General features: G+C 48.9%; 6 protein-coding genes across 8 annotated transcripts; 3 read left to right on the forward strand and 3 right to left on the reverse strand.

Annotated features, from left to right (window-relative positions):
- Positions 1-2,410: 2,410 nt before the first annotated feature.
- DBF4B (DBF4 zinc finger B) lies at positions 2,411-16,172 on the reverse strand. The gene is made up of 11 exons (XM_051640094.1): positions 16,065-16,172; positions 12,873-13,064; positions 11,835-11,885; positions 11,068-11,137; positions 10,149-10,219; positions 9,549-9,585; positions 6,875-6,917; positions 5,909-6,025; positions 5,595-5,718; positions 4,832-4,941; positions 2,411-4,303 (listed from the first exon to the last, which is right to left on the reverse strand). Exons 1-11 carry the CDS (start codon positions 16,170-16,172, stop codon positions 2,941-2,943), a joined length of 2,286 nt encoding a protein of 761 aa, XP_051496054.1. The 3' UTR covers positions 2,411-2,940.
- A 67-nt stretch (positions 16,173-16,239) lies between these two features.
- On the forward strand, positions 16,240-23,904 carry CCDC43 (coiled-coil domain containing 43). 2 transcript variants are annotated; one of them, XR_007891627.1, is made up of 6 exons: positions 16,240-16,632; positions 18,453-18,540; positions 20,576-20,711; positions 21,384-21,442; positions 22,504-22,741; positions 22,834-23,904. XR_007891627.1 is itself a non-coding variant. In XM_051640485.1 (5 exons), exons 1-5 carry the CDS (start codon positions 16,471-16,473, stop codon positions 22,689-22,691), a joined length of 633 nt encoding a protein of 210 aa, XP_051496445.1. In that variant the 5' UTR covers positions 16,240-16,470; the 3' UTR covers positions 22,692-23,904. The 2 variants fall into 2 exon arrangements, 1 of the variants encoding a protein (XP_051496445.1); XM_051640485.1 differs by having other exon boundaries at positions 22,504-23,904.
- Positions 23,905-32,872: 8,968 nt separating this feature from the next.
- MEIOC (meiosis specific with coiled-coil domain) lies at positions 32,873-46,574 on the reverse strand. Its single transcript, XM_051640368.1, has 7 exons — positions 46,496-46,574; positions 45,079-45,236; positions 44,853-44,957; positions 41,394-43,251; positions 39,869-40,003; positions 37,549-37,729; positions 32,873-33,570 (listed from the first exon to the last, which is right to left on the reverse strand). Exons 1-7 carry the CDS (start codon positions 46,535-46,537, stop codon positions 33,347-33,349), a joined length of 2,703 nt encoding a protein of 900 aa, XP_051496328.1. The 5' UTR covers positions 46,538-46,574; the 3' UTR covers positions 32,873-33,346.
- Positions 46,575-53,167: 6,593 nt separating this feature from the next.
- Positions 53,168-141,321, forward strand: NSF (N-ethylmaleimide sensitive factor, vesicle fusing ATPase). 2 transcript variants are annotated; one of them, XM_051640367.1, is made up of 21 exons: positions 53,168-53,207; positions 70,369-70,454; positions 77,474-77,573; positions 80,283-80,322; positions 83,586-83,752; positions 85,455-85,562; positions 86,240-86,315; positions 93,642-93,797; positions 105,975-106,174; positions 108,251-108,416; positions 108,937-109,011; positions 109,645-109,832; positions 114,728-114,823; positions 115,418-115,574; positions 117,084-117,217; positions 119,052-119,118; positions 119,517-119,596; positions 130,990-131,124; positions 131,914-132,027; positions 139,155-139,210; positions 139,618-141,321. In XM_051640367.1, exons 1-21 carry the CDS (start codon positions 53,196-53,198, stop codon positions 139,631-139,633), a joined length of 2,229 nt encoding a protein of 742 aa, XP_051496327.1. In that variant the 5' UTR covers positions 53,168-53,195; the 3' UTR covers positions 139,634-141,321. The 2 variants fall into 2 exon arrangements, with proteins under 2 accessions (XP_051496327.1, XP_051496326.1); XM_051640366.1 differs by having other exon boundaries at positions 139,817-141,321.
- A 5,362-nt stretch (positions 141,322-146,683) lies between these two features.
- On the reverse strand, positions 146,684-193,796 carry WNT3 (Wnt family member 3). The gene is made up of 4 exons (XM_051640426.1): positions 193,631-193,796; positions 160,458-160,699; positions 148,708-148,973; positions 146,684-147,383 (listed from the first exon to the last, which is right to left on the reverse strand). The coding sequence occupies exons 1-4, from the start codon at positions 193,708-193,710 to the stop codon at positions 146,904-146,906; spliced, it is 1,068 nt and encodes a 355-aa protein (XP_051496386.1). The 5' UTR covers positions 193,711-193,796; the 3' UTR covers positions 146,684-146,903.
- A 21,869-nt stretch (positions 193,797-215,665) lies between these two features.
- On the forward strand, positions 215,666-235,598 carry WNT9B (Wnt family member 9B). Its single transcript, XM_051640095.1, has 4 exons — positions 215,666-215,814; positions 227,746-228,002; positions 233,990-234,255; positions 235,112-235,598. Exons 1-4 carry the CDS (start codon positions 215,666-215,668, stop codon positions 235,586-235,588), a joined length of 1,149 nt encoding a protein of 382 aa, XP_051496055.1. The 3' UTR covers positions 235,589-235,598.
- The last annotated feature ends 42,985 nt before the right edge of the window (positions 235,599-278,583 follow it).

Raw genomic sequence — 278,583 nt, forward strand, 5'->3', positions numbered from 1 at the left:
GGAGCAGGGGGGGGCCCAGAGGGGCTGCACCTGGGGGTGCCAGCAGCCACAGCACCTGGGGCAGGGGGGCAGTCCTAGACCCTCACCAGGTGGGGGGCAGGCTGTGAGGTGCCCCCTGCCCACAGCCAGGGAGTAACAGAAGCACAGCCCCCCCCCCCCTCCTGGGGAGCCCCAGTTTCAGGGGGTGCTGCAAGACCACATTCCCCACCTGGGGGTCATGGAACATTTTGGGGGGGAGAAAAGTCCCCAAAAATTCCTGTTTATTGCAGCTGCAGGATGGGGTGGTTGGGCACCCAGCCTCATGGGGGAAAGGGCACAGCCCTGGGGCACAGGGGGGCTCTGAGCCCCCAGGTGACACAGTCCAACCAGCATGGACTGGCACTTGTCCCCCCTGTCACAGAGATGGGGCCTGGGCTGGGACAGGGACCCCCTGGAGACCCTTTAGCACTGACCCCAGCTCCCCAGGGGCTGCTCAGAGCTGTCCCCAGGGGCACTGGGTGTTCCCAGGGGGTGCTGGGTGTCCCTGGGGTTGGTGAGGGGCAGACCCTGCCCACATTTGGCCAGGGATGAGGGGCACAGCTCGGCCACCACGGTGCCCCACAGCAGGGTGGGGGGTGATGACGGATGGAGAATGAGCCTGGGTGGCCCCCAGCTCATCCCAGAGGCCAGCCACCCTTGAGCCCCCACAGAGACCAAGCTGGGGGTCTGAACCCCCAGTTCACATCCCTCATCCTCCCCCAGGTTGACTCGTTCCCCCTTTAAACCTTTTTGACCCATTTTGTGTTACCCCTCCCGGCTCAGCCCCTGCCATGCCAGGCTGGTGCTCCCTGGCAGTGTTGAAGGGCAGGTTGGATGGGGCTTGGAGCAGCCTGGGCTGGTGGGAGGTGTCCCTGCCCATGCAGGGGTGGGACTTGATGAGCTTTAAGGTCCCTTCCAACCTAAGCCAGTCTGGGATTCTATGATTCACCCACAAAGGCAGCAAACGAGGTGAGGAACCCGTGGTACCACACACAGCTGAAATGACCCAGCAGCAGCTCTGCAGGGAGGTCTGTAAGGTCACTCTCCTGGTGGTCCTCAGCCTCACAGCGACAGGTCCTTCAGAGGAGGGGATCTGCACCAGAGGACAGCAAGTGTGTCTCCAGCAAGAGCACCTGCCCTGAGGCCTGAACATTCTCCATAAAGCAGGTCCTACAGTCCCCAAGACGAGGACCATCATGATGCAGGTCAGCAGTCAACATGGGGAGGGGGCATGCAGCAACCAGAGCCCCCTTTCCCCTCCACTCAAGGGCCAACCTTGGTGAAGGACACCCATCCTCGCCCCCCGGCTGGTCCCCCAACACCTCACTGCCTCCACAGAACAACACTGCCATGTCCCTGTCCCTGCAGGGCACAGCTGAGCACCTGGAGTTCTGGTCACATCCACCACCCTGGCTGGAGGGACCCATTCCTGGCCAGGTCACCTCTCAGCTGTCTGAGGGGCACAGAGCCCATCACTTCCTCCAGAAGATGGAGCACACCAGGATACTGGCCAGGTGGTGTACCCAGCCTGTTTTACCTCCTCTCTTCCAGGGACTGGGAGCTGGGACAGCAAGCAGCTCCAGGGACATGTCCACAGCAGAGCCCCATGCCTGGGGCTGCTCAGCTCCTGCAGCAGCTTTGTCCAGCCCTCTATAACTTGTGCAGCATCTTCAGCAGGTGAAGGAGTCAGAGTTTGGCTGGTGTGAGAGTGACTTAGCTCAGGAGGAACCTCTAGTGTCCCCAGTCTGGCCTCCTGCTCACAGCAGGTGACCTCACCCAACTGCTCAGGGCTGCCCTCCAACCCTTGAGTGCAGGAGGGTGGTTGTCCTTCACTCAAGGCTTGGAAACCATGGACATGTCCATGGACAGCCAGACCCCCCTGCTCTGACCTGGGGCTGTCCCACCCTCCTGGGCAGGAGGAGCCTTTCCTTTTCCCCTTGGAAGCCCCAGCTTGGGACATGTGGAACCACTGGAGGGTTGGGGTCCAGCCAACCTGGGACTGCCCTCCAAAGAGTCACAGGCTGCTTTTAGACCCTCCTCAGCCTCTTGGCAAGACAAACCCAGCCCACCACTGTGTCCAGGTGAGCTCAAGAGTCTCCACCAACTGCTTTCCACTTCCTCCATGTCCCTCTTCACCTGGGGCCACCCCACACATGGCCACCCCTCTGCTGGGTCCAGCAGCCTCCGGACCACATTCCATGGGCAAACCACATCCAGGGGGATGTGATGTGACCAGAGCCACCACTGCCCCATGGCCAGCCTGGCATCCACCCTCACCCTCAGGTTCTTTCCAGTACCAGCCTTTCTCTACTGATGGACATTTCATGCAGGTTTGAGTCACCTGAGCTGGAGGCCACCAGAGAAGCTTTAGCCAGGAGAGCAGGATCTCATCTTCCAATTTATTTAAAAGTTTAAAAGTTTGCTAAAAAAACCCTCCAACTCAGGACCAGTTACAAACCTCTGTAAATACTCAAAGAAATCCAACTAAACCCCAAACCACGTGAACACATCTCACCCCCAGGGCACTCCTCTGCACCACCTCTCCACCTCCAAAGGCTGGGTGAGATGATGCTCTCAGTCTGAAGGGCAAAGAGCTTCCTGCTGAAGAGAGACTTCCAGAGAAAGACCATGTTGTCAGCAGCCCAGTGAGGAGCTGAAGGAGGAAGCTACCAGCTCTGAACATCAGAGAGGAGGGAAGATCCCAGCCCTTCCTGCAGCCAAGGACAGTGAAACCACCACATCACCCACCAGTTCTCAACAAGAGAGCTGCCCAGGAGGTCTGTGGTGTCTGGGGACCATCATGGTCCTCACTCCTGCTTCCAGCTGCACCTCCTGGGCCCGACAGGGAGGGAGCCTTGGTAAACAACTTCCAGCCACCTCCCAGCTCCCCCCAGGGGCCCCAGGAACAGCCAGGAAGTGGGTTTAACTAGTCCAGCTGCCAAAAAAGGTCTCAAACATGGGGAAAGAAGCTCCTTTGGTCTCTGTGCAGCAGTTCCAGCAGTTCTTGTCCTCTTTGCCTGCCCAGGCAAGCTCTGATTTCTGTTTCAGGACAGAGCAGAGCTGAGACTCATACCCACTGTCCCTCACATTGACATGTGTCCTTTGGAGCAAGTCCCTGTCCACAGGCTGGATCCTGCTGTCCTGGACGCCCGTCAGTGTGGAGAGCAGCTGGACATCCCAGTCTGACTCAGAAGAACTTCTGCTGAAGTCATGACCAGCCTGGGCCTTGTGTGGAAGAGGCTGAAGGAGCCCTGGGCAGGGAACCTGCTCCTGGCTGTGGCCTGGGAGGTCAGGTAGTTTGGGTGCTATTTTTCCTGCTGCTCTGACACAGAGTGAGCAGCTACATCTGGCTTCAGCCACAGGCAGTTTTGGAGAGGGCAACCAGCCAGGAGGACAGCTGGTCCTGCTCACTGTGCCCTCCTGATCAGGACTATTCACATTTTTGGGTGTGTTTCCATTGTCCCCTCCAAGCTGCATCCCTTGGGAACCCAGGTTTGCTCTGTCCCAGCCAGGCTGGCTGGCAGTGCTGGTTCCAGCAGCCTCTGAGGGACCAAAACCCACAGACAGAGCTTGGAGGGAACTCGGCCGTGCTGCAGGGTCCCCAGGGCTCCCAGGTGGGCATGGGGCCAAACCAAGGGAGCTCTGAGGTCTGCTGGAGAGCTGTGTGCTCAGGGGCAAGCTGCCAGCTTCCACCACTGCCTCAGAGTCCTGTCCTGTGCCCTGCACACCCATCCCAACCCCCACCAGCTTTTCCTGCTTATACAGGGAGAGGGAACCTCCCAGCTCCAGCCTGGGCTTCTTCCCCAGCTGGGTGCCCTGGCTGGAGGGGAGCAGACGTTTCCTGGGGGCAGGAAGTGCTTGTGCCTGGCTGATGGACCCCAACACCTGCTGCTTACAAAGCTCAGATGAAGAAGCAACTGCCTCTCCCACAGGAGTGGCTGCTACACCAGGACCCCAGCCCAGGTCAGGAGCCAAGGCTGGGTCTGTGTCCCCCACCACAGACCCCTCTGTGGTGCCACCTGCTGCACAGACCCCTCTGCTGAGCCCTGCTCCAATAGGCAGCCCCTGAGAGCAGCTCTCCAACAGCCCCCATCCTCCTCTGGGTTTATTGACCCTGTCCCCAATCTGCAGACCAGGATCCTGCTCTGCATCAATCACCAGTCCCATGACACACTGCTCAGGCTGCTCCCTTTCTCTTCCCAGCTCTGCTGGCAGCATCTCCGTTCCTCCAGTCACTTGGGCTTGAGGCACTGAGTGTTCATCCATCAGGCAGGACCAAGGCACTCTGAGAAGAACCATCAGTTAATGCTCAGTGTCTCCAGGCCTAGCAACACCCTCCCCCCAGGAGACATTGTGCTTTCTGCAGCCCAGAGTGTTTGGAGCCCTTGCTCAGGAGCTGGTAAGAAACCTGAGATTGATGAGGCTCAGCAGAGACAGACACTGCTCTTGGCAGAGGACATGGGCAGCACAAGGGATCTTCTCAACAGCCCAAGGCCTGGGCACAGACAGAGCAGTGGGGTTTGTAACAGACATGGGGACAGAAGAGATGAGCCCAGCTGTCCTTTCGAGTTCCCTTCAGCTCCCTGAAGCAGAGAAGCCACAGAAATTCAGGAAGAACATCTCCCACAGCTCATCTAAACCTTGCCTGGCAGGTGCCAGGCTGGTCCTGCCATCAGCCCCAGCCCCCTGCTCCCACTGGCTTATCCCAAGATGGGCCCCAGCACCACGGAGGCTCAGGCCCCATTCCCATGTGTGCCACGTGGCACCCTGTGGCTTTTGGCCTGAAGGACAGACCAGATTCCCAAAGACTTACTTGGCTGCCTGCTGGCCCAGGGTGCTGGTGAGCTGGGAGATGACTCGATCCACAGGGGCGTACTGGGAGTCGTCCAGCGCAAACCGCCTGTGCTGGGGGCTCTGGAGGTGCTGGAATGGGGCAGAGACCCTTTAGCAACACTTACCCTTTCACAGGGGGTCAATGTGCAGGGACAGCCCTTCCCAATCCCTAACAGAACAGAGGGCACACAAACAGCCCCTCCACCAGGTAGAACTGTTTGGAAGCAGACTGGGCAGCACAGGCAGCGCTGTCACCCCCCAGTGCTCCCACAGGTGCTCATGGTCACCCCCATGAGCTCTGCATCCAGCAGCCCACAGCTCACCCCAGCAGCTTGTGAGAACACAGGCTCCAAATACATCTATCACCAAAGACCAGGCTCAAAGCCTGGTTGTTTGGCATCTTCCAGGAGGTAACAAACCCCCTTCCCACCTTTTCCACCAGCCTGTGCCCCCTGGTTGCCATGGCATCCCACCTTACAGGTCAGGTAAAGGGATGATCCTTGAGGCTCTCCCAGCCCCAGAGATGATAATGTCATGCTCCAAACTTCAAAACTATTGTCTGCCCAGGTCAGGAGGTCAGGGCACAGATAACACCATGGCTCTCATCCATGAGATACCACAGAGGCTGCAGGTGCAGCAATCTGCCTCCCTTCCCAAAGGGTCACAGGCACGACATGATTAACAAAGCCACCGAGTGGCCCCCATAACTTTTGCAAGGACCCAGTTCCCAGGGGAGCCTTTACCTTCTGCAGCTCTTCAAAGGTCTCCTGGCAGCACTCACAGAATCCCCTCTTTTTCTTTGGCACAGTGACTGGTGTGGATGGGGGGCTCTTCTCCCCCTCGCTGCGCTTCGGGCCCTCTGCACCCCTGCAAGGGAACAGCAAGAATCTTCCCTGCCCCCACTTAGCATCTGGTTTAGACCTACAGCTGTGGAACCCATTGCAGGGCTCCTCTCACTGCATCCAGATGGAAAGAGATTCTCTAAATCCCAGGAACCAGGAGAGCAGCAGTTAGCAAGGGAGCTGAGTTAAAAACTTGAGCAGGAGCTCCGACCTACCTGGCCCTGCAAGGATTCGAGAGGCTCTTCAGAGGCTCGAATGGGCTGGAGCTTTTGGGTGCCAGGAAGTTCAGGTCAGGAAAGCTTTTGAACTGGTGATGGAAGGGTCGGAATTGCCTGAAAGGAGATCAGGACATCAGACTTGGGGCAGTGATGGCATGGTTAGAGAGCTGTCCCTCCCTCTGAGGGGCCCGAGGTCTCACAAGGGGACACTGCTCATCACTGTCCTTTCATTTGGCTGTTCCACTGATTGCCCATTTCCCACTGGAAGGACTGAACCTCATTCCCAGTTCTGATTCCTCATTCCAGCATTGATGGGGGGATGTGGTGGGCAGCAGGCAGGCTTCACTGCTCAGCTAAAACCCCCCCTTTTGCCCCAGGGGGCATCAGCAGCAGCCAGTGCAGCACTTTGAGCTACATAGCAGCAGGGGAAGGTTTTGGTTCCCAGACCACACCTTTCCCTTCACACTTTATTGCACGAGTATGTCAGACCTAATATTTGACTCTGCAGCTGCCTTAAAATGTTATCTTCAGAATAATCAATTAGTGCTGTGGATACTGTTTGAGTTACAGAGTTGTTAGAAACACCAGGGAGATCAGATCCCCTTGTGCTGGATGCTCTAATCAAGTTACAGGCCCTGGCCTTGTGTGTCTCGGTCTCTCTCCTCATGTCAGAGGGCTCAAGCAGATTAAGTGACTGCTGAGGATCACAAACAGAATCTGAGCAAGGAAAGAAACTCTGTTGTCAAGTCTCCTTTAACACACTGTCCCCCCCTGACATATGAGCCACCTGGATTGTTTCTCCAAACTCTGCCTCCTGGAGAGAACCAACTTGCTGGTGTGTAACAGGGTCTTCAGAAAAGACCCTGGGGATAGAATATTCACTGCAAATAAAACCAGTAAAGGATTCCCTCACTGGGAGCTCCTGGGGCTTTAGGGTATAATATTTAGAAAGACCTCACTTACCTGCTCTGGTCTTCAACCTTCAGAAAAGGGGGCTTCAATTTTCCTGCTAGAAAGAAAGCTGGTTAGGACTTGTCCTGGCCAAATTCCCCACTGACTCATTCATTCCCCAACAGAACTGGGCAGCAGAGCCAAGCTCACTGGTACTTCTGACACCTGGCAATGCCAAGTGATGGCTCAGGGCAGCCAAAACAGCTCTTTGGGTGATTGACAACAGCCCTTTCCTCCAGTGTGACCAAACCCTAGAGACAGCCCAACCGTGGACTGTTCCCACCTTGGAATGACCACCCAGACAAGCTCTTTGCATCTGTGATGTCTACTCAGTCTTGGCCAGTGCCCCACCCCAGGACTCCACTTCTGACTTAAGTCCTGTCACCTACCCCAGCACAGCTCTCTGCAAGCACAAGAGAAGTGTTTAGAAGAAACAAACTGCAGCAGCCACCACACAAGCACAGAGCTCTGCATCAACCCTTCCAGCACCTTTTTCACCCTCTCACAACAGCTTGGAGCTCAGGATGGCTCAGTTAAGTCCAAGCAATAAGATCTGCTGGAGACAAATCAAGGTGCTGCAGGGCCAAGCCAGGCAGGAGGACACCACTCAAGAGCAGGATTGGCCTTCACCTGGTCCCTGGGGAGGGCACACGGCAGCTTTGCTTCCCACAGAGCCATAATGTACATTAAGGGAGCAGAAGAAAGTCTCAGCAGTGCATTCAGGGAACAGACTGAGGGCCAGGATAGGAGAAGAGGCTGCCAGGTCCCTCCTGGAGGTACTTTCAGCTCCAGCAACAACGTGATGCTCGGCCTGGAGGTCCGAGCACAGATTGGGCTGAGGAACCAACCAACACAAGGTACCTGCGCTGGGCACCTGCCTGACCCTGAAATCCAACCTCTCCTGCCTCCCCAGCTGCCTCTGAAGGGCGAGGTGTCCTGTGTGCCTGTGATCCTGGCACACTCTGTGCTACCTTCTCCAAAGAAATTTTAGCTTCACCCTCCAGAAGGGCCAAGTCCCCCCGTGGGTCCCTCCAGCCTCACCCTGAGCTGGCAGCAAATCTGCTGCCACGTCACCCAAGTGGCTATTTCAGTCCAGGATCAATTTTGCCACGTAAACGCTGCCAAATGCTTAGCACTTCTGAAGCCAAGGCCACATTTAGGGCCCTAGATAAAACCCAGAGTGGTGCTCAGGTCCTGAGCTCTCGTGGCACAGTGCTGAGCTGTGACAAAGGGCTCATCTGTCACCCTCAGTCCCCAGGCAGGGCTCACAATGTGCCACCAGCAAGAGCTCTGAGCTTGCAGCAGATGATCTGCTTCACCCGACAGCTTTTCAAGCCTTTTTTTACCACCTTCCCCATCCCAAACTGGAAAATCACCTTCCAAGTGTCACACGCAGAATCCAGGCTGGAGGCTGCTCCGAGATATTCCCGAGCACTCACACCCCAGTCAAACCAGTCACAACTTAACTTGTGTCACTGGTGCTAATCTCAGTATCACAACTGGCTTTTGTCTAATTCATAGAATCCCAGACTGGTTTGGGTTGGAAGGGACCTTAAAGCTCATCAAGTCCCACCCCTACATGGGCAGGGACACCTCCCACCAGCCCAGGCTGCTCCAAGCCCCATCCAACCTGCCCTTCAACACTGCCAGGGATGGGGCAGCCACAGCTTCCCTGGGCAACCTGGGCCAGGCTCTCACCACCCTCACAGCAAAGAATTTCCTCCTCATGTCTCACCTCAATCTCCCTCTCACAGTTTTCATCTATCCCCCTCATCCCATCCCTCCCTGCCCATGTCCCAAGCCCCTCCCCAGCTTTCCTGGAGCCCCTTCAGGCACTGGAAGCTGCTCTAAGGTCTCCCTGGAGCCTTCTCTTCTCCAGGCTCAACACCCCAACTCTCCCAGCCTGTCTCCAGAGCAGAGCTGCTCCAGCCCTCCCATCATGTCTGTGGCCTCCTCTGGACTCTCTCCAGAAGTTCCATATCCTTCTTCTGTTGGAGGCTCCAGAACAGGCCCCAGCCCTGCAGGGGGGTCTCCTCAGAGCAGAGCAGAGGGGACAAGGGGGCAATCCCCTCCCTGGCCCTGCTGGTCACGCTGCTGGTGACACAGCCCAGGACACGGGTGGGTTCTGGGATCACCACACGGTGCTGGGCCATGTTGAGCTTCTCATCACCCAACACCCCCAAGTCCTTCTCAGGGCTCCTCTCCATCCATTCTCCCCCCAGCCTGTATCTGTGCTTGGGATTGCAGATGAAGACCTGGTTTTCCCCCCTCCCTCGTCCCTGGGAAGCATCATCCCTACTTTGGAGTCTCAGCAGTACATTTCAACCCAACAGCAGTGAGGGGGTTGTGAGGAACACATTATTCCTCAAAACTTGGCTTGAGCCAGTGGATTCAACATGCAGTGTCAGCAGCACAGCTCTTGGGTGCCTCAGGACTCTGGGAGCTGTGGGATGGAACGTGGAAACTATTGGTAGGATTTTCAAAACCACTGCCTGAAATCAAAGGCATCCTCAGCAGGACCAGGAGGCTGCAGGAGACTCAGAGGAGTCACAGAAACTGTACATGAGAAGCTGCCTTCACAGTTGGCAAGCTTTGGATTGCTGAAGTTTCAGAGGGATTTTCAAATTCTAAATGAGGTGTCTTTTGAGCACCTGAATGTGAACAGGAGCACAACTTCCAGGCCTACCTTGGTGAATTTTGGATCCAGATGCAAGGCATCTCACCTAAAGGAAAAAGTGACACATTCAGTACAGGAGCCAGCCCAGGCAGAACCATCACTGCTGATCCCAGAGCAGCCAACTGAGGTTACAGCAGCCTCACCATTCCAGAGCTCCTGCATCACAGGCTGTGTCCCCTCCCCTGATATTTGGTCTCCCAAGTTACCTAGAGGGAGTTTAAATATGATATACAGGCTGCCACTCTCTCATCTTGTGCCCTGCTTTTCCACTGGCCTCTCCAATACATTAAAAACCACTTCAGAAGCAGTGACTGCATCTTTGTTTCACCCTTAGTGCCTTGCAAGCCAAAGGCAGTAGGAGCTGTGCTACAGGTGAGGTTGATAACTAACAGCTGCCTCATTCTCCTCTGGTTTTACCCCTACTTTAAAAAAGGTAAAGTTCTTTGAACTTTGACATCTCCATCAATAAACAGAAGCATTATATTGCCTAGTGTTGGATGAAAACCGTGGGGACACCCTCCTGGCTTGTCCAGTAGCACTAGAGGAGCTGGGAGGGTTGCTGAGAGCTCAGGGGTCCTGAGCACCTGGAGTTGGCCACAGTGCAGTTACCTCTGTCTTCTGGCTCCGCTTCCTGGCTCCAGAGGCAGCACGGAGCAGCTGCTGGGCGTGTGACAGCATTTCTGTGCAGGGGCATGTCAAGGAGCCACCACTCAAGGGGAGAAGCTGGGCTGACCACCCCTGCAGCACCAGTGCAACCCCCCCCCACCCGCAGGAGAAACACACCGTGCTCCAGCTGCTGCCCTGGAGCATCCCCATCTGCATCCCCACCCAAAACGCAGCCAAGAAAGTGCTGGGAGGGCCAGCACCCCCCGAGCTCTGCAGCAGCGCCGAGGCTGCCTCAGCTCTGCAGGGGGAGGCCCCGCTAGGGCAGAGCCTGGTGTCCCAGCCCCACCGGCCGGCGGGAGCGCTGCAGCTGCCCCTGCACCGCCCCCGGGCCCAGCGGGGCTGCGTGTCCCTGTCACCCGCTGAGGAGCTTTGTACTCCAGACCTATTCTTAGCAGCAGTTTCACCATCTGTCTCTCCCGTCACCCCCTCCCCATTGATCACCGAGGTGGGAAGTGCCTTCCAGCACAGATCCTCCAACACCAGCACTTCCTAATTAAAAACAACCAAATCCTGCCATTAGCATGATCTGTACGTCCAGGTCAATTAGTAAAAAATGGTCTTTTTGGAACAAATTAATGCACTGATGAAGCTGTTAACATTTTCCAACGTTACAGCTTCAGCCTCTCAAGCACAGCCAGTGCTGGGGGCTGTGGCAGCAGCTGCTCCACACGCAGGGGCTGATCCAGGTCTCCAAGGGCAGCCCCAGATGAGCAGGGCCAGGGCAGCCTCAGTCAGGAACCACCTGCTTCTCACCACGTCTTCCTTCTCCTGCACCACCCTCACTGCACCACGTCTGCCCCCACCTCCCTCAGCCATCACTCATGACCACCCCAGCTCCATCTCAGCCTCCAGAGAAGGATACCATCCACGTGCAGGATCTGGATGCCCCACAGGCGAGCGCTGGCCAGGATGCTGCTGCCACCCCAGGGGTCCTGCCCAGACAGAGGTTTGGCAAGTACAGCTCAGAGCAGGGGTGACCTCATGAGCCACACACAGCTCAAAACCCAAGCTGAGACAGATTTTCCTCTAGCCCAATTGACAGAGCATTGCATGGCTGGTATTAACATCAGGGCACAGCAGGAAAGGCTCCATCTACCCCAAATTAACAGTAGGATCTAGGCAGAAGTTTCAATCCCTGACACAACATGACCCTCTAAGTGGGCAGTGAGTTGGTTTGGGACACTTGTGACATCAGTGAAAGGACTCCAGGAAAGCCTTTTGCCCCAGCTATGTGGCTTTAGTCCTTTCTAGGCTAAAAAATCATTTAACAATAAGTCAGATGTCAATAATTCTCTTGTGTTGAGCACCCAGATCCCTGGGAGAAGCCTTAGAAGTACAAACATGGACAGATGACACAGCTCCATGACAGTGCTCAGGAGCACTGCACAATATTCTAGTTAAAAGAGAGCTTACTGAAGGAAAAAAATAAATAAATCAGTAAAAGGAAAACTGGCTTCATCCTGGCTGGAACCAGGACAACAAGCAATGGCTTCACACTTTTACCAGCCCCCAGCTCTGCTCCTCTCAGCAGGCAGGGGCTCTGGAGCAGGGGCTGGCTCTGGTTCTGCACTGCTCAGCACTCCTTTGAACACACCCAGCTGGAGAAAAGCCCATCCACAGGCTGCTCACCTGATTCTTCATGGCCTTCTGCAGCAGCTCCTTCCCCCTGCTGATCAGGGCCTGCAGAGAGAGAAGCCAAGAGCTGTGTGAAAGTGAAGAGCTGCCTGGCAGCCTGGCTGTCCAGCGGGATGGCTTCTGGGGATACCATGCCAGGGAGGGGAGTCTGGCCAAGGCTTCATCTCCAAAGCAGGACTGAGCACTTCCAGGGATCTCAGGGGCACCCCTGGGGTCTACTGAGCAGCTGCTCAGCCAAGGCTGGCACTGAACACAGAGAATACTGCACAGAGCCAGGAGGAAGCCACAGAGCAGCTGGGAAGCTCTGCCTGCCACGTCCCACCAGGCTGGGGGGTGAGGAACAGCCTCACTGGCCCTTCCTGGGATCAAGGCCTCCTCTGGGAGCCAAGGATTCCAGCAAACAGGCTAAGCTCTATGCAAGACAGGTGGACAGCACTGTGAGCAAGGACAGGAGACAAATGCTGTGGGTGAGTGACACCCCTGGCACGGGCCCAGGCTTCCCACCTGCAGCTGGCAGAGGTGCCTGGGCAGGACAGCAGGCTCTCCCAGTCCCAGCTCCCAGTTGACACCAGCACTCATTGCAGGACGTTGGAGCTCTGGCCACAAGCACTACTGCCCAGAGCTCCCAGCCCCAGCAGAGTGAACTGGACCAATCCCTTCCTGTGAGCTGCCCTGGTAGATCTGCTCCCTGGCTATCATGGCCCTGTCCTGCCTGTGAGCACAGCCTGAAATGCTTTTATCTTGTCCCCATTCCTCTGCCTTTTCTAGATGCAGCTCTGCAGCAGCAGGACTGCCTTCTCCCTTGGGAAGCCAGCCAAGCCCACCATTCCTCTGCCACTGGAGCAGATCTCCTTGTTTGCTGGCCCAAAGGTGTGACACACACATTTGAGCAGACACAAGGAACACGGGTGTGAACGTGACCAGCCAGGGCAAGACACCCCCTGCTCACAGCAGGAACAGCACTTCCCAGGCTCTACTCTATAGATCTCTCGGGCCAAACTTTGAGGTGGCCTAAACTTTTATAGCTCTTACCTTGTCTGGTGGCTTCTGGTGAGGTCTGGCATGATTTCCTTTGGAGGTAGAAGGCATCAGGCTCATGGCTTTTGCATCTCCTGAGGTTACATTGTTCCACTTCTCAGTCCCAGTCCTGGCTCTGTCTCTTTTAGCTTCTTTGTTGCTGGACACCACGTAGCTGACTTCTTTGCTCAGGAAGCTCTCAGTCACCTGCAGCATCACAGGATCACAGAATGTTGGGGATTAGAAGGGACCTCTGAAGATCATCGAGTCCAACCCCCCTGCCAGAGCAGGACCCAAACTAGGGCAGGGCACTCAGAAAGGCATCCAGACAGGTCTGGAAAGTCTCCAGAGAAGGAGACTCCACAGCCCCCCTGGGTAGCCTGTCCCAGGGCTCTGTCACCCTCACAGCAAAGAAGTTCTTCCTCATCTTGAGGTGGAACTTCCTGGGCTCCAGTTGGAATCCATTGCCCCTTGTCCTGTCACAGGGCACACGTGACAAGAGCTTGTCCTGCCTTCTTGATGCCCTCATGTATTGATAGACATTAATTAGATCCCCCCTCAGTCTTCTCCTCTCCAGACTAAACAGCCCCAGGTCTCTCAGCCTTTCCTCATCAGGCAGATGTTCCAGTCCCTTCATCATCCTCGTAGCCTCCCTTGGACTCTCTCCAGTTGATCTCTGTCCTCTGGAACTGGGGAGCCCAGAACTGGACAAAAAACTCCAAGGGAGGTCTCACCAGGGTCGAGCAGAGGGGCAGGAGAACCTCCCTCGATCTGCTGGACACCTCCCAATGCACCCCAAGATACCATTGGCCTTCTTGGCCACCAGGGCACATTGTTGTCCCATGGAGAGCTCATTGTCTACAACAGAATCTGTTATCAGAAAACAGAGCAGCTCTAGAACTGTGCAACTCAGAGCTGAGAGAGTCCTGATTTCTACAAGCAGCTCCTTTGCTCACTCCTCACTGGTGTCTCCCAGGAGCAGAGGGGACCTGATGATGTGCAGAGAGCAGCACATGGCAAAGAACCACCAAGCCCACAGGCTTGGTGACACTCTGTGACACTCCACCACTACCTGCTCCCCAAGAAATGCTTTCAGAAAAGAAGCAATAGCTGAGGAAAAGGCACTGGACATCATGCATCAGTGTGGGAGGGCTTTGCTCTCTGTAGAGGACAAGACTTCTTAGCAAAATGAAGTAGAAAATGAGCAGGTGGGACAAGCAGAACATGGAGAACAGGGCAGCAGGGAACTAGGAAGGCAAAACACACACACACAGCTTTGCAGACAGTAGGAGCCTGAGGAATGGGTGGAAACCCAAGCTTTGGGACACTACCAGGGGGTTTATCAGGAGCTCAGCAGAAGGCAGGCAGTCGTGGGGCACTAACTCACAGGTGTGAAGGCCACAGGAAGAGGAAGCTCAGAGCAGCCTGGAATCGTGGCTGCTGAACAAGTTGGTTGTTCCACATGACAGGATCCCTGTGGATCAGGATCCCAGACCCCCCCGTGGGAAGTGCCACCAGTGACACCACCAGTGACACCAGGGGCTGCCCTGCAACTGCCACCTGTGTGACAGGAGATCATGGGGAGGCAAACACAGAAGAAATGAAATCAGAGTCTCCCTGTCCAAATAACACCCCAGAGTGTCCCCAGCCCCTCAGCAAGATGCCCTTAACTTGGGCCTGGACACGGGGCCTGGGTTGGGAGATTTCTGCTGAGGTGCTGCCTAGAGATGGTGCCCATGGCACCTGTGAGTTCAGTATCTCCACAGCAGCCAGAGGCATGAGAGCTCCACTGCCACATTTCAGAGGGAGGTGACCTGAGACAATGTTTGATAAGAAACTAGAGGGACAATTAAAAGGGTAAAATTATTTCCAAGTAATGGGGCAGCCACGTAGAGACAGAAGTGACTGGGAGCAAGTGGCTCTCAGGCTTGAGGATTCATGGTTAAATGAGAAATGCTACAGGAGAACATCCCTGGGTGTTGACAGCACATCCAGGGGAGGACAGAAAGGATCTGCAAGTTCAACATGAAGGTGTGATTAAAAAAGGGGAAAAAAGCACCAGTCAATGTCCCCACTTCTCTCCAGCCAAGACCTGGTCCTGGCAGCAGAGACACAGCAGCAGCAAGAGCTGAGGGAAGATTTCCCACCTGCAGGGAGCACTGAAAGGAAGTTTTGGGGTGCACGTGAGATCTGCCTCAAGTTAAACAGTCTGAAAGAAACAATAATAGCTTTTAGGACCAAACTGAGGGAACTGAAAGATGAAAGTGATGAACAAGCCTGGGCTGGGTACAAGCCCTGTCCTCAGCTCCAGCCTGGGGGACTGGAGGGATGTTGCTTTTAGAGGGGTGCTGGGAGAGGATGTGAGGGTTGGTGAGGGACACCAGACCAAGGAGACCTGGAGAGGTCGTGGAGAATGAATCCACCCAAACAGCAGCTTCACAGGGGGAAGGGCCCAGATGGCTTTTCTGGGAAGGCCATGAGAGGAGCACAGAGATACATGACAAGAGGTGCTTGGCTGGGTTATCCTGCTCTGGTCTAAGAGGGATTGCAGGAAGTCCCACAGCTTCTCTAAAATCGAAGCCTCCAAAGGCTGTTGTGAGGGATGAGGGGGAATCAGGAGCCAGGTACCACTGACCAGGTGCTCTCAGACCAGGCAACCTGCTGCCCCTGACTAGAATTTGCTCCCACCACCAGGTAACCAGTCGGCACCGCCAGGGGTGACCCCGGGCAAGGGCCGGTGCTGCAGGAGCAGGCAGAGCCAGGCAGGGGCAGGCAGAGCCAGGCAGGGGCAGGCAGAGCCAGGCAGGGGCAGGCAGAGCCAGGCAGGGGCAGGCAGAGCCAGGCAGGGGCAGGCAGAGCCAGGCAGGGGCAGGCAGAGCCAGGCAGGGGCAGGCAGAGCCAGGCAGGGGCAGGCAGAGCCAGGCAGGGGCTCGTTACCGGCCCCGGGGCGGCCGGAGCGTTCTCCTGCCGACGGGCCCCCCGGGGCCGCGGGGGTCGGGGCAGAGGGAGCAGCGGGGGCAGGAGGGGACGCGGGGCCCCCCCGGGCGGCTGCGGGGGGAACAAAACCAACCGCGGGGGCAGCCAGAGCGCCAAGGAACCCACCGCAGGAGCGGGAGGAGAAACGGGGAGAGGAGGGGGGGGTTGGGGGGCTGCCTGAGCCCCGGGCCCGGAGCCGGGGGGCCCGGGGGTCCCGCCCCGCGCGCTCACCCCGCCCAGCCGCCCGATGGCCTCCGCCAGGTCCCGCGCGCCGCGGCCGCCGGGCAGGTCCAGGTAGAAGGACTTTCCGCGCAGGGGCCGCGGGGCCGGCGCCGCCATTTGAACTCGCGCCCCGCCCCGAGCGGCGCCGCGACGGCGGCCGCGCAGGCTCAGGCCGCTCCACGCGAAGCCGCCTGGGCGCGTTCGCCGCTCCGGAGGAGAAGGCGGGGAGGGCGGCTCTCGGGGCAGCTCCCGCCGCCGCCGAACCCCCCCGCCCGGCCCCGCCGCCCCCGGGCCCCGCCTGTCCCGGCAGCGGGCACGGACGGGCCGGTGTCTGCAGCAGCAGCGCCCCCGCCACAAGTTTAGCCCTCGGCGGCCACCGTCGCGCCCGGCCCGCGGCGGGCGGCGCTGGCCCAAGATGGCGGCGCCCGGCGCGTTCGCGGCCTGGCTGGCGGGGCGGCTGGAGGCGCTGGGCCTGGACCGCGCCGTGTACGGGGCCTACATCGAGGGGCTGCTCCGCGAGGAGGAGAGCGACGAGGAGCGGCTGGAGGCGCTGCGGGGCGTCCTGGCCGCCTGCCTGGTGAGGGGCCGGGCGGGGCGGGCTCCCGGGGCCGGTTCCGGCGCGTGTTCCCGTGCCTGGAGCTTCTGCCCCGCCCGGGCTCGCCCCCCCCCCCGGGGCCATGGGCGGCCTCGCTGGGCCCGGGGCTTCCTGGTGGTCGGGCTGGAGAGCCCTGGGGAACAGGGGGTCGGTCCCGGGGTCCCCAGCCCCTCCGTGCAGCTTTCTGGGTGTTCGGGGTGTATCTGGGGGTTCGTTCTGCTGGGGGTTTGTGCCAGTTTGGGCAGCCTCTGAGGAGCGTGGCTGGTGTGGGAGGAAAAATGATCGTTCTTTATTTGCTTGGGAGACACAGGGTTCACCTTCGGGCTGGGCAGGGTCCGGGGGCAGCTTTAAGAGGTGGTTTTAAACAACAATTCATTTAAAACAGCCAAAAGAAGCTTGTGGTAGAGTGTCCTCGTTCCTTTGGCAGGTCCTGCTCCTCCCAGCACGGGGGTGTCTTCAGGACTCAGCCCTCGGATCGGGCTGGGCTGGAGCCCAGTTCCCCCCTGGGCCAGACTGGGCAGGGGTGGGAGCCCCTGGGGGTGGGTCCCCAGGCTTCTGGGAGAGAGTTTGGGAGATGCAGGAAATAATTTCTCTTCAACAGCATCTCCTTTGGGGGCTGTGAGTTTTTTACAGTGTCTTGTATCTCGGGATGTTGCAGAAATGGATGTTTTGGAGCACAAAACCCAAAGGTCGCTACAATCAGCTGTTAGTTCTTGTAACCATATCATGTGATTCTTTCTGCCCACAGGCCACGTGCCCTTTTCAATTGCTTTTCCCCGAAGCCTGAGCCCCTCTTCCCTGCCTCACCTCTCTTCCCCACCCCGGGGCAGTCTCTAAGGGCAGGGTGACTGTGCCAGGCATCTTTGTGCCTGAAGCAACAGGAGAGGCCAAAGGTGCATCCCCGGCCTTAGGGCCAGAGCAAACACCCTTGGGAAATGCTCTTCTAAAATAGCTGAGGTTAATGAACTTGTCTGTAATTACCATAGAATCATTAAGGCTGGGTAAGACCTCTAAGATCATCTAGTTCAACCCCACCCTGTCCCCAAGTGCCACATCCAAACATTTTCTTCAAGCCCCCCAGGGATGGGGACTCCCCCCCTGCCCTGGGCAGCCTGGGCCAGGCCCTGACAACCCTTGCCAGGGAGAAACTGTTCCCAAGCTCCAACCTCAGCCTCCCCTGGCACAACTTGAGGCCGGTTCCTCTGCTCCTGTCACTTGTTCCTGGGGAGCAGAGCCCGACCCCCCTGGCTCCAACCTCCTCTCAGGCAGCTGCAGAAATCACAGCTCATGGACTCGGTGCTGTTTGATGTGATGGTGTCACCACGTGTCCTTTCTGCCATCTCTGCTGGATTTTGTGCTTGGCTGTTGTAGGCTTGGAGTGAGAGCAGCTCTGCTCTGGAGCCAGGCTGGGAGAGTTGGGGTGTTCAGCCTGGAGAAGAGAAGGCTCCAGGGAGACCTTAGAGCACCTTCCAGTGCCTGAAGGGGACACCTCCCACCAGCCCAGGTTGCTCCAAGCCCCATCCAACCTGCCCTTCAACTGGGCAACCTGTTCCAGGGTCTCACCACCCTCACAGGGAAGAATTTCCTCCTAATACCTAATCTAAATCTCCCCTCTTTAAGCTTCAAGCCATTGTCCCCTCTCCTCTCACTACACACCCGTGTAAAAAGCCCCACCCCAGCTTTCTTGTAGGCCCCTTCAGGTCTTGGAAAGCTGCTATAAGGTCACCAAGGAGCCTCCTGTTCTCTAGGCTGAAGCAGCCCAACCATGTTCCAAGACTGAGAAGTCTCTTTTCCCTCCCTAGGAAGAAGATCTCCTAAGTGATGTCTGCAGGGAAGTTGTGGAGAAGTGGTCTGAGGCTCAGATTGTTGATGCCAAAGAGAACAAAGCAGGTAGTGTGGCTGCTGGGTGTGCTTCCCTCCCCTGGGAGCAACCTGCAGGGCCCCACCCAGCTGAGACCCCCACCCAGCTGAGACCCCCTGCTTGTTCCCTGGGGAGTTAAACCCAGCACTGCTGAGAACTGCAGATCTTGCTTCTGGTTGCCATTGCTGCTGATTTGCTGTTTGGTCTCACCCTGTGGGCTGGGGTGAGGTCCCTCTGGCTCTCCCTCACCTGCTGCCCCTTGGGTTCATCATCCTGCACAGGAAAAGCTCATTGGTTTTTTTTTTCTTCTGTAGGATTTTTTAAAATTTCCTCTCACAAAGCACCCAGGGCTGTCTCAGTTCAGTGCTGGTGCTGCAGCCCTGGCACTGGTGCAGTTCTGGTACTTCTGCCCTGCTCCAGGTTACACTGGTTTGGAAGCCAGACCAAGGCTGGAAAAGACCTTTAAGATCATCCAGTCCAGCCTATGACCTGACACCACCACATCTCCAGACCATGGCACTAAATGCCACCTCCAGCCTTTCCTTGAACACCTCCAGGGATGGTGCCTCCACCACTTCCCTGGGCAGTCCATTCCAACATCTGATCACCCTCTCCATGAGGAAGTGCTTCCTGATATCCAACCTAAACCTACCCTGGAGCAGCTTCAGGCCAGGCCCTCTCATCCTGTCACTGGTTGCCTGGGAGAAGAGCCTGACCCCACCTGGCCACAACCTCCCTTCAGGTTGTAGAGAATGAGAAGGTCCCCCCTGAGTCTCCTCTTCTCCAGGCTAAACAACCCCAGCTCCCTCAGCCTCTCCCTGCAAGACTTTCCCTCTGGTCCCTTCACCAGCCTCGTTGTCTCCTCTGGACCTGTCCCAGCACCTCAAGATCCTTCTTGAAGTGAGGGGCCCAGAGCTGCACCCAGGACTTGAGGTGAGGCCTCACCAGTTTTGTGCTGGTCTGGGCACCCTGCACCTTCCCACTGCACCCACCCAGCCCCCCTGGGACAACACAACGTTCCTTTTGGCCAAGTCCTCCTTTTTGTTTGCATTTTCTTGTTGCAAACAGAATATTGTCCCTGGCTGATGTGACTCTAGAAATAGCTCCCCCAGTGCCCCCTTGTCCCGAGGCCTGTGTTTAATTAAGCACTTTCCTTGGCTAAACCTCAGCAGTGCCCAAACATCAGCCCCCTCCTCCTCCCAGATGACCCACACAGCAGCTCAGTGGTGCTTCCCAAACCTCCACAGAGCCCACCCTTGGCCTGGCCTTGCCTCTGGCTGGGGACAGGGACAAGTGACACTGTCATGTGCAATAAATAAAATTAACCCCTCCTTTAGGGACAAGTGACTGGAGCTGTTGCTGGGTGGCTCCTGCTGACCCTTGTTACCCACAGAGATGTTCCTTGTCACTAAAAGAAGGGCAGGATGTGTCTGGGCTGTTAGGAATGCAAGGATTTCATTATTTCCCTGTGGATAAATCCCCAGTGAAGTCAGGATCTCTGCTGAGAATAACAGAGTCCCAAGGATGAGTTAGGAAGAAGCTAAAAAATATAATACAATGGTGTCAAACCCCAAATGTCACTTGAAGAACTGGGCAGAACTTCAGTGTTAAGAGGCAGTTCAGCTGCTCCTTTCCCTCCGTGGGGATCAGAGAGAATTAAACTGATCACTTTGGGTTCTCAGCATTTCTGTTTGATGTGGTTTTAAGTTGGTAGTTAAATGAACATATTCAGCTGCTCCTACCCAGAGGAAAATGCAATTTGGAGTAAGATGGATTTTCAATAGCAAGAGTCTTAGTGATTTCCAAGTTTTGTTGTGAGGCTTCTCTTGCTCCAGGAGAAACAGGATCTGATGGTGGCTGTGGGGAGGGTGGGGGGTGTTTCTGGGTGAGGCTTCTCCCTTCAGCTCTGCAGACTTGTCCCCAGTCACAGCTGCCTCCCTGCAGAAGGGACACAGCCTGGGACACAGGATGGTGCCTCTGGGGCTGGAGGTGTGGGAAGCAGCAGCCTGGGACATCCCCCAGCTGGGCCAGGGCTGCAGGGACCCTCTGTCTTCTCCTTGCCAGATGAGCTCCAGGCCATCGCCAGCATGATGGAGAAGCAGGCCAGGATTGTGGTGAAGCCAAAGGAGGTCTCCCAGGAGGAAAAGCAAAGGAAAGCTGCCCTGCTTGCCCAGTATGCCAACGTGACAGATGAGGAGGAATATCCTTTTCCTGACCCAGCTGGGATTTGGTGCTTTGGAGGACAATTGTGGTTACATTGCCCATAAAATGACACCTGCTCAGCCCTGTGGTGTCTAGCAGGGAGAACTGGGGAAAGTTCAATCTTCCTTCTCCATGACAGAATAACTTCCATGGAAAAAGCATGGAAGCTCCTCGTTTGTGGAGTGCCAGGAGCAGACACTCCTCTGAGGAAGTTTCTCCCCCATTCCCACACTCCCCACCAGCCCATGCTTGGCCAGGTGGGGGTTGCCCAGTCCAGGAGAGACATGAATCACCTCCTGATCCTTCTGTGCAGGGCAGTTGATGTGTTGGAGTAACCTCTTGCTTTCTGGAGAGAAACCCATCAAAGAGATGCTCTTTAGAATGTATGTGTAGAGTGGGAGAGTTTAAAATTTATAAAGTTACCTCTTTGCAGTGCTGGAGAACCAGCTCTTCCCTGAAGAGCAAAGCTGAAGAGGAGGGAATCATACTGGGCACTGGAGCAGCAGGAGAGAGCTGAATGTTGGGTTTTGGGTTTGCCTGCTCCTTGATTGCATTCATTTTTAGCTCCCTTCTGGCTCGATAAAGTGTTATTTGATGTGTTTTAAGTTCAGTGGGACTGTAGAGGGGCACAAGTTCATCACTGATGTCCTTATTTCCTTAATTCTCTCACTGGGGAGGATGAGCAGGATGGATCAGCTGCCACAGCAGTAAATATTGGATCAGAAAAATGTATCCTTTGACTTCTTGGTGACCCAGGCTTGTTGGAGGGAAGGCAGTTTGCTCTGTGAATCTCCCATCCTTCCTTCTCCAGGTTGATACTCCCTGTTTCTTTAGGGCCACCTTTTCAGTTTGGTGATTTCCTGTAGCCTGACTTTGCTTGTAATGAAAGTTCAAGGTCCCTCTGCTTCCTGCCCCGTGTGCACATCTGAGACTGATCCTGTCCTTTTCTCTCCTCAGTTCTTTCCTTCCCTCTTCCATCCTCTCAGGAGCTTCACAGAATATGTTGTTAATAAGGATAATCCTCCCAGAACATCAGCTTGAAGTTAACTGGTGTGCAGAGGGGTAAATCAATTCAAGAGTTATTAAAAGTGCAACAGAAACAAAACTACCTGAAGCTCAGGAGGTCGCAGTGCAGCTGAGCTGTAAATATTGAACAAGGACCAAGTCCTCTACCTTTTTTCTCAACACAATAATTGGACATTCCTTCAGCTCACCTGCTGGTTTGAGATGGAATCGGGTTTTTTATCACATAATTAAAAAGTGAAACCTAAATTCATATAATCATGGAATCCCAGACTGGTTTGGGTTGGAGGGACCTTAAAGCTCATCCAGTCCCACCCCCTGACAGGGGCAGGGACACCTCCCACCAGCCCAGGCTGCTCCAAGCCCCATCCAACCTGCCCTTCAACACTGCCAGGGATGGGGCAGCCACAGCTTCCCTGGGCAACCTGGGCCAGGCTCTCACCATCCTCACAGCCAAGAATTTCCTCCTCATGTCTCACCTCAATCTCCCTCTTCCAGTTTTCATCCATCCCCCTCATCCCATCCCTCCCTGCCCTTGTCCCAAGCCCCTCCCCAGCTTTCCTGGAGCCCCTTCAGGCCCTGGAAGCTGCTCCAAGGTCTCCCTGGAGCCTTCTCTTCTCCAGGCTGAACACCCCAACTCTCCCAGCCTGTAAACAAACAAATAAAGGTAGAATAAACCACCCACTGTGCTAAAGCCGGGGTGAAGAGCTCCAGGGCGGGAGCTGCGCGGGTGCAGCCAGAGCCGTGTCTGCCCTTAACAGCTCCAGCTCTGTTCCGGAACACAAACGTGGAGGATGTCCTGAATGCCAGGAAGCTGGAGAGGGAGCTGCTGCGAGATGAGTTCCAGAAGAAAAAAGAGCAAGATAAACTCCAGCGAGAGAAGGACAAGCTTGCCAAGCAGGAGCGGAAGGAGAAGGAGAAGAAAAGGACACAAAAGGGCGAGCGGAAGCGGTAGCTGGGGTGCTGCAGCTGGACTGCCAAGGGATGCAATTCATTAGGAATACGGTGTGTGTTTAAAAAGCAGCAGAAATTCTGGGCACGTGGCTGGTGAGTGGCTCTTTGGAAGCATTTCCTTTTTTCCCCTTTCCTTTACATAGCAAAAAAGAGGTTTTCAGCAGCTCTGAAGTGCCATGTGCTTGTGGTGTCAATGTCCCAGTCGGTTGTTGTGGCCAATGTCTGTACCAAAGAACAGTGATGTGGTGATGTCCCTGCTTTGAGATCCATTGATTTTTACTTCTCTCCACTTCAAGCCAAGCAAGACAAAAAGTGGGAGAGACGTTCTGAGCCAGGGCCTCGGTTTGCAGTGTTACAATTTGAGAGCAGAGCCCTGTTCTGACACGTAATTAAGGACATGCTGCTGCAGGGTGAAAGTGACTATTTACAGTAGCCTTGGAAAAAACTATATTTGCAAATACATGTATTTATGTTGCCAAGAACAATGCTGCATCTTCAGTCTGGCTGAGCTGAGAGCGCAGGGTTTGGAGCTGACCTCAGCCAGGGTAACTCCTGCTCTGCAGCAAGAGGAATCAGGATGAAATACAGACGAGTTGCAGCTCTGAGGCTGCAGCACCCAGGGGCGCTGGCTGGGGGGGCTGGTCTGGGCAGCAGCCAGAGCGGCACCGAATCGCTCCAGCGCTCACGCTGTTCCAGGACTTCCTGCCAGTATTTGGAAACCTCCTGGTGTTCCGTGTGGATGAAGGTCAGCTTTACTCCTGTGGCAGGGGCCAGGATGAAGGCTGGAACAAGGCTCAGTGCTGGGCTGGGAGCTGCAGTCACAGGTGCTGGGCCTTGGTGCCGGCTGCGGCCCGGAGCTGCTGGCGGGGCTGAGCGCTTCTCCTGCCCCTAAAGGGCTTCTTACCTGTTTCCAGCCATTTTTGTTTTCCACCTCTGGACAGAACACTAATTTCTGTAAACTGCACATGGAGGAGGGACTGCAACATTCTGGGGTGAGGGAGGAACCCACTGTGCCTCGCCCTGCTCTGCCTCCTGCTCTGCCTCCTGCTCTGACTGGGAGGGGAGCACCCAGCAGGGCCCGAGCTGCTGTGGGACCTGTCCCAGTGCTGCTCCCAGCCTGGCTGCTGGGCCCTGCCTCCTGTGTAACCTGCTGTGCAAGTGTGAGTCTAACTGCTTCCTCCTGGGACTGGGACAATAAAACCGTTGGCCAAGAAGTGGGTTTCTTTCTGTCTTGGTGAACGTCGAGGTGCCCGGGAGGGTGTTGGGGGTTCCCCTCTGAGCTGTCCCGTGTCCTTGCTTCCCCCTGCCCCACAGCAGCATTTCCAAGGGCTGACCCGTTGCTGCTGTGGGGCTGGTCCCTGTTTGTTCACACCTTGTTTCCCGAGGCTGCAGTGCCTCCCTTCACCTCCTACTCAGGGCCTGACAGGGCAGTGAATGGACTCTGCTTGTCCCCAAGGCTGGTTTCTGGCCTGGTCTGGGGTGCTGTGGGGTTCCTGGCTGCAGTGGGACAGGGAGGAAGGGGCAGCTGCTAAAGGAGGAGTGTGTCAGGGCACCCCAGGGGTGCTCAAGGCCCAGCACCTGTGTTTTGCAGCCCTTTGCATCCCCTGTGCTCAGCTGAGTGAGGGCACCAAGCCATGGCTCAGCGCCCTGGCCTGGGGCTGCCCTGGCCACACATTGGTTGGAGGAACCTGCCTCCACTTCCTCATTGCTCTAGAGTCTTGGATTTTTTCTCCACATTCCTACGCTGTGACCTGGTGCTGAACGTGCCCAGACCTCTGCTCCCAAGTGGGACCAGCCTGGTCAGCACAGAAAAGGGCTGGAGAAAGCAGCCTTGCTCAGCTCAGGAACCAACCCCCTGCCGAGCTCATGAGCCAAAGGCTGCAAGTCTGTGCCCAGACCCCCGTGCTGGGGGTGCTCTGAGCAGGGTGCAGTCCCACAGGCACCCCCAGAGCTCCCTGACAGGCAGGTCCCAAATGCAGTTCCTGCCCTGTGCCCACACAAGCACATGGGGACCTTGTGATGTGTCTGCCCAGCCCAGGAGTCACCCCCGTGGTTTATCAGGGCCCTTCTAGGGACAGGGAGCAGAGCATGGGCAGGGCCAGCCCCAGGGGTTCCTGCTGCGTGTGGGAGAGCCTGACCCAGGCAGTGACACTGGCTGATGGTGCTGGAGCTCAGCAGGGTGCTGGGTCAGAGGATCACAGGATGGTTTGGGTGGGATGGTTTACAGGTCATCCAGTCCCACCCCCTACATGGGCAGGGACACGTCCCACCAGCCCAGGTTGCTCCAAGCCCCATCCAACCTGCCCTTCAACACTGCCAGGGATGGGGCAGCCACAGCTTCCCTGGGCAACCTGGGCCAGGGTCTCACCACCCTCACAGCAAAGAATTCCCTCCTCATGTCCAACCTCAGTCTCCCCTCTTCCAGTTTTAATCCATTCCTCCTTGCCCTCTCCCTCCCTGCCTTTGTCCCAAGTCCCTCCCCAGCTTTCCTGGAGCCCCTTCAGGCACTGGAAGGTGCTCTCAGGTCTCCCTGGAGCCTTCTCTTCTCCAGGCTGAACACCCCAACTCTCCCAGCCTGTCCCCAGAGCAGAGCTGCTCCAGCCCTCCCATCATGTCCATGGCCTCCTCTGGACTCTCTCCAACAGCTCCGTGTTCTCCTTGTGTTGCGGATCCCAGAACTGGCCCCAGCTCTGCAGGGAGCTCTCACCAAAGCAAAGGGGGGCAATCCCCTCCCTGGCCCTTCTGGCCACGTTTCTTTTGCTGCACCTTGTCTAAACACACAGACACAGCTCCAGCTACACCTGGATGGGTCCAGCAGCCCTATGGCCACGAGTCTCTCTCAGCCAGTGAGGCTGCAGCTCTGCCTGCCTCTCCAAGCTGCCAGACCCTGTCAGTAAGTTGTGATGCTGACTCTTTGCCCAAGCAGATGCCTCTGGAGCACTGAACACTGATGCTGGGCTGATAATCAGGATACTCCGGAAGAGCCTCCCTGGCATAGAATCATAGAATCATAGAATCCTAGGGGTTGGAAGGGACCTCGAAAGATCATCTAGTCCAACCCCCCTGCCAGAGCAGGGTCACCTAGAGTACATCACACAGGAACGCATCCAGGCGGGTTTTGAATGTCTCCAGCGAAGGAGACTCCACAACCTCTCTGGGCAGCCTGTTCCAGTGCTCTGTCACTCTTACAGTAAAAAAATTTTTCCTGATATTCATCTTAAACCTCCTATGCTCCAACTTGTATCCATTACCCCTTGTCCTATCACTGGTCTTCACTGAAAAAAGCTTAACTCCATCGTCTTGACACTCACCCTTTACATATTTGTAAACATTGATGAGGTCCCCCCTCAGTCTCCTTTTCTCCAAACTAAAGAGACCCAGCTCCCTCAGCCTTTCCTCATAAGGGAGATGTTCCACTCCCTTAATCATCCTTGTGGCTCTGCGCTGGACTCTTTCAAGCACTTCCCTGTCCTTCTTGAACTGAGGGGCCCAGAACTGGACACAATATTCCAGATGTGGCCTCACCAATGCAGAATAGAGGGGGAGGAGAACCTCTCTTGACCTACTAACCACACCCTTTCTAATACACCCCAGGATGCCATTGGCCTTCTTAGCCACAAGGGCACACTGCTGACTCATGGTCATCCTCCTGTCTACCATGACCCCCAGGTCCCTTTCACCTACACTGCTCTCAAGCAGGTCAGCCCCCAACCTGTACTGGTGCATGGCGTTTTTCTTCCCCAAATGCAAAACTCTACACTTGCTCTTGTTAAACTTCATCAGGTTTTTCCCCGCCCAAGTCTCCAGCCTGTCTAAGTCTCTCTGAATGGCAGCACAGCCTTCTGGTGTGTCAGCCACTCCTCCCAGCTTGGTGTCATCAGCAAACTTGCTGAGGGTACATTCTGTGCCCTCATCCAGGTCGTTGATGAAGATATTGAACAACACCGGTCCCAGTACCGACCCCTGAGGGACTCCACTAGTCACAGGCCTCCAACTAGATTCTGCCCCATTGACTACAACTCTCTGACTTCTTCCTTTCAACCAGTTCTTGATCCACCTCACTGCCTGATCATCAAACCCATACTTGATCAACTTATCTACAAGGATGCTGTGGGAGACGGTGTCAAATGCTTTACTGAAATCAAGATAGACCACACCTACCGCTCTACCATCATCTATCCACCTAGTAATTTCCTCATAGAAGGCTATGAGGTTAGTCAAACATGACTTACCCTTGGTAAAACCATGTTGACTGCTCTTGATGACCCCCATCTCCTTGATATGTCTAGAGATAGTGCCAAGGACAAGTTGTTCCATTACCTTTCCAGGGATGGAGGTGAGGCTGACCGGTCTATAGTTACCCGGGTCCTCCTTCTTGCCCTTCTTGTAGACTGGAGTGACATTTGCTATCCTCCAGTCCTCAGGCACCTCTCCAGTTACCCATGACTTACCGAAGATGATGGAGAGTGGACTAGCAATGACCTCCGCCAGCTCCCTCAGCACCCTTGGATGCATTTCATCCGGACCCATCGATTTATGGATGTCCAGATTATGCAACTGATCCCTAACCCAATCCTCATCTACTATGTCCTCACCTATCTTGACTACTTCTGGGGTTATATGAATCTGGGGCTCATGGGAAAAGCCTGCAGGAGTAAAGACAGAGGCAAAGAAGGCATTCAGCACCTCTGCCTTCTTCATATCCTCTGTCACCAGGGCACCCACCTCATTCAGCAGTGGGCCTATATTGCCTCTGGTATTAGCTTTGTTGGCTATGTATTTGAAAAAGCCCTTTCTACTGTCCTTAACCCGACTTGCAAGGTTAAGTTCCAAGGAGGCCTTAGCTTTCCTAGTTGCCTCCCTACATTCCCTGACAACATTCCTATATTCCTCCCAAGTGACCAGTCCCTCCTTCCATGATCTATAGATTTTCCTCTTCCACTTGAGTTTCCCCAGCAGTTCCTTTTTTAACCACGCTGGTCTCCTAGCTCCCTTACTAGATTTTCTACCCATTGGGACACACTGATGCTGTGCTTGCAAGAAGTGGTCCTTGAATATTGTCCAGCTATCTTGAGCCCCTTTACCTTCTAGCACTCTGTCCCATGGGACTTCCCTTAACAATTGGTTGAGGAGGCCGAAGTTTGCTCTGTAGAAGTCCAGGGTTCTGGTCCTGCTGGAAATTCTGTTCCTCCCACACAGGATCCTGAACTCCACCATCTCATGGTCGCTGCAGCCAAGGTTGCCATTGACCACCACTGCTTCAATAAGGCCCTCCTTGTTGGTGAGCACAAGATCCAGCAGCGCTCCTCTTCTAGTCGGCTCATCCACCATTTGCATTAAGAAGTTGTCATCAATGCATTGGAGGAACCTCCTAGACTGTGAAAGGCTGGCTGTGTGAGTCTTCCAGCAGATATCGGGATAGTTAAAATCTCCCATGAGGACCAAGGACTGTAATTGTGAGGCTGCTTTCAGCTGCCTGTAGAAAGCTTCATCAACTTCCTCATCTTGATCAGGAGGTCTGTAGTAGACCCCCACAACTGTGTCACCCATACTACCCTGTCCTTTAATTCTTACCCACAGAATTTCAACTCGCCCCTCATCAGCCCCTGTACAAAACTCGATACATTCTAGTTGCTCTCTCACATAAAGAGCAACTCCACCACCTCGCTTCACCGACCGATCTTTCCTAAAAAGCACATAGCCATCCATGGCCACATTCCAGTCGTGTGAGCTGTCCCACCATGTCTCTGTTATTGCTACCAGATCATAACCCTTAGACCGCACACAGACCTCTAACTCTTCCTGTTTATTCCCCATGCTGCGTGCATTGGTGTACAGGCATTTCAGGAAGCAAGTAGAGCACATCGGTGGGACTAAATCCTCCTTAGCCCATCCTCCTACAGGCCCTGGTATGTTCCTCTTGGGCTTGTCCCTAACAGACCCAGTTTTCTCCCCTTCCCCCTTCACATCTAGTTTAAAGCTCTCTCAATGAGCCCTGCTAAGTCCTGCCCCAAAAGCCTTTTCCCCCTCTGGGACAGGTGCATCCCACCCGCCACCATCAGGCCAGGTGTCTCATAGAGCAGCCCATGATCAAAAAAGCCAAAGCCCTGCCTTTGGCACCAGTCTCTTAGCCATTCGTTCATCATCAAACTCTTCCTGCTTATCTCTCCACCCATTCTTGCAGGAGGTATGGAGGCAAACACGACTTGTGCTCCAGACCCCCTAACTAGCCGTCCCAGGGCCCTGAAGTCTCTCTTCATTGCCCTTACATTTCTTGTAGTAATTTCGTCACTGCCAACCTGAAAAATCAGCAGTGGGTAGTAATCAGATGGATTTACCATACTAGAGAGTTTCCTTTTAACATCTCTAATGCGAGCCCCAGGGAGGCAGCAGACCTCCCTGTGGGATGGGTCAGGTCTACAGATGGGCCCCTCTGTTCCCCTCAGAAGGGAGTCACCCACCACAACTACCCTCCTTTCCTTCTTAGTTGAAGAAGTCCTAAGTCGTGGAGCTGAGCGACAAGTCATAGGCGGTTCACTAGACAAATCTGTCACTCCAGCTTCATTTTCCTTTCCCTGAAGTTCCAAGACCTCGTACCTATTCTTCAAGGGCAATTCGGAGGATGGACGGAGTTGGGAGGGTTTTTTCTTTCCTCTCCGAGGACGGACCTCCCTCCATTCCTCCATGTTCCTAAAGTTCTCTCCTTCTGTCTGAGAACAGGAGGGGAGGGGATCCATCACTTGTTCTAGCATCTCTTCCTCCTGCCCTTGCCTCAGGGTTTGACTCCACCAATCTATTTCATTCTCACATTCTCTGATAATTCTCAGTCTTTCAACCTCCTCTGTCAGTCTAACCACCTGCCTGAGGAGATCATCGATTTGCTCGCACCGCACACACGCGGTGCCTCTGGCTCCCTCTGGCACCAGTGCCAGGCTCAGGCACTCGCTGCAGCCAGAGACCTGCACGGCTGCGTGCCTGCTCAGAACCTCCGTCTGAGGGCATCAGCCCTCACATTTATGGAGTAGGAAAAAATACTCCAGCCAGACTCTCAAGATTTCCAGAGCAGATACTGCAATGATGGTGCAACCTTTCTCTGGCAGCACTGGGCTTGTAACTAACAAAATACAGGGGAAAAAAAACACCAACTATGGCTTCACTGCAGTGATACCACTTTTCCTTGCTTGTCTGATGTTACTGTAATGTATCTACAAGAGGAACGTCAGTACCAGCAGTGCTTTGTACCTGTGACTCGTGCCCCTTCTGCTGGAGCTGACTGTGCTTTGGGACAGCAGGTAAGGCCTGACTGGAAGTGACCCTGTGTGAGGCTGTTGGTGAGAATTCAGGGAATCACAGAATTGAGTTGGAAGGGACCTCCAGAGATCATCTAGTCCAACCCCTCTGCTAAAGCAGGATCACCTGGAGCACTTTACTCAGGGCTGCATCCAGGTGGGTCTTGAACATCTCCAGAGAAGGGGACTCCACAAGGTCCCTGGGCAGGCTGTCCCAGGGCTCTGTCACCCTCACTGTGCAGAAGTTTTTCCTTCTATTTCCATGTCACTTCCCATGTTCCAGCTTATGCCCATTGCCCCTCATCCTGTCACTGGGAACTACTGAGCAGTCTGGCTCCATCCTCTCTGCACCCACCCTGAGATACTTACAGGCATTGATAAGGTCTCCCCTCAGCCTTCTCCTCTCCAGGCTGAACAGTCCCAGCTCCCTCAGCCTTTCCTCATCAGGGAGATGCTCCAATCCCCCAGTCATCTTTGTTGCCCTCCCCTGGACTCTCTCCAGAAGTTCCCTGTCTCTCTTGAACTGGGGAGCCCAGAACTGGTCACAGGGTTCCAGATGTGGCCTCACTAGGGCAGAGTAGAAGGGGAGAATGACCTCTCTCCACCTACTGGCCACACTCTTCCTTATGCACCCCAGGATTCCATTGGTCCTCTCGGCCACAAGGGCACATTGCTGGCTCATGGATCATTTACTGTTCTCAGAACTGCTTTCCAGCAGGTCCACCCCTAACCTATATTGGTGCATGGGGTTGTTCCTCCCCAGGTGCAGGACCCTACACTTGCCATTGTTGAACCTCGTGAGGGTCCTCTGTCCAGCTCTCCAGCCTGTCCAGGTCATGCAGGATGGCAGCACATCCCCCTGGGGTGTCACCATCCCTCCCAGTTTGGTGTCAGCAGTGAGCTTGCTGAGGTCACACTCTGTCCCCTCATCCAGGTCATTGATGAGTATATTGAACAGAACCAGACTGAGTATTGACCCCTGGGAGATACCACTGGTTACAGGCCTGCAACTCGACCCTGCTCTGCTAATCACAACCCTCTGAGCTCTGTCACACACCAACTCTCCATCCACCTCACTGTCCACTCATCCAGCCCACACTGCCTCAGCTTCCTAATGAGGATGTTATGGGAGAAAGTTTCAAAAGCCTTGCTGAAGTCAAGATAGATGACATCTGCTGCTCTCTGCTCATCCAACCAACCAGTTACATCATCACAGAAGGCTAGCAGACTGGTCAAACATGATTTATCCCAGTAAATACATGTTGACCACTCACAATAACTTCCTGTTCTTCAGCGTGTTCAGAGATGACATCCAGAAGGAGCTGCTCCATCACCTTCCCAGGGACAGAGGTGAGACTAACTGGCCTGTAGTGCCCAGGGTCCTCCTGCTTGCCTCATTTTGAAGACTGGAGTGATGCTGCCCATCCTCCAGTCTCCAACACACCTTGGCTGGCTGGAGCCTGGTCTGTTAAACGAGCCAAACTGGGTGAACACAGCAGAAAACCTGACTATGGATCAACCCCTTGATGCTATAAAGATCTGCAGCTCTCGGGGCCCTCGTGCTCCCCCCCCACAGCAGCTGGCTGTGCAGTGGGGCCTCCCCTGGAGCAGGACTGAGACCCCCTGCCCGACCCCAGGCATGGCTGGCTTGGTAAGAGAAATCTTCTGCACACATGAGCACTTGATCTGTGCAGTAAGCTTGGGTTGATAATCCCTGCATCCCATTCTGACTTGAAGTGCAGCAGGGCACTGACCACCAATCCAGCTGTACTTATTAAATATTTCACATCTTAAATTTACTGATTACAACTCAATAAACTAACTACTAGATCAGATCTGCCCAAGTGATCACAGATTCTTCTCCTGACAACCTCCTAACATACTTCAGTAACTAACTGAAAACTCCCTGTTAATGGATCAAGTTCTGGGAGCAGTGGCTCTGAAGACAAGGGCAAAACAAACAATCTTCAACAAAGGCCAGTTTATTTCTTACCAGACAGACTATAAAGCCAGTACAGTTCTGCTTGTAACATCAACATGTCCTGGGCTAAACGTAACAAATCCTGATGCAGAGACACGTGGTGTGATGTGCTTTGCTGTCCCCCCGATAAGCTCACCCTGGCAGTGCTCCTGGTCAGTCCAGTGACCCAAGGGGCACCCTGCGTTCGGCCGCGTGCGGTTCCTCTCCCACATCATCTCATCACAATCCGTGTGGTGCGACTGCACCTTGTGCATCTCAGGATTTCCAGAAGTAGGAAGAACAGAGATATTTAAAATACCCAGGTATCTAGGCAAGGACAGCTGAATCAATTTAATCCACACATTATAAATCCAATGTCCAAGTGTTAAAACCCCATCTCTCCCGTGCCACATCGTGCTGACACTTCCTGTCAGTGAATAAGTTACTTATATTTCGTACAGGTTAAGATAAGCAGAGAAACACCAAGTATTAATTAAGAGCTCTCAAAAATGCAGAGGTAAACTAAGAAGTCTAAAATATAACAACCAAATTTCAAACCAAACCAGTGAAAGAGTAACTTTAAGAAAACCTAAGTTCCAGAACTTTGTGATACCTCTTCCAATTTTAAAGTGAAGGTATTAAAAACAAGACTCATCATTTCAGCTGCTGCACAGCTTTTTCAAGGATAATCCTGTGTGCATGGCATATTTGATTGTGTTTAAATACGTTAATACAGAGGTTCTTTTGTTCCCAAGAGCATGCCCAAATGATCTGAAGACATTTACTGAACTGCATGGTTTCACAACAGCAATTTTGTCATACCAGTAATTTAGCAGAACCCAGTGCATCACCTTTCACAAATTTAGATTCTAAAATCTCAAATTCATAAATATTTATATTTTAAATATTTAATCTTACATGAATATTGGGTATTCTTAGCATTTTTTCCTCCTGTTTTGAGGTATTAGTTTGATAAGGAAAACAGTTTTCCATCACAATCTCATCTGACACTGACCGGACACCCCGTCTTTAACGGTTTTTACAGTCTTTAAGAATCATTATTTTAAAACCTATTTCCTAAAGCAAAACTAAAAGAAGTAATTGGAAGAGTTGTACACCAGGGTTCACCTGCAGAAGTTAAATAATATCTTGGCTGTTAATTAGTTAGTCTGATTATTTTTTTAAGTTAACATTCATCAGTTTGGCTTCACAACATTCTGATGCTGCCTGTCATGTTAACAGTTTAAGTAGAACCCGAGACCCCTTAAAGCAAATCCAACTTCTCCTCAAGATACAGCTTTAAATATCAATATTAGTATTTCAAACTTTACAAATAATTAAAAAGAATTAGTGTATCACCTCAGACATACAGATGCAAGTGTATTTTTGCACACAAGTTGTATTTCCTTAGTGCTTGTTTACTTCAGCCCTCTGACTGAGGACGCTGCAGACGCTGTAGTTCTCACACACTTTTTCCTGAGGCTGCACCAGCTCCCGGGGAGTTTTCTCTCGATCGAGTTTTCCAGCAGAAGATTTTGGCAAGGTCATCTGGAGGGCACACCAGAGGGTGGTACGTGCTTTACGCGTCGCTGCGCTCATCTCTTTAATTGCCAGAGCAAGAGCAAACACATCTGCAGGGAGGGAAGGGCGTTGTGATCTTTGTTACACAGCTCCTCAGCAGGAACTACCAGGGACTAACTCACCCTGGCAAGGCTAAAACCAGCAACACTTTTTAGACCCTTTTTAGTCTCTGATTCTGTGTCTGTCTCTTGATAAGGTTGTAAAAGTTGAATCTAAAAGCAGTGATTTTTAGGCCCTCATACAATGAGTACGTGGAATTTAGGTATTTATTTTGCTGAAGCTCCTACTTTGCTGACACCTGTTATCAGGAGCACCTAAAGCCTTATGGTCACCTCTGGTTTGGAACATCTTCTGTGTCCACACATCCCACAGGCATCCCAGCCTTTCCCGTGCAAGCTCAGTGCTGCTGGCCCACAGCAACCTCTCCAGATCCACAGAGTGGATCCTTTCCCTGTCCTTACAAAGGAATAGCTCATTTATGGCATTTTATTAACACACACAGATCACCTTCTGCAAAAACATGTCAAACCCCACCACTCTGGAATCAAGAACAACGTGGTGCAGTGGTCCACGTATTGATCAGCAATATCTTAATGTATAAATAATGCTTTGAATTTAATTTTAGCCTGTGTGTGAGGAAACCAATTTGATCCTCTCTTCTAGGCACCAGAGTTTTTCATCAGGGCACACTCCCTCCTCCTGGAGCTGGGTCACACTATGTTGGGCTGCACAGAAAACACATGCGCACTCACCCCCCTGGTCACACACTCCCATGGGATTTGGAAGCAGTGGAGGCTTCGACATGAAGTCTGCCCATCCTGGTGCTCAGTAAGCACCACTGCAGTTCCACTGGGTTGCAAAAAGCTGGCACCAGTCTGTGTCCTGGGCTGCATCAAAAGAACTGTGGCCAGCTGGTCGAGGGAGGTGATTCTCCCCCTGTCCCGGTGAGACCCCACCTGGAGAACTGTGTCCAGTTCTGGAGCCCCCAACATAAGGAGGACATGGAGCTCTTTGAGCAAGAGCAGAGGAGGGCGACAAAACTGATGAGAGGGCTGGAGCAGCTCCCCTATGGAAACAGGCTGAGGAAGTTGGGGTTCTTTGTGACTTTATAGCAGCTTTCCAAGACCTGAAGGGCCTACAAGAAAGCTGGGGTGGGGTTTTTTACACAGGTGGGTAGTGAGAGGACAAGGGACAATGGTTTAAAACTTGAAGAGGGGAGATTTAGATTAGGTATTAGGAGGAAATTCTTTACTATGAGGGTGGTGAGACCCTGGAACAGGTTGCCCAGGGAGGTCGTGGCTTCCCCATCCCTGGCAGTGTTAAAGGTCAGGCTGGATGGGGCTTGGAGCAGCCTGGGCTGGTGGGAGGTGTCCCTGCCCATGCAGGGGAGTTGGATCTAGATTATCTTTAAGGTCCCTCCCAACCCAAACCTTTCTATGATTCAACCCATGGTCCTGGATTCTCTGCCCCAGGTAGGACATCCCCCCTCCTGGCAGTACCTGGGGTGCCTTAGGGCAGAACCAAAGCCCTCACCTCATCCCCTCCCCAGCTGGGACACCCCTCCCACCCAGGAGTGGTACAGAACACTGACTTAGGTAACTAAAGAATCATCAGGAAAATACACTTGTCCAACACAAGTGTCAGTCATTCAAAGACTTGTAGAAGGTGGTGCTTGGAAGGGTAACTCCACAGAAAAGAGGGGGGACAGAATACAGAGTGGGAGGATGTGATAATCAGCACTTGTACTTCCAAAATTCCAATTTCCACACCATGTTTTATGGAATCAAGAAGAGACCACAGGAATGGTATCACCTAGAGTGCCTAGAAGAAGCTAGGGAACAAGTGACACTGCCATAAATATGCATCTCAAAGCTGTAAGGTATGGCTGGCAGTTAGACCACCACCAGGGAAGAACAGAAAATGCCACAGCAAAGAGTTGTTTTAAAGGCTTCGGCTGAATGAAGTGCCTGAGAGTTACAGACATTAAAGAGGTCTTTTCTCCCCTCAGAAGATGATCTATAACATCTACACCCTTCTGAAAGATCTTGGGAACTAAATCCAGGAACACCTCAAAGCACAGGTGTGGTCTGAGAGCTCTGAAAGGTCTGATGGTTGTTGTGGGTGACAGATGACACTCCATAAAACCCTTTGTCTGGTAATTGAGATTTCTTCTAGAAACAAAACATTTATGAACAGCTGCCAGATACCTTGTACAGTTCCACAACTTCAGTGTGCAACAGTAGAATTTTTCAGATCCACATGGTGCATGGATACAACCAATATGAGGCAGCTCATATCCATCTGCTTACACCTGAAGTAAATCTGTGTTGCAACTAAAGCCAGGGAGCTAGGAGAAGAGAAGACCACTGCTCATGTATGGATTCTATTGAAATCAAGCTTCCTGGAACACAAGACACAACAGACAGGTCCTGCCTGCTAAGACAGATATTTGATATCAGATGAGATGGAATAGAAATGTGCTGGGGAAGGGAAGAGCTTTTCTCAACAAAACAAAACTTAACAAGAAAGCTCTGCCAAGCTCTGCTCGAGAGAGGCACAGCTGCAAGCACCTCCTGCAATGGCCTGAAGTTGCACCAGGGGAAGTTTAGACTGGATGTTAGAAAGAATTTCTTTACCCAAGAGTGGTTAGACATGAACAGGCTGCCCAGGGAGGTGGTGGAGTCACCATCCCTGGAGGTGTTGAAAAGAAATACAGATATGGTGCTGAGGGACATGAGTTAAGCACTGAACAGGTAGATTAGGTTATAGCTGGTGGATGTAGGTTATGGTTGGACTTGATGATCTCCAAGGTCCCTTCCAAGCAGGATGATTCTGTGAAATTCTGCAAAGGCCTCCCCAGACATGCAGCAAATGCAGTTACTGTGTCCAGCCATCCACTGTTGAATTATCCTCGCCCGTTGCCACAAGAGATGACACAAGAGACAGCCAGTGTGGAGGATGAGGTAGACAAGGAAGGTGCAGCCCTGCTAGCTGAGCAATCAGACCCCATTGTGCAAAGCTCTTCTCTTCACAGCAGATCTCCAGGTCCAACAGCTTCTCTTTCCCAGACTACTGGGTTCCACAGAGCTCCCAGATGTTGTTAAGAAGCAGCACCAAGTAACTCCTGTGCCAATTACATTCATGGGCTTTAACACCCAAAAACATTCCTTTTCATCTTAACAAGTCACATCAGCTTCAATCAAGGTGAAGAGAAATATGAGGGTGAACAGGTGAAAAGAAACGTTGCTATAGTGTATCATTTGAAGTAAACTTGAGAATTACAGAATTGCATGGGGGGACACCCCAAAGAAGTAAAAGAATCCATCTAATTCAGGAAAGAGAGGCAGGAAGTAAGCAGAAAACTCAGAAATGTAACAGAGCTTCCAACACAAAGTCAGAGCATCAAAGGTAGTAGGAATTTATTTTGCCTCACATCCAAGAGAGCAGGAAATTTGCTGTTCTGCCTGTGCACTAGTGAAAGACAAAGCTGAATATTCCACATATTTTGGATACCATGAAGAATAAACCAATTCTGACCAAATACGATTTGTGGTTTATGTTAATCTGTGACAGAACATGCCTGAAGAGGAAATCCACTCATAACACAAGGCCATCTTGGTCTCTGGGAGGCACCAAGGAATTTCTACGTAGGATTACAGACAGGGCTAGAGGGGTGAGGGGAGCAGGAACAAGAGGGACAGGGGGAAGAAAGAGGCAATAGTTTAATGTCATCTCTCACCCCAGACTGCCTTACAAAAACCCCCACTGCCTTCTCATTACTTGCTAGATTCTTAATTAAAATAAACACACCCTAAATTGAATTAAGCCACTTATCTCTAAAACCCAGTTTTAGTGTCCTCTCAAAACTGTCACCTAAACTCCACAGTCTGCCTTTCTCAAAGCTCTAGACACTGCAAAAGAAATCAAAACTTTGACACAAAACCCCTCACATTTATTTTTTTCCGTAGACTTGCAATCTGTGCAGAATTTTTCAGCTACCTTATAAAAGTACATAAGCATGGATATACCTCTGTCATCCTGGCATCTGGGAGCTCCTTGCCTCTGTCGATTGGAAGCATTTACAATTTCATCTTTTCTACGTGAATGCACTACATGAATGACCTCCAAGTGTTTATCAAGAGCAATAGAAATGTTGGCATGAAGGGGAGAACTGCGGAGACGCTCCATTTTTCCCAGTAAAGTCACAACCTAATGAACATTTGACATGTTACAGGAGTTCACACTGTACTCATCCAGACTTACAAGACAATTAACTAGATTAGGAAGAACAGATTCACAATAACCATTCTTTTCTTTTGAGAACAGTTCATAACATTATAGTTGAAGTAGTTTTAAATTCTTACCTAGGATTTCTTCTTCTTCAAACCAAAGCTGTAGCATACCTGGGTGTACACAGCAGCAAAGTTACAATATCCAAAAATGAGGACACACACCTTCCTAGTTAATAATGGGTATATACAACTTGGAGACAACCATGTAACAGGAGGTGGTTCCATAACCAAGAGCATTCCTTTGAATCAAGGCCACTGTGTTCCCCCCTTCCCTCAGCACAGCCACAATTATCTGGGTGAAAACCACTCTTTATAAGGAGCAGCCAATTTGCCCCCAGCCAGTCAGAATAGAAGAGCTTCAAGTGGACAAGCTGAATGTCCAGCCTCAGAGTAGCCCACAGTGGGGTGACTATGGCCTTCTCCAGTTCCAGTGGAGCTGTGGATTTACATCTCCTTGGACACAAGTAAGATGAGACACACTCTATAGAGAGGAGATCGTGGTTTCAAGTTTGTTCTCTGACTATTAAGTGGTTTTAATAGCTACTGATGATGTAGTGAAGAAAGCTGCTGTCACCTCTCCACCTGCTATGCTTTGTTCTGGAACTGAAAGCAACTGCAAGTGGAAGTCTCAGATGAGAAAACCAAACTGAAGTGCATGACTACCAAGAGGATTTAACACACTCTGAAAGTTAATCCCAGATTCTGGCAGCTCAACTTCCACTGTACCAGTGTTTCTCTTTGGCCATCACTAAGTATTTTAGAATCCAGGTCTAACAGTCCCATTGTGCTTTTGAGCATCCTTAAAGCTACTTTTCAGCTGCTACTTGACAAGGGTTGGAGGTTCCCTACCCTGAAGCTTGGTTCCTGAAATGGCCAGAGAAGATTAAGCCCTTGTTTAGGCATGGTTTTACAGTATTAGGCCAGGGACAGGCAGGCCTTCTCAAAGCAGAAACTCCCCAACACTGCTCTTTTGGGGTTGATACCACAGGAGTTTAAGAAGTGTACACAAAGCCTACCACACCTTCCACTGAACTCTCTACTCAGCTCCAAGGACAAAAGCAGAAGTTGCACACACCATTTCAGCAGGCAGTAAGCAGACATGGCTCCACAGCTTATTCTACCTGTGAGAGGCTAGAGGAACAGCTGCTGTCCCGGCCGAGCCCAGCAGCACCAGCTCCTCCAGGACCCAGCATTCCTCAGGAAGCAGCTGCTGCCCTCAATCCCACAGCCCTGGCAGGGCCGGGCTTTGGCTTTGCCCTTTGCAGCTCACATTTCTCCTCCGGAGCCCAAGCAGAGCCAGTTCAGTCCCTCTCAGCTCTGCTGGTGCTGCCCCCAAGCCTCCCGTGCAGAACTGCTACACAGAGAGGCACCACCGCGCTCACCGGCACCATTCTCTGGCCACAGAGCCACGGGCAGCTCAAGAGACACCAGACACACTTGCCCTACAGGTGGTGGCTGTTTGGCTTAAACAGCAAACTAATAATGTAGAAATTCTGCCTGGAGTTGCATCAAATATCCATTTTGCATTAAAAAAAAAAACCTCACGAGACTCTCAAGCAAATACATATCAAAGTCTCACTAACAGTAAAGTTGCTTCCCCCCCCCCACCCCGCAACTTTTTTAATACAATGACTGTGAATCTATAGTGGTCCTTTCTTTGCTGAGCTGCTCAAACCAGAAAAGCTGAAACGTTGGGCACATCTCAGCTGTGCAAGCAGCCAGGCAGGTGACTGGAGTGTAGCACCTCATGCTCACTCCTGCCCTAGGAACCTCACAGGCAAGGCAGGGCCTCAGCCAGGCAGCAATCCCTGAGGACAGCAGCACTGGAGCCTGCAGCTGCACAGAGCACTAACACTGAAATGTTATTGATGATAATAATAACACCACAATAATAACAATAACACTGAAATGCTATTCCCTGCACAGCACTTAAGAACAAAGCTATTTTGGGAAAAGCTGCTCTGATCATTTTACATATCTTACTTTGTACTCTAAGTTCTGTGTGGCAAGTTCAATAGTTTTTGGTGGGTTTTTTTTTTTTAATCCTACAACTCACTCTGGCTTGTTCTCGCAGCTGATCCACAATTAAACGATCAACTCTTGATGGGTTTGATGTCAGCCTTGGAATGGGAGTGTTGTTAGCACTGGAAACCTTTTTCCCTTGGAAATTCTTAGCAAGAGCTGATTCAGTCTGCAGGAAAACAAAAGAATAACTCCCTAAGAATGTAAGCTGCAAAATGTGCTTTATTACAGAAACAAGAAGAAACATCAGATAAGACTTTTTTTCCCCCTTGCCATTTTGGTTTTTTTTTAAAAGCAGATAATGAGGATTCAGGCACACAGGATTTAATTATTTGGTAAGACAATCACCTGTTTTAAGTGAAAAACCACTTTACTGAAAGCAGTTCAACTACAGTGATTATGCTAACATAATGTGTTTCAAAGTGCTAGATCTTCTCACGCTCTGACTACAGCCTGCACTAATTCTGCCTGTAAATAAAATGGATGCAAGTCAGAATCACAAGACAAAACAGAAGGAACAAACAGGTGTGGACCTCATCCACAAAGTTAAAATAAAATTAAGTCAGCAATCAACCTTCATTTTGTCCGAATTAGTCAAATCACAGACAGCTCTTTGTTAAAACAAACCCCTATTTTAATTAGCCATCAAAAATTACTTTGAAACCTGACTGCAAGATTTCGAAGTTCAGTCCTTCTCATCCCGTTGTGTCACTCTGGAACACCAGTAACAATCTACAGCTCGCAAAATCTGTTTCAAAATAGCGTTTCTTAGACTGTCTTGTGGTGGCCCACTTAAAGCTGCAGCCTAATTTGCACCCCAGGTAGTTAAGCTTCCCTTCAAGAAGTCGCAGCTCCAGAACGTTTTTGAGTATCAACACCAGCTAAATCGGTTACATTAAGGCAGCTTTCACATTCAAATGGACAACCTTCGTGATGACCAAAAAGGGCAACTGCTTTAAGCAGGACTCCATACAGAACTACCCTTTATAGTTCAAGGGTTTTAATCTTACCCTGTTCTTCAGCCTCCTTTCTGAAGGAAAAAAGAGCCCCTTCAGATACATCTTGGGTTAAAACCTCAGGGAAAGAGGAAGTGAGAACTCCTTGAGAGAACTAAAAGCATAGGGCCTAAGAATTTTAATTAATTCTTGAAAGGATTAAGTTTAGTCCCAATTCAACATATAATTAATGGATTTGCTGTCAAAGTTTCCAGGTGGGTTGTTTATTGTGGTTTAAAAAAAAACAACTGTAATGTGGCTTTGTAAGTCATGCAGCACCTTCCCCAGCACCACCGCAGGGACTGGAGAAGCCACTGAATTCCTGCTTGAAATGTAACCTTCAACACAACAAGATCGGTGCTCCCGATCAGGCTACAAACCTTCAAAACCTTCTGTTTTCAGTCCCAAATATACAGGGAAGCAAACTCTTTTTAACTTTAGAGTCCCATTAAGCGTTTCAGCTCATAACAGTGAGAATTACCCACGACCTCAAACTGGTCAGAGCTGGATGGGCTCTACATCAAATCTGTGATAGGACATAATAATTGATTTTAAATTTTTTACCTTCTTTCTTTCTTTCTCCAAAGCTCTCCACTGCTCATAACATTCTTCTAGTCTAACATGAAGCTCGCTGGAAGGCCCACTACGGTTTTTCACTTGCCTTTGAAATCCAAATGCTGGTACAAAACCAGGAAAAGAACTGTCACCATACATCTTATCATTCAAATAAGGGTAGAAGCGTTTTAAATCATCGTGGGAGAACATGTCATGAGACTCCATCAGAGGGAGAACAGAACGGCCTAGGAGACGACCTGATCTCCAAGGGAATGTGCTTGACCCCAGCTGCTGGTTCAGCCTGAAGTCACCCATCAGGCAGCTGTTGGACAAGCCAGGAGCTGGCAGGCAAGTCCCAGGATTGCTGGTGTTGGTGTCTCCGCTCGCCTGCCGGAGACTGAACTGTCCCTGAGACTCCACTAGATCTTGGTACATGTTCTGCAACAACCCATCCACGTGTTTGTGTCCTTCCAGGTCGTAACGCTCACTCTGTGGCTTCGACTGGAAACGCTGTTTGTTCATGTTTTCAAGGATCTCAACCTGCTGAGCTAAGTAATTGTCACAGAATCCATTTGGCTGCTTCAGTTTCTTTTCACTTAAATACTCGAGGAGATTCTCTTCTCCCCCCCTCACTAGTGCTTCCAGGCAAGCAGCAGATCGAGCTCGTTCTGTGGGGTTATAACCAAACTCAAGACTTGAAAAGAATGAAGGATTATCTTGACAGTACTTGTGAAATAAATTACTGCTTAAAGGGAAATTTGAAGATGACAACTGAAAAAAGTCATTAGGATGACTGGAGCTTTTTGGAAAAGCAGGAAGATGATTATTCAGTTTCACCAAAGGACTTGGACTCTGAAATGGGGCAGAAGTAGTGGTTTTAGTTTGCATGTTCATCCAGGCTGGCCTGACAAAGGCACCTGCTGAGGGGTTTGCTGAGTTTGGTAACACAGGAAGTGATTTACAGTATTCAGAATTCTGAAGATCAGACTTTGAAAACTGCTGCTTTTCTACACCATTTGCACAGTCACTGTTCCCTGAACAAGTTGCAAAAGATTTTAGTCCATAGTCAAATTTTTGCCCAAAATCAGTGCAGAATGAAGCTTCATTTGCAAATTGTTTTTCTGATAAAAATCCTACAGCCTTGGGAAATGTGAAGTTCTGCTGATCTGATATTGTATCTTCTATTTTTTTCTGAGTTCCTGATTTAATTTGAAATAATTTAGTGTAGGGCTCTGTGTCCAGAGACGCTGCCTCAATGCTTCCATTTACTAGCTTTTTATTTTCTTGGAGGCCACAATTGGTGCTCTTGTTAGGTTTGGCTTTACCAGCATGAGAATATTCAGTGTATCTACTATAATCTGTGTTCTCATTGTATCTGTGAAACTGTGAAAGAAAGGTTTCTGCCCGCTTCTGGTGCGGCTGCGCGTCGGCTCCCTTGGGACACACCTTCTCCCTCCCGTAAGGGCAGGCATCGGCTGCCGGGTCTTTGATGACTTCTGCATACCCAGCTGGGCCTGAGAAGGTGGTTTTTATGAACGGATAGTTCTGATAGATGGGTGTTGTCTTCATATTCTCATTATTCTGCACGTTGCAACAGTTGGCATGATCACTCCTGGCGGGGTAGCCGCCCTGCTCCTCCAGCCCCGCGGCAGCCAGCCCGCGGTAACGCTCCTCCCCCCGCTGCTGCGGGGGCTCAGCGCCCGGCAGGTGCTGCTGCTCCGCTCCAGCTACCGACTCGCTGCCATAGAAACCCTGCTGTGAGACAGCTCCAACCACTGGTCTTTTCGTTTCTGGCAACAGGTCATGGTGGTCTAGGATTCTGGTTGCGTTCATGGGCCACACTGACTTCAAGTTGGAAGGGCAGCTCCTTGAAACACAAGAAACACACCTTAGATTCCCATTTGTAGTGCTGCTCTTCCATCCCCAAACCCAGGAACAGGTTTGAAACATGCAATTCTTCCCCCACCCAGTTCTCTCGACTGATTCCATGATACCTCCCTCCCAACCAGCTCTTATCCACTACTGCCACCTTTGCAGTTTCCTTTCCTTGAGAAAACTAATTCTGTCAGGTCTGAGCCCACCCACATACCTCTGGAGCTCCTGCAATGCCCTCAAGCTGCAGGTGATGGGCACATACCAAATGATCATCCATCAATCAAGCCAAGAGATTTACTGTCCATCACCACTGAAAAACTGCTGGCCAAGCAGCAAGTTAAAATAACCATACTTCACAAACTACCCGTATGCTTCAAAGCCATGTCCTAGCACTCCAGACAAAACACTTCTCTGTATCATTTTGTTTATTGCTTCAGAATCTCCTGTGTTTTACACTGGCCTACACTGCTTCCTGCAGGTAAATCAAGAATAAGCATCTCAGCACATTTCCTGTCCTTCCACTAATTACCACAAATTAACATAGGGCAATCAATCACTGAGTGTCAAGGAAAGCCGAAAAGTGAAAAATGGTGCCTGGAAGTCATTACAGTCACAGCCAAATACGGCAGTACTGAAGAGAGAAATCCAACCTTAATCGCCTGAAGCAAAGGAGTTTGAGAGTCACCTCTTGATCAAGACTGACTCTCCCTCAAATTTTCCCTCACTTCAGCATCATCACTCAGTACACATCCAGGAATCATTGGAATTTGGGGAGAAGAGGGGTTAGAACTAGATGATCTTTCAGGTCCCTTCCAACCCAAACCATTGTAGGATTCTATGATTCTGAGACAGAAAGGAAGAGCAGTGCCTGGCTTGGGAACCTTGAGAACTCGGTTCCCTTTCTTGTCCCTTAGACCTAGAACACTCGGGTTCAGGCACAAGACTGTGCACTTTCCAAGTGTCCCAGGAACCCTGGATCTGAACCCCTGTGTGTCAAGTTATGCCTTTCTAATGGCTGCTTCTGGTGCTAGAATCGGGCATAATAAATCTGACCTTTAGATATGCCTTGGTAGCACTAACAACAGGACATTCATTTTGCACAGAGTTCTTCACTCCTACCAGGTCAGGAAAGTGCCTAAGAGTATGATTCCCTGTTCTATGTTTTCTTCCTGTGAATTGAAATTAATTGAGAAACCTAACAATGGAATTCAATCTTTATCTAAAACAAAAACAGGCCAAGGTATACATTCAAGGAGATGTACTTGAATACAGCATTTTTACAATGCTTGTTAGGGACTTATTTTAAAAAATGCCAATTAAAAAGTTCTGTAAATACTCAAAAGCCAGAAACGACCATGTAATTTGAGTACACAGAGAAAACTTTCAAGTATTAGAAATATTTAAAGACATATATATTAGAAGACATTAGACACATTAGAAGACAAGGGAGAATGAAGGGAAACCATGAAGAGCAGGAGGACTTGCCAGCAGCAGATGCCAAGCTGACTAACGGAACCCAGATGGGGAGAGCAGGGAGGGCAGTTTTTGTAAGGGAAGAGGACGGCAGCAGCACTTGCACAGCAACACACTCACCCCTCAGCACAACATGGCTGTGATTTGTCTTGTTCTTCCAAGATGTTGGACACAAGTCCATATAAATCTGTTTCACTGCCATAATCATTCCTTTCGGGTTGAATCCTCAAAACAAATTGCATATTAATGAAAACATTTAGTTAATTCAAAATAATTAATAGGTTAAAATAAACATACAAAATAAATGCCCTTCATGACATGCATTCTCTCTGTCAAAAATGACTACCTGGACTTCACATTCATCTGAGAAGCAGCAGGCTGCTTAGTGTCATCTCCACAGGTAGACCACGGTGCATACAAAAGGGAAGAGTCCACAGGCACAGGAAACTCGGATGTTGAAAGGGAAGAACTGTAGGTCTGAGGGAGCTCTACATTTTCTTCATTCTGTATTTTATGTAAAACAAAAGCATTGGTTTTAATATTAAATACACCAACTTGTCATTTCATCATTCTACGTGGCTGTAGCTGAGTTCCCTTGGAGTGACCAGCAAGCAGGTCAGTAACCTCTGCTAGTGACAACTGCCCAGTGCACCTACATGAGTAAGAACCCTGGGCCATGTCAGCCTGAACGGGCTGCACCAGCTCCTCAGGGATGGTCACCAAGGAAAGTCAGAAGCCACCTCTTCCCCCCAGGCACTGCAGCCTGCTTCAGCTGCTGAAAAAAGCCCACAGCCAATTCTTTTCGACAGGAAAGGCTGTCAACCCAGTTTAAGTGAAAAGGAGCAGTTGCTTGTTTGGTTTAAATGCAATATGCTTACCTAGCTCTTAGTAACTGAAAAAATTAACAGGTGTTTTCACAGGGTTAAATGTTAAAGAGATGTGATCTAACCCTTTACAGAGCAAAGCAGTCTAGGTTTTATTCCTCATCAGGTGTCCTGCCCAGTGATGGACAGGGGTTCCCCATGTTTGTAAAATACTTCTGTAAGTAATAAAGATGCCCAGTGGCTGGACTGAAAGACATGGAAGAACAAAACCACATGAGTCTTGGATAGACTAAGTAATAATAAGTAAAGTCTTTTAGCTTGGTGAAAGTTGATAGCTATGAAAGACAAAATTAAAAGAGACCTGATGTACTTAACAGTGAGCAGCAGAAATGCCAGGACAAAGAACCCCCTGCTCATATTTGGACTCCACCTCTGTACTCTACCTCTGTATGTCACAGAAGTGTGTGTTGGAACACCTAAACTCCTCCTTCCTAGTGACCTCCCAGTTTTCCTAAAAGTAGTAATTTCTCCTCACTTTGTCTGCAACTGTTCATGCACACAGAACAAGGGTGCCTTCCAACTCAAACCATTCACTGAGTCTATGAAATACCATTTTACTAAATAACACATACTGCTTCATCTGTGACTGGATTAAAGTCTGTCCTTCCTGATGAACATTATTATGACGGAGATTTATCTTGAATAAATTAAACACAGTGATTGGTGTTCATGAGCATAAGAAACTGTATTGCAAATTTTTTTTACCATTTTGTTTACAAGCAACTGTCACAATTTGACTCAAAATGGGCAATTAAACCAATGACAATAAGGAAAAAAAAAAAAACAGTAAACGGAAAATTGGCTTCATCCTGGCTCAAACCAGGACAGCAACCCCAACTCCTAAACAGATATTAAAAATTTGTTTATAATCAAGAGAACCTGTGATTTGTAGCAACCATAGAGTGAGCCAGAGCCTGTCATCACATTACTGAACGCATCACTCAGCCTCCCGCCAGCTTCAGTGCTGCTCCAGCAGCAACTGCCAGCTCGGAACGTGACCTTGGGCTACACGAGACAAGGAGAAAAAAGGGGTAGAAGGACATAATTAGACAGAGACCTGAGGGCTGCAGATTTTATACCAGCATTCACTTATCACAGATTCACGGAACTTTAATTTACCTGTGGATTTTCCACCACCTGAGTTCTCCAGGAATTAATTACACAGAATCACGGAGTGTCAGGGGTTGGAAGGGACCTCTAAAGATCATCTAGTCCAACCCCTGCCAGAGCAGGATCCCCTAGAGCAGATCCCACAGGAACACATCCAGCAGGGTTGGGAATGTCTCCAGGGATGGAGACTCCACCAGCTCCCTGGGCAGCCTGTCCCAGGGCTCTGCCACCCTCACAGCAAAGAAGTTTGTCCTCATGCTTAGGTTGACCCTCCTGGGCTCCAGGTTGTGCCCATTGCCCCTTGTCCTGTCACTGGGCACCACTGGCAAGAGTCTGGCCCCATCCTCCTGCCACCCCCTGGAGATATTGATCAGCACTGAGCAGATCCCCCCTCAGCCTCCTCCTCTCCAGGCTCAGCAGCCCCAGCTCTCCCAGCCTTTCCTCACAGCCAGATGCTCCAGCCCCCTCAGCATCTCAGTGCCCCAGGCTGGACTCTCTCCAGCAGCTCCTTGTCCTTCTGGAACTGGGCAGCCCGGAACTGGGCCCAGTTCTCCAGCTGGGGCCTCCCCAGGGCAGAGAAGAGGGGCAGGAGAACCTCCCTGACCTGCTGGCCACGCTCTTCTTGATGCCCCCAGGATGGCATTGGCCTTCTTGGCCACCAGGGCATGTTGTTGCCTCATGGTCAGCTTGCTGGCCAGGAGGACCCCCAGGTCTTTTTCCCCAGATCTGCTCTCCAGCAGGTCACCCCCTGACTTGTACTGATCCATGGGGTTTTTCTTCCCCAGATGGAATACTCTACCCTTGTTCTTGTTGAACTTCATTCGTTCTATGCATTGACATTAGAGCACTTTCAGATTTGCCTTTATGGAAAAGGTTAACCCACCAAATACAAGGAATTCACAAGGTGTTTAGAGGCAGAGAAAGCCCAGATGAAGAGGAGACCCAAATTCTCTCCAGTTCCACCAGCTGATCTTCCAAACAGCTGAACCACCACAAAGGAGCATCAGCCACAGAAATGGGAGAATTATCATCCCTTTCACCAGCAGACAAGTCATTTAGCCTTCTGCTCATCACTGCTCCTGTCGCATAGTTTAAGTTACATGAATTGCCTGGATGTGCAATTTCAGATTTTAGGAACTAGCGTTTTGCTGTAATACACACACTGGGAGCTACAGTGGAAACCTGCCCTGGTGGAATAGAAACAACTTCCACATAAGAAACACCCCTCTCCCCATCACCAACCTGGAAGCACTTGGAACTAGATGCTCAGTGGGAGCAAGGAATGAAAACAAAACAAAAAGTTAGGCATATTTTCTTCTTTTCCTCAGGAAGGTGAGGTACACATGGAAAATTTCAAGTTCAAATAGAACTGACTAACCAAAAAACGCTTTAGCTCACAAATAAAAGGGAAGCTATTTGCATAACAGTTAAATTATTACCATAGCAGCTCACTTGAAATGCTTATTAAATTCAGAAAATAGTTCAACTTTCACAAGACCAGTGTTCTGAAAAGCCTTCTGAGTAAGATCTTCTCCTGTAAAGATGTTCTTCCATAGCTACCTCAGGATGAACACAGACTCTACATCTAACATATGTGGCCTACAGCACAATCTTCCTTCTAGTTTACTCTGCAGTTACACTGAAGCATTAACACAGTTTTTTTTTCAGACACATTTTACCAACCTGTGAACAGGCAAAGTCAGAATTAGCGTGGAGCACAGCTTACTTTCTTACGCTAATTCTGCCACATTTTCTCCTCAGTTATCTTGTTTAGAAAGGCCACCTAGCACCTACATGGTCTGCAATGAAACACACAGGTAGGAGCTGCTACACATTTGTGACACCCCTCCCCCACCGCACCGAGCCACACACACTCATTTTCTGCCCTAAATGGAACTTGTTGAGGACACTGAAGTGTGTTTTCTGACACTCAGTTTAACCGTGCTAACTACCACAAGACAGGCCCAGCTCTAGATGGCCTCGGGCGGCCCCACACAGGAAGGCAACGCAGCACTAAGGAAAAACCCACTCGTGGCAGCAGCCACACCACGGCGGGGAGGGTGTGAAGCCTGGCCCAGCCTCAGCGCTGCTCGGTTACCAGATGAAGCCCCGAGGCCGCCTCGGCCACCCGTTGGGTTTCTGACAGGAAGAGCCGCGCTGCGCTGCAGGGCCCAGCCCAGCCCCAGGCCCGTTCCGGCCCCCCGCCGGGTTCCCGACAGGCCGAGCCGCCCTGCAGGGCCCGGCCCGGCCCGGCCCGGCCCTCACCTCCATGGGCGACACCGGCTACCGGCGGCGCGCGGGGCCGCCCCTCCCGCGCGCGGCCATGGCGGGACGGCTGAGGCGACCGGCGACCGTTGGGCTCGCGCCGGGCCAACGGCCGCCCCGCCCGCGCAGCCGATTGGCCGGGCCTCGCGCTGCCCGGCCAATCAGGAGCCGCCCTGCCGCCACGTGCCGCCCCGCGCCGCGTGACCCGCTGGCTGCCCCACGCGGACACCAGAAGTCGAGAGCCTGTTGCTGGCCTGACGGCTCCGGGGCTGTATCGCTATTGGCCGCCGCCCGCCGGCTGCCAGCCAATGAAAAATCACCTCGCTCACCCTCCCACCAATGAGCGCCCGCGGGCCGTTGCTCACCTGGAGGCGTTGCCGGGGCAGTTGAGGCGGGACCGGCCCTTCCCGCCCCAGCTCCCGGGGCAGCGGGGCCGGAGCGCCCGTGGGAGCCGAGCGGCTGGCACCGGCACCGCCTGAGCAGCCCCGGGCCCTTTCACCCCTCAGGGCCTGTCAGCGAGGCTGCCCTCGGCTCCCTCCCGCCCAGCTCCTGCCGGGGCTGCCGGAGGGCTGGGGCTGCGGGAGGGCAGGGGCTGCCGGAGGGCAGGGGCTGCCGGAGGGCTGGGGCTGCCGGAGGGCAGGGGCTGCGGGAGGGCAGGGGCTGCCGGAGGGCTGGGGCTGCCGGAGGGCTGGGGCTGCGGGAGGGCTGGGGCTGCCGGAGGGCTGGGGCTGCGGGCAGCAGGGCGTGCTGGGCTGCGCCAACAGCCCAGGGTGCCCCGCAGCCCCAGGGCTGCTGGGCTGGAATGGGAAACCACAGCAAACCTGATGGAAGAGGGAGCCCTGTTCAAGAAGTGGGGTCTCTGCATCGCCAGCTCTTGTTTAAGATACTTCTCATCCTTGCTGCTGGCTTAGATGATCTGTCAAGCATGAGAATATTGCTGTTTTCACTCAAAAGGACTAAGGAAAACCTAGAAGCCCTGAAGCCAAGCCATACGCTTGTTTTCACTTCTCAAGCTTTTCACTTCTTAAGCTTTTTTTATGGAAACATCACTTTAGCTGCTGTCTCTATTTAGGCAGATAAAGGCAGATCACTTCATGATGGTAGAGGCATACATTGGCATGAACTGGGGCACTGGTGCTGCGGTGCAGCTCTCAGAGCCTCCAGCCTTCTCACGCTCTCACTCCCAGCCGGCAGGTTCACAGGGAGGTCAGTGGGGCGAGCCCGGGGGTCGGATCCCGGCCTGGTGCCTGCCCAGCCCCACCGCCTGGGACTCAGGATGCAGATGTTGTGTCTGCTGGAAGCCAGAGGTTTGGCAGGAGCAGATCACGGGCACGCAGAGGGCTGACAGCACAGCTGGTGGCTCCACGGCGTGCGCTGTCCCCCTGCTTCAGCCCTCCTTCCCTGCCCTGGGGACGGGCTGGCTGTGGGGCAGAGCTGGGGGCTGGCTGTGGGGCAGAGCTGTGGGGCTGGCTGTGGGGCAGAGCTGTGGGGCAGAGCTGTGGGGCAGAGCTGTGGGGCTGGCTGTGGGGCAGAGCTGTGGGGCAGAGCTGGGGGCTGGCTGTGGGGCAGAGCTGTGGGGCAGAGCTGTGGGGCTGGCTGTGGGGCAGAGCTGTGGGGCAGAGCTGTGGGGCAGAGCTGTGGGGCTGGCTGTGGGCAGAGCTGTGGGGCAGAGCTGTGGGTCATGCCCTGGCGGAGGCACTGCCTCAGTTCAGAGCCCCCCGAGGTGCAGTCCTGTCACCCGGGCAGACATGTCCCGCTGGAGATCAGGCCCAAGCCGGGGCTTCTGGGCTCCCCTTTGCTCCCAGGTCTGAAGAGGAATTGACATGACCTTCACACTGGGTCTGGGGAGGTTTCCTTTCCACTCTCTCCCCCCTACCTGGAATGGTGCAACACCATTTCCCCCCACTGAATGGGGAGCCTGGCTGCTCCAGCCTCACTGTCCCCTCAAGTCACCATTTCCCTACAGATTCAGAGGCTGCATCTTTTTTCTGCAGAAGCCTCCTTCAAGGCCTCACAGCAGAGATTTGGAAAGCTCAGAGCTGCAAGAATCCACCCAAAAGGGAATAATTCAGCCGCTGCTGGGGGTGCAGCAGCACCAGGCTCCTGCAGGGTGCACCAGTCACCTCCTCAGGGCTGAGGGGTGATTTCCAGTATTTAACAACTGCTTTTCCGAGATGTTTCCCTGATATGGTGGTTTCTGCTAAGGAAGGGACACAGTTGGAGAAACTCCACTCAGCTGCAGCATGAGCAGCAATGGAACCCAAATCCTCCTGAATCCTTGCCCTGTTCTGAACTGCCCACGACAGGTACAGCCCTGGCCTGCAGTGCTGACCCCTCTGGCCCACCGTGTCGGTGTCCCACAGGTTTCCACAAACATTCCAACTGGGTTAGAGAGGGTATTGCTGCCTGTTGAAGGCAACAAACTAGCAGTTAAAATCAGTGTTGATATTTTAAGATGATGTCAGAGCCCTGGGCAGGAGGGTAACGTGCCAGGCTCTGTCGTGCCAAGTCTCACTCCCTGGATCGATCTCTGGGCTGTCACAGAATCGCAGAATCATCCTGGTTGGAAGGGACCTTGGAGATCATCAAGTCCAACCATAACCTACATCCACCAACCATAACCTCGTCTACCCATTCAGTGCTTAACTCATGTCCCTCAGCTCCACATCTGTGTTGATTTTCAGCACTTCCAGGGATGGTGGCTCCACCACCTCCCTGGGCAGCCTGTTCATGTCCAACCACTCTGTGGGTAAAGAAATTCTTTCTAATATCCAGTCTAAACCTCCCCTGGTGCAGCTTCAGGCCATTTCCTTTGGTCCTGTCATTATTCACTTGAGAGAAGAGCCCAAGTCCCAAATCTCCCAAACCTCCTGACCTCACAGTTCGCTCTGGAGGCAGAATTGAACCCTGCTCTGGACTCAAGTGTTTGCTGCTGTCCCCCCTCAAAGCAAAGTCAAGACTAATGACTCCAACTGGAATCTTGCTCTCCCACAGAACATTTCACAGGGGGATGCAGCTCTGTCAGTGAGTTACTTTAATCTCTCAGCAAGAGGCAGTTTATCCAGGATGATCTGTTGCTCTTCAGAGTGAAGAACTATTCAGATAAATGCCCCGTTGGGTTCCAGATGCAGAGCTTTGGCTGCAAAAGTTCAGTAAGTGCCCAAAGGGCCCAGGTTACAGCAGCCCCAGGAGAAGAGCTGCAGTGAGCAGGACACTGTTGTGGGCAACCAGCTCCCGAACCTCCCAGCCCCCCGCCAAGGGCTGAGGCTCACTGCTGGCTTTGACATGTGCAGAGAAAGGAGAAGCAGCTCTAAGCCTCTTCTGTGGCTTTCTGGCTCACATAAACCTGTGGCTTGTAGCACAGAGCATAAAGCCCTGCCCTTAGTAGGAGCCAGTTACCACTGACAGGACTAAAGGGAAGTCCCCGTGTTACTGGGGGCGGCCAGAGCAGCCCCCCTGAAGCACCCGCTGCGCTGACACGCGGCCCCTTTGGAGCAGTTGGACGGGTCTTACGGTCCCTTCCTTGCACAAAGCGCTTTGTAACGCGGCTCACCGGGCGCTGCTCGGGCCTCCGTGCCCCGGGGCCCAGAGACGCGCGGGGTCCGGGGGCTCCGTCCCCACCCGGCCCGCGCAGCGCGGGGCGGGCACGGGGCACTGACCCCCCGAGACCGCCCCGGGCACAGACCGGCCTGGCCTGGCCCCGAGCGTGTCCGCAGCCCCCGGCCCGCCCGAGGCCGGCTCTGCGGTACCCGGGCTGAGGGCGCTACCGCCGCCAGGCCCGCTACGGGAGCGCCCGCAAACCCCGCACAGCCCCAGCAGCCCCGCACCGCAGTCCCCAAACCCCGCACAGCCCCCCCCCCCCCCCCCCCCCCCCCCCCCCCCGCAGCCCCCGGCTCCGCCTCCGCTCGCCCCCCGTGAGGAACCCGCGGCTCCGCCCACACCGCCGCGCACGGCCCAACCGGCCAATCCCAGCAGCGCTTCCAGCTGACGTGCCGCAGAACGCCCGCCCCCCCTGCAGCTAGACCAATGGGCGGGCGGCGCTGGGAGGCCGCCGAGGGTGGAAGGGCCAATCCGAGGCCGCCGGCCGTGTAGTCTCCGCCCCGCTGCCTCCGGGCCCCGCCCACCCTCCCCAGGGCGCCTGCGCGGCGCCGCCCCCTGCTGGCCGCGGGTCGGGGCTGCGGCGCTGCGGGCCGGGAGCGGCAAGATGGCGGGGCGGGTAAGTGAGGAGCGGGGCGGCCCTGCTGCTCGGCCCGGCCCGGCCCGGCCCCGCCCGCCTCTGCCCCTGCGCCGGGCCCGGGGTTCGGTGACGTCCTGCAGCCCCGCGGCCGGGGTGGCCGCTCAGCCTTTGGGGAGGGGGTTTGGGGTCTCCTGAGGGTGCTGTGAGGCTGTGGTGACCCCCCCAGTGGTGCCGGGGGCCCTGAGGGGGCTGTGAGGCCGGGGTGAACCCTTTCCCTGTGGAACAGGATTTCAGGGTCCCCCAGGGGTGCTGCGGGGATGAAGTGGCCTCTTGGTGATGTGGCGTGTGGGGCAGGCCCGTGGGGCTCCCTCAGGAGCACTTTGAGGCCAGGGTGACCCCTCTCCCTGGGTTTGTGCAGCTGGAGTTAGGGTTCCCGAAGGGTGTTGAGAGGCTGCAGTGGCTCTGCGGGATGCAGGACAGGATTTTAGGGTGTCCTTGGGGTGCTGTGATGCTGTGGTGACTCCTGGGTGGTGTTGGGTTGAGCTTCTAGGGCTCCTCAGGAGCACCAAGAGGCTGGGCTGACCCCTCTCCCTACGGCATGTGGGGTGGGACCGTGGGTTCCCCTAAGGGTGCTGTGAAGCCCTCGTCGTCGTTCGGAGCTGCTGGCAGGATTTAGGGGCCCCTAAGGGTGCTGTGAGGCTGCAGCAGCCCTCCGGTCCTTTGGGGAGCAGGGCAGGGTTTTAGGGTACCCTGAGGGGGGCTGTGAGGCTGCAGTGACCCCTCTCCCTGTGCACTGTGGGGCCAGGTCCTCGAAGGATGCTGTGGGGATGGGGTGACCCCTTGGTGTTCTGGGATGGGGCGCAGGGTTGTGGGTTCCTCTGAGGGCCTCCCTGAGGCTGGATGATCCCTGTCCCCATGGGATGTGTGGCAGGATTTTGGAGTCCCCTAAGGATGCTCTGAGGTGACCCCTCGGTGCTGTGGGATATGGAGCAGGTTTGTAGGGTCCTTTGAGGCCCCATAGACTCCTCTGCCTGGTGGGCACCAGCCGAGCACTGTGCTGGGACGTGGGTCCAAACTGTTAAAACACATCCTAAGGGTTGTGCGGTGATTTTATTATGTATTTATTTATAATAAAAAAATCCCTTCTCAGGGATGGATTAGGTAAGATCAGCCAGCAGCCAAAAAGGCCTTAAAATGTGAAGGACCAGTCTTGCCTGTCACATCACTTCTTGCACTGCCTTGTGTGTCCCCTCAGTTTCCAGAGGTCCATCTCCAGGTGCTGCAGGACGCAGTTGGGTTGCTGGTCTCTGATATCAGCTCTTGAAAGTCACATCTGCTTCAGGCTGAAATCTTCTGCCTTAGCTAAGCAGTTCAGTGATTGAGATCATGAGGAACAGGTTTTCTTTTGGTTTTTTTTGTATTATGGTTTGTCTGGTGGACAAAAGGACAGGTGGTGCAGTGATGTGGTGCAAAGCAGTGGAGGTTGGAGCCATGGGGAGGAATTTGGCCCCAGGACAAGCTGTATCTGCTGAGGTGCCACCTCTGAAATGCTGCTGATTAATTGAGAAAAAAATTCATGTTTAGTGATCTCTCTTCATAAGAGCTCTGCTTCTGTCCCTGCTCCAGATATCTGTTCTCACTTTCTGCCTTACACCTTTTCTCTTCATTTCACTCTTTGCTTGCACAGATCCTCCCCACTAACCTAGGAGAAATCTGTGTGTTTTGACTTAGCTTTTTTTCAGCATTTTGTTGCCAGAAATGGGAGACCAGTGTTTTCATCAGCCATAACAAACGTTGTTCTGAGACTCCTTGTAGCCCAGACCAGTCTGGCTGCAGTGGTTTTGTCTCACCCCCTACTCCATTTGTCCTGCTGCTACGAAACACCTGAAAAAATGTGCTTGTATTCGGCTGACTTGGAAGCCTGGTGGAGGAAAGGGGGGATTTATACAAATTTAAGTGAAAGACTGAAGCTCCACTGCCTTGTAATGTGGCTGTTCAAGGTGGGTGATCCTTTCCTTGGGTTAACAGGAGGCATCTTGCTATTTGGGGTTTTCATGATTTGTCTACAAATATAATTGTTGCAGAACATCAGATGATTTAATGCTGCAGGGAGAGTTCTTGCCCAAGTGTCCAATACCATTTCCTGAGCCTGATCCAACTTTGCAGTGTGTTGGATGTTGTAAATTAACACACAAGCTGCCTGCTGGCTCCAGCCTGCAGGTGGGATGGCAGGAGCTGTGAGGAGGAGGTGGGGGTCAGGGTGGGCAGGTGACAGCACATGGTTGGGATGTGGCTTTGGAGCTGCTGGGACCCTTGTTGTTATAAATAAGGAAGAGCAGGTAGGAGGGTGGGAGTGTGTGATACCTCTAGGTACAACAGGGGAGCTTGGTGCTGCCACACTGCTGCTGTTCTGTTGTCAGCATTTTGAAAAGGTGCTGAAACCTGGAGAACGGGTGGAGGAAGATTCAGGGATGACTTCTGGCCTGAGAAGATATCCTGCAATGCAGTTCAGAGCTCAGCCTCTTTTATTGGACTCCTGTGATTTGATTTGTGCATGTTTACAGTTATCGAGAGAAACAAATTGCTTTCCTGCTGTAGAAGAGTGACAAAGCCTTTAAACTTCTAGTAATGTTTTAAATAATTTAGACAACAGATAAGCCAGCTCTTATTCAATGTCTAGCACTGTTTCAGGTGTGTGACTCCACTCCCTTAATTGCACTGGGTTTCCTCAATCACAAGGAGATGTGTTTAGCAGTAATTGAAGTTTATAGGAAAAAGAGTTTGTGATGATGAGAAGTAATGGCTGTTTCTGGTATAATTTATTCTGTATCTGTTTCTGTATCATAATCATCAGGCCTGCAAAAATAGCACTGAGCTTTGCCAAAGCATCAGCCAACATCTACAGAAGAGGGAAGGGCATAAAGCTGCCTGGTTGTGTCCATAGCTGGTTATGGATCCCTTGTACCAGGACTGAAGCTCTGGAAGTTGACTGGTGCTGTCTGGAGCTAATGGTTTTGAACCTCATTGGGAATAAGTTCTCAAAGGGATGTAAAAAGGTCGGGTGGTTTCTGTGCCTTCTTCCAGCCAGTGTCAAGCTGTTGAATCAGAAGGAGCTGGGCTTCTGCTGGACCAGACTGCAGACCTGTGCAGAGAAGGGGTGTAGGAAGCTAAGCAGCTCTGTGTGGCTGCAGCTTTGCTCATGCAACCTGGGAGGAAGTCTGAGATTTTCAAGGAGGAACTCGTGATGGATGAACCCCATTGGGATGAATATTGATACAGGAGCGTGGATGTTGGTCATGATCCTTGACAGAGGCTTGTGTTTTTCTTTAAGGACTATTACATTTTGTCATAGCTGCAACTTGTGTAACAGTTCGTGATGTTTAGAAATAATAGCTGGTTTAGGTGGTATAAATGGTTTAATACTTTAAAGTTTCTTTATTTGCTATTTGAGTCTCATTTGGATGGTGTTGCCGCTAGCTCAGTGACAGGAGATGCTTGTTGCTTCTCAAGGGAGATTCACGTCTGTATTGGGTTGGAAATGATTTTACTTTCACTCAGGTACTCTTAGACGTTGGGTTACCTGCAGAACTGTGCTGTAACTCCTCTAGAAGGGTCTGTGACTGGAGCACAAAACATACTGCTGGTGTTTGTTGAAATCAATGGCACATGGAGAGGGTAAAGAAGCAGCCTGAGGGACAGGCCCCCCGGGGGCTTCGTGATGCTGAAGACCTTGCTGGGCTGACATTTATTCTATTGTGCTCCTTGCAGTCACTCCCAGAACAGTTGTAGGTTGGAGAGTTTGGTAGCAACTTTGAAATCATGAGGGCTGGAGTTTGTTTCTGGGTTAAAGCTATAAAGACTGATTTCTGCTAACATATGGAATCAGCCTTCAGAGCTGCAGCCGTCAGCAGACAACTAAGGAAACATTTGTGTATTGATGTGGTACTGATCCTTCTATCATCACTGATCTTTTTTTAGTGTTTCCTAATATGTAACATAGAGAAAGAGGCTTTTAGCTATGTTTTAGAGAAATGGAAGAAAACTAGATCTGAATCTAGTTTTCTCCAACATAAGAACCTCCTGGAGAGAGTCCAGAGGAGGCCACAGAGATGATGGGAGGGCTGGAGCAGCTCTGCTCTGGGGACAGGCTGGGAGAGTTGGGGTGCTCAGCCTGGAGAAGAGAAGGCTCCAGGGAGACCTTAGAGCACCTTCCAGGGCCTGAAGGGGCTCCAGGAAAGCTGGGGAGGGACTTGGGACAAGGGCAGGGAGGGATGGGATGAGGGGGATGGATGAAAACTGGAAGAGGGAGATTGAGGTGAGACATGAGGAGGAAATTCTTGCCTGTGAGGGTGGTGAGAGCCTGGCCCAGGTTGCCCAGGGAAGCTGTGGCTGCCCCATCCCTGGCAGTGTTGAAGGGCAGGTTGGATGGGGCTTGGAGCAGCCTGGTCTGGTGGGAGGTGTCCCTGCCCCTGTCAGGGGGTTGGAACCTGATGATCTTGAAGGTCCCTTCCAACTCAAACCATTCCATGATTCTAGGAATCTCTGTTTCTAAAATCTCTTCTGCTGCTGTGTACCTATCTTGTGAAATCATCACACATAGACTTGTATCCATCTTAGAGGACTCCTGCATTATACAGACCCATGCTAAATTATTTAGAATAAAATTCTGACAACCATGTGAATGTTTGTGATCATGGGATTGCTGACCTTGTCATCTTTGATTAACTTGAATTTATTGCTTGGCTCAGTGTTGCAGCTGCAGCATGCCCAGAGCTTGTGCCTCAAAGACAAGGCAATAGGAAGGTGTCTTCATATCCAGGTTTGGGGTGCTGGTATGTCCCACCTCTTTTTATTTTTTTCTCACTATGAACAAGCCAGAATGACTACAGTTTGTTCAGATTTTTTCTTAGTAGGAAAAATGGAAGAATCCTTTTGAGGGTAATTTCAAGTGAGAATTTCTGAAAGATGATTGTTTTAATTTTTCAAAGCACAACAAGATCTCTTTTCCTTTCCTCAGTTCTGTGTCCTGTATCAGAGACCACAGAGGTCATTCAGGAGAAGAGCCTGTGGTTTAGGAGATGCCCTAGCAAGGAATTTGGAGCATGTTCTGTCATAAAATCAGCTCTGCTCGAGTACACAGAAAACCAGTCCTTAGAAAATAGTGGTATTTATTTGTTGCTAAGTTGCTCACCAGGAAGGATGTGGTTTTTAGTGGAATAAAATAATATTTGATTCCTTTCTTTACATGAAAATAATAATAAAAAATATCCTTAAGGCACGATTTGTTCTTTTTCTTTTTTTTTTAATTATTTTTTTGATCCAGGAGTTGGTGGAGCTTGTCCAGATGCTCTCACAAGTGGGAGAGGGCACAGGCTTTAGGCAGACCTGGGGCAGTGGGTGCCAGCTGAACCCTTAGCAGCATGACAGACAGTGTTGGTCTTGGCAACTTCAGCATTTTTTGGAAGGAGGAGGCTCAGAGTGTGGTCTCTAGGTGAGGCAGCCATTCCCACTGCTGTCAGAATGCTGTCTCAGGTCGGGGAAGTTCTTGGAATTATAGGGGTTGGAAGGGATCTCTGAAGATCATCAAGTCCAACCCCCCAGCTGCAGCAGGAACACCCACGGCAGATCACACAGGAACGTGTCCAGATGGGTCTTGAAAATCTCCAGAGAAGGAGACTCCACAACCTCTCTGGGCAGCCTGTCCCAGGGCTCTGTCACCCTCACAGGAAAGAAGTTCTTCCTCATGTTGAGGTGGAACTTCCTGTGTTGTCACTTGGTGCCTTTTCCCCTTGTCCTGTCACAGGCACCACTGAACATAGACTGGCTCATTCTTGACACCCACCCTGCAGGTATTTGTAGACATTCATCAGGTCCCCTCTTCTCAAGAGTAAACAGCCCCAGGTCTCTCAGTCTTTCCTCATCAAATATTCCAGTCCCTTCATCGTCCTTGTAGCCTCTGTTGGACTCTTTCCAGTACATCCCTGTCCCTCTTTAACTGGGGAGCCCAGTTCTCTGATAAAATTCCATCTTCAGAAAATTTTGACCTCCAGGAATGGGAGAGTTGTTTTGGAGAAGATCTGAGAAAAATTCAAGCAAGGAATGCAGGCACTGCAGTGCATAGGATTCTGTGTTGAAAGCTTTTCTATTAGTCTGCATTTGAGGCAGCTGTTTGCTCCACACTGGTTAAATCAAAGCTGAATACCTGGTTCTTCAGGCACCCTCTTCCCTGCTACTGCACTGGCTCATCTTGCCTGCATATGTGTCAGTTACTAAGTTCAGGAAGGTCAAATGTGTGCAGCATAAAAAGATTTAACGTGTTTCTCAACTCTCCTGGGATGCAATAAGTGAATGACCTTCAAGAAGAAGATCTGGAGTAATTTATGCTCTAGAGGTGTGTTAAGTCACAGGCTTTTCCTGTGCAAACTACAGAAATACTTGCAAGGTGGTGAACCTTGAACACAAATGGTTTATAACAGGGTGATGTTTGATTTGTTGGTCAGTGTCCTGGAGCAGTTTAGTGCTAGATACAGCCAGGGCCTTATGAGGAGAGGCTGAGGGAGCTGGGGCTGTTGAGGCTGGAGAAGCGGAGGCTGAGGGGAGACCTCATTGCTCTCTACAGCTCCCTGAGAGGAGGTTGTGGTGAGGTGGGTGTTGGGCTCTTCTCCCTGGTGACCAGAGACAGGATAAGAGTAAATAGGGTCAAGTTGCACTAGGGAAGATTCAGGCTGGATATTAGGAACAATTTCTTCCCAGAAAGAGTGGTGAGGCCTTGGAACAGGCTGCCCAGGGAGGTGGGGGAGGCACCATCCCTGGAGATGTTCATCAAACAGGCAGACGTGGTGTTTCAGGAGATGGTTTAGTGGTTGGGGGTTGTAGGGTGGGTGGTTGGGCTTGATGATCTTGAAGGTCTTTTCCAACCTTGATGATTTTATGACTCTCTGAAATGCATAGGGACAGCAGCATCTCAGGCTTTCTTGTTCCTGCTGCCATTGGATAACTTTTCTAAATAAATGGGAAGATATTTGCATCCATTTGGTGTCCTCAAAGGGAATGTGTCAAAATCCTCTGACTTGCATCCTTGCTGTGTGATGTTTCCTTCCTTTAATCATTTTTGAAAGAGGTTTAGATGAAACACAACACGTAGCAATTCCCTGTAATTAATTGTTGATCATCTTTGCTCGCTGAAGAAACGTGAGGCAACAGCCACTTCAAAAATGGGTGTGTTAATTACAAACACACATATTCTGGGTCGTTACGACTTTATTGGCAGGTGGAGTTGATGTTCATGCTACACTGTAAGGAAACAGCTTCCTGTTTTTATAACAGCAGCACAGGTGCAGATGTATTTTTCTGAAAGAATTTGACTGGTTGTATTGTAGAGAACTGGTGTAGAGGATGATTTGCCTGGCAGGGGAGACACCGTGATAAGGCAGGTTGTTTTCCCCAGGTGAGGCTTATCCCCTGCACTTATTTTTCAGAGGGACCTGAAATCCACGTTTGGATGCAGGCTGGATCCATGTGTTGAGGCTCTGCAGACCTGGGCAGTCTGGATTGTTGGGCCAAGGCCAATTGTATGAGGTTCAACATGGCCAGGTGCTGGGTCCTGCCCTTGGGTCACACCAACCCCAGGCAACTCTCCAGACTTGGGGCAGAGAGGCTGGAAAGTGCCCAGGGTTAAAGGACCTGGGGGTGCTGGTTGACATCAGCTGGATGTGAGCCAGGGTGTGCCCAGGTGGCCAAGAAGGCCACAGCATCCTGGCTGGTACCAGGCGTGGTGTGGCCAGCAGGAGCAGGGCAGGGATCGTCCCCTGTGCTGGCACTGGTGGGGCCAGACCTGGAATGCTGGGGTCAGTTCTGGGCCCCTGGGGACAAGAAGGACAGTAGAATTGGGTTATAGTTGGACTCGATGATCTGAGAGGTCTTCTCCAACCAGAACAATTCTGTGGCTCCCTGATCTTTGGGCAGAACAACCTGTTCAATTAAATTGCAGATGCTGTACGACTCTAGTAGCTGCAGATGTTTTCCTTTAGTCCACTTACTTCTTCTGCTCCTTTAGGTCAGCAAACCCAGCACTCAGAGCTTTAAATGGTGTTCATAACACTGCAGATGGTGGCAATAGCACAGCCCAGTTCCCAAAGCTATGTGTGTCTCCTGAACTGAATTCACTGGGCTCTGAACTTTGCAAGCAAAGGGTAAGGAGCAGAGCAGCAGTCGCCACCCTCAAAACAAATATCCTGTAGTTACCAAGATAAGCACTTCCCTCCTAACCAAGTGGCTTTCATTTGCTGAGATGGAAGTGATTTCTAGATTACTGTCCAGGCCCACAAGGGAGCAAACTGCTGTTGGAAGAAGCAAACGCGAAACGTGTGAAGTTTATCTTGTGTACAAAGAGCAGGTGGTGTCTGTGTTGTAGCCCTGCTGAGGACTGGGCATGACCTCCTTTGCTTGTGTAGATAACTGGGTTTGTCATCAGATGAGAAAGTTCCTGGTGGTGCAGGCACAGAACCATGCAGGGAAGAACATTTCCTGTTTCATTCCCAGGCCTGGATGGTTCAGGAGGTGGTGATGGGAGCTCTTTCCCCTCCTGTTGAGGCCGTGTCGGGTTCTGTGCCAACAGCAGCTGGTGTGTGTGGCAGGGCTGGGTGTTCTGGTGCCCCGGGGCTGCCCCAGCCAGACAGGGAAGTGGGTCCTGCTGGTGGGAGCAGCACATCTGGGGAGGTGGGAAGGAGGGTTGTACTGCTTCCATCCTTCTTGTCTTCCAGTGCCTGAAGGGGCTCCAGGAAAGCTGGGGAGAGACCTTGGACGAGGGCAGGGAGGGATGGGATGAAGGGGAAATGGATTAAAACTGGAAGAGAGAGATTGAGGTGAGACATGAGGAGGAAATTCTTGAGTGTGGGGGGGGTGAGAGCCTGGCCCAGGCTGCCCAGGGAAGCTGTGGCTGCCCCATCCCTGGCAGTGTTGAAGGGCAGGTTGGATGGGGCTTGGAGCAGCCTGGGCTGGTGGGAGGTGTCCCTGCCCATGCAGGGGGTGGGACTGGATGAGCTTTAATGTGCCTTCTAACCCAAACCATTCCATGGTTCTGTGATGACTCTGTCTTGAGGCAGCCTTGTGGTTGGCTTGCTCCTGACTTTTGTTCCCTGGCTTTGACAAAAAACTTGAATATTAATAATGAGATTTTAGCTTTCCTAATGTGTTCTTTTTTTAATAGGAGAATGAAATTTGAATTTATAGCTTGTTATTGAGAGAGAATACAGCTTCTTCCTGACAAGAATAAAAGATTTCAGCAAAGTCAACTGCAGGTCAAGAGGGACAAATGGAAAGGCTGGTCCTGGGCAGCCCATCCCAGGGGACCCTCAGCTTCACCTGATAGGCACAGTAGGGTGCTTGGAGCTGTGCTAGATCTGGGAAGGAAACCTGTCCTGCCAAGCCTTCTGTTCCAAAAAGTTTTTGTAGGTGTTTGATCTCTGCTTGTGGCTGCAGAACTCTGGAAACTTTATTCAAGTATTTTATTCCGATGTCTAAAAAAAATTTCCACAAGCTGGTAACCTCCTTATCTATGTAGGTATTTTATTTTATTTTATTTTTATTTTTTTAAAATTTTAGAAACACAGCATCTTTTGGGATGTTTCCTGTAGCTGAGTCTGATCCCTGGTGTAGGCACCATGTTGTCATTATATGGCAGAATGCCTTCCTGACAGGCTGAGTCAATGGGCGAGGCTGATGGCATGAAATTCATCAAGACCAAGTGCAGGGTCCTGCACTCTGGCTACAGTAGCCCCTGCTGGGGAAGAGTGGCTGGAGAGTTGCCCAGCAGAAGGACCTGGGAGCACTGGTTGACAGCCTGTTTTGAACATGAGCCAGCAGTGTGCCCAGGTGGCCCAGAAGGCCAATGTCATCCTGGCTTGTATCAGGTATGGTGTGGCCAGCAGGTGCAGGGATGTGATTCACCCCCTGTACTCAGCCCTAGGGAGGCCTCACCTCAAGTCCTGGGTGCAGTTCTGGGCCCCTCACTTCAAGAAAGATCTTGAGGTGCTGGGGCAGGTCCAGAGGAGACAATGAGGCTGGTGAAGGAACTAGAGGGAAAGTCTTGCAGGGAGAGGCTGAGGAAGCTGGGGTTATTTAGCCTGGAGAAGAGGAGACTCAGGGGGGACCTTCTCACTCTCTACAACCACCTGAAGGGAGGTTGTGGTCAGGTGGGGTCAGGCTCTCCTCCCAGGCAACCAGTGACAGGATGAGAGGGCCTGGCCTGAAGCTGCTCCAGGGTAGGTTTAGGTTGGATATCAGGACGCACTTCCTCATGGAGAGGGTGATCAGATGTTGGAATGGACTGCCCAGGGAAGTGGTGGAGGCACCATCCCTGGAGGTGTTCAAGGAAAGGCTGGATGTGGCATTTAGTGCCATGGTCTGGAGATGTGGTGGTGTCAGGTCATAGGCTGGACTTGATGATCTTAAAGGTCTTTTCCAGCCTTGGTGCTTCTGTGATTCTGTGAGTTTTGGTTTTGTCTTTACTGTTTCCCACTCGAGGCTGTTGCTGTGCTGATCCCCTGCTGGGCAGGAGCCCCTTCAGAACTGCAGCTCAGCAGCTGTGATAGTGTCACTATTGTTTTATACCAACTGGTTTCTGCTCTGTTACTCAGCCCTGTGGTGTGTGTGTGCACAATCCTCCTCAGGCTTCCCTGTGCTGGGAGACTTTATTTGTCTCCTTCTCTCAGGCTATTGCTGACCCAGCTCTGCTGCAGCTCATCAGTGTTTGTCATCTGGGTGCAGCCAGCTCCTGGTGTTTGCTCTTTCCATCTTCATCACAGATACTCTTGTGACTTGATCCTCTGGATCAGGCAACACTTTGTGCATGTCTGCTTTCCATCAGGAGCGTAGTTCTGGCTGACACAGGGTCTAGATACCACCAACTCACTTCCGTGTTTATCTTCAGAGTTCCTTTAATATCACAGAATCACAGAATGTCAGGGGTTGGAAGGGACCTCCAAAGATCAAGTCCAGCCCCCCTGCCAGAGCAGGACCCAAACTAGGGCAGGGCACTCAGAAAGGCATCCAGACAGGTCTTGAAAGTCTCCAGAGGAGGAGACTCCACAACCTCTCTGGGCAGGCTGTCTAGAGAGGAGAAGATTGAGAGGGGATCTAATTAATGTCCATAAATACATGAGGGCAGGGAATCAAGAAGGCAGGACAAGCTCTTGTCACTTGTGCCCTGTGATAGGATGAGGGGCAATGGATTCCAACTGGAGTCCAGGAAGTTCCACCTGAACATGAGGAAGAACTTCTTTCCTGTGAGGGTGACAGAGCCCTGGGACAGGCTGCTGAGGGGGCAGAGGGGTTCGACTCAATGATCTTCAGAGATCCCTTCCAACCCCTTACATCCTGTGATCCTGTGATATTTGGCTTCTACAGACCCCATAGGAACAGTGCATGGAACAAAACCCACTTCAGTTTTAGAAGCTGTTGCATAATCTCTTGGCTGGGATTAGGAAATTCAGTGAGTTAAGCTGCTTGCAATGAAGAGCATCTCTGCCTTAGCGTTTAATATTTTAGCTCTTCTATTCAGTAACAAGTGACAGGTAGTGGTGTGTTTCTGTCATGTACCACCAGCTTATCTCCTGTGGGGGCTGAGCAGTGGGAAACATGTTTTTCTTTAGCTTCCTCCATCATCAGCCTTAACAATTCACAAATATCAACCTTATTTTTGTACCATATACTTTCTCATGCAACAATACAGTGTACTACTATGTGTCATATTCCAGAGATTTTATTATTGATTCATTTTCCTACTCATATATTTAACCAGCATGGCTTTGCTTTTGCTTCAAGTGCTTGTCTTGAAATTCAGAAGGTGCTTGTCTTGAAATCCAGAAGGAGCAATTTTAAGTATGAAAAGAGTCAAATATCCTAGCATTGCTTTCTGGGCTGGGCTTGCCCAAGATGAAAAACAACTTGGTTTCATGGTTTTGTGGAGGAAAACTGGAATCCACACAGCTAAGAAGAAAAGAATAGAACCATGCAATCATCATAGGATCATCATCATAGAATGGGTTGGATTGGAAGGGACCTTAAAGGCCATCTAGAGCCAAACCCTTGCATGGGCAGGGACACCTCCCACCAGCCCAGGTTGCTCCAGGCCTCATCCAACCTGCCCTTCAACACTGCCAGGGATGGGGCAGCCACAGCTTCTCTGGGCAACCTGTTCCAGTGTCCCACCACCCTCACAGGGAAGAATTTCCTCCTCATGTCTAAGACCTTGGAAAGATTAGACATGATGGTGGCAGTTTCTGTTATGAAGGTATTTGTTCTTTGGCGAGACTTTTACTTAGTGAATATAAAATATCAGCATCACTGACCCTTCTGGTGCTGGATTTTCATAATTAGCATCAGCTCAGTAGCAGAAGAGTAAAGGCAACATCAGTGCTTTGTCATAAATCCAAAGGTGAGGTCCTTCATATTTGTTGTTCAGCATGAGTTTTGTCAGTGCATCCATGTGGGCTCATTTTTCTCTTGATAAACAGAAGGAATATTGGAGCGGAGCTTCCTGTAGACATGGATGTAATAGCAGGTGCTGTGTGATGGGTGATGGATGCCTCCAGCTGAGGGTGCTTTAGAACAAAGGCACTGCCTCAGATGTGGAATCACCTCCCCAGGACTTCTCTGTCCTTGGAGTCTCCTCCTTGCACAAACCAGAACAATCACTGGAGACAGGGAAGACTTCTTATGCTACTTTAAGCCTAACATATCTATACTGTGGACACAGGCAAGCATGCAGCCTGTGAAGATGTATGTGGGTCACCTTCCAAGCAGTATTGCCAGCAGTGTCACTGCAGCAGATGGTACTCACTGTCAGCTGCAAGATGTGGTGCTTTACTAGAGCTGAGCTTTGTGTTGCCTTGCCTGGTTCCAAGCAGTAACCTACTAGTCAGTGTAAAATTACCTTATGTAAATTTACCTGGAGGTTTCTTAGAAATACTGCCAAGGATTTTGCCTCCTCTGTTCCCTGAGAAGCTGTGTGCAAGTGCAGGTCATGGAGTTGTTGGTTGGTAGAGGAGGGGAGAAGGTGCAGGGTTCCAGGAGTCCTCGTGCTGGTGTCCTGAGGAGCTCGAACCCAAAATGCAACACCCCCTGTTGTTCCTTGGCAGTGGTACCAGTGGCACCTGAAGCCCTCTGGGCTGTGACACTGTATGTGACAGCTCGGGACTTCTGCCTTTGTGCCAAAAAACCTCAGGGCCCACATCCCTGCTGTGACAGCTCAGTGACCTGGCACACAAGACAAGCATCCCTGTGAGCAGCAGTGCTGGGGATGTGAGAACTGGGCTGAGGAGAGGAGGGTAAGAGGGAGCCCCTGCAATTCACCAGAACCTTGTGTTCCTTCTCCCTCTCTGGGTGCTTTTCAGCTTAATCCTCATCTCTCAAATGACCAGATTTCCTCAAATTTTTCCTTGTGTGCCCATGAAAACCTGCCTCCCTGAAGTGACTCCCCTTTGTTGCACAAGCTGTTTTATGTTAAAAACGCTTCTGTATATTGATAATATATTGAAGTTCTGCAAAATGGTCTCAGAGGGACTTTGGACAAGGACAGGGAGGGATGGGATGAAAGGGGAGTGAATTTAAGCTGGGAGAGGGGAGATTGAGGTGAGACATAAGGAGGAAATTCTTTGCTGTCAAGGTGGTGAGACCCTGGCCCAGGTTGCCCAGGGAAGCTGTGGCTGCCCCATCCCTGGCAGTGTTGAAGGGCAGGTTGGATGGGGCTTGGAGCAGCCTGGGCTGGTGGGAGGTGTCCCTGCCCATGCAGGGGGTTGGATCTAGATGATGTTTAAGGTCCCTTACAACCCAAACCATTCCATGATGGTTCTATGGAGCTTGAGGAGGGCATACCCTGCAGAGCTGGGAGCACAGGGTGGGTTATAGGTGTGTTCTGAAACATTGGTCATTGCCAGGGAGAAATGAGCTGCCAGACACCCCAGAAGGAGAAGGTGCTGAGTGGTGGGATGGCTGGCACATAGCACGGGCAGTGCTGATATTGCTGCAGAAGCAGCTCTGTTATTTCATATGTCAGAGAGCCAAGGATGTTCTGCCATGCATCTGTCACATTGTGGAGCTTGCAAAAGGAGCACTTTGTGCTGGCTTGGAAATGCAGCCCTGGGTATCGCAGCATTTCCTTAAAGCAAAGCTTGCAGGTTCCCAGACAGGGACAGAAATAACACAGGAGGATGGCAGCTCTGCCAGGCTGTTAGCATGTAGGAAGCAGTTTGTCAGCAAGGATTAAAGATGCAGTTGAGGACTAGTGCTGTAAAAAGGTTTAATCCAGGAGCTCTGGGTTCAGTTTTCTCAAAATATCTGACCTCATGCGTGTGATCAGAGCTTGTCCTTTACAAAACAGTCCCCCCGCGGGTGGGAGGAGAAATGACAAAATGGTGAATGCTTTTTTTGTGTCAAGTGCCCAAAGATGCTGAGCATTAACAAGCAGGATGTGGATATTGAAAGTCCTCTGATGTTCATATGTTTTTTTATCACAAGGATATTTGAGTCTCTTATTACACTGAGATTCAGGTGGATGAATCTGTTTCAAGGCTGAAAACGGGATCTTTTTCTGTTGTCAAGTAAACCAAGGACAACTGGGCATTACTCAGTACAAGTCCTGAGTTAATCCTTTTCTGAACAGCAAGTACTCTAGAAGAATTCCATCATGGCATAAAAAGTGGAATGGAGCTGGAGGGCAGGTTTGCTTCAGCCCACCTGGAGGTGAATTTTCTCTGTTTCTCAAACAGCCCAGAAGGGTAGAGGGGAGAAGGCAGAGCAGGATGTCAGCTCCTGGGAAACCATCTAGATGTGTGTGTTTGGATCAGTGCATTTCCTCCACTCTTTGCTGGGATCCTAGGGTGTCTGCAGAGAAAATCCATTCTGAGTTGCTTTTAGCAATAGGTCCACACTGAGAAGTAGTTTCTGTGGTGCTGTCTGCAAATTTGTACCAGACAAAGAAAATAGTTGTGCTCCGATTCTAAAAATACCATCCTGCGGGTCAAGTTTAGCTTTTCTCCCAGTTCATTATTTCAGTCTATAGCTAATGTTAAATTAATCTGACCTTTTCTGTCCTTTTCTCCACTTCTGGACGCATTTTGAGCCCAAGTTTCATCTTTCAGCCACTGTTTTGTGGAATAATTCTGCAGAAGTAAGTGGGATTTGGGATGTAGGAAAGGGCTGAGGTTTCTCTGGTTCTCACTCGCCCAGTGTGCTGCCTCGGACTGGAAATGGGCTGGGGGGGTATTTGGTTATTTTATATTGGTGATTCCTGAGTAATAGTGGAGGGGAAAAAATCAAACAGATACTTTTCAACTAGAATTCCTCCTTTGACTTTAGGGGAAAAAAAAGAGGGAGAGAGGACACCCCCACAAAAGTTGTTTATGTAATTTTTTTGATAGTGCTAGGCTGGGACCGACTTTAATTTTCTTGTGTTTGTCACTGATCTGCAGTGTTTCCTACAGAGTAGGAAATATTATTTGCATCGTGATATTTCTTTGGGGACATTTTATGGAGGGACTCTGGGGTTGGGTGGCAGCTGGCTGAGAAGTGAACTTTCCTGCAGATGTTCAGTGGTGCCGTGAATTGCTTTGTTTGCAGCGTGTCTGTCCAGAGTGGATGTGCTCAAATTTCAGTTTTCTGAGTAAGGTGAGGGAAGAAAGAAGGAGACATCAGGTCCTGCACTTGGGCTACAACCACCCCTGGCAGCGCTCCAGGCCTGGGGAGAAGTGGTTGGAGCTGCCCAGCAGAGGGACCTGGGGGTGCTGGTTGACAGCTGGATGAACATGAGCCAGTGTGTGCCCAGGTGGCCAAGAAGGCCAGCAGCATCCTGGGCTGCATCAGGAACAGTGTGACCAGCAGGACCAGGGAGGTGATCCTGCCCCTCTACTGAGCCTTGGTGAGGCTGCACCTCGAGCACTGGGTGCAGGTTTGGGCATCACAGTAGAGGAAGGACATGGAGGTGCTGGAGAGGGGGCAGAGAAGGGCAGAGAGGCTGGTGAGGGGTCTGGAGAACAGGTCTGATGAGGAGAGGCTGAGGGAGCTGGGGCTGTTGAGGCTGGAGAGGAGGAGGCTGAGGGGAGACCTCATTGCTCTCTACAGCTCCCTGAGAGGAGGCTGTGGTGAGGTGGGTGTTGGGCTCTTCTCCGTGGTGACCAGCGACAGGATAAGAATAAAAGGGTCAAGTTGCAGCAGGGGAGGTTCAAGCTGGATATTAGAAACAATTTCTTCCCAGAAAGAGTGGTGAGGCCTTGGAAGAGGCTGCCCAGGGAGGTGGGGGAGGCACCATCCCTGGAGATGTTCATCAAACAGGCAGACGTGGTGTTTCAGGAGATGGTTTAGTGGTTGGGGGTTGTAGGGTGGGTGGTTGGGCTTGATGATCTTGAAGGTTTTTCCAACCTGGACAATTCTATGATTCTGTGACATACTTATTCCATTCTCTTCTCCCCACATAGTGTCATTAACCCAGCACATATTATGGGATGGGGTCACCCAGGGCTGTAGAGGGACTGGTCGCCTCTGGGCTGCTTTACCTTTCTAGCTTTCAAAATATCCCAGGGTTTTGTTTCTTGGCAGGCATCTCCTTTCAGTGGGTGCTCTACTGCCTGCTGGGGTGCTGCAGGGCTTGGGTCAGCTGCATGAGCATCAGGCTTCACTAGCAAGTTACCAGCAATTGCCTTGCAGGCTTTTTCCTAGGTAAATGTTAGGTTCTTCCCTAGATAGGATGGAAAAGACAAGGTGTACTGGACTCACCAGCTTCTGAGCTTCTGGGGACAGAACCACAGAATGTCAGGGGGTTGGAAGGGATTTCTGAAGACCACTGAGTCCAACCCCCCTGCCAGAGCAGGACCCAAACTAGGGCAGGTCACTCAGAAAGGCATCCAGACAGGTCTGGAAAGTCTCCAGAGAAGGAGACTCCACAACCTCTCTGGGCAGCCTGTCCCAGGGCTCTGTCACCCTCACAGGAAAGAAGTTCTTCCTCGTGTTGAGGTGGAACTTCCTGAGCTCGAGACATCTGGATTGGAGGTGCTGCAGAGGGTGGGGAGCTTATCTGCTTGTGTTTATACTCGTGAGACCTGTTTGTATCTTGTGGATTTACAGAAAATGGGAGACTTGGCCTAGTCAAGGAAAAATAAAGTTTTATTTGATAACTTTTTTTCCTCTCCCTCCTTCTCTCCTGTAGCCCATGCAAGCAGCAAGGTGTCCCACTGATGAACTGTCATTAACCAACTGTGCTGTGGTGAATGAGAAGGACTTCCAGTCTGGGCAGTAAGTGTGCAATGTTGCTCTCTTAGCTTTTAGCCAAAAAGGAATTGTTCTCAAGATTTGGCTGGAGGTGGGGATGCATTTTCAGATCTGGGGAAGTGAATTCACTAGGTGAATTAGCAAAACTGCATCTTTAGAGACCAAAACTTTACATGTGCCTCTTTCTCAGAACTGGTGAGACTGAAAAAATGGTGAATTTTTCTTTGAAGCATTTCTTGCTTGGGTACTGGAACTGCTTAACTAATTATAATTACCATTTTAATGAGGCATTCAGGCCTTTTTTTTTTTTTTGCTGTTGTTACTGTTACATAGTTAGAATATTAGAGCTGTTGCAAGTAGATTTTTATCATTTAATTGTGTTACTAGGGGCATCTTCTCACTTCCACGTCATATCAACACATATCACATCATGGGACAACAATGTGCCCTGGTGGCCAAGAAGGCCAATGGTATCTTGGGGTGCATTGGGAGGAGTGTGTCCAGCAGATCAAGGGAGGTTCTCCTGCCCCTCTGCTCGACCCTGGTGAGACCTCCCTTGGAGTTTTGTGTCCAGTTCTGGGCTCCTCGGTTCAAGAGGGACAGAGATTGACTGAAGAGAATCCAAGGGAGGCTACGAGGGTGGTGAAGGGACTGGAACATCTCTCTGATGAGGAAAGGCTGAGAGACCTGGGGCTTTTCAGTTAGTGAGAAGACTGAGAGAGTATCTAATTAATGTCTATAAATACGTGAGGGCTGGGCCTCAAGAAGGCAGGACAAGCTCTTGTCACTTGTGCCCTGTGACAGGTCAAGGGGCAATGGATTCCAGCTGGAGCCCAGGAAGTTCCACCTCAAGATGAGGAAGAACTTCTTTCCTGTGAGGGTGACAGAGCCCTGAGACAGGCTGCCAAAAAGGCTGTGGAGTCTCCTTCTCTGGAGACTTTCCAGACCTGTCTGGATGCCTTTCTGAGTGCCCTGCCCTAGTTTTCGTCCTGCCCTGTCAGTGGGGTTGGACTGGATGATCTTTGGAGGTCCCTTCCAACCCCTGACTTTCTGTGATTCTGTGACCTGGGAGTTCTGAGCAGAGTCAGTGGAAACTCTCTCTTGTTCTGGGGGTTTTCATGCACAGGAACAAGAGGGAAGACGACCAGAGTGTGGGCACAATTTGGATTCTGTAATGACAGTTCTGTGAGGACTGATAGCAGCTGAGTCTGAATTTTACTTTTGTGAGTAAGGAAGAAAACACATCAATTTTTCAGCCCAGCCCACACAGAAGGGCTTTGTATCAAAAAGAAGCCAATCCAAGTAATTTGTTTCCTTACTTTGCTGCTACTGTACAGGGGCTCTCAAAGATTTCCAGATGTAAATTGTAGACACAAGTAATGAATTTCAGCAGAAAGAGCATCACATGCAGCAGAAAGTGGCAGAGCTTGGGTTTGAAAAAGGGGGAAAAATGTTAAAGAGTCTGAATAATACATTTAGGGCTTTAGCATGAAATACCTGGCCCAGATGAATTCTGCCCAGGGTGAACCAAGTGACTCTGAGCTGCAGGGAACAGGGAGCAATGAGTAGTAAGACTTGCCAGAGCTGTCCTGGCTGTTCAGTGATTAACTGTGAATTCACCACCTCCCTACAGGATAAAATAGCAAAACAAAACAGAAACACCCCCACTGAAAAAAACCCCCAATGAGCACAGATTTTAGAGCCACAAGCAGGCACAAGTATCTGCATGGACCAGGGTGGTGTCCTGCTCTTGTCAAATGATATTTTTCTCTAAGTAGATTTTTTTCAAAGTAATTGAAAAATTACTCAGTACCTGAACATTGTACCTCATGCATTATAAAAATGTTAATTTCCTCAAATAGGAATGTCCTGAAGAGACCCAACTTCCAGACCTGCAGCAGCTGGCTGCTTTCCTTCCCCTCTTTCATCCCATTTATGGGAGCATGAAGGAAACAGTACCCTGAGACTTGCCTGGAAAGCAGACTGGTCATGATCCTGGCTGGACTGATTCTCCCCAGGGGAGCTGCTTGTTTCTAGAAATTTGAGTTCATAAAGAAAGCAGCATATGTCTGGTGTGAGCAGGTGCTATAAATTGCCTTGAGAAGTGACTAGAGTAGAGAAACATCACAATACTCAGGCACTGCTGAGGGATGTAGTCATCCTGCTGCATTGCAGATACTCTGAGCAAGACCATCCTGTGCTCTGCTGCAGTGGGTTGCACCCAGTCAGCAGGTCTGGCTCGTATTGTCCTCACCAGAAATGGCTGCACAGAGGATTTTTTGGTGCCAGTTACACAATGAACTTTCCTTGAACACTTCCATTTGGTGCTGGGAGTTTGACCTTGGATCAGCAGGCTGGTTTGTCCCCGAGATGCTGCTGTAGATCTTTTCATCCTTCATTTTCAGCATCCTGCGAGTTGGGTGAGGATGAGTCACCATTTTGTGATGCTTGAATTCATGGCATGAAAGGCAGTTTTACTGTGTTGGTTTGCTAAGTTGCACTGTCTGAAGTTCCTGAGACATCCTTCTATTTCAAGGACTCCCAGTATATTTTGGAGAGAGAAACAAGTGCTGAAAACACCCAGACAGTGAAGAGGACAACAGTATGGGAGGAAACCAGGACAGGTTATCTCACTGGCAGGTTGTTGTTTTTTTTTTTATATTGAGAACTGACTAATTATTCATCCCTTTTATCCCTGCCTTTTACATGGAAGGACCATCCCCCTCTCTCCTGCCAGGGCAGTTCTCTTCTGAGCCCTTTAGGAGCCTTGCTGAGTGATGTACAGGGATTTCCAGGCACAGACAGAGGAGCATCTGCCCGTGTTGTTCAGATGCTCACAGGTGCCTTTGCACAGATCTGTACGTTACCCTCTCCCTTCCAAAAGCTGTGCTTTCTTCACAAACATAACATCTAATGAACCCAGGGTTATTGTTACCTATTATCTGTTGGTTGGCTCAGCCTGGCCAACTGACAGTTTCTGATGGTTCAGACAAGGCTTTGACTGGCTGAGAGCAGCAGTTTCCTCTGTGGCTCTTGGGAGACATCTGGCCCTGGGGACTTACTGTTCCTTTTGTTCCTTTTGAAGAAGTTGTTAATGACGTGGAGATTTCCCCCATGTGTCTCTATGAGCTCACCAAGCTCCTCCTTGGTGACCATCAATGCAGAGAAATGGATTTAGTTTTCCCTAGTATTGTCTTATTTTGAACATTCTTCAGACTTAGGTTGCTTACAGCCTGGTGGACACTGCCTGCTCCTGCTGTCTGTGAGAAGAAACATCATTGTTCCTGTGCCTTTTGCAGGTTTTTCTTAAAGAACCTGTCAGGATTTGACCTTTCCTAAATTTCTCACTTGGCTAGACATTTTTCTTCAGAAAGCTCATCTGTTTTCTATGTTTTTTCTTAATTTTTTTAATGTTTTTTGTCTGACTCAGATCCATTTGCCTGCTGTCAGGGTCTGCTGGAAATGTTTCTGGTGAATGCTCCAATATAGTAATTTTAATTTGTATCATATCTTTGTGGATACTACACCCCACCCCAAGATTTTTACCAGGTATCCTCCTTTCCTCCTTTTTTTTTTTTTTTTTTTTTTTTTCATTTTGCTTCTTCGAAGTAGAATCCATGAGCTGTGGAGTTTCTTTCTTCTTGCAGAGATGCTGAATCTGCACATGTTAAAGTCACTGTGGTGTTTTGAGCCAGAGTCAGTGCTCTGCTCAGGATCTGTGTCAGTCTGAAGAAGCTTTAATCTTGGATTTTTTACGGTCTGAGCTGCTTCTGGTGGGGTGTTACTTGTCATCAGGTGTAGTCTTGCTGAACTATTCCAGTAGCATGGCTGGAACTTGTATTTTGCCCACAGGCATGTGTGTCTGACACTCTGCAATGTAATACCTGGCTTTCCAGTTGGTTGGGTATGGACGTTAATTTGAATTACTCAGGCTGATACACTGTGCTGGAAACCTCCTGATTTCAGTCCCTGCTTCCTGGACAGCTTTTCTGTCTTATCTGCTACGCAAATTAAAATGAAACAATTTTTGAAGCAGCATTCAGGCTGAGCAACATTCACTTCAAGGAAGATCTTGAGGTGCTGGAGCAGGTCCAGAGGAGACAACGAGGCTGGTGAAGGGACCAGAGGGCAAGTCTTACAGGGAGAGGCTGAGGGAGCTGGGGTTGTTTAGCCTGGAGAAGAGGAGACTCAGGGGGCACCTTCTCATTCTCTACAACCACCTGAAGGGAGGTTGTGGTCAGGTAGGGTCAGGCTCTTCTCCCAGGCAACCAGTGACAGGATGAGAGGGCCTGGCCTGAAGCTGCTCCAGGGAAGGTTTAGGTTGGATATCAGGAAGCACTTCCTCCTGGACAGAGTGATGAGACATTGGAATGGACTGCCCAGGGAAGTGGTGGAGGCACCATCCCTGGAGGTGTTCAAGGAAAGGCTGGATGTGGCATTTAGTGCCATGGTCTGGAGATGTGGTGGTGTCAGGTCATAGGCTGGACTTGATGATCTTAAAGTTCTTTTCCAGCCTTGGTGCTTCTGTGATTCTGTGATTTGGCCTGACCTGCTGGCATCACTGTCCTTGCTGCAGCCTGAGATGGTGTTGGCTCTTTGCTGCTGGGGTGTATTGCTGACTTATGTTCACCTTGTTGTCCCCCAGGATCCCAGGTCTCTCCAGCCAGTTGGCCCCCAGCCTGTACGTGGGGTTATTCCTCCCAAGGTGGAGCACTTTGCATTTTCCTTTGTTGAACTTGGTGGGATCTGTGTCAGCCCATAACTCCACCCTGTCCAAGCCCCTCTGACCAGCAGCACAATCAGCAGGTGTGTAATCTGCAGACTAGCTGAGACTGCCCCATCATCCTGCTCATTAGTGAAGATTTGAAGTCCTTTTGGCCCCATGTGGACACCTGGGAATGTCACAAGTGACCTGCCCGAAGCCGGACTTGCCGAGCGCAGCCCCCGAGGCAGCTTTAACCCACAGCTCTGCCCACTCACCTGGGCTGTTTGTGTGGAGGGATTGTTGTGTCAGGCACAGTAGAAGGCATTGCTAATGCTGAGATAAACAATATCCATGGCTCTTCCTTCATCCTCAGAGCTCACCATTGCATCCTGGAAGGTTATTGTGCTGGTCAGGCCTGACGTGCCCGTGTGACTCGTGCTCACTGCTCCCAGTCACTTTCTCTCCCTTTTATGTTTGGTTTCCAGGATTAGTTGCTCCATCACTTTCCCAGGGACAAAGCTGAGGCTGGCCAGCCTGTAGTTTCTTGGATCCTCCTACTTGCCATTCCTGAAGATAGGAGTGACATCTGCTTTCTCCCAGTCCTCAGAAACCTTCCCTGGTCACCAAGAAGCACCAGTAAATGTCTTGCTCTCCCTCTGTAGGATTTAGAGGGAGCCATGCCAGCTATTACAGGTTTCTGCATTTACATCTGAGGCAGGAGGAGATGGAAAAGGAAGGGTGCCTGTCCCTGCAGCTGGGCTTTTGGGCAGCTGGTGGGTGATTTAGGACCAGAACCAGTGAAGAGTCAAGCCACCAGTCCACCTGACAAGAGGGGATGGTGTCATTGAATGGTGTGTTTAACATGCCATCAAGGCTAGTGGTTCTGGAAAGGTTTTGCAAGCTTCTCTGTCTGTTTGGGCCAACACTAGGGATGTCAAGTGGTTTTGGCTGTGCAGGCCACACGTTTCCTCTGCTCTGAGGGCCACATGTTCTTCCCTGCCAGGTGGGTGCTGTTGCACATGCACGAGGCAGCCAATGTAGAGGTGTGCAGCAGATCTGCTTGGGATGGGGCTGGATTCACTGTGCATGTGCAAATGAAGGAACCTGGAGCGTGTGTGCATGGAATCCATTCACTGCCAGGGAGGGAGCATGGCCAGGTCTGTGGGCCTAGTTCATCTAGCCCTTAGTTCCTGGCCATAGATGGGAGTGGAACACCACAGCTCACATGAATTGGTGGCCTCATGTACCTTAGAGGTGGGTGAAGTACAGGAAGCTGAGAAGATGATGCTGAGGTGGAACCTGATTCCACCACTGCCCATCCCTCCCACCAGTGCACACAAGTCCCACCTTCTTAGGTTTCTTAGGCCACAGAGAAGTCTGCCTATCACATGGTAGGAGCTATCAGGCATAGTCTGAGGAGAACTATAAGCAGCTTTTAGTGTCTTTGTTCCTGACAGCTTCCCTTCTGAGACACAGACACATGCAGCTGCTGCTCTGTCTGCTCCTGTCTGGATGCTCTGTTTTCTGACAGTGTTCTTGGCCTTCAGACTCTGAGTTCAAAAGCTGCTGCTCACTAGCAAACAGGAGGAACAGGCCCAATGCCTGTGTGATTTTTCTTTTTGTACAGAAATTCCTCCTATTTTCTTCTGCCATTAAACTTCTAAACAAACTACTAAGATCCTTGTGTGGGCTTTGCATCAATTTCCTGTTGAAATCACAGCTTGGGGATGCTGCTTGTATTGGGGTAAAATACTGGTGCTTTGGTGTCAGGTGCTTGAGATGTGAAACCAGGTTTGATTTTTAGGTCATAGACTCACAGAATGTCAGGTTGGAAGGGACCTCAAGGATCATCTGGTCCAGTCTCTCTAGGTACTACTACAGTTTACATGAAGTGGCCCTGCACCTTGTCAAGCTGAGACTTAAAATTGTCCAATGTGGGGGAACCCACCACTTCCCTTGGGAGACTGTTCCAATGTCTGACTGTCCTCATGGGGAAAAATTTACCTCTTGTGTCATAGCAGCCTTGGCCTTTGTGGTTGTGGTTTGGTTCTCTCTTATTTGTATGGTGCAATTCCTGAAGAAAAGGGCTACTGGTGGGGGAGTGTAAATATAAATTATTGGTACAATGTCTTCAGTTGGGCTTTGAGTTCATGTTTTATCACTGAAGGACTCCTCTGAAAGCTGCTGTGTGCCTGCACCATGGTGGAGCTCTAGAGGCTTGGTTTCATTCTCTGGAGCACCAGATATTTGTTTCTTTTCAATTTTCAGCACTGGGAGCAATGCAAAATCCTCCTGGGTCTACAGATTTGAGTAAAATACTCTTTGTTCTCTCTTCTAGACACGTTGTTGTGAAGACTTCTCCCAACCACAAGTACATTTTCACGCTGAGAACCCATCCTGCAGTGGGTCCTGGCAGCATCGCCTTCAGCTTGCCCCAGGTAGGAGATGGTTTGACTCAGGGTTTTGCTGTAGAAGAAGCAAAATCTCTTTTGAGATTAGGACTGAGGAGAAGTTCTAATTGGAGGGAGATGTCTGCTGCAAATATGATTTCTGTCAGCAAAAGTTCAAGGAGACCTTTACAATGACTGAAGCGAACGTGCTTGTATTGCTTTGATCTATTCCTAGTGCATGGTGGGGTAAAGGTACTAGAAAAAGTGTAATTTAACCTTTAAAAAACCCACCAAACTATTTAAAAAAGAGAAGCTTCAGCAATATTTGCTATTCTGTGAATTTTTATTGTTCCCTGGTTTCCCTTTGCTTAAAGGGTTTTCTTTGCTGTGTTGCTCTTTTAAAGACCTACTGGAAGTTTTATTGCCTGTATTCAGTTGCTGTTAATATTTTTAGATGTAAAGTACAATGTAATGCATAAAACAGATTTAACTCGTGTCCTTTCTTAATTAAGCCAAGCTACTGCATGTTAAATCATGGTTAGAATAAAGAATTAATACAATTAACTTCTAAATAGAGAAATGAATCTTGTAGCCTTTAACTGGCTCACACAGGGAGTTGCATAACATAAAACTGCAATGATCATGGTCATTGATTTAGTGCTTTTAGATTTTATTGCTAGTAAACTGCTCTAGAAGCCAATTCTCTGTGCTGCAAACACAAGACTCTTTTTGTCTTTAACAGATGACTTGGCATAGGCCCCACAATGACTTCCTGCTTTTTGACATGTTCAAATTCAAATTTGTCCAGATGAGTGAGTGAACAGGCTGGCATGTTAACCGTGTGTCTAACTAGGGTTTGTGATACCCAAACTGAAGAGCAGTTACCAGCAGAAGACATTTGTATCACAGGGTTAAGGTTGATGCATTTGTGGTCTAGGGTAGATTTTTGTAGATTCCAGTAGTTGTTGCAGAGCTGGGAGAGCTCTTCTGCCAAGGAATGGGGAAGGATGCTTGCCTCTCAAAAGTGACTGTGGTTCTAAGTGTTACAGCTGCTGGTGGATGAATGTTTTGAGTATTCCTGGGTTTTAATTTCCAGCATTGTCTGAAGCCTGGGGTTAATTGCAACCTCTGTTACACAAAATATGTTCTTACCTGATGGATTCATGGGAGGTCGTGTGGGTGGACACAGGCTCTAAGACCTCCAAGAAGCCTGTTGTACATTCATTATGCACTTCAAGTTCTTGACCACCTTTACTTTGTAATAACCTTAACTCTGGGCTTAAAGATCCAAAACCATGACAAGTCTTCTATGCTGCAGAGCTCAAAAGAGTAAGTGTTGTGCAGTGATGATAAACTGCTTAGTAGAGAACACACAAATGAACGTAGGAATGGAGCTGTATCTCTACCACAGAGAAGATCCTAACTACTCATTCTAACAGAACTTGGACAACCTTCCTTCCTGTCCTGAGATTTGGTGATGGGCTTGACAGGCTTAGCCTGGGGGGTTTCAGCAAGGCCCAGTGTTTGCTGCAGAACCAGTGAGTGGGACCAGCATTGTTGGACTTGTGCTCAGCAGTGTGTGGTCCTTCAGGTGAAGGTGAGTTTAGAGTATCTTTTGATGAGGAACTGGAGTGTCAAGGGGATGGGAGAATTCCTCCTGGCCTTGCAGGTAAACAGTGGGAGCTCTGAAGCATGAGATTGGATATGGAAACATAATTTGTTTTCACCTTCTTGGAAATACCAGTAAGTACATGGAAGGGTTCCTGCTCTGGGCTTTGATTTCTGCCAGGTTGATCTCTGTTCTCTTCAGGGAATTCCTTCCTTAAGCTTGAACCATGAACATATTGGAGAGGGAATATAGGCAGGAATTTTCATATCTGAAAAAAAGGTAATTGAATTCCTTCTCTCAGATTTCTTCCTTCCAAACAAAATGACCATAAAGTCCAACATTTCAAAAGTGATCTCACCAGAGCCTTGTGTCATGAAATTAGATATTTTTGTGATTTGTCCTCTCTGCTGTTCAGATATTTGAGAGACTGTGCATACTGCACAGCCTGAGCTGTGGGCTGCAAAGACACACAAGGCAATCTGGAACATAAGAGCCTCTGGAAAAATAACCACTTTTGCAATTACCAAGCCAGAAGTTTTGGCATAGTAAAGGTCATAGATTTTTTTTTTGTGTCATATAATAATTATCGAGCCATTTCCCACTTCTTGTGCAGTTTTTGAACTGCAAAGATCATTGAAAGGAAATTGAAGGGACCTAAAGCATTTGAAGGATTCTTCCTAGTTCTCTGAACAAGTTTAATTTTAGGTAATATTATATCTTAAAGAACATTAAAACCATTTCCTGCAAGTAGTATATGTAACTTGAAAAATGATGATGGAGTGTGTCACAGCCTCTCTTGGCTCTTCCACTCCCTGTTGTGATCATCTCCTGAGCTTTGGAACGAAATGAACAGGGTGGCCAACAGCCCTTTCCAGTGTTTCTGCCTGCAAGACATTGGGGTGACCAGTAACATGAAAGAGTTTGGACAGAACAACCTTTGAAGCCAGAAAATAGAATTATTAATATAAATTATTCCATATTTTGTCTCATTTCCTGTAATTTGGGGGTCTGGAAGATCCCATTCTGCTCTTTTTGCTGCTTAAGGTTCTCCTGGGGGAGCCTGCTTTTCTGAGTGAGGATGCTGAACTGAGTGGCTGTTTTTCCTACTGGAGGACAGGATTTCTGAAGTTTTTGTCTTGCTTTTACAGAGAAAATGGGCTGGACTTTCCATTGGCCAAGAGATAGATGGTAAGTCAGTCAGCAGTGAGGTCGGGATGTATGTTTATAAAAGCTGAGTTCCCTGTTTCCATACTGACATGAAACTGAATTAGAAAACCTCACATTTAGAATCATAGAATCACAGAATCATCAGAAAGGTTGGAAAAGACCTTCAAGATCCTCAAGCCCAACCACCCACCCTACAACCCCCAACCACTAAACCATCTCCTGAAACACCACGTCTGCCTGTTTGATGAACATCTCCAGGGATGGTGCCTCCCCCACCTCCCTGGGCAGCCTGTTCCAAGGCCTCACCACTCTTTCTGGGAAGAAATTGTTCCTAATATCCAGCCTGAACCTCCCCTGCTGCAGCTTGACCCTTTTATTCTTATCCTGTCTCTGGTCACCAGGGAGAAGAGCCCAACACCCACCTCACCACAGCCTCCTCTCAGGGAGCTGTAGAGAGCAATGAGGTCTCCCCTCAGCCTCCTTTTTTCCAGCCTCAACAGCCCCAGCTCCCTCAGCCTCTCCTCATCAGACCTGTTCTCCAGACCCCTCACCAGCCTCTCTGCCCTTCTCTGCCCCCTCTCCAGCACCTCCATGTCCTTCCTCTACTGTGGTGCCCAAACCTGCACCCAGTGCTCGAGGTGCAGCCTCACCAAGGCTCAGTAGAGGGGCAGGATCACCTCCCTGGTCCTGCTGGTCACACTGTTCCTGATGCAGCCCAGGATGCTGCTGGCCTTCTTGGCCACCTGGGCACACACTGGCTCATGGTCATCCAGCTGTCAACCAGCACCCCCAGGTCCCTCTGCTGGGCAGCTCCAACCACTTCTCCCCAGGCCTGGAGCGCTGCCAGGGGTGGTTGTAGCCCAAGTGCTGTACCCAACTTTTGGCATTATTGATGCTCATGCCATTGTCCTTGGCCCAAGGGTCAAGCTTGTCTAGACCCTCTGCTGAGCCTCTTGCCCTCAAGCTGATCAACACTCCCAGTTTGTTCCCATTGCCCCTTGTCCTGTCACTGGGCACCACTGGCAAGAGTCTGGCCCCATCCTCCTGCCACCCCCTGGAGATATTGATCAGCACTGAGCAGATCCCCCCTCAGCCTCCTCCTCTCCAGGCTCAACAGCCCCAGCTCTCCCAGCCTTTCCTCACAGGCAGATTCTCCAGCCCCCTCAGCATCTCAGTGCCCCGGGCTGGACTCTCTCCAGCAGCTCCTTGTCCTTCTGGAACTGGGCAGCCCAGAACTGGGCCCAGTTCTCCAGCTGGGGCCTCACCAGGAAGGCAAGACACCCACATCCACTCCAGGCTCTCTGCCTTCCCACAAACCTACAAGATTCACTCACTTGGAAAACTTTGACCATATCATTGGGGGGTCAAGGGGGCTCAGCTTCACTGTGCCTCTAAGCATTCAGCTGCATTTCAAAATGAAATTGAAAACATAGTTTTCACATCATAAGGAGAAGACAAAAGGAAAGCCCTGGTAGATCACTGGTTTTATCAATACTTCTCCCCACCTGTAGATCCCTTTACAAAGCCTTTCAGCTCAGCAGGGAGCCACAAGACATTTAGTCACTGCATAAAAACACTGCATTGTTCTTCTTCATATGCTGCCACGTGGCTGGGGAGTTTGCAAGTGTGGGGAAGAAAAGAACAATTTCCCACAGCAAGCAAGGTCTGGGACAAGGACAATCACAGACCTGCTCTCTCAGCTAATCATGCTGAGTATTAGTCTTACCTTCCCCAAGTAGCTTTAGTTCAAAAAAGCATTTATCTGTAAGCCAGCTGGTACATCAGCAGTGAACCAAGGGTGAGAAATATTAATTTATGGGTTTCCCCCTCATTATATGTTATTCTTCAGGATCAAAAATAAACTAGAATTATCATCATAGAATCATCACAGAATGGTTTGGGTTGGAAGGGACCTTAAAGATAATCTAGATACAACCCCCTGCATGGGCAGGGACACCTCCCACCAGCCCAGGCTGCTCCAAGCCCCATCCAACCTGCCCTTCAACACTGCCAGGGATGGGGCAGCCACAGCTTCCCTGGGCAGCCTGGGCCAGGGTCTCACCACCCTCACAGGGAAGAATTTCTTTCTAGCATTTCTCCTCTTCAGTTTTCATCCATTTCCCCTCATCCCATCCCCCCCTGCCCTTGTCCCACGTCCCTCCCCAGCTTTCCTGGAGCCCCTTCAGGCACTGGAAGGTGCTTCAGGGTCTCCCTGGAACCTTCTCCTCTCCAGGCTGAACACCCCAACTCTCCCAGCCTGTCTCCAGAGCAGAGCTGCTCCAGCCCTTGGATCATAGAACCCTCATTCATTCAGGTTGGAAAGACTCTTAGAATCATAGAGTCCAACCATCATCCCTAATCTACAGAGTTCTCCCCTAAACCATATCCACCAATGCCACATCCAGGGATGGTGACTCAATCACCTCCCTGGGCAGCCTATTCCAGTGTCTAACCACTCCTGTGAAAATTTTTTTCCTAATGTCCAGTCTAAACCTGCCCTGTTGCAGTTTGAAGCCATTCCCTCTTGTTCTAGCACTAATTACGTGTGAGAAGAGACCAGCACCAACCTCTCATCTCTGTGGCCTCGTCTGGTTTTGGTCCAACAGGTCAATGTCTTTCTTATGACCTCTTGTCATTGCCTTTTGGGGCAAGACTGCTCCATATACTTTCTTTTGAACATTCTGAAGATATGTCCTCCAAACCCCTAGATGCAGATATTGTGACACTAGAGTGTGTGTGAAGTTACTTTCTTCATCCTCACCCCCCCAAGCCTCTCTGGGTTTTGAGATGTTTTAAAGGATTCTGTTGGGGTGTTTAAAGAAATGCAGGGATTTTCAGTGGAGAAATATTTGATGTATGTTGGAGCTGAGCACGAATTTGAGAGAAACAGGGGTCTCTATGAGACATAATCACAGAACCCAGGAAGTCAGGGGTTGGAAGGGACCTCCAAAGATCACCAAGTCCAACCCCCCTGCCAGAGCAGGACCCAAACTAGGGCAGGGCACTCAGAAAGGCATCCAGACAGGTCTGGAAAGTCTCCATAGAAGGAGACTCCAACAACCTCTCTGGGCAGCCTGTCCCAGGGCTCTGTCATCCTGACAGGAAAGAAGTTCTTCCTCATCTTGAGGTGGAACTTCCTGGGCTCTAGTTTGAATAAGTTATTCAATTTCATCAAATGTTTTTTTGGAAAGGGAGAACAGGTATTGCCAAACTTACAGTGTGTTTCATATATTGCGAGGAGACCCTGCTGTTCTGAAATGTGCTGTTACTTGTTCTTTTCACAGTTTCCTTATACAGTTTTGACAAGGCCAAGCAGTGCATTGGCACAATGACAATTGAGATTGATTTTCTGCAGAAGAAGAACATTGACTCCAACCCTTACGACACAGACAAAATGGCAGCTGAATTCATCCAGCAGTTCAACAGCCAAGCCTTCTCTGTAGGCCAGCAGGTGGGGGCTTTGGTTTGTTTTTTAAAGCTAACCTGTCTTGTACTCCAATGGTGTAAAATCCTAAGGGATGCCAGGGTGCTGGGAGCTTGTTGTGTGAGTGGTTTCTTTTGTGAAAAGCTCAACCATCGTGACTTCCACTGAGAGTGTGAGCAGAGTGGTTTAAAATCTGCATTTTCCTTATCTAAATAAATCTCTCTTGTTTATGAGGAAAATCCCAAGGCTGAGGGGAGCTGGGTTCTCTTGTGGCCTGGTTGGATATAAGCATGGCAGGTCCTGGTGGCTTTTGAGAAGTAATTTTTTCTTCCTTCTACATACGATCAAAATGAACACCTGTTCTAAGTACTTCTCAGTAGCCCCTCTCAAATGCAGGGTCTTTTATTGGAACATTTGTTCCTGCTCTATGGATGCCACAGTAAACCAGGTATGAACAGGGATGATCTGGGGGTTTTTGGAAGCTGCTGTCCCTGTAATTGAACCATCTCAGCTCTGCAGCAGATGAGCTTCTGCCCCTGAGAACATTTGTGGTAGCCTCTGGTTTGCCATATCTGGGGACAGGCCCATCTCTCTCTCAGTAGTTTACAACTTGCAGGCCATGAATCTTAAGTCATTTACAAATCTTATCTTGGAGGAAAGGAACTGTGCAGAGACAGCCTGCATTTCTTTGGGATGGGCCCTGCTTCTTGTTGTCATTCTGTCTCTCACTACTGCAGCACTGGTTTGAAGGTATCCTTGTCAAACTGGAATGTGGAAGATCAAAAAGGTTTGAGCTAAATCCTTCTCCTTGCTTCAAACCAGTATTTCAAGTGAGAGGAAAATGTCAAGAGATGGAATAGAGAGCCAGTGGTATCTCAGGATGCATTAAGAACAATGTGTCCAGTAGGTCAAGGGAAGTTCTCCTGCCCCCCCTGATGAGACCACATCTGGAATATTGTGTCCAGTTCTGGGCTCCCCAGTTAAAGAGGGACAGGGAGATGCTGCAAAGAGTCCAACGGAGGCTACAAGGACGATGAAGGGACTGGAACATCTGATGAGGAAAGACTGAGAGACCTAGGGCTGTTTAGTCTTGAGAAGAGGAGACTAAGAGGGGACCTGATGAATGTCTGTAAGTACCTGCAGGGTGGGTGTCAAGAATGGGCCAGTCTCTGTTCAGTGGTGCCTGTGACAGGACGAGGGGAAACGGCACCAAGTGACAACACGGGAAGTTCCACCTCAACATGAGGAAGAACTTCTTTCCTGTGAGGGTGACAGAGCCCTGGGACAGGCTGCCCAGAGAGGCTGTGGAGTCTCCTTCTCTGGAGATTTTCAAGACCCACCTGGACACGTTCCTGTGTGATCTGCCCTGGGTGTTCCTGCTGCAGCTGGGAGGTTGGACTTGATGATCTTCAGAGATCCCTTCCAACCCCTATGATTCTATGATTCTGAGATCCTATGAACAGAACATTTAGCTGGAGAGAATAGGGTGGAATTTTTCTTTCATTTTTTCTACTTGAGTTCAGTCTCTGGAGTTGATCTGTTGCCCTTTACTATGGGACATGAAAAGGACATGTTCAGTGCACCAGATCTTTATTGGATAAAGTAGGTGGAATTTGTTCAGAGGTAAACTTAGGCCTCCAACCTTTCTCTTCAAATCTTAGTAGCCTTATCAAAATCCTTTTTAGCTTTTTAAGGAGTTAAAATCCCCTTTTGTTTTTTCTTTTCACAGCTTGTGTTCAGCTTTAATGACAAACTTTTTGGCCTCCTGGTAAAGGACATGGAAGCTATGGACCCCAGCATTCTCAAAGGAGAGTCTGGAGCAAGCAAGAAGCAGAAGGTGGGCTCACAGGAGTGCATGTGCCTTCCCTGGGGACTGCGGAGAGTCCAATACTGATCAGACCTTGCTGCAAGGAGAAATGAGGTTACTTGCAGGTGTAGAAGTTGCACATTTGTTTAGTCTTGCTGCTGATTTTGCCTCAGAGAAGGAGGCAAAGGAGGAAGGAGTGTTGTTCTGGATTCAGTCTCCTGCTCTTCTGGAGTTGGGGGCTTAGAGTGCACCCACTGAAGTGCAGAGCTGGGGAAGATAAGAGGAGTATCTTTTGGTTGCTATGTACTAATTCATGGAAACATCCTTTTTTGAGCCTTTTTGTCTTTCAGAGGTGGCTACATTTTCCTGTAGAAAGGACATGACTTTGTTCTGTGCTTTCTAGATCTTGCTAAAATAAAATAGTTGGTTTAGAACTAAACAAATAACTTCAAAAAGGCAAATAATTATTCTTGATGAGCTCTTGTGGTCAATGTTGTTCGTTTTAGAGGAGGTTGTTGGTGTTTCACATTCTTCCCAATGACTTTTATAGTGGAGCTTTTGCTGCTGTTTCTTGCTCTCTGAGATGTTGTCATTGTTTGACTCAGTTTGACAACAACCAGGACAGATGTGCTCAGAGATACCTGAGGAGCAACCTGAAGTTGAGCTTAGTAGCTTAATGTAATTATTTGTTTCTTTCCCTTTTGCAGATTGAGGTTGGTTTGGTTCTCGGAAACAGTCAAGTTGCCTTTGAGAAAGCTGAGAACTCCTCTCTCAATCTGATTGGTGAGTGCTACTGTGTCTGAAGAGATAAACCGTGCTTGAAGTTTGCTGCTTTCCAGGCCTCAAAGACTTGTGTGTGTCAAAGTTTGTTTTTCTGGTTACATCAGTTGACCTAATCCATTGAAAACAGCATCTCAAAATGTCTCCCAGGGGTCTGTTGAAACTGGCGGTTTGTAGATGCTCAAGACTCTCTTGAGGACCACTGCCCTGAGAAGATACCCCCCTCCAGCAGGCTTTGCTGCTTCTAGACAGGGGCTCTGAGAAGAGCAACCAGATTGGTGAAGGGTCTGGAGAACAAATCCTGTGAGAGGCTGAGGAAACTGGGATTGTTTAGCTTGGAGAGCAGGAGACTGAGGGGAGACCTCCTGGCTCTGCAGCTGCTGGAGAGGAGGTTGTGGGCAGGGGGGGTTTGTCCTCTTCTGCCAAGTGGAGAACAACAGGCCCAGAGGGAATGGCCTGAAGTTGGGCCAGGGGAGGTTCAGCCTGGAAGTTCAGAAGATTTTCTGCCTCCAAAGAGTGGTCAGGCCCTGGAACAGGCTGCCCAGGGAGGTGGTCAGGGTGGAGTCACCATCCCTGGAGGCACTTGAAAACTGTGTAGCTCTGGCACTTCAGGACATGCTCTAGTGGGCATTTTTTAAAATTACTTTATCTTATTTTGGGGCTGGGGGTGTTGGCAGTTGGACATGGTGATCTTAGAGGTCTTTTCCAACCATGATAATTCATTCTGTGATTCTGTAAAGTCTCTGTCCTCCCTGTATGAAGCTCCAAAACTGACCAAGGTACCAGAGCAGTTCTCTGGGCCATGCTGATTACCAGGGTGTCTCCAAAATGTGCAGACAGAGCCAGGAGGAGAAGAGATGAGTGTGACTTTGAGAGATTCTGACAACAGCAAATCGAGTCAGATGAGCAGAGAAGTTAACCTGAGCACTCTGGACTGCCAGGCCTAGGTTAGGAAGGCACCATGGAACAGTGGCTTCAGCTGAAGTCTGAAACTAGTTGAGATATTTTAACTCTTTAAACATCAGAGAATGATCTTTTCAAGGACACTAACAAGCCAACACCTCTGGAATTAAATTTAATTAGAACAGCAGGGAAATAGGAAATTGAGAACTTGTTTGAATGTGTTGTCAGAATTTCAGAGGGAGTGCAGAACTTCTGGAAATCTGGTGTAGGGCTAGGGAGGAACCTGCTGCGTCCCCATAGAGCCACCAGCTGGAGTGTGCCTGTCCCTGCAGCTGGTCTGTGTGTGCTGGGGCCTTGGGGCTGTCCTGCAGCTCAGCCACTCTCCTTGCCTGGCTGTTCCTTTCCTTACCAGCCTTACAAAGTGGATGATCTGTAGCAAGTCTAGAGCTGTAAATGCCTCTCTTGCTGCTCACATGGCTCTAGGCATCATTTTCTGGGGGTGATTCAAGTCCTGTACTTGAGCAGACACACTTTTCTTTCTTATTTTCCTTTCCCATTTTCTTTCTTCCTGGAGTCCATGAGCTAAGAAAACTTCTGCTGCTGCTGTTCCACAGATAAGAGCTGCCAGGTGATGGCTGCTGGGAGTGGGGGTTCAGGGAACCTGGCCAGCTCAGCTGGGTTTTAATGCTTATTATTTTTGCAGTAGGCTGGAAGCACAGCTCTGCTGGGCTGGGGATACTCAGAACTTTGGGTGTTGGTACAAACATGAAGCATATGCCATATAAAGCATGGAACACACGATGGGTGAGCAGCTGGCTCACAGGTGGAGCACAAAGAGTGACAGTGAATAGGGAACATCAGGCTGGAGACCAGTCACTAGCGGGGTCCTGCAGGGCTCCATCCCAGGCCCAGGCTCTTCAACATCTGGATCAATGAACTGGATGCAGGACTTGAAGGAATTCTAAGCAAGTTTGCTGATGATGCAAAGCTGGGAGGAGCTGTTGACTCCCTGAAGGGCAGGCAGGCCCTGCAGAGAGACCTGGACAAGTTGGAGAGATGGGTGGTCACCAACCACATGAAACTTAACAAGGGCAAGTGCTGGATTCTGCACCTGGGATGGGACAGCCGTGGTGGTCAGAATGAGTGGCTGGAGAGGAACCTGGGGGTCCTGGTTGGTGGCAAACTGCAGGTGAGCCAACAGTGTGTCCTGGCAGCCAGGAGGGCCAACCCTGTCCTGGGGTGCATCAAGCAGAGAGTTGCCAGCTGGTCAAGGGAGGTGATTGTCCTGCTCTGCTCTGGTGCAGCCTCACCTGGAGCACTGCCTGCAGGGCTGGGCACCACAATATAAGAAGGACATCAAGCTATTGGAGAGTGTCCAAAGGAGAGCCATGAGGATGGTGAGGGGTGTAGAAGGGATGACTTATGAGGAGCAGGTGAGGTCACTTGGGTTGTTCAGCTTGGGATAGAGGAGGCTGAGGGGTGACCTCATGGCAGTCTGTGGTTTCTCAGGAGTGGAAGAAATGGGGCAGGTCCTGATCTCTTCACTCCTGTGACCAGTGACAGGACTGGGGGAAATGGCAGGAAGCTGCATCAGGGGAGGTTTAGGTTGGATATCAGGAAAAAGTTTTTCACCCAGAGGGTGGTTGAGCACTGGAACAAGTTCCCCAGGGCAGTGGTCACAGCACCAAGCCTGCCTGAGTTCCAGAAGCGTTTGGATGATGCTCTCAGGCACATGGGGTGATTCTTGGGGTGCCCTGCACAGAGACAAGAATTGGACCTGATGATTCTGATGGGTCCCTTCCAACTCAGCGTGTTCTATGATTCCATACGAGGGTAGTGGCCCTTTGGGCAAGTAGAATCCAGCTCATTCAGCAGTGCAGGAGCCTGAGGTAGGGGCTGAGTTTTGCTGCTGCCCTCAAGTGCCACCTTCCCTCATGTGCCAGGCTGGGACTCCGTGTTCTGGAGCTGTTCTCTCTGCTTCACATGCTGCAGTGGCTCCAAAAATTGGGGAGACACGAGGCTGTTGTGTAACCACCTGCTTGTGGATGTGAAGGTAAGCCAGTCATCTGTGCTGAGAACCCCCCAGAGGCTTGTGGGCTGAACTGTAGCTAACTGTAATTAAGCATATTATTAACAAGGATGCAGGTTTTAAGAGCACAGAGTGAAATTTGTATGGACAATTAGTTCATCCCAGTGAGTACATGAGTACAGCCTGTTTAGATTTACTGTTTTGGTATGACAGCTTGAGGGGAGTTATTCACATAATCCAATTTATTGCATCACAGCAAGCACTGATATTTTAATATTCAAAGCCACATGGTGACTTGTGGTCTTCCTCCTAGCATGGAGAGGGGTAAAGAGTGTGGTCCTGGGGGAGAGCTGCTCAATTGGGAATAGGAATCCTGGAAAACTGTGCTTCAGTTTCATTGCTGCAGACAAGACCAAAGAGCTGCTTCTGCCTCCATTTCCTTCTGTCAGACTGGTGCTTTATTTAATCTTCTCATTGATCTGAGGCAGAGCTACTTAATGTGCTTTGTTAGTCCCTGGAGAATTGTAAAGTTGTGAATAATTAAATTCTGAGAGGAGATAAAAGTGTCACTGAGCAATGACTTCAATAAAAGGCCTTTTTTTTTTTTTTTTTTCAATAGACAAGAACTGTAATCGTGAAAAAAAGCACTAATTTTGTTTTTTTTTCCCTTAGCATAAAATCGTAAGTTAAGAAACCAATGGATGATGTTTTAATTCAATCTACAAGAATCTGATTGTGATCAGCTGCAGCCAGAAGAGGGGGGTGTAGGCCAAGTTCTGCAGGGAGAAGAACATCCCTGCCTGAGCTCAGACCTGCTGGAGTGGAGCAACCAGACAGTAACTGCCCAGAGATCAGGGACTCAGGTGCTCTCTGCTGCCCTACCTGCTCCTGCCGTGTCAGAGACATGGGCTTGGTTGTTTAAATTGATACTCTTGGAATTGAAGGATTGATTCCAGCTGTGCTTAAGACCAAGATTTACAGCAATCCAATGCAGCTAGCACTGAACTTTCATCTAGTGTATGTCATGGATTTGTTGACGTTAACTCATTATCTGACTCTCTGTGAAGTGTCTCTGGAGGAGGTTAAAGAACAAATCAGCAAAATGCACAGTTGCAGTTGGCCAGGACTGGCTTTTTAGGGGAGATCATAGAATCATAAGATACTTAAGGTTGGAAGGGACCTTAAAGATCACCAGGTCCCAACCTCTCTGGTTGGGCAGGGACACCTTCCACTAGACCAGGCTGCACAAGCCTCATCCAACCTGGCCTTGAACACCTCCAGGGATGGGGCAGCCACAGCTTCCCTGGGCAACCTGTTCCAGTGTCTTACTGCCCTCATGATAAAGAATTTCTTCCTGATGCCTCACCTAAATCTCCCCTCTTCCAGTTTAAAACCATTACCCATTGTCCTGTCACTGCCCTCTCTGGTGAAAAGTCCCTCCCCAGCTTTCCTGGAGCCCCTTCAGGCACTGGAACGTGCTCTAAGGTCTCCCTGGAGCCTTCTCTTCTCCAGGCTGAACACCCCAACTCTCCCAGCCTGTCTCCAGAGCAGAGCTCTTCCAGCCCTTGGATCATCTTGGTGACCCTTCTCTGGACCCTCTCCAACAGCTCCATGTCTCTCCTGTGCTGAGGGCTCCAGAGCTGGACACAGCACTCCAGGTGGGGTCTCAGCAGAGCAGAGCAGAGGGGACAATCCCCTCCCTGGCACAACTCCTTATTGTGACGCAGGCCAGGACACAATTGACCTCTGGGCTCCAGTGCTCACTGGTGGCTCATGTCCAGCTTCTCATCTCCTCCTACCCCCAAGTCCTTTTCCTCAGGGCTGCTCTCCAGCCATTCTCCCCCAGCCTGCATTTGTGTCCGAGATAATGGTCCCCAGGGACAATCCTGTAAAGCCCTGTGAGTATCTAAGAAAATACAAGACCTCCCATTTCTGTATGAATTAAAGATAATCTTCAGTCTTTGCTTTCTCCCTGGGTTTTGATGTCCCTGTTGGTTTCTTTGGTAGCTTAGCACAGTGATGCTGCTGAAGGCCATTTGGGAGCCTGGCTGTAACTGATAGTGTCAGTGCTTGGTTATAAAACCCCTTGAATAAACTGAGACTGGATGGGTTTCTCTCCTTGGTGACCAGTGATAGGACAAGAGGAGATGGGGTCAAGTTGCACTAGGGAAGGTTCAGGCTGGATATTAGGAACAATTTCTTCCCAGAAAGAGTGGTGAGGCCTTGGAAGAGGCTGCCCAGGGAGGTGGGGGAGGCACCATCCCTGGAGAAGTTCATCAAACAGGCAGACGTGGTGTTTCAGGAGATGGTTTAGTGTTTGGGGGTTGTAGGGTGGGTGGTTGGGCTTGATGATCTTGAAGGTCTTTTCCAACCTTTATGATGATTTTATGATTCTATGATTCAATCTCAGCATTGTTCTTAGAGGAGCATTGGTGCTTGTTGCCTACCTCCTAATTATCCTGAGCGCTTCAAAGCTTCTCTGAAAAGGGAGTAAGGAGCTCAGGCTAAAACTCGTGTGGTTACAACAAAAGGGAAAGGAGGAGGTTGCACCACTCATGGAGGCTGCAAAACCTGCTCTTGGGGAACCTGGCTGAATTTGGACTAGCTCTAGAAGAGGTTCTGGAACAGAGGTTCTGAGCTGTGGTGGGTTGCTAAGGCTGGCTTTTACCTTTTTGTGAAGTAAGTAGCTGACCTCATGAGTGTTCCATGTAACCTTGCTTAAAAAAGGCTCTGGAATGTGAGGACTCAGTGATGGCAAATGTGCTGTTTTGAAAAGGGTTCCAGAGCTCCAGATCTTTGCACTTGGAACTCAACAGAAAGTGTAATAAAGAATCAAATGAGTGGATATCTGTAGAGATGTTACACTGGGAAGGGTCAGCCTGCCTTCTGATAGGGCAGTCCTGCCTACCTAGACAGACCTACCCCTGGAGATCATGACAGGAATCAAGAAGTGTGGGAATTAGGGCTGACCTAGTCTGCTTGTTGGTCACAGCTCTTCCAGCAAAGTTCCTAGTTAAAGTTTCTTTTAAAAGAAGCTGAAAAGAAATCTGTAAGGTAGAAGGTTCTTGTGGAAGTAGGTGGGTGATGAAAGGGTGTAAGGATGAAAGGCTATTGCCAGTGGAGTTCAGCATGAATCTCTACTGGGGCCTTTGCTTTTCATTATCATCATGGAATAAACTGACTGAGTGATGAGGTAACAAAACTTCATCTTCTGGAGCTCTGTGACTAAAAAATAAAATGCCAGAGGAAATTTGATAAAAATAAATGGAAAGTGATGTGTGGGAGGAAGAGGTCTTCTAACTTCAGTCAAAAATGATTGCTGTTTTGGGCCAGGATCCCAGGTATGACAGTTTTGAGGAAATACTGGACCCGTGTTCAGCAGCCTGAGCCCTGTTAGGAATTGTTAAGTGTGGATATTGAGAATTATTGCAGTTTATTAATAAAGGAATATGAATGAAGTGAAGCATAGTTTTTCTACCTGTATTTAAGATAGAAACAAGCCCGAGTGCATGCAGTTCTAGGCTGCCTGTCTGCCCAAGGATGTAGCAGAAACAGAGAAGGCTGAGAGGAGAAGAACTTGGGTGCTCCAGGGTAGAGCAGATGCTGCCAGAGGAAGGAAGAACAAGTGAGGATTGCTGTGCCTGGAGAAGGCATGACTGAGGAGGGTGCTGGACGAGCCTAATATCATAGGATGTGTGGGGTTGGAAGGGACCTTTAAAGGTCATCTAGTCCAACCCCCATGCAGTGAGCAGAGACCTCTTGAACTAGATCAGGTTGCTCAGAGCCCCATCAGGCCTGACCCTAAATGGGACTTCCAGGTCAGACCCATGTCCAGCCAACCCGGTGCTTGGTTTCCAGCGTTAGCCAGGAGGAGGATGGGGTCTTAAACTAGAGCAGGGGAGATTTAGATTGGGTATCATGAAGAAGTTCTTTCCCAGAAGGGTGAGGAAGCACTGGAACAGGTTGCCCAGAGAGGTGCAGGAGGCCCCATCCCTGGAGACATTCAGGGAAGGTGCTCTAAGGTCTCCTTGGAGCCTTCTCCTCTCCAAGCTGAACACCCCCAACCCCCAGGGAAGCAGTGATGGCACCGAGCCTGACAATATTCTAGAAACATTTGAACAACACCCTCAGGGACATGGTGTGAACTTTGGGGTTGTTCTGTCCTGGGGCAGGAGTTGGACTTGGTGATCCAGGCTGTCTGAGAAGGTGGTTGAGCCACCATCCCTGGAGACATCTAGAAAGACAGATGTGGTGCCAGGGGACAGGGTTTTGTGGTGGACGTGACAGAGTTAGGGTAGTGGTTGGACTGGATGAAGGTCTTTTCCAACCAGAATGATACTGTGATACTGTAATTCTGCTGCACTACCTGTTTGAAATGGTTCATTTATTTTTTGCAGGGAAATCAAAGACCAAGGAGAACCGCCAGTCGATCATCAACCCAGACTGGAATTTTGAGAAGATGGGCATTGGGGGCCTTGACAAAGAATTCTCAGATATTTTCCGACGAGCTTTTGCTTCTCGAGTGTTTCCACCTGAAATTGTGGAGCAAATGGGTGAGTATGACCTGGATATGGGCAGGATACAGGGTGCAGGCCTGTTGGTGGTTTGTAAAGAATGGCTCCAGTGAACCCCCTTATGCTGCTGTCACTGGGCACTTGCTCAGGGGTCAAACAGACCAACAAACCCTATTCTTCCCCTGTTGCTCCCAAATGTCTTATATACTCTAGTTCCCGGGCTAAAGAGGAGGGGCAAAGAACCAATGTGAGTACTCAGCACTGCACATGAAATGTCTGAACAAATGAGATACAGGATTTAACTGAATACTTTTATTTTGGACCTCAAATGCTCTCTGTTCTTTCAAATGCTTCACTTATTCTAGCAGGGAGACTGAACACTCCTATTCCTGACTCACTGGCCATGGACTGTCTATGTAGGTCAAAGGAAATTCTGTCTTAATGATTTTGCCTTATATATTAAATACTTGTCCTGGCAGTTGCACTATAAACTTGTGCTCTTCTCACAGCATTAGCCCAATAAATAGAGTATTTTTTGTGATCTGTGCCTGGTCGGGTTTGAAATGCTGGGAGGATGTACAGGCCGTGGCACGTCTTGGAGTTTGTGAAATAAAAGCACAGATTCTAAATATAACAATTTTTTGGGTTTGGGGGAAGGAAAAGCAGTCCCATTACTTTGTAAACATGTGCTGGCAGGCAGATCCATGGTACTGGTTTTAATTTTCAGTAAGCAATATGCAGCTGCAGGTTATCTTGTTTTGTCACATCAAGTGGCTGGGGATGTTATAGCTGATCCTCCTTCTGTGAATATCATCTCTATGGGTTTGTATTTATACTTGGAATTCGTAGCTGTATAATTTCTGTGTATGTTTATATTGCTTGTTCCACCTTCCCTCTCACCACAAATGAAGCAATCAGGATTTTGATTACAGACCAGATTTTCCTCAGAAGACACCTCCTGTTTGTGTGTGGCTGTGTCAAGCGGGTCCATTTCCAGGGCTTGTGGGATTGATGTGGAAGTAAACTTCCCTGTGAGGTGTGTGAAGTCTTTTCTTAGTGATTTGAACACTTTGGGAGAAACACTGAAGAAACCCTGTGGGCTAAATCAAATTAGTGCCAAATTTTCTCTCTCCTGCCTTTTTGCTTCATATCAGTCTGGTAGCCAAGGCCTTCTGGGGGCTGATCTTGGTTTGGGTCTCTTGATTTTTGTGGCTGTGGGCAAGTTGTAACTTCTCTGCCTCTGCTTGAGAATGTCAACTGCTTTGATTTTTTAAGTATTTAGCTGCTCTGCAGAGAGAGGAAATGAGAGAAATGGCAATGGCTGTTGGAAGAAAAGCTTTTATGTAGATACTCTGTTGTGTCCAGTTCAGAAGTGTTGCTGGCAGCTGGTTTTTGGAAGCACAAGCATCACTTACTGGAAATATTTTTACCTTCCAGAGCAACTGTCATATATATTCATGGCTGCAGTGCAGAGTCCTTAGCTGTGGCCCTGGGTGAAGGTAAAAGATTCACACTCTGGGAATTTTTGTCAGTGTCACAGGACTGTGATGAGAAATATGTTGGTAGAGTTGGGGTAATTAGAGCTTGTTTTCATTTTGCTGTAGCTTCTCCCATCCAGCCTTCCTGGCTGCCTGCAGTCTGGCAGCTTGTTAAGCAGCCATGTGTCAGACTAGGGTTCCATTCCCTTGGTATTACCATTAGCTGAATTAACCTGACAGCCTGGCACTCTGGTGACAACAACTCTGCTGTGGAGGAACCTACATCTCCATCAGGTATCTCTGGAGAAGGTGGGAAATCTTGTTGACCTCAGGGTGAGGTTGTGGAGCTGCTCTACAGGGTGTGGTCCTCGGATGGTTCCTCTTGGTAATTGGTGTTGCTTAACACAGGAAGAAAAAAATTCTCTGCAGGACCACTGGTATTTTGATTACCCTGGGCAATGAATTAAAGGTGTGCCATATTATTTATATAAATACATATCCCTTGACTCGTGCATGTTTACACACATACTACACAAAGAAACATTTTTCTGGTAAGGAGTGAGACTCCAAGCAGAGCTCTCTGCTCTCTGATTAACCCCAGGGCTAAAGAGCTTATCTGAAATTTGGAAAAACAAAACTTTCTGACATTCATTTTCTCTGCCTTAGTTATAACTTGCTCTTAACTGTATTTCAGATCTGAAATGTCAGTGTGACAGCTGTTCACCTTTGTCTGTAATTTATTGGGAGAGGAACAGAAAGAATTTGCTTGCTCGCTGATGCTCTCGTGCTCACCCATTTCTGGTCTCTGCCCCGTGCTCACAGGCTGCAACTTCCATGCCAAATGCAATAAATATTTCTGTCCTGTAACTACACAGAGGCTACACAGAGGCTCCACAGACCCTTCAAAAATTGTTTGCAATTTGTGTGGTTTATCTACCTTCCAAGGAATGTTCTGGGCTTGGAGCATATAAATCAGCATTAGTTAACCCATATCATCCAAGTGTGTAAATACTATTCTGATGCTACAATCTTTGGTTAATCCAAGAAAAGAAGTCTGAGATCAACTTCAGTTGATCATTAACCTTTGCCATAGCTCCCTGCTGCCCTGTAAAGAGGCAATTTCTTTTTCCCTGCCCATGCTTTTCCTATACATGGATAGGAAAAGCACTGGGATTCTGGTCACTTTGGAACTGCAGTGGGACCTTCATCAATTTAAGCTGTTTGCTTTCTAGGGCTGCAGTTTCACAGTCACTTACTGGAGATTCACAGGTTGTCTCTTAATGTTTGAGTGCCAAATGGGAATACTTACCTGCATGAGGATTGAGAAAGGTGCTCTGAAACAAAAGGGGCACTCCTTTCCTCCGGTGATGCTTCTAGGAAGGCAGTTCACAGCTGCAGGGCTCTGGTGGAGGTGGGACAGCAGACACATCCTGAAGGACACCCAAGTGACCCAGGGAGCCATCCTCCTTTTCAAGCCAGGGCCAGATCTCTGTGACATCCAGCTCACAGTCAAGCTGTGCAGCTTCATGGTGAACTGCAGCCTGGGTTTGGTTACTCTTTGTTGCAGCTCAGAGCATCTTCTGCTCAAACTAGAGCTTCTCTTTATTTAATAACACAGTATTTTTCTAAGCTCTTCCTGCCCTCCCTTCACATCCATGCTGAGGTGCTGGTTTTTCTGCTGAGACTTTAAATTCAGCTCCTTCAATGGCTTGTGCCATTATCTAACATTTAAGATTGCTGAATACTTAGAACACTGGTCTCTCTTCCCCGCCCCCAGCTCTAACAAACCTTCAGGACCTTCAGCCTTTTGGACTCAAGTTTTTGGTACTTGGTGCCCAGAGCTGCAAATTTGAACAAAACTGAAAAACATTTTCTCAGACCTGAAAAGGAAGTTCCAGCACTGAATTCTTGTTTCTCTTTTCCAAGAACACTCCAGTGTCTCCATACATTGAAAAACAATCTTGGCTTTCAGTGGGGAAGTGGTTTTTGTGACGCGTGTGGCACATTAGTTTGTTGAAGAGGCTGCTGGAAAAGCAGGTTCCGTCTGTAGGTGTCATTGTTACTTTTTGATAACAAATATAGAGGTGGTTGGTGCTACAGGTCACATTCCCTTTGAGAGACTGAAATGGAACCCAAATTCCCCATCCTCTCCCCTTGCCATCAGCAAGTAGGTTAAATCAGACTTTTCCAAGGTGATTTCTGTTTCTTGATACCCACCTTAACTTGTGCTCTCACCTCTTGGGATCGGTTGGTTTCAGTGCTCTGTATTTTCACCATATAAAAGTGAAGCATTAACAAAGCACAAGAGGAACATTCAAATGAGCAGATACTCAGGTATTATTTTTGTTCTTGGATTCTGGCTGGGAAGTGGAGGCTTGTCTTCTAAGGTGTCTTAAAAATTAATACCTTAATGTCCTTGAAGCACTCAGATACTATAAGAGAAGAGTAATAATGGAAAGGGTCTTATCCAGTCTATTCTTAAAACAGGATAATTTAAATGAAAAATCAATCTCAGATATGTCTAACCTGTAATTGAGGTGACAGGAATGCCAGAACCTCTCAAGGCAGCTGATTCCACTGCTCAGAGCATCTTTACTGTCAACATTTTTCAAGTATTTATTCTCAATCTTGCAGCAGTTCCATCATAAATGGTTTAATTCTTTTATGTTTTTGGACAAGGCTTTTGCACACTTGTCTGTTCATGTTTCTCCTCAGTATTCTCACAGCTACAGCTCAGATTCTTAAACCATTTCTCACAGTGATAACCACTGGCTCACCAGTGGTGGTTGTTTCTTTTCCCTTGATGGTTCCTCACTGCTCAGCAGTGTGATGCCCAAATCAGGCCACAGGAACCGAGGTGCTGTTCAAGTCCAGGTCAGCTGGCAGGTTTTCTCTGTGCCTCGACAGAGGTACAGACAGTTCCTCCAGAGATCATCTAGTCTAACCTCCCTGCTAAAGCAGGATTGCACAGAGCACTTTACCCAGGGCTGCATCCAAGTGGGTCTTGAACATCTCCAGAGAAGGAGGCTCCACAAGGTCCCTGGGCAGCCTGTCCCAGGGCTCTGCCACCCTCACTGTACAGAAGTTTTTCCTTCTATTTCCATGTCACTTCCCATGTTCCAGCTTGTGCCCGTTGCCCCTCATCTTGTCACTGGGAACTACTGAGCAGAGTCTGGCTCCATTGTCCCTGCACCCACCTTAGATACTCACAGGCATTAATAAGGTGGCCAAGAAGGCCAATGCCATCCTGAGGTTCATTAGGAGGAGTGTGTCCAGGAGATCAAGGGAGGTTCTCCTCCCCTTCTACTCAGCCCTGGTGAGGCCTCACTTGGAGTGTTGTGTCCAGTTCTGGGCTCCTCAGTTCAAGAGGGACAGGGATTGACTGAAGAGAATCCAAGGGAGGCTACGAGGGTGGTGAAGGGACTGGAACATCTGTCTGATGAGGAAAGGCTGAGAGACCTGGGGCTTTTCAGTTAGAGAGGAGAAGGCTGAGAGGGGATCTGATTAATGTCTATAAATACGTGAGGGCTGGGCCTCAAGAAGGCAGGACAAGCTCTTGTCACTTGTGTCCTGTGATAGGTTGAGGGGCAGTGGATTCCAACTGGAGCCCAGGAAGTTCCACCTCAAGATGAGGAAGAACTTCTTTCCTGTGAGGGTGACAGAGCCCTGAGACAGGCTGCCAAAAAGGCTGTGGAGTCTCCTTCTCTGGAGACTTTCCAGACCTGTCTGGATGCCTTTCTGAGTGCCCTGCCCTAGTTTTGGTCCTGCCCTGTCAGTGGGGTTGGACTGGATGATCTTTGGAGGTCCCTTCCAACCCCTGACATCCTGTGATTCTGTGATTCCTAATGAGGGTGTTATGGGATAAAGTGTCATTTCTCTGCGATGCTCTGGGGGAAGTGTTTCATGAGGCATTTACAAATTATATCAAGTTGACTTTCTGAGTAGACATAAACGATCCAGCTTTGTCCCAGAGAGTAGAAAATGCTGCTGAGATTTCTGGCTATTGACATTCAGGTGGGATAAGACTGTAAACATCACCTGCTGTGTTCAGTAATCCCAACAGCTGTGCATGATCTTCCTCTTAAATTATCTACATTTCTGTATCTCCTCTATTAAGAGGCAGAGACATTTACACTTTTTCTGCTGCATTGATGAGTTCTTCCAAAGACTGGTTTGGTTTGTATATACTCTTATCAAAATCCCTTTTCTGTAGAGTCAGGGTTTTGTTTGTGCAGCCAAAGGCATTTTTTTTGGAAGCTTCTCTAAAGCTGATTTATTCTCCTTTTTCTCACATTCCATCAGAAGTTGATAAATGTCCTGACATTGTTGTGAACCTGCTTGTTGCCTCCTGATGTGTGCATACATGAAACTTTTCCCAGCCAGCCAAAGTCTGAGGAGAAAAGCTGTGATCAGAGGGCTGGGGACAACTCACTGATTTGGTTCTCTTCTCTTTACAGTGGCAAGTGATTTGGGAGATGAAAAAACCTGCCTGTTGAGGGTCCACTTCAAATAAAAAACGTCTGTTTCAGGTGTAGCTCTTTCCCTGTCCCAGCTTTGAATTAAAAACAGAAACATCTTCCTTTTTGCCTGTCAGTGGCACATAAATCCTGCAGGAAGATTAACTGGAGGCTGGAATAATGCTGGGCTTACAGGATGAGAGGAGGGGGAAATTCCACACAGCTCCATTTTTGGGGAAATTTCCTCTGTGTGGCAGGTGAGGTCTGGGAACCCTGATCTTCCTCTAACCTGCTTGAAGATCAGTGTGGAGAGATAAAATCTCTCCCTGATCTGTTCAGGATTGATATTTCGCTATTGTAAGTTCCCAAGAGTTACATCTGAATGATACAATCACAACTGAATGCTTTGATTTTAATTAAAAGGGGAATTACACTCTCAGAGAGAAAACCCCTATGATACTAAACCACTTCTGATCATTCAAAAAAAAAAAAAAATGAACAGTGAGAGTTGAACAAATAAGCTTCACCTTGTCTTTGGGTAAGTGACATTGTGGTTCAATATACTGCTTGATTTCTCTTGGTAACACTAATAACTTACTTATCCTTAGCAGTTTTTATTATTTTTCCCTAATATTTTGTGTAGAATGTTTCCCATGTTGGTGTATCTGAGTTCCTGTTAACAAAGCTATTCAGCCTCTAACTGTGTGTCATTCAATTGCATAATTAAGGGTTACGTTAAGGGAGTGACCTTTGATTTGGAGTCCTGAGGGAAGCCTCACGAGGCAGGGATGTCTGCACTGCTAATCACTTGTGTTTAGAAGTTTCTCATCATAGTATTGACATTTGGGCTACATTGGTGAAATCAGCAAAGGGGAGATAAACTTAATCAACATTCCTGTGTGGTGCACAGGATCCCACTGTGACTTGAGAGGTAACATTTGTAGTTTGTCATCACCTGCCTATTTTAATCAAGTCCTGCTTGTGTTTAAAACTTTAATTTTAGCCAGGTGAACGTAGCAATGCAAGGAAACCTCAACTGGTGGAGCTTGTGGCAATTTTATTTGAAGAGGAACTAATTGCTTTGGTCTCAGGAATGTTCTTCCACCTGACTGAGGCCCAGCCCTCAATGGTGCGTGTTTGGTGGACACTGAGTCTTGCAGCAGATGGTCAGATGGCCCTTGATGTTCAGATGTGGGGGAACATGTGTGTGTTACTTGCTAAAGGCTGAGTGTGGACTACCCAGCACTGTCAGCTTGTCTGGGTGAGGTTTGGCAGTGGTCACCTGCTCTCAGGGAACCTGCTGTGTCCCAGAGCGGGCAGTTTTGCTCTAGAGGGGTGTGTAGCTGGTGGCATGGTACAGTGAGGGCTTTGGCAGGCAGCTGGAGCAGTGGCCTAGTGTTGACCAGCCTTCTGTCTTTATTCTTCCAGCAACAGCTTCTGTCCTTTCAGCAGTTCATGTTTTTTGTTGTTGTGTTTGTTGGGTTTTTGTTTTTTTTCTGTTGTGTTTTTTTTTTTTAATTACTGACCATCAGTGAAGGACCTGGGGGGGTTCGTTGACAGAGGCTGAACATGAGCCAGGGTGTGCCCAGGTGGCCAAGAAGACCACAGCATCCTGGCTGGTACCAGGCGTGGTGTGGCCAGCAGGAGCAGGGCAGGGATCATCCCCTGTGCTGGCACTGGTGGGGCCAGACCTGGAATGCTGGGGTCAGTTCTGGGCCCCTGGAGACAAGAAGGACATGGAGGGGCTGGAGCGTGTCCAGGGAAGGGCAAGGGAGCTGGGGAAGGGGCTGGAACACAAGGGTGAGGAGGAGCAGCTGAGGGAGCTGGGGGTGTCCAGCCTGGAGACAAGGAGGTGAGGGGAGACCTGCTGGCTCTGCAGCTGCCTGAGAGGAGGTTGGAGCCAGGGGGGTCGGGCTCTGCTCCCCAGGAACAAGTGACAGGAGCAGAGGGAACGGCCTCAAGTTGTGCCAGGGGAGGCTGAGGTTGGAGCTTGGGAACAGTTTCTCCCTGGCAAGAGTTGTCAGGGCCTGGCCCAGGCTGCCCAGGGCAGGGGGGGAGTCCCCATCCCTGGAGGGGTTTCCAAGCCCTGGAGATGGTGCTGAGGGACATGGGGCAGTGGTGGCCTTGGCAGGGCTGGGGGAACAGTTGGACTGGCTGAGCTTAAAGGCCTTTTACAACCAAAAATGATTCCATGATTCCATAAGAGATGATACTGCCTCATGAGAAGTGAGTTTGAATAGGAAGAGGGAGAAGCTGCTAGGAGGGCTTCTAATCAAAATTGTCCAAGGTCTTGTTTCCTCAGAGTTCTCCAGATGTCACCCTGCCAGTTTGCCTTTTGCTTTCCATGTGCTCCCACTGTGGGAGAGGAAGCTCCAGATTCAGGAAGCCCTTTGCTCTGTTCATGCAGGGGAGTGGAACGTTTGGGCTCTTCAAGAACTTCAGGGTTTTTTTGGGCTGGGGAAGAGAAGCTCCCAGTGGATATAACTGGGTTTTACCTCCTTCTAGGAGAGAGGTTGTGAATTGCAGGTAAAGTAGAAAAAAATGAGGACACTGTAGCTGTGTTTCTGTTTTGAAGGTGAGAAAGAAGATCCTCTGTGGTACAATTTACCTGCTGCTTTCAAGATGCTCCCAGGCCTGTTCATCTACATGTGCCCCAACTTGCTGGTAGCCTTTCCATAGCCTCTCTGGAGCACATGGAGCTGTCTGGGCATCAGGTTGCTTGGGATTTCCCTTCAGAGGATCACTCATCATCCAAATCCTGCTTTGTGCTGGTTGGCTACAGAGCTGATCATGTTCCTCCACAGAACACCTTGACAATACCTTCTGTGACATTGATGTGACAGGAATAGCTTTTAATTGATCTGTTCCTCATTCGTTCCTGTGGGAGATTTGTCTTTCCTGACAGTCTGTAATTGTTTATGTTTCACTCCTAGATGCCTGGAAGTTGACAAATCAGTTCTTCTTAGCTAGATCTCTTTGATTGTTGTAGTATTTTTTTTTATTTGCAGAGAAGCCCAGAAAGATCTGCATCAGGGGAGGTTTAGGTTGGATATCAGGAAAAGGTTTTTCACCCAGAGGGTAGTTGAGCACTGGAACAAGCTCCCCAGGGCAGTGGTCACAGCACCAAGCCTGCCTGAGTTCCAGAAGCCTTTGGATGATGCTCTCAGGCACATGGGGTGATTCTTGGGGTGCCCTGCACAGAGGCAGGAGTTGGACTCGATGATTCTGTTGGGTCCCTCCCAACTCAGCATATTCTATCATTCTGTGATCTTTGAGCTTTGTTGCTGTGTTTAATCAGTGCAGCCTTATTGCTCTCTGAGGTTTTGGTAGAGATCAGGTGCTTCTCGCAGCAACATTCCCCTGAAACTTCATTTCAGTGTGTGAACAACCCGAAAGGGAGAGCCAGTGGTGCCTGCAGGTAATGGAAATTATTGTGTATTGAGCAGCTACTTAGAAGGAAATGAATTCTTTCTCCCTGTAATATTCAGGAGTAAATGAAATCACAGTTGAGTGCTGGTAAATTAATAAAGGAGAAAAGCACTTGTTCTTAGAGGCAGGACATTGCTGTGAGGTCTGTGCAGCCATGAGGACTCTGGAGTGTGGGGTGAACTTACCGTGGAGCTGAGACAGCCCAGAGGCCAGCAGGGAAGTCATTCCACCCGGGTGACAAGTAACTTGGTGTGCCCAAGCTTGTTAAACTTGTGATGATGGCAAAAACTGAATTCATGTCCTCCAAGGCTGAGCTCTGGGCCAGCACTTTGCTACTTTCTGAATTTTTTCTTCGTGTGAATCTTAAGCTCTGCAGGACCCTGGCTGGGTGGCTGGCATCTTTAAGAAGTCAAACTGCAGGAATGTAGGGTAAAGCAAATCTTTTATGGGTGTGATCTACAGCTTGGAACAGTTTCCACTAATTCATGTCTTGCTTTTTCCCCTCAAACAATTAATTCATCAAGATTTCTAATTTTTCTTGAAACAAGGCAGGTTTTTTTTAATCTTCAAAAAAATAGTGATACCTCGTGTCCCTGGGAGGCTCTCTGGAGCACTCATATAGGGATCTTGTGCAGCAATGAGATGGAGCAAGAGAGCAGGAGAAGGTGCTCCTGGATTCCCTGCCTCTGTAACTAAACACTTGTGTTCCAGGTCAAGATCTTTGTGGAGGCAGATTCCACAGGTGCTGTTTTTGCCACAGGGTGCAGTGGTAACACCTTCCTCAAGGTCTCTTTCCTTAGGATGTCCTCACTGCTCTGGTCAGTGAGGATGATGGTGACGTGAGTGACCACTCTAGAGGAAGGGCAGCAGATGCAGGAGTCTTTCCACTTGTTGGTGCTGTGGGTGGCCCAGATGGTCTGAAACATGAGGATGAAATCCTGGGTCCATGGAGAGTGCATTGCTCTCTGCACACCTTTTCCAAGTGAAGAGACACAGTGAGGAACTAATGTTTTTTTTATTGTGCTTGAAACTGCATAGGAAGAAATAAGAGGGAAGAAACAAACTCCTGCTGTGTCCTGAATATTGAAAATACGTTTTTTCACTTGAAGTTTTGTCTATACATTTTGGTTTTCAGTATCAACTGGAAAATAGAAGAACTGATTCTATTGGAAATGCAAGGGCCTAGACAAAATAAGTTCTATATTTCTCTGTCCTGTTTCCTCACTGCTTTGTGACCAGCCAATATCCAGACTTGCTCTGCTCCTGAACCAGTCCTGTACATGCCTTTAAACTGGGCAGTGTAGCTCCTGGGTCTTGTCTTCTCTACGGGGCTTCTATTTCCCTCACTGGTTTTGTAGTTAGAGCCTCTGCTGTGAACCTGAGCCTTTCTGCTCCTTTGAGGCTCTCCCTGAGTCTGGTGCTCAGTGTTCAAAATGATCTTTGCTCTCCTATTTCAGGATTTTCCAACACTAGCCCCTTCAGATTGCTTCCAGGAAAAAGGTTCTGTCTTGATGCAGTTACTTTTTCTGGTTAGATAAATGCTGATAGTCCCATGAAATGAATAAACCAAACTTCATTGTTGACATGTGCTGGTACCACGACCTCTTTGAGCAGAGCATGAGGCAGAGCATAAAATATTCAGGCTGGAGGATATTCAGACAGTTGATAAAATGTGCCTGGGGGCTCACAAGTTGTAAATTTTATATGTTTAAAATTCCACAAATCCTTCAGGGAAACCTTTCTTGTTCACACTTGGGAGCCCTTCTCAGGGGCTTTGTCCAGCATTGCCCTCCACCCATTGTGCCTTCTTGTTTCTGAATTTAACTGCCAGAGCTCATGCACAGTGATCAAAGTCCTGATATTTGACTCAATTAGAATTTTTCAGGTCTTTCTAGTTACAGAGGTGGCTTTTTGGGCTGAAGGTTCTAGTGGTTCTTAGAAGATCTGCTTGAGGGCAGGAGGCTCTGCAGAGGGTCTAGACAGGCTTGACCCTTGGGCCAAGGACAATGGCATGAGCATCAATAATGCCAAAAGTTGGGTACAGCACTTTGGCCACAACCACCCCTGGCAGCGCTCCAGGCCTGAGGAGAAGTGGCTGGAGCTGCCCAGCAGAGGGACCTGGGGGTGCTGGTTGACAGCTGGATGAACATGAGCCAGTGTGTGCCCAGGTGGCCAAGAAGGCCAGCAGCATCGTGGGCTGCATCAGGAACAGTGTGACCAGCAGGACCAGGGAGGTGATCCTGCCCCTCTACTGAGCCTTGGTGAGGCTGCACCTCGAGCACTGGGTGCAGGTTTGGGCACCACAGTAGAGGAAGGACATGGAGGTGCTGGAGAGGGGGCAGAGAAGGGCAGAGAGGCTAGTGAGGGGTCTGGAGAACAGGTCTGATGAGGAGAGGCTGAGGGAGCTGGGGCTGTTGAGGCTGGAGAAGTGGAGGCTGAGGGGAGACCTCATTGCTCTCTACAGCTCCCTGAGAGGAGGTTGTGGTGAGGTGGGTGTTGGGCTCTTCTCCGTGGTGACCAGTGACAGGACAAGAAGAGATGGGGTCAAGTTGCAGCAGGGGAAGTTCAGGCAGGATATTAGGAACAATTTCTTCCCAGAAAGAGTGGTGAGGCCTTGGAAGAGGCTGCCCAGGGAGGTGGGGGAGGCACCATCCCTGGAGATGTTCATCAAACAGGCAGACGTGGTGTTTCAGGAGATGGTTTAGTGGTTGGGGGTTGTAGGGTGGATGGTTGGACTTGATGATCTTGAAGGTTTTTTCCAACCTGGATGATTCTGTGGCTCTGTTCTGTGATCACTTGATGGCTGCTTCCATCCTGAACCTGCTTTCTGACCTTCTTCTCTCTCGTTCCAGGCTGCAAGCATGTGAAAGGCATCCTCTTGTATGGACCTCCAGGCTGTGGTAAAACACTTATGGCCAGACAGATTGGCAAGATGCTGAATGCCAGGGAACCAAAGGTGGTCAATGGGCCAGAAATCCTCAATAAATACGTGGGGGAATCCGAGGCCAACATCCGCAAACTGTTTGCTGATGCAGAGGAGGAACAAAGAAGGGTAATGCAGACACAGCCCAAGAGTTGGGTCAGCTCGAGTGTGCCTGGAGAGTGACTGGGAAGGAGGTTTATAATCAGAAAATCGCTGCTTGCATTAAAAGACTGAGTCACTGCTTAGCTTGGGATTATAGTTATTCCTTGCAAGTCACTCAGTATTAGTGTTCTGCAGATCTACACACACACACAGCTGGAAAACAACCATAGGACCTGAAAAGGCTGCAGGTCTTCTAGCCAGCTGGGCTGGAGATGGACAGTTCAAATTCCATGCAGAATGATTTTGCAGGGCCCATCCCTCTGTGCTTTGTATCATGCTGTGTCACCTGCTCAGGAGGTGTGTAAAAAGGAGATTGCAACCATTTTGCTCTGTTTTTTCTTTTATTTTTTTTTGTTTGTTTGTTTGTTTTGAGGGGGTGACATAATTAATCTCTTTGGGGCAATGGATCCCAACTGGAGCCCAGGAAGTTCCACCTCAAGATGAGGAAGAACTTCTTTCCTGTGAGGGTGACAGAGCCCTGGGACAGGCTGCCCAGAGAGGTTGTGGAGTCTCCTTCTCTGGAGACTTTCCAGACCTGTCTGGATGCCTTTCTGAGTGCCCTGCTCTAGTTTGGGTCCTGCTCTGGCAGGGGGGTTGGACTCAGTGATCTTCAGAGGTCCCTTCCAAACCCTTGACATCCTGTGATTTTGTGATTCTTTGGATTTTTGCTCCTAAATTCAGGTGGCATGTAACGTAGGATGGATTTCAAATATGCCTTCATGGCTTCAGGTTTTTGGGTTTCAGGCTTATGAGTATATTATAATCCTTGAAGTCTTGTAACTTACACAGTACTAATTGTTATCAGCAGAAGACTAATGGATGAGAGCGGGGTCTCAAAACTAGACAGTACAGATCCTCTTTCTATCCATGACTCCAGCTGTCTCTCAAAAGCCAGTCTTCAGTTGGAAGGTGTAAATGGTTTATTCTGTGGGCTCTGGTACATTTTTTTTTTTGCTGTGGATCACTTAATCTTGACCAGGTTTCCTGGGAAAGAAAGGACAATTTCAGACAATTAAATACAGGGAAGTCTTTTCAGAAGACATTTGCAAAGGACATTGTATCCCTTTTAGTTGAACCTGACAAGCCTGCAGATAGTGATAGTGAAATAATTGAAATAATTTTATTTTATTCTGCAAAAGATTGATTAATCACTAAGTCAGCTTTTCATGGTGACCCATTAGTGGTCTAAACAATCCCCTTCTCTCTGGTTGTTGCAAGATCACTGCAAGCTGTGAGTGTCTTTTACTTTGCGATAACACACCTGTTAAAATAGACTTGATATTGGCTGGAGGGGCTGGTCCTGATGACAAGTTGGGAGATTAAAAAGGTCTCAAAAAGGTTGGTATTGTAATGACTCGTGTCTGGGGCAGATTGCCAGTGACAGCACATTTACCCAGTGTTCACGTCGTCTCCACTGTCCACAAAAGATGTTTTAGAGGTGGAATTTGAAGGGAAAAAGCTTCATCAGACAGTCACAAAAAGCAACCTGTTCTCTTAGCAGCTGCAACTGCTTCACCTTTGGGTGAACCTGGAAAGGAGCAGTTCTGTCCCTGATGGGCATGGGGTGAATGGACTCCTTAAAAATATTAAGAATAAAGCTACCCTGGCAAGCTGTGTGTTTGCTGACTTCAGTACCTGGGGGATTTCCCACCTTGGGTGCATCCCTCCACAGATGCACCTGGTCCCCCCTCTCCCTTTTGGGGGCTGTCTCAGACATCATGTGCTGTGACCCTTTGTCAGAGCTCGTGTTCCAGCCTTGGGTTTGTGCTTTTCTTGTTCCTGTTCCTTGAAACTCTTCTCCTCTTCCCCATGTCAGCTGTGGAGCCCTGTCTGTGGGCAGAGCCCACCACCCACCCCAGTTTGGATGGACAAGGTGCTATTGTGGGAGGGGTCTGGTTCATACACAACACGTGGTGCTAAACCCACGTGGATGTTCCCATCTTCTGTATCTCCGTGGCTGAGCGGGTTGAGAAGCTGCTGTTTTGCCTGGATTGCTTTCCATGGTGCCACGTGGCGTTTCTGACATGTTTTTCTCTCCAATAGCTGGGAGCAAACAGTGGAGTGCACATCATCATTTTTGATGAGATTGATGCAATCTGCAAGCAGAGAGGAAGCATGGCAGGTAGCACCGGAGTCCACGACACCGTTGTGAACCAGTTGCTGTCTAAAATTGATGGTGTAGAGCAGCTCAATAACATCCTGGTGATTGGTAGGAGGCTGCTTATTTGTTTCTCTGTTGTGGGGTCTGCCTGAAAACTGCTGATGTTTTGCTCAATTATGGGATGGGATGGGTTTGGTCCAATCCAAATGGGGTGTCTGGAGCAGTACCAGATGGAAGGAGATGATGCTGTAATCACCTGATATTGCTCCTTCCAACAATTCCCTTTAGCTTTTGATATCATGTGTTTTATAGTTGAAAGAAACTTGTAAGGAACAATACACATTGATGTGGTGGCATGTGAAGTAGTAGGGCTTCTCTAGCTGTGTTCTCTAGTTGTTCTGGTGCCAGGAGCCCTGCAGATCCAGCCATGGGTACAGGTTTGATCCCTCTTGCCCTAACCCTACTTCAGGACATGACTTTTCCAGTATTTCTGGAAGTGGAATATCTTTTGTCTGGTTTCTTGAGACTCTGTGAGGTATCTGCATAGATCTGTGGGCTGTATTAGGGAGCTGGAGACCCACTCAGTTAGCTCAGATACAGCTTATTTTGTTTTCAACTTTGATTTTAGGAATGACCAACAGACCTGACCTGATTGATGAAGCTCTGCTGAGACCAGGGAGACTAGAGGTCAAAATGGAGATAGGTAAGCAGGCTGACATGGTGCAATGTGTAAGCTCACGTGTGTTGCAGTAGGAAAGCAAATGTGACCATAGTGTGACCAGTTCACTGGGGTGGCTTAGGGGCTGAACTGATCATAGAATCATAGAATAGTTTGGATTGGAAGGGACCCTAAAGGTCATCTGGCTCCAACACCCCTGGACACTGGAAGGTGCTCTAAGGTCTCCCTGGAGCCTTCTCTTCTCCAGGCTGAACACCCCAACTCTCCCAGCCTGTCTCCAGAGCAGAGCTGCTCCAGCCCTTGGATCATTTTCATGGCCTCCTCTGGATGCATTCCAACAGGTCCACATCTTTCTTCTTTTGGGGCTTCTTTTTGGACACAGCACTTCAGGTAAGGTCCCACCAGGGCAGAGTAGAGGGGCAGAATCACCTCTCTGGATCTGCTGGCCACACTTCTTTTGATATAGCCCTGGATGTGGTTGGCCCTGTGGGCTGCAATTGCACAGTCATGTTTAAGGTCCCTTCCAACCCAACCCTTTCTGTCATTCTTTGATGAGTTGCTCTTGGTGAGAAAGAGCCTTTGGGAGTAGGACCATGGGGAGAGGGAGGGCTTTGCTGCCCTGAGACACTGAATGACTGGGGCTGTTTCACTCCCCAGGCCTGCCTGACGAGAAGGGGCGGTTTCAGATCCTCCACATCCACACGGTGCGGATGCGGGAGCACCAGCTGCTGGCTGAAGATGTGGACATTTCAGAACTGGCAGTGGAGACTAAAAACTTCAGTGGTGCTGAGTTAGAAGGTTTAGTCCGAGCTGCTCAGTCTACTGCTATGAACAGACACATAAAGGTCAGTCCTGTCATCTCTCACTGCAGCAGAAAAAGGGAAAATCATGTTTGGAGTCTCTTCGTGCTTCCAAATGGGTCATGGCACCTTGGCATGCCTTGGGGATGAAACTCACGTGGACATCACCTTTTCACTGTGCTGTTTACATGGTTCTGAATGACCTCTTTCATCTCCTGCCCTCCAAGTGGCTCCTGCATAGCTCAGTGGGAAGGGAAGGGGATTATTTGTTAGTGTATTTTGATAAAAACTGAAAATCTTTTGCTCAGGTTATGAATTGGACCCAGGAGATAAGAGGTGGAGTTGACAGCAGCCAGTCAGAGGAGAAGTCTCTGCTGGATGGATCAGTGTATTCATAAATGATCTGTAGAAGGGGGGAAAGAGAGGTTTCAAGCTCAAAGCTGTGGTCATGAAGATGGAGGCCACCCGTGGAAAACTGCAGAAGGCATTTGAAATAATGTGAAGGCACAAGATGCAGTCAGTGAATTTAAGTGTAAACTGGGGAGAGAGAATTCATAAAGGTGTAGGCCATGATAGGGACTGACCTGACCGTTGCTGGGGTCAACTTCATAGAGTTTTAATGATCTTGAAAGATCAGCTCCCTTACCAGGGAGAACAGCAAATGCAACATGATAATTTACAAGGAGAAGGACACAGAGCAAAAGCGAAGCTGTGGTTATGGATAAAATCCCTGGTGCATTTGAATCTGTGCCTTTCTGGGACACCCACCTGGAGAAGGTTATAGTAGGACAAGGGTATGGAAGGGCTGTCAGGAAGGACAGAGGTGTAGGAGGGTTTTCAGTGGAAGAATAGTTAGGATTTCTCAGCCTGAAGCAAATACAATGAAGGGTTATGAAAAAGCATGTGAAATAATGAATGAATAGGAATCAGTGGCTGGGAAGTGATTGTTCACCCTGTCCTACCACAAGACCTCAGAGAACAGCAGATGTTACCAGCAGGGCCCTGCTCCAAGTCAAGAACAGGAGATGTGCACTGTGTGAAGAAGTGTTTTAGCTGTGGAAGCAACCTTGTGCGCCAGGATGGCACTAATGTTAAGATCTTGGTCAAATTCAGAAGCAGTTCATGCAACATCTTCCATTTGGAATGAGGAACTCACTGGTAATTGTCTCAGTGTCCACAGAGATGAAATGTTCTCAGCTCCTGCCATTCTTGAGGAGCATTGCCTTGCCTTCCCAATGCCTGCTGATAGTGGGAGGTCAGTGTATCTTTAACTAGAAAGGAGTTAAGGACCATGAAATGTCAGGTTATATTAATCCCGATGCAAAACAGTATTTGGTGGTGTTGAAATATGAGATGATGAGTTGGTGAAGAAGGAAGCAGAAAGGTGCAGCCCCTTTGCTCCAGTGGCCAAGAACTGCTGTGAGTTACTGCAGAGAAAAGCCTTTCCCAGCAGGTCCACAACACTGGTGTATTTCTAAGTAAAATGTCTGCTCAGCCTTGAATCTGAAGAAAGCAAATAATATTTTCATTTAATCATGAATTGCTTAGATGATTGTATCTCTTGGGAACACTGCTACAGGAAAAATGGTCTTTCTGTTAATTATCCTTGTGTAGCCATAATACATGAAAAGTTACTAATTGTTTCCCTTAGCAAAATCCTCAGACATCACCAGTTTGTCATTTTCTTCTCTTCTGCCTCAAAAAAAAATAATCAGCACCTCTGGGGGTATTTTCATCCCTCACAAGCAAAACATTTTCTTTAAATAATTAATTTTTCTATATAGTTGATATTTTCAAGGCTTGAATTTTTTGGGTGAGTTTGGGGACCGTTAGTGTTTTGCTGTATTACCCTGTTGGGCCAAAATGTCACAGTGGGAGAAGAGAAAATGGCAATGCATAAATGCAAAAGAGCAGTCCCCTGCTTTAGGTTGGTATGTGATTGACATCTTAATAATGAAGGTAATAGTAATAGTAGTAATGATAGTAATAATAATAATAGCAACAACAACAATAATGGTATTGATTTTCCAAACGGGAAGTGGATACACTTTGTTTTTCTTTCAAACACTCTGGTGTAGGTTTTTTGTATAATCTTATTGTTTTTTCTGGAGGTGCCTTCAGGCCAATGATGCACTAAGGTATGTTGCTCTCTGCTGCTATATATTTAAAATATACATCATAGACCTGACCTGGTTTTCAGAAGCACCTGTGAGAAGCAGGAGCATGAATTGATCATCAAGGGATAGGATTCTTCTGAATCATTGAGAATCTTCTGATAATCTCTCGAAGTGTGTGTGTTAAAAATTAAAATGGATGACTCATGAAAGGGTAGGGGAGAAGGAACCCCCCCTGTTTTTAAGTGTACAAACAACTTCAGGAATAGATAATAGCGTTTCAAGTACCTTCACTTCCCTCTGCAAATCAGTTGAGGGATCAGCCTGTACTAAAGAGCCCCTGGTTGGATCTCTTTGGCATCCTGTGTCTGTGCTCAGGGGATGTTGCTGTGGGTGTTGCTCTGTGACTTCAGCCACTCTCTGGTGACAGTTGCTTCTTTGGCACAGGGTTGTTGGCCAGTCTGGACTCCACTTTAGAGGCTGAGTTGGCTGCTCTACAAGACAAGCAGAATGTAATGATCTTCATGATGATTTTTTCCATGCTCAGTCACACAATTTCTTGGAGATCATCCTGGTCAACAGAGTGTCTCTGAGATGCGTCTTTGAGGGTCAGAGTAACTTGACTTGTCCATCACCTTGGTCTTAGGCAAAGGTGCTGGAGATGTAAGGGTTATTTACAGGAGGTTGCTGTGCCTTCCAAGAAACTCCTTGAAATCCCAAGTTCCCCCCCCCGAGCTATCAGGTCATGTAGGGCCATTGTAGGTAGAAGCAGGAGGTGGTGTAAGACTTGGGTGTGTTTCACTGGAAATCGTGTGGTAGGATTGGGAAATTCAGAAATTGCCAAAAGCCTTTCAAGGCTGCACTTTGGTGGAGAAGAATGAAGACCTGCCTCAGCTCTGTGCTACTCAAAACCAGGTTTGTGCCTTACCACTTGGCAGTTGGATGAATTGCCCTTCCCAGATCAAGCCCAGTCTGTGCCTAATCCTGGTACCTCTCACTCCCCTTAGGATCCTCAGCAGACTGCACCCCTAGGATCAGTATCTAACTGCCAGCTTTCCTGTCCTGTTGAGTGGAAAAGTTGTTTCAAATCCATTTAATTCCTCATGGGTGCTCAAGGCAATCAAGATGCTCACAGATCTACAGATACTCCCAGGAAGTAGAGCTGCAGCCCTGCTCAGCAGTAGATCTGCAGCAGGTTTAGGGTCTGCAGCCACTTGAATAAAGTCTCCAGCTTCAAAGGCTTGTACACAGCTCTGGTGAGACCTCACCTCGAGTCCTGGGTGCAGTTCTGGGCCCCTCACTTCAAGAAGGATCTTGAGGTGCTGGGACAGGTCCAGAGGAGACAACAAGGCTGGTAAAGGGACCAGAGGGAAAGTCTTATAGGGAGAGGCTGAGGGAGCTGGGGTTGTTTAGCCTGGAGAAGAGGAGACTCAGGGGGGACCTTCTCACTCTACAACCACCTGAAGGGAGGTTGTGGCCAGGTGGGGTCAGGCTCTTCTCCCAGGCAACCAGTGACAGGATGAGAGGGCCTGGCCTGAAGCTGCTCCAGGGTAGGTTTAGGTTGGATATCAGGAAGCACTTCCTTATGGAGAGGGTGATCAGATGTTGGAATGGACTGCCCAGGGAAGTGGTGGAGGCACCATCCCTGGAGGTGTTCAAGGAAAGGCTGGAGGTGGCATTTAGTGCCATGGTCTGGAGATGTGGTGGTGTCAGGTCATAGGCTGGACTTGAACTTAAAGGTCTTTTCCAGCCTTGGTGACTGTGATTCTGTGATTCAAGAATTCAGAACCTCCTGTGGCTCCCCCATGAGCAGCTTTGGGCCACTTCCTGGTAATACCTCTAGTTGGGATTGAGGAAGAGTTTACAGGACAAGGTTGCAGTGATGCTGGCTCTGCTGTGTGTTTGCTTCCAGTCATTAGCTTTGAGAAGTTCCTGGATGGTTTGGGACTGGCAGAAGGTAGCAAGGTGATGGTTTGGGAGTGGTAGAAGGCAGCAAGGTGATGCTTTTCGATGAGAAAGGAACCCAGTGAGCTGAGCCAGCTCCAGCTGATCTATTCCACATGCTGCTTTGAGAAGATTCATGGCTTTGATGGAACTAAAGCAAATAAAGACAAAGCAGAAAGAAATCTACACTGTACCTATATGCAAGACTTTGTTGTACAGAGGGAAGTGGATAGTGTGAAGAAAAAACTAAAAGCTGAAGGAGAGGTGTGTAAAGAATTCTTATTTTTGGCTGAGTTGCTGAAGGTGGTGTGGGTGGATTCAGAGGTGGGTTAAACCAAACTTTGGTTTGTCTTCTTAAGTCAGACAATGAAGGAAGCTTCATCCCCTTCCCATCCAGCACCCAGAAAGTGTAACATTTTTTTCTACAGCCTCTACAATGGAAAGAGTAGTGCCCTGCTCTGGAGGGAACCTGCATAACTCCAGTAACTTTTAGGAATGTGAATGTAGGTGAGATCAGTCTCACACTGGGCACCAGTCTGAGCCTCACTGGCTCTTGGTTTCTGTAGTCAAGGCAGAGCTGCAGAGCTCCCACCCTGTCCTTGGCTGGGGTGACTTCTCTGAAAGGGGGCTCATGGCCATACTCTTCATCTTCCCACCCACTGGAGTGGAACAGCTGCTGCTTCATTACTTGGTGGGGCTGGTGCATTGGTGTGGCTCCCTGAGGATCATGGTTGCTTCAGTGCTAACCAGCAAATGTCCAACCAATGTCTTGCTCTGCAGCCCTTTTCTTCCTGACCCAGACCAACCCATGGTGGGGTCAGTGGATGGGAGCTGGCAGGTGTGGTGCTGCTGTACTTCAGTGTCCTTTATTGCCTTTATTAGGCCAGCAACAAAGTGGAAGTGGATATGGAGAAGGCAGAGAGTTTGCGTGTGACAAGAGGAGACTTCTTTGCATCTTTGGAGAATGACATCAAACCTGTAAGTAGGCACCTTGCAGCTGCTGTAAGGTCACCAGTGCAGCCAATGACACGAAGTAGCAAATCCCTCCTGGGATCAGGGGGGGCACTGGGGGCTGACACACCATGTCCTGGGTTGCAGCAAGGAAAGAAGGTCTGTTTCTGCCTGTGGTGCTAAGGTTCTCTTCTGTACCTTTTGTTGCATGAATCATCAAAAGGAACAGAAAAAAATCAAGAGAGCAGCTTGGAAGTTCTTCTCCTTGTTGTATGGACACTGTCCCTTTCAGGCAGCTTCAGTCGATGGATGATTGTTTTGACATGGGCTGAGGAGGAGGAGATTTAAGCCTCAATATTAAGAATTTGCTTTAAATCATGTGGATCAGAACCTATTGGCAACTTGCACTGATTAGGATTTGTTTGGAGGGTGCATGAAAAGATGTTTCTAAACGTGCAAAGAGTGTTCAGTCCCCTCAGGGGGTTTCCAGGACTGACTGTCTCACTTGAGCATCTTCCAGAGTCTTGGCCCTGGTCAATTTGGAGATGTTTGATTGTTTCCATTTTTTCTGATGTGATGCAAAATTTCTTGGAAAAAGAAATGCTCCCTCTCTTAATACAGGCGTTTGGAACCAACCAGGAAGACTATGCAAGCTACATCATGAATGGGATTATCAAGTGGGGTGATCCAGTAACAAGGGTGTTGGATGATGGGGAACTGCTTGTCCAGCAGACTAAGAACAGTGACCGCACACCTCTGGTCAGCGTTCTTCTGGAAGGTAAAGGGAAGGAATGCAAATGTATAAAAAAGCCCAAATTACTTCTGTAAGCTATTCCTATGTTGCCCAAGTGGTCATTTGTTTTATCCTGCAACTGCACGTAGGCTGAGGGAGTTGGGGGTGTTCAGCCTGGAGAAGAGAAGGCTCCAGGGAGACCCTGAAGCACCTTCCAGTGCCTGAAGGGGCTCCAGGAAAGCTGGGGAGGGACTTTTCTCCAGAGAGTGTAGTGATAAGACAGGGACTAATGGTTTTAAACTGAAAGAGGGGAAATTTAGGTTAGATATTAGGAAGAAATTCTTCACCCTGAGGGTAGGAAGGCACTGGAACAGGTTGCCCAGAGGAGCTGTGGCTGCCCCCTCCCTGGCAGTGTTGAAGGGCAGGTTGGATGGGGCTTGGAGCAGCCTGGGCTGGTGGGAGGTGTCCCTGCCCATGCAGGGAGGTTGGAGCCTGATGGTCTTTAAAGTCCCTTTCAACCTTCACCATTCCGTGATTGTATAAAAAGAAACACATTGGAGGAAAGACGGAATTGGGCTCTTGCATTGTCCTTGGGTGAAAAGTGCTTTAGATACTAAAACTGTCTTCTTGGCCTGGGAGAAATCCTGTTTGTGGAGCAACAGAGAAGTGAATGTACCCAGGTAATAATCTAAATGTGGGTGTTTTACGGTGCCAGCATCTCTAGCTGAGGTAGATGTCTACATTTTTGAAGTCACTGGAGTGATTGCACTGGAGTCAGTGCAATTAGCTGAGTTCCAACAACCCTTCACCTGGGCACACTCAGGTGTCTGCTGTTAGGCAGGGGTGAGTTGCCCTTTATCTAGACTGTTGGTTGCTGTGAAGAGTCTTAGGAAACCTGTTCCAGTATCTATGTTATAGATAATGGAGTAGAATTAGTTATTATTAGTAGTTATTTAGTACTTCCCTCTTTCTTTTCCCGAAGTCAAACCCACTGCTGCACAGGGGTCTGTAACTTTGGAATTAACCTTGACTAGATCCCCTGAAGAATTCTGTGTGCTTGTAGCCAACATGTTGCTTGTATGCAACAGCTTCTTGCTCTCCAGATTGATTTGTACTGGGTGAAGAGGTTAAGGTAAGTCTTTGGTCTCTGCTTGAAGATTCTGCTGTGAATTCAAGCAAATAACTTCTTTCTCGATACTGAGCTGGCATGGTCATGCTGCTTGTTTGCCACAGGAAAGGGGCATCAATGCAGTTCCAGAAGTTTTTTCAGAATACAAACACATGCTAATTTTGCTGCAGTGGCCAGTCCTACAAAACATGTAACATCCTCTTATGTGTTGGGTTCATGGCAAATCAGTCTGCACGTGCTCAAATAGTTGCATTAATTTCCTTCATCTGAGGTGTGGTTGCAGCAGGAGGGAGCATGTTCCTCTGCAAGGAGCAGAGAAGGTCATTTCAGATGAGATGAGAAACACATCTGAAATACCATCCATGCTGAGCCTTAGCAGAGCTGTTTTCTTTCTGTTTTTCTATCTTGTGTGTCCTTTGTTTCAGGTCCCCCCCACAGTGGGAAGACTGCTTTAGCAGCAAAAATAGCAGAAGAATCCAACTTTCCCTTTATCAAGATCTGTTCTCCTGATAAGATGATTGGATTTTCTGAAACCGCCAAGTGCCAAGCTATGAAGAAGGTACTTCTGTGTCCTACTCTTTTGTTTGATGACAACCCAATTCTGTGTTCTTTAGTAGACAGCAAAGTGAATTATTCTTTTGACTGTTTTTTGCTCTCTGTATGTCCTAAATTCCTGTGCATCTATTTATTTATAAAGTTGAATGAATGTTTTTGTGGCACCATCATGAAGTGACTCAGGGAAGATTCCAGGGCTCTGTCATTTGGGTCTGATACGTTGTCATGACTAACAGTGGAACAAAACATCTGTGATGAGCAAGTCTGGGGCTCTGCCTGCAGAGATGAAGGCAGGATGAGCTCAGGGTTACCCTTGGAAAGACTAGATCCTGCTTGAATGGAACTAGGAACAGTTTGGAGGTGGTAACGTTTGGTTAAACAAGAGTTTTAACAGCTTGGGGAGCAGGGGAAGTGCAAACAAGTCGAACATCTTCAATCATTTCAAGTAGCCAGGTGGAAGGATTTCATTGAAGCAATTTCAGCACTTACTTTTCTAGCTGAAGGACACTGAAATGTCACCAGCTCAGAACCTCTGCAGGACTGTGTAGGTTCTAAGAGAAGCACTGTGCTCATGGCTGGAAGTTCAGGTTGTAATTTAGATTCAAAAAGGAGCCTTTTGGACTTGACTTGGGTCAGTGTGTGCTGGAGGTCAGCCTGCAGTGCTGCTGATGTCCTTCTGCTGCTACCTGTGGACATCCAGAGCTTTGCAGGACACTGGTTGGCTGCTCCATAAAGGGTGATGTGGAGGCTGGAACCTGAGTAGGCTCTCCCTGCAATAAGTTCTTAGGAAAAGTAGCCTATATCTGGCTTGGGTGGAAAAGCTTCAGAGTGTGGGGTTAGATCCGTATGACCCCAGTTTGGAAGAATGAGAGGAATAGTGGCCTGTTTTGTTCATTGCTTATGGTGAAACACAGGGCAGCTGGTCTGTGGGCAGGGATAACACCAGGCACCAGTACAGGTTAGGGGTCGGCCTGCTAGAAAGCAGCTCCAGGGAGAAAGAGCTTGGAGTCCTGGTGGACAAGCAATGTGCCCTTGTGGCCAAGAAGGACAATGCTGTCATTTGGGGCATCAAGAAGATTGTAGCCAGCAGGTTGAGGGAGGTTCTCCTCCCTCTCTGCTCTGGTGAGACTACATCTGGACTATTGTGTCCAGTTCTGGGCTCCCCAGTTCAAGAGGGACAGAGATCGACTGGAGAGAGTCCAGTGGAGGCTACAAGGATGATGAAGGGACTGGAACACCTGCCTGATGAGGAAAGGCTGAGAGACCTGGGGCTGTTTAGTCTGGGGAAGAGAAGACTGAAGGGAGATCTTATTAATGTCTAAATATCTGAAGGGTGGGTGTCAAGGAGAGGCCAACCTCTTTTCAGTGTTCCCTATGATAGGACAAGGGGCAATGGACACAAACTGGAACATCTCAACATGAGGAAGATCTTATTGACTGTGAGGGTGACAGAGCCCTGGGACAGGCTGCCCAGAGAGGTTGTGGAGTCTCCTTCTATGGAAACTTTCCAGACCTGTCTGGATGCCTTTCTGAGTGCCCTGCCCTAGTTTGGGTCCTGCTCTGGCTGGGGGGTTGGACTTGGTGATCTCTGGAGGTCCCTTCCAACCCTTGACATTCTGTGATACTTAGAAGTGAACAAACCCAAGCTTTGCATTTGTTGAGTCTCAGTGTTTTATTAAATGCAGGTAGATTCTAGTCTCTTGGTACTTACCTCTTTTGTTCTCTGTTCATTCCTCCAAATACTACTGTATTTAGGTAGAGCACATCAACAGGTCCTGTCATGACTGTTGTAGTTTTGTTGCTGAGGTTTAACAATGAGTCATTTTGCTGTTTTGTAGATCTTCGATGACGCATACAAGTCCCAGCTCAGCTGTGTTGTTGTGGATGACATTGAGAGACTTCTAGGTGAGTGAGGATGATGAGAGTGAGCTAGATCATGTGCTGTGCAGAAATACTGAAATATTGGACAAGGGCTAGTGGATTAAAACTGGAAGAGGGGAGATTGAGGTGAGACATGAGGAGGAAATTCTTTGCTGTGAGGGGGGTGAGAGCCTGGCCCAGGCTGCCCAGGGAAGCTGTGGCTGCCCCATCCCTGGCAGTGTTGAAGGGCAGGTTGGATGGGGGTTGGATCTAGATTATCTTTAAGGTCCCTTCCAACCCAAACCGTTCCATGATTCCATGATTTGCAATATTAAAATGTTGTGAACTGGAAATGATCTGGAACCACTTCCTGTTTTAGACACAGTGAAGTGGCTTAAATGTGCATCTGCTTTGTGGGCATTAAAATACATTTTTCCTTTCAGATTATGTCCCAATTGGACCACGGTTCTCTAATCTGGTGTTGCAAGCCCTTCTTGTGCTGCTAAAGAAGGCCCCTCCTCAGGTAAGAAAGTATTTGAGGGGTGAGGTGCCCTTTTCCTGTGATAGTTGTGACAGTGGAGAGCTCTGAGTCCTGGTGAGAGCTGCCAGTGCTGGTAGTGCCACTGTCTCTGATGCAGTCCAGTTAATCCCATCCTGCTGCTGTTAGTTAGACATTTCTGGGATAACCACAAAGGATCCAGCTTTAATTATCTAATTACTTAAGACTGAAGCTTCTATATTTAGCCTTAGAAATACTGACTAAGGGAACAAGTTTAACCTTCCCCATGTACAACTGAAACATGCAAGCTGTCAGCTTGCTGATGAACTGAGAAACTGCTCAGTCCAAATCAATCCCTGGCTCAACCATGGGCTCCCTCCTGAATTAGGAATCAATTTCTGAGTAATATATGAGAGTCGATGTCAGGGTTTTAATTTATTCTTAACTTGAAATTATCAGGTGTTAATTACAGTGAGTGAGGAAAGCTTAAGATCTTGTATCTCCTGCTGATCCTGTGTATTTGCACTTTCTGGCTTGATGACATTTAAGAACATCTGAGGAGAGGAAATGGCCTGAAGCTGCACCACAGGAGATTTAGACTGGATATTAGAAAGAATTGCTTTACCCAGAGAGTAGTTGGACACTGGAACAGGCTGCCCAGGGAGGTGGGGGAGTCACCATCCCTGGAAGTGCTGAAAAGAAACACAGATGTGGAGCTGAGGGACATGAGTTAAGCACTGAATGGGTAGATTAGGTTATGGTTAGTGGATGTAGGTTATGGTTGGACTTGATGATCTCCAAGGTCCCTTCCAACCAGGATGATTCTGTGATTCTATGATCTAAGTGATAATGTTTCTGAAGCTGGCACTGAGCGCCACAAACAGGCAGGGGCTCTTCTTTATTCTTTGCCATTTTTCCTGGCTTCCAGTGGAATTCTGCTGTGTGTGTGAAAGTATCTGCATGAATAAATTACATAGTAGCAGGAAAACCTGGAAAGTTGGTGTCAGGAAAAAGCAGAGAAGCACAACCTGGATGAACTCATTTTTTTGGGTAATTTTTAATATCCTGGAAATAGTAACATTTGTGTGAATGTTGTTTTCCTTGGAGAGTTTTGTGAAAAGACCTTTCAAATCCAGAACTTTAAACTTGTAATGCCACAGACCCTGAAGTTCCCCTTGTGACTTTCAACCTGGGAGAACAAAGATTATTTTTCCTAGTGAGCTTTCCATGCCATGGAAAGTCTCTAAGATAAAACTCGGATTCAGTTGCCACACACTGAAACAGAGAGGCTGCCTGTGCAGCACCACAACCATCTTTGATCATCACAATCTCATGCAATCATTGATCTATTGCTGAGTATTTCCACCAGGAAATGGTTGTTGCCATTAACTAACAGGGAAAATAGAACTTGATTTGTTTCAGTTGTTAAAGGAACTTGAGATACTAAATTGCCCATTTTGTCACTGCATCCTCTGAACGTGTTTTGCTGCTGAGATGCACTTTTGTTGGCACCCACATCTCCCAGAGAGCAGGGTGCAGGGCTGGAAGCTCTCAGCTATTTGCCAAGTTTCTGCATGTTGCTGGAGATTTGTACTTTGCAATGTTTGAAATGCCCTTGAGGCTGGAAGACTGGGTTGACAGCCACTATTATGGTGACTTAAGCCATAAATTGTTGGAAGGTAGAGAGTTTTCTGAGGAAATGTCACTGTTTGATTGATGATGTGGGGTTGTTGTTTTGGTTTTTTTTTTTTCCTTTTTTTCTGAGTGTTCAATGTCAGCTACTGTGGAAATGAGGACATTGGGTTGAAGGGATCCTTTGGCCTGACTTTACTTTGGCAGTTCTGGTGGCAGGGTCTTCCTGGCACGTTTGTTTTGTGTGAGTTCCCTGAGACAGTCGTGTCTTCTTCATTAAAAAAAAACAGTGTGTCAGAGGCAGAGTCATCCAGGAAGAGGCCTTTTCTTCTGTGAATGTTTTCTGTGAAGATAAAAATTGAGTTTGTACATGGAGACTCCTGGGGTTTTTAAGCTCAAGTGAGAAGCCCAGCAGGGAGAGAACACTGCTGGTTAATCAGCGCCCTTCCAAGTTCCCTCTGAGATGAGCAGGTCCCTTGGGGAGCAATTTATTTGGAAGCAGGGGCTGGTTTCAGGGGTTTTGTTGCAGTTTGAGATGCAGATACATGCTTTAGATGCACACGAGTACGTAAGTGGTACTAACCTGCTCCATGAGTCAAACCAACAGAAATTTCTGTGGAATTTGGACCATGTTTTTAAGTTCATTCCTTGTAAAAATGGAGTGTCCTGGGACATACCAGGCATTTCCCTGTGCTGAGGGAAGTTGTTGACTAGATGATGGGGAGACAATACCTATTCTCCAGTGCTCTTTACCTTTTCACTACTCAGAGGGGCACAAAACACAGAACTGATTTAAAAAGCTCAGAAGTGGGAAGGGTGAAGCAGCCGAAATGAAACCCCAGGCCAGGAGGGAGCAGGAAGCAGAGGGTGAGTTTGGGTCGCGGCTGCTGCTCCTGTCCCTGGGGCCCAGTTTATGTATTCACACCGTGTTGTCACATCCCTTGCAGAGAGTAGACTTGATGTGCAAGCAGCTTCCTATAATTACTGTAGGCTTCGTGTGCAAGAGGAGCATTTCTGGGATGGAATCTTATTAATTATGCATTGAGGAGTGTGTCTCTGATGAATTGGTTTGTGCTGCATTGTCTTAATGTTGTGTGAGAAGGGCAAATACTTGAAGCTTCTGGTTTTCTGGGCTTTCTGGCTTGTTTGTACTTTGCAGAAGTTTTGAGAGTAAACATGTTAGACTTTAAAGAAAGTAGAAACATCTCTGAGCTTGCTTTCAATTCCCAGTCACAGCTTGTGCTTGCTAGTTCCATCCAGCAATGCTTAAATAGTGGTATCTATTACTACTAGCTCAAGAAGACTGAAAGACATTGCATTTTGTTTAGCATTTTTTTTCAAACCAATTAAAAAGCTTTTCTGAAATGGATTGAAGAGGAGAAAATAAACCATGTTCTCTTGGGTCTTTATTTCAATCAAGGTTCTCTGTGTTGTGCAGGAGAAGAGACTGGGGGGGATAGAAAGCCTGAAAAGGGCTGTCGCAGCAGGGAGCCGGGCGGGAGAAAAGGACTTCTCTGAGAACTAAGCAGCAGCAGCTCCGAAAGCCGAAGCTGCTTCATCTACATGCAGAGTCACACAAGGCATGGAAACACTCACCAGCCTCACAGAGGTTTCACATGTGCTTCCCTGCTGGTTCCTGTGAAAAGCTGACAATCAGCTCAAAGGGAAGGCCCACGGCAGCATCCCCGCGCTAAGCTGGATGGACAATTTGTGCAGCGTTACCGAACGACTGGCTCAGCCAGATCCTCTCGACCACTCTGGTGGATGCTCTTCCACTGCTCCCAGAGGCCCCCATCCCCTCAGCTCTCTGGGACACTGGAGGCTTTTGCCAATTGATGAAAGTTGATGGGGGAAAGAGGGGAACAATCTCTTTGTTTGATATAATCCCAGATGCATTCCCGATTCCATGTCACTTGGTGTGAACTGGGAACAGCTCCAGTCAACGGTGACGTTACGTTTATACTTGTAAACCTGAGGAATTGTGTTTTCTCCCATTACATGTGAAGAATTGTTGATACCCCAAAACATATGTATAAAAATATACAAGAGTCCCAGGCTGAGTGAGCAGCTGGTGGGTGGCCAAGAGAGGCACTTCAGCATTACCAGTACTTGGTTGTAGGAGAATTCAGAGTCCCTTCAACTTCCCTTGCCAAGGGCTGGTTAAATTTGCTGAAATTCTGTAATTTGAGACCTCACTGGCATGTTAAGACTCCATTTGCTTGCAGCAGAGTCTGCGTAAAATTCTTTTATGTTCTGGTTAGTTTCAGTAGCCCATGCAATAATGCAGTGCCCATCAGGAGATGAATACTGTGTTAGAACAATCAATCTCCTGATGCTTGAAAATGGAGTAGTTTAAAACTACCTCCTCTTGGGATCCCATAGTTCTCTGCATGATTGTTTCCTTTATTCAGATCAAATCCATGTAGGAGAGAGGTGAGGTCTAGGGTTCTCCTACATCTGAAAGGCAGTGGGCCAAGACATGCACCTCTCTACTGGGTGCACCCCCATCAGTATGGAGGGATATTGGGCTCCCCTCTGGGGCCCTTTTATTGCAGGATGAATCCAGACCTCAGTGAGGTGCCTGTGCCTCATCTCTGTTGCTGTAAGAACAAGGCCTTGAACTGCCCTGAGTCAGACACCGAATGATTTTAAGCTGTTGAAAAGCCAAGTTCCACCTTACTTAGTAGTTGCTCTGGTCTTACATGTGATTTTTGGGAGTTGACCTTGGATCCTGATCTATGGATAGAGGATCACAGAATGTCAGGGGTTGAAAGGGACCTATGGAGATCATCAAGTCCAACTCCCCTGCCAGAGCAGGACCAAAACTAGGGCAGGGCACTCAGAAAGGCATCCAGACAGGTCTTGAAAGTCTCCAGAGAAGGAGACTCCACAGCCTCTCTGGGCAGCCTGTCCCAGGGCTCTGTCACCCTCACAGGAAAGAAGTTCTTCATCATATTGAGGTGGCACTTCCTGGGCTCCAGTTGGAATCCATTGCCCCTTGTCCTGTCACAGGGCACAAGTGACAAGAGCTTGTCCTGCCTTCTTGATGCCCTCATGTATTTATAGACATTCATTAGATCCCCTCTCAGCCTTCCCTTCTCTAGTCTGAAGAGTCCCAGATCTCTCAGCCTTTCCTCATCAGGCAGATGTTCCAGTCCCTTCATCCTCCTTGTAGCCTCCACTGGACTCTCTCCAGTTGATCTCTGTCCCTCTGGAACTGGGGAGCCCAGAACTGGACACAAAACTCCAAGGGAGATCTCACCAAGGCTGAGCAGAGGGGCAGGAGAACCTCCCTCAACTTGCAGGAGGACACACTCTTCCCAGTGCACCCCAAGATACCATTGGCCTTCTTGGCCACCAGGGCATATTGTTGTCGCATGAAGAGTTGTTGCCTGCCAGGACTCCAAGGTCCTACTTCACAGAGCTGCTCTCTAGCAGATGAGCTCCTAACCTGTCCTGGTGCATTTTGTTGTCACTTTTGCAATGGCTGCAGTAGGGATTGAAGATCAAAAAAGTGAAGATTTCTGAGAATGGGGACAGTGTTGCTCAACATCTCCCAGCAGCAAGAACAGATCCTGTGGTGTGTTCCCACTGCAGAGCAGTCGTTCCAGTCTGCCTTGATGGCTTTTCATGCTTTTGTGCTAATGCCTGAGGCAAAACATGTCTGACTTGCAGGTTTTTCACTTGTTTGCTGAGCAAGTTGCCTGAAACTTTGAAAAATGTACAAGGGGCTCCTGATGCTTTATTTTCTTTTAGTAACTGATACAGCAGAGATTCTGCTGATTTTGAGGTAACTGGTTTTCTGGTGGGTCAAGTTTAAAGGCAGCGAGTTGAGGTGCATAGTTTCTTTTGAAGAAAGCAGAGAGGAAAAAGCAGTCTGCTTGGGGTGGAGTTAAAAAATGTCAGGTTTTGCAGAATAGCCTTCTGCTCTGAGGAGGTTTCAGCCATCATCAGTGGTTTGGGGTCTGGAGTGTCCTGGACGGGACAGCAGATGAGACGGATCTGCAGAGATTGGGGTTTATTGCCTATAATGTTGGGGTCTTAACTCCTTCAAGTAGAGGCACAAGCACAGTCACATTGTGGGGAAATTGGGAGATTGGAACAGAAGTTGAAGTTTGAAGGCAAAAAGGAATCTTAATAATGAAATCTTACTTAGTTATTATCAAGTTTTATACAAGGCCTACAACATTAATTATCAATCTTAAATGATTCTATAATCTTTAAGCTTAATGATGGAGATTACTTAACATTAAGTTTGCTAATAAAGACAATAAGGGAGTTAATATTTCTCACCCTCTGCCTGCCTCAGCTGGTGTCCCTGGATGAGTTTTAATTCTCCAGAATCAGTGTCTCTGGCAGGTGTCCCCACTGGAGAGGAGAAGGTCCAGCAGCTCCTGGGAAAGTGTACAGGAATTCCCCCGATCAAAGGTGGGACCAGGCTTTTATAGAATGAAGTGGATTGACTGCTGTCATTTGACCATTAGCCAGACCTCCAACATCCTTCATTGGAGAATAGAAGGAAAACAATAGAAAACCCCACAAAGACCCTGTTCTCACCAAGCAAACTCTTTTGTTTATCTGTTCATTCTCACTTTATCTCCATTTCAGGCCTAGTTGTGGCTGGGCTGAGCTCCGTGTTCTTCAACACCGGAGAGCAGCTGGTGTCATGAACACCAGCTTGGCCTCTGTTTGTACCTTCCAAGGTTGTTACCAGCTCAGAGCTTGCTGGGCCTTTCCCTTCTCATGGGAACCTTTCCACTCCAGACCTGAGCCTGCAAACCTGAGACACAAAAAGCAGTTGAATCATAGAGGGAAACTGAGGCAGATGTATTGACGTGGAGTGTCCCGCTACATGGAGTGTGGATCCTGACAGAGAGAGCTAAAAGTTGCTGGTGGGTCTGACCTCTGTTAACTAGTCCTGTTGGTTGTTAAGCTGTTGCCATTCTTAGTGTGGTGCTTGCTTGTGGTTCAGCTGAGCTGCCTGCTGAAAGCAAACATCCTTTTGTGCAGTTTGAAAGTGATGCTTGATCATTCCATGTGGTGCTCCCCACCACTCACTGCCCCCTCACTCTTGTCAGAAGCAGCAACTTGCCCCCTCATCTCCTCTAGGATTTTGCAGACCTTTCTGTTTATGCCTCATCAATTTACCAAGGGACTATTAAGGGAAGTTATTCCATGGTTCTGCTCATCCCCATGGCATTCCTCTGAGTTCTCCAGTTCAGTGCTGTATTTGAAATGATATTTAATGGCCAGGATTGCAGTGTCTGGGAAGTGGGAGCACCCTTCATTCCTGCAGGACAGGAGTGGCTTTTTTTTTTTTACTCTTTTCCTAGTCTAAAAATGTCTGAGTGTTGGCATTTAGCATAAGGTTTAGCATGAACTGGCATTTTCACAGAACCTGCCACAATAACCAATTCCAGTGGCTTTTCTAAATGGTAATAAGTCGTTTAGAGTCATTTTTCTGTGTGTAGTAATTCTCTGCTGGCCTGATTTACAGCAAGTTTGGGGACTCTGACTAAATGGGACTGTCAGTGGTTTGGTTTTCCACACAGAACCAGTTGTTTAGAAAATAGTTTGGTGTATGAGCCCAGAGTGTAGGCAGCTTCTCTAGGAGGGGGTACGTGTCATCTGGGCTGCATTCGGAGAAGCGGAGGCTGAGGGGAGACCTCATTGCTCTCTACAGCTCCCTGAGAGGAGGTTGTGGTGAGGTGGGTGTTGGGCTCTTCTCCCTGGTGACCAGTGATAGGACAAGAGGAGATGGGGTCAAGTTGAACCAGGAGAGGTTCAGGCAGGATATTAGGAACAATTTCTTCCCAGAAAGAGTGGTGAGGCCTTGGAAGAGGCTGCCCAGGGAGGTGGGGGAGGCACCATCCCTGGAGATGTTCATCAAACAGGCAGACGTGGTGTTTCAGGAGATGGTTTAGTGGTTGGGGGTTGTAGGGTAGGTGGTTGGGCTTGATGATCTTGAAGGTCTTTTCCAACCTTGACGATTCTATATTGTGATTAACTAGGGAGGAAATGGGGAGAATGAGATCATATCTGAAGTTAGAGGAGGTAAAGCTCACCTCACTAATTACATTTCTGTGCTGCTGACTTTCTTTCCTTCGGAGATCTTTTAGTCTCTGACAAAACCCCCAATTAGACTCCATTTCTGTTATAATCAGGCTTGGACTTCATCAGTGCAGAAGCTGCTCAGGTAGCATCATCCTTCAAGGCACTGATGTCCTACCTGCTGTGCCCACGCTGGTGGCTGGGCTGTGGGAGCAGGTTCTGCCTAGCTGGCTGCAATTGAGTGGGGTTTTCCCTCCTAAAATGCTCATACTTGATGGGGAAACCCTTATTAACACAACCCCTTCCCCAGGCTGTCCTGGATTTGGGGAGTTCCATACAGTAATAAACAATTTGTTTAAAGAATTGCTGTACCTTGGGAAGCAGATGGGTCTTGGTGGTGCTTTGTGCTTGTAAGAAGGGTTGGTGCATGTTTTGGAGCTCTCAGTTCTGTTCCAAAGTCTGTTTTTCTCTGCCCTTGTCCCCCAACACCTTTCCTGGATCACCAGAAACCTGTTGGAAGGTGCATGGCAAGAAATGTATGACATGTTACAATTTTTTTACTAAGCCAGCAGAAATTCTCCTCACTGGGCTTATACTTCTTTTTTATAGCATCTATAATATCAAATATATCAGCCTTACTTATGAATTTAACAAAAACTCACTGAGGACTTTATGTTGAGGAGAAATGGAGCAACCATGAAGGTAAAGTGCATCAGAACCGAAGTGACATTTTCTCCATCAGATCTGCTGATTGTTCCTGTCTCTGTGTTCTGAAGATTTTAAGCATGCATCAGTTCTCCTTTCACATGTGCTGTTATCCCCAGAGTATCTTAGCCAGTTGAAGGCAACTTTTAACCTTGCCCTTGGGTGGTAACTCTAGAGCAGATCTCAGAGGTGTTTGTACCATGCTTGTGGCTCACCAGCAGGTGATGGTTCAAGAGTTCTTGGGGGGCTCATTTCATATGACTTCCATGCCCCTGTTTAAACTCTTTTACCAGCTTCTTCCAAAGATTAAGACCACTAAAATTTTGTCTTCATATAGGTAGAAAGCTTTTGGTTGTTTGCTGAGCATCATTTATTCTTCTTGGTTAAATGCTTTACCAGAAAACAAGCACCCAATGGGGCTTCTGAATTCCTCAGCTTTCCTCCTTGTAGGAGTGTGGATCAAAGTAGGTTATGGTTGGACTTGATGATCTTCAAAGTCTTTTCCAACCAGGATGATTCTGTGATTCTGAAGTGCCATTCACTTACTTTCCACTGAGTGCATTGGTTCTTCATCGTTGCATGCAAGATCTTACTGAATAGCTCCAGCTGGGCTCCAACTTGTACCACAAGGCGATACTTTCCTGGCCTTGCTACTCAAAGACCATAAAAAAGGAAACAAATATCATGCAATTGGAAAGCCCTGGACAGGCAGCAACCTACAGCATAGCTGTGCTTTCTGGGGCCCTGCTCTGCCCTTCTCAAGGCTGCCTACAGTCACTTTGAGACACCCAAACCTTCTGCTTGCTGTGTGCCACCAGCAGGTGGTTGTGGCTGGTGATAATGGATTCCCTGCTCCCACTGCAGGTTTAAACTGGTGCTCCTGTTGGCACTTCAGGAATTGGCTGCTTTTCCCATGAAGTTGCCTGGTTGGTTTCTGGGGGTTTCCCCCTCTGAAGAGTTGAGGGAGGTGCTGAATGTGGTGTGTCCAGAGATGTGGAGAGTGATGAGAAGATGAAGGGTCAGCACAGGTTCCTGACACTGCCTGTCTGTAAAGCTCCAGCCCTGGGGCTCTGGGAGTACTGCAATTCCTCACCAGTTCTGGGGCTTCCTCCTGGCCCATCACCCAAAGCAAGAGTGTCACCTGCTCAAACACAAGGAGTCAGTGAGTGCAGTGACACTTTGGGACAAATGCTGCAAAGATGCATCATCTTCATCTAAGATGTATCATCTTCATCAAAGATGTTTTAAGTTAGACAAGTTTTCATCCTATGGTAAAGGAATGCAAAGCACTTGGGAAATTAATCCTGACTGCTCCATGGAAGGTGCTTGGCCAGGCAGGCCAGTCCTCAGGCCCGGGCTCTGCGCGGACTGACTTGGAAAAGGGACTGATCCCAGCAGCTCATCCCAGCAGCTCCTTCCACCAGGCTACATTTATCTGTGTCTGGACACGGTTGTGGTTCAATTCCAATAGCACTGAAGTGGCAGCTGCAAAACAAACTAATGAAGATTGATTTTTATTGGCAGCTGCAGTTTCCCGGTCAGTGCTCTATTAGTCCCAGTCAGTGCTCTATGACTCCCAGTTGTTGCTCTGTTGTGGCTCAGGCCACCTTGGTATTGGTGTGTGCAGTGCTGGTTTGAACTCCAGACATGGTTCTGCCCTTTCCACAACCACACTGACAGTGGGAACTTGGGGCATCCTCTACTCTCCAAGCATGAGCTGGGAAACCATTGGAACTGGCCATGCACTGGCAGGGAATTCCCAGTGCCCACTGGGTTCCTAAAGACAGGCTGTTCTCCCAAGAATTCAGCTTCTGGGAGTGGGGGTTTGCTCATGGTTTTCAATTTTCATGAGGATTCAGCTATGTATGATGAAGTTAGAGGGACAGGTAAGGTAGGAGAGCTGTGGATCTCCAGTGGACCACCCTGGTGGTGATGTTACTCAGACCTCTGACAGGTTTAATTCGATTTAATTCTGGGTCCAGTCCTGTCAATACACTCATTGATGACCTGGATGAAGGGACAGAATGTCCCCTCAGCAGATTTGCTGATGATACAAACCTGGGTGGATTGGCTGATGTGCCAGAGTGCTGTGCTGCCATCCAGAATGACCTGGGCAGGTTGGAGAGCTGGATGGGGAGAAACCTAATGAAGTTCTACAAGAGCAAGTATAGAGTCTTGCATCTGGGGAACAGCAACCCCATGGATCAGTACAAGTCAGGGGGTGACCTGCTGGAGAGCAGATCTGGGGAAAAAGACCTGGGGGTCCTGGTGGCCAACAGGCTGACCATGAGGCAACAATGTGCCCCTGTGGCCAAAAAGGCCAATGCCATCCTGGGGGCATCAAGAAGAGTGTGACCAGCAGGTCAGGGAGGTTCTCCTGCCCCTCTGCTCTGCCCTGGGGAGGCCCCAGCTGGAGAACTGGGCCCAGTTCTGGGCTGCCCAGTTCCAGAAGGACAAGGAGCTGCTGGAGAGAGTCCAGCCCAGGGCACTGAGATGCTGAGGGGGCTGGAGCATCTGGCTGTGAGGAAAGGCTGGGAGAGCTGGGGCTGTTGAGCCTGGAGAGGAGGAGGCTGAGGGGGGATCTGCTCAGTGCTGATCAATATCTCCAGGGGGTGGCAGGAGGATGGGGCCAGACTCTTGCCAGTGGTGCCCAGTGACAGGACAAGGGGCAATGGGCACAAACTGGAGCCCAGGAGGGTCAACCTAAACATGAGGACAAACTTCTTTGCTGTGAGGGTGGCAGAGCCCTGGGACAGGCTGCCCAGGGAGGTGGTGGAGTCTCCATCCCTGGAGACATTCCAAACCCACGTGGACATGTTCCTGTGTGAGCTACTGTAGATGACCCTGTTCTAGCAGGGGGTTGGACTAGATGATCTTTAGAGGTCCCTTCCAACCCCCACCACTCTGTGATTCTGTAATTTTGTTTTACAGGGCCATTTTCTGGTTTCCATTGGTAGTCAGCTGAAGCTTCCCAAGGCTGGTTCCTTTTTGTCTTTCTCTTCTTGACACTTGTTCCATTGTCTGGGCAGGGTCGCAAGCTCCTCATCATTGGAACCACCAGTCGCAAAGATGTTCTGCTGGAGATGGAAATGCTCAATGCTTTCAGCACCACGATTCATGTGCCCAACATTGCAACAGGGGAGCAGCTGATGGAGGCTTTGGAGGTGAGAAAAAGTTCAAGGATGACAAACAAGCTTAAAATTGGCTGTAAATGGGGGATTTTGCAGTAGCTCAGTGTTTGTGAACTATCTCACCTGACATTATGTCATAATATATCAGTTCTAAGGCCTCTCTGAATTACTTTTTCATACATTTATTGTATGATATAAGGCAAGATGAGAGAGCGGGGATAAAGTTTGTGGAATGGAAAGATTCTGAGGGCATGGAAGTGGGCAATGAATATAATCAGGGCACTTAAACTGAATATACCAGGAGGGTGCCAAGCTCTGGGTAACTGGAACAACATCAAATGAAGGTATTTGGTGCTGAAGAGATTACAGGTTCTTTATAAATTTGTGCCCTTAATGGCTTTTTCTTCTATGTCACAGTGAATATTGAAGGCTGTTAAAATAAACTTAACAGGCAAATCTTTTGTGCAAACTTGGAAAATTGTCACGGTGGTAATGTCATCAAAGCCTGACAGACACAGGAACTCTTGCAGCAGTTGTGAAAACTTCATGGCTTGAGGCACTGTCTTCTTCTAGACTCTAATCTGGAGAAAACTAGAATGGATCATAAAAAGCCAATCACTGACTGTTCTATTAGAGATGTTATGAAAATAACCCTTATGGAATAAAAGAATCTATGTGTTTTGCCTTGTCTAGATATATTGCAACAATTTTTTCTTCTATGCTTTCTAGCTTCTCATTCCTTTTTTCCTGACTTTGGTGCCATTTTTCCTACTGATGGTCTCCTGTTTTTGATTTTTAATTTGTTGGTTTCCCCCTCCCCAGCTCCTGGGTAACTTCAAAGACAAGGAACGCAGCACCATTGCACAGAATGTCAAAGGGAAACCTGTCTGGATTGGTATCAAGAAGCTGCTGATGCTGATAGAAATGTCATTACAAGTAAGAATGTTTCTGGTCTGGGAAGGGCTGGGGTAAATGGAACAGTCTCAGAGGTTCCCTCTTCTCAGTCTCATACTTGAGCTGTGTGGTAGAGCCATTGAATTGGGTTCATTGAGAAAAGAGCTACAGTGAGTACAAGATTTGGAATCATGGAATCACTTAGGTTGGAAAAGATCTTCAAGATCATCAAGTCCAACCATCAACCCCACTCTCCCAAGTCCAGCACTGAGCTGTGTCCCCAAGTGCCACATCTAGACACCTTTTAAGCACACCCAGGAATGGTGACTCAACCACCTCCCTGGGCAGCACATTCCAATGTCTGACAACCCTTTCCGTGAAAAAGTTCTTCCTAATGTTCAGTGTAAACCTCCCCTGGTGCAGCTTGAGGCCATTTCCTCTTGTTTTATCACCAGTAACTTGTGAGACCAGCACCTACCTCTTTACAACATCCTTTCAGGGAGTTGCAGAGGGTGATGAGGTCTCCCGTCAGCCTCCTATTCTCCAGACCAAACATCCCCAGCTCCCTCAGCTGCTCCTCATAGGATTTCTGAACAAAGGAATCACCAGGTCTTGGTCTGTGGAGAGATCTTTAAAACCCAAAGTGCCAATAGGCTGTGTGGAGCTGCACTTCAGGGAAGAGCATCTGGCAACAGGAGGGATTGGATTAACTTACCTTTGGTGAAGCTTCTCCTCTACACCCAGCCTGTCAGGGCTGCAGTCACTTAGCATTTACCTTTTTTTTAATTTTTTTATTTTTTATTTTTTTTAAGAAAAAGGAGCCTGTGCAGGTGTCTATGCTCTTTCCCTGGAGAAGATAAATCTGTCAGGCTGTTCAGCTGCTCTTCTCTTGATTTTTCCACTTCCAGCATTTTCAAGACAAGAATTGCAGGGGGTAGAAATCTGTAGCAGCTCCTCTGGCTCCCCACAGCCAGCAGCCCTGCCTGCAGCCAGGCTGCTGCTCCCCGGGGGCTGCCTGCTGGAAAGCAGAGGGTGCAGCCCTAATCCTCCCCCCTTGACACTTCAACCCCCTTCCCCCTCACACTCTCTCTTCACATCAAGTGGATTTAGTGCAGCTGAGTGAACTGTCCTTAGATCTTCCTGGGAGAGGCTGAGCACAAGCTAAGAGGCATGTGGTTTAGCAGCAATAAGTCATGAATCCCCCTGTTCACTATTCACAATTCTGTTCCAACTTGCACAGCACTGGGGATACACTCTGACTGGATGTCACCTCAGGGAATAAAGTCATTCATCTCGATGACTTTCCTCTTCTTCCTTGGCTTTTAATTCCACACCTACAGGCAAGTCAGTCAGTCATTGCTTACATGTATTAAATGTGTTTAAGGGGTGCAGGTCTCCAGGGCCTGCTGGGCTCTGCTGCAGTCCCTTTCACTTAGCCTTGACACTGGATTCCTGCTCCTGACACAGAACATTTTCTTCTGCTACTTTGACCTTAAGTGTTGGTTCTTTTCAAAACTCAAGGTGTGTGAATGATGGGCTGTTCTCAGTCTGGAGCATGGGTGGAACTGCTGGGAGTTCACAGCCTGGCCCCATGGCTGCACACCTACCCTGCTGTGGGTGGGGGGTCTCCATGCTGCCCTGGGCTGTGCAGACAGGGACATTATTTTTTTTAACAAGACCACCATTTTACAGATGAGTCCATGGCCAGTCAGGCTGGGAGAAGACAGGCAGAGCTGTGGCAGAGGGCTATGAGGATGATGAAGGGAGTGGAACTTCTGTCATACAAGGAAAGGCTGAGAGATCTGGGGCTGTTCAGTCTGGAGAGGAGAAGACTGAAAGGGGACCTTATTAATGTCTAAAAGTATCTGAAGGGGGATGTCAGTATTGGGCCAGTCTCTGTTCAGTGGTGCCTGTGCCAGGACAAGGGAAAACAGCACCAAGTGACAACACAGGAAGTTCCACCTCAACATGAGGAGAAACTTCTTTCCTGTGAGGGTGACAGAGCCCTGGGACAGGCTGCCCAGAGAGGCTGTGGAGTCTCCTTCTCTGGAGACTTTGAAGACCCACCTGGACACATTCATGTGTGATCTGCCGTGGGTGTTCCTGCTGCAGCAGGGGGGTTGGACTTGATGATCTTCAGAGATCCCTTCCAACCCCTTTGATTCTATGATTCTATGTTTCTATGTTTCTGTGATTTCTGCCACAGTGAAGAAGTGTGAGATGAAGGGCTGCTACTGTTGATAAGAGCTGCTTGGTGATCCACCTGGGCTGGCAGCAGCATGACTTAGGGCATCCCACTTAATTCAGGTAGTTGTGTGATAGCATGTGGCAGTTAGATATGAGCAAGTCCTGTTCCAGAAGGTCTGAATTGTTTACATGAAACAATCTGCTGAACTGCTATAAATCCAGGGAAGCAACGCAGCCCTCACTGAGCAGAACACTCATACCCAAATACTATAGTGATGCCTAACTTAACTCACAAGAAAGCAGGATCTCACCAAATGACAAGCCTAAGACTAGTTCCTTTTTTTCTGAGCTGGACCACAGCTTTTTAGAAGGGGATTTGAATCTGAAATTCCATCAAGACTCAAGTGTTGGATGGAGTTTCTCAAAAGTCAGCTGATTAGATCCCATGGTGAATTAATTCTTCACAAAGAACATGCACCTGGTTTGTTTCTCTGCAGTCACTGAATCTAATTGTGTTTGATTTGTTGTGGGTTTTTTTACTAGACTAGTAACCCAGTGTTTGCTGCCTGTAGGGATTTTTCAGCTGTTCACATGACTCTCTGTTTCCAACTAAAGTCTTGCTGTACCAGTCTCTCAACAACAAAGTCCTTTCTTGGAGCACTGTGAACATCTGCATTGCTCTGCTATCTTGAGTTGCTTTGCTTCCTTGTTTACTAGCCTTCTAAACCCACACTTTTGGGCAGGTTCATTTCCCTCAAACCATGTTTATTACTGTTCCTGACCTTCTTTCATGTGCAACTACTGGGATTTACTGTCACATTCTTTGGTCATCTTCTATACACCGAGTGTCCCGAAGTGATGTTGTGTTCCTGTTCAAAAGAAGTCTTTGATGAATGGACACACTCATCATCTGCCACATGAATCCACAAGAGTTCAGTTGAGAGGTCTCTGTGGCTGCTGGGTGTGGAGCAGCTCTCAGTGCTGTCAGAAGTCACACTGGCAGCACCTGCCCTGACCCTGTGACCCTGCCTGGGCTGCTGGCTGTAAGAACCTTCTCTCCATAGCTCAGGGACCAGTTCCTCCTGCTTCTCTTACCTGCCTGGCTTGTTGCTTTTGGACCTTGCTGGCAACACTCCAGAAACCAAAGGCTCTCTCCTCTTGGAGCAGGAACCTGACTGAGCCAGGCAGCTTTCCAGAAAGTCCTTTTTTGCACCTCCAGCATTTCCTGATTTGGTAATTTCTGCTTAGCATAAATAAAACTTGAGTGAGTCTAAGCTGTTTGCATGGAATGTATTTCAACCTACACAGGAACTTGTTTTGAAAGGTCCTCACATAAAATTGCCTGTTTTATTTTAAACTTAACACTGTATCTGAGCATAGGAAGAGTTTGGATTTTGGCAGGTTTACAGGAGTACTGCACTACCCAAGGGCATGGATATCTTGCTGGAATAGCTGCTTCTCTTTGGGCTAAGAATTAATGAAGACTCTTCAATTGCCTTTTCCTCTAAGGATTCCCAGGCATGTCCTGGGAACACTGCAATACCTGGAAAGAAACAATAATTGTCTTGCTAGTGCTCCAGTTGGTCTCCGTGCTGTTCTAGAGAACTTTCCACCCCTTGGACAGCAGCTTTTCTCCTTCCACAGAACACTAGAGACTCCTGAACCTGCTTCCCCTTTGCACTCTAGTGACACCATCTTCTGTTCCTTCCAGGGCAGGTCAGCCTTCTGGTTTTGTCTCTGCAGTTTTGATCAAGTTTGCCTCTTTGCTGCCTTTCAGCTTCTTGCTTTAGTCTTTTGGGCAGATATTGTGTCTTCAGATGCTGGTTCTCCCAAAAAATGTCAGTAGAAGCTCTGTCAGTGCAGGTTATGAGTGAAGTGTGGGGAAGAAAAGAACAGTTTCCCACAGAGTGTCTTCCATGGCCACTTTTTTCTGTCTGAATGAAGAGGGGTGGGGAGGCAGCATCTTGATTTGGGAAACAGAACATTGGCCTTGGCAGGTTTTAATTTTAGCTGGTGGCATGGGTATGAATTTTCTAGGAATGAAAAGAAGTTAAATGTTTGTGGATCTGCATCTCAGATCGTGTGGGGTTATTTTAACAGAACTATCTGACTGGTCCTTTGTTATTTCCTGATGGTGATGACTTTTCTATGCATTCCCAAACTTTCACCAAGGTCCTGGCAACAGGACAGTCCTCTTTGCAAGGAGCTAGTCCTCTTGACCCCTGTGTCAGTCAATGAAATCCATAATCTTGGAAGAAACAAGGTCCTTTGTTCTTTGTGACGTTCTCTTCCTGTCAGCTGGTGGCCAGAAGCCATGCCTGGCTCCATCTTCATGGTTTCTCAGGTCAATCTGAGGTATGGGATCTTCTCTTTACTGAGTAAATTGCCTCATTCTGTGGCCTCAGCAGAAGGTGTCTTGACTCCTCACCCACTCTGTGATGCAGCAGCCTGATGGGGTTGGCAGCCCTGGCTGTGCTGATAGGGATGTTGCCTTTGGCCCTCAGTGGTGCCTCTGCAGGGAGTGTGAGTGCTGAGGTGGTGAGCAGCTGGTCCTCTAACCACCCAGCTGCCTTTCATTGGTCGTCTGATTTGCAGAATACTTGAGATCTTAGAATCACAGAACCATTCTTGTTGGAAAGGAGCTCAGGATGTCACCTAGTCCAGTTCAGACCTTCAGTAGGCTTATGGGATGACAGCAGACTTGTTACCACTCTCTTTGACATCAACCTTTGATGGGAACCAGGCCTGTCCAGCTCTGACAGGAATGGATGAAGTCTGGGGTTGGGACTGTTGCCAGCAAAGTCCACTTTCTGGCAGTTCATTTATCCAGCTCTTCTACCTTTGTCATAGATAATTTGTTAGTTTGGACCATAGATGAGTAGTGAAGACTGAGGTCTTGGTGGGCTTGAGTAATGTGAGTTACTTGAGTAACTCCTGAAGAAGTCCTTTCAGGAGTAGACATCTGAACTGCCAGTATCTACAGAAATGTTGTGTCTTATCTGAGAAGTCCAGGGATCCCTCTCAGATGTTCAGACCAGGACAACTTTTTTACTCATGGTCAAAGATCAAATGTGTTTTGTCCTTTTCCTCAAACCCCTTCCTTTTATGGGCCATCTGAAGCTTGTTGGGTGTGCACTGGTACTTCTTTTTGCTTTAGTGTGGCCTTGGCAGCTCTTGCTCCTGGGTTTGCTTTGGCTGTGCAGGTAACTTGAGTTTGAGATTTCAGCCGCTTTTGAACCTCCTGTCCAGCACTTGGAAGTGAGCACTTCACCTAGCTCCCCATGCTGGTGGGATCTGGTTCTCTGGCTGGACTGCTTATGACCTTCTCTTTGAGTGGATGTTGTGGAGAGCAGGAAGATCCTAACCAGGTACACTTTGCTAATTGCACCCATGGCATTTTTGTCATCTTTGTCCAGTCCAGCCCCCTCCTCTGACCAAGCAGGATCAGCTAGAACAGGTGGCTCAGGGCCATGTCTGCTTGGGTCTTGAGTATCTCCAAGGATGGAGAGTCCTTGGCCTCACTGGACAGTCCCTGACAGTGTGTGATCACCCTCACACTGACACACTCTCTCTCCTGCTCATGTTGGACTTGCTGCATTTCAGTTTGTGCCTGTGGCACCTGTCCTGTCGATGGGCACCATTCCCAAGAGTGTCCCTCTCTGCTTTAGTCCCTCCCATCAGGTGTTTCTACACGTTGGTAAGAGTCACCCTTCCCTCCCCAGTCCTGAGTCTTCTCTGCTCCAGACTGAACAGTGTTTCCTCTCACTACCTGTCTTTGCATGACAGGTGCTCAAGACCCTTAATCATCTTTGTGACTCATTGCTGGAGTCTCTCTCAGATGTCCCTGTCCCTCTTGTCCTCCAAGCTTGGTGTCACTAGTGCTGAGAGGAAGGGAAGAATAATTTCCCTCAGTCTAGCAGCCCTGGTCCTCCTAATGAAGCCCAGGATCCTCTTGGCCAACTTTGCTCCAAGGGCCCATTGCTGGTTCATGTTAGTCTTGTCCTCCAGGAGGCTCAGGAGCTTTTATGCAAAGTCACTTTCCATCCAGGTGTCCCCAGGCCTGTACTGGTGCAGGGAGTTGTTCCTGCCCATGTGTAGGACCTTGCATTTCTGGTTGTTGAACTGCATGAGATTTGTGTCTGTCTGTACCACCACCCAGCTGAGGTCTTGGAAGGACAGCACCATCATCAGGCACAGCTGTCACACCTCCCAGTGTCATCTGCAAACCTGCTGAGGGTGCACTGTGTCCCCAGGGCCTGTTTTCTTAAAGAGGTTGAACAATATTGGCTCCCACATGGATGCCTGGTCTATCATGCTAGTGACTGACCCCCAGCTGGACTTTATGTCACTGATCCCAGCCCATGGAGCCCAGCAACTGAACTGGTTTTCAGTCCATTGTGCTGTCCCACTTAGTCTGCACTGGTCAGTCATTGACACTTTGTGTGGTCCAGACCTTTTAAAGTACCAGTAATTCTGGAAACATCCAGAAACAGGAAGAGAGGTGGTTGATCATCTTTGTGGCCTCCTCTGGACTCATCTTAGTCCCTTCTGCTCTGGACTGTCTTAATTTGCTGCTCCAGCTCTGGAAAGGGGGAGATGAAGCAGACTCAGAGTGGGCCTGGCTTGTGCAGGGCTGGCAGTGTGGGATGCAGCTGGTGAGCAGGTTGCCATCAAAACACAAGAGCCTGGTAGAAATGCTCCTGCCTGCTTCCAGCCTGGCCCATCTCGTAGCTCTCTGAGCACACGGGGTGTCCTGGTTTGAACCAGGATGAAGCCAATTTTCCTTGTCCTGTTTGGGTGCAGTGTGGATCTGCATTGCTTTGCTGAGGAACTTCTGGACAAGAGACTGATCTCTGGCCAGGCCAGTGGCAAAGCAAACATACAGAGTCACCTCCAGCTGCACCTTTGTGGTCTCATTGTCCTGTTGTGCTACTTGGGAGGTTGCATCACATTAATGGAGATCTGGTTTATTTGCTGTTTAGATGGATCCTGAGTATCGGGTGAAAAAGTTCTTGGCTCTTTTGAGAGAAGAAGGAACGTAAGTACTTTTATTTTAAAGCATTGTTTAAAATTCTCATCTGCTCAGAAACCTGCACTTTGAGGGGAACCTGCACTGTGCTGTGTGTGATCTCCTTGTTGGCCCTTGCTGTGTTTACACAACTGTGGGTCAGATCAGGTCTCTCTGCAGCTGTGCCAGTTGTTCTGGGAGGGGGGAGGTCCTGAAGGCTCCTTGTGAACCTGCTTGTCTGAATTCTCTGCTTTTCTTAATTTACCTGGGACTTAAAAGTCTCAGATATTGGATCACAGGTCAGCTTTCTGTAATCTAAGTAAACCAGAAGAGGTTTCTGCTAGAGTTAAAGTCCAGCTGTTTAGCTAAAATCTGGAACTTTGGTTTCTTGTATTTCTCCTGTCTGAGAGAAGGATGTCCTACTCTTTCCCCTGTAGGTATCACAGGGAATAGTTCAGCCCAGTCTGGCCAGTGACATCTCCTAGAAAATGACTTTCTAATGCATGTAGGGCAGTACCTGTGCTGAGGGAGCTCACCCCAGTGTCTATCCTGGCTACATGTGAGTGGGTTCCAGTGTGTGCTTGATGCTTTTATACATGTGCTTGCTTTCTTGATGGATTTGGCTTCTTTTGCAAGAGTTCCTCCCCTAGACTGAAGGTGGACCAAGTGCAAGATCAACAGCTGGAAAAGAGACCAACCTGGAGAATAGACACTGGGATCTTTGCTCTTCTGTGTTCAGCACACTGGACAAAGTGAAATTCTCCCGTTTCCAAGAACCCAATGTGGAATCTGCATGTTTAGTGCAATACACTTATCTTTATTCTTTGTCTTGAATATCCTGCTGTCATTCATGTGGAAGTGTCTCCTACCACACTGTGCTTCTGGCTGTGTGCAGACCAGGCTGTCTTCTCACTTGGCTGTAGCTTGGGGGAATGTCCTGTAAGTTTTGAAGCTCATGCTCACTTGTGTCCAGCATCCAGTTGCTCTGATAGGAAAGAAATCCTGATTTTCACCCAAACCTGTCAGTCTGTGGGGAGGACACACTGAAGTGCTGCTCTATGTCACCCTGAGGACACCTTCCTTGTGATGTCTATGCCTCATCCACCATGGAGCCAGGCTGATGGCCTCAAGACAGTGGCCACTCTAATTCAGCCCCAGAACTGCCCAGATACTAAAACCTGCTCTCCTAACACCCAGGTGCTTTGTGGTGCCAGGAGAGCCTGGCTAGTGACAGTAGGGACTGGAAGAAGGCAGGGAAGTATTTTGATCAGAGCAGAGAGAACTTCCAAAGCCAGTATTTAAGGCATCAAAGCTGCTTGTTTATTGAACAACAGTTTTAGAGCTGCTGATCCCAGCCTGAAAGCTCTTCCCGTGTGCGGTGTAGATGGCAGCTTGGGATGAGCCACCCTCATGATGTCCTGTTTTTCTGCCATGTTACCAAAGGTTGAAATTCCTCCTTAGAGACAGAGAGGAGGCCAAGCTGCAGCTGCAGGAGATGAGTGTTGCCATGTTTTTGCACTGAAATAAAGGAATGTATCAAACTTTGCTGTGTGGGCTTTCCCCAGCAATCATCTCAGCTCCATGAGGTGCTGTTGCCCATGACTGCACGAGGCTCCTCCCCTCTGGTTCTTGGCTCCACACGTTTAATAAGGTTCATGGAACATACCTCAGTTTGGTGGGGCGTGAAATCAAAGCCATTTAGGAGATCTTAGTGGAGCTTCCTCAACTTGACCAGGCACGCTGCTCAGGGCAGGCAGCTGGTGTTCCCGGGAAGGAGGCTCCTGCACAGCCTGCCAGGCCCAGAGGTGAAGCTCCTGTGGCCCTTAGGGTGTCCCTACAGCAGCAGCAGGAGTTCAGTCACTCCACTCCGGTTTCTTCTCCTTTGGCAGTGCTGTTGTGTTGTGGTGATGTTGCAAATCCCAGTGATTCTTATTCCCTCTCATTTTGTGTATGATCTTGTGACTTTGTTCCTTTCCTCTGCTGGTTGTAGTGACAGCAGCACAAATTAACTTATATTTCAGAGTAAATGATGTAAACTTTATTGAGTCTTTGTCCAGAACTATATTGATGAATAAATATCTGGTTTAACTGCACATTCAGTGGATTCAATAAAAAGCACAACTACTTGTGATCATCTGGGACACCTGTGTCTTTGGTGCTGGTGGGACAGAGGTGTGTGCGTCTAGTGGTGATGTGTGGCATGAAGGTAGCAAAGCTGTTCCCAGGCTGCTGGTGGCCAGAGGGATGCACAGTGTGTACCTGAGCATGGATGGATTCAATGCATCCCCAGCCAGGTTAGGTCCACCACAGGTAGTCTGGTGAGACCCTACCTGGAACACTCTGTCCAGCTCTGGAGTCCTTGGCACAAGAAAGACATGGACCTATTGGAGTGAGTCCAGAGGAGGCCACGGAGCTGATGGGAGGGCTGGAGCAGCTCTGCTCTGGAGACAGGCTGGGAGAGCTGGGGTGTTCAGCCTGGAGAGGAGAAGGCTCCAGGGAGACCTTAGAGCAGCTTCCAGTGCCTGAAGGGGCCTATAATCAACACAGGGACAAACCTTTTAGTGGGGCCTGTAGTGACAGGACAATGGGTGATGGTTTGACACTGAACAAGGGAAGATTCAGACTAGACATTAGGAAGAAAATGTTTCCAATGAGGATAGTGAGACATTGGAACAGGTTGCCCAGAGAGGTGGTAGATTCCCCATCTCTGGGACCATTCAAAGGCTGGATGGGGCTCTGAGCAACCTGGTCGATTTGAAGATGTCCCTGCTCACTGCAGGAGGTTGGACTGGATGACCTTTAAAGGCCTCTTCCTACGTGAACAATTCTGTGAGTTAGCCAAGAAGACCTCTGGTCCAGCCCTTTCTAGAGTTTTCTGGACCTTGCAGCGCTGATGAAGCCCCAGAACATTCATATGTGTGTGAGTTTAGGTGCATCACACTTGAAGATGGCCATGTAGGAAAGCAAGGCCAAACTGTTGGGTGTGATATTTCCCCCCCCCCATTCCAACCTTTTCTGAGGTCTTCATCCAAGATGTTTCCTGCAGGTGGCAGAAGAGGATGATTCCTGACACCCCCTTCCCACCACATTTTCTCTCCAAAACACGGCCTGGGCAGGGGTGGCTTTGTGATGGGAGCTACATGGCTTGGAAGAGTAAGGGCCAAATTCTTCATCCCCTTCCTTGCCCTGATGCTGCTTTTATCCAGAAATGCAACTGTCTCTAAAATTGAGTTGTTAACCAAAGACAGATTTGAAAGTGCTGGGATTTGGGGGGATGGTGGAGAAAGGCTTGGAATGATGGGCAGAGATAATAATAGAATCACAGAATAGATTGGGTTGGAAGGGACCTTCAAGATCACCTAAGGGGCAGGGACACCTCCCACCAGCCCAGGTTGCTCCAAGCCCCATCCAACCTGTCCTTGAACACTTCCAGGGATGGGGCAGCCACAGCTTCTCTGGCCATTAAGCTCACAGCCACTCCACAAGGCTGGACTTCCTGGTTATCTGGATTGGCAGCACAACATCGTTGGTGTTCCTGGAGTGCTGAAGGCATCACTGCCACCACTGGCAGGCGATGGCACTGGCAGAAGCTTGTGGTGTCCACCACAGTTCAGTGAGATGGAGCCAGGCATCATCCCTGCATGAGCAGTGCCAAGTTCCAAGCAGCTCTCCACAAGAAGACCACAAGAACAATGGAATTGTTCTGTGAGTAAGTGGGGGATCAGTGTAGGAATGTGGGGTCATTTCATTTGTTTTTTACCCTTTTGACACATATTTGAGGCCAGGGCTGTGGAATGTTGGAATGATACTTCAAAGTACCATTAATGTATGGGAGATGTTTCAGGAATGCCCACAAATTTGTTCATGGACAGGAGAAGACGTTTTTAAATGAGAAAGTCTGGATCTGAGTCTGCCCAGACCATCAGAAAGTGACTCAGTGATGTCCTGCAAGGATATGGGTGAGAATCTGAGGTCTGAAGCCTGTTTGATGCAGTAATCAGAGTCACAGAATCATTCAGGTTGGAGGGACCTTAAAGATCATCCATCTCCAACCCCCCTGCATGAGCAGGGAACCCTCCCAGCAGACCAGGCTGCACAAAACCTCCTCCAACCTGGCCTTAAAAACCTTCAGGGCTGGGGCATCAACAACCTCCCTGGGCAACCCATCCCAGTTCCTCACCACCCTTAGAGTGAAGAACTTCTTCCTAAAATCTAATCTCAATCTCCCCTCTCTCAGTTTAAAACCATCACCCCTTGTTCTATCACTGTGTTCCCTGATTAAAAGTCCTTCCCCAGCTTTCCTGGAGCCCCTTCAGGCACTGGAAGGTGCTCTAAGGTCTCCCTGGAGCCTTCTCTTCTCCAGGCTGAACACCCCAACTCTCCCAGCCTGTCTCCAGAGCAGAGCTGCTCCAGCCCTGGGATCATCTCTGTGGCCTCCTCTGAACTCTGTCCAACAGCTCCATGTCTCTCCTGTGCTGAGGGCACCAGAACTGTATGCAGTATTCCATCCAGACTCCCAGGATATGGTTGCCCCTCTGGGCTCCAATGCTCACTGAGGACTCATGTCCAGCTTCTCATCTCACCCCCAAGCCCTTCTCCTCAGGGCTGCTCTCCAGCCATTGTCCCCCCAGCCTGGATTGGTGCCTGGGGTTGCACCAACCCAGGGGCAGGACCTTGTACTTGGCCTTGTTGAACCTCCTGAGGGTGGCACTGGCCACCTCTCCAGCCTGTCCAGGTCCCTCTGGATGGATCCCTTCCCCCTTGGGTCTCAACCACACCACACAGCTTGGTGTCATCAGCAAACCTGCTGAGGAGACACTCAATCCCACTGTCCATGTCTCCCAACAAAGATGTCAAACAGCACTGGTCCCAGTACTGACCTAATCTGTGCTGTCTGTGCAGATGACACTGGGGGAATAAACCCCCATCATTCAGCTGGAAAATTCCTCTGTCTCCTCCATTTTATCATCATGATGTGACTGTCACTCTGCAGGAGGGGCTGGATGATGACCCACCTCCCAACCTTGTTGTTCAGCAGGACATGAAGGACCCTCAGAGGCAAACCACACAAGCTGGGAAGTGCTTTTCTTTCTGGTTTTTTACCTTCTCTTTAATGATTTACCACCAAAAAAACCAAAAAGCCAGTTGAAATATATTTTTCTCCAAATATATATATTTATATAATATATAATCTTAGTTAACTCAAGTATATACATTATATAATAAATAATGCTTATAAAAAGAGAAATTTTCTGAATATAAAATAAAACAAACAAAATCGACCTCTACACCTTTATACAAAACTTTGGATACAGCAGATTGATGGAAAAAGATCTTCCATTCAGTGCTAGAATACCTGGCTACAGGAAAATAATTACAAGGCAATAAATGTTCTATTTATTATTAAATACCTTTTCTTGATTAAAACAAATGAACAAACAAACAAATAAAATGGGATTTTGTTTAAAGTACTTGGAGGCCTCCCAGACACTGAATTCCAGATACAATTTTAAATAGGATGCATCTCAGGGATGGGTTGTTTCTGAACAGGGAGGGTTTGGAACTCTCCTGGGATCTTGACCCTTCCAGGGCTGCGGGAGCTCCTCATGGTGCTTTGCAGAGGAGGGGCTGAGGATTCTGCCCTGGTTCTCCAGCCACAGGTCTGAGGGACAGAGCCATGTTCTGTGCTCCCTGGGAGGGGTTGTCACAACTTCAGGGGTTCAGCCAGATTTCTGTTCCATCACTGATGCATGAGAAGCTGACCATGAGGCAACAATGTGCCCCTGTGGCCAAGAAGGCCAATGCCATCCTGGGGGCATCAAGAAGAGCGTGGCCAGCAGGTCAGGGAGGTTCTCCTGCCCCTCTGCTCTGCCCTGGGGAGGCCCCAGCTGGAGAACTGGGCCCAGTTCTGGGCTGCCCAGTTCCAGAAGGACAAGGAGCTGCTGGAGAGAGTCCAGCCCAGGGCACTGAGATGCTGAGGGGGCTGGAGCATCTGGCTGTGAGGAAAGGCTGGGAGAGCTGGGGCTGTTGAGCCTGGAGAGGAGGAGGCTGAGGGGGGATCTGCTCAGTGCTGATCAATATCTCCAGGGGGTGGCAGGAGGATGGGGCCAGACTCTTGCCAGTGGTGCCCAGGGACAGGACAAGGGGCAATGGGCACAAACTGGAGCCCAGGAGGGTCAACCTAAGCATGAGGACAAACTTCTTTGCTGTGAGGGTGGCAGAGCCCTGGGACAGGCTGCCCAGGGAGGTGGTGGAGTCTCCATCCCTGGAGACATTCCCACCCTACCTGGACATGTTCCTGTGTGAGCTACTGTAGATGACCCTGTTCTAGCAGGGGGTTGGACTTGGTGGTCTCCAGAGGTCCATTGCAACCCCTGACCATTCTGTGATTGTGTGCTATCAGAATGTGGTTCTTGGTCCTCACCACCTGTGGAGGAGCCCACCAGGACAGTATTGATTGGCTTTCAAAGGTCAATGTGCCATCAACATGGGCCCAAAACGAGGGGCAGGGAGAGGGATGTGTCCTGGGGGGCAGGTGGAAGGACAAGTGCTTCTCTTGTGCTGAGATGGGTCATGGGATGCGTGTGGCTACACCCAGGGCCCAAACCCCTGCCAGTGGTGTGGAGTCTCTTTATGGATCAGCTGCTGGCAACTCCAGAAATCCTGTGGGAAGGAAAGGGTCTGCCTGGGATTGTGCTGTGGGATGAAGGTCTCCCTTCCCCATCTGCCCTTGCCTCTCCTTTGCTGGATGAAGGGATCAAGCCTGTCTGGTGAGGGAAGGCTGACAAGAAGTCTTGGACAGAAGTTTCTTCTTGCCATGGCTTCTGTCTCCTCATCCCTCGGTGATGCTCAGAGCTGGTGCAGCAGCTCTCCTGGCCCATACCCTGTGCCCAGAGAGATGCTCTGGGCTTGTTCTGGGACATGAAGTTGTATTAGTTAATAGCTGCATCAACTGGGTGGATCTGGCCAGATCCTTAAAAAGCTCCATTGAGCAGGTGGGTGCAGCCCCAGGTAAGTCCCAGCCTCACCCTGTGGGATCTGCTCTTGCCCTGGGCCAAATGCCAGAAGATCAGCTCTCGACTCTGGTTTCCTGCTGTCTTCCTCAGGGGTTTAGGGGATGAGTTGGGGCTGTGGGAGCAGAGGGCAAAGGGCCAGTGGGAGACTGGCTGTAGGGCTTGGGTTTGTTTTCCCACATCATGTCCAGGAGCAGTAGGGAAGGGGCCTGGCTGGTGCAGGGTGTTGGCTCCTTTCCTCCTCCCCACCACATCTGCTGAGCCAGAAGGCAGAGGAACCTGCTCAGCTTTCACTGTCTGAAGTTCATTTCCACCTGAATCCCTGGGTTGGGTCTACATGGGCCAGACCTCAGGAGGAGGATGGAGCTGTGAGCAGCACCCTGACTGCTGTGACCTTGCTCGTACCTGCTCTGTCCCTGCTGCCCCCACACAGCCCATCGTGCCCAACAGCCCGAGAAGAGCCAGGGGATCAGTCACCTAATGTGTCTGCAGTGTCAGGTCCTGCCTTGGACCTCCTTGCCTGGGGTGAGATGCTGTGAGCCTTCTCCGCAGCACTGGTGGTGGCTGTGGGAGGGTCTGCCCTGACCAAGGGCACTGGGATTTTTTCATGCCATCCTTTGAGGCCACCACTTAGAGACTGATCACAGGGTTGATGGACGCCTTGGCCCTGCTCTGGAGCAACCTCCCATCAGGTGGAGACCTACCTACGTTTACTTGCAGGTGTGGACGTCGTAGACACGTGTGCACTCCTGGCAGCTCACGTAGCAGCACCAGTGGAAGATGCAGTGACACTTCTCCTTCCGTTTCTCAGTCCTGGTGTTGTGGCCACGGCCGCAGCACAGCAGGTCGCAGCCGTCGATCCCGTGGGACGTGACGTTGCAGGTTCTGTCCCTCGTCCCAAAGGAGCCCGTCTCTGGGTTGGGCTCACAAAAGTTGGGGGAGTTCTCATAGTAGACCAGATCCCGCTCCGTCGGCGGCTTGAAAAGAGCGTACTTGGCCCTCAGAGTTTCTACCCATCCCCGGGATTCCCGGTGCTTTTCCACCACCATCTCGGAGGCGCTGTCATATTTGTCCTTCAGGTAGTCACCGATTGCCCGGAAGTCTGGCTGGGCCCACCAGCAGGTCTTGACCTCACAGCTGCCTGAGAGGCCGTGGCACTTGCACTTCAGGTGCATGTGATCCAGGATGGTCTGTGCAGGAGGGAAAACGAGGGGGTCAGCAGCAGCTCAGGGTGCCCAAACCACCAGTCTCAGATGCCCACCTCTGATACCTGGGTTTAAACATCTGATCTGAACTTGGCCTGGAAGGCGTGGGCTTGGGTGCTGTGTGGGATCTTGGGTGTGTGGCAGAAACATCTCCAGACAGAGACGTCCTGCTAGAAAAGCATCGTTAGGAGGGGAGGTTCAGGAAGATTTTTTTTACCCAAAGAGTTGTCAGAACTGCCCAGGAACGTGGTGGAGTCACCATCCCTGGAGGAATTCCAAGAACATACAGCTGTGGCACTTCAGGACATGTCTCAGTGGGCATGGGGTTTTTTTCTGGGTTGATGGTCGGACTTGGTGATCTTACAGGTCATTTCCAACCATGACAATACTGTGATTCTGTAACCAGCTGTCAAACCCAATCCCATCCAATCCAACCCATTCTAATCTAATCTAATCCAATCTAATCTAATCCCAAGGTCTGATCCTTTCATTGGGGTCCTCCCTGTCGTGTGGGGTCAGTCAGAGCCCAGGGGAGCTGGGGGCTGCAGGATGTCTCTGGCACACGTGCATGTGGACCAACCCCCTTGTCCTGGCTTTGCTGACAACCTTTCACTTTATGCCTCCTCTCTGACAGTTGGCACTAGAAAGGGAATGAAACTGGGAACCTAAGGTCAGGACAGTCTCTCTTCCCCAGAAATCTCCTCTATGTGGAGAAAAACAATAACTGATTTTTTTTTTTTTAATTATTAGGGTTTGCTTTTTTTGTTGTTTGTGCTTTTTTTTTACATAAAGCTGCCAGTCATTGACACAAGCTAAGGAGCTTCTACCCTCCTACTTCTGCCTGCTGTGGTATAGAAAGTGGTGTCTCATGTTTGCTTCAAGCACTGGGGTTGCAGATGACCTAGAGCAGGTGGTGGCCCAGGGACCTGCTGAGAGCAGGAACACACAGAATGTTTCAGTTGGAAGGGATCAACAATAAGGAGCTAGTAACCAACAGGGTTACAACAGGCAGTGCACAGGAAGGAGTAGGATGGGAGGAAAGTCCTCTTCACCATTGGCCTGGGATCTTGGGCAGTTGAGTTTGGTTTCTACACACTGCCCTGGAGATGTTTGCAAGGAAGTGAGGTATGTTTTAGTTCTTCTTAACTCCCACCTGTCTGTTTGGAGAGAGTGGAAATGCTGTGCCCTGGAAAATAATCCCAGAAAGCTCCTGCCTGGGCATGATCAAGGTCACACTACACCCTGGGGAGCCATACTGGGCCATCCTTGGAGGCCTGGAGGACCAGCTCTGGGTCCACCGAGCACTCACCGTCCTGCCGGCCTCGTTGTTGTGCCTGTTCATGGCTGAGCGGGCGTCCGGCCGGTTCTCCCGGGCGTCTGCGAACTCCCGGGACACCAACACCCCGAAGTCAGCATCCTCGCTGCATCCCCCCCATTTCCAGCCATCTCCTGGAGGTCCTTTGTGGTGGGAGTCACAGCCACAGATGGTGGACGTGCCCTCGGCACAGGAGCGGGTCACGGCGAAGGCCACCCCTGCCGAGGCGATGGCGTGGACGAAGGCAGACTCTCTGGTGGCTGGGGAGAAACAGAGCCTGGGGGATTATCAGTCAAGGCAACACTTGTGTTCTCCTTCCCAACCTCCTCCTCCATCACCTACATCTCACTAAAAAGCCAGAAGTATTCTGTTCATTTTTCAACAAGCCTTTTCTGAACCAGGTGCCGCCTCCCGAGCGGGCTGGGCAGGAGGGGCTGGGGTGTGACCCCAGCTCTGCACGTCACAAGGGCAGCGTTTGCCCCAAACATGATGGGTGCAGGATTTGACCCAGCACCCACGTGTAACCAAAACCCCAGTGAGAGCTTGAGGGGCCTCAGAAGACTGGAGTAATACCTGGACTGGAAAGCAGAGCAGAACTCCATGGCTGGAGGTGGGTAGTCCAAGGGGAGATGAAGAAGCTCATTCACCCGCTGAAATGGGGAGAGGTTTTAGATGATACAGGACACGCAGAACAGAGCCCAAGGGCTGGTGGATACTGTTTAATTAAGTGCTCCATCTCTGTCCATCACCTCTTCCACCTGTGACCATGGCAGGTCAATGGTTCAAGCCCTCCCCAGCCATGGTCATCCTGTGGAGCCCTGACCTGGACTTTGGACAGCAGGAGCCAAAATGCACATGAGTATGAGCAAGCCACCAGAAGCCATAAAGATGTTTACATTGGCTGTATGTTATAGTCAGGTGAGAAAGACAAGGCCAAGCAGGATGTGTGGGAATCACAGAATCTTAGGGGTTGGAAGGGACCTGGAAAGATCATCTAGTCCAATCCCCCCTACCAGGCAGGGTCACCTACAGCACATCACACAGGAACTTGTACAGGTGGGTTTTGAATGTCTCCAGAGAAGGAGACTCCACAGCCTCTCTGGGCAGCCTGTCCCAGGGCTCTGTCACTCTCACAGGAAAGAAGTTCTTTCTGATATTCACATGGAACCTCCTGTGCTCCAGTTTGCACCCACTGCCCCTTGTCCTGTCACTGGACATCACTGAACAAAGCCTGGCTCTGTCCTCCTGACACTGCCCTGAACGTGTCTGTGAACACGGATGAGGTGGCCCCTCAGCCTCCTTTTCTCCAAACTAAAGAGACCCAGCTCCCTCAGCCTTCCCTCATCAGGGAGATGTTCCACTCCCTCCATCATCTCTGTGGCTCTGCCCTGGACTCTTTCCAGCAGTTCCCTGTTCTTCCTGAACTGAGGGGCCAGAACTGGACACAATATTCCAGATGTGGCCTCACCAAGGCAGAATAGAGGGGGAGGAGAACCTCCCTTGGCCTACTAACCACCCCCTTTCTAGCCCACCCCAGGATCCATTGGCCTTCTTGGCCACAGGGGCACATTGCTGGTCATGGTCATCCTCCTGTCCACCAGGACCCCCAGGTCCCTTTCTCCTACCCTGCTCTCCAGCAGCTCAGCCCCCAACCTGCACTGGTCCATGGGGTTGTTCTTCCTCAGGTGCAAGACTCTGCACTTGCCCTTGTTGAATTTCATCAAGTTTCTCCCCACCCAACTCTCCAGCCTGTCCAGGTCTCACTGAATGGCAGCACAACCCTCTGGTGTGTCAGCCACTCCTCCCAGTTGGGTGTCACCAGCAAACCTGCTGAGGGCACACTCTGCTCCCTCACCCAGGTCCTTGATGAAAATACTGAACAGCACCAGTCCCAGGGCCGACCCCTGAGGGGCCCCACTGGTCACAGACCTCCAACTAGATCCTGTCCCATTGACCACAACTCTCTGACTTCTTCCTTTCAACCAGTTCATGATCCGCACTAGAACTGGCTGCTCTGTGCCTGGAGCCTCCAAGCTCACCTTAAGTGCCTGAAGCCAGGGAGCTACTGTTCTTCATCATGAACCAAAACCTCTCCAGCAGCCCTGCCTGCTGCAGGACCTTCTGCCTGAACACTGGTGGGTGGTACACCCAAAGCAGCAGGTGGCATGGAGCAGATTTTCTTGGCCTTCTACTATGAGAAGACACTTCTGAAGTATTAGAAGCACCAGATAACTATATTGTGAGGAGATCTTGAAGACCTAGGCCTGGCTTTAGATATGCTAGAGGAGATAACTTTGTCCACTTAATGTGATGACAGTTTTGTACTGTGAGGTCTAGGAGTTCCATGTCATGGTTTTGGGAGTCTTGCACTTGTAAAATGGACAATACACTGTTAAATTGAAAAGGTGTCTCCTGCTTTGTATATTTTGGTATTTTAACTCTTCACTAGGTCATAGTAGAACTTGTGATATGCTCTGAACTCAGCTGGTCTTTTTGTTGGTTCTCTGACTAGTGGCTGTTCCACTGAGTTGAAGGCAGGGCAATGGCAACTTGGAATTTTTAACCCAGATTAAAGCCCAGTCAGTTGATATCCTTTGTTCCTGTGCTCACATGGGCTTTCATCTTTAGGAACTTTGAATGGCTCCTGGATTTACTTCCTGTGCTTGCAGAGACCAAAGCCTCCCTTCTGCTGTGCTCCAAGAGCTGTATTTATTAAGTCTTTCCATAAATGTCCATGACACTCATCAGCCTGGGTGCCCGTCTCTGCATCTGCTTCCGGGCTTGATTGCTCCAGAAGGGTGAGGATAAGGAAATGCTGCCTTCCAGCTGTGGCTGGGGCTGAAGGAAAGCCTCACGTTGTGCCAGGGGAGGCTGAGGTTGGAGCTTGGGAACAGTTTCTCCCTGGCAAGGGTTGTCAGGGCCTGGCCCAGGCTGCCCAGGGCAGGGGGGAGTCCCCATCCCTGGAGGGGTTTCCAAGCCCTGGAGATGGTGCTGAGGGACGTGGGGCAGGGGTGGCCTGGGCAGGGCTGGGGGAAGGGTTGGACTTATGATCTCAAAGTTCTTTTCCAACCACAATGATTCCATGATTCTACCACAGCTCAGGGCAGCTCAGAGCTCTCTCCTGACTTAGGGCACAGTCTGGTGAGTCCCTTGCGTGTTGACCTGCTCAGCAGAGTGACAGAAACTTTGGTCCCTGGACTTGGAGTCTGGGTTCTTGCAGCAATGATCTGGCTGCTCAGCTGCAGAGCTCTGCTCCAGAGGGTTTTCAGGCTTTCTTGGGTTTTGGTGATTTAGGTTGTTTTTTTTGTGAGGTTTATTTTATTTTTATTTTTAAATATTTTTTTCTAGCAGAGCAGACAGTGTTTCTCTATTTTTAGTCATTTTAAAACCAACAGGAGTTTGGCCTTGGGCTTCAGTGAGGCTGTCCCAGGCACAGGCTTGTCCCAAGCATGGTCTAAATGATATCTCAGTTGGCTTTCTCCTTGGGGACACCCTTTGGCTCAGAACCTGGTGGAACAACGCACAGTTGGTGTCAGTTCTGCACCCTGGGTCACGACACTGGAGCACTGCAACCCTGTGTGGCATCTGAGGGAGATGGAGCCTGTAGGTCTCTAAATTCAGAGGAGATGTTGGGGCCGTGTCTCGGGGTACTGTTGCAGATGCCAGTGCCCTGGGTGCAGTGGGAGGTGTAGCTTGGCCAAATGACTAAGACAGTTGTCAATGGGTGTGGGACAAAGCCAGGGTTTTCTGCTGGCTCAGACCAACTATGACTTTGGAGACCATTGTGTCCTCCCAGAGCAGGAGCCATGAACCATCTCCTCAGCTGCCCCACGCATCCCTCACCTGCTCTTGCCTCGTGCCCTGGGGGGCTCATCACTGCACCTTGTCCTTGGCCTGCAGAGCTTCTCTGCAGAGGTGGGGTGAAGCTCCCAAAACCCAGGCATCTTAAACTGAGCTGATTTCAGCCCGTGCAGGCGACGGGAAGAGGCAGCTGGTGGGGACATGCCAGCTGTGGAAATGCACATCTGTCCTTGGCTGCAGCATGAGGAACTGGGATCTAAGAGTCAAACATGATCCTAAACCAGGTCTGCTGGGGCCTGCTGGGGCCATGCTGTGGTTTTCACTTTCTTTTAATTCAAACTCTTCCCTCCTCACCTCTGATGTACCAGCAGCATTTCAGCCTCTGCCTACTGAGTTTTCCTTAGATATCTTTCACCAACCACTTATTCTGGGCCCACTGGGGGCTCTGGGCCACCAGTTGAAGATGACTGCTCCAACTGGAGTGGTTCAGCCTCACAAAGGCTATTTGGGTGGCTGATGATCTGAAGCAGATCAGATTAGAGAAGCTGGTGAACCCTTCTGGCCCCAGACCAGGACAGCTCAGGGGCAGAGGGGGAGGACATGAGCTGCTCTCCTTGCTGACCTGCCTTCGCTTTCCACCCTGGGAGGGGGTCCAAAGCAGGATGGAGAGGGGCAGCAGCTTTCTTGAGCCTTCCTGGGTGCTGGGGTGGGAGCCGAGGCTGCGGGTGCCCGGGGGGGCTGCACCCCTTCAGCAGCTGCCCCCAGCACCCCCGGGCGGTCCCGGCTGTGCCACAGCTGGGAGGGATCGGGCTGTGGACACAAACCCCTTCCCCTTGGAACTGTCCCCTGGGTCTGGGCGAGGAGCCGGGAGAATTTCCCAGAGATGAAATGTGGGAGCAACGTTCCCAGAACCAAGGGAGGGGCTGGCGAGGGAGGATTAGAGCCGTCTTGACAGTGCACCGCGGCGACTGTGTCCCCGCCGGGCCCGGTACCTGCTGGGCCGCTCAATTTCCCATTGTTCCCGCCGTGTCACACTCTATTACCCGCATAATGCCGAATGTTTCCGCCGGCCAGCGTACCCACGGCACAGAGCACTGGCATTCCCCAGGAGCACCTCGTAGCAACGGGGCAATGTTCCCCTGTCCTGCCGTCACCCCGCGGTCCCGCCAGCCCGGCTGGGAACGCCGGGCCGGGGGCTCCCCAGCCCCGCGCGGCTAAAGGGCGTGTGAACGCGGCAGCGGCTTGAAACGGCTGCGGCGCCGCGCGGTACCGCTCGCCCTGCCTCACAGTAGGGGAGGAAGCTTAGCTCTTTCTCATCGGTATAAGCTTATTTTTCTTCTCTCTCCTCTCCCTCCCCCCCCCCCGCTTTAAGCTGCTGAGTTTATATCAAGACGGCCCCTGATCCCACACGCCCCTGTTTAGATGCAAATGACTGCGGGTGTCACGGCTGAGAAAAGCCGTGGGTTATCGTGGTGCGGGGCTGCCTTTGCACAGCTCGTGTCAGGGGCTCAGCCCGGCACACCAGGACCCCCAGGGCCCAGCCCAGCTGCCTCCCCTGCACCCGCAGCCACGCACGGCCAAGCGCCGTGGGGAGAGGCTGGAGCCCGGCCGGGCGGAGCGGATTCCTTCCCGGAGCACCTTCCTGGAGGGGGCACAGGGCAGCCGCCGTGTGAGGAGGCAGGAGAAGGGCTGTTCCCCTCGCTCAGGACGTGGGGAGAGGAGCTGGTGTGTGCTCAGGATGCTTGAGCTTGTGGAGGCTCCTGCTAAACTCACTCCTGCAGATCCAGTCCTGCCTGCAGCTCAGAGACCTCCTCTCCATCCCAGGTGCCAGTGTCCAGCTGCCTGTGGGGTGTTCCTGCCTCCTGCACTCACAACCAGCTCTTTCTGGGCTCTGTACTTTAACCAAAATCCCAGAGTTTATCACTAGCACAGAGACCCGTAACTGCTCGTCCTCCCAGAGCAGCAGCAAGGCTGTTGGCTCAGCCTTGGCTTTGGGGTGGGACTTGGCTGGAAGAGACGTTGTCTTTTAATAAAAACTGACCTTATTTTAAAAAGAAAAGGGAGGGAGAGAGGGGGGAAAGCAGGTTTTTCTTCCCTCCTTGTCCCAGACTACACACCTGCCTTATAAATCATCTCAGAGAATTTGCTTGTAAAAACATGATCTTACCCCACATTCTGGGGTTCGTTTTGGGGTTTGGTTTTTTTCCTAGCCCAGGAAAAAAAAAACCCAAACCTAATAGGCAAAAAAGAAAACTTGCAGGAAGCCTATCAGTGGCCCTGGGAAACCAAAGCCTTGCCAGCTACAGCTGGCACACATGGCAAAAAACACCGGGAATCTCAATTTTGGGTAGGGGACATGGAGGGAAATCAGGTGGGTCAAGGCAGAACTGTAGGCAGGGCTGGTGCTCAGCAGCCCCCAGGTGGGAGCATGTCAGTCCCCCAGGTTTCACTGTGCTGTATGTGCTGGGTATCACTTTGCTGTGAGTTCAAAGCCTAGAGGGCCCTGGGGGGCCTCCAGGAAAGCTGGGAAGGGACTTGATATAAGGGAAAGGAGGGTTGGGATGAGGGGGTTGGGGGTGGTTTAAGATGAAAGAGGGAAGACTGGAACTCCTGCCTACCGAGGAAAGGCTGAGAGACCTGGGGCTTTTTAGTCTAGAGAGGAGAAGACTGAGAGGGGACCTAATAAATGTCTATAAATACATGAGGGCTTCAAGAAGGCAGAGACAACCTCTTGTCACTTGTGCCCTGTGACAGGACAAGGGGCAATGGATTCCAACTGGAGCCCAGGAAGTTCCACCTGAACATGAGGAAGAACTTCTTTCCTGTGAGGGTGACAGAGCCCTGGGACAGGCTGCCCAGAGGGGCTGTGGAGTCTCCTTCTCTGGAGACTTTCCAGACCTGTCTGGATGCCTTTCTGAGTACCCTGCCCTAGTTTTGGTCCTGCTCTGGCAGGGGTGTTGGACTTGGTGGTCTTCAGAAATCCCTTCCAACCCCCTGACATTCTGTGGTTCTGTGATTCTGTGATTAGGAAGAAACTCTTCCCTGTGAGGATGGTGAGAGCCTGGCCCAGGTTGCCCAGAGAAGCTGTGGCTGCCCCATCCCTGGCAGTGTTGAAGGGCAGGTTGGATGGGGCTTGGAGCAACCTGGGCTGGTGGGAGGTGTCCCTGCCCATGCAGGGGGTTGGATCTAGATGATCTTTAAGGTCCCTTCCACCCAAACCATTCTGGGATTCTAGGTAGGATGCTGTCAGAGGAGAGATTTGAGTCTTACAGTGAAGCTGGGAAGTCAGATGGGGATGGAGCTGCAGACCACTGGGGACAGGAGCCCCTCAGGCTATTTCAGGTTGGGATGCCCTGTGCTCTCATGCTGATAGCAGCCCCAGAAGCCTGGATGATGTGTCCAGAAGGAGAAAGCAAGGAAGGCTTGAACATGTGAGCTGTGAGAGGGTCTGCACAGCCCAACCACCGCAGACGGCTCCAGTGTTCACCCACGCTACATCACTCTTCAGACGAAGCTCTGCTGGAGTGGAAGCAGGTGCAATTAACATTTTTGCAGCTCCTTTAAAATGAAATTATCCTCAATTTCTTCTCAGGCTGATTTTCCATGCTGTTGTTGTGAAAACTGCACCTTTGAAGTTTTTTCCAAAATAGCTTCAGTCTACCCAAGGGAGCAGTCAAGGAGATGAACAGAGATGTTGCTCTTCAATACTTAGAGGTGATTTCATCCTGGTAGTTATCCCAGCTTAAATTACTGGCTTAGTATTTAATCCCTGTTGGCCTAATGCACAGTGCAGACTGCAACAGTGTTTGTCATCTTGAGTTTGAGTCCTGATACTAATTAATGATTCGTAGTTTGTGGTTGAAACCCCTCCACGTGTCCTGGAAGCCAATGAGAATTGAACACAGCAACGGCTGCCACAGATGCTGAGGGCTGGGCCAGATGTTAAATGTGCAGCCAGGGTTGTTTATGGGTCTCAGTTCCAGTTTGTGGGTCTCAGTTCCAGTTTATGGACACAAACCCCTCAATTTCTGCTGCTGCTGCATCTAAAGCACATGGGACAACAGCCTGGGAGAAGGGATGTCATGAGGGCAACAGGAGTGTCCGGCAGCCCTACCCACAGCCCTGCAGCAGCAACGAGCTGTGTTGGTCCCCAGGTTCCTCACAGCTGACAAGATCCATCAGGTCAGGACAAAAGCCTTTTTATTGCCAACATTCTCTCTTCCTTCTGCTAAGAAACCTGTGGCTGAAAAGGTTTCTTTGCAGCTTTGGATGCTGCAAACTTTGGGAATCTCAAAGGCTTCCCTGGTGTTGCTTGCTCCTTTGTAGATGCAATGAGTCCCATCCTGTCTCTGCTTGTTAATTTTCAAGGTAGCAGAGAAAAGACTTTAACACATTTAGAAAACTGTAAATAATAACCACAATCAAATGGGTTGGACTTTGATGTGTTGTTATTTGCAGACGATGGTGTTTATTTTTAACCGTTCTACTTACAGCTTAGTGAGAGGTGAGAATAAATACATTTTCCAAGCTAATTTTCTGGCAATGCTGTCTAGGAGACCCTTGATGTGTCACGGGGTGATGGGGAAAGCTCCATAACAGATGGGCTCCATCATTTTTCTCCGTCAGAAGAGTTTCTGAGCAAGGGGTGATATTTTACTTTGTCAGCTTGGAGTGCACGGAAATGTTGAGGCATGTCCAACATGTGAGGTTTTGTTCTAGCCCCTGCAGCCGAAGGAATCCTCAAATATTCTTCATAAATTCAAAAGTTCAGTTGCTCATGATGCGGAGGATGGTTGAAATGCAGTTTTTAAGTGCTGTTGTGCTGACAGAAATGGTGGTGAGAGATTTTCAGTGAACAGTTCTTTCGTAACGTGTTTAAAATTGTTATGATAGAGGTTTTTTTATGGCAGTTTTTATGGTAGTTTATAAGGAAATTCAATCTTTCTGATCTTGTAAGTGCTGCAGTTTGGGACGTGCCTTTAGTAGGCAGGAAGCGTGGCAAGCCTTGGTGACAAGTTATTTGGCAGTAAATAGAGCAGTTACCCCAAAGACACCCTGGCAACACAGAATTGAATCTCATGGTCCCTCTTAGCCCTCTCATATAACTTCACAATCCTGATTCCTGCAAAGAGTTGCACTTTGACCCAAACAAGTCATTTTCCCTGCAATGTCCTACTGATGTTTCAGGAAACTGCACCGTTAGTGGGAGCTTGAAGAAGATGTCATGAGCTGTTTGTGTGCAGAATATTGTGGCTTAGTAAGGAAGATCCACCAGGAGACACACACAGGAGACTATTGGGAAAGAATCTGCGGTCCTAGTTTTCAACCCTATTTTGTCCCATTTCCTAAAGATTCCCATTTCCAAATTTTCACTGGAAAGAATAGCTTATTTTTCAGTAAACACACTTTATTGGAGTGTGGAGACTCAGTGTGCTTCGATACCAATGAAGCCAGAAATGATTTTGGTTGCATTTAGGAAGCTGTGAAGCCAAGACGATGTTTCAGATGTCCCGTGTGCTGGGATGGAGTCAGAGCAAGGCATGTGCTGGACATCTTTCTTGAGTTTGACCAGCTGCCTTCAGAGAGACATTTGCAGTCTGATCCTGATAGTCAGGATCCTGGTAGAGGCAGAGTCCTGTGAGCATGCAGACATGCAGCCCCTTGACCCTGGAAATGGGGAAGAAGGCTGGGAAGTGAAGAACCTTCTGGAGGTTACTGGGTCAGAGAATTCCAGACTGGTTTGGGTTGGATGGGACCTTAAAGACCATCTAGTTCCAACCCCCTGCAATGAGCAGGGACATCTCCCACTAGACCAGATTTCTCAAAGTCCTGTCCAACCTGCCCTTGAACCCTTGGTGGTGGCATGGACAGGGCAGGTGTGGTTGGAGTCAGATGGTGCATGGGAGCAGCTCTGAGTCCCCATGCTCCCAGCAGGCAGTGCTTTGTTTCTACCTGGAGGAGCTCAGCACATCAAATCTTCAGGGAAGGTTCCTCCAGAAGGAGCAAAGCCACAGCCATGAGTTGGCCCTGGTGACTTCCACATACTATTCCCTTCAGCCATGGGATGGGATGGAGGAGAGGGGAGGGTTTTTTCTGCACCATGTGGTTCATTTTCATAGACGTTTTAATGTGCTTTAATCTAAGATCTTGGTTTGGTAACAGAACACCTGAGATGTGGGGTAGGTTGTCTGCCACCAAGGTCCTCCGTCTCCCTCCTTTCAGGCCATATTAGGCTGCAGGTTTGTGGTACAGATGCCCAGTGGTCTTGGGGCCCAACATCTCACTGCTCAGTGAAATGCCCAGGCTGGGACCTCATAGGGAACCTTTATTGTGCCTCCTCAATGTGCTTCCAGTGTGCTTGATCTGTGCCAAGGGCTCTAGAAAGGTGGCCTGTCAGAAGCAGGTGATGAAGAGGAGCAAGCACGTGTTAGGAGTGAGGAGAGGGAAAATATGTTTACTCTCCCCTTTTGTTCCCAGCCCAGACCGTTTTGGGCCCATCTGTGAAAGATGAATTGAAATCCTGACTAGGCCTGGTCAGGACCATGGAGTTCAACCATGGCTTCTCACTGGCAGGGGAGCTGCTGCCCACTGATCTCCTGGGGTGAACAGTGCATGCTTCAAAGGGCATGACCCTTTGACCTCAAGGAACTTGACCACAACATCTTTGTCAGTGACATGTACAAGGGGATTGATGCACCCTCAGCAAGTTTGCTGATGACACCAAACTAGGTGATGAGGTGACACACTGGAGGGAAGGAATGCCATCCAGAGGGACCTGGACAGGCTGGAGAGGTGAGGTTATGCAAACTGCATGAAGTTCAACAAGACCAAGTGCAAGGCTGTGCACCTGGGTCAGGCCAATCCCAAGCACAGATACAGGCTGCGGAAAATCAGTCTGGAGGAGAAGGACTTGGGGGTGTTGGGTGATGAGAAGCTCAACATGGCCCAGCACCGTGTGGTGATCCCAGAACCCACCCGTGTCCTGGGCTGTGTCACCAGCAGCGTGACCAGCAGGGCCAGGGAGGGGATTGTCCCCCCTGCTCTGCTCTGGTGGGACTCCCCTGCAGGGCTGGGGCCAGTTCTGGAGCCTCCAACAGAAGAAGGACACAGAGAATGTGGAGTGAGGCCAGAGGAGGCCAGAGATGATGGGAGGGCTGGAGCAGCTCTGCTCTGGAGACAGGCTGGGAGAGTTGGGGTGTTGAGCCTGGAGAAGAGAAGGCTCCAGGGAGACCTTAGAGCACCTTCCAGTGCCTGAAGGGGCTCCAGGAAAGCTGGGGAGGGGCTTGGGACAAGGGCAGGGAGGGATGGGATGAGGGGGATGGATGAAAACTGGAAGAGGGAGATTGAGGTGAGACTGAGGAGGGAATTCTTTGCTGTGAGGGTGGTGAGACCCTGGCCCAGGTTGCCCAGGGAAGCTGTGGCTGCCCCATCCCTGGCAGTGTTGAAGGGCAGGTTGGATGGGGCTTGGAGCAGCCTGGGCTGGTGGGAGGTGTCCCTGCCCATGCAGGGGGTTGGGACTGGATGGTCTTTAAGGTTCCTTCCAACTGAAACCATTCTCTGATTCTAGGATTTGATGATCCCAACCTGGATCTGCTTGACCCTGTTTTGATGAGCTGGTCACCCTGGGCAGGGAGGATGGAGCCCACCATTCCAGAATACATCAACATGCATGGGGCCAGACCTTCCCCTTCCTGCATTTTATCCTGCCTGGCCCTACTGAGAGCTCCTGGGATGGGAACGACCCCTTCCCTCACTCCCCTTTGCTGTAACACACCAAAAATATTTGAAAAAAAAGAAATTGGATGAGCTAGGATTGCAAGTGAGAACATCAGACCCTTTTCCCTGTGTTCCCCCACTGCTGGTGTGTCCACAAGCCGAGATGTGACAGCTCTACCCACCCTGCAAACTCCTTCCCCCACACACCCCAAAGCCTCCCAGCTCACCTTTGTCCAGGACGGGCCCGAAGATGGCCAGGCTGTCATCGATGGTGGTGCAGTTCCAGCGGCGGCCCCGGAACTGGTGCTGACACTCCTGGATGCCCAACTTCACCCCCTCGGCCACGCTGGGCATGATCTCGATGTAGTTGCGGCAGAAGCGGAGCTGCTTGGGGACCAGGCCGGGGATGGAGCCGCAGAGGATGGGCTGGGAGCCCAGGGAGCTGTACTGCTGGCCCAGGGCGAGGGACCTGCAGGGGACAGCGTGAGGGTTGGTACAGCAGCTGGCACTCATGGCCCTGCTCTCATCCCAGGGAGAACAAGGGGAGCCAATAGTTGAGGGAGACAAAGTACTGAAAAAGAGGAATTTCACAGGAAAACTAGAGACTTCCTATGGAATAGCACTGATGTGAGAAGGGCTTTCACACCTGGAGACACCCATATCCTTTCTAGGCACAGAAGGAGGGACTCAGCTCCCTGCACAGAGGCACCTGGAGCCATTAAATGTACTCCCAAGTATCTGAGATGTACCTATGGGGCTGGTGGGCCTGATAAAGGACCTACAAGGAGCTGGATCTGGGGCAGCAACAGCTGGAGGCTGGGAAACCCTGGCATGTCTCACCTGCCAGGAGACACTGACCTGAGAGCATCTTGATTGTGGCCAAGGTGGAAAGTGCCCTGTCCAATGCCAAGTTCAGCAGCAGAGGGGTCACCATGTGCTGGAGAGGGACTACTCTGGGATCAGACATCTGAATGCCACGTGTCCCAGGCTGCCTTGACACCAGGGCAGGTGGTCCCAGCAGAAACTGAACCACCATGGCTCCACCCTGAGGACATCAGCCTCTAGCTGCACCTGTGAGCCAGGCAGATGTGCTGGTACATGGTAAAGGGGCTGGAGGGCAGATTTGACAGGACCTTTTCTTATAGGTCCAAGGACCTGCCAAGTGCCCAGCATTAAATATGTGGGTCAAATTGCTTATTAGGCCAGAAATTGTCGCTGAGGGGTGAAGACACATTTGCTCAAAGAAGCACTGAGACATCTGCTATTGCACAAAACCAAGAATGGCCATACAGTTACTGCTTTAGATCCAGACCACCCTGCATTGTCCCCCCAGAACATGTGGTCAAACCTGTGAATGAACAGCTGGTTCTGTGACATCTGGAACATGATGACCTCAACTACATCCTGTGCAGAAACCTCACAGTGCAGAGACTGGGACTGGCAAATACTGCAGAGCTTTGACTTAGTTCATCCATATTTCAGTGTGACCTGCAGGGTGAGGGAGGGGATTGTTCCCTCTGCTCTGCTCTGCTGAGACCCCACCTGGAGAAGTGGGTCCAGTTCTGGAGCCTCCAACACAAGAAGGACACAGAGCTGTTGTAATGAGTCCAGAGGAGGCCACGGAGATGATGGGAGGGCTGGAGCAGCTCTGCTCTGGAGCCAGGCTGGGAGAGCTGGGGTGTTCAGCCTGGAGAAGAGAAGGCTCCAGGGAGACCTTGGAGCACCTTCCAGTGCCTGAAGGGGCTCCAGGAAAGCTGGGGAGGGGCTTGGGACAAGGGCAGGGAGGGAGAGGACAAGGGAGGATGGATGAAAACTGCAAGAGGGAGATTGAGGTGAGACATGAGGAGGAAATTCTTTAGTGTGAGGGTGGTGAGAGCCTGGCCCAGGTTGCCCAGGGAAGCTGTGGCTGCCCCATCCCTGGCAGTGTTGAAGGGCAGGTTGGATGGGGCTTGGAGCAGCCTGGAATGGTGGGAGGTGTCCCTGCCCATGCAGGGGGTTGGATCTAGATGATCTTTAAGGTTCCTTCCAACTGAAACCATTCTCTAATTCTATGATTTCTGTTGTACCGGAACATCCACAGTTGGACTCAGGACTCAAGATGAGGTCTCACCAGTGTTGAGGGGAAGATCTCCTCTCTCTCTGTAGGAAAGGCTTTTCCTTGTGCAGCCATAATGCATTTCTGTGCTGCAGTGACACTTTGCTGCTTCAGGGTCAGATTTTTGTCCTCCAGCAGCCCCAGGTATGTTCTGTGCGCTGCTTTGTAGCTGGTTGGTCCCAACTGTCACAGGTGCCTGGGGTTGTTTCTCCCCAGGTCCCTTGGCTGAATTTCATGGTGCTCCTGAGCATTGCCTGGCCTGTAGATCTCCCTTCAAATGGCAGCTCACCCATCTGGGGTATCAACCACTTCTCCTGGTTTTGTTGTGTTTTCCCCCAACCCATCTGCCCACACCTGAAGTTTGCATGTGAGCTAATAAATAATTTTATAGTTACTAGCTAATTCAAGTTCAAAAAGACCTCAGGAGGTCTTTAGTCCAACCTCCTGCTCAGATCAGGGCCAGTTTCCAGGTTAGATAAGGATTCTCAGGCCTTGTCCTTCTAGAATTTGGAAGCCTCACTTTATGAGACCTGGGGTTGACATTCCAAACTGCCTGTCCAGCCTGGAATCTCAGGCTGGATGCTGAGCTGACACCAGTTGGGTGAATCAATTGCACTCTAATGATGTTCAGATGTGAAGACAATCCCAGGGAACCTGCTCAGGAAAGATGTCTCTGCTGAAGACACTAAACCAGAAGACCTGAATTCCATCCTGCTTGGAAAGAGATGCCTGCAATCCCTGCCTGACCATCTCTCAGGCCTGTTCCTTCTGCACTTCTCTGCCCACCTGCTCAGTGGTGGGGCAGCTGCCCGAGCCCTCAGTGCTGTAGCAGTCCATGTGATGTTTTGACTCCATCTCCCACACCCTTGGATGGGACACACAGAAAAGGAGCAGAAAGACATATTTGGGTGGCACCACAGGGCACCAGGAGTGGGTCTCAGAGCCCCTTTATGCATCCAGCTCCCAGCAGGCCCAACCCAATGGGAGAGCTCAGCACTGCAGGGAAGCCTTTGCAGCTCCAAGAAACACTTTTGGACAACCTTAACTTCATTCTCTATCCAGCCAGGCCAGGAAGGCAGGGAAAAGGCAGGAGAGCATGGTATGTTTCTCCAGACACCCAGACTCTGGTCTCAGGGGGGTGTCACACTGTGAGATCATGGAATCATAGATTATAAGAAGCTAGATCCAACCCCCCTGCATGGGCAGGGACACCTCCCACCAGCCCAGGCTGCTCCAAGCCCCATCCAACCTGCCCTTCAACACTGCCAGGGATGGGGCAGCCACAGCTTCCCTGGGCAGCCTGGGCCAGGGTCTCCCCACCCTCACAGCAAAGAATTTCCTCCTCGTGTCTCACTTCAACCTCCTTCTTCCAGTTTTCATCCATCCCCCTCATCCCATCCCTCCCTGCCCTTGTCCCAAGTCCCTCCCCAGCTTTCCTGGAGCCCCTTCAGGCACTGGAAGCTGCTCTAAGGTCTCCCTGGAGCCTTCTCTTCTCCAGGCTGAACACCCCAACTCTCCCAGCCTGTCTCCAGAGCAGAGCTGCTCCAGCCCTCCCATCATCTCTGGCCTCCTCTGGCCTCACTCACAACCCAGACATTTCACATGCTCAGGGGCAGGAGCTACAGAGGCCAGGCTTAGCTGGGAGACTGTCCTTTACAGCTGCAGGTACCAGTGTGAAGGGGCAGATGTGCATGCAGCCACGGTTTCGTGCAGGTGTGTGTGCAGTGCACAGCCCCAGGAGCACAGATGTCTGCAGGTAACATGTGGGGAATCCCTTTTATCTTTCTCTGCTTAATCCCTTCACACAGGAGTCTGGGCACTGTCTGTCACCCATGGGAGGTGCTGGATGCAGCAGAGTGTGGATCCAGCAGTCCCACATTGGTGTTCTGTGGTTTCCATTGGTCTGGGACAACCTTTGAAGCTCTGGGAGAAATAGTAGTAATATTTGGAAGAAGCAGGATTTGGCCAGATTAGAACTGTGCCAAAACAGATGAATAAGAATTTTTAGGATGAACACTCAGAAAGGTTTCCTGGTGTTGAGGGCAAAGGCTGCTGGGACATTTCTTCTGTCCCCTCTGCAGGGGACTGGAAGCTGCCTGGGGCACTGAGGACCACAGGCAACTTATCCCACCTGGGTTTTACCAGCCAGTGACAAACCGGGGTGAGCGGCTCCTCCTGGGGGAGGAGAACATTAGAGACTTGGCTGGGGGTGATGAGCTGAGCTGCTGCCTCGGGACAAAACAGCTTCTTGGAAAAGGTTTGTCCCCCCAGTGCTGTGTGTGCTGGGGACAGTGAAGGATGACACAAAGGTTTTCCTCACACTTGGGTCACATTCTGGTTTCATGATGAATTAAAAAGGAAAGTGAAGTGTGAGGAGGGGACCAGCTTCCTGGGGGACAGCCTGGTGTGGTCACCTCTTTCTGCTGCAATCCCATAAACCTGTTTCCATCTTTTGTGGGTCCCAAGAGCCCAGCTGGATTGGACAGAAACCTGGAAAATGTTGACATTTGTGTGAGGGGTGTATTCCAACAAGCTCCAAAGCAGCATCGATGCCTCCTGCCACTGCCTGAGCTCAGTCATTTTTACTTGAAATGCTGGGAAAAAAATCTCTGGGATGTGCTGCTGAGGGAATGTTTTCCAGCTCTAAACTCAGCAGTGGAAAGTGGATGAATCTGAAGAGCAATTCTTTCTTTTTTCCCCACTGTCCCAAGGACACCAGCAGCCCCTGACAGGCTGGGCAGGAGAGCAGACACAGCATGGGCTGCAGAGCTGAGTGTCTGTCAGGGTCTTGTGCCATGGAAATGGAGACTCCCCACCCTGCAGCTCTGCCTTGCCTCTCCCGAGGGATCTCCCATGGAAAAGTGCTGCGGGGATGCTCCACTCCACTGTGCCCTTTACCTTGACAAAATTGTTAGAAAGAGCTTGTGTTTTCAGCCCTGGAGCCCCCAGCACTCCTGGAGATCCAAGAGTACTGTGAACACTGGGCAGAGGATGCTGGTGGTGCTGACTCCAGGGATGGAGGAAGGTCACAACAGGAGCTGTGCCAATGGGATGTGTAGGTTAGGAAGCACCAAGTGCTCACAGACTCAGATTTCCTGTGTCTCCCTCCTGCCCCTCAGCCAGAGCAGACCTGTGCAGAGAGCCAGCACACTTCAGGCCTCTGCAGTGTGGGTGCTGAGGAGCCGTGGCACCTTCTCCCTGCATCTCAGCATCAACTAAATAACTACTTTTCCTAAATACTTTGAGAGCAACAGCTAGAAACACTCCTTTAGGGCTCCAAGGACCTGGTAGAAATGAAGCTCTTTTAAATCATATTTCCTTCCAGAGCAACTCAGATCACTTGCAGTATAATGTTAGAAGGCCAAGTCATCCTGCTTCTGCCCTCCAATGTCTTCTCAATGTTCCTTATTGATCTCCACAATTCCTATAACGTGCTGGGAAAACTATGAACCAGCAGGACAAAACCAGCTCACAGATCAGACCTTGTTTGCCACCCGTTGTCTTGGAGAAAAACTTTCTCTGCTTGGAGGGTTTTTCATTGTACTATTTTTAGACATATCTGGCATTTTCCAGTTCTGGGCCATGTTCTGCTTAAACTGGACAATGGCCCAGGCTGGCATCCCACTGTCTTAACAAGTGGCAGATGTTAATTTTAAGCTCAGGGATCATGAATCTCAGCCCAGCTCTGACTGACGTGTCCTGTCCTGAATCTGTCCTGCTGTCTCACCTCTCAGGGAGTGCTCTCACCTTTGAGGGGTGTTATATCTGCTCTAATATTAATATATTTTAATTATTGCAATTTGCTGACTGCAGCCCTTTGTGAACAGGATAAGACACAAATTATTGGGTTTGTCTGAAGATCAAGAGTGGCAAGAGGGAAAGTTTTGCAAGTCAAAGCATGCAATCTGTCTGCACATATGAGCTGGAGACATGCCAGGTCTGGGCTGAATCTGGAGCTCAGACAAGAAGGTGACAGAATTCAAATAGGGAACATCTCACTTTACTGGGGGAACTGGGAAGCTTTAATCAATCCCATCCTTTTGCTCATAATCACCCACTGTTTTCTCTCTGCTGAACATGTCCTCAGTTTGGATCTGCTCAGTAGAGAGGGCACTTGTGTCCCTGGTTTGAGGTGTCACCATTATTAGCACAGACTCTCCACCAAACTTTGCAGTCATTGACAGGCTCTGCAAAAACAAAAGGGTTTTTTTTCCTTCTCTTTTTAAAAGAGGTTCAACTGCCTGAGCATTGGGGCTGATCCCCCAGACAAGGGTGAGTCCCAAGGCCCTGAGTGGTGCAGGGTCTTACTGTATTTCTGCCCTGGAAAGTCTCTGTAGAATTTACACACCAGTGTGATGTGACCTCTGGAACAAGACAGCTTTGAACCCACTTGGTGTGTTTTAAAATTACCTCATTAAATCATGTGTTTGGATTGCATGATCTGCACAAAATTCAGCAGCCTGCAAGGCCAGGTTCTGTTCAATTAAGATTCTCCATTAATTTAGTCCCACCTAAAGGCTGGAAACCTTTCCAAAACCTTCACAAAGTCAAAAGTTCACCTGGGAATCACTCCTGCTGCTTAGAAATAGGTGAAGCATCTCTCTGAGAGTGCTTCCAGAGGGACAGCTCAATCCCTCCAGCTTCTGGATTATTTTTTTTTATTGTCCACTCTATGCAGTGGTGCCTTCTCTGTGAGTTGTGTCCTACCTACTGCTGCAACCTCTGCTAGGAGTGCTTACTCCTTCCTCCAAGCACTGCAGGACAGAGAGATGTTCCCAGTGGTGGGGTAGTACCCCATGGGGGGATCCTTCAAAGCCTGGGGGTGCCCAGCACCAGTTGTCCAGGTGCTTGTAGCACCAGCTGGTCAGAAATGGGGCAACCTGCTCCATTCAGAGAGATATGTTGATTATTTCCAGAAGAAGACAAGGAGAAAGCACTTAATAAAATGAGGCTCAAACCAGGAGGGTTGGACAGGAGGTACCCTGCTGTCATCCTGGATGAAGGGAGCTGTGCCATTGATGCATGGGATTTTATTGTGGGATGTCAGAGTGCTGACTGTTCAGGTATTGCTAATAATGAATGGTAGAAAGAAATGCTGAAGAGGAGGGTGCCTGAGGAACTGCAGGCAGGAGCCAGTGCTGTTGTATTTTAGTTTCCAGTCAACACTGATGTTGAGGTAGCTGAGGGGAGACCTCATCAGTCTCTACAACTACCTGAAAGGTCACTGTAGAGTGAAGGGAAAGCCAGAGAAGGATAAAGCCAGGGTGAGGCTTAAGGAAGCATCAAGAGGAATGCAAGAAGCTGGTAGCTGGGGAGGAGCTTTCCCTGCTTAGTGCAGGTGTCCTGGTTTGAGCCTCTGGGAGTGTTTGTACTCAGGGGAACACTGCTCATCATTTCATGTCTTCCTCATTTCGTGATTTCAGCCACTTAAAAAAAACTTCCAAAGGGTGCCCAGAGCATCCCTCTTAAAGAGAACCATCCTCTTTTTCCTCCACTCTACAGAAAAAAGGCTCTGCTGTTGGTGGGATGTGGTTTCCCTCATTCTCTTTATAAACTGCATCCAAATTCTGCAGGTTTAACAGAGCTCAGGGGTGCAGGGGAGATGGAAACATTTGCCCAGGGCTTTTAGAGAATTTTGCAGATAATGTCTGCTGCTACCCCCGTGGTAGGAGGGTGCTAATCACCAGACTCCATCTGCTGGGCTGTTTCTCATGGGCAGTCACTCTACCAGGCTGGACCTGCACATGTTGAGCAGCCAGAGGATCCTCTTTCACCGAGCACTTTGGGTTGGGATGAGCACATGGCACATGGAAGATGTCTGCCTGAATCCCACTGGATCTGGGGAAATTTAAACTGAAATTGGGGAGATTGAGGGGAGGCATAAGGAGGAAATTCTTCCCTGTGAGGGTGGTGAGAGCCTGGCCCAGGTTGCCCAGGGAAGCTGTGGCTGCCCCATCCCTGGCAGTGTTGAAGGGCAGGTTGGATGGGGCTTGGAGCAGCCTGGAATGGTGGGAGGTGTCCCTGCCCATGCAGGGGGTTGGATCTAGATGATCTCTAAGGTCCTTTCCAACCCAAACCAGGCTGGGATTCTGTGATTCTATGCCAAAGGATAAAGTTCTTCAAGAATGCTCCTATTGGTGGTCACCACCTGGCTGTGATGGCCCAGCTCTCTCCTGTGACACTCCACTTTCCACTTGCCATGACCTCTCTTTCCTCCAGAACCGAGACAGGAGGGAGGATGAGCTGAGGTAGGAAGTGGCCAGGTCTAAAATGAGCCAGAAACTGGGTACAGGGCACCACGACCCGCTGGCACTGATCAGACCTGTGGGCACACTGGCACCTGTGGGCACCTGTGGATGGAAGCCTGACCACAGCATGACCTCTGTGGCAGCTGATGGCCCTTGGGGTGGCTGCAGGGAAGCTGCTGGAGCCTGGGGGTCCCAACACCAACAATGGCATCTCCATGAGAATGCAACTTTGTGCCTTTGACACTCAGCAAAGTTAAATAAGATATCTGAGGGGAAAGAGGACAGGGCCATGTTTATGAAATGGGATTACTCAGCTCCCAGGCAATGAGAGTTGCCCAGAGATGCCCTCCTGGACAATTAGGGATAGTTTTGTGCTCCTGTTGCCTTCATGGAGTTCTGGCCAAGCATGTTCTGTCTTATCCAGGGAAGAGCCCATGATGCTGCAGCTATTACTGCAGAAACCGGAGTGTTTTTAAGCCTCCTGCTTGTTGTAAATAGGGTGTTAAACATGGAAAGGGGACAAAAGAGCACTAGCAGTGAGCTGGGACACTGGCTTCCATTGACAGTTTGATTAGTCTATTGGAGAGACTTCTGAGAGATTATTTAGTTGCAGTGAGAAGAAGGGGAAGATTAAGACTTTCTATCCAGCAGAAGAGGGCAAGACAATGGCTGGTGAGTGGGAATTCAGACCTGCAAAATGCAAAGGCACCAGTTTCAAAGAAGAAGACAAATGTCCAGCACTTATTGCAGATTCTCTAACACTGTCTTCAAATCCAGCCTGTGCTTTTCTGAAAAGAACTGATTGAGCCAATACAAATTAATTCCTCACCCTCAGGGTAAAAGGGCCCTGCCTGGTTTGTAAGGAGGATTTTTTTGTTCCCCTGTCCTCTGGGCTCATGAAGGGGGAGAGCCCTTATAGTCTGAATCTTGTCAGTTTCTGTACAGACCCACAGCAGCTGCACTAAGGAGGAGGACGTGCTGGGGCAGTGTCGGAGGAGCTCGGACCCAGCTGTGTTGTGAGGGGCATCTTCTGGGAAATCAATAGTCCTGATTTCTTCTCTAAACAAAGGTCTCGTCCATCAGCACTCGGTAAGATGACACACCTGTGACACATGGAGGGGTGGGAGGACTGCCTGTAACAGGTTTAAGCCACCTCAGTCATCTGAAGTGACATGATGACAACCACAGGCACAAGACTCCTGGGGTCCCCAGTGCAGGGGACGGAGGAAGGATCCTGGGTTCCCCAAAGAGGCTGTGCTAAACATCCCCCCAGAGCAATTGCATGAGATGCTAAATTCTTGCCCTTGAATTCAAAGAGCACTGAGGGAAGTTCCTCTGTCCCCTACAGAATTTGTTGGGTCCTACATCCTCTACGGCATCTGCCATATTCCCTTCTGATCCAATCAACCTTTGAAAAGAAATCAGCTTTAAACATTTTTCAAGTGCTCTGCCTGCTGCTCCACTGCTGAAGCATGCATGGCCTGCAAACACTGCTGGAAACCTGGGAGCCTCTTCCACCACCTCTAGCCACTGGCTAGTTCCCCCCACATGCCTGGCAGTGTCTGTCTTCTCAGCACCTTTTTTGTAGCCTCATCTGGGTTTTGAGTCCTGATGGCTCAAGAGCAAACACAAGCTGCTGCAGGGCCCACACACTCCTGCATCTCAACCTGGGCCAGTAGCATCCCCTGCACTAGCATCTAAGTGTAGTGTCCCTGCACCAAACCTGGATCACCTTACTGAGCTGCCACAAGCTTCCTAAAGACCCTTTGCCTCTCTCAGTTCTCCACCCTCACCAAAGATAATTTTCTCTGGAGACATCACCCTGGTGACATTTCCAAACGACACATGTTCCACCAGGGTGGATCTTGCCCTGCACACCCTTTTGCACAATTGATCTCATTTTTTTTCCCTGGTCAGCCAAGCTCTTTGAACAGGAGATTAATGTCTCTTGGCTCAGGACTTTGTCTCCTCTTGGCTCACGTGAACCATTGTGGAGCATGGATCCAGGGGTACAGTGGCTGTGAGTTGCCTTGGCCTTCATAAGAGCAGCCCAGGCATCTGTAAGTGCTTGAACAACATCTCATCACTGATGTTGGTGTAGATCTGAGGAAGATCCACAGGTTCTTTGGATCTCCTGTCAGAGAAGCAGACATTCATTTCTCACAGGGGGATGAAGAGCACTGGGCACCATGACTGAGGAGAGACTATGGAAAAATTATATCCTGGACAGGTATTCCTGCAACTTGTACTAAATTCCTGTTGCATTTTTTTTGGAGGGAGGAGTGTCCTAAGTTAAAAAAACATAATTCCTGATCCTCAGAAGTGTTCCTCATTGCACGGTACAAACACTTGAGTTGTCCAGAAATACTCATAGACAACATCCTGCCTGGTTTTCAAAAGAGCTTCTTGCAGGGCCCTGGCACCAAGAAGCATGAGACATGGCCTAGATGTGATTGGAAAACTAAGTTGACCCTCAAAGTGCTGATAGTTGAAGAAATAATGAAATTCAGAAGCTTGTGTCACACACAGAGGGAAGAGACAGAAGGAAGGTCAAGATAGTGGCTGGATGGTGACTTGTGCCCAGAAGTTTCAATCCCCCAGCAGAATGAGGAGGTAACACAACTCCCTCACTGCCAGCAGCTCTTGGAGGCAGAATTAATGTGTCACTGGACATCACAGTGTGATAAGAGAAGAGGATTGGGAGTGAACTGGCAAAAGCAAGAAACACCAAAGATGGAAGAAGATGGTTATAAAAACATTCAGGCTATCAGCAATAATTAATACTATTTTTTCTGTGACAATGAGATGTTGTTAGGCTGTATCTGTGTGCAATGTGGGATCAGCACATTATAACTGCATTTGGTAAATGGTTTAAAATCACCTCTAGAGACAAATCAATCACAGAATCATAGAATCATAGAATCATGGAATCATGGAATGGTTTGTGTTGGAAGGAACCTTAAACATAATTTAGTTCCAACCCCCTGCATGGGCAGGGACACCTCCCACCAGCCCAGGCTGCTCCAAGCCCCATCCAACCTGCCCTTCAACACTGCCAGGGATGGGGCAGCCACAGCTTCCCTGGGCAACCTGGGCCAGGGTCTCCCCACCCTCACAGGGAAGAACATTTTCGTAATGTTCAACCTGAATATCCCCTCTTTAAGCTTCAAACCATTGCCTCTTGTCCTCTCACTACACACCTGTGCAAAAAGCCCCACCCCAGCTTTCTTGTAGGTCCCTTCAGATATTGGAAAATTGCTATAAGGTCACTAAGGAGCCTCCTCTTCTCTAGGCTGAACAAATATTAAAGCATCCAGAAAATCCAGAATTTACAGATTAGAAGAAACAATTGGAACATGTGGCTCCTGACTGTTATAATGGAATTTTAGAACTTCCTATAATCCCCTCAGCTTGGGGTAAGTGATGTAGGCTTGGTTAAAACACCAAGTAGGAATATTCCTCATATTGAAAGGTGGTGCAGGACAACCTGACTTGGAGCAAGACAAACACCAACACTACATCAGATTAGAGAAGCCAAAATTTGTAAACCTCCAAAGGTGAAGATCACCCACCTCCCCAGGACTCTGTCCCAGGGCTGTGCCACCTTCTTGAGAAAACAGTGTTTCCTTGTGGCCAACCTGAATCTCTGAATATATGCAAATTTGGTGCCTTTCCTTGTCTCCTACTAATTGCCAAGTATTGAACATAATCCATTCAAGGACATTTCAGATGTCCTTCTGTTTATGCTTCCCATGTTCTTAAGGATTTTGAATAGGCACTACTACAGATGTTTCCAGGTAAAAAATAATTTCTCTCTGGGACTTTGAGGTTTGTCACGTTTCTGGTGGTCGTGAACAACCCCTTCTTCGATGCAGCTGGCTCTGTGTTATCCCATGTGGTGGTCTGAAATAAGATGGCCACTGCATCTTGCAAATGCAGGAAAAACCTATCACACCAACAGCAGCAGCTTCAGCAGTTATCACAGAATCACAGAATGTCAGAGGTTGGAAGGGACATCCAACATCCAGTCCAACCCCCCTGCCAGAGCAGGACCCAAACTAGGGCAGGGCACTCAGAAAGGCATCCAGACAGGTCTGGAAAGTCTCCAGAGAAGGAGACTCCACAACCTCTCTGGGCAGCCTGTCCCAGGGCTCTGTCACCCTCACAGGAAAGAAGTTCTTCCTCATGTTCAGGTGGAACTTCCTGGGCTCCAGTTTGAATCCATTGCCCCTTGTCCTGTCACAGGGCACAAGTGACAAGAGCTTGTCCTGCCTTCTTGATGTCCTCATGTATTGATAGACATTAATCAGATCCCCTCTCAGTCTTCTCCTCTCTAGACTGAAAAGCCCCAGGTCTCTCAGCCTTTCCTCATCAGGCAGATGTTCCAGTCCTTTCATCATCCTTGTAGCCTCCCTTGGACTCTCTCCAGTCGATCTCTGTCCCTCTGGAACTGGGGATCCCAGAACTGGACACAAAACTCCAAGGGAGGTCTTACCAGGGTCGAGCAGAGGGGCAGGAGAACCTCCCTCGATCTGCTGGACACACTCCTCCCAATGCACCCCAAGATACCATTGGCCTTCTTGGCCACCAGGGCACATTGTTGTCCCATGGAGAACTTGTTGCCTACCAGGACTCCAAAGTCCTTCTCCATGGAGCTGCTCTCTAGCAGATCAGATCCTGTCCTGGTGCATTTTATGTTCCTCCCCAGGTGCAGGACTCTGCACTTGCTCTCGTTGAACCTCATGAGGTTCCTCTTTGCCCAGCTCTCCAGTCTGTCCAGATCTCCCTGAATGGCTGCACAGCCTTCAGGGGCATCAGCCAATCCTCCCATCTTGGTGTCATCAGCAAACTTGCTGAAGACACACTCTATCCCCTCATTCCAGTTGTTGGTGGAGATGTTGAATAAGACTGGGCCCAGTACTGATCCCTAGGGAGCATCACTAGTCACAGGTCTCCAGCTGGACTCTGCACCATTGATTACACCCCTATGGGCTCTATTGTTCAGCCAGTTCTCAATCCCTCTCACTGTCCACTCTTCTAACTCACACTTCCTGAGCTTATCCACAAGGATGTTGTGGGAGACAGAGACAAAAGTCTTGCTAAGGTCAAGGTAGACACACCCACTGTTCTCCATCTATCCAGTCACACCATCATAGAAGGCTGTCAGATTAGTCAAACATGAGCTCCCCTTGGTGAATCCATTCTGGCTTCTCCTGAGAACCTTCTTTTCTTTCATGTGCTTAGAGATGACCTCCAGAATAAGCTGCTCCATCATTTTTCCAGGGGTGGAGGTGAGGCTGACTGGCCTGTAGTTCCCTGGCTCTTCCTTCTTGCCCTGTTTGAAGACTGGAGTGACACTGGCCTTCCTGCAGCCCTCAGGCACCTCTCCTGCTTGCCAGGTTTTGTCAAAAAGGATGGAGAGTGGTTGAACACCACCAACCAGCTCCCTCAGCACTCTTGGGTGCATCCCATCAGGGCTCACGGATCTGTGTATATTCTGATCTCTAACCCAATCCTCACTGACCAGTGGAGAGTCCTCCTTCCTCCAGGCTTTCTTACTTGCGTGGTCTGGGATTCACGAGGGCTGGTCTTAGGAGTAAAGACTAAAGCAAAGAAGGTTCTCACCAACTCTGCCTTCTCTGCATCCTCTGGTACCAGGGCTCCCACCTCCCTCAGCACTGGGCCCACATTTTCCCTCTTCTTCCTTTCTCCACTGATGGATTTGAACAAGCCCTTCTTGTTCTCTTTTACTTCCTTTTCCAGTTTAAGTTCTAAGAGGGCTTTGGCCTTTCTTGTTGCCTTCCTACATAGCCTGACAACATCCCTGTAGTTCTCCCAAGTGACAAGTCCCTTCTTCCACAAACTGTGAACTTCTTTCTTCCACATGACTTTTTTCAGGAGTTCCTTGCTCACCCATGCAGGTCTCCTTCCTCCTCTACTTGATTTTTTACTCAAAGGAATGCAACTATCTTGAGCTTGGCAGAAGGGGTGTTGAACACTAACCAGCTCTCTTGGCCCTCCCCACCCTCTAGAGTCTTAGCCCATGGATTCCTGCAGGTAGATCTTGGAAGAGTCCAAAGTCAGCCCTCCAGAAGTCCAGGCTTGCTATCTTACTTATTGCCCTGCTTCTTCCTTGCAAAATACTAAACTCCACCATGTCATGGTCACTGTCATCAAGGCTGTTCCCAACCTTCATGTCCACAACCAGACCTTCTTTATTTGTTAATACAAGGTCCAGCAGTGCAGCTCTCCTCATTGGTTCCTCCACTGCCTGCATTAGGAAGTTGTCACTGATGCTCTGCAAGAGCCTTTTGGACTGAACGTGCTTTTCTGTGTGGGCTTTCCAACAAATATCAGGATGATTGAAGTCACCCATCAGCATGAAGGCATGTGATCTAGAGGCTACTTCCAGCTGTCTGTAGAAGGCCTCATGGACATCTTCGTGGTCTGTGGTAGACACCCACAACAGTTTCACCCATCTTTGCGTGCCCCTTGATTCTTACCCATAAGCTTTCAACATGTTCTTCCTTCCCCCGGGCAGAGCTCAATGCATTCCAGTTGTTCTCACATGTGAAGAGCAAATCCACCACCTCACCTTGCTGGCCTGTCTTTCCTAAAGAGTACATAGCTATCCATGACAACCTTCCAGTCATGTGAGCTATCCCACCATGTCTCATTAATTGCAATTATGGGAAATGAGATCTTCAGCTATAGAAAGCTGAGGAGAAAATCCTCCTGGAAACCCTGTCCAATCACATCAAGGACAAGAGGGTGATTGGGAATGGATTTATCAGAAGCAATTTGTCCTGACCAATCAGACAGCTTTCTGTGATGAGGTTCTGTGGTGGGGGGGAGCAGTGGATGTTATTTACCTCAGCTTTAGGAAGAACTTTGAGATCATCTTCTGTAGCATCTCTGTGGAAAAATGGATGAAATATGTTCTAGACAGATGGACTGAAAGGTGGATGGACCTCTGGGCTGAAAGGCTGGTGGTCAGTGGCTCAAAGGTTAACTGGCAGCTGGTTTTGATAGGCTCCAGCCTATCAAGAATGTTTTCAATAGAGTGAGAAATGTCTTGACGGGAACCTCCTAAACCTCAATATAACCAAATGCAAAGTCCTGCTCTGGGGTGGGACAGTCCCATGGAACAGGACAAGTTGGGGACTAACTCACTGGAAAACACTGGCTAGAGGATCCTGGTGGGCAACAGCTCAAATAAGAGTCTGTGTCCATGCAGGAAGAAGGTCAACTGCACCCTGGGGCTGCATTGGCAAGAGAGTGACTAGAACATGGAGGGATGAGATTCGTCCCCTCTACTCAGCATTTGTGAGATAATGTGTGGAATCCCGTGTCCAGTTTGGGGCTCCCTAGGGTAGGCAAGACATGGACATCTGGGAGTTCAGTGGAGACCTCCATGGTGGCTAGGGAGCTACCTTGAGTGCTCTGGGGAGACCTTAAAGCACCTTCCAGTTCTTGAAGATGCTACAGGAAAGCTGGGGAGGGACTTTTTACAAGGGAATGAAGTGATAAAACAAGGGGTAATGGCATAGGTGAGACATGAGGAGGAAATTCTTTAGTTTGAGGGTGGTGAGACCCTGGCCCAGGCTGCCCAGGGAAGCTGTGGCTGCCCCATCCCTGGCAGTGTTGAAGGGCAGGTTGGATGGGGCTTGGAGCAGCCTGGGCTGGTGGGAGGTGTCCCTGCCCATGCAGGGGGTTGGGAATAGATGATTTTTAAGGTCCCTTCCAACACAAAGCAGTCTAGGATTCTATGACTGTCCAGTCAGCGAGCAGGGAGTGGGGTCAGATCTGAGCTGTTCACCTGCTCTGAGACCAGTTCCCTCTAACATTCAAAGCCCTTTACCCAAGGAGGTCCCACCACAAAGGGCTTCATAAAAGAGTGAGCAGATCCCTCTAGGTTGCTACCTACAACCACCTACAACAGCGTGGAGGCCCTAGCCCTGGAAAGATTCAAGGTCAGGCTTGAGGAGGCTCTGAGCAACCTGATCTAGTTAAAAAGGTCCCTGTGCACTGCAGGAGAGGCTGAATGAGAAGACCTTTAAAGGTCCTTTCCAACCCCACACATTCTGTGACTCTCTGCTTCTACAGCACCACCTCCCCTTGTCTGAGCACAGCGTTGGGCAAACAAACCTGCTGTTGCATCCCTTCCTTCAGCTCCCTGCCCTGGATTAGTGTTGCTGCAGCAACAGCACTTTTGTCAGCCGAGCCCATGCCGGGAGAGCTGCTCCAGTTTGGGTGACTCAGGGCTCTGTCATGGCCTGGAAAGTGATTTGGCATCTGCCTGCACCCCTTTGTCCTGGCATTGCACGTGGTTGGGCTCAGGAGTTATTTGCCAGCAACTGCTGGCAGGGCTGGGGGGCCGGGGGGGCAGGGCTGGGAGCTGGGGCTGCTTCTCTAACGAACAAAGTGGCTGCCAGGGGTGTGGGCCCAGGAGCTGGGCTTCTTTGTTCCCTGTGCCAGATAGAAATGTTGTGTTCAGCAGTGCCTGGGCAGGGCAACGTCTCTGTCCCTTTAGAAAACACAATCACACCATTTGCCGTGGGAGAGAAGCCGTTCGTTCTGCAGGGCTCTGATAATATGATTCGACCTGGAATTTACATAAATGCATATGATCTGCATAGGAAAATGGAGGTTTCCAGGCTCTGACTGCAATGAACACAGTGAGATTTTTCAGCACTGTAAAAACCTTTCTTCCAAAGAAAGACCCTGAAATTTGTTTGGAGACCTGCTTGCTCCAGCAAGGCCACCACATTTGTTGGTGCTGCTGTCCCCTCACTGCCCATCCTGCCTGTGAGGAACTCCCAGGAAGGGACAACCCACCACACAGATTGTCCTTCCTTTCCTGCTTCTTCCCCCTGGCTGACACTGAGGGAGAGGAAGGTTTCCTACCAGGGAGGAGGAGGTGATGGGACACTCAATCCAGAATGGATCAGAAACGGAGGGAAGGAAAAGAGACCTCTCCAGGGATGCTGGTCACCTCCTGTTGGTCAGCCAAGGCTTTCCACATGCCTCCAGTCTGGGCTGCTGCTTTGGAGAGGTCTTGGTGGTGGCTAACCTCAATGAGTGGTTAGTGCCAACTGTCTGGAAATCACTCACTGTGAGCCACCAGCTTTGGCACTGAAAGGCATCTGCTCAGTGCTCAAATACTACAGGAACATCCAGATGTACACCATGGATGAGAATGACAACACCCAGCCAGCTGGCCCGTAATTTGGGGTGTGATCTAAGATGGATGCCCAGGCTGCCTCTCCTTGGAGAGACCTTCACTGTGTCCTGAGACCAGGAGGTAACAGAGAAGATAACAGAGGTGTCTCTTGCTCCTATAAACAGCTTGAGGTTACCCCAAGCAGGATGTGCCCTGGCCTAGGAGGTGACCATGGGTGCCATGGTCTTGCACTGAGCTGGACTCTGCCCACCCTGGGCAGTATAGCTGAGAATAAGGAGCCCTCTCACCTGGATGAACTGGATCTTAAAGTGGTTTGTTTGTCAGTTACAACATGGAAAAGCCAAATTGAATCTTCTGGAAATCAGATCTAGAATTAGTCCTGGTATTGGATTGTGGTGAAAAACTCTATGCTGCTATTTTCACGGACAGCCCAGCAGCACCCAGAGCAGAGGGGTGCTGAGCTCTAGAAAGATGTGGAGCACATCAATGTTGCAGAAAAGACTGAACCAGTTGATACACTGGGTCTGCTCCAAAGGCCAAGGTAGCCAGTGCTCTGCCTTCTTGAGAGGCAATCTCAGTTAAGAAGGGAAACACCATGAGAAAGAAGGCAAGGGGAGAAGATGGCTTTGCCCAGTGTGCAGGTTCCAGCAGTGATGGGAAGTGGGATTTCTTGAGTTGGAGGATACATCTGGGCTATCATACTCAAGGTCTACCAGTGGAGCGATTCTCAGTAATTGTCTCCAAGTTACATCACACCCCATGGTGTATGCAGCCTCCACTGTGCTTCCTGGGAACAAGTTCCACAACCTAATTATACACATCTCGATTAATTTTAAACCCAAGGGCCAATAAATTCACTGAGGAACAGCAAAAACCCTTGAAACTGTCCCTTGGGGCAGTCCAGACAGGACCAGATGTGAGAAATGTACTTCAAGGGCCTCCAGAAGAAAAGGAGGTATTAGCAGGTCACAGAGGGGTTTGAGCCACTTGAGGTTGGTATCAAAGCTCAGGTCCTCTGGGCACCTCAACCACCTGTGCTGGACTGGATATTCAAAGGGAGGGTCCCCTCTATGCAACATGAATCTCATGCTACATGGAGTAAGTGATGGGACTTGAATGGGAAACCCTGATGACCCAGGAGTCCTGGAAATGGTCACAGACTGTCAGAAATTTTGGAGCAGCACCAGGAGAGGTGTCTCCTGCTGAAGAGGCCCCACTCTATGATAAAATACCAGCTAACCAAAGAAATGGGAGAAGCAGGGGATGGTTGGAGTTGACAGTTTTCCCAAGTAAGCACAATGCCAAGGGGAAGTATGGAATGAATTCCTTATTTTGCTTCTGTGTGCAGCTTTTGCTGTATCTGTTAAACTGCCTCTATCTTAACCCATGAGGTCATGTACCTTTACCCTTCCCATTCTCTCACCATCCCACGGGCAGGACTGGGTGTGGTGCCAAGCTGCCCACCTGGGCTAACACACAACAGGTTCTTATACCATGAGAAATAAACAGCTTTTTCTGGGCACACCCTTGACATCGTTCACCATCTGCAAGATCTGTTTGCTATTCACTTGTAACTGTTTTCCTCCAAGCTGCAAATCTAAATATTGTGTCCTCATGGAATCACAGAATCATCCTGGTTGGAAGGGACCTTGGAGATCATCAAGTCCAACCGTAACCTACATCCACCAACCATAACCTCATCTACCCATTCAGTGCTTAACTCATGTCCCTCAGCTCCACATCTGTGTTTCTTTTCAGCACTTCCAGGGATGGTGACTCTACCACCTCCCTGGGCAGCCTGTTCATGTCCAACCACTCTTTGGGTAAAGAAATTCTTTCTAATATCCAGTCTAAACCTCCCCTGGTGCAACTTCAGGCCATTTCTTCTGGTCTTGTCATTATTCACTTGAGAGAAGAGCTCAACTCCCACCTCCCTACAACCTCCTTTCAGGTAGTTGTAGAGAGCAATGAGGTCTCCCCTCATTGCTACCTTCATTCTCTCATCTGAAGACATTCAGCCCTCCCTGTTCCCTGGTGCTGTTGGATTGTTCATGTGCTTTTCTTATTTTATGCAAGTGTTTTAGGCAATGCAAACAGAGCTCAGGGGTCACTAATAAAATAAATAATGACTGAAATAACAACATGCTGATATTTTCTGTTCTGAGAACAAATCCAGCAACAGCTTGGAACAGCTTTTCTCTCACCTATCAACCAACATGGTCCCAAAACTCTGGGCAAGAGAGACAGCAGCAAGGTGCAAAGCTTGTGGATTTGTACAATTACAGGTTTACTGAGCACTGAACTAACTGCAGAGACCTGTTCATAATAACATCTGTTTCCAAGATGATTATAAGAGTAAGTCTAACCTATATCAGTGTTGTGCAGATTTGGGCTCTCTTTCCCAATTTGCATGACTTTTTAAGTTCTGTTGACTATTTTATTATCTATCAACCTTGGAGTGAAACCAGAGGAGGCCACGAGGATGATCCAAGGGCTGGAGCATCCCTCCTATGAAAACAAGCAAAGACCGTTGGAGTTTTTCAGCCTGGAGAAGAGAAGGCTTCAGGAAGACCTTATTGGAGGCCTTCCAGTATCTGAAGGGCACCTACAAGAAAGCTGGGGAGGGACTTTTTACAGGGGCACAGAGTAATGGTTTTAAGCTGGAAGAGGGAGATTGAGGTGAGACATGAGGAGGAAATTCTTTGCTGTGAGGGTGGTGAGAGCCTGGCCCAGGTTGCCCAGGGAAGCTGTGGCTGCCCCATCCCTGGCAGTGTTGAAGGGCAGGTTGGATGGGGCTTGGAGCAGCCTGGAATGGTGGGAGGTGTCCCTGCCCATGCAGGGGGTTGGGAATAGATGATTTTTAAGGTCCCTTCCAACCCAAAGTAGTCTAGGATTCTATGATTCTATTGACTCATCCATTCCTGTCTTCCACTGTCACCTTTATGTTGGACCATCCTGAGCAACTGCAAAATTCATCACATCCCTGCTCCCCCACTGCCCTCCCTTTCAATATGTTTGACAGTGAGTCTTCTTGCAAAACTCTACTATCATCTTCTTACCAAAGTAAAGTTTACCTTTTCCATATTTTTTTTAAGAAATAATCTGATTTGGAATCATTGGAAATATCCTTTTTCCCCTGAGTTCTAATCAAAAATAGAGAACAATAACTCTGAGAAATTGTATGTGTTTTAAATATTTGATTATTGAGCAGAAATTTTGCTCAGAATTTCTTCTTTTTAATCATTTGGGATCTGACCTTTTTATTCTGGTCAGTACCTGCAATACTGAGCTTAAGTGAGTTCCAAGCATTCTGGAGAACTGGTTGGAGGGATGGGGACCCTCTGTTAGGTGCCACAGCTTCCCTGGGCAACCTGTTCCAGGGTCTCACCACTTTCACAGGCAGGATTGGACACCAAAGACTCAAGACCATGAAGACCCTGGGTACTGTACTGATAAGTTTGTTACAGGTGTAGCTCCTCTGCTGCCAGCCAGGCCACCTGGGTTGGACTAAACACAAGTCGTTATTGCAGTGTAGGTAAGAGGAGGAGCATCAGTGCTGGTGGCACGTGGGAGATGCCACCATGGCAATGCATGCTCTGGAAACAGCTGAGCTGAATGGAGTAACTTAATTTCTGACCATCTGGGAAGAGACATCTGTGTTCTTGGGGTGAAAAAGGCTGATTTTCAACAACTAGACTGTTTAGTGTGTCACCAGATTGTCTGGCTGTCCCTAATTTCCCTTGTTGTGCCTTGGTACAAACTCTCATCCATCTGATCCAAAGTTGCATAACAGTTGCCACCAAGGTATGTTTGTGATAAGGCTGCAAAGTCTGCAGATGTGACCCCAGCAGACATGGTGACGAAGATGATGGGGGGTTGGAGCATCTCCCTGATGAGGAAAGGCTGAGACAGCTGGGGCTGTTCAGCCTGGAGATGAGAAGGCTGAGGGGAGACCTTATCCATATATATAGATATCTAAAGGGTGGGTGCAAGAAAGATGGAGACAGGCTCTTCTCAGTAGTTCCCAGTGTCAGAATGAGGGGCAATGGGTACAAGTTGGAACATGGAAAGTTCCATTGAAATATGAGGAAAAACTTCTTTCTGGTGAGGGTGATGGAGCCCTGGGACAGGCTGCCCAGGGAGGCTGTGGAGTCTCCTTCTCTGGAGATATTCCAAACTCACCTGGATGCAGGCCTGGGTAAAGTGCTCTAGGTTGTCCTATTTCAGTGGGAAAGTTGGACTAGATGATCTCTAGAGGTCCCTTTCAACTCCAGCAATCCTGTCATTCTGTGACATGGGGTGAGCCCCCCTCGAGAGCTTCAGTACAAATTAAGTCTCCAAAACGATGATTCTGAATGTTGTCTTAGACTGAGGCAAATATCCCTTTTCCTAAGGGATGATATCAGCTCCCAGACTCTTCCAGTTTTCTCCCTTCACCAAACAGAACCAACAGGCCATGCCCCACACAAGCCACAGAGATCTTTGCTTCTGCAGATCTGATTTTGAGGACATTTACAAGAAAAATGAGCAAACTGAAATGAAGACAAAAAATTTACGACCAATGATAACTGTGCTACATAAGCTGCTTGTCAAGCAGAAATCAGATGCATTTAATTAAAAAATTACTAAAGGTGATTTGGTTGTTGCCAAAGATAATGAGGCCAGAGCACATGCAATGCAATGATCAGTATTGAAAAACACAAATAAAAAGCCTTTGCAACAAAAGAAAAACATGACTGCTAAAAGCATCAGCAATCAAGGGAGACATATTGTAGGAAATCAGGTAAAAAACTGATCAGTGATGAGGGAACTGCAGGGCTGAGATACAGGGTATCTGCTCTTGGCTGCAATCTGGGCTAAAGGCTGAAGCAGTAACTCCTACCAGAAAATAAATAATGTTGTATGTTTGCAGAGAAGTCTGGGCCCAGCTGTCTTGTGTGTGCAGATGATGGGAGTCATCTGATGGCTGCAGACACTTCAGCTGGGACCATTGTCCTGGTCTGCCACCATAGTCCAAGTTGCAAAATGGACACCGAGCTAATTTCAAACCTCTGTGAGCAAACCCCACCTGCAACTGTGTCAATGTCAGCAAGACAAGCAGCTGGGATGGAGCTGCCTGCCCGGGAGATACCTCCAGCAGGAGAAGGGGAGTGAGGAGTCGAGGGTGGAGAGACACTTGATAGGACTCCACTAGGGCTGTGGAAAGCCCCCGTGTCAGCCCTCCAGGATGTCTGCAGATTCTAATTATAATTCTTCACAACTGCTAGAAAGTAACTACAGGATACTTGGATGCCTATGAGACATGGAAATGGGATCAGAACAACAAAATCAGGAGTCTATCATTCACCACTAGGCCCTTCTGTTTTAAACTCAAAGTGTCTATTTGCTGAAAATGCAGAGGAAGATCTGCAGTGTCTGAGCCAATGCGATGCTGGGCTGGCTCAGGAAAAGTGCATCTCATTCAAAAATGAGATGTGCAAGTGCTAGAAGAGGTGCCAGTTAGACTTGATTAAGTTTGGAAGATTAATTAAAACCAGGCAAGTTCAGAGAAATGTTGAGAAAAAAGCAAATTAGCAAATCAGGAAACCTGTCCTTAGAAAAGGAATTAGGAACTTTGGCTCCTTTATCGTAGCAAATTTGTTTATCAAAGCACAGCTCTTTCCTGGTTTCAAAAGTGGCAAATCAGCTACACTCACAGTTCTGGTGATCAACATTTTTGTTGCTACAGGGTAAATATTCCATGTCTCAACCCTGTGCAGTAAAAGTCCTTTCAGCCAGGGATGGCTCACAGTTTCTGTCTTGGGTGAGGGTGGAGGTTTTCTCAACAAACCTGCATCAGCACTGGCCTGTCTGTCTGCTAATTGCAGTGGATGGATGGATGGATGGATGGATGGATGGATGGATGGATGGATGGATGGTGTGGAACAGGCACCCTCTAGCCAGGGTACATGTTAGATAAGGAAGATGAGATACAACTGTGAAGGACTGCTCTCCAACTCAGTGTTTTGCAAATACCTTCTGTTTTGGAGTCAGTTTGGAATTTTTAAGGACTTTGGCTACACTCCAGGTTAGAATAAATACTAAGAAACATGGTGTTCCTGGTCTGGAAAAGGTGGGGACTCTCAAGGTGTGCCTAGTATTATGATTTCTTTCCAGGTACTATAATAGGAAAAGCTGTAAGTTCATGTGCAGTCCATGCAGGGACAGCGTTCAAAACGCTGTAAGTGTTAATCACAATTTGGTGCTTCTTAGTCTCTGCCCCGTGGGTGGTCCTTTGGTGTGGTTTTCACCATGTCACACTCTTGGTGACACACTTTATCCTGAAACTTCCACTAAACAACCTTAAATAATATCTCCTGGTACCCCCCTGTATCAGAAGCCAGAATATTCCCTCCAAGTTTGAGTAATATTAAAAAACTTCAATTTGTAGATACAAAATGGACCTCAGATCAGGTCAGCAAAAATAAGGTTGCATCTGCCAACAGAAAGCTGAAATTAAACTTTGAGTAATTTAAAAAAACATGAGCTATAACTGTCTATGTATAGGATATGTAAATTATAGAGGGAAGCTCCTGACAAATCCTTCCCATTTCAGATCCTTTAGGAAAATCACTGATTGATCCACTGAGTGGCATTGGGAACTGAAGAAGAAGGATATTATGGAGCTGGTGAAGATCAGATTTGTCTCATTCCACCAACAGGCAATGGAAAACTTGTGTCTGGTCTGCAGACATTGGGTGGCTCCATCTACCAGCAGAGGAAGGAGACCAGGTGGTTTCATCCTTTCCAAGATCAGATCTCAGACAGACTTTCTGGAGGTCTCCTAGAGAGCATCTCTACATCAGCAGCAGACTGTGCCTTGGTGATTTGTGTGCAGTAGGATCCAGCCTTTCTGGGAGAGCAATCCCATCACAATTCTCTTGCCATGGTTTATAATTTTGAGAAGTGCCTTATAACCTTTTAGAACTATTCCAGGTTGAGCACAATTTCCACTACAAGCCCCCCTTAGTGCCATTGCCTTCAGGAAACTGAGAGCAAATTGTGCTTAAATAAAGAAGGAATTCCAGACTCCTGGAGTTTTATTTCTAGGTTTAACTGTAGCTCCTGAGACATGATCCTATCCATATGGACACAGATAAAATACATTAATCCATCTTCAAAAAGCCTTTTTTTAAAAGCCTCATAATGTTCTAAAAACAATAATAGCTACTCAGAAATATTCTTGGAGGCACAAAGGTCTTGACTTTCACCAAGGGCTTTGGGTGTGCCCATGTTGCTGAATGGCTGGACCCTGAATCCAGATTTTTTTCTATTTTAATACTCAAAAATGTTCCATATTTGTTAAGCCATCACATATGAAAAACAGCCAAACACTGGTCAGGAGGAAGGCAGTAACCAGCAGCTGCTAAGGCTCCTGCTAGACTTGCCTAGGATGCTTCACTCAGACCCAGCAAAAATTTCAAAACAGACTCAAGTTGAGCCAAATTACCATAGATACTGTTTTAGCCCAGCAGCTTGTGTGTCTGAACAGCAGATGAGGTGTATTTCTAGACATGTATTTCTCACCTGCTAGCGAGCCTGAGAAACTGGGATTTGTAGGACACATCAGATGAAGACGTTTTCCTAGTTGAACACATGACAGGATCAGCTGAAAGTGCAGTGCATTTGTATCTGCATGTGTTCAATATGCAGCACAATTCTGTTATCTTTATTATTTCATATTTAAGGTTTGCTTTTTTGCTCTTTAAAATTGGCTGCTTGGATACTTTCCTGCCTTTCCATGCAAAATCCAGACACTAGTTTGGGTTGAGCTGCTTGACTTGGCAGTGGAAAGGCCTGAGGAACATCACTGAGACCCTATCACCTGTTTCAAGTGGAAGATACCCTTCTACCTCCTGGTTACCAGCCCTGGTGAGTACGTGGCAGTGTTCACTGGGCCTCCAGGGCAGCCGTGGAAATCAAGTGCCCTCAGGATTTTAGCTCAATTGTGAAAGTGTGATTTAAAAGTCAGTAGTGATTTAGTGACCTTAGAGTCATGTCCTCTGAGGGTTCAACCCACCCAGGTCCCCTACAGGGAGGGAGGAAGGGCTGAGGCTGCCTTGCTTCTCTCCTTGGCTCACACCTTGGCTTCTCTCCTTGACTCTCCTTGGCAGTGACCAAGTGCAGGAGCTGGAGACCAACAGAGCCACAGCAGATGCAGCAAGGAAGCATTAGCTGGAGACCTGTCATGACCTAGCTGGGTGGCAATGACTCATACCTGGGCACAAAGGTGTGTCACAGGTAGCAGGGGTGACACGAGTGACCATCACGTTTCCCCTTGCCAGGTATTTGTTGGGGCTTTTGCCATCATAAGCCTTGGGCTGTCATAGGATGAGAGCTTTTGCACTGTGTTCAGGGTCCTGATGAAGGTCCCACTGCCCATTGGACCTGTGCTGGGGACTGAGGCATCCAGGAGCTGTCTAACACTTTGCAGCTTCTGCAGCAGTGCTGCTGGCCTCAGCAAAGGGTCTAGCAGAGCTACAGGAATGACAGGATCCCTGGAGGTCCCTATTCCAAGCACCTCCTCAGAGCAGGACAATCCCAACACCAGCCCAGGCTGGCTAGGGCTTCATACAAGTGAGTCCTGCAAATGTCCAAGGAGGCCTCCAAAGCTCCATGGTCACCTGGCTCAGGGCCACACCACCCTCCTGAAGAAAGCATAAACCCTGAAGTCCCACCTTCTGGCAACTGTCCTTTGCTATGTTGACTGACAATATGGAGAAAAGATGGGCTCCATCAGACTTATAAGAGCCCTTGAAGAAGCCAACAGGCTGCAGATGAACAGCCTTCAGTCTCCTCTAAACGACCAAATGAGCTCAGATCCCACCACCTCTCCTGGTAAACCAGGTCTTCCTGGGTCCTTACCATGTTGGAAGCACCCACTGGCTACTCTCCAGTTTCTCTACATCCTTCTTGAACTGGAGGGGGAAGGAGACATTTCTCAACCTAGTACTACGGGTGCCCCAAATGCCAAGCAGGGGATCACAGGACCCCTCCATCTGGTGCCCACACTCCTCCCAGTGTATCTCAGCACAGAGTTCATTTGGTTTGAATTGAGCACAACTGTGGACTCGTGGACTCCTATCAGAGAATCACAGACTGGTTTGGGCTTAAAGGAACCTTCAACATCATCCAGTCCCACCCCCCTGCATGGGCAGGGACACCTCCCACCAGCCCAGGCTGCTCCAAGCCCCATCCAACCTGCCCTTCAGCACTGCCAGGGATGGGGCAGCCACAGCTTCCCTGGGCAGCCTGGGCCAGGCTCTCACCAGCCTCACACTCCAGAATTCCCTCCTCATGTCTCACCTCAATCTCCCTCTTCCAGTTTTCATCCATCCCCCTCATCCCATCCCTCCCTGCCCTTGTCCCAAGTCCCTCCCCAGCTTTCCTGGAGCCCCTTCAGGCACTGGAAGGTGCTCTAAGGTCTCCCTGGAGCCTTCTCTTCTCCAGGCTGAACACCCCAACCCTCCCAGCCTGGCTCCAGAGCAGAGCTGCTCCAGTCTCTGATCATCTCCGTGGCCTCCTCTGGACTTGCTCCAATAGCTCTGTGTCCTTCTTCTGTTGGGGGCTCCAGACCTGCTGTAGTGGGAGTCTCACCAAAGAGAAACAGAGGAGGAAATAAATCTCCCACCACTATCAGTTTCCCCACCTGCACACACACACTGTATCAGTGGAGCATGAAGAGTCTACCTGTTTATCAAGGTGAGTGTTGACATACAGCTGGGGGGAGAAGTCAGCATGTAGAAGAGCTGGTGTGTGAATTCACCAGTCAGTGGCCTCCAACTTCAACACCCTGCAGCCAGCCCTGAGCTAAGATCACGGAGTAACCAGATGTTCCCCCTGAATTCCTAGAGCTTTTGCATTGGGTCCTTTAGGCAGGTGCTTCACTTTGTCAAATGCTACTTCTGATGAAGGATTCACAGAATCATGGAATTGTTTTGGCTGGAAAAGATCTTTTAAATAATCCAGCCCTTCTGTCCCCAGAAGGGCTCTGCTCTTTCCTGTTGTATTCTAGAGGCATTTTGAAGCTGTTGCTGAGCTCAGAACTCTGCTGCACTGCCCTCTGCCACAGAGGGAGAGAATAAAACAAGAGGTGCAGCCCTGGCATGTGAGCACTCTGCCAGGGTCTGGGCTGAGTTGGGGCTCACAAGGCTGTACATCTGGGGAGGTTTAGATTAGGTATTAGAATTTCTTCACTGAACAGGCTGCCCAGGGAGGTGGCTGAGTCTCCACCCCTGAATGTGTTTCAGAGACGTGTAGATGTGGTGCTTCGGAACATGGTTTAAGCCCTGGGCTTGGCAGAGTTGGGTTAATGGTTGGCAGAGCTATAGATGTTATAGCATTATGGATAGACTCAAAGATCTTAAAAGTCTCTTCCAACCAGAATGATTCTGTGTCTCTCCTCAGAAGATCTTCTCTGGCAATGTCTAGGGCTACTAATGCTGTACAGGACGGACAATGCATCTCACTTCCAGCTTGACAAGCTCTTGCTTTCCTGGTGTGGACTCACCAGCCCATTTGGCAGGGTGGTGATATGGATTCCCACAGGCCATGCCTTGCTATGGAAAATGCTGAAGAAAACCTTTAAAACTACAAGAACTTGAACCCTGTGGACATTTATTTATTGACAGCTGTTTCTGTAAGCAGCCACAGGTCATCCCAGCACCTGTTCCCATCACCTCTGGCCTCACTGCAGTCCTTGGGCAGCTTCACCTGCAGCTCTGGCAGACCAGGCTGTGACACCTCCAGGGGCAGATGCTGCTGGTGACCCCCCCAGACATGTCCACCCCTCCAGCGTCCCCAGCAGCACAGGACCTAGGGTTTATGCATCAGCTCTTCCAGTTCAGAGCTTCAAGTGCCAGTCCAGCCCACTGGTGGGCCAAAGCCAAACTGCTTTGGCTTCACGTGCCAGACCAGGAGCCAGGGCAGCACCTCTGGACTTGCACAGCAAATGGTGTCAGCAGCTCTGCCACTGACAACCTCTGTCAGCTCCTTACTCATTTTTCCCCAGAACTGGGTGCATCATAAGCTGTAGGAAAATGATGCATGGGTTTTTCTCCCCTTCTATTGTAGCAGTACAGCAGCTGGATTTGCATCGGGAAATCCACTCTTGTCCTTGGTGCTGCCCTGCAAGTTTATTCCTTTTCAATAAAAGCAACTTCAAGGACCATGTGCCTTCAACAAAACAGGCTACAGGATATAAGGGCTTTGAACCTTCAGAGGATGAAAAGACCAACTCTGCCAGGACAATGAAGTCTCCCAATCATTCCAGCAAGGTGAGACACTGCAAGCTACAGAAGACAGGTCATTTGTCACCTTAGACTGTGTCTACATGCAAATGGTTTTCACAGACAGGTTTTTTCCTAATGAGGAAGTCACTGTGAGACCAGTGAGAACATGTTTTTAAGTCTCTCTCTGCCTCTTACTAGGGGCCCAAGGCCACTGGGATGCTCCATCTGCAGCCAAAGCCTCCAGCCTCCCCTGAAAACATTTCTAAGGGACAGATATAAAATTTAATAACATTTAATAGACAAAGCCTTCCTTGCAGTTGCCAAGTCACCTTCTTAGAGGCCAACAAATGCTGGATGGGAAGACCCATTGGAGAGTCGTAGTTTTGGGCAGTGAACTAACTAATACTATGTCTTGAGAAGTGATGAGAGGAGTGGGGCTGAATCTTTTACTCCCTGTTTACACCATGACTCCAAATATGGCTCCTTTCTCCAGGCTAGTCACACACCAGAGGGTTTCAAGACTCCCTGGTGAATGCTGCCCATGGAAGAGGAGAGCATTTGGTGTTTCTTCTCAGTTCATGGCTGGAGTTGCCTCCCTGATTGTCTTCTTCAGCCCCTGCACATCTATGACCATCCTGGGAGCAATTTCTGGTAGTTTTCTGTCTCTCATCTCTCTGTTGGCTTGCACTGACACAGCTCTGCCCATGGGCTAGATTTTCATCTAAATTCTCTCAGGATGTTGCCAAGGAGCTCTGAGCCCATCCATCAGTCTGTCAATACTCTGCATTGACCAGTCTTTCATACCTTGATCTTCCCCATCCACACTGGCTGAGACATGGTCTGTCCTCCATGGTACTGTTGGAGCGTTTGGGATTAAAGTAATGACTGCAGGTGTGATTGGTGTCATCACCATCACTTCTCCTGGCACCTAAAGGGGCTGTTGGCATGACCCACAACTGCTGCCTGTGGGGCTGGGGTTCCAGCCACAGCCCCTTTGCCCACTTAGCTCCCATCCTTGCCACCCCTGGGAGGTCAGGAGGAACAGCAGTCCTGGGGCTCCAGGGCCTCACCGTATCATAAACCATCATAGATTCATGGAATGGTTTGGGTTGGAAGGGGCATCCTTCCATCTCTTCCTTCTCAGACTCCCCTTTAGCAGCAGCAACTCAGACAGCTTAAGTGCTGGACATGAGGAAGCTTCTGTTGGCTTCAGCTCCTCTTGTCAGCACCCTCTCAGGCAGCATTTAGATGACCTTTTCCCATCTGTGCCCCATTTGTTCCTTGTCACTGCTGTAATGGGATGGAAGCATTTGAAGAAGGGTTGGACCTGTGGCCAAACACTACCCTGCTCACTGAAGGTCACATCTACAGTCTGTGCTACCCCTGGACTGTGCTCAGACATTGCCTGGGAACATGTTGGCTGTCAGGGACAGGATGATGTCAGGGAGTTGCCTGCAAAGAGACTGGGCTGCAAACTCCCCGTCTTGGCTTTGCAGTGGCTCCACTGTCCCTCTGCCATCATTGAGCCTGGACCCCTCAGGTCTGTATTAGCCTCAAAGTTCTTCCCTTCACAGTCCACCTGTCCCTGTGCTCCCTGTGCCATGATCCAATGGCCTGAGCCTCACAGCTTGGGACAAAACATGTCACCATGGAGCCAAAGGCAGGATCCCCCCTCCAACGTAGTGGTGAGCAAGCTGGAGGGTTGCTGTGGAGTCATGCTCCTCCATATAGTATGACCAAAGGGGCAGCATCCTCCCCAGGCCCCTCAGTGAAAACACAGCTCATTGCAACCCCTCATGTTGCCTTTATCTCTCCCACCCCAGTGTCACTGGTGTCATGCTTGCTGGTATTGTCTGGCTGCACTGGATTGTTCCAGCCACCCCTGAACCCTTTCACCAGGAGCTGGGACCCTCCTCCATTGCACATCTGTGCCTCTTGCACAGCCAGACTCTTCCTCCCCACTACAGGAAGAAATATTTTTCCTATTTATGCCCCAGAGCAGAAATGTTCTGTTTTGATTTTGCTGCCAAAATATTCCCTGTACAGTAGAAAAAAACCCAGAAATGTTGCAGCACCAGCAGAACTGGGCACTGTCAGGTCCTGGGGTCCTGTGAGATGACTGATCTTCCTCAGGGCTTGTTTAGCAGAGGTGGGTGCAGCTGGGGCTGGGGAAGCACCGGTGATCTCCCACCCAACCTGGCCTGGAGGGCTTGCAGGAGCCCAGCCCAGGGGACTGATGCTGGGCCCCATCCTTGGTTCCCTCCCCATTTTTGGGGTGTGTTGAACCCTGCAAGTGGGACTTATCCCCCCAAGTCTGCCGTGTGCCTGCCTAGGAACCACAGGACCAGGAAGATAACTGGAAGAAGATGCTTTGTTTACGAGTGCGTATCAGATCGTGCTGGAGCCCACTGTGTGTAGGATCTCAGCTCCACAGAGCAGGTGCTCACAGCCTCCAGTGGGACTGAAGGAGACATTTAATTCTGCATGCTGAGGGAGCCATTGTCTCTGCCCAAGCAGCCAGGGAGCTCTGGCCCAGATATTTCTGCCCTTCTGTTCCTCAGCCTTCAAGAAACCTCTAAAATATTTTGCCTTTTTTATGGCCCTTCAGCCCCACGTGGGGCATCTCCTCACACCCCTTCAGTGCAGTGGAGATGCTCTGGCTCCTTGGTATTGCCTGAATCTCCAAAAAAAAGCAAGATGTGGATTTAATGAATGAAATTCTGCTGGTAGCTTGTTCAACTCCCTCCTTCCCCGTGGATGCTGCTCACCATGCCCCTGGTGTTTCTGCCTTACACGTCCTCTGTATTGTTCATTTTGGGTGAACTTGTAGGGATTCTGGGGAAGGCAAGGACACCTGTCTGCAGCATCTTCTCCTGAAAACAGGGAGAGATGTTTTATTCATGGGGACATTTTTGCTTCATGGGAAAAAAACACGACCTTTTTGTCAAGGTTTCCGTTCCTCTCTCTGAGAGTCAAAACCCTCCTTGATTTGCTCATTAAATCCTGATTTATATCAAAGCCTGAGGCAGGTCAGGAGCTGGCGAGACCCTGGGACAGTTGGCACCACAGCAAGGTTCCTCTGCCCCACATGGATCCTTGCCTTTAGATCCAGCCATGTGGTTTTGACCTGTTCTGCATCCCACAGCGCAGCCCTGTTCCGACACACGGGTCCCCAGAGGAAGGAGAAAAGGGATGTCAGGAATCAAAGTGATGCTGCCTGCATTTCAGTTGGCTGCCCTGCCCTGGGATTAGGTCCTGAAGTTCGGCGGCCACACTCAGGGCAAGGAAATAATTTCATTCTTCAGGAAAACCTGCTGTGATTTAGCCATTTCATGAACCTGCGTAGCTTTTAAATGCTTCCTGAGCATGGACTTGTCATTGTATTCTCTGCCTTTCTCTACTGGAACTGCACGTTTTCATTCTCCAAGTCCATGGCAATAAGCTGATTATTTAAAACATTTTGTCTTCTCCTTCTGATTTCTAGATATTCCCAGACATGGCAGTCCATTTCTAAGTTCACTCCCACCTACTTCTTGCCATCTCCATGTTGGCACCGAAAGGATCGAATTCAGTAATAGAATAAGAGACTTTTCTGGAAAGGCAAAAATAGCCCAAGAATCTCAGCAGCACCAAAATCCAACATCTCCCTCTTTGCCCTGCAGATCATTTGGTTTTACAACCTCTACCTGGCACAGACAGAAACTTAACAAGATATATCCCAATGAGAAACCCCACATGATAACAAGAGAAATTAACTGAAATATTCTGTTATGCAACTCGCTGTCTGCTGCCTTTAAATTACCTGAAATGTTTTAGTCTGTATTTTTTGTTCTAAAGTGCTTCCAATTACATTTTCCTAATATATTTGTGTATACACTGTTATATTTATTTTTAAAATAAGTAACCCAGGTTACTCAACAGCCACGTTATAAGATGTAACTGGTTATTTTAAAAAATTATTTGTATTGTATGTGCAAAAAAAGAAGTGATATTTCCATAATTAAAAAGAACAAAATCCGTCTTTGAGGAATTTTCCTGACGAATATTTTCTCAGGTGCCATTTGCGTTCTCAGCTTATTTGCCAGACTAAATTCACATGACAGAATACAACAAAAGAAGAGAAAGAAGTCCAAAAAACTGCAGCAGCCAAAAAAGAAAATAGAATTAAATGGTTCTTTTTTTCAAGATGGATCACAGTTTTATGTAAAGGAGGGAAATACTTGCTACACAGTCCTGCAACAGACAAAATTCCTATCGCACTAGAAAAGAAAACCGCATCCTTTCACATCTAAAACAAATGTCTCTTGCTCCACTGACAAAAATGGAGAAATTAAGAGTGGTGGGGAAGACTCCATTTGTGCAAAGGGAAACCCAGACATTGTCCTTTAAAAATAACCCCCAAACTTTTCATTAATTACCAGTCGAATCTGGGGAATTTATGCTTAGAATCAAACGTGCAATCATGGCCAGCCCAGCAGGGTGAAGGGTGAAAAGGAAGCAACGTGCACACACACAAATCCCATAGCTAATAATTAATTAATTCATTAATCAATCATAGAAAGAAGGGAGGGGGAGGAGGGGGTGGGTAGGGAAGAAATCTTACCACCAAATTGGGTAACCGGCTAAGACCTTTGTGCCATTGAAGAGAAAAGATAAAATTAGTCCAAGCAGGTGGTAATCCATTAGTCCAGGCTGGTGCAAGGGGAAAATCTCAGCGAAGTTTTCAGAAAAACATTAAGTGAGCAAATGAAGAATCCCCCTCCTTCCAGGAAAGAAAAAAAAAAAAAGGGGGGGGAGGGGGGGAAAGGGGGATAAAAAAAAAAAAGGGGGGAAGGGGAAAAAAAAAAAAGAAGAGTTAAACAAAGTCCCTTGTAGTGTGGATGACTTTCTGGCTTGTCAGAAACACACCTCTCCAAGGCTTTTCCCTGTAGATCATCCAAAAGCGTCTATTAAAAAGTGCAGGGCTTGGGGATGTCAGCAGGCAGCCAATCAGACCGCATGGCCCAAGGTGAGGGATGAGTCTCAGCTCTGGGCTGTCAATCATCCTCTCCTCCCCCTCCACCCCACAACTTTGTTCCTAGCTTTCGCTTCCACAGACAAACCCTCCTTGCAAGAGTCTTTACTGGGGCAGCCAGATTTTTGGTGGTGGTTTTTTTCAATTACTATTTTCAAATTTTTAATTGTATTTAATTTTTAAATATATTTTAAAATTTTTATTAATTTTTAAAAAAAATTCGCTTTGAAACCCAGGACGCACTTAGAAGCCCTGGACACACAGCCCCTGCTTCTGGCTTGGCAATGGCAAGGCTTTGCAAGGTAAGGATGGAGGGTGAGTGGGATTGTGCTTAATCTGAGGGCAGGGGTGAGATGGACAAGTTATCGTTTAGTTGGAGAGGGAGGTGAATTAACCCTTGCAAGAGGCAGAGTTACTGGAGCCCCAAAGAGCAGAATAACTCTCTGAAAGTGTTGGTGGGAGCCACGTGGGCAAAGCTGGTTGTAAACTTAAAATCTGCCCTGCCCAGGGCTTTTGAAGTGTGTGGGTGGGAGGGATGCAGGGGGAGGCAGTGGCAGCCTGGCTTTCTGTTGAGGAGAGAATGTCATGTCATGGCAAGAGAGGAGCAGGCAGATGGGAAGATGCCCTATTCATGATTTTCTTGTGACATGCATCTCTGGATGCAGAAAGATGAAAATATTATCAAAAAATCACAATAAATAATCAAAGCATTAAGAGGTTTCTAAAGTCTGTTGCAAATAGAGCCAAGAAAGTTTTTTCCCTGAAAATCCTTGTTATTGCCAAGAGATTCTGTTTTTACAGGAGCTGTTGGGTCAGAGTAGCAGATCTGGGGGATGGCTCAATAGAACACGACAAAAAATTGGGACAAGTCCATGGAAAAAGGTGCTTTTGCTTGTAGAGCATCCCCAACAATCACAGCTCTAGCATCTGCAGAGGATCTGCCCAGTTTGTGACCACCTGGTGCTTTAGGAGCAGCCAGCAGATCAATTCACTGCAGAGCAAAGGCTGTAACAGAGGTCCAAGGTCCCATCTTGGGCAGCCCAATGCATTGTGTAGACCTTCTCCTCACATGAAGGCTCTGGGTACAAATGGATTCCTTGTTGCTACCTAATTTCTGGGGCTTTTTTGCCTGGTGTCTCTGTGTCTGTTGTTCCCAGTTCTTGTAGATTTTAGTATATTTGGACATTGAGTTAGTGCAGAGCTGTTCTCACAAGTTGTTGGTTGTTGGTTTCCGGGCCATCGTGCCTCCAGGAAAGGACATCCACCAGTTGTTCACTCTTCACCTTCATTGGTCCCTGCATCTGCTGCAAGGAATACGAGGCCAGGCTTTTCCTGGCTTAGTCCAACAGGTTTTCCTGTTGTCTATGACCCATCATAGATGATAGCATGGCTTGTTCCTCTTACAGGGTTTCAAATCCCAAAAGGTCTTTTGGGTGTTTCCTGGCAAATCTCTGAATTGGTGCCCAGCTATATTTTATTGAAAAAAAATCACTTGGGTTTAAGAAAGGGATGATTTTCAAATGAGCATTTGGAGACACATGGATTGAATCTGTTCTAATCTAAATTATACACTACCTGGGAATCTTCCCAGATCTTGAACTCTGTTGTCCATCTTTTTATCTATGAAGCACAGACCCTGGCATGGGACTGACCCTGCCAACTTGCACAGCCCTGCACAAATTTTCATGATGATTTGGGCTTAGTGTGGAACAAGAACTATTCCAAACAGACCCTTGAGATGGGACCCACCTCTTCTGCAGGGTAAGTGAGTTTAGCAGGATGGATGAAGGTAGTTCTGTGTCCTCGTCTCACTAGTTCCAGTGCCAGGGAATGGTTGCAGGCACTTTTAAGTTACAGGTTTAAGTAAGCCATGTATGGCTTCCTTAAGTATGACTAAGAGTATGAGAATTGCCACTAAAGAACCTATAAGCTTATCCAGCAAAAGCAGATCTTTAATTGCTTGTACCTCTATTGTTGGATGTTTTGGAGCCCTACAAACAGAGTAAGGGTTAAAAGTGCCAGGTGAGAGAATTTCTGTGATGAAAATGCTTCTTAAAGAGGCAGCAAAAGGAGAGACTGAAGTATGATATCTCAGGTGACACTACAGGTGACTGACATCCCGTGGTGGGGACAAAATATCCCCAATGCTGCAGAAATCCAACTGGGGAAAGCTTTTGAGAACTGAACTGAATGACTGGTTGGAGACTATCACAAGGTCTGGGTGGCTGACAATGCAACATGGTCTTTATCCATTTCTTGATGCTAGGATATATAAATCAAGCCAATAACAAGATACAAAGAGCTTCTGCAGACAACCAAGTGGGGGAAAGTGACCCAAACCTGGAGACTATACGTGCTTCTGTGAGTTGGGCAGAGATCACAGGGAGTTCTGCTTTACAAAACCAGCAGAGATGCTGAAGCACCCACCCACACCTACATCACACTGGTCTGGCCACCGACAGATTTTGAAAGGTGGACAGGTTGGTAAAAGTTTGATCCCAAGAAGACTGAAGTCAAGGGAAAGCTCTCTTAGACTCTGACAAGTACCTGATGAAGTTTCTCAAGTTGCTTTTTAACTTCTCCCACCCATTGCTCTCTTTGTCTGAACATCACAGACTGTTTGTCCCAGCATCATGAGGGGTTCATGTTGTCCTACCTTTTGGGACGAGACTGTGACTCAGATGTGTCCACAGTTACTTTAGTTTGGAGATCCTCTGAGATCCTGCAAGTGGAAGATCCTTGCTGTCTCTAACTCTGTCCATGTATGACTCAGTGACTTGAATCTAAGTTTCTCCCATTGAAATGAGTAGAAAAATTAGTAGAAAAATGAGTAGAACATCGATGGCAGGTTTCAGCTGTGTCTTCAATTGTATCAGCCCAGATCCCCAAAGACTTGAAATGGCAGGCATGTCTCACTAAGGAGTGTGTCCTGTCTCACAGGGATGAAGACTACATTGTCTGTGGAAGGAACAGACTTACTTTCAGTCTTCTCTGCTGTGAAATGAAAATCTGATGCGTACATGCTAAAATTATCCTGAGGATATTTCGTGCAAGCCTGAACAAATATTTATAAGTTCTACAGCAAACATTAATTTAAAAAGTAATTTCTAAAAGCAAGTGACAGTTACCCCAAAGTGTGCCATTTCAAAATTCCACTCATAGGCACCTCCTTGTGCTGCTGACTGACAGTTTTATTTCCTGAGGGTCTTTTCCATCATTTTGGTCTGTCTAGTTTGGCAATATTGACTCTTATAGACCAGTTTCAATATGCCCAGAAATGAAAAAAAATATAAAATTGAGGAAGCTGGAGGTTTGGCTGCTCAAGAGAAGTCCTGTTGCCTTTACAATATCAGTACAAAGGTCCTTCTGTATTGTGCTAACATTGTGGTACTGCAGACACGCCCACTGTAGGTGCCACAGCATCCAAAGGGTTCCTTTGGTTTATTCCAGTAATGCTCCAGCAAAGGACCATTGTGATGGCCTCCCTATCCCCTCTGCTCTCCAAATTTCATCATCTCTTCTTTTTTTAGCTTTTCTTCCTTTCTCGCAGCATCTACCAGCAGGATGAAACCAACCACCTGGGGAATGTGATGGGACCACAGAGTCTCCTGGATTTGTTCTCAGCATGAGTGTCAACATCTCAAGCCACAGATGATCAGGAGAGAGCAGGAGCTCAGACCCTTCCTGGTGCAGTTCTTTTGTCCTCAGTGGAATCACCCCACAGCTGATGTGACATGAAAACAATTACTCAGACTGCACAGTGAAGGGCACGAGATGAATGAACTGGAGTTGCTGCTGACCGAGGGGCTTTAGACACCCAAGTGGGTGTGTTGGGGAAGGCAGGGAACATATGAGACCTATGACGATGGTGAGTGTTAAGTAGGGGCATCAGAGCTCCTGATTTGCAGATGGACATGGGTTCAGTGGTGGGTGTAGTTTAGCTGTGTGCTAGATACTGAGTTGCACATTTGGGCACTTCTGGGCATGGCCAGAAACAGAAACTGAGAAGCTGGGTCCCTTAGGAACATGGTCCTTCAGGGATTTTCAAGTCTTAGAAGCAACTGATTTTGTTGTTTTGTAGACCTAAATTTTGATCTTAGTATCTAAAATGGAGGTAAAAGAGCAAATTAGTCCTTTGAAGGCTCTAGCCATCGATCTCAAAGTAAATATTTATTAAAAAGTATATGAAGAGCTGAAGAAATCCTTTTCCAAATCCTGGAGGAGACACCTGAGTCCCTTCCATTTTAAGGTGCTCAAGCCCAGGTTGTTTCTGAGGACTGTGTTTGCTGCTAATGATGAGTGGTAACAATGACATTTCTCTCTAAGCTTGCCTGTTCCTCAGGTTCCTTGGCCAAATCTCTACTAGAACCTTGTGTTCCCTCTGGTTCTATCAGACTGTCCTCCTCTGCTGCTTCTGGTTCCTCATACCTCAGCTCCTGTTATCTGTGCACACCAAGGCAGTCATGACCTGGAAACAGCAGCCCTGAGTTATCACTAGAGCAGAGTGATCTCAAGAAGGGCCTCAGTGGGTATGACATCAGCTCTGACCATCTTTGGACAGGAATAATTGCATATTTCCATGTATCTTCTCAATGTGCTCCATCATGGATGATCTGGAGGTACGCTCCAGCACGTTGACATGGCATGGACGCACTTAGCATACCTCTTGCTCCTGTTACTGCCTAATCTCCATGTTTGCTCCAGCAAAGCTCTAGTGCTGACTCCAGGTGAGCCATGGCCCCCACAGGGTTGCAGGAGGACAGCTGCAGCCCTGGGCCTGCCTGTCCTCTTCAGCTGCTGTGTAAAGCTGCTGGGTGCCTACACCAGAGACAGCCACAGGGGAAAAGTATTCACCGTAACAGGCAAGTGGATCTTCACCTCTTCAGGTGAGTACCATGGTGGTGCTTTTACTTGACATTTTCATGGAACTTCACTCTTTGCTGAAGGCACAGGCATAAAGCAGCAGAAAGCCAGGCTGCAGTTGAAGTTCTGGTGGCTGCTGAGAGGATGAAAATAGAAATCTCCAAGTTTAGCAAAACCCTCCAGCATTGTTTTTAGTCTTTTAGGAATAGCTTTATGACTTACTTTTTCTGTGAAGAGCCTCACCTCACTCCGTTTTATTACAAACTGCACTAAGGTCCTGGTACAGAAACCCTGAAATTCGGGTATTTTGGGTCATTCAGTGATGGTAGAAACTCTTTAGAATCAAACTTCTGCTGCAATATTCCAGCAAGCCTGGTGGCCAAGGGACTGGGCCTTCTGGGGTTTTTTGTTTGCAAACAAATGTTTCAATTTTTGAACATTGGGGGAGTAACCTGCTGTAGGACCTGTTGTCATATCGAAACTTGAGAAAATTGTCTTGTGCTCTCAACTTTGCCAGCGACTCAAACTCGAGCCCAGAAAGTTCCACCTCAACATAAGGAAGAACTTCTTTCCTGTGAGGGTGACAAGAGCCCTGGGACAGGCTGCCCAGAGAGGTTGTGGAGTCTCCTTCTCTGGAGACTTTCCAGACCTGTCTGGATGCCTTTCTGAGTGCCCTGCCCTAGTTTGGGTCCTGCTCTGGCAGGGGGGTTGGACTGGATGATCTTTGGAGGTCCCTTCCAACCCCCGACATTCTGTGATTCTGTGGTTCTGTGACTCCTGCTATGAGTTTGATGACCCAGGTTCTTTCTCTGTCTCTTTCTTGCCTGTAAAACTTGTGAAATAATTGCTTCTATGTGTGTCCTATTATTTCCTTCAGTGGGGTAACTGTCTCTCCCTCTCTTTGTGCAGATCTGAGCTAGGACATCAAGGGACAGCTGCCAATCATGGGCAAAAATGAAACTATTTTTTATTATTAACAGTACTGCTGTTGTTGAATACACGAGCAGAACTGGAATCCCAGTCTTTGCATCTGAAGGGCAGAAGGAATGATAAATGCTCCCTGTGGTTTCGTTTTTCTCCTTTTTATTCACCTGCATCTTGTTCTTTGGGCAGGGGATCACATGGATTATGTGAAGTGGAAATTGTGACAGCAGGTTCCTCCACCATCTCCACTAATGCAGAAATCTTCTAAGGACACTTCACCTCAGTACCTGGGTGCAATGGAACTGGAGCTGTTCTGGACTTTGAACAAAAACATCTTTTTTTTCTCTGTCAACTACTTAAATTCCTTTAGCACTTCACAATTCAAACTCTGGTCAGATTTTCAGATCTTTCCTCTCTCTTGCCATGGAGATGTTCAGAAAAAAAATAAATCACCTACTGAAGCCCTAAGACACATGGCTTTTTAGTGACCACAACAACTTGGAGCACAGAGAGCCAGCAATGAAACCCATCTCAAACTTCAGTAAATACAAGGACACAAATATTATGTTTGACTGGCAGAATTTTGCCAGTTTTGGCCCACATTGGTAGGTGGGACACTGCTTCACCAATGGCTTTAGAATGAGGCAGTTCTTGTGATGAAGCTTTAAAGTCTTCTCTGTTAAGCTTCTGGTCTTCTCTCCAAGTCATCCCTACTCTCTTCTGAAGTAAACAGGGATCCAAATGTGGTAGAGTAGGACATCTGTTCCATCAGCCATCAGTTTTGAGTGGGAAAATTATCTCCAGGCATTTTTTAGGGTTCTGTTCTGTCTTCACCTAAGCCACTCTGGGCACAGTAACACCCAGTGGGAAAGGTGTCAGAAGGGTTTTACACATTGTTAGGGATTTTTTCTTCAATGTGAAGGAACAGCTCAGGCCCGAGGAGAGGTCAGTCTAGGATGGTTGTGTAGAGCCCTGATTGCCAGTGTATGTGCAAGGGTGTGTGAGCAAGGGCAGATGGCTGAGGGTGCATGAGCATGTGCAGATCAGTGGTCATAGATCTATGAGGCCTTGCTGGTGAGGAAACAGCCTCAAGGCAAGTCCCAGAGGTTTCTGGGGAATGGGACCATTATAAAAAGCACTGTGAGGTGAGTGCACCTCATCCCTCTGGAATTGTGAAGAGCAGTTTTACTTGCTGTGTGTTGGGGGGCAGCCTCTCTGCACGGGCCAGGCTGAGCTGCTTTCTCAACTGCAGTAAATCTGACTAATTGGACTGGCTGAGCACATGAAGAAAATATGCCCCAGGTCTTGGGCTTGTTTGAAGACAGCTCTGTCTACCTTGACATCTGGAGGAATGCAACCTGGGGATGGGGGGAGGGATGGAGAACAAAGGGAACAGAGTAATTCCTCTCCCTTCCTTCCTTCTCAGGACTCTCACCCAGCTATATCCTGGAGGCTGGAGAACACACGGTAAAAAATGAGACCAAATATTTTTTTGCTGCAGGCTGTGACTTTGCCTGATGTCATAGCTGGAAACAATGGGGCCCTCTGATGGAGGCAAGAGCTGGTGCTGTTGAAGCAGGAGGAGCTGTGTGCGTTTATGTCAAGGTTGCATCTCTCACAGAATCACAGAAGCACCAAGGCTGGAAAAGACCTTTAAGATCATCAAGTCCAGCCTATGACCTGACACCACCACATCTCCAGACCATGGCACTAAATGCCACCTCCAGCCTTTCCTTGAACACCTCCAGGGATGGTGCCTCCACCACTTCCCTGGGCAGCCCATCCCATGGGCTGTCCATGAGGAAGTGCTTCCTGATATCCAACCTAAACCTCCCCTGGAGCAGCTTCAGGCCAGGCCCTCTCATCCTGTCACTGGTTGCCTGGGAGGAGAGCCTGACCCCACCTGGCCACAACCTCCCTTCAGGTGGTTGTAGAGAGTGAGAAGGTCCCCCCTGAGTCTCTTCTCCAGGCTAAACAACCCCATCTGTCTAGCTGTTGGAGAAAGAGGAGCTGTGTGCATTTATGCCAAGGTTGCATCTCTCCTGGGCTGTTTGTTCAGCCACACTGTGAGGTGTCACACTGTCACCCAGCCAGCTCTGGGACACTGCTCGGGTTGGAGACCTTCTCCTTGCTGACACCCTGCCCCCTGCTCCGGCTGCAGTGCCCACCTACAACGTCCCCATCTACTCACACCTGTGTCCTGGGCGTGTCAGCTGAGAAGTGTTCTAGTTCAGCAGGGCCAACACCAGAGCAGGAATAAGCAATATTTTTTTGCTTATTTTACACTGCCCCAGGGAACTGCATCCCCCGTGCCAAAGGTAAGGATTGATGGTGCAGATCTTAGGTTTCCTCACATCTTGGGCTGTCACCTGCATTCCCAGAGTGGGACCAAGACCTGTGCTGTGCATGGGCAAGACTTTAGCTGTCCAGGGGTCCCCAGCAGTCCTTGCTGTGCCCAGACACTGGATGCAGGAGCAGCCCTGCTCAGCCCGGGGCTGCTTCAGCTTGGCTTGGGCATGGCTGAGCAGGGACACCAGGTCTGGGTTGCCCCAGGTCCCTTCTCAGACAACTCAGCCTGAAAGACCAGAGCATCCCAATTTTTTTGCTTCATCACTATGAGGACGTTGGGATGAACTGTCAGAAGATACAATATTGAGGAGAGGTGAAGTGGAGGGGAATGGACAAATGACATGTTGGGAAGCTAGGCTGGACTGTGGTGACTTGGGGATGGGACTGGGCTTTGCTGGGCTGGGGCTGAGCTTTGCTGGTCCAGAGGATGAGAAAAAGCGAGGGCAGCTGGCTGGAGGCAGGAGGTCTGGAGCAGTGCCTGCTGAGCAGCCTGGTGGGGATTCAATCCGGGAAGTTTTAATGACACAACAACAACAATAACAAAAGAGGAAAGGAGGGAAAGGAAGAAAAGGCTCCTGCAGGGCTGGTTGCCACGGATACCACAAGGAAGTTTGAACCAGTCCTGCTCTTTTCACAGCCGCCTTTGAGCCAAGGAGGGAATTATGGCTGGCGATAAAAGGAGACATGTGGCCCTTTGCTCACAGGGACCGGCCTCTGCAGTTAAGAGTCTTCAGCTCATTTTCCCCCTTGTCCTCTTCTGCAATTATACATTCAGATCTCAGGAAAAAAAAAAAAAAGAAGAAAAAGAATTTAAAAAAAAAGGCAAAAAATTATCCAGGACAAGTTGTGCACCCTTTGCCCCGGGGACCTGTCCCTGCAGGGCAGACCACGGCTTCTTCCAGCCCATTCTTCCCCGTCCTCATTGTGCTGCCCGTTTCCTCTGTAGTTATGAGATTTTTACTTGTTCAGAGCTGATAAACAGCTCATGACTTCTGTCGTCACACCAGCCCCTGCAATGGAACACTCTCCACCATGAAGACAGGCTGAAGACCTCTTCCTTGGGAGCCGGAAAAGGTTTTCTTGGCAGCCACCGCTCTTGGGTTTTCAGGAGGGATCTGGCTGACCAATTGCCAGAAATTAAAGTGAAAGGGATTTCAGTGAAAGGGAAATTCAGCTCTGTGCTACCTCCTCCAATTTCTTCAGTGACAGTTGCACAATGCAAGTCCCAAAGTTGTCTTGTAGTGCCCAGGTTATCCTCTTGGGTTTTACTCATCATGGAGTCAGAGCTGGATACTTGCACTTCCAGACCATGGTGTAATATGCTGCAAAATATCCTGCTGAGGCTCCTTTGATGTTTTACACATGGGACAAAAAGGCAAAGGGAAGGCAAAAGGTGTCAGCAAGAGGAATGAGTTTTCTGCAGGCACTGCACTGGCAGCAAAGCACGTAGAATCCCAGACTGGTTTGGGTTAGAAGGGACCTTAAAGATCACCTAGATCCACCCCCCTGCATGGGCAGGGACACCTCCCACCAGCCCAGGCTGCTCCAAGCCCCATCCAACCTGCCCTTCAGCACTGCCAGGGATGGGGCAGCCACAGCTTCCCTGGGCAACCTGGGCCAGGCTCTCACCACCCTCACAGGGAAGAATTTCCTCCTCATGTCTCACCTCAATCTCCCTCTTCCAGTTTTCATCCATCCCCCTCATCCCATCCCTCCCTGCCCTTGTCCCAAGCCCCTCCCCAGCTTTCCTGGAGCCCCTTCAGGCACTGGAAGGTGCTCTAAGGTCTCCCTGGAGCCTTCTCTTCTCCAGGCTGAACACCCCAACTCTCCCAGCCTGGCTCCAGAGCAGAGCTGCTCCAGCCCTCCCAGCATCTCTGTGTCCTCCTCTGGACTCATTACAACAGCTCTGTGTCCTTCTTCTGTTGGGGGCTCCAGAACTGGACCCAGTTCTCCAGGTGGGGTCCCACCAAAGCAGAGCAGAGGGGACAATCCCCTCCCTGGCCCTGCTGGTCACGCTGCTGGTGACACAGCCCAGGACATGGGTGGGTTCTGGGATCACCACACGGTGCTGGGCCATGATGAGCTTCTCATCAAGCAGCACTCCCAAGTCCTTCTCCTCAGAGCTTTTTCAGTCCAGTCTCCACCCAGCCTGCATTTCTGCTTAGGATTGCCCGGACCCAGGTGAAGGACCTTGCACTTGGTCTTGATGAACTTCACGGGGTTGGTTTGGGCCCACCTCTCCAGCCTGTCCAGGTCCCTCTGGATGGCACTCCTTCCCTCCAGTGTGTCGACCACACCACATAGTTGGGTGTTGTCAGCAAACTTGCATCAATCCCACTGTCTGTGCAGCCAACACAGATGTTAAGCAGCACCAGTCCCAGTACAGACCCTTGAGGAATGCCACTCATCACTGGTTTCCATTTAGACATGGAGCCTTTGATCGCAACTCTTGGAGAGCGACCATCCAGCCAAATCCTTATCCACCAAGTGCTCCATCCATCTAGTCCATATCTTTCCAATTTAGAGACCACGATGTCATGCAGGACAGTGTCAAATCTTTGCATGGGTCCAGGTAGATGATGACAGTTGCTCTCCCCTTGTCCACCAGTGCTGTAACCCCATTGTTGAAGGCTCCTACCAGGCTCTGCGCTTGGTACTTTCACAGTGTCTGGGGACAATCTTTTCTCTCTTCAGACAAAAATACACTTGCACTCCTCAGAGTGTCTGAGCATCATCTTCCCTGTCACTTAGCTTGACAAGCATGCCACTCTTGGAAGTCTCATTGCCAGGGTCAGCTGGAGCTTTCTGGAGCTAAAGGGATATCAGAGCCTCACCTTTGATCCCTGGAAATCCACTTCTGTTCCATAACTAGGCAAAAAGGCACCTGGAGGATCCCCCAGATGGTGCAGTCCTCTGTGTTCCCACCCAACAGTGTTCCTAGTCCAGACTGAGTGGTGAGGGCTCCCCAGGCCACAAATTCCCCTCCTAGGATTACCCCTTCAGGTCTCCTGGTGTCCTCTTTGTGGTGAGTTACAGGTGGGGACTGAGCTGCTGTAAAAATAACCTTTTATTCTGGAGAGGTGTGGGGAAGTAATCTTTATTTTTGTCACTGCCACCCTCATGTATTTCTTCTTTTGTTTGTTATCACTTTTTTTGATGGAAAGTGCATGCAGGAATGAGGAGGTTTTCAGTGCAGTGGAGCAGGACATCTCTGATCATGTGTGGTTGTGTATCAGAACTGTCCTTGCTCATACTTTGTAACCAGTGGCTGAATCTCAATTACTAGTACCTCTTAAAAACCATCTTTGTTGTAAAGGAAGCACATCCTGAAATGCAATCCAGGCCATGTGGTAATTTCTGCTGACCTGCAGACCAGCTGCACCCCACCTGTGCTCTCTGTGGTCTGGGGAATGAGCATGGTAGGATGGGGGTGACTTTCCAGGAGACTTGGCAGTGTGGGACACAGTGCCATCCCGTGGACCTGCCACACTGACCATGTAGCATTATCACAGCATCACAGTGTCTTTTGGGTTGGAAGGAACCTTAAAGATCACCTGTGTGGGCAGGAACACCTTCCACTAGAACAGGTTGCTTCAAGCCCCATCCAACCTGTCCTTGAACACTTTCAGAGGTGTCATTATCATATACCATTTCCATTCATGATGTGGGCTGAGGCACTGGGGTGTATGTGAGGCTTTCCTGGTCTGACCACAAACAAATCTGGGCTGTTCACTGAGGCACAGGTACCAGTTTGTATCCCCAAAAACACCTTGGGTGCCTGGCAGTGCCCATCACTTGGGTGTCCCAGCTGTGAGGATGCAGGAGGACAATTATCATGGAAAGGAGGACTAGCCCATCATGCCCCATCTCCCCCAGCTCTCTGGGATGGAGATGCTCCAGGTGATGGAGAAAAAACAAAATCCAGGTAAACACTCCCTTGTGTGGTTGGTGTCACTGATGGGAGCTCCCCACCAGCAAACACCCTTGCACCTCTTTCACCTCACCTGGGGAGCACAGGGAGAGAGTGGCTCGGGAGAAAAGGGCTCCAAGAGTGGGAGGGTGAGTAGGCAGGGCAGAGAAAAATGAGCGAGCACCTCTTCCAATTCCTTGGAAAGATTTCTCCTGGCAAAGCCGCTGGAGGCCCGTCCCTGGGGGCACAGTACCACCTGCTGGCAGCGGAATGAAGCGGGGCCAGGGATGGAGCGGGGAGGAAAACCAGCCCTGCCAGTTTGCTCTCTTCCAGAATTGGATCAAAACTCACGTTTGCTGTTCATTCAGTCGCTTTGAAAGTATTTTGGTTGCAAATTTGGACCTCAAAGGTGAGTCATGCCTTGAGAGGCAGATTTCCCTCTCAGACCGAGTCACTGGTGCTCAGGCTGTTTCCGTCTGCACGAGGCAGGAGAAGCAAACCCCAAAACACAGCCCAGCTCACCAAGCCTGTGTGAAGGTTTGATTTGGGTAGATTTTTATAGCTTTTTCTTTGGTGTCCTCTTAAGTTTTAACCCCCTCCCCTCTCCTTCCCTGGGTGTGCACAACACCCACCCTTCCTCCCTTCCCTCTCAGCCCAGATCTATTTCTGTGCTGTTCTGTCCTATTCATCTCAGCAGTGTCTGACCTTTAACTCTCCCAGTCTCTACCCCACTAAAATTTATTTGCCTGGAAAATAGCAGATGATTGATTTGAGGCTGTTATGACTTTGTTCCTGCTCTCAGAACCCTCAAGTCCAGTAGCCACCTTCAGTCTTTTGTTTCCTTTTAATCATGTTCTGGCTCTTGTGTGTTGCTCTTTGTCTTCTCCTTGGTTATTTCACAGAGCAGTTTCTGGAGTGTCCAAAAGAAAGTTCTGTGCACTTAGCTACTAGCCCACACAATGTGGCCAGGAAACTGTGGTTTAAAGAAGACCCAGAGGATTCAAAACACAACTCCTGAAAGCATTTGGTAGGTTACATGGGTTCAAATAGATCTCATCAGAGAAGATGGTGATAGGACAAGGGGTAATGGTTTTAAACTGAAAGAGGGGAGATTGCTAAGGGTGGTGAGGAACTAGAATGGGTTGCCCAGGGAGGCTGTTAATGCTCCATCCCTGGAAGTTTTTAAGGCCAGGTTGGATGAGGTTTTGTGCAACCTGGTCTAGTGGGAGGGTTCCCTGCAAGGGGGGTTGGAACCTGATGATCTTTAAGGTCCCTTCCAATCTTAATAATTCTATGATTCTATGATTCTATGATTCCACAATTCTGGAGCTAGGACTTGGCCCCATGCTTAGAACATGGTCTCACTGGTTGAGGATGGGGAAAGAGCAGGCCAGTCCCTGCTTGGCTGCACTCCCTGGGTGTTTTCCTGACTAATTTATCAAAATGCACCTGATTGATGAGGTCTGCGTTAAGTGCTTTGGAAATAATGATTTGTTCATACCTGCAAAACTATCAGCTTGTACCAATGCAGCACCTGGGAGCTGCAGACACACCTGGGGGACCTGGAAAAAGCACCAATCTAAGGACTGTGGGGTTGGATTCAAGATGCTTTGGGTAAGGTTCAGCTCTCCTAAGCTGGGCTCAGTCTCACCAGGGGGTCTAATGCCTTGTCCAGGCTGTGGCTGGAGAGTCTGGCTGCCAGGTTGCATCTGGGGCTGGGACTGGGTGGTCTCAGGGGAAGCTCCATGAGATGGGGGCAAGCTCAGCTAACAGGTAACTACTGACAAAAGGAGAGATCTGCTCTCCACACCTTTTCTGCCTCTCCACCAAGGGCTGTGTTCCCACACACCCCACCTGGAACCAGCTTGGTGCCCACAGAGATCTCCATGAACCAGTTCAACTCACTCATTAAGCAGAATATGGCAAAAAAGAGCTTGTACAAACTAGTGGCCAGGGCTGCTGTTGGGAGAAGAGTGTGCATGGAGAAAGTGATTCCTCTTGAGGCAGCAGTGAGCTGTTAGATTGGCTCAGTTTGTCCTTGATCGCCACCCACAGAATCCCTTGTTGGAGCCCAGCAGCTCTTCAGGGACTGCTTGAAAATGAATTATGAACAACAGCTCTTCCATTCATCCAAGATGGCCTCTATGGAGGCCTCTCTGAGCTGCTCACCTTTCCCTAGGATCTTAGCAAGACTGACAGAGATTTGGTGTGACCAGGGAAGGGTGTCCTCCCTTCTACTCTCATGATTCCTCCAGGATGTAAGGACTTTAGCCTGGAGAAAAGAAGGCTCAGGGGAGACCTTCTCACTCTCTACAACTCCCAGGGAGCCAGGGTGTGTCAGTCTATCCTTCCAAGAAACAAGTGACATCACAAGAGGGAACGGCCTCGGGTTGTGCCAGGGGAGGCTGAGGTTGGAGCTTGGGAACAGTTTCTCCCTGGCAAGGGTTGTCAGGGCCTGGCCCAGGCTGCCCAGGGCAGGGGGGGAGTCCCCATCCCTGGAGGGGTTTCCAAGCCCTGGAGATGGTGCTGAGGGACATGGGGCAGGGGTGGCCTGGGCAGGGCTGGGCTGGATGATCTTCAAGGTCTTTTCAAACCAAAACCATTCCATGATTCTATGACTACCTTGGCCCTGCTTTTCTCTCCTACCCTGGGCAATCACACAGCTCTGCAGGCTGCTCACCCCTCATTTTGAATCTGCAGACTTCAATGTTGGATTTCAGTCTCACCATCCTTCCTGGATGGCCCAATACACCCTTTAATCTGATCACCCCATCTCTTCGTTCTGGATTGCTGCACAGACAGAGTGGCAGGACCTTTGGCTGGCAAAGGAAGGTGGAAACACAAGATTTCCATTTATATCAGGCCCAGACTAGGACTTAAGTTGGAAAATCCACCATCATATGGTGGAAGTGTGTGTTCTTGCAGTGCAGTTCACAGCACTCCTCACATGATTTCTTTTTGTGGTGAGAGGCAGACCCTGGTGGTCATGTGTTCATGGCTGCAAGGCAACCTTCAGGCCCTCTAGATACTCCTGGTGATGCTTTTTGTATCTGCATTCATCTCACCTGGGGATCCACAAGACCATTGGTTTATTGGTTTCCTCACCAGTGTCCCTCTGCTCTGGCTAAGCTTCTGCCCATGGGACAAGCGTGTGTGGTTACCCACCACCATGGGTGGCTGTTGACCCACCTGCTGTACTCTGGCCCTGTTGTGTCCCTAGACAAGGCTGCTCTAGGAAGGCTCCACCAGCTGCTCAGGTGCCCTCAGGGACCAGGGGGCATTTCCAGAGGAGGTTCATCAGTTTGGTTGCTGCCTTTTTTTCAACTTTTGCATGTATCTGATCCTTTGACCCATCCCTTGCTTTCATTTTTACCATTTTTGTAATTTGATTTTACTTTGGGTCTGTTCTCTGGTTCTTCTGATTTTCTGTGCAGATTTTCACCTCTGGCTCCTGCCCAGCAGCCACACTCTGCAGCAGCAGATTCCCTGGGAAAAGTACAAGAACAGAATGTGCATGTAGAGACTCTTCCTCTGAAAAAATTTCCCAGACATCAAGAATTTGCAGCTCAGAGGCTTCCCCAGCCCTGGGTAGTGTTGCTGGTTTAGGTAACAGCCTCTCTTTCTCTTTCTCTTTCTCTTTCTTTTTCTCTTTCTCTTTCTCTTTCTCTTTCTCTTTCTCTTTCTCTTTCTCTTTCTCTTTCTCTTTCTCTTTCTCTTTCTCTTTCTCTTTCTCTTTCTCTTTCTCTTTCTCTTTCTCTTTCTCTTTCTCTTTCTCTTTCTCTTTCTCTTCTCTTCTTCTTGGTTTCTCCTTAAACTGCATGCAGACATTTGGCTTCTGCTGTAACTTAGCCCATCCAGCCCTATTTTGATCAGAGATCCTGGCAGCAGGTCCCATGTTTTGAAGAGCATGTCCAGGACCTCATGAAGTGATCAAGTGACCCTGAGCATGTGTCTTTACCCACAAACCAAAAGCTCCTCCCTTTCAGCAGCAGAAAGATTTGAGATGGGCCAGCACAACTGTTTTCAAGCACTGTTGTGTTGTACTGTCCTGTGAAGATGTTGCTTTTTCCACAGCTAAGGAGTAAATAAATCCCCAGCCCATCACAGATAGTATTTTGGAGTACTGGCTTCTTCTCTACTTCTTGATCTAAGCAATGCTCTATAGCTTCACTAACACTTAACTGATCATGGATCTGCACGGCTTGTGGTCTCCCTCAGCTCATGCAAAAAGGAATGGCCAGAAACAGCAGCTGTGGAGCAGGCTGATACCATGGCACTTCAAGCTGAGATCCAGGCACAGGTCAGTCCCTCTCCCACCTCAAACCGGGATGCAATAGGACTAGGAAAGGTTTGGAGAGATACAGCAACACTCATCAAAGACAAGGGAGGAGTTACTGAGCAAGTTGGGATTCTTCAGTTTGGAAAGAGATCTACTGGAGAGAGTCCAACAGAGGCTACAGGGATGGTGAAGGGACTGGAACATCTGCCTTATGAGGAAAGGCTGAGAGACCTGGGGCTTTTCAGTTAGAGAGGAGAAGGCTGAGAGGGGATCTAATTAGTGTCTATAAATACATGAGGGCTGAGCCTCAAGAAGGCAGGACAAGCTCTTGTCACTTGTGCCCTGTGATAGGTTGAGGGGCAATGGATTCCAACTGGAGCCCAGGAGGTTCCACCTCAACATGAGGCAGAACTTCTTTCCTGTGAGGGTGACAGAGCCCTGGGACAGGCTGCCCAGAGAGGTTGTGGAGTCTCCTTCTCTGGAGACTTTCCAGACCTGTCTGGATGCCTTTCTGAGTGCCCTGCCCTAGTTTGGGTCCTGCTCTGGCAGGGGGGGTTGGACTTGGTGATCTCCAGAGATCCCTTCCAACCCCTGACATTCTGTGATCCTGTGATTCTGTGAAAGGAGACAACTGCTGGGGATAGAAGGTCTTCAGGAACACGTGGCTGATAGAGAGTGGACAACAACTTCCAATTACTGAGGCATCAATTTAAGTCAGCTGATGGCATTTAAAAATAGGCTGAAAACAACCAACACTGGATGTGACACTTTACACAACTGAGATATTGTCACAGGGAGCTGTGGGACTGGAGGTTACTCCATGGCACAACTTAGATGAAGAGTGGGGTTGGTTTTGCAACCAACCAGGGTTTTGTCCCTGGGTGGGAAAGTGTGAGTATTGGTTTTACCAAAACACGTGTTCAGTATCTGAGCGTCTAGAGACACGGAATGAGAAGATTTATTTGGTTCTCATGAGTCCCTCAAAACATTTTTCTCCCAAATCCAATAGATGCCTCTTTGTTGTGAATCAATGAAGTAGTAACTGAAATACAATTAAAAACTGCTTGAAAAGCCATAGGTAAAAGCTACGTTAACTCCAGGTGTGAAATAAGTACTGGTACAGACACTTGCTCAAATGGCCATAGGACAGTGGACAGAGAAACAAGGAGCTGACACAGAAAACCATCTGGTTTAGAAGAAATGTGACCATTTTGCCTTGGCAAGTGCCCCTAAAACTGCTTTCAAAACAGCACAGATCAAATCAGACTTGAAACAAAAGAATTTAACTGGAGAGAGATCTACAATGACAAATTCTGATGCATCCCTACTAGGAACTGGGCTGAAGGAACATACTGAGATAGAAAATAACTCTTCTTCTTCCTCCAGTCTTTTATAGGCTTTACTGGCTTATGAATGTCATAACAACACTAAAGTCTTGTCCTCACTCTGTGCAGTGAAACGAGAAGAGCAGTTAGAACAGTCTTCTCACCTACACAGGTAGACCTTCTCAACTACTCCTGCTGCCCTTTCATTTTCCCTAATTTTCCTTTCTCGTCCCAAGTTCTCAGCACATCCTGGTCTCAGCTCTGTCTCTGACAAGGCCTTTTCCATTCCTGCAACCAGCACAAAGCATTACTTGGCCTGTGAATTAAGCCACCCATACCCCTACTCTATCCCTACTCTCGGGCTTGCCTTATGCCCACCTCCACCACCAACTTGTCCTCCTCCAGGTCTGTCCAGTATCTCTCCTGACACCTTCTTCTCTGCTTCAGGCACGAAGTTACTCTTCATTTTATCCTCCCTCTCACCCAAGTCTTCACTGATCAATCAAACTCCTTTGGGCTCATTGCATTTTTCTCTAGAAATGTGCTCCTCGCTCCCTGCAGGAGGCACCTTAACTTCCCATGCCTGACTCTCCTACACCTCCTGCCCCAGACAGCAATTACGGGAAGAGATCCTGCTACAGCGGGCACCCCAATAAGCCAAGAAGAGATCTGGGGACAAGATGACCTCACGTGTTGTTCCCCATGATTGTCCCTTTGCCACCTCCTGCCAAATGCTTAATTTCCACTTCTCCCACCACTGTGTTTTGGGATGAGAAAAGCTACAGGTACAGCTTGTGTTGTCCTTCCTTAGCCCTGCACCACTCTCAGGTTTCCCTTTACTGGCAGAACCAAGACAGACAGGGTCCCTACATTAATGTCCCCCTCAGGTTGCCCAGAATCTTGACCTTTCCTCCTGACAGCTCTTCACTGTAGATATTTCCTCAGCAGGACCATAATGTGCACAGTCAGCTCTGCCTTCACGGCCCCATGGCGCCAACACCACGGAGTTCCCACCTCCTCCCCAGGTGCTTACATACCATTTGGAATTCCCTCCTTCACACCAGGCAGAAGACAACATGTCTTCTGCCAACTGTAACTCTCCCAATATAAATAGATGCTGTCAAAGGTGTAAAAATCTGGCCATAATTGTGGCCTCCAAATTGTACAGAAGATGCCTCCCACACACTGGAGACATTTTCCAGGAGGCACAAGAGAGGCATTTGTGTCCTCTTCCCCACCCCTGCTTACCTACCTCTCTTGGCAGCCCCCCATCAGCTGGTCTTCTCTTAGGTCTGTCTGGGATTAGAAGATTTATACATCAGCACATAACACTCTTCTGCTGGCACTGGATGGTTGCTTGCTTGGATCCTGGCTGGTCCTTCCCACGTCTCCTCAGTAGCTCCCTTTGGGGTTGCATTGTTCTATGTAGTCTTTGCCTCTTTCCTTCCTCTACTGGGCTTCATGGCAGTCCTGGGAAGCTGTCCATGTGTGTTGTGCAGAGCAGTATTGGACTTCCAAGAACTGCCACAACTACTAGAAGGACCGTATCTGGCACAGCTTTGTCCAGGAGCCACGACCCCTGCCGCCTCCTCTGATCTGCTGGCAGAGGTGCTACCTGAGCTTGGCACTGTCCATCAGTGTTCACAAGGTGGACTTCACAAACCCAGTTCACTCTGACCAAAGAAGGACAGGGAACAATCATCCCGGCAGCTCCTCTTATCCACTGAGGGCTACAGGAAGTGCTGAGCACCCAGACAGGGCTTGATGGTGTCACAGCTTCTCTGAGAGCCTGGGAGAAGACATCTTGGCTGCTTTAGTACTCAAGGAGTTGGAACTCTGGTGCACCAGAACACCCAAGTTTGGAGAGCAAGTCTCAGCAAGAGGACTGCAGAGGCTGCAGGGCCTGTAGTGACAAGATAAGGGGTGATGGTTTTAAGCTGAAAGAAGGGAGATTCAGACAGATATAAGGAAGACATTTTTTTTTACAATGAGGGTGGTGAGACACTGGCACAAGCTGCACAGAGAGGTGGATGCCCCATCCGTGGAACTGTTCAAGGTCAGATTGAATGATGTTCTGAGCAACCTGACAGAAAGATGTCACTGCTCACTGCAGGGGGTTGGAATGGGTGAGCTTTAAAGGCCCCTCCCAACCCAAACCATTCTGTGATTCTGTGCTTCTTTCCCAGAGACATCAAGACTCAATTGTGACATTGGTGAGCATGGTATGGTGTCCTCCGTGTGTTTCCCCTCTCAGATTTGGAGGCAGGTGGCCACCTCCTTCCTGCACTGCTTCCATGGTCTGATGGTGTCACTAGGGTTATCTGGGCACTGTGGCTGAAGATTCCATCTGAAAAATATTCCCAGATGCAGGACAGCTCAGCAAATACTGACATCAATACTTCCTTGCTGCCCAGGCTTGTCTCCTCTGAATGCTGCCCTGGTAGCAAGAAGTAAGTCAAGAGAGGAGAGGGCTATCCAAACAGCCCCCACCCTCAGTCACCCCTACACACTTTAGTGTAAAAGAGCATCAAAAGATGTTCCTATGCAAACACATCCAAAGATGAAAAGCAAACCCAGCAATTCTCTGTGTTGCTCCTAATGAGAGCTGTGAAGAGAGGAAGTGGTGAGCAGCTTTTCAAAGGGGCAAAATGGAACTTTGCTGCTCCTGGAATATTTGGGCAAGAAGGTAAAGATTGGAGGCTGCAGCAGAGCAGGTTCAAGGGGAAGGCCATGGGCAGTCAGGAGTGTCCTAGGACAGTGAGGAGTGCTCAGTGTTGGGGAGCTCTGTAAGGGGTGAATGCAGCTGGGCTGCCCTTCTTCACCACATTTTCATGGTGTCTGAGACTCTCACCCTACCCCCTTCACAGGGCCACAGACTTTTCAGGTATGCAGCCATGTATCTTCCTCTGCTTCCCTTCCCAAACAACAACCCAACTATTCAACCTCCTACTGCTCCATGGGTGAAAGGGTTGAAGGGAGCTCAGGGAGGAGAGCAGGGCTTTCTCTTCTTACTGCACTAGGACTGCTGTAAGATGATGACTGCTGATGCTGTCCTCCTAAAATCACCAGTCCTTGCAGCAGGTGGTGCAGGCAGGAGGTGGGACAGCCCATCTCTGTCTTCCAGGCAGAGGCATGGTTATAGAGATGCTCTTCCTGGGAAAGTGCCATATATCCCTGTGTAGGAAAACAAAAAGAAGCTCAAGAACATACTGGAGAACAGCCCTGGTCTCCGTAGCAGAGAACAAGTCTCGTTAGTACCCTCCCTACCATGAGATACTTGAGGATAGTGCTGTGAGTGCAAGTACAGGTTGAGCTGGAGTTCTCAGGCATCACCAGGAAGGGCTGCAGTTCACCACCTTGCACACACCTCTACGCTGCTGGCAAAGCAAACTTCCCGTGTGCACAACCTGATGGAGGAGGGTGTGAAATGCAGCCTGGGACCACCAGCTCAGCCAAGCTGCTGTTCTCATTTATTGCCTGGTTAGATTGGTTTAATATGGCTATCTGGTCATCTAGAGCCCTGCCACATACGTGTCTCCATAGTCCTGTGATTTCATGGGAGTGTTTCCAGAGCTCGGGGGTGGCACCTTCCTGACATCTGTCCCACTGGTGGTTATTTGGTTCTGAGGACTTGTCGCTGAGCTCCTCTACAAATGGTTGTGTGGCTGCACTTGGGAGGACCAGGCTGGGCTTTAAGCAATCCTTCCCCTGGAGGGTCGTGCAGCCCTGGGACAAGTAACCAGAGAGGTGTCCTGATTCCCATCCTTGGAGGTTTACAGGACTGGGCTGGACAAAGTCATGGTCATGCTTAACTAGATTTAACAACAACCTGGCTCAGGACAGAAAGTTGCTCTAGAGATGTCCAAAGGATCCTTCCCATCAACATTTCTATGAGGTGTCTGCTTGTGCGATGCATGTTTAGCTCTATGTGCTGTGGGAGCACGTTCCAGGCCATGTGTTGGGATCTACCTGCCATGTCCATTGGCAGTGAGCCCGAGCTGAAGGACGTGCTGGGTGAACACCGGGTGCCCGGGCACAGCAGGTGCCTCTTCAGCTTCTCCCTGCTGCACCAGTTCACGTCCCTGCTCAAGCAGCTGCCCGAGCCCGGGCTGCACGGCGGGGAGTGGGACAGTCCGTCACTATTGCAGAGGCACGGTCGGGAATCCTGGAGCGGTGCACGGAAACTGCCAGAGCTCTGGAGCCCGCAGCGCCCCAGGGATGGAGGGACTCGGTGGGACGCGATCCGGGACCACCTGCCCCGGGTGGGGGGCGGCGGGTCCCCAGGGAGTCCCGGGGGTGCTCGGAGCTCTCGGCCACGGCCCCGCCGGCGGCTGTGGGACGGGATGGGACGGGATGGGACGGGATGGGACGGGACTGGATGGGACGGGATGGGACGGATGGGATGGGACGGGATGGGACGGGACGGGGGAAGGGGCTGCCCCGCCTTCCGCTTAAAGAGCCGCGGCGCGGGGCTGCCGCGCAGGGAGCTGCGGACCCGGCACCATGCGCTGCGCCCTCCGCACCCTCCGCACCTTCCTCCTCATCTTCCTCCTCCTCCTGCTGCCGCCGCCGCCCGCAGCCGCCTACTTCGGGTCAGACTCGGCCCCGGTGCCGCCTCCGCGCAGGGACCCCCGGAGGGAGCGCGGGAGGGAGAGCGCGGGGGGAGCCGAGGAGGGAGCCCGGGCTCTTCAAGGATGCTTTGCTGGGAGGATGCGCTGAGGCTCCGCGGAGCTGCTCGTCCCTCGGGCCGGTGCGGGGGTCCCGGCCCCGCAGCCCTCCGCGCATCCCCCCAGCCCTGACAGCGCGGGGACGGGCCGGGCAGAGGGGTGGGAGAGAGAGCCAGGGGTGGGGGTCTGGGCAGGAGCCCCTGCCCTGCTCCTGGGCACCCCGGAGAAACGGGACGTGGGGAGGATCAACCTGTGCAAGAGTAGGACGGAGAAACAGGGTGGGGGGAAGATGCTGTTACCTGGGAGCAAGAGGGAGAACGCCCGCCTGTGTGACAGTCCCTGCTCCGATTCTGTTCACGATGCGAATTAGTCCCGGAGAGTTGCTGCCTTTGATGTATCTCTTGAGGCTGCTTCCCTGGAGGGAGAAATGTGGGAGGAGGGGGATGGCGGAGGGAACCGGGGCTCAGCAGAGAGGAGTGGGGGGCCCTGGGGGTGCTGCGGGGCTCCAGGGAGAGAGGGAGGCTGAGAACCACCCCAGGGAGTGCCCAGGCTGCAGGGAGGCTGAGCTGACGCTTCTGCCTAGGATACTGGGCTGGATTGCCCGGGCTGATGGCCCCTGGGAGTGTGAATGCCCCTCACCTTTCGTTTTGCTTGGGTTAAAGGTGAAGACGGGTTTTTACCAGGTTAGCTCAAAGCAGAATTTCCCATGAAGTGTTTGGGTTTGGTTGTTTTCTGAGTAAGTTGCTTCTCAGGCAGATTTTCTTAGGGTAACCAGAGCTGGTGGTGCAAATATCACAGAGAATGGAGGAGAGACACAAACATCACTACATTCAGACACTGCTGTGAGTGATCATAGCTCAGGACAGATCTGTGCTGACTTCCACTGGTGGATGGTCTGGGTCCCTCTCCGCAGATCCTCCCATTGATGCCAGACACTTCTACTCTTGCAAGTGTCTGCTGGTTTGTTACCATTTACCTGGGACAACAACCGGTATTTAATTTCTGGTGGAAAGCTTCCTGGGTTTTGTTATTTGTATCATTTAACTCCTGCTAAGCACGTGCTGACAGGGGATGTTTCCACCTTTCGTGGTCATTCATGGAATGGACACACACTCTAGAAAGGAGCTGGGTTGCAGTGTTTGTCTTCCCAGTTACAGGGACACGTGGACATCATTGTGCTCTGTGGAAGTGAAGGTGCTTGCTCTTCCCTTTCAGACAAGTCCCACAAAGCAGTTACTGCTTATTACTCCAGGTGGGGCTGGTTGTTAAAGCAACCTGAATGATTCTGTTTTGTGACAATGGCCTGGTTGGTACATGCTGCTTTCTGGGCACAGAATGCTGCCTTTTGATGATGCACATCTTAGGGTCTGAGGCTGGAGTTTCACTTTTTAACCCTTTTTTCCTGGTTGGACACAGGTCTGTCCTGCATTTTCTCACCTCTTAGTTTAAAAGTCACAAGAACGAGAACAAGAAGGAAACCGAAGTCTGAGAACTCAGTGACTGGTGATACATGGGTGTTTTCACATACAATTTGGAGTTAACAGACTACAGAGGAACATGAGTCTTTTAGAAATGCTGATGTGCATGTCTGATATGTCTCAGTTTGGAAGAATAATCTTACATCAAAATTACTGAATTGGAGGGGACCTCAGACCCTGGTTCAGTGATCTACCTTTAAGTTTTGCTAATAGAAGAGACTTAGCAGAGACATGAGCCAGATCTTTGCTTTCCAAACATCTAATTGAGAAAAAACTCGTGTAGATGTAATAAAAAATGAAGGAGCCTTTTGCCTGGCTATCTGCAGAAGGGGACCTGAGCCCTTTCTGGTGTGTACAGTGGATTTGGCAAAGGGGAAGTATTGCTGGTTGGCAGTGGTAAAGAAAATGCTGATTTAGGCTCTATCATGACAAAGGTAAGGCAAGAAGTGTACAGAGCAGTCCAGTAAAAATGGTCCAAGGGCCCAGAAAAGATGGCAATTTATAAATAATAATAAAAAAAAATAAAATAACAAAATAATAAATATATAGATCTTGGCAGAGTGAACGTGGCCTGAGACTGAAGAAACTGCAGCTAAGGGCAGATCTCAGAGGACCACAGTCCCAGTACCTGGGTTGTTTGGCTGGCTGGGCTCAGAGCACCAACTATGCTTGGACAGACCTCAAGCTGCTAGTGCTGGGTCCAGATCAGGGTAAATTACAGCCTGCTTTTAACTGAGGATGAGAAAACAAGTTCTGCATGAACAGTGGTCCAGCTGATGTTCAGGTTACATTGGACTTGCCTGGCTCATTAGGTGCAGGAATCCAGGAGTGGCCATTTCTCTTCCGTACACCTCCAAATTGCCTTCATGCTTATTTTGTGTTCACCTTTGCTTCAATCCTCCCTCATGCTGTAAGTTATCTTTCAGGATGTACAGTTCCTCTCTACAGCTCCCTAAAAGCTCTCAGCCTCCTGTTGCCTTTTTAGGGGCTGCATTTCACAAAGGGAAAAGTAGTTTGGGAGGTGCTGGTGGGTGCAGAGCTCCCCACAGGAGCTGAGAAGATGCCTTCTTAGAATTAGGGCAGAATTCAGGAGAAACTCACGTCAGGTAGGATGATGTTCGGTAGGCAGAAGCAACAGAGCAGGGAGCAGGCTGCACCATTCATGGGCCAGTTTGCCCTGTGCTCTGTGGGCAGCTGGATCTGCTGGAGGGATTCTTTATAAGTCATCCTGAAATTCCTGAGGTATGTGCAGAGGCACCAAGATTTCTGCAGCTTCACCATGATGTGCTGTTGTAATTCACGGCTCCTCTTGGTTCAGCCTACCTGTGTCCTCTGTGTTCACTGCTAGTTCTGCTCCTACCAAAGTCAGTGGCACAACTGTTGCTTGTTTCATAATGAAATAATCTTTTGGGGACCCTTAGAGAGTAAAAACAACATGTCACTTGCAGGTCTATTGAAGCTTGAAAAGATCATGATATGTCAAATGACATCTTAAGGTAAACACAAGTACCTGTGTCCTTCTGGAGATGTCAAATAAATGCTGGTTTTCATCCAGTTAGCCCAGCTGTCCACATTCTTACATTTTATTTGGGGACTGTTTGTTACTGCAGCCTTTCCCTGATAAATCAAATGAACCAAATCTGCAAACTGGGACTCTGCTCTTCAGTTCTGAGTGCTCCTCTAGAGATTGCTGAAGGTGTTCCTCTTCCTGTTGAGCTGATAAATTAAATGCTCACATTGTTTACAGTTTCAAAATTCTGTCTATCAGGAGGGCTACAGAATCTTTTTTTGGGGGGATAATGGGATGCTTAAAAGGAGGATATTAGCAGAAAGGGAGCAGAAAGAGAGAGAGCAAACATTCAGCAATGACTTGGAAAGATGGAGTCTGTGGGTGGAGTCTAGTGATTGTCGCAGCAGAGATGAGGTGGCACTACAGTTGCATCAAAGAGGTGAGGCTTCTCATGGATGCTTTTTGCTAGTCTTCAGTCCCTACGTTCTCTTTGCTCAGTATCTCAGAGCATTGTATTTTCTAAAAAAATCTTCCCACTGGGTGTTAAGTTCTTCATAACACTCCAGAGAACAGGCCAGTCCAGAGCTAGACTGAGCATCTGATCTTCTGTGTGATGACTGACCAGAGTGCTCGATCTCCCTTGTAACTGACTGGAGGGCTGGCCTGGGTTGGATGGTCAGCAGCAGGGAGTGCACTGCCCCTGAAACCAGGAGCCACATGGAGACATTTCATGTGATTGCGTTGAGAGGTGTAAGTTTGTGAACCAAGTATGTGCAGAATGTGGGAGCCTGGAGCAGATAAGGATGAAGGATGAGGTTGTTCAGCCAGGAGAAGAGAAGGCTCCAGGGAGACCTTAGAGCACCTTCCAGTGCCTGAAGGGGCTCCAGGAAAGCTGGGGAGGGACTTTTTACAGGGCATGGAGGATAGGACATGGGGGAATGGTTTTGAGCTGAAAGAGGGAGATGGAGATGAGGTCTTAGGAGGAAATTCTTCCCTGTGAGGGTGGTGAGACCCTGGCCCAGGTTGCCCAGGGAAGCTGTGGCTGCCCCATCCCTGGCAGTGCTGAAGGGCAGGTTGGATGGGGCTTGGAGCCACCTGGTCTGGTGGGAGGTGTCCCTGCCCATGTGGGGGGGTTGGGACCAGATCATCTTTGAGGTCCTTTCCAACCCAAACCAGTCTGGGATCCTATGAAGAACCCAGCGCAGTGACAGTGACCCAACTCAGCCAGTACATAGGCACTAACTGCAATGGTTCCTGGCTAAATCCTCACAGTATGTCACACCTACCCCCCATCCCAAACTAGCCAGCTCTTCTGGTTTAAGATTTGTATATACTGTTCTCTCTGGAGAAACTATCTGGACACATCTGTTGCTGTTCCCAGCAAGGGTTTGCAGGAAGCAGAGAAGCCCATTTCCATGGATTCCCACTCATAACCTCACATGAAACTCACCTGGGTTTTTAATTCAAACTCTTTTTGTTTGTGAGGAGCAGAAAGCTTGACAGAAACCCCAGAGGATAACAGGTATAAAAACACCTGCCAGAGCATCTGAGATGATGACTCTGATGGAGAAAATAAAAATCTGTTGAGCTCAATAGTTTACCCTGAGATGCTGGCTTGGGGGTTTCTGCCACCTTCTCTGCGGACAGCGGGTGGTTCCAAGCATGGGTGACCATCCCATGGAGTTCAGACAGTGCTCCACTGCTGCTGGCCATCCCTTTGTCCAGGAATGAATACCGAGGATTAAATACTATTGCTTCTGAAAGGATTAAAACTCTCTTCCACTGAGCTGCCAGGGAGAGAGGAGAGCTGAGAACCCTTTGTGGCCTTGGTTTGATCTGCCATTGTCGCATATCGTCTGAGCCTCTCCTGACTGCTTGTTGCAGCTACCTGTGGGGTGTAGATATTTCTGTGGAACATGAAAGACCCGTGAAATCAGATATGGATTATTGTTATGGTTCCCTTTGATTTTATTTCTTACTTGGGAGAGGTAGAAAAGGCACATTTTTAGGGGTTTTTCAGACCTCTCAGATCCAGAGGACATTGGGCATTGCACAGGAACAGGCTCTCATTAAAAGTCTCTTGAGCAGCTGGAATGTGGCTGGAAGAAGATTAAAGGAAATATATGAATTTAGGAAAGTGCTTAGACAGAAAAGGAGACAAATAAAAGTTTGAGAACCTTATTGTTCTTTCAGATTGCTAGCAGGTGTGCATTAATTCAGAGTTTACCTTTTTTTTGGCCTTATGATCTGTAGATAATAAACTCTAAATCATGTACAAGTAATGTGAGGTTTGCCTGACTGCAAAGATCTGCATATTTTATATTTAATCTTGTAAGAATGTTCTCGTACTGTGATCTTGATCTGATCCTATGTTAGTTGCACCCTAATAAAGCACAGTTATAGTTAATGTTATCAGACCTTGCAAGTCCTCACTCACCTGGGTAACCTTAGCTATGTCTGTTAGGACTCTGAGAGTGTCTTTTGCTCCCAGCTGTGCCACTGGTCAACTGCTCAGCCTTGGACAACTCCTTTAATGTCTCTGCCTACCTATCTAAAATTATGCAGTGAATCCTGTCTCTGTAGAAGCCTACAACAACAGTGTAGTTTTTCATGCTGACATTCATGTCTTAGGTAATAGGTACATACCTGATAGCTTTAGTCACATGTCTTAGATTAAACAATTTACTGGTTGTTTTGTTTACTCCTCAATTAATTATATTTGTCTGGGCATTTCCATCCTCCATTTCTAGAGGAAAACCAAGCTACTTCGTGTGTTGCACCTTTAGAAATTCTACAAAAAAACCCAAACAAAACCAAATAGTAAGTAAGTTTGCTTGTGCAACCAGCTACTTGTGTAGGATGCTGTGTTACTTTTGTCAGAACTTAAAGTGTTGCTGGATCCAATTTTAGAAAGTGTTTTCCCATGAATCTTTTGCTTTCCATGGTGTAAAAGACAAATTAAACTCAGTGTCTTTGCACTTGTGTGGTCACAGGCTGTAGTTGCTGAGCACTATTGAGATTGCTCTGAAAATTGAATAAAACTCTTGAAAGGTTGGTTTTCATAGAATCATAGCATGGTTTGGGTTGGAACGGACCTTAAAGATCATCTAGTCCCAACCCCTCTGCATGGGCAGGGACACCTCCCACCAGCCCAGGCTGCTCCAAGCCCCATCCAATCTGCCATTCAACACTGCCAGGGATGGGGCAGCCAAAACTCCTCTGGGCAACCTGTTTCAGTGTCCAACCACCCTCACAGGGAAGAATTTTTGTCAGGTTTTGTGGTGCTTATCATCATCCTATTTGAGTTTTCCACTAATATTAAAATCCAACTTCCTGCAAGGTCTGGAGAATGGCAATACCACCTCCTCCCAAATGTCATTGGCTGCTGGCAGGTCACAGGACATCCTTGAGATAATCCCTGTCCAAGGCTGTAGGTACAACTGTCCTGGGTCAGGCCAAAGGTTCATGTAGCTTCACAACCTGGATTTAAGCTGGGTAATAATGAGCATGAAGGCAAAAGTGTGACAAGGAACAGGACAGCAGACAGTGATATTGTCTCAGAATACCCTCCAGTTCCTGCCAGTCTGCCCCTCAGGAATTTCCTGTGTCAAAGTATCTTTGTCGTTAACGGTCCCTTTGGAATTGTTTTGTCCATGGCTCTGTAAGGATGCATGGATCCTGTAGCATGTGCCCTGTGTTCAGAAGGGCTGTGAGTTTAACTGCAACCTCTGTACTCTATTTCACTTATTTTTAGTCTATTGATTAATAAATTACTGTAACTCCCCTGGCTCATGTATGTTAAAGGTAGGAATAATCTTTTTTACTCACTTCCAGGTCACTCATGATTTTACAACCCTGTATTCTCCTGGTATTCCTTTTTCTCCTGGTGGAAATTGTGGAGATATCCAGTCTATATATTTGTCTTCATACACAAGCTATTCTGGAACTCCGTGACCTTTACAAGTCCAGGTAGATGGTAGCATCTGGCTTAGCTTTGGTCTTTCTGTTCTATGACTCCTGCAAAGACCTCTAGTAGGTTGATGAGATATGACTACTTTCTGCAGAAGCTGTGTTGACTTTTCTCCACTGCTCTGTATTTAAACTATGCCCACTAATTCTGCTCTGTTCTTAGAGTTTCCAACAACTCTCCTGGTGCAGCTCTCTCCTGGCTGTGTAGATCATCACACCTCTTATCAAAATGTGAAGATCAGTTTGCCACTTTTCCCCCCTTTTAGACCCATGCAGTTTTAAGCAATAGCTTTTGCCCCATGTTTTCCTTCCTGACTCAGCACTCTGATGGGAGTACTTTGACATCCAGTGAGCTACAGAAGAGTGCATGGTCTTGACTTTAAAGTTGCTGCTTGAGGAAACTCATCTGAGCCCCTAACAAACCTGAGAGAGCTCAATAGCCCTCAGTTAAATTGTGTCTGCTTGAGGTCTCCTTTTCTGCCTTCAGCTTCCATCCTATGGGTCTTGCTTTGCTGTTCCCCAGTAGAATGAAGGACTAGCTGCTGTCTCTTTTCTTCAGGAGAAGGGATTAATGGATTTTAGCCCCTTGGGATGAGCATGTATAAAGGCAAGAACAAAAAGTGAGCAGTTATCTTTGCAATTCTCTGTTTTTTTCCCATTTGAGGTCATACCATTGGGTGCCTTTGGAAACAGAGCCACCAAGCCTCTACACTAAAACTCCTGCTGCTTCTGAAGCTTCTGTGAAGAGGAAGCGCTGAGAACTGACCAGATCTTTCATGGGAAGGAGATGACTAGTCCAAATAGTCACTGAAGCTACTACTGCTGTCTCAAAAATATCTGTCAAGGGATGAATGCTGGTTTAGCTGGATGGAGGACACTAAAATGAGGATGGAGACTGGCAGGAGGGAAGTTCTCTTTGTTCTGAGAAGGGATTTTTTAGGAGTTAAGGTGCTTGGCATGGGTGATAGTTCTGTTGGAATGTGTACATTGTCTCTGTGAATTAGATACAGTCTGAACATCCCTAAAAAGTCAGACTTTTGTTGACCTCTAAGACTCTCCCTGCCTCTGCTGGAGCTGGTATATCTTGATCTTCTTGAGCTTCAGAGCTTGTGCAGAACATGTGCTTATGCACCCAGGGAAATATAACTCCAATGGACACGTGCATCAGTTTTTAAGCACCACAGTGAGTCAGACAAAGTGGTCAAGTTGGCTCCTCATGTTCTTGTCTCACTCACTCGAGCCAACCTTGTGTCCTCACAACAGTTCCTCCAGGTCTGGACTGCCATGCACTTTGTGCACCAGTTGCCCTCTCTGCAGTGTTTGGTGCCAGATGGAGCTTTGATCTGTGCAGTCTGAATCGCTCTCTGATGCTGGGTTAATTCCAGTTTTTTTGAGCTGAACTCACCCCAAATATCTGTCTCTCTTTCCAGGTTGCCTCTTTATCTCTTGGCTCTCACTGGAACATCTTGTGTTTCTGTCCCACAGTTCAGCAATGACCACAGGATGAAAAGATTGTTCTCACCCACTTGGTTTCTAAAGTTTAATACTTGCTGTATTATTCAATTATTATTATTATGCTGTATTATACAATTATTCCTTGGTTCTTGGTTAATTTGCATGTCTCTGGATAATTTCCATGTGTTAGTTCATTAAAGTAACATGTGAGTGCATCTGGAGGTGGTGGGATACTGTGAGAGGCTGGATATTAGGAAGCACTTCCTCATGGAGAGGGTGATCAGACATTGGAATGGATTGCCCAGGGAAGTGGTGGAGGCACCATCCCTGGAGGTGTTCAAGGAAAGGCTGGATGTGGCAGTTAGTGCCATGGTCTGGCTGATGTGGTGTCAGGTCATAGGCTGGACCTGATGATCTTAAAGGTCTTTTCCAGCCTTGATGTGATTCTGTGAGAAGGACCAGCAGAATTGCTGAGCTGTGCCTGGATAGGGTGCATTGACTACAGAGACTGAGACAATCAGCTCTGAAATAGGCATCTATAGAATATGTGGAGTGCTAAAACTGCAGCTGCAGTGCTTGGCTTTCCTTCCAGAATGAAGATTCTGTCTCTTACAAGATTATGGCCTTACTTGACCAGTTGAGTGTTAGAAATACCTGCCTTTTGTGGAGCCACGTTAAGTTTTCAGTTTGGTCACTTCCATCGCTTAAAATTCTCTACTTGTGAACTGGGGTGTGATAAACAATGGGGTCACTTGTGTCCTCTGGCACAAACTTTCCTCTTCTCAATAGACATTTGCCATGTTCACTAGCACAGACCTTCCTCTTCTTTCTCTGCCAGCACCAACCGGCATTTGCTGTGCAGAAACATCTACCTGGAAGCATGACCAGTCAGACCTGCTCAGTGAATTTATCTGCAGAAGAGTCAGGCTTCTGTGAGGATCCTGATAATGGGACAGAGGTGAAGAATCTCCCTTCCCACACTGCTATGAGGAATGGCTTGCTTGGCTTTCTACGAGCCTACTAACTGGTGTCCATCTCCATCAGGCTGGGTTTGCTCAAGCGCTGAACTGCGCAGGGAAGGTGGGAGTCCCTGCTCTGCTAGTGGGGCACCAGCAGCCAGGGAGTTTTTGTGGATGTGCTTAAGAGATTGCTCCTGATTGCATCCCTCTCTGCACAGCTTTGCTCCTCTGGCTCCCACACTCACTTTGTGGAGCAGCATAGCCCAGTTTGTCTGACTGGAGGAGAGGAACATGAACTGACTCTTCTCTTTGTCCATGTTCATTTATTTACCTGTGGACTCGCAAAGAAAACAAGGCTTGGGGGAAGGGAGGCATAATTTGAAAATGTTCATTTTGGGGATGATACGTGTCTCAGTGTCAAGATTTAGGAGGTTGTCATTGATCTCTATGGTTCTGGTATTTTTTAGAGTGGGGGTGTTAATGCTTACCATTTTGGTATCAGGAGTGGCACTCCAGATTGGCAAATGCACAGCCCTGCCCTGTTTGTTTGCAGCCCTCAAATTTGCCATAAACAGACAATAATTTCTCTGTGTTTTCAAGCATCCTAAAGATATGGAGGGTGATCAATTTTGCAAGGAAAATATTGACTTGCCATGAAAAGTGAAACCGTTTGTCTCCAAAACTGGTGATTTTTCAGCTAAATCACAAATAAGCTCAATTTGGCAATGCATTTTTAGTTGATCTTCCCTGTATTTTTTTCTGCAAGAAAATGTTGTGCTTGCTCTAGAGAGGTGGTTGTTGTTAATGATTTCCTATTGGTCTTTCCTGGCCAGTGGTAGGGCAGCCCTGAAAGGACACGGTTAATGTAGACACTTAGCTCAGAGCTGTGGTCTATAGTGACCTGCAGCACCACTGAGTAAAACAAACCTCTGGGTGTGTCAGAAGCAAAACTGGAGGGGTGTGATCATGTGCTCTTCATAGAGTCAAGCAAACTTCCCACTCGAGGTTGCTGGTGACAAACACGTTTCTTCTTTCTCCCCACAACATTGGTCTGCTACTCTGCGTTGGTGTGTGGTGGCGATAGGGCACTAGATCTAATACATCTGTATTAATTAATCTCCGGGTGAAGTACCCTGATCTTTCTGAATATCTTTCCCTCTGACCACCTTTTCTCTTCTTAATTTTCTTCTTCTGAGCAAGGCCAAGTTAAACAAGGCCAAGTGCAAGGTCCTGCACCTGGGTTGGCGCAACCCCAGGCAGAAATCCAGGCTGGGGAAGAATGGCTGGAGAGCAGCCCTGAGGAGAAGGAGTTGGGTGTGGGAGGAGATGAGAAGCTGGACATGAGCCACCAGTGAGTGCAGGAGCCCAGAGTGGCGATTGTGTCCTGGGCTGCATCACAAGAAGTGTGGCCAGCAGGGCCAGAGAGGTGGTTCTGCCCTTCTGCTCTGCTCTGGTGAGACCCCACCTGGAGTGCTGTGTCCAGTTCTGGTGCCCTCAGCACAGGAGAGACATGGAGCTGTTGGAGAGGGTCCAGAGAAGGGCCAGGAGGATGATCCAAGGGCTGGAGCAGCTCTGCTCTGGATTCAGGCTGAGGGAGCCTGAAGAAGAGAAGGCTCCAGGAAGACCTTAGAGCACCTTGCAGTGCCTGAAGAGGCTCCAGGAAAGCTGGGGAGGGACTTTTCACCTGAGAGTGTAGTGATAGTATGAGGGCTTTAAAATGAAAGAGGGGAGATTTAGGTTAGATATTAGGAGGAAATTCTTCACCATGAAGGTAGGAAGGCACTGCAACAGGTTGCCCAGGAAGGTTGTGGAAGCCACCTCTCTGGGGGTGTTCAAGGCCAGGTTGGATGAGGCTTGTGCAGCCTGGTCTGGTGGGAGGTTTTCCTTCTCACGGCTGGGAGGTTGGAACCTGATGGTCTTCAAAGTCCATTCCAACCTCAACCATTCTATGATTCCAAGATTCTATGATTCCACAATTTCCATCTTCCATAACTCTCCACTTCTGCTTCCTTTCAGCTTGACTGGCAAAGAAGCTCTGACCCACTTCCCATCCCTGGGACCTTCCGCAAACCCTGCCCAAGGGAAGGTCCACATCAAGCAGTGTGACCTGCTGAAGCTGTCCCGCAGACAGAAGAGGCTTTGCCGGCGGGAGCCGGGCCTGGCAGAGACCCTGCGGGATGCCATCCGGCTGGGGGTGCTGGAGTGCCAGTTCCAGTTCCGCAGTGAGCGCTGGAACTGCAGCCTGGAGGGACGGACCAGCCTGCTGAAGCGAGGTACAAGGTAGTCTTTGGTTTCCACTTGAAACAAATAAAGTCCACCCAGCAGTCTAAGGACTGTTCAGTCGGTACTTTTATTCACGGTGCTGGACGCACAGGTGACATCTCCTCTAAAATCTGTGCCCCTCACAGGGCAAGGTGAGAGATATATATACAGCTGATACTTAATTATGTGTAATATTTCTAAGAAACAATTTACATATTCATTACTTTCCCAATAAATCACTTACATAAGTGTCCACCCATTATCACATACGTGTTAAGTCCATTAGGGTCTCCTGGGGGTCATTTTCTTCATCCTTGAGTCTTCCTCACAGGAACCTTTGGCCGATTCTGTCTCTTTTCCCATTTATCTCTGCTGACTCCACAGTAGAACTGCTTACAGCAGGTATCCCTAGTCACAGTTGGATGGTTTCTTTCTTCTTCAAGGACCCTTGTATTTCTTCCCTAAATCTACAGACCAGCTCACTCAAAAGGCTTTTACAACTCACGAGCAGTAGGCCCAGATGAGAGATTTACACCCTACAAGCAGTTAGCTATTTGAAGTCAGAGTTTGGTTAATGCTCTGTTTCATTCCACTACAAGATCTCACTTGGTGCCACGACCCTTGGAATATGCATCTCTAGTCAAGCGAAGGTTGACTTGGGTTGACAATGGTTGGATTTAATGATCTTAAAGGTCTTTCCCAACCAGAACGATTATGTGGTTCTGTGGAAGGGCACTGGGCAGTGACCAGGGAGGGCAGAGATCTGCTCTGGCCAGCAATGAGATCTGTGTGATTTGGGCCCTGTTGCCACAAAATATGCCTTATCCTCATCTTTCCTGGGTGGTTTATCATGGACTGAAAAGTAGAAGGAGGTTCACACCCTAGGTTTGTGGATTTTTATCCCAGACCAGAATTTCTTAGGCTGTCTGCCTTGGCTGGCAACTGGGGGTGATGCTGAGAAAAACAAGGGTTAGCTCTTTAGGTCAGGAGACATTTCAAGAAATGACTCCCTTCAGCTCTTTGGATATTTTTTTTTGTAAATCTCTGTTGTTCTCAGATGCAGAATTTGATCCTAATCAACTGTTTGAAAAACCTATTTATCAGCATTAGGGCATTTCAGTGCATGTTTAATTATCTCCTAAGACCCTTCCACATATATTTGAAGTTTCTGCAGAAGTTCAGACACGGTGGACAGAAGAACCACCGGCTTCTGTTTCACAAAGGCTTTAGAGGAAGAAAATGTTCTGTAAATTCTGTATTTGAAGTAGGAAAAAGAATAATTAATCCTTTCAATTCTAAGAGTTTGAGAAAAATAGAATGTAGACAAACCCTGAAACAATTCCTTATTACAAGTTCCCAGAGCATGCATATATACTCTGCCAAGTCTGTCCTCATCCAAACCATGCCTGACCAGCTTGTTACTGAGTTTCAGCCCTTCTATAATGTTTATCAACATTTCCTAAATTTTAGTCTCCAGTGTTAGTGAGTTTCAGTCCTTCAATAATGTTTACTAAGTGAATACTTTTTTTCTTTACAAAAAATGGGGCTGAATAAACCAGTATTAACTTTGATGAAACCAAACTATTAATTTTAATTAGCACTGGGATTGAAACTTTTTAGCATTTCCACTTAAAATTATAAAATTTTATTAAAATAAATACTAAGTCAATATACCAGCACATACAGGATTGGATTTACGTCATTGCAAGGCTCTATTGTCAGTTTTTTAACCCAGTGGGGAAGAAGCTCTTCATGATAATTTTGAATTACTTTCTGACATCTGTATGTTCATCAACCTCAAAGAACTTGAAAATGACAATTGAATAATCCTGATCTTCAAATAGCTGCAAACCATTTCATTATCTTGTGGGTGCATGCCTCAACATTTCCACAGACTCCTGACTGACAAAATAAAATATCACCTGTAATTTAAAACCTGTTTTGGCAGATGAGGATAAGTGTTTGAAAACTTTTATTACCCAATCTTAAGGATCAAATGATGATTTAATACAGAAAAGTATGCTGTCTGCATCTCCTACATGAGAGGACAGTTGGCTGGAAGCAATTTTTGGTTCTCATTCTCCTTTAACTTGTGAACGGGTTTCTTTCTTTCACAAAGAACATGAACAGTTTCAGCTGCCACTTTTGATCTGTTTCTCACATATTCCTGCTGCTGTTTTCTTGATGTCTTGGGAATTGTTGGTCAGACAATGGACTATGCTCCTTTGACCCAAGAGTTTTAGAAGTCATTGAATCATTCGCTGTCTCCATGATCCTAGGGAAACTGTAAAAAAACCCCTCAACCTTTTAAACTATCTTTAATGGTCTTTTGAGTGCAAGAGAAGAAAAAAGGAACATGTCCCAGTGAGGTGGTTCATTCCTGTAACAGGTGAAAAGCCACAGCTAATCTGCAGTGACAACTGAAAAACTGCAGTGACTGATTGGGAGCTTTTCCTGCTCCTACAGACACCACCATCTTCAGTCCTCTATTTACATACTTTTAGCAAGTAAAAAAATATGCCAAGGGCTTTCTGGTTTTTGAAATGCCAGATTTATTTTCACAATCTGCACCACTGGTTGTTTTACATTGACACTCCTCTGGGTACAGCTGCAAAACTCCTTTTGCACAGGCTACAATCCTTCTATGACTATTGCAGTCAATTTTGGTGGCTACCTCTCCTCAGTTATCCATGCAAAAACCTGCATTCCCTCTCCACTTATTTAACCATCCACAACACAATAGATTTAAAATGGTTCTGAACAGACATTTCAAGCCACCTTGCTGCATGGTGGCAGTTGTTGTCTTTATAAAATGTTTGAAGTGCAATGTTGATGTTATGGTGCCCAGGTGGTGCCACAGAGGCAGCCAAATGCTACTGGAGGTCAGGTAAGAGGTATTTCATTTCAAACAACATGGTGATCTGGGGAAAATAAATATCTATAGCAGACACAGCTCAGATCCAGGCGCTCCAAATAGTCCTTGAGAAATGAGCACTCTGCAATCCTTCCTTCCATCAGTTCAACTCTTTACTTCAACTTGGTCAGATTCTTTGGCCTTCGAGCAGTGGTTTTATTGATGTCATGAGGAATCTAGGAGGGATACAACCCAGGAACTTTTCTCAGAGATGCAGGATTCCCATAATTGGAAATTTTAAGAACTCAGCTGGACAAAGCCCTCAGCAACTTTATTGGAGTTAGCCCTACTTCGAGCAGGAGGTTGTACCAAAGGCCTTGAGAAGTCCTTTCATCCTAAATCTTCCTGCAATTCCATAGCTTTTTGATCTGCCCTTTTAATGTTTGTCTCTTTGTTTTTCATTTGGGGTTTTCCCCACAGAAATGTCTTTTCTACGTGCTCTGAAAGGCTCACACTGTCTTTATTGTAGCATTAAAAAATGCCCTGGAGCATCTTTCCTTTGGCAGAATCACCATATGGCCAAACTCCTATAATAGTTTGTCTTGTGGTCTGGAGCACACCACACCACAGAGCAGTGCCTTGCCATTGCAGCAGACATCTTTCTGTATTTATGGGCTGCTGAGCTAGAGAAGCAATTCTAGAGAGCTCAGGGGAAGACTTGGACATGTTCAAGGTCCTACCAGAGAAGCTGTCTTGCTTCAGCATCTTGAAATTCAGTTCTGAGCTGGATGTTTGCGATTGAACTGCCAGCAAAGACATCTGCATTTAGATGTTCTCCTTTGCACCGAATGTCTAGGAATTCATCACAGTCACTTGCAATCCAGTCAGTGGGATCAGGAGAGCGACTCATCCCTGAACCAGGCCCTGTCAGCCTGGGTATGGGCTCCAGGCTCTGCTGGCTGTGGGGACAAAGCTCCATTGGTATAGTGGGAGGATAGATAGCCAGGGCACATGGAATAACCTCTATTTAGGTCTGAAATCATGATCTTTGGAGCTGATTGCTCATTTGTGTATGACCTGCTCAAAATCCAGCTTCAACAACTGCTCTGTTGCTTATTGTTATTCCAGAAGGGCTAAAGGACCATTCAGTTTTTCCTTTACTCACTTGATTTTTTAATTAAACAGTTAAACCATAATGAGTTCCCTTATGAAAAAGTAAAAGGAATCACCTTGGACTTTTCAGACAAGCTTTTGGCAGCCTGGTGACACTGAACCTTTGCCATAAAAGGAGGTGGGAGTGGGGAGAAGGAGACAATATGAAAGTATGTTCATTATCTTCAGTTCCTGCTGTCTGCAGTGGCCTGACCACAAGCAATGGTCTCTGATTTCAAGTGGGTTGAAATCTGGCCAATGCTTACGTGGAGTGCCACAGAGGAAACCCAACCATCACTGCTCAGAAATAGCAGAAGCAGTGTGGTAGTCACAAAGTCAGTGTGGTCAGTGCGGACCACGAAGTCAGATTTAGCAGGGTATGTGGAGCTGACTGGTACTGCTGGCTTTATATGGCATGGGAAAGTGTTTCTAACATGCTTTCCTCTCTTCTGGTATCAATATATCAGACAGGTTTGGGACAATATCCTGCTGGGATAAGCAGGATAAGCATTTGGAGATTAGCTTCTGGAATTATTTTTCAGTTTTAGGGTCTTCAGTGAATCTTATCCTCTCAGCTCCTTTTGGGTTAACCACTGTTTGAAAATGTGTGAGTCTTCTGTTGCTACTCATAATCTGTACTGATGTATCCCATATACAACTTAACAAAACTTTTGATGGATTTGGAGACATTTTTTTTGTTATTCTTCCAGCACTCTCAGAGATGTTCTAGAGCATCACGAACCAGAAGTTGCGAATTAATTATCCCAGTGATACAACAGATAGGATTGTGAGGTAGAAAGCAGTTTGTTGATTGATCTCTTTGACCTCCTCCACATTTTCTTGACTCTCTCATCCATGTCCATGCTGTTGATAGATCTTTCATCTAAAACTTTGGAATTCCAGCAAGCTCCTATGAAGTCTGTCTTGAAGTTGCTAATGCAACATCTCCACCATGTTATGTTTAGTCAGTTTTTTCTTTTTCTCACTGATAGCTATCAGAAGAACTTTGTCCTGTTCTCTGGTCAGATTTATGGTGATCTTACCCAGACCTCAGCAGGCAGTGGTCTGATATATTATTACAGTTGGACGGAAATTCTTTGAGGCAACAAAATTTGATTTGAGGTTGGACTGAGTGATTTCTAGAGGTCCCTTCCAACCTATTCTCCAAGTAGGGCCAACTGCAAGACTACTTCAGGTCTCTGAGGTTGTCTTCTCCATTTTTATGGATTTGTTTCCTTCTGATATGGAAGGTCATGTTTGTGTCAATCAGAGTTTTCTGGAACTTCTGTGGAGCTCATGGGTGCCATCACAACATACCTGTCCCTGTCTGTTCCCGTGTCTTCAGACTAAGTTTCTATTCAGTCTGTACTTCCTTTCTCAGTTAAGACATCATGGTGTGTCACAGTCACACACCTCAGGGCACACACAGCCAAGCTGGGAATCCTCGTTAGGAAGAAGAATAACTCCAGAGAGCACCAAGCTCAGTCAGTGGGAGCAGACAATTCACAGGGAAGTCAGAAAGTCCACCCAGGTGTGGCAAAGTCCATCCTTCTCACCCAAGATGTCCTTGGGGACCTCATAGTGGCCTTCCAGTACCTGAAGGGCCTACAGGAAAGATGTGGAGGGACTTTTTACAGGGGCTTGCAGTGAGAGGATGAGGGGTAATGGTTTTAAGCTGAAAGAAGAGAGACTTAGGATGGAGATCAGGTGTAAATTCTTCAGTGTAAGGGTGGTGAGACACTGGAACAGGCTGCCCAGAGATGTTGTGGGGGCTCCATCCCTGGAGGTGTTCAAGGGCAGGTTGGATGGGGCCCTGAGCAGCCTGTTCTAGTGGGAGGTGTCCCTGCCCATGCAGGGGAGTTGGAACTTGATGATCTTTAAGGTCCCTTCCAACTCCAAACATTCTGTGATTCTGTGACAGCCAGAGAGGTGGGTGAAGACCTTATTTTGCCTTTTTAGCTCCTACCCTCTCCTAATCCTTCTCCTGTGCAGGTTTTAAGGAAACTGCCTTCCTCTATGCCATGTCCTCTGCAGCTCTGACCCACTCCCTGGCCAGGGCGTGCAGCGCTGGGCGCATGGAGCGCTGCACCTGCGACGACTCCCCGGGCCTGGAGAACCGCAAGGCTTGGCAATGGGGTGTGTGTGGAGACAACCTCAAGTACAGCACCAAGTTCCTCAAAAAATTCTTGGGTCAGAAGAGGATCGGCAAGGACCTGCGGGCCAAGGTGGACATCCACAATACCAACGTTGGCATCAAGGTGAGGAGACGCAGCAGCAGGCCTAGAAGGAAGTTAGGACTCAGTGCAAGTCTTCTAATCCATCCTCGACAGAGGCTAAGAGGGGTATTCACTACCCTGACTCACAAACCAGACCTGTGTGTTGTGACCTTATGGCACCGAGAGCTCCCTGGGACTTCCTCTGACCTCTGGTGTGAGGAGCTGCAAGTTTGGCAGAGTAGTGTCCTGTGTCCTCCAGTGGTGTCAGATGCTGAGTCGCTGCAATGTGCAGCACAGTGACAGCTGTAAAACTCACTGGGTTAGACCATGGCCACAGTTTAGAGAACAGCTAGAGATTCAAAGCTGGTGGGACATGGGGAGCAGATCAATGGTTGACACTCTTGAGAAAACTTATGAGTCTGCTTGTAGCCTGTTATGGAACGAGTCATGTCACAGGTTTGGGTCAAGGAGACCCAAGATCAAGCATTTTGGCCTGTATGTTACAGATTATTTAACTGAATTAATTAATTACTTTCCATTTACTGAGTCCAGTTACTTGTTTGATTAGGCCACTGTATTGATTTGCATATTTCAAAGGACATCCACTGAGCTGGAGATACTCAGTTGCATGGTTGGCTACTACTCCTGTTCCAAATAGGCTTAGTAAGAATTTATTCTATATTCAGCGGATTATTCTCATTCAGGCTTTCTACTCTCTGGCTCACCAGTCAATTCTGCAGCCTTAGGGTTTTATTCCTCATATTTTGTCTATAAAATGGGAATAATAACAATAAGCCTGAAGTACTTCCAGACTGTCTGTAATCTGAGGTGTTACCTCTGTCCAGAATTAGGCTCATGGTCCCAGCAGATAATGACTACCACTTCTCTTCCTCATCAGGCTGTGAAAAACGGTCTCAAAACCACATGTAAGTGCCACGGTGTCTCTGGCTCATGCGCCGTCCGGACGTGCTGGAAGCAGCTTTCACCTTTCCATGAGATTGGGCGACTGCTGAAGCTGCGCTACGATGACGCCGTCAAGGTCTTCAGCACCTCCAATGATGCTGTGGGACACTCAGAGCTGGCTGGCCCACAGAGGCACAGCCATTCCCCCAAGCACCCCGCTGCACCCCGCTCCACTGACCTTGTCTACGTGGAAGACTCCCCCAGTTTCTGTCGTCCCAGCAAATACTCCTTCGGAACTGCTGGGAGGACCTGCTCGAGGGAGGGCAACTGCGACAGCATGTGCTGTGGACGAGGCTATAACACCCAGAGCCGGCTGGTGACCTTCTCTTGCCACTGCCAGGTGCAGTGGTGTTGCTATGTTGAGTGCCAGCAGTGTATGCAGGAAGAGGTGGTCTACAGCTGCAAGCAGTGAAGTCGGTGCTAGGGGGTCAAGACAAGTCCTGGAGTACAAGAGAGCTGTGGGGAGAGGGATACATGACTGCTGTGGGATGAGGGCAAAGGCAAGCACCAAAAATGTCCAGTGCTCCTATTAGCTCAATGTTGAGATCCTGGGATCTGGAGAGAGCCCCTGTGTGAGGGGTGAACACCAGCGGTTTTGTCAGGTGTCAGGAAGGTGGGGGACAGTGTGGGGACAGCAGAAACATGGAAGTAGTAAAAAAAATCTCTGTTGAGCTCAAACTTGTACTCTCGTCTGCAGGAATATCCCTCTCCTCCATCCCTTACGTGCACTTCTGTAAATGTGTTTGGGTGGTGACACTGACACACTGAGGGCTTGTGCCCTGGTTCCTGGTGAGAAGAGAGTTGAGGGACTGGGGAGGCAAGTACCAGAGACTGGGTCCTGCTGTGGCAGGGACAGCTGCGTTCCTGAACCAAGGAAGGACTCTGGCAGCAAGGGCTTTTCAGTGCTGTCCTATGGGAGATGGTTGAACCCATCTTGCCTTGAGCTCAAAGACAGGCTGTTGAGTAGTCTCACCTTGATGCAAGAACTGTGCCTCAGAAATACCAGTTAACATGCAAATAGAGCCCGTGTCCGTCATCTCCCAGTTTGGATGTTCGACTCCAGGTGCATTTTAACCACTTTTTAACCTTGCTGCACACAGAAGACCTGGAATTGCCTCTGTTCCAGTGCATGTGCCACAGGAGCTCAGCTGAGGGCTGTGAAATTACCCCTCTGCAACACGTGGCCTCCCAGGGAGTTGTTTTATGGTGGTGGATCCAGGGTGATGGTACCAATTATGCATCTCTCTTTCCCCCTCTCCCCAATCAAACTATCAATCACCTTCTTATATTATGTATGTCTTTGCCCTGGTGCCTGAGGTGCATCACCTCCCACAGGTCTGCCCTGTGATATTTCTGGAAGACCACAGGAACTGGGGCATCTTAAAAAACTACGATTCACAAGCGACAATCTGCACTGAGAAGTTAGATCTATCTCATCACTGCTGGCATCTGGCATGAGAGAAAGTGTCCTGGCGGAAAGAGCACAGCCCACAGTAATGTTTTTTTTAGTTAAGCACAAGAGAAAACACCTTCTTTGTTTCTCTGGTTGTGTCTTAGAGGGCAGACTTGGGACTGGCAGGGAGGCCATCCCTGAGCTGCCATCAGACACACACAGAGGACTGAGGGTCCTGTCTGGGAACTCAACCCAGCAGCACACCTGCCTGCCCCACTCACTCTGCTCCATTCTGTGGCAGCTCTGGAGAGTCCCCGAGACAACAAAGCTGCTGTATTTGCGCACTCTTGGAAGCGGCCAAGAACCAGCAGGAGGGATGCTGGGGTGGAGATGGGCTGGTGCTAAGGAGAACACTTAAATCCCTAAATTCATTGGCAATGTAATGGATGAAGATGAGGGTTTGGGTGGTTTACATGGACTGATGCTGCTCTGGACTAGCTTTCAGTGTGACCAAGCTCTCCTAACGAGCTGTGAGATCAGACCTGTGTGCTCCAGCTCTTCAGTGTGGATGTCCTGAGTTCAGGCAGCTCCGCCCTCAATTTACACGTTTTGAACTCACACTCTCTTTCCTTAGCCTTGTTGCCCTCTGCTTTTTACAACTATTTTTTATTTCTACTTCATAAAAGGATGGGAGATAAGTGTCTCAGAGCAGATCTAGCCATTAACTGGCCATTTAAAGGCCACCTTCCCTTTGGCAAACTACAGGTTTTTTAACTTGCTTATTCCTTTTTATCCTTTTTCTGGGTCAAACTGACTTGAAATGAATTAAAATGCTTATGACAGACATAATACTGCAAATTGGGTTAATTGGCCTTATTTATTTTTTTATTACCTCCTAAATACCCCCCAAATTAGTATTGAGTAGACTGTTATTTACATGTTGCTTTTAATCTTTTTGGGAGTTGAAATCTTCTCACGAGTCTCAATGTTAAGCACTCAACAAAAAAAAGTACCAATGAGTTAAAATTGGTGAGGTAACAAAGCAACTAGCTCTGCTCTGCACTACTGATCCCAAGGCTCCCACCACCTTGACCTCCTGGCTTGTTCAGCATTGGATAGGACTGGAGAAACACATGACAGGAAGGTTATTTGGGGGTCCCACACCCATGCATGGACCATTCGTATTGAAACAGGGACCGGTGCTTGGTGGGAGGAAGGGGAAACGTGGCTTTGGGAAGCAAAGGCAGACATACCACTCTTTTTGTCCTGCTCAAACTCACTCTTCTGCACTATTCCTATAGAAAAGAGAGGAATAAAACACAGAAAGCCAGACATCTAGGTAAGCCTTTTAGTCTTCTCCAATGACCTGGTCCTGCTGTGCAGTGAGTGTGGATGGAAATGTTACTAACACCTTTCATTTTCCTGTCAAGAGCATTTGAAATTGTCAGGCTAGGTCTCCCATCCCAGAGACCAGTCTGGCTTCTGCATAGCAAAAAGTGTTGGTTTCATAATATAAGGGGAAGGAACAATAAAATGCACCAGTACAGGTTAGGATCTGATCTGCTAGAGAGCAGCTCCATGGAGAAGGACCCTGGGGTCCTGGTGGACAACAAGTTCTCCATGGGACAACAATGTGCCCTGGTGGCCAAGAAGGCCAATGGTATCTTGGGGTGCACTGGGAGGAGTGTGTCCAGCAGATCGAGGGAGGTTCTCCTGTCCCTCTGCTCAGCCCTGGTGAGACCTCACTTGGAGTGTTGTGTCCAGTTCTGGGCTCCCCAGTTCCAGAGGGACAGAGATCGACTGGAGAGAGTCCAAGGGAGGCTACAAGGATGATGAAAGGACTGGAACATCTGCCTGATGAGGAAAGGCTGAAAGATCTGGGGCTTTTCAGTCTAGAGGAGAAGACGGAGGGGGGATCTAATTAATGTCTATCAATACATGAGGGCATCAAGAAGGCAGGACAAGCTCTTGTCACTTGTGCCCTGGGACAGGACGAGGGGCAATGGATTCCAACTGGAGCCCAGGAAGTTCCACCTGAACATGAGGAAAAACTTCTTTCCTGTGAGGGTGACAGAGCCCTGGGACAGGCTGCCCAGAGAGGTTGTGGAGTCTCCTTCTCTGGAGATTTTCAAGACCTGTCTGGATGCCTTTCTGAGTGCCCTGCCCTAGTTTGGGTCCTGCTCTGGCAGGGGGGTTGGACTTGATGATTTTCAGAGGTCCCTTCCAACCCCTGACATTCTGTGGTTCTGTGTCTCTGGCTCCAAACGTTGCAGTGCTTTGAGCAGTAGGTGAATGCATGTCAGAGGTGTGTGATGTGCTCTGCACAACTTGCTCAAAAACAAGACTACAAGATGACTATTTGGGCAGAGAGAAATATGATCTGACTAGCAGAACTTACAACTTTGTTTAGTTGTGTCCTTTGCAGATGATGTTCTGAGAACTGAAGGACATGTTTGTGGCATGGGGACTGGATACCTTCATTTAGCCTAAAAGATCAAGCCCCTTCTGTGTGGGTATTTTGGACTGAATTGGTCTTTTGGCACTCTTTCTGGGAAAGAAAACACATTTAAGGCAGAATTAGATACTGCTTTGCAGCACTCGAAAAATATAAGAGAATCACAGAATCATGGAATGGTTGGAGGGACCTCAAAGTTCATTTAGATCCAACCCCCTGCATGGGCAGGGACACCTCCCACCGGCCCAGGCTGCTCCAAGCCCCATCCAACCTGCCCTTCAACACTGCCAGGGATGGGGCAGCCACAGCTTCCCTGGGCAACCTGGGCCAGGCTCTCACCACCCTCACAGGAAATAACTTTTTCCTAATGTCCATTTTTTTTTTCAAGGCAATGTTGATATCACTCCTTTTAGGATGCTTCAATACTAAGACTTTTACAAATCGTCCTGTGAATAATGGAGTTAAAAGGTTTGTTCAAGGCATGTAGTTTGTTGTTGTCTAATCCTTCATTTAACCGGGGCTGTTTTGCCACCTAAATGTGAAGAAAATTGGGTTGATATTCAGAAATGGGATTTAGTTCAACCAGCAGCAATGGGAGTCTTTGTGTGAGCAGCAGGCAAAACTTGGGTCTATTTGGCATTAATTATTCTTAGGCTTGAATTTTATTTTATTCAAGAATCAAGACCAAGCATCATCTTGAGCAAAGCTCTTCTGCCACCTCCTGGAGATGTGGGATGTGAAGACCTGGGCCTCCACTTAGTCTGTGAGAGAGCTTTTTAATTATGCTGCACATCCTACAATGTGCTACAAATCCAGTGGATGTGCTGCCTCTTTGGTTATATGTGAAATAAGTCACTGGAATGACAGGTTGGAGGTATAAGGAGAATGCACTTGTCTGTACATGGAAATATTTTCAATTGCAAAGGTGAATAATTGTGCTCTGACTATAAAAAAAATCATCATAGAATGCTGGAATGGTTTGGGCTGGAAGGGACCTTAAACATCCCTAGTCCCAACCCCCCTGCATGGGCAGGGACACCTCCCACCAGCCCAGGCTGCTCCAAGCCCCATCCAACCTGCCTTTCAACACTGCCAGGGATGGGGCAGCCACAGCTTCCCTGGGCAACCTGGGCCAGGGTCTCACCACCCTCACAGGGGAGAATTTCCTCCTAATGTCTCACCTGAATCTTCCCTCTTCCAGTTGAAAGCTATTCCCCTCCTTTGTCTTATCACTCCATGTCCTTGTTAAAAGTCTCTCCCCAGTTTTTCCCAATGCAAATATAGCTCAGTGTGGCTGTTGATGGTGAAAATCTGAGCTGCACATGCTGTACTTTACTTTTTTTTTCTCAGGATGAATCCTTGCTCTGTACCTAAGATCCAAGCAACCTGAGAACAGCGATAGCTCTAGTGCTCCAAGCTGCTGGGATCCTCAGTACCCACCAGGGCTGATCTGCAGACACAGGTCACTCCTTGTGTCTGTGTGTACTTCCTAGTCCAGTTCTTGTTGCCTCTCCTGAAGTGTTGTGGTGCTGGGTTTGCTCGCAGTGGATTCATCATTCTTATGACAAGAAGGAAATAACAAAGTGTATCAAGCTCTGGGATGGATGGACCCCACTGTCTACAAGAGCTGAACCTGCTTGGGAAGAAATCCCATGTCTGGAGGCCACCCCATGGAATGATTAGACACCAGTAGCCTCTTGAGGCTTCCCTGGGGATCCCTGCAGCACTGTGGCTGTGATGGGTGGGTACTGTAATGCTGGGGACAGGGTCACCTTATTAGGTAAATAGGGATAACAAGCAGAGTGACAAACCCCACTCATGCAGTAGCCACCTCTGCACCCTCAGACTCTTTATGTAAGACTGGAAGGCCAATCTGCAGCAATATTATGTGTCACTTGAAAAAACAACGCTGTCCTTTAAGGGAAACAAAACATTTGTCTACCTCAAGATGTACAACTTCTGTGGCATATGGATGTTATTTATATTTCTTATGTATCCTCTAGAAAGAAATTGGTGCTATGGCTTTTAAGTTGCATTACAGGCCTGCTTGTACCTTGTCCTAATTTTGATATGATCCCTTTGATTATAACATGTATATTTGTGTAGCTGGCTGTGCTGTCCAGGATTGCACTCATGTCTGCATGGCTGGTGTTCCTGTCAGTCAATAAATACCAGTTATTTTCTAAGAATGTGCATTTCTGCTTTTTAAGGAGTGTCAACACAAAATAGCTTCAAATAACTCCATTCCCCCCCGGCACACTGACATTATTCCTTTAGTTCTTCTTGACCTGCACATCTCCAGAAAATAGCTAGAAATGTCCATTTCTGCTCACCCAACAGTGAGGGTTGCCCAGGTGGGCTAAGCTCTGGTGTGTTTGTGTTAAGGAGATGTGACACTGGTGAGCCAGATCCTATCAAGGACATGCCAGTGGCCTGTTCCCGGTAGCTGCAAAATAAACTGGATGCTGGTGAACCTGGATGGTGGTGCACCTGAGTGCTGGTGCACCTGACTGCTGGTGCACCTGAGTGCTGGTGTACCTGGGAGCTGGTGTACCTGATTTCTGGGGTACCTGGATGCTGGGGTACCTGAGTGCTCTCTTCTGCTGCTGGTGTCTCTGTGTCTACAGTTTGGATGTGACTAGTTGTGGAACTGGGCCGATGCAACTGATGCAAAAGTTGCTCAGGCTCAAAGACATGGCTTGGAGGTGTCCTCTGCTTGGGGACACAAGGATGGTGGTCTGAGGGAAGCCTGCAGATAGGTTGAGGAACACCAGATCATACTTTTTGCAGGGAGGGATGATGGAGCTGGCCTTGTGCTTCAGTGATGAAACCAGGGGAGTGCCTCTTCTTGCTCTTCAGCTTGGGCACTTGGGAGCTGCTGGCTCCAGTTGTCCTGAGCCACGGCTGAGGTTGGGTTTACCAGGTGATCCCAAAGAGCTCTCCCAGGCCTTGGTCTGGCACCAGGCCACCATAACGTGGTGGCACCTCATCATGTTGTGGTGTTCAATGGTGACTGCACAGGGCTGGAGGAAGGTCCATGGCCACAGTTTGTGTCTGGTGCCCATGCAGATCTAAGCCCTCCAGAAATTGTGGTCAGCACAGCCCATAGCCAACGTGTTCAACCGCCCAGGCCCAGCATGGCCCAGAGATGCCAGCTGTGGTCCACAGCAGAGCCACTTCACACTGTGGCTTGCTTTCTGGTCAGGATCTTGTTGCCCCATCCAACCTCCCCCCACACCAGCTCACTCCTCTGCTCTTACACATCACTTCTTAGTTTCAGTTCTGGTCTGTAGGAAGGCAGTTTGGTGTTGCCCAGCCCTAAAGGTCCTCACAGAGGAGCTGTTCTGCTCCTTGCCACTTTCTGAGCAGAAAGTGTGTCATAAAGATAATTCAGGATAGTTGGGTTCTCCTGGGCAAAACGTGCCAGGGCACGGAGGAGGATAAATAATACAAGATGCTCATGGGGCCTCTCCCAACCCCCGGCCCCAACCAACTCTTCTGGCACTTCCTCTTGTCTACTATGGTCGGCCTAGCTTGTCTACTGGAGCAGTGTGGTCCATGCAAAACCTGCTTCCTGGAAAGGTAAAGCAACAAGTCCCTGTGGACAGGCTTCACGAGGCCAGTGGCATTCTCCTGGGGACTGGATGAGGCAATGGAGAGCAGGTCTTTCTCCCATGTACAAGCCTCTTTAGCATCATCATCCATGAGCTTCATGTGGCCTCCTGGGGGTGTACGGGGTTTAGTCTCTTTTGGGGCTTGTTTTGCATCCCCAGTTGTCCCCAGCTAATTCTTCCCCTGCCCCAGTGAGGCACTGGTACCTACTAAACCTCCTCAGTGGATGAAGAGGGTTGGCTCTGGGGATTTTTTGGGTGGACTGTGCCAGGGTGTCTTGAGTTCCTGCTCAGCTTGGCTCTGCTATCTTACCAAGCAGCAGTGGTGACCATGCTCTTCTGGAAGCTCAGCAGCACATCATGGAGACAAAAAGAAATCAGTCCTCACATCAGGAGAGGTGCTGAGGGGACAGACTTTGCTTCTGAGCTGCTTTGAGTGTCTTGCAGGCTTAACCTGTCCCACTCTTTGCCCTACAAGCTACTTTTGCCTTTTGGCACCAAAAGGCAGCAGGGCTGTTGGGTCCAGGGCCAGGGAATAAATAGAAACCTCAAATCATAGAATCGTTTTGGTTAGAAAAGACCTTTAAGATCATCAAGTCCATCCATTGCTCCAGCACTGCCAAGGCCACCACCAAACCTCAGCACCACATCTACATGGCTTCTAATTCCCTCCAGGGATGAGGAGACCACCACTGCCCTGGGTAGCCTGGGCCAGGGCCTGACAACCCTTTCCATGAAGAAATTGTTCCCAAGATCCAATCTAAACCTCCCCTGGCACAAATTGAGGTAATTTCCTCTTGTTCTATTGCTTGTTCCTTGGGAGGAGAGACTGATCCCCCCTGGCTCCAACCTCCTCTCAGGCAGTTGTAGAGACTGAGAAGGTCTCCCCTCAGCCTTCTTTCCTTCAGGCTGAAAACCCTCAGACACTCCTCATAAGACCTGTGCACCAGAACCTTCTTGCTGTGAGAAACACTCCTAGAAGAAAATTAGCATTGGTGGAGAACTGGGTGGCAGAACGTGATGAGATGGTGGCACTGCCGTCCTCCCTTGGCACAGAGCCTGGGCACACACAGGGCCAGCCAAGCCCTCAGCAGGCAGGTAGGTTTCCTGGGATCATCTGCTCAACCCTGATGTGAGGTATTTGTTTTCCCAGTCCTACTGAGCACACACAGGGTGGAGGGGTCGTGCCTGCACCACTGGGGGCAACGAAACCTCCTCGTGATGCTTGTTCCTGTCGCAGGGGGATTAAAAAGTCATGGGAAAGAGCTTCTAACAAATGAGGCAAGTAGGATGCCTGATCATTTGTGCAGCCATGCTGAAAATCCCCTGTCTTGCTGGACAGAGAAAAGCTGGACCATGGGGACCAGGCAGGTCTCCTGGATTCTTGGAGATGTGCTGGGTCTGGGGCAGATGCAGATGCTGCTGCAGCCAGCCCTGCCATCACTCTCTGTCACTGTTTGACTCAGGTCCCACAACAATGCTCTCAATCCCCTCCCCCTCCCACCCAGGTAGGGAAGGAGAGAGAGAAAAAGAGACTTGGCTGGATTGAAAACTAAACTACACAGCTTGAATTAAACACTAATGATAAAAGAAAATAGATACAATTACATACAAATGTGTTCAAGTATGTGCAAAAGCCTCTCACCTCCCCCCACCCCCAGCAACTCCCACAGCATCTCCTGAGCTGGAACAGTCATGAAAAATCCTGGAGCTGCTGCTGGAGAAAGCAGAGAGTGATGAGGGTCAGGAGAGCTGGAGCCTGGGGGTCCACGGTGCTGGGTGGACGGAGTCCTCCCCGGATGCCGGTCATGGACGGAAGAGAAGGGAAGAAGAAGCAGGAAGGAAGTTGTCTTCTGGGATCTCTGACCTTCCTCTGATCTTACGTAGATATATGGAATGGAGTATGTCTGGCCAGTTTTGCTGTCTGTCTAACTCAGCCTCCTAGGAGGGGTCACAGATCTCCCTGTAGTGTCTGAGCCGGCGGAGTAAAAATGTGACCTTGAAGCCCCAGCAGTTAGAGACACATCCCAGTGTTACCAGCCTTAGTTGGAACACTCTGCTACTAGTTAAAAGAAAACTTACTGAAGGAAAAAATAATCAGTAAAAGGAAAATTGGCTTCATCCTGGCTCAAACCAGGACACTCTCCCAGGCAGTGGAGAACTTCAGCAGGTCTTTGAAGTCACAGCTCTCACTGGGGGCAGTGGGAGCCCCAGGCACAAAAGCACTGGGTGGTTTGCAAGTCACATCTTAGATAGAGGAAATGCTGGAAATGCTTTTTCTTGACGGATGAGTGTCTTCTAGGCCACGTTGCTTCTCTAAGTGGCATCATGGATGAGCAAGTGGCTCAAAGCAAGCAAGGGATAAATAGCACAAAGGAGATTCCTGTTTCCTCCCAAGGGTATTGCCACGTCTGGGTAGCTCTGGCAGCTCCCAACCAAGCATTATTTTCCTCTCATCCACAATTGCATCTAAAATATCATGTAAATCAACCCTGTCCTATTGGGACAACTGCAAAGCATGAGCCCTGGGCCCTTACCACAGCTCTGGCATTGTTCAGATTATCACCCTAAATCATAGAACGGTTTGGGTTGGAAGGGACATTAAAGATGATCTAGTCCCAACCCCCTGCAGAGGCAGGGACACCTCCCACCAGACCAGGTGGCTCCAAGCCCCATCCAACCTGCCCTTCAACACTGCCAGGGATGGGGCAGCCACAGCTTCCCTGGGCAACCTGGGCCAGGCTCTCACCACCCTCACAGGGAAGAATTTCCTCCTCATGTCTCACCTCAGTCTCCCCTCCTTTAGTTGTAAACCATCACCCCTTGTCCCATCACTCCCTGCCCTTGTCCCAAGCCCCTCCCCAGCTTTCCTGGAGCCCCTTCAGGCACTGGAAGCTGCTCTAAGGTCTCCCTGGAGCCTTCTCTTCTCCAGGCTCAACACCCCAGCTCTCCCAGCCTGTCTCCAGAGCAGAGCTGCTCCAGCCCTTGGATCATCTCCGTGGCCTCCTCTGGACTCTTTCAAGGAGCTCCACATCCTTCTTATGTTGGGGGCTCCAGAACTGGACACAGTACGCCAAGGCAGGATGCTGAAACACCTCTTGGTGCTCCAGCTTCTCCAGTTCCAGTATCTAAACTGATATGTGTGGGCAATAGAACAACTCCCTCGCCTGGAGATCAGCCTGTACCCATCCACCTACATAGCCTTCACTAACCTCCACTACTTCTGCTAAACCTGTTTATGTGCTCTGGTCTCTGTAAGGGCTGAGCCAGGAAATCTTTTGTCACCTGTAGTATATATGTTGGAGAGTCCTTCAGTCAGATGGGTAAGTTAAGACTGTGACTTATTTCTGACCATCCATCCACAGCAGTGGTAAACTCATTGCACAGACAAGACCTGAGTCCTGGTATGTGTCCCATTTGGGGCTGACTCCCTGCTCACACTGGGATGCAAAGCCACCTTCACACACATCTGGCAGAGTCCCAGGGCAGTGACGGTGGCTTATTTTTTACAAGGGCTTGTAGTGAGAGGACAAGGGGTAATGGTTTTAATCTGAAAGAGGAGAGGTTTAGGATAGAGATAAGGAGGAAATTCTTTAGTGTGAGGGTGGTGAGACACTGGCCCAGGTTGCCCAGAGAAGCTGTGGCTGCCCCATCCCTGGCAGTGTTGAAGGGCAGGTTGGATGGGGCTTGGAGCAGCCTGGGCTGGTGGGAGGTGTCCCTGCCCATGCAGGGGGTTGGATCTAAATGATCTTGAAGGTCCCTTCCATCTCTAACCATTCTATGATTCTTGGGAATGTGTTTGTTAGTGCTTCAGGTTCTAGTTGTCTAAAGCTAAATGCTTTAGGGATTTTTCACCTAGCCTTAGAATTCTGAAAGCTTAAGCTGCAAATATGAACCAGTCAAGGGAAAGAAACAGGACCTCCCAGAACACACCATCTGCATTAAAGATGTAGGGCAAATGAACTTGCTTCTTTTTTCCTAGTTTATGCTAGTTTTAAATCACATAATCCTGCCGGGGACAATGGCCTCTGCAACCTGTGATGTCTTTGCTAGGGTCTTTCTTCTGCAAGGTTTGTGAAAAGTTTCTGCCAGGAATAATTTTTGAAATGTAAAGGATGTGATACCTCCTGCAGGCTTTTCTGGATCCAGCAGCCACTTGTCCCAAGGCTTTGATTAGAAATCTGAGCTGACAGTGCTGGATGGCATAATCTGTCAGGTCCCAACTGACCCATTCCTGAGAGCCCCCCATGTTATACAGCACATTTGAAACATTAATACCCAGAGATCAGATATTTTGGCAGGTGTACCAGATCGAAACTACACACCAAAATACAAATTGCTGAAACCTTTGTATCTCTTTTGTCTGGGGATAGAGGCACGTCACCAGTTTTGCACACTTACTGGTGCTCCTGATTTCTCACCAAGGTGTCTATTTTCCCCCTGAACTTTCACATCTCTGCTGGGTTTTGGCCCAGTGTTGGAATGTTTTCCATGGCATTGTGGAGATTCTCCTCCTTTTTTCCTCCATTAATACAATATCAGCTCTGCAAACCCTGATGCCTCAGATTAATCAGATAATGATGATACTGTTGATATCTGTTGGTAAAACAGTTTGGATGCAGAAAAAAGTCTGGCTATATAGGAAAGGTCCCTTCCAAATGTGATATAAAACTAGCTCAGCTGCTAACCCTGCTTTAGAGACCTTGCAGAACCAAGGGAACCTACAGGGATGCTTTTAACTCAGTGTACAACAGGGCACTTCGATTTTATCACTTTTGCCCTATCTGCTGCCAGCTGCCTTCCTAGATCACTGCAGGGAGCTGGGAATTGATATTCCATGTTAGATCCTAGGCCCAGCATGTGTTGCCCTAGAAGACACCTGCCTCAGTGCCAGGTGCTGTGTCGTTTGCAGATCCACGTGTACGCTCACATTTCAGCTGCTTTGCACCTCAACATACCCCTGTTCTCATGTAGAAAAATTTTAAAAGTTCTGCTGAACAGCTTTGCTGCATCTCCCCCCACCCCAAATCACTCCCTCCAGTCCCCAGCTACCCACACTGCTCCGGATGCTTCTTCTTGGGAATTCTGCAGGTCTCCCATCTGACCTCGGTAGGTCTGATGACACAACTCTATGTATGGACAGGGTGAAGAAGCTGACTAAGACAACACAGGATGCTGCTGAAATGTCCCCAAAAGGAGGTCTTTGTGGATTTAACACTTACCTACTAAATAATACTTATGAGTCACCTATTGGCCCTTGGAAGGGCTCTGCTGTGAATCCAAGCTTGCCTGATCCTGTTGTAGAGACACAAATCCATGCCCTGTTGTTACCTCAATACCACCTTCTTCTTGACTGCTGCTTGACCCAACTTGCTGTCTTTCCTCCAATGTCCTTTACCTCATTTTGCTTTTTATTAATCTTCCCTCCCCCATCCCTGATTCAACCCAGATTCTTTATCCTTCCCTCTGTGCTGCTCTTGCCAACACCCACTGGCCTCTTCCACTTCTCCATCCCCTCTTGTCTTTAGCAGGGAAGTTATTCATGGCATTGCACTGCCCCAGGCAAGCTCCAGTGCAAAAATACCTTGGGAGCATGGGGGCATGGCTGGGGTTAGCAGGGTATGCAGGGCCAAGCCCAGCCACATTTTGTGAGCAGGCTGCTCAACAATGCAGGTGAAAGATGTATTATACATGGAAAGGGAGAATGGTTGTTGGTCTCCCAGCTCCCTCTGTGACCATAGCTGTGGTTTATGCTTATCTTCAGGGCACTTCTCCCCAGCTTTTGGACTTGTCCAGCTGTCAGCAGGGTGTGAGTTGGAGTGCTCATTTAGTTGCTCCAGCTCCCATCAGAAAGTCACTTGGCCCCTGAGAGCTGGGGGATGTAAAAGGGTACTTGTCCCTTTCGTGTGTCTCAGTTACAGTCCAAAATTAGAGCTTACCTGGATTTTTGCTCTCTCCCTTTTTCAGTTTTGGGGCAAGTCACTCCAGTGTTTAATTCTTTTATCCCTCCCCAAAATTCAGCAAGTCTAGCGATGGAGGGAAGGAAACAGAGGAAAGGAAAAAGAGCAGAAAGAATATTACTAGAAAACTGTACCATCACCCAATTGTGGGCAAAAGTGACCCACAGGGAGAGCAGAAGCCAGAAGACACATGCAGGTGAGGGGGGAAACCCTTTCTCAACCATATCTGCCAGCAGATGCTTGCCTGTTTGCCTGGACAAGCCCAGCAGCCCAGAAGACAGAGAAATAAAGATCAGCAGCTCATGCTGATCCAGGTTGTGTCTGTTGTGTTGCCGACTTGGGAGCCCCCTCCCTGCTGTCCACAAACACCCTGAGGTCACTTGAAACCAGCACACTTTTATAAAAAAAACCAAACCAAACAAACTCCTTAAACATGTTTCTCCCCTCTGTGCTGAGCTGCTCCCCAGCTTGCCCAGAGGCTCTGAGAGCCACAGCCAGCGCAGGTGTTGTGGAGGATGGAGGGCTCTTCTCCCACCCTGGCTCCTGAGAGGATGGGGGAATTGCTGCAGGGGGAGGGTGACACACGTCAGGAACCAGAGCTGCCAGTGCCCCGTCTCATGTTTCCTCCTGCTGGGGCTGTGGAAAGAGCTGGGTCAGGTTTGAACACGAGGTTCAGTCTGGGGCTCCTAGCCCACGGTCAAATGAGATCTCCCCAGACAGACAGCGTCATGTCGGGCTCCACTGTTTTTACAGCCATAACCCAATGGCCTCCCCAACCCTCAGCCCCCAGCACCCAAGCAAAGGTTTTCAGGGGGACAGAGCAGTGTGGCCACCCTCTTCTCTGACACACAAGTCCAGCATCATCTTCTTAACTCTTGGTGACATGTCTGTGACCATGGGCAGCTCTTTCACCCCCTTAACTATTGTGTTTTGGGCAGCATGGTACAAAGATGCCCAGACTGGTACTAGGCCTCCAGATGTGAACAGAACACAAATATCTATTGTTGTTAACATAACACCAATGTTAATTGTCACTAATGTTAATAATTAAGGGCATGCACATTCCTGAGGAAGTTTTGGAGTATGAGTCAGATCTCCAGATGAAGGAGTGATGTTGTCCCAGGCTACCTCATTGTGGAGGTAGAATTCAGTTTGAGCTAAGGGCATCCCGAGGCTTGAGGTGAGTACGTAACAGCCTGGGAATGTTTGTTCCTGGGCTTTCTTCCATTGCCATCGAGTGTTTTCATAATTTCAGTAAGAGTTAATGTGAACCTCCAAAAAGCTCAGCTTCCAGAGTGGCTGAAGAGATTTAGACTGGGAAAGAAGACCACCTTTAGAGCATCACCCATCAAATGTCCCTGTTCTGATAGCCAATTCCCCAGCCTGTGAATGGGGGAAATTTTCCAACCTCATCTGCCTTGAAAGTTTCACTCTGGCTGGTCTGTCTTGGCTGCAGGTTCTACCATGTCATCTGCTTGTCATCTGCTTATGTCATCTGCTTATGATTCTGCAAGGCAGCCCCTGAGAAGAAAAAGGCTCTTGCATAGCTGCTTACACTCTTGTGACTGTTCACGTTACTCCCCTGGCTGCACTGCAGATCCCAAGGGCTGAATTTTGTCATTTAAAAAACAAACAAATGTAAGAAAATAAAGATACAGGTTCTAACACATGAGACCAAAGAGCATTGGAATGACTGGAGGTTATTCTTAATTCTCCTGTACTTCAATTTCTGCTTCTTTGATATGAAGAGAAGTAAAGGAATAGACTCACTTCTCCTAGGCTGAAATACTGTCTTACATTTAAATTCTCTACTAAAACATGGAAATTCATCCATTCTACAGCCCTCTTAGAAGGCAGAGTTGCAGACCAGTGATGTGATGATGCAGTTACGTTCAACCACAAAAATTCACTCCTTCCCATCTCTTCGGTTTCTGCACAAGTTGTTACGTCCTTTTGTAGTGACTGGGTCAAATAAATTGCAACTGTTAAGTTAAAGGAAACTGGCTAGGAAGGTTGGATTCATTAGCAAAGATGTTTAACAAATCTTGGGTCACTGGAGAAGTTATGGGAAGGAGGGGTTGAATTCCTGTTGAACCGGGGATGTGTTTCATTGATGCACAGAAAATGAAGGAAAAGCTGACATGAGATATAATATAAATCTGTCTTTAGCTGCAAACTGCTAACTCATATAATCTATTTCCTATCAGAACTTCTTGGAATTTCTTCAAGGTCTTCAAGGTCTGTCATTTTTCTCCCTCTTTGATAACTTCAGTAGGATAAGTTTCACTTTTCTAGGTATGAAGGACACTGTATCTAGAGTAACTCATTTTATGTAGTGACAGAATATATTCTGATTTAAAAATCCAAAATAATTATTGCCCATTCTGAGTCAATACAAATGAGACTGATAAAGCAATTGCAAGGGAATAATTCTCTAATAGGAATGGTCATAGAGGGATTTACTCCTGTCATAGCAACGTTCAAAACATGCTGGGTATTGGATTAGTGTAAATTATTATCAGTAAAAGTAGCAGAAGACCTAAATAATCTTGTGTAATTGAAAACAGAAGCCACATTTAAATAATATTCTGGATTACATGATAACCAAGTTTATTTAAAGAGCACAGCTGGGAGTCTTCCACTTCATGCAAGCACTGTGCAGACCCTTGAATGTGACCATCTTGTCTAGGCACCCAGCAGAGAGGACAGCACTTCTTGAGCTCAACTCCTTTATTTCTCCATCAACTGTAAAAGCATTGGGAGTGGTTTTTACCAAAGTGCATGGGTGTGTAGTGTGCAGAGGGGAGTTCCTCTCCATCTGTGGTGTTGCAGTGTTTGTCACCTCTGACTGCAGAGTGTGCCATGCAGGTGTCTAGCTCAGCATGTCTCAGCTCCCCTTCTAGCTGCATCAAGACCAGGTCAACATGGTGATGGCAGAACCTGCTTCTGCAAACAGCAAGACACACAAATCCTGAAACTACATCCAAGAGAGCACTGCTAGGAATAGGGTCCTGTGCTGGTAAAAAACCTACTAAGACATTTTGAAAAAAGTGCCTGCTCCCTTTTTTCCCCAGTGACCTGATCAAAGCCCCAGAATCCAGAGCAGGCTCTGAAGAAAAGCAGACACTGGGAACAGGTGTGGTTCAAGGAACGTGGCTGTTCAGCACCAGGTGGTCTCATGTCTCTGTGCCTGCCATTGCCTTTGGGGACTGATGTGGTGTCCTCCAGGCGAGAGGCTCTGCAGCTCATCCACAGTGGCCAGAGGTACCTGGGAGCCCCCTCCCAACATGATGCCATTCTTTAGATCTCTGAGCACTCTGCTCTGCTCAGCCTCTTCTTCCCCAATTAATAATGTTCCTGTCAGTTTGGATTACAGCCCTCTACTTTCTTTGTCTCAGCTTTAAATACTTGTGGTTTCATATTCTGTCAGAAGAGATATATAAGAGAAGAGCTTTGCCCAAAGTGCAGATGATGATGGAAAAGGAATGTGTTGTTACAAATTCCTGCAGAAGTCTTTATTGGATTCCTTGGGACTGATTGAAAGGCAAAAACAAAGGGAGGGAATGCTCAGGATGGGGAGAATGGAGCTCATAGGAGCTGTGTTTTGTGGCATTGTGGGAAAGATAAGACAAGTCTGTGGCTTGAACAGAGATAAGAGTGAAAGGGTTTCTACAGTTATCTAGGCAATTTCTTTAATTGCTTCGCTGTTTGTCCTGTTAGAGGAAAAAACCCAACAACACCCAAAGCAAAACTGAATCTCCAGCTTTTATGGAAAGCTGAAAGAAGAGGAAGAGGAAGGGACCTCTGGAGATCATTGAGTCCAACCTCCTGCCAGTGCAGGACCACCCAGGGCAGGTCACACAGAAACCACACTTGTGACAGGAAGAAATTTCCTGTGAGTGACTGACTGGGCATGGTCCTTCCCGTGTTATGGAGATACTGATCAACTTCTGCTGGAGGAACCCCTTTTCTTCTGCCCTGACTTGACAATATCAGCTGCCACTGCAACTCCTGCAGCTCAGCCAACTAATTTCTAAAAAGTGTCCAAACTTGCCTCAGTTTGTAGGCAGAACCAGTCCTTTAAAAATCATACATCTTAAGAAGCAGCCACTCCACCTAGATCTCACAGGGTTTCTGGCTTTCTTGAAGGAGAGAACATGGGTGGGGCATCTACTTTTTCAAAACATCATTTCCCCTCTTTTTATTTTTTTAGATTATTTCTCAGTCTTGCAGACACATTTTCATATGAAGTGCTGCCTTTCACTACATCTGCTTTTCCTTGTAAATGAGGGGTGTTGGGTTTAGCTCCATTTCAGTTTGCCTTGCTAACTGAACAGCAGTTGTTTCTTTCATCAGTCTAAGATTTTGATATTGGCTTAGACTGGACTCCCATGTCTTACACAGGAAAACCAACCCTGATGTAAACTCATCTCTCTGCATTCATGCTCTTGCATTTTCTACAAAATGGAGATTAATTTCTAACTGTTAAATCACAGAATTGTAGAATCATAGGAATTGGAAGGGACCTCTGAAGATCATGGAGTCCAACCTCCCTGCTGCAACAGGAACATCCAGGGCAGATCACACATGAATGTGTCCATACGGGTCTTAAAAGTCTCCAGAGAAGGAGACTCCACAACCTCTCTGGGCAGCCTGTCCCAGGGCTCTGTCACCCTTACGGGAAAGAAGTTCTTCCTCATGTTGAGATGGAACTTCCTGTGTTGTCACTTGGTGCCATTTCCCCTCGTCCTATCACAGGCACCTCTGAAGAGAGGCTGGCCCATTCTTGACACCCACCCTGCAGATATTTATAGACATTAATAAGGTCCCCTCTTAGTCTTCTTCAGACTAAACAGCCCCAGGTCTCTCAGCCTTTCCTCATAAGGCAGGTGTTCCAGTCCCTTAATCACCCTTGTAGCCTCTGTTGGACTGTTTCCAGTAGATCCCTGTTGGCCACACTGTTCTTAATGCATCCCAGTTGGCTTTCTTGACCACAAGGGCAAATTGCTGTCCCATGGATAATTTGTCCATGGGACAAGTTGGGGTGGTTGTCCAGCAGGACCCCAAGGTCCTTATCCATGGGGCTGTTTTCTAGCAGGTCAACCCCTAATCTATATCTGTGCAGGTGTTTTTTTCTCCCCAGATGCAGGACTCTACACTTATTGGCATTGAATTTCATTAGGTTTCCCTTTGCCCAGCTCTCCAGTCTGTCCAGATCTCCGTAAATGGCTGCACAGCCTTCAGGTGCGTCAGCCAATCCTCCCATCTTGGTGTCATCAGCAAATTGCTGAGGACACACTCTATCCTCTCATCCAGGTGGGTGGCAAATAAGCTGCTCCATCATCTTTTGAGGGGTGGTGGTGAGGCTGACTGGCCTGTAGTTACCTGGGTCCTGTTTCTTGCCTTTCTTAATGACTGGAGTGACACAGGCTTTCCTCCAGTCCTGGGGCACCTCTCCTGTTTTCCAGGAGTTTTCAAAGATGATGGAGAGCAGTCTAGTAATGACTTCTGCCAGCTCCCTCAGCACACATGAGTGCATCCCATTGGGACCTGTGGATTTGTAGATGTCCAGTTTCCTTAATTGATCTTTAACCCAATCATCTGCAATCAAGGTAAAGTCTTCCTCACTCCTGACTTCTTCTGCGGTCTGGAAGGTTTGGGAATCCTGAGGGTTGGCCTTAGCAGTAAAGACTGAGGCAAAGAAGGCCTTAGTACCTCCACCTTCTCCATGTCCTCCATCACCAGGGCACCCACTTCATTCAGCCCACATCTCCTCTAGTCTTCCTTTTACCTCCAGTGTACTTGAAGAAGCCTCTCATGTTGTCCTTGGCTTCCCTTGCCTGTTTTAACTCTAAGGAGCCCTTAGCTGTTCTTGTTGCATCCCTACACCCTCTGACCACTTTCTCATATTCTTCCCAAATGGTCAACCCCTTCTTCCATGATCTATAAACTTCTTAGTTCCACTTACATTTGTTCAGTAGTTTCCTGCTCAACCATGCAGGTCTTCACCACTTGCCTTGGGAGATTATTCCAATGTCTAACTGTTCTTATGGTGAAAAATTTTCTTTTGGAATCCAATCAGAATTTCTGTTTTAGCAGCCAATTAATTGACTCAAATGTTCCTGGTTTTGGTACTACCATGCATGGCTTCAGTAAGTCTCTCTCAACAAAGTTCTTGTTACTCCAGGCTCTTGCACTGGTACCTTGAATGGTATTTTCAACTGGATAATTTCTTCCTGCCATGTCAATCTATTCTGATATCAACACTGAGGCTTCACTTATACACAGAGATGGACCACCAGATGGACCCTGGATAGGACCAAAACAAAGCACATTTTCAGTATTGCTTAACCAGTTGCTTTTTCTTCTAGAGATCCTTTTTTTCAGTGGAATTAATGTTTATTTATAGTCTCTGGGAAGCATTTCCACTATTGGTGTCTAGCCCATGGGATATTATAGCAATGGAGCTACCCATCTATCTTCTGAGCTCCCTCAACTCTAGATTTTCTTTCTGTTTTCTTTTTTTCCACAGTTTCTCAACCCCTTCTTTTGTCATCCCAAATGCTCTTTCTATTCATTGGGCAAAAAGAAATTCTCTTATTTCATGTCTTGGCCATAAAATCAGGTTTTTTTGTTATTTTCGGTTGTCTTTTCTGGTCTGAGTTCCCTCACTGTTGTTGGCAACTCCACTTTTTGTCATATGTGAAGATGCTTGACTTCAGTTCCTGGATTGCTCCATCTTTGGAGAAGTTCCTCTTGGTGGGTACTAGTGACCCTCCTGATCCTTTTTCTACCTTGCATTTCTTTTCTAGCACAGTCTTTCATCAAAATTGAGCAGAGATGTTAGGGGTTGGGTAAGCACTGAAATGTAGTTGCTTCCAGATTTGCACCTGGAACATCTGTGCTTTTCTGTCAGTGCCTGGGCAGACTTCAGGGGTTGTAGACAGGTTGTAGATGGGACAGTTGTCTTATTAGTGCAGCAGCTGGTTCCATGTGGCACAGGATGGGTATCACAGGAAGAAAGTGATCTAGGCAAGCACTGAAGGGAGTCTGTACAGGGCACCCCTGCTCAAGCCCCCCCAAGTCCTTATTCCACTGGGCACCTCAGAACAGTCAAACCAAGAGCCAGGGGAGCAAGAACAGGCAGGGTAGGTCTGCTGTGCCTATGGCTTCTTCTTCATGTGCCTGCACCCAGGAGAATGAGAGGTATTGCATGCCCTTCCATTGTAAGCTGCTCCTAACGATCCCTTCTGCCCGGAGGACACTCTGGGATGGATGGAGGGTCAGCCATTAGACACACATTTCCCAGTGCCCAGCATAGCACACGGGGTCAGGGAACTAATCATCACTCCTATCTTGCCTGCCTGCCTGTGGCGTCCAGCCTAGGGCAACAGGAGGTGTATTAAAGATTAAACAAGAGGTGGGGGGTCTAGTGAGTCTGTTGGAGTAATTCCAGGGTGGGTGGGCAGTGGTTGGCCCAAGCAAGTGGATTTCTGCTGAGCGGCCCCTACTTTAGATCTTTCAGCCGAACAAACCAGCGGCATCTCTGTTGAGACAAAAAATGCCTCCAGCTAAAATTCCACCATCTGACCTCAGAAGGGCTCCAGCTGTTTCTGCCACCAACATAGTGGCTAGAAGAGGAGTTTTAAAGAGGTTGGCCATGCTGGAATAGAAAACTGCTTCTTCAGAGGGCCTGGCAGGACAGAGCTTTCCTCTTCCTCACTCACCCCTTTCAGTAGAACTGGGAACCCACAGTGGCTGTAGTGTTGGCTTTTCTCAGACCAGCATCACTTGCCTTTACCGTGACATCATAGTATCACAGAATTCTAGAATGCCAGGTTGGAAGGGACCTCAAGGATCACCTGGTCCAACCAGTAGATTTACTGCAGGACCCTGACACCTATTCTAAGGCAGGAGAACTGAAAGATCGCCGTGCTTGACATATTCATTGCTATTGCCTCTGACCTCTAAAATCAGTACATTGCAACTCCTGTCCCTGTTGGAATAAAAAAAAATATTAATGGAATTAGTAAAACACCTTCCATTTGAGGCATGCTTAGTGGCACAGGGGCTCATACTATAACTTGGTGGGACCCCGACTGCCATGCTTGGTACTTGAGGATGGTAGGAAAATGGTATGTCAGGCACTCGGCAAAGCTATCTGGGGCTCTGTGGGCTTAGCGAGTGATGCTGGCTGATCATCATCCTGCAGACTCTGCCCTTTGGCTCCCTCATCCACAGCTTTTCTCTGGGACTCGTATTCACAGCCATCATTGTGTAATGGGCAGGAGAAAAGTGGAAGAGATTAATCCAGAGTAATGTGCTGAGTCAGAGTCACGGTCACTAGGAAGACGTGGACTCCCCATTCCTTCTGGAGAGCATTAAAAATGTCCACTTCAGGGATAATCAGTTCCAGGGCTTGCCATCTAAGTCAAAGGTGCTTCCCAAGGTGTCCTGACTGGTGAGGGCTCTTTGTCAGAGCTTCCTCAACTAATAATTCAATGTCCCCACCTAGTTACTCCATGCTCCCTTTAGGGTCAGTGAAAGAATCAGGCCCTCAAACGATGAGCGTTCTCTAAGAAAGGCCAGATGAATTGCCTGGGCCTTTTTTCCTCACTGAGTATGAGAAGAGCCTACAGTGACTGCCTCATACTGACATCTCACTCCCTAGCTCCAGAACAAATAGAGTGTCCAGGGTTTCAGTCCCTGGACACTCACTTTTGTGTTCCTCTTGCTGGTCAGGGCATGTGGTCAGTGGCATTAGATTACATCCATTGGAACAATTTTTATCTGTGCTGATCATCTAGGTTTGCTTTTGATCACAAAGCATCATGTTCCTCAGCTGGACTCAATGTAGAGCTTCCTCTCAGCAGGGTCCCATCAAGTCTGCCATTGCCAGCAGAGTGATGAGAACACAGGCTGCAGTTGCTGTTCTTAGAAACTGAGCATTATGTACTTGGTGTGATATAAGAGAAGTGTTATTCATTTACTGGAATTAACCTTTTATCAAGTCAGTTTCCTATTGCATTTCACCCCTCATTGCCCTGGCAGTTCATTCTTTCAACAAGGCTGTTTCTGTTCTGGAAAGTATATTTAAGAAGTTTTGCACTTTTACCATGAAATGCAGAGCATTTCCTTTTGTTTTAAAAAATGTTTTCCAAGCATCCTTAAATTCTGGGGAACTTGGAGCAACAATGAACAAACCTATCAAGAAATTAAAACAGAACAAACAGGCCCCTGTGAGAACCTTCCCTAAATGTTCTTTGAAAGGAATGTGTTACTGTATTGTAATTTTAACCACTTTTTACTTGTCAGATTTTGCTTTCCATTTCCTGTTGTAGCCTTTGTTTTCCCAGTCCTGACTTGTGCTGGAAATCTGCTCCTGGGTCCTTTTGTAAACTTCTGGTTGGACTGGTGAGAGGGATTCAAGCAGTGGTGACTGAGCTGCAATGCACGATTCAAGGTCTTGGGTCACACACAAACCCAAGTACAGCATTTATGGGGAGTCACTTGCCTACAGAGCAGGATAACATGCGACAACTCATCAGGCAACAGGCAAGGCTAGAGTAAAGAGATGAGGTTTAATTCTGCCTCTCTGGGGGTCAGACCATGGGACAGCACTGAAATCATGAGCCAGGACAGGAACTGGGAAGTGGGGTTAAAATCCAAGGGTAAAACCACAAATTTTATTGACACTTCTCAGTAGCTCATGGCAAATTAGCAGCAGAAATGCCCTAGGTATGAGTGTTTGTTGATCAAGCATGGAAGCAAAGTTGCAGGAAGGGTAAATTCATCCCCAGTATGATTGAGCCCTCACAAGCTTCACTGGCTCTGCTGGGTCCTCCTGAGTGGGCTCCTCTGCACACAGGTGAAGAGATGTTTGCATCACAGCTGCATCCTGACTGTTTCATGGGGGCCTGCATGAATGCTTCTTCATTCTTAGCTCTTCAATCCTGGTCAATTACAGACTCTAATTTCTATCAGAATTTTTTAAAAGATAACTCAAAATCTCTTCCATTGCTTGACAAGTCAAGATGGTGGTGGTGATGAGTCATTGTCTGGGTATCAGTTGTGTGGGCAAAAGCTCATCATGGGAAATTTTAAGAAGACAAGGGGCATTGGGTAGATCTTCCTTAAGAAAGATGAAGGGAAGAGGGTATTTTTTAAGCCAAGATTTTAAGATGATGGACCAACATGGTGGAGAGAAGCATGTTGAGATTTTGTGCATCAACTTCAGTTCCAGCAGCCAAGCCACACTAGTAGATACATCCTGTGGATCTTTATGTATGTATTTTTTGCAGTCCTTCTTGGCCCACGTCTTGAGTTCCCTCCAGCCGCTTCAAACATTGCACCATATAAGCAGAAGCAAAAAAAATCCTCAAACATTTAGAATATTTGAACCCACAGGTGAAAATGAAACTTGAAATAAAAACCCGGTTTGCTGCACAGAGGAATATTAATGTAATATAAGAATATTTAGTTAGAAGATCTCAGCTGGTAATTCAATCTATTACACTTTTCTAAACCAAATTAACCTAATCCAACATTTCTCCCTGAATGGGATGGTTGAGCTGCCTGTGTCCTTGTCAGAGTAAGTCTCGTGAGTAAAAAAGCAGACAGAAGAACTGTTTTCCCACTTTAAAAGTCTGATACAGAAGGTACTGTCTGATCCCTGAAGATACTCAGGGATGAACATGTGAACAAAGCAAGCAGGTAGGAGACCTTCCCATGTTGTCCTTCCATTCTCTGGAATTTGCAGTTCAGGGACTCAAGAAGGATGACATCTCTGGAGTAACTGAAACTTCTTCAGTAAAGCAAAAATAGAACACTTTAGTCTAAAGATCAGGCATGGGCAGGCAGGGTGAAACTGCCTGGGAAAGTTGATGTTAAGAACTAAATTAATTATTTGCAGTGGTTAGAATGGCTGGGGAAAGAGGAGCTGGTTTGTAGCAAGTTGTGCAACAACCACGCTGCACTGGCAGAAGCAGAGCAAGCCGTGGGTCATTGGAAGTTGTGAGTCATCAGACAGGCTTTTGATAAGACTGAAGTGTTCAGTCAGCAGGGAGTCACAGAACGACAGCTTGATTCTTGAGGTGGCAGCTGCCAGATTAGCTTCTCGTTTTGAACTTCCACCATACCAAGGTGCCTTAGCAAGAAAGGTCTCTCAGGGTTGGACAGGCCAGCACAGCTGGATAGTCCTCTTTTGAAACAACCACATGTGAGCTGTGGGAGCTTCTTATGACATGTCAACAGGCAGCTTAATCTCAGTGCAACCAGTTCTCACTGTGTTAATTCAGATAGGCCTGCACCGTGGGTTTCATCACAGAATCCCAGACTGGTTTGAGTTGGAAGGGATCACAAATATTATCCAGTCCCAACCTCCCTGCATGGGCAGTGACACCTCCCACCAGCCCAGGTTGCTCCAAGCCCCATCCAACCTGCCCTTCAACACTTCCAGGGATGGGGCAGCCAAAACTCTGGGCAACCTGTTCCACTGTCCAGCCACTCTCAGAGTGAAGAATTTCCTCCTAAGATCTCATTTCCATCTCCCCTCTTTCAGCTCAAAACCCCATGTCCTATTACTCCATGCCCTGTAAAAAGTCCCTCCTCAGCTTTCCTGGAGCCCCTTCAGGCACTGGAAGGTGCTCTAAGATCTCCTTGGAGCCTTCTCTTCTCCAGGCTGAACATCCTCAGTCACGCTTGATTCACAACACCAGCATTGCTAGTTATTTCACATGGGTATTTCATCAGGGATGAGGTCCTGTCACCAGAGACAGGTAGACCTCTGCTGACATATGGGTGGCCCTGTTCAGTGTTGCTCCTCTCTCAAGTACAGGTTCTCTGCACTCATGGAGGTCCCAGACTCCCATGCACCTCCTGTGATTTAAGTGCCCAGGTTCTTCATTGTCTGGCCTTCGTTTCTACTCATTCTGCTCCTGGCCACCTTCCTTAGAGACTTCTCCTGGCCACAGCCAGGGTACACAGCACTGAGGGAAAATGATGGACTTGATTCAGATTTGACAGCCCTATGGCTTCATGTCTAAACCAGGAGGGCTCTGTATAGTCTGTTCATCTCTTGGGGTACGTTGAGGAGTATGTTCATACTTGGTGCAGTTCTGGGAAGAAACAGGCAGCTGTCTTGCTGCTGAGGCCTGGAATGAGAATGGCTTATGAAAATACATCATCTGTGGTGCAGTTCAGCAAGCAAAAACAGTGACCAGATGAAGTATATTATACTTTATCTAAATGAGAGTGAATGGCTAGTTGGCAGTGAAAGGCAAGAGAGGAGAAGCCCTTCTACAGAATTGTGTCAAAAATTAAGAGTTAAAGCAGGTTCTTAGACAGCAAGACAAATTGAAGATCCCACATCTCCATTTCAAAGACTTCATTGTCCCAGGGGAAGACAAACAAAATGGCATTTGCATATTCACTGACACTGGAACAGTAACCAAAGGCATCAGCCAAATGGAAGAATCTGAGACAGGGGAGCTGAAATTAGCATACAATTCATTTCCTCAGCTTGGAAAATGAAATGGAAGGGGCAGGAGGGGGAGTTTTGAAGAGACTCCTTTGATGCTTGTTTATCCCCGAAAGGGAAGAGACTGTAGGGAAGCTGTGATTTGAAACTGCAGCTCAGTGATAGGCTAAATTTAACTTGAGGGCTTCTAGTGCTACAGCAGAAGTGTCACAGCCTCATGACTCCATGTACTGATCTGGAAAAAACCTTCTATGCCAGCTCAGATTTGCTCCAAGGGGGCTGGTTGTTAACTTTGTGCCAGTGTGTTTTGTGTCAGTTGTGCCATCAGCACACAAGCAGAAGCAGCATTGTGTTGGACCTCCCTTGGCCTGCTCCTAGGCCTTCTCATCAGCCCCTCTTGCTCTCTTCCCACCCATATAATATTCAAGTCACTGCCTCCATGCATCACCATACCCTCTGTACGTAGCTCAGGGCCTTACATGTTTCTTTCCACTTCAGACATTCAGCATCTTTGGTCCTGTCCTTTTCATGGACCTCCACAAGGACCTTGCCTTGCTCATTGGCCCCACATCAGGCTTCACTGTCACTAAAGCATTGACCTCCAGCCACAGTGAGATCCACTGCCAGCAAGCTGTCCTGCTATCTCCTGCAGTCATGGGATGTTCACTGCAGCTGAGATTAATCCAGGCAGAGCCGCTGTGCTCCAGGATCAGAGAGGTGTGGGACCAAGGTCAAAGCCCTGGAAAAAGCCTATGGGAAGGACAAGGACACTGGTGGCCCCTCATTACTGATAAGAAATTCTGTCTTTGCAACAAGGATCTTGGCTGTAATTTAAGACAAGGCAGAGACCTTGTATGGTCTATGGGGCAAATCTTGCAAGAGCGTTAAGGTAACTTCTCCTTTGTGAAAGAGCGGCAACCTGAATGAGACTGCACCTCCATAGGAAAGCACCGGCTATGTGATGACACCTCTGCCCTACCAGGGATCCATCTCATGACTCATCTTGCAAGCACAGGTCAGAGATCCAGGCCAAGGAGTGACTTTCCCACACCTGACCAAGGTCTGTTGATTTTTGTGGTAAAATCCCATGTTTATTGTTTCTGTCCACTCCGTGAAAAATGTCAGGTTATAGCATCCATCTGGAATTCTCTGTACATCAATTGTGATGATTTTCCTTCCTAGGTCTCAAAGTAGGAACACCAAAACCAGCTTGTGTAGTTGCTGGCAGTTTCAGGTGCCCTCCCTAACCCAACCTCTGCTGAAAAATGCTGTCTTTGCTCCAGTGTCACGTGCAAACATTGCTGGGGTAAGAAGTGGCAAGTGCAGGGCAGGCAGGGGATCAGGGCTAGCCAGCACAGGTTTATGAAAGGCAGGTCTTGCTTGACCAACACAATCTCTTTCTATGACCATGTGACCCACCTATTGGATGAGGGGAAGGCTGTGGACCTTGTCTAGCTGGACTTTGGCCTTTGACACCATCTCCCACAGCATTCTCCTGGAGAAGCTGGCGAATCATGGCATAGACAAGTGTGCTCTTCACTGGGTAAAAAACTGGCTGGATGGCCGGGCCCAGAGAGTTGTGGTAAATGGGGTCAAATCTACTTGGTGGCCAGTCAGCAGTGGTGTCCCTCAGGGCACAATTTTGGGCCCGGTCCTGTTCAACACCTTTATCAATGATCTGGATGAGGGGACTGAGTTCACCCTCATTAAGTTTGCAGACAACACCAAACTGGGTTGGAGTGTTGATCTGCTAGAGGGTAGGAAGGCTCTACAGAGGCACCTGGACAGGCTGGATCGATGGGCCAAGGCCAATTGCATGAGGTTCAATAAGGCCAAGTGCCAGGTCTTGCATTTCGGTCACAACTCCATGCAATGCCACAGGCTTGGGGAGAAGTGGCTGGAGAGCTGCCCAGCAGAGGGACCTGGGGATGCGTGTTGGCAGCTGGATGAATATGAGCCAGCAGTGTGCCCAGGTGGCCAAGGCCAGCAGCATCCTGGGCTCCATCAGGAATAGCGTGACTAAGAGGAGCAGGAAGGTGATCGTGCCCCTGCACTCGGCAGTGGTGAGGCTGCAACTCAAGTACTGTGTTCAGTTCTGGGCCCCTCACTACAGGAAGGACATTGAGGTGCTGGAGCATGTCCAGAGAAGAGCCACCAAGCTGGTGAAGGGTCTAGAGAATGAGCCATACGAGGAGCAGCTGAGGCAACTAGGGATGTTTAGTTTGGAGAAGAGGAGGCTGAGGGGAGACCTCATTGCCTTTTACAACTACCTGAAAGGAGGTTGTACGGGGGGTGGGCGTTGGCCTCTTCTCCCAAGTGGGTAATGATAGGACTAGAAGAAATGGCCTGAAGTTGTGGCAGAGGAGGTTTAGATTGGATATTGGGAAGAATTTCTTTACTGAAAGAGTGGTCAGGCCCTGGAACTGCCCTGGGAGGGGATGGAGTCACCATTCCTGGAGAGATTAAAGAAACATGTACATGTGGCACTTCAGGGCATGTTCTAGTGGGCATAGGGGTTTTTCTGTGCGTTGTGTGGTGTTGATTTTGTGGAATGTGTGGTTGTGGGTCTTTTTTTTGTTGTTGTTGTTATTTGTTCAGGTGGATTGTGTTGTTCCCTTCGCCTGCCAGCCCCAGGTGGCCTGTTGGACTTGGTGACCTTAGAGGTCTTTTCCAACCATGATGATTCTGTTCTGCATTCTGTAAGACCAAGACAGAATCTGAGTGTCAGATACTCAATTGCTTTCTTAATCTTGCCAGAGCAGATGAAGCTGCTGACAGTGACCAGGGCTGAAACAGGCTTGGTTCCTTTGAAAAATCAGGAAAAAAGCATTTTTTGAGGCATTCAAGAGTCTTCTTGCAACTTCTCCATTTTTCTCTGGACCACTTTGATGGCTGTACAGAACAAGTGGGACCCAAAGCCAGGTCTGAGCCCCTGATCCCTGCTCAGGGACCAGCTGATGGGCAGGAGAGCTCGTGGGGGTTAAGCAGCACAGTTGGACAGTTGTTGTCTGCTGGGGGAGCAGCCGAGCCTAACGCGCCGTCACTCATTACGGACTTTCCGAATGGTCAGCTGCAGTATTAAAGCTGGTCAAAGGTCTCTCCAAACATTTACCATCCATTAAAAGCTAACCTTTCTGTGTGTAGGTTTGAGCTCTGAGCTCTTGAATAGCTGCGGGCTATGCAAAGACTTCTCGGGGGGCTCTATTACACTGTCAAATGCTCAGCCTCTCCAAACGAGGGAGCTGCATTCCTGAAGTGGACTCTCCCTCCCCACCTCCCAGCACTCCTCCAGGAGCCTGAAAGCCGTGAACACTTTGTTGGCAGCTGGACATTCCTTATGGGCACTGTCAAATTTGCTGGTCTTCTCCCTCCAAAAACAAACAGCAAAATATATTTGAGATAAGAAATTGTTTCATAGGAAATGGTTTTCTTTGCTTCCCAGTGCAAGTTTGAGAGATTTGGATCAAAGCAGAAATTATGGAGTGTCAGGGTGAACTGACAGTCTAATTTTTCAATAGGCTCGATCAGAATTGTCATTTTGGGAACATTTCAAATGGAATGATGAGAACTTATTTTCAAAACCTGTAAAACTGCTGTTTTAGGGGCTGTGACTATCAAAGCTGATGCCTTCTGCGCTCTCAGATGACACTTGGCTGTTGATGCTGAGTGCCAGAGCCAGGCAACCCTCCTACTTCTCCCCAAGTCCCAAGTTTACTGTGAAAACAGCCAGCAGCCTCAGGTTCACCTCTCCTCTTTCACACACTCAGCTTTACATTGTTTTGAAAATCCTATGTCCTAAGGCAAGCTGTCAGCTTTTGCTTCACAAATGAGATTTTTTATATCTTTCCCTTCCTCCCATTTCTCCCCTATTTTCTTGTCCTCCCTCCTCTAATCACTTCTTTCCTACCTCAAGCTTTTACTGTGCCTCACTCTGCAGCAGTCTTGTGTCACCCGTGCTTTCATGGCTTCTAGGTTGGGGCATTTGGGGATTTTGGCTTGGAGTGTTGGCATAATGAGCTGGCATTGCCTGAAAATGTACCTAAATGTATCTTCAGGAGTGATTACATGTGAGAAAAGGGATTTTTTTCCTAGCACTTAGGAGAGCTCAAATCACAGCTACCTTGGGAAGGACCAAAATACTGTGAATTCACCCACTATCTGGTGTGCAATTATTTCCTTATCTAGATAGACCTTTGAAGTGACTGGGTTTGGGTCTGAGTCTTTGAGCTGATTCATTCTTTTCTGGTTTTCAAAGTTTTTGGATTTAAAACAAAGCACTCACTGACATCTGTAAATAGGTACAGAAACAATACATTTGAGTTTCAAAGCTGCTGGAGGACTGCTCTTCACACTGCTGCTACTGGTTTTACCCTCAGAGATTCTGCACCCAGAGGGTGGTGGAGCACTGGAACAGGCTCCCCAGGGAAGCAGGAATGGCACCTGACAGTACTCAAGAACCATTTGGACAACATCCTCAGGGACACAGTGTGTCCTCAGGGAGAACTTTGGTGTTGTCCTGTTCTGGGGCAGGAGCTGGACTTGGTGATCCAGGCTGTCTGAGGAGGTGGTTGAGCCACCATCCCTGGAGACATCTAAAGAGACAGATGTGGTGCCAGGGGACAGGGTTTGGTAGTGGACGTGACAGAGTTAGGGTAGTGGTTGGACTGGATGAAGGTCTTTTCCAGCCAGAGCAACACTGTGACACTGTGATATTCACAAGGGGAAAAGACCAAATTATTTGTACCACTTTATGTTAATATTGCTCTGGGAGAAGGGAGCTATAAAGTTTAAAAGAGGAAGAACATGGCAAATGGAAAATGAGACGAACAGAAAGCTCTTCCCTACTGAGGAAGGTTCTTTCATAGGAGGAGCACATCCCTGAATAAAGGAGGCATCAACCAGCACTAGCATGTCCCCAAGGTCTGGCCAGGAGAGATCAGCAGAGTTCAACTGCAGGGACAACCAAGACTGTCCCAGTATTAATTCAAACTAAAAAAAAAGAGTAGAAAGCATCTCAGAATGTCTCCATCAAAGCCTAATTTTCTGCTGACTTCTTAGACATGAGAGAATTTTCGTTGTCTATTTAATTTCATGCTTATCATCAAACTAGTAATTAAATGGCTGAGTATTAGGGGAAAAATTGAAGGCTTTCTGGTCTGTCTTGTTTAATCCTTCAGCCCCTCCCTCCCTTCCCTCCTCCCTGTCCCACTTTCTCTCTGGCACAGGCAGACAAGGGGGAGTAGGCAAGGGGTCTGCTGGGCAGTGTGGCACCAGCTCTGCCTTGTGGTCTTGATATGGGCAGGGAGTGAGGGTCCATGGTTCCAGGGAAAGGCTGGGATGGAAAATCCTTTGTTGTTGTCTCAGAGCTCCACAGTACAGCTGTGGCTGCTGGCAACGTGCACTTCACATCTCATGGGATGGAGCAGAATTTTAGAGTCCTCTGAGAGTTGGATGAGACCTGGAGGTCTGATCGTTAGAAGGAAAATTAATTGCCTGGGAGTCAAGTAACTAATTAAAAACATAATCAAGATTATTAAACAGCAAATAATACTGGGCTTTCCTGTCTTGTAATATATTATTGTGGGATATTACATGAAACTGGAAAACAAAACAAAAAATAATTCAGCCATGGAAAGGCTTTTGTATGTAGGACAAATCAAGGCTGTAGAACTGCTGCTTTGGGCCATCTCTGAAACCAGAACACAGAGACATTTAAGTAGAGATGGGGTATTTAAACTGATGACAACACTATCTCACTGAGATGAATTATTGCTTTAGGTCTTGGCAGCTCCTCAGCTAGACTGGTTGGAGGCAGGGGGGTAGGACACAGCCAGTAGCAGCTATTGGCTTAGCAAGACCAGAACCCATCCAGGTAGGCATTTCCCAGGTCCATAAATATTCGTGGAAACGTTTTGTCTGCATCTCCAGTGCAATGTATTTCCTTCTGAGGGGACATCACTGCAGCACTCACTGTCCAATAAGACCAAGCAGCAAGACAGTCCCATCAAAAGGATCCTTGATTAAGTGTTTTGCCCTGATACCAACTACTGCTGCTTTCTGCAGTTTGGCTTCTAATGTCCAGGAGGAACCACTTCCCCAGCAGCAGTTTCCAAGCCTTAAACTTTTGACCTGAGCTAATTACTGAATTCACATTATAGAAGTAATGAGGTTCTGAGCCTCTGCAATAATGCCTTGGAGGCTCTAGGGAGTCCGAGCCAAAACCTGAGCTCCCTAATCAGTTCTGACTCTGTTTCTTTATTCATTTACCTAGTGCCCTCAGGCAGGGCCACTCCTTGAGCTCCTGGGAGGAGCTGCAGTGCTGCTTCTCCCCAGTCAGCAGCTGGGCAAAACATCCCAGTTCAGGGCCTTAGTGGTGAGAGGAGGAGATGCCAGTGGGGACCAGTGGTCAGAGCAGCAGAGACAAGAGAGTTGTGCTCTAGTCTTTCCTCAGGTCTGCTATTAGACAACTTGGGTCTCTTTCTCCTGCTTCAGCTGAAGAAGCTGATTTCATTTTGGTATCTCATAGTGGCCTTCCGGTACCTGAAGGGCCTACAGGAAAGCTGGAGAGGGTCTTTTTACAGGGGCTTGCAGTGAGAGGATGAAGGGTAATGGTTTTAAGCTGAAAGAAGAGAGACTTAGGATGGAGATCAGGCATAAATTCTTCAGTGTAAGGGTGGTGAGACACTGGAACAGGCTGCCCAGAGATGTTGTGGGGGCTCCATCCCTGGAGGTGTTCAAGGGCAGGTTGGATGGGGCCCTGAGCAGCCTGTTCTAGTGGGAGGTGTCCCTGCCCATGCAGGGGAGTTGGAACTCAGTGATCACAGAATCACAGAATCTTAGGGGTTGGAAGGGACCTGGAAAGATCATCTAGTCCAATCCCCCCTACCAGGCAGGGTCACCTACAGCACATCACACAGGAACGTGTCCAGGCAGGTTGGGAAAGTCTCCAGAGAAGGAGACTCCACAGCCTCTCTGGGCAGCCTGTCCCAGGGCTCTGTCACCCTCACAGGAAAGAAGTTCTTCCTGATATTCACATGGAACCTCCTGTGCTCCAGTTTGCACCCACTGCCCCTTGTCCTGTCACTGGACATCACTGAACAAAGCCTGGCTCTGTCCTCCTGACACTGCCCTGAACGTGTCTGTGAACATGGATGAGGTCGCTCCTCAGTCTCCTCTTCTCCAAGCTCAAGAGACCCAGCTCCCTCAGCCTTTCCTCATCAGGGAGATGTTCCACTCCCTCCATCATCTCTGTGGCTCTGCCCTGGACTCTTTCAAGCAGTTCTCTGTTCTTCCTGAACTGAGGGGCCCAGAACTGGACACAACACTCCAGATGTGGCCTCACCGAGGCAGAATAGACGGGGAGGAGAACCTCCCTTGACCTACTAACCACCCCCTTTCTAGCCCACCCCAGGATCCATTGGCCTTCTTGGCCACAAGGGCACATTGCTGGTCATGGTCATCCTCCTGTCCACCAGGACCCCCAGGTCCCTTTCTCCTACCCTGCTCTCCAGCAGCTCAGCCCCCAACCTGCACTGGTCCATGGGGTTGTTCTTCCCCAGGTGCAAGACTCTACACTTGCCCCTGTTGAATTTAATCAAGTTTCTCCCTGCCCAACTCTCCAGCCTGTCCAGGTCTCATTGAATGGCAGCACAGCCTTCTGGTGTGTCAGCCACTCCTCCCAGTTGGGTGTCACCAGCAAACTTGCTGAGGGCACACTCTGCTCCTTCACCCAGGTCCTTGATGAAAACACTGAACAGCACCAGTCCCAGGGCCGACCCCTGAGGGGCCCCACTGGTCACAGACCTCCAACTAGATCCTGTCCCATTGACCACAACTCTCTGACTTCTTCCTTTCAACCAGTTCGCAATCTATCTCACCACCTGACCATCAAGACCACATTTCCTTAGCTTATCTACAAGGATGCTGTGGGAGACAGTGTCAAATGCTTTACTGAAATCAAGATAAACCACATCTACCGCTCTACCATCATCTATCCACCTAGTTACTTCCTCATAGAAGGCTATAAGGTTAGTCAAACATGACTTTCCCTTGGTAAAACCATGTTGCCTGCTCTTAATGACCTCCTCATCCTTGATATGCCTAGAGACAGAGACAAGAATAAGTTGTTCCATCACCTTTCCAGGGATGGAGGTGAGGCTGACCAGTCTATAGTTACCTGGGTCCTCCTTCTTGCCCTTCTTGTAGACTGGAGTGACATTTGCTATCCTCCAGTCCTCAGGCACCTCTCCTGTTGCCCACGAATGACCAAAGATGATGGAGAGTGGCCTAGCAATGACCTCCACCAGTTCCCTGAGCACCTGTGGGTGTTTTCCATCCGGACCCATCGATTTACGGATATCCATATTGCTTAACTGATCCCTAACCCAATCCTCATCTGCCAAAGCAAACTCCTCCTTTATCCTCACTTCTTCTGGGGCTTTAGGGATCTGGGGCTCCTGGAGAGAGTCTGCAGCAGCAAAGACAGAGGCAAAGAAGGCATTCAGTACCTCTGCTTTCTTTCTATCCTCTGTCACCAGGGCACCCACCTCATTCAGCAGCGGGGCCTGTATTGCCTCTGGTGTTAGAACTAACTTTCATGTATTTGAAGAAGCCCTTTCTATTGTCTTTGACCTCCCTAGCAAGGTTTAGTTCCAAGAAGGCCTTAGCTTTCCTAATTGCCTCCCTGCATCCTCTGACAACTGTCCTATATTCCTTCCAAGTGTCCAGCCCCTCCTTCCATGATCCAGAGATTCTCTTTTTCCACTTGAGTTTGCCCGGCAGTTCCTTGTTTACCCATGCTGGTCTCCTGGCTCCCTTACCCATTGGGCTTACCCCTGGCTCCCATTTCATACCCATTGGGATGCTCTGATCCTGAGCTTGGGAGAAATGGTCCTTGAATGTTCACCAACTATCTTGAGTCCCTTTACTACCTAGTACCCTGTCCCATGAGACTTCCCTTAACAATTGTTTGAAGAGGACAAAGTTGGCCCTGGGGAAGTCCATGGTTGTGGTCCTGCTGGGTGTTCTGTTCCTCCCACACAGGATTCTGAACTCCACCATATCGTGATCACTGCAGCCAAGGCTGCCATTGACCATCACTGCTTCAACCAGACCCTCCTTGTTGGTGAGTACAAGATCCAGCAGCTCCTCTCCTAGTTGGTTTGTCCACCATTTGCATTAAGAAGTTATCATCTGGAGAAACCTCCTAGACCATGGCTGTGTGAGTCTTCCAGCAGATATCGGGGTAGTTAAAATCCCCCATGAGGACCAAGCCCTGTAGTTGCGAGGCTGTTTCAGCTGCTTGTAGAAAGCCTCATCAACTCCTTTGTCCTGATCAGGAGGTCTGTAATAGACCCCCACAGCTGTATCACTCATGCCAGCCTGCCCCATAACTTGTACCCACAGACTTTCTACTTGCTCTTCATCTGCCCCTGGACAGAACTCAATACATTCTAGTTGCTCTCTCACATAAAGAGCAACTCCACTACCTTGCTTCACTGGCCTGTCTTTCCTAAAAAGGACAGAGCCATCCATGACCACATTCCAGTCATGTGAGCTGTCCCACCATGTCTCTGTAATTGCCACCAGATCATAACCCTTAGACCACACAGACTCCTAACTCCTCCTGTTTACTCCCCATGCTGCCTGCATTGGTGTACAGGCATTTCAGGGAGCCAGCTGAGCATGCTGGTGGCACCTTGGGAGGCAGGAGGCCTTCTGGTCTTCATTAACAGTAGAACAATGCCCCGCTAGCTCAAACCCAGCTACAACCCCCTCCCACTTTGAATCTAGTTTAAAGCTCTGTGAATGAGCCCTGCTAACTCCTGCCCTAGTACCCTTTTTCCCCTGCAGGACAGGGTCTTCCCATCCAATGCCAGCAGGCCCAGTGTCCTGTACATCAAGCCATTCAGGAGTTTTGTCCCCTGTCCCCTTCAAGTCTAGTTTAAAGCTCTCTCAATGAGTCCTGCCAACTCCTGGCCAAGAATCCTTTTCCCCCTTGTTGATAGCTCTAAGCCATTATTCGCTACCATACCTGGTGCCCTGTAAACACCTCCATGATCAAAAACCCCAAAGTTCATCCAAAGGCACCAGCCTCTAAGCCATACGTTTATCAGTCATGTTTTCCTAGTCCTTTCAGCTTTTCCTGCCACTGAAGGAACTGAGGAAAAGATCACCCGTGCTCCGGATCCTGCAAGCATTCGGCCTAGTCCTCTGAAATCCCTTTTCATCACCCTGGGACTTGCCTTGGCAACCTCATCCGTGCCCACCTGCATGAGCACAAGTGGGTAGTGATCAGAGGGCTGCCCCAGCCCTGGGAGTTTCTCAGTAACTTCGCTAGCCCGGGCCCCAGGGAGGCAGCAGAGCTCCCCGAGGGCTGGCTCTGGCCAGCATATGGGGCCCTCAGTTCTCCTCAAAAGAGAATCTCCCACAATAATTACTTTCCTCTTGTTCTTAGCAGAGGCAGTCCTAATGCACGGGCCAGGCTGCCTTGGCAACTTCCTGGATGGACCTTGGTCAGTGACCTCAGTTACCCGATTTTCCTGATCCAGGGCCATATACCTGTTCTGTAGGGGCACACGTGGAGGTGAGGGAGGCCAGGAGGGGGTTCGCCTGTTGCCCCAAGCAGGGACCCACTTCCAGTTCCCCTCTTCTCTCAGCTCCCCTACCTCTGCCAGGTGACAGGAGGGCAGAGGATCCTCTACTTCTTGTGAAACCTCTTCCTTGGGGCTTTGTCTCAAGGATGGAAGGTTATTACTCCATCAATCTATTTCTGTTTCACAATCCTGGATACTTCGTAATCTTTCTACCTCTGCTTTCAGCTCAGCCACTAGGCTGAGTAAATAATTCACCTGGTCACAGTGTACACAGGTGGTCTCTGCTCTCCTCCGATAGGACTGCCAGGCTGAGGTGCAGCCAGAGACCTGGACAGCTGCATTCCTGAGAGAGACCTCTGTCTGGGTTGCCACTGTCCTCCTTGCAACAGTGTTTGCCCAAGTGGATACCATGGCTAAGTCCTCTTCCAACTAAAGGTCCCTTTAAGGTCCCTTACAACTAAAAAAAATTCTGTGATCTGTGCGTAGTGTAATAATGACAGAAAGAAAGGAAAGAAAGGAAAGAAAGGAAGAAAGAAAGGAAGAAAGAAAGGAAGAAAGAAAGGAAGAGAGAAAGAGAGAAAGAGAGAAAGAAAGAGAAAGAAAGAGAAAGAAAAAGAAAGAAAGAAAGAAAGAAAGAAAGAAAGAAAGAAAGAAAGAAAGAAAGAAAGAAAGAAAGAAAGAAAGAAAGAAAGAAAGAAAGAAAGAAAGAAAGAAAGAAAGAAAGAAAGAAAGAAAGAAAGAAAGAAAGAAAGAAAGAAAGAAAGAAAGAAAGAAAGAAAGAAAGAAAGAAAGAAAGAAAGAAAAGAAGCAAGCTGTGGCTGCCCCATCCCTGGCAGTGTTGAAGGGCAGGTTGGATGGGGCTTGGAGCAGCCTGGGCTGGTGGGAGGTGTCCCTGCCCGTGCAGGGGGGTTGGGACTGGATGGTCTTTAAGGTCTCTCCAACCCAAAGAATTCCGTGATTCTGTGATTCTCCTCATCAGTCTGTGCTGTGGACACTGGGGAGAAGAGTCTAAGCAGGTAAAAATGCACCGAAGTCTTCTGCAATCAGTGGGGATGAGCTGCTTTTGCATCACTTGCTGGGAACAAAGAACTTACCTCATTTGGAGGCTGCAGGGAAGTGATGCAGAAAGATCCATGACTGGACAGGTAGAGAGGTAAGCTGTGAAGGCCTGTTACCAACACAGTTTTATAGCATTATAATACTGTATAATATTACTGAATTTTTATAATTCATGAAATCATCCAGGATTAGTTGAAACTGTATCTTGGGAAATTCAGATCCACAAAGACAGTGAGCTCTCAACAGTTCTGTGATGGGTATGGCCAATAGAAGATGATATTGAATTTCAGGCACTTTTCCAAAAACAGGAGGAATAAATGATAAAAAACAAGTTTAAAAATGTGTATCTCCCCATGTAGGTCACCTTTCACTCTGGTCATGTTTCATATTTAGCTGGAGCTCTTGTGCCCCATCTGCTACCCCACACTGCAACTAATTGCACCATCACAGATTCACAGAATCACAGAGTGGTGGGGGTTGGGAGGGACCTCTGGAGATCATCTAGTCCAATTCCCTGCTAGAGCAGGACCACCTACAGTAGATCCCAAAGGAACATGTCTAGACAGGTTTGGAATGTCTCCAGAGAAGGAGACTCCGTAACCCCTCCGGGCAGCCTGTCGCAGGGCTCCGTCACCCTCAAGTCAGGACAAGCTGGCCAAGGTGTTCCCAGGGGAGCAGAAGCTGGGATGTCTCCCTGCGAAGCCCACTTGGGTCACTGGAACAATGTTGGAAAACCTGAAGGAGCAATAAGGCAAATCCGTTTCATCAAAACAGGGAAGACTGGCAGATGTCAATTTGCAGATCTCATTTGTTGTTAATTAACCTGCCTTGTACTGGGACAAATAAACCTTCTGCTGCCAGGGCAGTCAAGGACTGGGGGGCAAATGCAGCTGGACCTGGAAGAGACTGAATTGTAAGGTAAGAGGTGCAGGGCTGGCTGCTGGAGGTGGATTTTTTTGTGATTAGACCATCTAGTCTGGTCAGAAAAAGCAGATAAGCTTTAGGAAAAGCAGCCCTTCTTTGAATTTGAAATAGAAGTAGCAAACTGACAGAGAGCTGAGGACAGTGAGCAGAGCTGTGCAGCAGGGCCAGGCTAATCACTGCAGATAAGATCTCCAGCACAGCGATGCGATGCGACAGGCAGTCTAACCTTCCCTCTCCCCTGCAGACATCCTGGCAAGCAGGTAAATCCCACCACACCAGTGGGGTGACCTGGCTTCCAAGGGGACATCTGCAGCTCCAACAGCATCCCACTCCTGCTGTTAAGAAAGCAGAACCAAACTGGTGCCAACAGCACTCCTCAGCCTGTGATGTGTGCCCTGCTCTTAAAGAGTATAACAGCTAATGAGACACAATCTGCTTCTCCACCCATTTACAGGTATTTTCTAGCCCCAAAGAAAGATGATTTATGTTACCTACATGTATCAAAGCCATCCTGTGAGAAGACAGCAAAATTATATTCACAAGGAGAAAGTTTATAAAATCACCAGAAAAGTCAGTCAGTTTCTGTCTGTCAGAATGTGTTGGATGATGAGTGCAGATGTGGTAAAAAGAAACCCCTCCAAAGAGATCTCTGTCTGGAGTCTATGCTATATATTCCTGAATGCCAATATAGTCCATAATTTACTGGGCTACATGAAACCCCTGGGACCCCTCTGAGTAGAGCATCAGTCTTACTTAGACATTGAAAAATGGCCTGAAAAGCCTCACACAGTTGTAATTACATGCTGAGCAACACCCAGTCAAGCTGGCTGCTACGAGCTCTTTGTCATGGGAGCTCCCAGGCTGGACCCAAGGGTGAACTGCATCTTTTACATCTGCCTTCAGCCCTCACACCTTCTCCTGACCTCTCTTAATGGCAAAAGTCTCGTTAAGGTTTTGCTCAGATTACTGGAGGAGGTTTTAGGAAAAATTCCTCTATGACATTCTTTAGAGGACTCTCCCCACCCTCCCCTCACTCCTACAGACAATCCAGTTTTGCCTCTTGGGGGGCTCCAGCTGGATTGACAGAAGAAGACATCTGTCCTGTGGATGCACGCAGCTCCCAGGGCCTCTTTGTGTCAGGTTGGTTTAACAACAAACATATCACAGCCCTGGAGCCTCCAGCCCAGTGTGTGAGGGAGAGATAGCCCAGCACATCCATCTGTTTTTCCCTGGATTACCCAGTTGATGAAAAATGGATGAAAACGATTTTTACAGGTTTTTGTTGTGGGTTGTTGTTGTGTTTTTTTTTTTTTTAATTTTATTTTTTTTTATTTTTAAGTCCCCCATGTTGACAAAATGTTAGCAAGAGGCATATTGACACCCAGATTTGCCTGTGAATGCAGTTCAGAATTAACCTATTAAACTAGTGAACAAAGCAACAGTTACCTTGATGGATTTGCCAAAATTTGACCAAACGGGTGTTTATTCAGTGGCAAAGAGTAGCACATAAAAGATCTGTGCCTAAAATTTCCCAAAGCAGCTGATGATTTTGTCTAATTCTGATGGAATTCTCAACCTGATGCATTTCAGAGACACTGGCTGTCAGGGACCTGAAAAATCAGGGTAATAACACACAGTTCTGTTTATGTATTTTAAGATTTTTTTCTATGTAAGTGTTAAATTATGGACACAGTTCAGGGCTACATTAGTTCTGAAACAGAATCTTTCCTCATACATCTCTGTACCAAACAGGGCTGCCCAGTAAAGAAATTCAGTTTTTCAAATCCAAAACTGTTTAGGTCTGGAGACAGAGATTGCTGTGGGATTTGGGGTCAAGGGGGGAATGCCATCTCAGGAGAAGGCAGTTGAGGCTCCTAACAATTCCTGGTACTGGGCAAATGGATGCAAGGTGCTGCATTCTTGGTAGGATTATTGTAATTTCATCTCTTCATTGACTGGGTCAACTTCATTTCTTGTCCCTTTTGTCTCCTTGGCTTTGCTGGAGGAGGCTCTTCTGTTCCTGCTTTCTGAATGTCCTTGCTAAGGTCAAACTGGAGATGTGATCAGCTGGGGAAAGGCCCTGTCTGGAGAACTGGGCCATGTTTAATCCCTGTTATGACACATTGTACTGCAATGGAGCCACACCAGACATACCCAGTGCAGTGCATGTACCAAAACTTCACCAGTCACTACTTCACCTCCAGCACTGATCTCTAGCTGTTCCCCAGGGAAGAATAAAAGCAACTACACTTGCCCAGGATATTCTCTGAACCTCCAGACCTTTGTGTTTCAAAGATCCCCAAGGCTGGGGGATGCCACAGTGTTTCTCATCCCTAGGTGATTTTTTCCCCTTCTATTTCTATCTCTATCATCTTTCCCTGGTGTCACTGCAGAAGTGAAAGAGTTATTGAAATGGTAGACATGGTGCATGACTTCTTTTTCCATTGGTCTGACCTTCTCCACCCGTGCTGTGTCCCTTCACCTGGTACACTTATGAAGGAGGGAATGATGGCCCAAGGATTTGTGACTCTTGTGGCTGCAGATCAGCCCCAAAACTGACCACAATGGTAGTGCAGAAATGTTCTTCATTTGGAAAGAACAGAAGGAAGGTGCAATGTGTCTTTAAAAAGCTTGCTGACCTGAAAGACCTGGGTCCAGCACATCTCCCAACAGTCCAAGAAATTTGATAGATGAGTCTCCAACATTCTTGTCATGTCTACCCTTCTCATTTTCACCACTTGAACAGCCTGGAAATGCTGAGAGGCAAGCTGTGAGGTCTGGCTTGTGTAAGGGAGGCTGTCAGAGCTGGGACATGCAGCCCCATGGCCTGCAGCTGGGCTAACTAAGGAGGCTCCATCAAGCATTCATCTCAGTGTCTTGCCTCTACAGCATGCCCTCAGGTTCAGCACTCCTTTGTTTTTACAGCCCCAGTCATTAGTATCAAGAAAGCATGTGAAGAGCTGGGGGGTGCTTTGTGTGTCCAAAAAAGAGAGGGAAAGGAGAGAGAAGGGGGAAGACAGTTTCTGTGCCTGTTGGGATCAGGCTTAGAGAAACAGGGAGAGACATGTTATAGGGTCTGGTTTTAAATTGAACATCAGGGTCTGTTTTTTGAGAGGGAGAACAAAATTCTGGAGATGTGAGGGTAAAATGGACTGGTACAGGCAGAGCAAAGGGCACCCTACAGGGATCCAGCCTTCCCTTTGGTGCCCCAAAGCTTTAAACTACAAGCCAGAGGGGAGCAATGGGGAATGCAGGGGTAGGGTTTGAGCTGCTGGTGAATGCAGGTGTCTGTAGATTGCCTGATAGACAAAACCAGCCCAGTTGGCTTGGGCTTTCTAAGAGAGCAGTGAATATGAAATCCTTTTTTTTCCAGTAGGTGGTACATGGGAATGACCTGGGGACACATTAGACAGTGATAAGTGACTCTCTCCATCCCCTTTTATCCTGTTTACAATACAGAGGCTTTCCTTGAACAAAACCCTTTTTCTTTACTCTCCATGCTGCTGGCTGTTGTGTCTAAATGAGCCAATTTGCTGTAGGACTCCTCCTGGAAGGACCTGAAGTCTAACAAGAACAGACATTTGGTTCCAGCATGTTGTTTCTGGCAAAAATCAATTTCTTCACAAAATAACAGAAATTCATTCTGGTATTTCATTGCTTGCCACTTCATCAAAACCCTTGCGATACTTCTAAAAGCTCTGGCCAGGAGGGAAATCCCAGCATCTCTTTTTATTCAGCCTCTGTATTTCCAGAAAGTGTTTGAAAACAGGTATAATGACTCAGAAAAGGGAGAGCAAAGGACTCAATGTGTTAATGCTGCAGGTGAAGTTTTTATTGATATGCTGTTTTTTTCTTAGTCTGATGTAATTTCTGTGGCTTGAGTTACCATTAGACATCCAGGGGACAACCTTCTGCCAGAGACCTGGCTTGCTGCTCAGTAGGGCAGACAAAGAAAGTCTCACGAATCACCTAAGATGCAAGTTGGACTCAGTTGGACTCAAATGATCTTAAAGCTCTTTTCCAACCTAAATGATTCTAAGCCAACATTTAAGAGAGGAAAGAAACTGTGGAGAAGGAAAGAGCTGAGTGTCCATGAGAAGGTCCATGAGGGCAGAGGCTGCTCCTGATTTTCAAATAACTCATCTTGTGGTATTAAGATGAATCTTTACAGAATATGTGTGTTTCCCAATTTTTCCCAATAAAGCTTGTTTTTAGCCTGAAATAATATTTCTTGAGAAGAGCTATTTTCCATTCAAGTACACTGACAAGAATGAGTTACTGTCCTAATTTCAGCTTTTAATCAATTAATTATTGGCATTTCTAATGACCTGGTGCCCAGATTACCTGGCCTATTACGTGACCCCAGAGAAAGGTTGGAGCTGCCAGCCCCTTGAAAACCAGCAGAGAACCTGCTGCCTCATGACGAATGGCTGATAACCCAGTGTAGGGAATTTTGTGTATCCCACAGTGAGGAGAAAAAACAGGATTATTAAGAAAACAAACCTATTTGCACAATACCACGACCACTTGTGAACAAGCCTTTGGAATCAAAGTTATTCTATGAAAATGAAAGACTGAGTGGGACAGCTCAACAGGGCTCAGAGAAGGTGGTGATGACTATCCAAGAGCTGGAACTGCTATTTCAGAAGGGATTCCTAGATGCAGGACCCACCTAACTTCCTCCTCAGTATCTGCATCTCCATGTGCGCTGGTCGCCTGGACCTAGAGATGATCTGACTTCTAGACTCCCCCATGCAGTGATAGCTCTAGTCCTGAGGTCCACAGCACAAGGACATGGAGCTGTTGTAGTGAGTCCAGAGGAGGCCCCGGAGATGATCCCAGGGCTGGAGCAGCTCTGGAGCCAGGCTGGGAGAGTTGGGGTGTTCAGCCTGGAGAGGAGAAGGCTCCAGGGAGACCTTAGAGCAGCTTCCA

The sequence above is a fragment of the Apus apus genome, chromosome 25, assembly GCF_020740795.1.
Source record: "Apus apus isolate bApuApu2 chromosome 25, bApuApu2.pri.cur, whole genome shotgun sequence".
NCBI classification, from domain to species: Eukaryota; Metazoa; Chordata; class Aves; order Apodiformes; family Apodidae; genus Apus; species Apus apus.

Bases quoted from the DNA above. Each gene is read 5' to 3' on its own strand.
- MEIOC (XM_051640368.1), bottom strand. From the start codon at position 46,537: ATGACAGGCTCTGGCTCACTCTATGGTTGCTACAAATCACAG. The intron at 43,252-44,852 runs GTGAGTGTGTTG...TTGTGTTTCAAG, and splicing joins CAGCCATGTTGTGCTGAGGG to GAGCTGCCCTTCCAACTTGA. The intron at 40,004-41,393 runs GTAAAAAATTTA...GTTTTCCTGCAG, and splicing joins TGGAGAAAGAAAGAAAGAAG to ACTGAATCAGCTCTTGCTAA.
- NSF (XM_051640366.1), top strand. The intron at 70,455-77,473 runs GTAAGTGTGCAA...TCTCTCTTCTAG, and splicing joins AAGGACTTCCAGTCTGGGCA to ACACGTTGTTGTGAAGACTT. The intron at 80,323-83,585 runs GTAAGTCAGTCA...TTCTTTTCACAG, and splicing joins CATTGGCCAAGAGATAGATG to TTTCCTTATACAGTTTTGAC.
- WNT3 (XM_051640426.1), bottom strand. From the start codon at position 193,710: ATGGATTACCACCTGCTTGGACTAATTTTATCTTTTCTCTTCAATGGC. The intron at 160,700-193,630 runs GTAAGATTTCTT...TGTCCCCTGCAG, and splicing joins GCCGGTTACCCAATTTGGTG to GTCCCTCGCCCTGGGCCAGC. The intron at 148,974-160,457 runs GTGAGCTGGGAG...GTTTCTCCCCAG, and splicing joins CGGGCCCGTCCTGGACAAAG to CCACCAGAGAGTCTGCCTTC.
- CCDC43 (XM_051640485.1), top strand. From the start codon at position 16,471: ATGGCGGCGCCCGGCGCGTTCGCGGCCTGGCTGGCGGGGCGGCTGGAG. The intron at 16,633-18,452 runs GTGAGGGGCCGG...TTCCCTCCCTAG, and splicing joins GCGTCCTGGCCGCCTGCCTG to GAAGAAGATCTCCTAAGTGA. The intron at 21,443-22,503 runs GTATCCTTTGAC...TAACAGCTCCAG, and splicing joins AAATATTGGATCAGAAAAAT to CTCTGTTCCGGAACACAAAC.
- WNT9B (XM_051640095.1), top strand. From the start codon at position 215,666: ATGTCCATTGGCAGTGAGCCCGAGCTGAAGGACGTGCTGGGTGAACAC. The intron at 215,815-227,745 runs GTGGGACAGTCC...GCTTCCTTTCAG, and splicing joins CCCGGGCTGCACGGCGGGGA to CTTGACTGGCAAAGAAGCTC. The intron at 228,003-233,989 runs GTACAAGGTAGT...TCTCCTGTGCAG, and splicing joins GACCAGCCTGCTGAAGCGAG to GTTTTAAGGAAACTGCCTTC.
- DBF4B (XM_051640094.1), bottom strand. From the start codon at position 16,172: ATGGCGGCGCCGGCCCCGCGGCCCCTGCGCGGAAAGTCCTTCTACCTG. The intron at 13,065-16,064 runs GTGAGCGCGCGG...GTGATGCTGCAG, and splicing joins CCATCGGGCGGCTGGGCGGG to GTGACTGAGAGCTTCCTGAG. The intron at 6,026-6,874 runs GTAAGTGAGGTC...ATCTCCTTTCAG, and splicing joins AAGGTTGAAGACCAGAGCAG to GCAATTCCGACCCTTCCATC.